This window comes from Sminthopsis crassicaudata, chromosome 3 (assembly GCF_048593235.1).
Source record: "Sminthopsis crassicaudata isolate SCR6 chromosome 3, ASM4859323v1, whole genome shotgun sequence".
NCBI lineage: Eukaryota > Metazoa > Chordata > Mammalia > Dasyuromorphia > Dasyuridae > Sminthopsis > Sminthopsis crassicaudata.
The window spans coordinates 654,117,086-654,394,474 of NC_133619.1; the positions used below are offsets into that span (position 1 = coordinate 654,117,086).

A 277,389-nucleotide genomic window follows, 5' to 3' on the forward strand; every position below is an offset into this window, starting at 1 on the left:
CCATATCTCAAGTAGACTTATTGTCAGCAAAAAAGAGCTAGTAGTTTTTCTTTTTTTTCCATTGAGAGTAGTTCATAAGAAAGAGAAATATAACTAGAGAAGTGACCTCAAGTTGGACCTTTATTATGGATTTAAGATGAAATATTACTTAATTGGCCCTGAAAAAAAAATACAGTTAAGGGAGATTTTGAAGCTCAGAGAAAGAAGTAGATGTTTTTCTTATCTACAGAGGAAAAGCTAGAAATAGATTCCTTGGAAACAAATTTAAGCAGAAAAAAAAATTGATGACATGAAGTTTATATTGTTTTTTCAGAGAAATTAAAAATACAATATGTTCATTTCCAGGTGATTGATAAACAAGTCAAACTGCTGTACTCTGCAAAAACTTTCTCCCTAGCATGAATTCTCATGCTCAGTAAGATCTTCTATCATCTAAAGGACAGTCTGTATTAACATTCTAATGGCTTTAATTCAGTATGAATTTCATGTATAATAGCTGTCCACTTTGGTTAAAGGATGTGCTAATAAGCTATCCTTGCCAATGAAAGGATTATCCCCCTTCATTACATCAAGGATTTCTCTGTAACAAGAATTCTCTAACGTCGTCAAGCACTGCTCTATCAGGGAAGGAATTCCCACATTCATGTTAAAGAGGTTTCTCTCCAGTATGAATCCTCTTGTGGTCAGTAAGCTTTCCACGACGATTAAAGGATTTGCCACACTGATTACATTCAAAGGGCTTCTCTCCAGTATGAATTCTCTTATGGTCTGTAAGGTTTCCTCGCTGTTTAAAGGATTTTCCACATTCGTTACATTCAAAGGGTTTCTCTCCAGTGTGAATTCTCTCATGTTCAGTAAGGTTTCCACGCTGATTAAAGAATTTTCCACATGCATTGCATTCAAAAGGTTTTTCTCCAGTATGAATCCTCTTATGTCTAGTGAGTTGTCCTCTCCACCTAAAGGAGACTCCACAATCATTACATCCAAAGGGTTTTTCTCCAGTATGAATTCTCTTATGTTCAGTAAGGTGTGCATGACAGTTAAAAAATTTCCCACACTCAGTACACTCAAAGGGTTTCTCGCCAGTATGGATTCTTTTATGTTTAGTAAGGGATGCACTCCTGCTAAAAGATTTCCCACATTCATTACATTCAAAGGGTTTCTCTCCAGTGTGAACTCTTTTATGTGTAGTAAGTTGTCCACTCCAGTTAAAGGATTTTCCACATTCATTACATTCAAATGGTTTTTCTCCAGTATGAATTCGCTTGTGTTCAGTAAGTTTTCCACATTGATTAAAGGATTTTCCACATTCATTGCATACAAAAGGTTTCTCTCCAGTATGAATCCTTTTATGTATAGTAAGCTGCCCTCTCCAATTAAATGATTTCCCACATTCATTACATTCAAAAGGCTTTTCTCCAGTATGAATTCTCTTATGTTCAGTAAGGTTTCCACGTTGATTGAAGAATTTTCCACATTCACTACATTCAAAGGGCTTTTCTCCAGTGTGAATCCTTCTATGTACAATAAGGGCTTTTCGACGATTAAAAGACTTTCCACATTCATTACACTGAAAGGGTTTCTCTCCAGTATGAATTCTCTTATGTTCATTAAGATCTCGACACCACCTAAAAGATTTTCCACATTCATTACACACAAAAGGTTTCTCTCCAGTATGAATTCTTCTGTGTGTAGTGAGTTGTCCATTTGAATTAAAGGATTTCCCACAATCAGTACACTCAAAGGGCTTCTCTCCTGTGTGAATTCTTTTGTGTTCAGTAAGCTTTCCACATTCATTAAAGGCTTTCCCACATTCATTACATTGAAAGGGTTTCTCTCCCGTATGAATCACCATATGTCTAGTAAGGTGTCGTCTTCGCCTGAAGAATTTTCCACATTCGTTACATTCAAAGGGTTTTTCTCCAGTATGAATTTTCTTATGCCCAGTAAGATGTCCCCTCTGATTGAAGAATTTTCCACACTCACTACAACCAAAGGGTTTCTCTCCCGTGTGAATCCTCCTGTGGATAATGAGTGCTTTTCGCCGATTAAAAGATTTCCCACATTCATTGCAAGGGAAGGGTTTCTCTCCACTATGAATTCTCTTGTGTTCAGTAAGCTTTCCAGCTTGATTAAAGGATTTTCCACATTCAGGGCATACAAAGGGCTTCTCTCCAGTATGAATCCTTTTATGTATAGTCAGCTGTCCTCTCCAGTTAAATGATTTCCCACATTTGTTACATTCAAAGGGTTTTTCTCCAGTATGAACTCTTTTGTGTTCAGTAAGTTGTCCATGCCAGTTAAAGGATTTTTCCCATTCTTTACATGCAAAGGGTTCCTCTTCCCTGTGAAGTTCTTGATATAGAAGAAGAGATTTACAGTTAGAGTCTTTCCCACATGTTTTATACTGAAAAAATTTTGATGCAACTGGAATAATCTGATGATTTTTAAGGGATACATTGCTATTCAACACTTTCCCAGCTTCACAAGATTTTTTTTCAGTGTATTTTCTGTCACTTTGAGTAAGATATGAATCACAATTGTCTGCCTTCCTATATTTGTATTTGCAAAATGTCTCAGAAAAAATACTATTATGCTTACATTTTTCTGAACATTGTTTAAAGTTTATTCCATGTATATCACATTTATGAATATTTTTCCTCCTATGATCTTGATGCTGTGAAATCAGGATTGACCTCAGATTGAAACCTGTTCCCAACATATTACATTCATTGTTATAAATATCAGAAGTTTTTTTATGAGGGATTGTCACTTGCTGGGATTGTTTTTCATAGTTGGCCTCCTCTTGCTCCAGTCTAAAAGCACATTCCCAACCTTCTCCTAACACAGAATCCCATGGTCCATCCTTGATTCTTTTCTTAGATAACTTCCTTAGAGAAATGCCTTGGATTGCAATAGTCTCTGTTGTTTTCCACCTTGACTCCAGATTAAGGCATTCTGAAAGAAAGAAAATAAAAGTCAATACTTTCTGTGCCAGAAGAAAGGAAATTGCTTTTATAGGAACTCCTAGATTCCGTCTCATCTATTGCAGAATGACCTGAAATTTAAAAATTGTAGAACAAATATTGGACTAATTTTTTTATTCTGACCTTCCAACAAACACCAAATGAAATAAGTATTTCCATGTAGAAAGTCAAACCGAAAGAGGATTATATTTGAAACTGTGAATCTTTATTAGAAGCAGTTTGCCTTTTCTTTTTTTTAAGTATAAAATAAATTCAAGCTGTAACTTGAAGTTGTCTTACTTATCTGTTTTTCCTTCTAGCTTTCCAGCTGTTCTTTTATCTACTTTTTAAAAAGTGCTTCAACGACTCTTTTTTCCTTTCTTTTTTAAAAAAAGAACAACTCTATTGTTAGGTTTCCTCTCCCTCTCTCTCCTACACTTCAATGGAAAAATAAAACAAAACCCTTCTTGAAATATTCAGTCAAACCACACACATTTCTACATTTGGTTGTATCCAAAAATTTGTATCTCATTCTGCACACTGAATGATCCATTAGACCTCTGACAAAAAAGAGGAGCACATCATGCTTCATATGCTGGTATTCTGGAATGTGTTTTACAAACATTTTTAATAACAATCTGAAATGAAGCCAAGCAAGAAGATAATAAGGAAGCATCTAGTTTGTAGGAATGGATTTACATCTACATCTACATCTAAGTGATTGTCCTGCGTTAGTGCATATGTTGGAGAAATATATGTGCTGCAAGAACACAAGGCAGGAATTCTCACTCAGGAGAGCTTGCCAACAGCTCTCAGTCAGCCCTTCCTCAAGCATGAAGCTCTGAAGCCCAGTGAGACCTGCCCTCTCGGACGTGAGGATCTTGTCGTCACTATTTCCCAAGGGAGAAGAGGGAGAGAAAAAATCCTCATCCACTCTCACTGTATTTCTGAGCCAGAGCTTGAAGTTCTTTCTCCTTTAAAGCTCACACTTCATGCCCAGTGGCAAATCCTCCAACATTCACCATTAGCTGTGGAGGGACCAAGGAACTAACCAGCTGCAAATGAGATCACACATGCCCCTTGGCAAAAATCCAGGGCATACTGGGACCAATCACAGGACCACTGGCAATGTCTGGACACATGATCAGCTTCATTGGAACTAAGTAAGTCAAAGGGAATTCCCCTATTAATTCCATCACAAACAAAGTAACATGTGCCCCTGCATTTAGAGAAAAGATCATGTTACAGGGATTATAGAAAAATGACAATAATGTGCTACAAGTAAAACTATGACTTAAATCATTCTGGAAAGTAATTTGAAATTTTGAAAGAAGTCATTATAATGTTCATATCTTTGAACTAGTGATTCTACAACTAATTAAAAACCTAGAGAAGGTCAAGGGCAAGAAAAAGCACTAAAATAGTTAAACGATGCTGTTTTGTGGTAGCAAAGAACAAATAAATTGTGTACAAGAATATAATAGAATATGACTACTCCATAAGAGCTGATAAATGTGCTAAATATGGAGAAGCATGGAAAAACTTCTATAAACTGATTAAAAGTGAAGTAAGAAGAACTAGGAAAACAATATACTCTGTGACTACAACCATATAGATGAAAAAGAATGAAAGCGATTGCAACACAACTAAATGCAATGAAATTAGAAAGACCATGCTTGACCAAGAGTTCCTCTCTCTACTTCTTTGAAAAAATAGAGGAATTGAATAGAATATATATCAAGGTATTTTTTTTTTCCTCATAAGCTAGCTTTATAATACTTCTTTAAATTATTAAGTATAAGGGGCAGCTAGGTGGCGCAGTAGATAGAGCACCAGCCTTGAATTCAGGAGGACCCGAGTTCAAATTTGGTCTCAGACACTTAACACTTCCTGGCTGTGTGACCCTGGGCGAGTCACTTAACCCCAGCCTCAGAAAATAAACAAACAAACAAACAAACAAATAAATAAATAAATAAATTAGTAAGTATATGGCAAGGAGAGGATACAATAGGAAATGTAGGTAAGATTAAAAACAAAAGATATTAAGAAAATCTTATTTTAAGACATTAAAAATATCCGTTTAATGATCCTCCGATAACAAACCTCAAGTGAGACTTAAATGAGAAATGTCTGGATCACTGTGATGGAGGAATCTAGCATAGAGTCCACAGCCAGGAGGGATTCTCTATATTCCAAATGATCTTTTTTGTGGATGATACTGAGCTCCAGAACATTCCAGAACATCCTAAGAAAAGAACTAGAATCACTCCAAGGAGTCTAACTTGTCCAGCCACATAGGAAAAACAAGTGTTGAAGACCGTCTGCCAGCCAGTTTCCATTATGTACTCCATATTGGTTTGTCCAATATAATGTACATATACATATGCATGTCTTTGGATAACTGCAAAGGTTGTTTTTTTTTACTAACTCCAATCTTCCATGTAAACATAGGCCCCACCTTTTGATGATTAACATCCTACCAGTGTTTCCAGATGGCACTAAAACTGCAATACCATTTGTCCAAAGAAACAAAGCCTAAATTACTCTGAGACATATGGTGGGTATATGACCTATCACTGAAGGGAACTTTCAAATGATGTCACAGATTTGTTTGTGGTTAAGAGGGAATTCTAGGAATATGGGAAGAGACTGTCATGTAAAGATAATAAAACAAATTAAGGTCCATTCAACTCTTTCTACTGCAGTGTTAGCTTTAGTTGGACTAGCACCTGGTTCTCTCTGAGAATGAAGGAACAACAGTGACGGGAGTTTCAGTAAATAAAGAAAAACAATTGCCACAAGGAAGAAAAACAGGATTTATCTTTAAAAAGTGATGTAAATATGCAGAGAAATTATAAACTAACTTACATTTGAAAAAAGAAATGTGCAAAAGATGAAAGCAAAGGCAAGAAACAGGATGACTAAGGTATGGTTCTATAAAAGAGGAGAATTCCCAAAGACCTGGGATGGAAAATGTCATCTGTCCACAGAGAGAGAATTATGGATTCTGAATGTGGATCGGAGCATACTATTTTCACTGTTTGCTTGGTAAATTTTTTTTATGTCTCATGTTTTTTTTTTTTTTTTTCTTGTTTGGTCTGATTTTTCATGCCTAACATAACAAATATGAATGACACAATGGATGTTTACAACTATGTTTACATATATTTGGAAAAATAAGATACTATTAAAAAATTCTTTAAAAGATTTTTAAAAATCCCAGTGCCAGGAATGATGAAGATGAGAATGAGTGGAGGCGGAAGGCAAGCTAAGGGTTACAAAAACAAATTGTCAAAAGCACATTGGGAGGAAAGAAGAGTAGAAGCATACTGTGGGATGAATAAGACAATGACAATTGACCACAGAAGGAAGACAAAGGTCCTCAACTGTCATCTTGCTTCTGTTTTTTCTGCCAAGGAGAAATGTTCTTTGAACTGGAAATGAAATGACAGGACAAAAACTGTTAAGGGAGCAAAAGGGCGTGTGGATACTTAAGAGAAAACCTGGCTGTACATGATAAATTCAAGTTCCTTAGCATAATTTTGCCTCAGTTTCCTTACCTATAACACGAGGTAATTGCCATTTACCTCCCTGTTGTAAGGATAAAGAGATGATATTTTAAAAGCACTCTGAAAATTTTAAAGCACTTATACCAATGCTAGTTATCAATATCATCATCATCATCATCATCACTATTAACATGACTCTGAACTGGTTTAAAAGCCAGACCCAAAGAATAACCCCATTAAAGTTCAAAGTCAACTTGGAAGGAATTATGCAGATATGTGTTTGGTCCTTTTACAATTAATAGTGACTTAGAAACAGTCACAGATGGCATACTCTTCTTATTATTATGAATTGAGACATATGTATACATAAATCATAACAATTATATATATATATGATATATTATTATGATGATGGCAAAGAGTTAAGAGAAAGAACTAACTACTTGAGAAACCAGGAAAGGTTTAATAGAAGAAATGCTACCTCAAAGAAGTCTTGAAGGAAACTAGGGACCAGTCTAAGGGTTTGAGATGAGAAGTTAATTCAGGCCAGGTACAGATTACAACAAAAGCAGAGGCCCAAGGAGAATGCCGAATTCAGGTCACAGCAAGTAGACCGCACTGGTTGGAACACAAAGTGCACAAAAGGAACAAGATGAAAGGATCCTGAGAAAGGACAGAGACAGGGCCTGAAAAGCTATTAAGTCCTCATTTTGTGAAGGAGGAAACTGAGGCAGAGAGGTGCACAATGCTGTTCCTGTGGGTGGGAAGCCAGAGAGAGCAAGGTTCTTAATGCCAAGAGGGAAAATGTGCAGCTTTTCTCAGAAAGCCATCCCCTGGGTGAGATATCTGTGACTCACCCAGGTTAGCAAACCAGGAGCTATTTTGACTTTTATTGTGGTGCTATGCAAAGAGAGGAAAGCAGAGAGATATAGTGGATAGATAGTCTGAGCTTCAAATGAGGAAGACCCAAGTTCAAATCCAGCTTCAGACACCTATTGGCTGTGCCTGGGCAAATAACTTAACCCCTATTTACCTCAGTTCTTCGATTGTAAGATGGGAACACACTGGAGAAGAAAGTGGCAAACCACACCATAATCTCTGCCAAGAAAATGGAGTCACAAAGAGCCAGACTTAACTAAATAACTGAACAACAATAGAAAGAGAATTGGATTTGGATGCAGAAGATCTCCAAACCTAACTCTCCCACTTATTCCCTCTATGAGCTTGGGGAAAGTCCATCCCCTGTCTCTGAGCTTCCCCTTCCTCATCTATAAAACGAGGGTATTGTATTAACAAATGACCTCCCCGCTCTCGAATTGAGGATCCTCTCCCTATAGCCCACACCCCTACCCACATCTCTTCTCCTTTTCTGCAGCCCCACAGGCCTGACCCCAGCTCAGATTCTCCTCCCATCTCAGCTGGACCATCCCGGCCTCTCCACCAATCTTCATATCGCTGCTAAAGTAGACAAGCTTCAGGCTGAAATTTCAAGTTCTTGACAAGCAGCTTCCCACCGGCCTTTCTAGACTTATTTTCCATGACTTCCTCTCATATACTCTACACTATTTAGCTACATTGCTTTATGGGATTTTCCTGCTTCCTCACCTCGACCTCTCAGAATCCTTTGCTTCCATCAAGGTTCAGCTCAGCTCCTACGTGAAGCTTCGGCTTCTCCCGTACACCCCCACCTGCTACCTGGCCGTGCTTACTCTCTCCTCAAGAGGTCTGGGTACAAACTGAGCCTCATAGTGGGAGAAAAAGCCCTTCAGACAAAAGAAGGTCTTCCATTTTTGATTTTGCATCCCCAGCACACAGCAGCAGTTTAATGCCTGTCTACTGGCTTGAGTTGAGAAAGAATTGAGCTGTAGGAAAATGTTATTCTTGATCCTGTAGAAACTAAGTTGTTGACATGAAAATGAATGAATGTGAGAAAGCTCAACCTGGACAGGGTCAGACCTCCTCGGGGAGGAGTCAGTCAAATGTTTCAAAAGCATTCCTTCCCCTTCCCTCCCGCCCCCCCAAATGAATGGCGCGGCCCTTCCTTGGAGTGACTCCCATCTGACTCACCCACCTGTAGGGGCGCTTCTTGGGACTTCTATCTCAAGCATCCAGGGCGCATCTCCTCTCTCCAACTGGAAGATAACATCTGGCTTGGTGACTGCCAGTCCTGCTCAGAGGAAAGAAATGGGCCACGTCAGAATTCAATTCTGGCTCTAGGAACAAAGTACACCAGGAAGATTAAGTAAGGCTTCTCAAGGATGTTCAGGACTGATAGTAGTAAGTATAGAGTAGCACCCCTGGACAATAAAAATATCGCCTGTAGGGAAGCCATCTTACGATCCCCACTGTGATAGTATAGCAATAGCTAAGTATGAGAGGTGAGTCACAGAGGGATTTTGGACTCAAAAAAAGACCACATGCACATATAAGGCAGGGATGCTGTACATTTTCCAGCACTTAATTTCGATACAAAATCTCTGACCTAGTAAAACAAAGAATGGAGAAGGGGCCATTTTGGGACAGGAACAAGTTACCCATTTCTAGTTACACAAAGAAAAGACCATGCAACCTGGAAACAGCTACTGAAGCCCCATCCCTGAGATCCCCAAGTTGAGGACTTCCACAGAGGAAAAAGAATGATCATTCCTCTTGCTTAGGCCGGTTCCTTTTCCTGAACCCTCAGTCCCATCACACCCAGTTTGTTCTAGAATTCATCTCTGGCTCTTGCTCAGAGATCCTTAATCCTAAGAGCCCAACACTGACTCTCTGTCCCACAGCTAGGAGTCTTTCTCTCTTCTCTCACAAAAATTAGGCATAGTCTAATTATGACCAACAGCATGGATCACGCTCCACTTGGAGCATGTACTGCTCACAAACAGCAAGGAAAGAGAAGAGAGACGGACTGAAAGATCCTGGATTTAGAGTCAGGAGAACGGCCTTTGCATTTTGCTTTTCACTTCTCAGTGACTGTATCACTGTTAGGACCAAAGGGTTAAATTAGAGTTCCCCGGGGTCTCTTCCACTTCTAAGTCTATGCATGATCCTATTACCTTCAGAGCCCCAGGATTAGACTTTTCTCCTTTATTTCTGCCATGCCCTTCAGGCATCCCAGTGAGTTGTCCCAGTGAGAAGCTTCTAAGCTAAAAAGGAAAGCTGTCTTTACCCAGGGAGACGAGGTTCCCATAGTTCTCCAGCATCACATCCCTGAACAGGTTCCTCTGAGCGGGATCCAGGTGCTTCCACTCCTCCCAGGTGAACTCCACAGCCACATCTTTGAAAGTCACCGACTCCTGAAACATCAAACACGTTCCTGCTCACCCAGGATCCTCTCTCAAAAGGACCTTGGGGGAGCCCTGAAGTTAGCTGATCGTACAGAAAGCATTTTTCATGGTGTAGCTCAAAGTAAATATTTACTGCATCCCTGTTATGCGTCTAACTTTCTGAATCTACAGCATGGTGACCCTCCTGCTTAGCCCCTCAACGTCACTCTTGGGTAATGCTTCTTCAAGTAAAACCCAAAAGACTCATACATCTCACCCTTAGTGTAGAACCTAATAAAGAGTCGTGCTTATACAAAAGTTGTCAAGCTTTGATTTGGTTTGCTGAGTAATCTTTGCCTTATTAGAAATTAAACTGGAATCGTGCTATATTCCCAAGCCATAAGCCAAGAAGGACTCCCTCCCCCGCGAATGTTTTCATGGTAATAGAAATCAGAGCCAATAGAGGCAATGGAAGCTGTTATTTCAACACAAGGAATAGTGGAAAGTTTCAAGATTGCATAGATGTTTTAGAAACTTAATTGAAAACAGTTCAGTGATCTACAATCCAAGTCACTGTGACCATTACCCTACACAGAAGAATCCCATCTCACCTCCTTCTTATCTCCTTTACCTCCTACAAATATAAAAGGATACCAGGCCTAGTACAAAACCCCAAATCCACAGAGATACGAAATAAAATTCAAGTTTCTTTACATTCAAATAGGTCAGAATACAAACTAATGACAGAAGCCTTCCTGGGATAAATCCCTCGAAGGGAATTCTGGATAGGGTGAAAATCTCTCAATTTCCCCACTCTACAAAAGGATTAAGCATTCTTGTCTCCAACCAATAATACTGAAGTCTAGTACAGCATTTCTTAGTCTGGCATTCGCTCTCTGCTGGGACAGGTAAGGGTCTCTGCCTCTGACCGGAGGCCAGGTCTCTCCTGTCAGATAGACACACTCAATATTTCTGAGCCAACAGATTTCTTGATTTCCTGGGAAACAAAACACACTATAATCCAACAAGTCCCTTTAAAATCCAAATACTTTATTGAAGGGGATGAAGAAAAACAGATCAAGTTTGTGGATATACTAGGAATAAACAGCCTCTCAGAATATATCCTCTGTCAGAACTGGTCACCTGAAATAAGCAGGTTCTGGATGCCAAGAACAGCCTAAAGAATTAAGGATAAACATCAAATAGCATTATTTGGTGATGAGAAATTATCAGTCTTAACAGAAATCTTTAATTGCCTGACTTGAGAAAATATTATGCATTAGGGTACATTTTGCATTAACTACATTTTTAGCTACGCTGGAATCCCCTAACTTAACAGTATTTTTCCCAAATAAGGAGAAAACAAGGACATATCAGAAAATTGTGCCTACTCAAGTCCTGATATGCATTATACAAGGCCCTTTAAATGTTTCAATCTATTGGCTTAATTGAATGAGAACAACCAGAATTTAGGGAGTTAAAGGGCATCTGAACATCTGAATATCTGCTAGGAGGGAAGGTAGGGAAATTATTTCTGGGGAGAAACTTTTGGCAAAATATGATACCTATCCTAAAAAATTGGGAAACTAAAGAAATCTAAACTCTTCATCCCTCTGACATTTTACTGTACCCTCCGCCACTTTTAGACTTTCATTCCTGTCAACAGGCGTTATTGATCCTGTCCTCTTGTCTCCATCTGGTATCAATCGCTTCATGTTTTGAGCCCTCTCCTGATCTGTAGTTTCTCTCTCTGATTCAGAGCTGGTGGCACTTCCACCCAGATCTCTATGAAACTTATCATACTAAAAAATAGTGTCCCAAAATCACCCTCAGTGATCCAGTTGCTTTGATGGGGGCCTATATTCCATCTGGATGTAGAAGCTGAAACGCTGAACTGATGACACTGTCTCGACTCTTATCTGTACCCAGGCTAAAAACTTCTGCAAATTAATAACTCCCCATCCCATTAACGCATATGTGGTCCTCACCCTCTAACTTACAAACATTTCTCTAAGTTAGTGGCAGAGAACTAGCTGCAATTTCCTCCAACCTGCAAGATCAAATCATTTGAGGAGCCCAAACCCAAACCTATATATTAAGTATTCTTCAGAGGGAATACCTCAAGTGACATAATTTTTGCCATTACCTCCTGTGTGGGAAAAGGGTGAAGAACTTACAGATCCTAAAGTAGATCAAGCCTATAGGCCTCAGTTTGGGCTTCTCCAGAGTCATGTGATTTCAGATAAGGCCTGGACTACATTCCGTTGTCCAACATGGCCGAAGAAGCTGGATATCACCTTGTCTATTACATTCCACTGACCAATTAGGGGAACAATAGACTTATGTGACCAATCACAGCATATAGAGGTGGGATTTTGGAGGTTCTTTGTCTGAAATGTATAAAAGCTGTAAGCATTTTCAAGGCTTGGCTCTATCCTGCTGTGAAATTCTGTTTGCAGACCAGGATGGGGTCCGCCTCTCGAGGTTCTACTAAAGAATTCTGCTTTCCATGAGTGATCTTTGAGTAGTCAATATGGGTGGGTATTTTTGTCCCAAACACTCCCATTTCCCAGCAGCCTCTCAGACGTTCCTTGATGACTTCAGCATCTCACATTTTACCTTCCCATCCAACCCCTTCCTATTATACCTGTTGCCTTCCCATTCATAATGCAGAAATATAAAGTCAAAACTCTCATCAACATCTGTGATCATCCCGCATCCTCCATGTTCAATTATTACCAGACAAGGTGTCCACAAACTGGACTTTATTGCTACCTGCCAGTATTTCACCTTGATAAAAGTCCCTATTTCCTATCTGAATTTCCCTACTGATCATCTCTACTCCCTACTTCTGCTTGCTCAATAACAACTCCATTCCTTCAGTCCTTTCCCCAATACAATTCAATGAAAGTATCAGTTCTCCTAATTACATCCATCTGCATGGTTTGGTTTCCGTGGTCAGACTTTAAAAATCACTAACAAAGTAGCAAAGAACTACAGGGGAGATGGTTTTTTAAGAGCCACCGTATATAAATGTATCACATGGTAAGAAATTAGGAACCTGAGGAATTGGGCAATGTGGGGAAATTTATGAAAACTGATATGAAGTCCCCATGTAAAGTGAAATTAAGTAGAAACAAGAAAGTGACGCGTACAGTGATTATGATGATGTCAAAGAACACTAAAAGGAAACGGGATTCTGAACAACTGAAAAACTGAAGACGGTCCTGGGTATCAGATGATAAAACACACCTTCTCCCTTCATGGCAGGGAAGTGGAGGACTATATTTTGCTGCATGTTAGACAAGATTTCTGTGCCATTACTACCATCATTCACAGGTTGATTCTAGAGCTCAGATAATAAAATTAAATATATTTTGTCCCCTTATAGCAGAGAAGTGAAGGACTAACAAATCAGAATGGTTTATGCGTTGTCACAAAAGATTTCGGTGCGGGGTGTTACTGACACAAAGAAGGATGCAAATGTCTCTGATAGAATAACAAACGCCATCGAAAATAGTTTTAAAAGGGTTTTGTTCTTTAAGGCGGCCTCACCCCAAGCTCGTCACATCCCACCGGCTCTCCCTTGCAATGCCTGCTTATTCATGCCCGGCCCAAAGCAAGGTGCGGGAACTCTGGCTTCCCAGAAATCAGCGGAGTCAGGATCACTAAACGCCTTTATTCTTGATCTTTTACGGTCACGGTCAGGGGCTTAGGCCTAGCAACCTCACACACACCTTCCTCCCTCAATCGCAGGAGAGCCTGAGTCACTTCCCCCCTTGGTCCCACCAATCCAGCCAGCCCGGAACAGCTGGGGAGGGTCAACCTTCAAACAGTTAATAGGGAACCGTCCAATGGGCATCGCTCAGTTCTAGCCCTTTGCAGCAAGGGGAAAAATCTGTAGAAGAAACACTTTTTGAATGAAAAAGTCACGTGATCCTCACTACCCCTCCTCACTTAGGACATGCTAGACCCGAGGGTCTCTTTCCTCTCCCATGCCCAAGCTCATCCCAGCCACATCCCCCTTTTTCTTGGACCCAATCCCTTCTTGAGCAGGGGAAGTTTGCTCCCTTGCAGGGGCCGTAGAGCACAAGGAGGGAATCCCTTGGGGGTCTCCTTGACCTTGGCTTGCTTTGCCACCTGTTGACTTCCGGCAAAGTCCTTGCTGTGTGTGTGTGGGGGGGGGGCGCCCGCTCTGGCCAGGCGGTGATCGCGCCATCTCCTCGCTGCCAAAGGTCCGCCGCTTCCCGAAGGTGGCCCGCCAATTCCCTCCTCCTCAGCTAACAAGCCCCCGCTCCCACCCCTGCACCACAAAAGCCCTTAACCAGCAGCGCCAGAAAGCGCGGCCGGCAGCCCTGGCTCCGCTTGGCCCCTTGGAGACGACTTCATGCGTCCTGCTTTTATCTGGTTCCTATGAGTTGGGGGGAGGGGAGTGACGAGGGGCACCTCCGTTTGCTCATCTGCAAAATGGAGCCCATGAGGGCGCCCAAGAGTTGACCTTTGTACAGGGAAGTGCCAGCTACTCAGTACTCTAACTTTTCTGTCACTGGACGTGAGGTCTTCCGCCCCGGGCTGTGAGCCCTGAGCGAGGGGCGGGTGGTGTCCGCTCCGGGCTGTGAGCCCCGAGTCCGCAGCGCCCCGTACACAGATGGCGCGGGGCTCGCCGCCCTGCCTCGGATGGGGAGGGCGGGGCTCGCGGCAGCCGGGGGGCGCGCGGGGCACTTCGCCTCACCTGGAAGCCAGCCGCGGCGAAGCCGGGGCCCATGGCCTTCCCCAGATGCTCCCTCCCGGAAAGAGGCGGAGGGGGCGGGCACAGCGCCAGCGGGAGGAGGGGCCTCGGCCTCGGCGGCCCAAGGTCCCGGCTGCCTGATGCTCTGCGGACCCGAGGGGCCCGACAGAACCGCCTGAGGCCCCGAAGGGCGGCCTCACCGCCCTGCCGCCCCGCTCTGGGGTCTACTGCTCCCGGAGACCCTCAGACGCGAACAAAGACCCCCAGGAAGCGGAAATGCCCCGCCAGGTGTTTTCTGACAGAACGCGACCGTCTCCATGGCAACTACGCGAGCCGCGCCGGAGAGGGTAGCAGGGACTTCTGGGAAACGTAGTTCAGAGGCCACAGGAGATTCCGAAGTAGCAGCTTTCTCAAAGGACTGCGCCGTGGCCCTGCGCTGGCAACTTTTCTCTACCCGCACGGGTTTCTGTAGCTCCCGGTGGGAAGAGCTGGCACCTTCCCAACCCCATCCCAGCTGCAGCCAAACCCCGAGCACGTGCGGGAAGAAGGGGCGAGGAGGGGGCCAGAAAGAAAGGGGAGGGGAAACTAGCAGTGTAGCATTTTATATTAAGATATTTCGGTGAAAGCAGCTAGGGGGTGGGGTGCACAGAGTGCAGACCTCAGATACTTACTAGCGGTGTGATCCCATCCAAGTCATTTAGCCCTCTTTGCCTCAGTTTCTTCATCTGTAAAATGAGCTAAAAAAAAAAAAAAAAAGAAATGGCACTATTCCAGTATCCTTGGGACTAAAACCCCAAACAGGACCACAAAGATGCAACTCAACAACAATAAAAATTCACGAAAAGATGTGCAATTTTATGAACTTCCCAAAGACCACACTTTAAACTAGATCTGGGATTTTTCTTCTCCTCTCTTTCCCATTCCTGCCCCCAAATCTAATTGAGTTTGTTGTAGCCCTGTAGATCTATTTGAAAAGGGGAGGCTCAAGAAAAACTCCAGGAGGAAGGGATGAATGCCAAAGAGAAGCCCGTGCCCTTTGGGCTGTTCCATGGGAGGAGAAAGAAAAAAAGACCAAGTTTCTCAACTCTTTTTCCTCGTGGGAAGGAAAGAGTGAGCACCTAGGCAGACTTTGACTCCACAGTGACACCTGCTGGTTACACAAGTAGATTCCTGCCAAGTGGAGCTGTCCAGCAAATTCAAGTCTGGCCGAATGGTAATCAATGGGGAGAGCACTGTGGAGGGGGTTCAAGAGCAACAAGCCGCTAAAGGCTAATCCCTCGGGCTACCACCCTGGGAAGCTAGACTGTAGATTCCAGTGGCACTTGGTGAAGACTCCTTGCCAGGAAGGTAGCTGCAGGAAGAAATATAATGTAATGAGACCGTCTATTTCTTAGATAAAAACGTGGAAGGGAGAGCGCACAGAGACGGACCTCAGAGGAGTGGACGTGTGAGTCATGAGTGAGATACCTGACAAGGAGCTCACATAAACAACCATAGCAACAATGATGACTACTGTAGTATTATTAACCAAAATCATTGGTGTTGAAAAGTGGAAACAACGGTATTTAGCCATAACTTTTAAAGTTCTCTAAACACTTGCATGCATCATCGTGATTTCAGTGGATCTTCCCGCTATTCCTGTCAGTCATTATCCCCATATAACAGCGAGGGCAGTGTCAGAGGGTAAGGGACTTGGCCGTGGTCTCCCAGCCAGATTCAAAAAAGGGATTTGAAACCAGATCTTTCAGATTCAAAGCACAGCTCTCTAATCTAGCAGTTCCAGTTTGCCTGAAAGCAGCCGTATGCTTGGCAGCCAGGGAACCCTTGCCCCACCTATAGCAGTAGCCCCTTTAGCCTTGTGGCAACTCAGGAGTTTTCAACACTCTTGGATACCCTCAGGTCTCCAACGCTGGCCTCTGCTCGCTGAACATGCGCAGAAGCCCCCGCAGGACTACATTTCCCAGAAGTCGCTGTTGCACACGCGCATTCGCCAGGAATTCTGGGGGTATCGTTGCCATAGAAACAGCCTCCCGCCGTCTTGGGATATCCGGAAATGCCCATTCTGGAGAGGGGGGGACCCCATGTTTTCCTTTCCGCTTCCGTGTTCTTTTTACTGCAGGTCCTTTCTGGAGTTCTCTTTAGGTGAGTCGGTCCCACGGTTCCCGTGGATCCTAGCCCGGCCCGGGGACCCAGATGCGGTGCCTCGCGCTGCGGCCGTGACCCAGGCCCAGGGTCTTCTCGTCCCCTCTGCCTGCTCCCCCTCCTGCCAGGTCTCCCCCAGGTTTAGGGGAAAGATTCTAGCATTTGTACCGACCCCCCCCCCCCTTCCCCTTATTACCGACTCCGGTCCCCGCCTCTCCTTGTAGCGAGCCTGGGGATGCCCGGAAGTAGCCCTCGGCCTCCCAGCAGGACAGCTGGCATCCTTACCCGGGGGGGCGGGGGGGGAGATCTCTCCTTAGCAGAGCAAGTTTCGAGGGGCGAGCTCCTCGTGGCCCGCGCGTCGCGCTGCTGGGAACCCGAAGGGCTTTGGAGGACTTGGGTGTGGGGCCAGCCTGGCCGCGGGTCGGGAGGTCCGCTCTCCGAGCCCGGCCCCACCAAAGAAACCTGTGGCCCTGTGGTTTCCGCAGAAGCCGCCGGGCCGGCGCTGTTCTGGGGCTTCCCCTGCCCGGCTGCCTGCTGAGGACCGCTGCTCCCCAGGGCTGCCATGAGCCCCGGGGCCGCCTTCCGGGTAAGTGGGACTTTCTCCTTTTATTGGGGATACCCGGACTCGCACTCCAGGATCGCGGAGGTCATCCAGCGTGACCTCATTTTCCAGGGTTCGGGAAAGTTCCGTTAAATGTGGAGCGGGCCCCAGGTTGCATGGCGCCAGCACTGGAACGCGAGATCCCTTCCTAGGGGTCCACCCAGTGACGTGGAGGCGGCGCCACGGGGACAGGCCCTAGATTTCTGTCACTAGCTCCCTTTTCGTCTCCCGGACTTGATGGCGCCTTCCAGCCTCGCTTTCTCTGCGGGTGGGCCCCTGTCTGTCACGGTCTGGCCCCAGCAGAGACTCGAGGCAAGGGACGGTGCTCCATAGTCCCCTAAGGAGCTGCGCTTTGAAGACTCTTAGCTGGCAGCGCCTAAACCAGAGGGCCCAAACGGCATCAGGCACAAGGGCCTTGGACACAATTTGTGTGAGCAGAAGAAAACGGCACAAAATGGCGGACCACCCCAGTATCCTTGCCCAGGAGAATCCCAAAAGGGGGCATGAAGAGTCAGTACGTGACTCAGGAATAACTGAGCAACAGCAAAAGGTTCCCCCTCTGTCTGTTTGGGGGAAATTTTGATTAGAATTGTGAGATCCTAGGATAGTCAAATCATCCCCTAATATTCTTAAAGACCATTTTAACACATGCTCTATTTTCCTTTTCTTATAAGTCGCAGGTGGTGTTAAGTCTGATAATTTTCCCTAAGATTCACACAATCAAGCAAATGGCGTTGTTTGTTTCTTCTCATCAACCCAACAACGCTTTTCATTGACACCTGAAATGTTTGTACCGGCTAGTTCTGGTGAAAGAGTCCCCTAAGCACGTGGACAAGAGGAGACATGTCTGCCCCTTTTAAGCAGGGGTATTCGGGTTTTACAGCCATTTCACTAGAGACCTTGTGTTCTAGGGAAGCAAGAAGGCGTTTCTTTTTTACTTAAGAATCTTTGGTTTCCTAACTGAAGAGATGGCCCTGACCTCCAGTCACATTCAGGGCTCCTTGTCCTCAGAGGTTGGAAGGAAACCCTAAGTCAGACTTGTCCGAGGCTGGCAAATGACATTCCCTTTAAGTGGAATGAGAGAACGGTTTACTCCTTTCGTGGTTGGAGAAGTTTCCCTCCCCTTTTTTCTTCATAAGAATTCTTATTCCCAATTGGATTTGCACACATATATTGTATCTAGGTCATACTGTAACACATGTAAAATGGATGGGATTGCCTGTCATCACGGGGAGGGAGTGGAGGGAGGGAGGGGAAAATCTGGAAAAATGAATACAAGGGATAATGGTATAAAAAAATTACTCATGCATACATACTGTCAAAAATATATATAATTATAAAATTTTTTAAAAATTTTTATAAAAAAAAGTAACTGAAATTATTTAAATAAGAATATAATAGAATACGGAGAATGTTGATCTTTTTTTAAGTAAATTATGAGAACTTTAGGAATTCTTTTGTATAGTTTAGTGCTCTCAGTTTCTATTTGAGTTTGATATGACTATCTAGAGCACTGGATATTTAAATAACCTGTCCAGGATCACCTATCCAGACTCTGCCCAATCACAAAGTGGTCCTCAAGGGCCAGTTCCCTGTCCCTCAGACTGTTGGAGGGCCAGACCATAGTAAAAACAAAAACTCACACTGTCTCCGCCCCTCAGCCCATTTGCCACAACCTTGCGGGCCACAAAAAACCGTCCTCAGTGGGCCGCATCTGGCCCGTGGGCCGTAGTTTGAGAACCCCTGATAGGTTATATTTGAATATAATTCTTTTCTTTTTTTTTTTTTAATTTTCCCAAGCTCAGCTAGCTTCCTTTTTAAAATCTTTAACATTTTTATTTAAAGTTTTGATTTCTTTTCTTTTTCCCCTCTCACTGACATGGAGACTATCAAATATAGTAATATAACAGTAATTATATATGTGTAATTATTGAACATTTTATACAAGACTCAAATAAAAGAAAAAATGAAAAAAAAAAAAAAAGAATTCTTATCCCTGAAAGACTTTTATAGTATTTCTATCATTTTCATGATTAGTTACACTGAATATTCTCTGGGGCTTTGGGCTGAAGAAATAGGGCTGAGATTCCCTCCAGATCTTCAGATGAAAGGAGATCAGGACAGGAGAGTCAGAGTTCCCCTAGCTTTCAAAAGCTACTGTCAGTAGGAAAGCAGGGAATAGGATTATTATTCAGAGGTCTTACTAGATAGGCTTTTAAATCCTTTTTGTCAAGCCAGTTACCTTGCTGTGCAGTCGAGATCTTAATACTTTTGGGTTTTGAAGCTACAGTTTCTGGGTGCCTACATCAGCTGTGATTTTTATCACCACGAAAGCACTCAGGACATTTCCTGGATGTTTATGTTTGGGATCATGATGTGGCATTTCCCAGTAATGTGGAACGTAGTATCTAATCTTCGAAAATAATAAAATATACTTAGCAAAATTGCATAGAACCCAAATGTGCTTTTGTAGAGTTATGAGTATTTACCTGGTTCTAAACTAAGAGAACTATTTGTTGGACACTTAACTTGAGCAGACACTTATATATGGATGACTGAGTAACAGGACAAAAATATTGTTAAGTTAATATCAAATAGAGAATTCAATATCTAGCACCACTCTAATATTTGACTCAAAATATTAAGTGCCTGAACATTTTGAAAGATGTTTTTGCCTTCAACCTGCTTATATTCTTTTAAAAATTTTAATAGCATTTTTCCCAAATAGTTTTCAGCATACATTTTATAAAAACTTTATATTCTGATTTTTTCCCTTTAAATTTGACTTCAGATACGTAATACTTATTGGCTCTGTAACCTGGGCAAGTCACTTAATCCTAGTTGCCTCACTAAAAAAACAAAACAAAACAAAATGCTATATATATTTCAATTTTTTCTCCTCACCACCCCCTCCCCAAAACAGCAAGTAATCTAATATAAGTTAAATATGTGCAATCCTTTTAAACATGTTTCCATATTTGTCATGCTGTGGAAGAAAAATCAGACTAAAGGGAAAAAAACACAAGAAAGAAAAACAAACAAAAAGCTGAAACATATGTTGCTTCTATCCTCATCCAGCCTCCCGAGTTCTCTCTCTAGATACGATTGGCATTTTCCATCCCAGATTTATTGGAATTGGCTTAAATCATTTCATTGTTGAGAAGAACTAAGTCCATCACAGTTGATCATCTCATAATCTTTTTGTTAGTGTGTACAGTGTCCTCTTGGTTCCGCTCACTTCATTCAGTATCAGTTCAGATATTTCTTCTACATCTAGTTAGCTTCAGGTGTCCCTCGAAGTACATGTGAGAGAAGACCACTGGATGAGCAGGAATATGTTGAATATTTCAGGGATCAGTGACCTTCAAGGACGTGGCTGTGGAGTTCACCCAGGAGGAGTGGAAGTACCTGGACGCCACTCAGAGGAACCTGTTCAAGGATGTGATGCTGGAGAATTACAGGAACCTCGTCTCCCTGGGTAAAGACAAATTTTCCTGTGTGACATGGAATTTGCTAAGCTAAGGGATGTCTAGTATTAGCTCATTTAGCTGAGATAGTTTAGAACAGATGTAATATAAAGAGATCCTCAAGTCCTTTGGAACCAGGAAGGACTAAGATTCAGAATCTTGCTTCAGGGTATAAGGTTTTTTCTTTGGAAACTGGGAATCTGCAGTTTGGTGGTCCTGGCTTTGAAGCTGTCCCTTCTCCATTCTTTGTTCCACTGCATTAAAATACCAGAAACGCTGTGGGAAAATGAGAAGGATGTCCCTTTTGAGAATTTAGTCCTATGAACTAATTTTCTTCTTGAATCCAGATTTACTCTGTGACCCTGGGAACATAATCCTGAACAGCTTTTCAGAGGTCTTCTGTGCTCTTCTCCCTTCAGAGCACATCTTCTTTTCCCAAAAGAGGAGAAAGTTCAGATTGTATTCTTAAATGGTTCTGTTCTAAGTACTTTCCCATTTCTGCCCTCAGGGCTTTCAGTTGACAAGCCAGACATCATTCTTCACTTGGAGAAAGGTGATGCATCATGGATAATAGAGCAGGAAGTCCCAAGAAGCACCTGCCCAGGTAAGTAGAATGCAGACAAATGGGAGTCACTCTAACCTGTCTTTAAATCGGCAGCCTTCCTCAAAGTTTTCTAGGGATAAGGAGGTCAGAATCTGAGCTTTCTCATATTTATTCCTTATAAATATTCATTTTCACAAACCAAATTCCATAGGATCACAAAATATGGGGGGAAAATGTGGCTTTTGCTTCAAAGAGAAATTATAAACTTTTCTTTCTGGCACTTGAAAGCCTTTTATTATCTGGATTTCTGTCTACTTTTCTAGACTTGTCTCCCATAATTTTCCTTTGTACACTTTGCATTTTGGCCAAAATTGACCAAAGATTAGCTATTAGTAGAATTCAACTTTCCATCTCCCATCTTCTTGCCTTTGTTTAAGTTCTTCCCCATCCCTAAAATCAGGGTCATTCTCCACTTCACCTCTCAGAAACCCTGACTTTTTTAGGGTTCAGTTCAAGTGTCATCTCTGGCTCCTGTAGAGCTTTCTCCCTGCAGAAAATACTTAACTCTTGAGATTGTTCCCATACTAAAATAAAATTATGATTGGATCAATCTGGGTTCCCACCCAGCTTATGAATCCCATACGGTTCCTGTGAGCCCGCATGTTATGATGGAGGCCTTCGCTCTTTTTGGATATCATGAGCATATCGATGAGACTCTCAGTAGGTTGCCCACCTGTCGTCCCTCACCCTCACCATTTGACCAGCCCGGCTCCCTTTTCTAACATATTTCTTTGATGACATTCTTCCCTCCTTTTCTTCCAAGTTCCTTATTTGTTATGTGCTACAGCCTGCTCCAGTCCTCATCCACACCTTCCTGTGTTACCCATCTTCAGTCTTTGGAGACCATGGTACTCCGTGTCTTAGGGCCACGTGACAGCAGGAGATTATTGGTATTCAGAAAGACAGGCTTTTATTGCTGTAAGATATTTGGGGCTGTTGAAGGAGATTTTCCGTTTCCTGAAGGTAACCGATGTTGTTTTCTTCTTCATGTTCAAGTTATTCCACTTCCTGGGCCCAATTTAGGCATTTGTACCGTTTGCCCCAGATTGATATAGTTATGGACAAGCTCTGTATTTCATCTCTCTATATGGGTAGCGGAATCTGGCCAAGAGTTTTTTCCATCCATTTAGTCTTTTTTATATGGATGAATTCTTCTGAGTAGTTATGGATTTCTTCCAGGACACTTCCTGCAAGGTTCCAGAGCTTAATGCAACATCTGGGATCACCTGGGGTACCAGAGGTAGACGTGCAGCAGGGTTCTCTGCAAGGTTCCAGAGCTTAATGCAACATCTGGGATCACCTGGGGTACCAGAGGTAGACGTGCAGCAGGCAGTTGAAGTTCACATATGAAACTGGGCCTGGATCTAGAACACTGAGTCTTTGTGGTAATTGAGTCTGGAGGAGTAACTCTCGGTTACATCCTCCAAGCTTTTAAATGTCTAGCATTTAAGGCTTTTCGTAATCTGGCTCCCTGTGAAGTCAGGAGTTAAATAAACACAAAGTAATTTCAGAGACTACAGGCCTGAAGGAGGACTGGGCAGGGCCTCTAAGAGGTGCAGTTGAGACCACCACTGACGCCGGGCCTGAGGAGAACCTGGAGAGAAGCGCAGAGGTAGGAGGCGGGGTTCAGGAGGCTCCTGGAGGCCGGGATTACATCAGCGTGCCAGCAGGAGCCCCTGGAGGGCAACCTCCCCTGGGCCAGGGAGACAAAAAGAGACAAACATCTGCTCCTGCCCTCACAGAGATTAAAATCTAGTGGTGGAAACTACATGCAATATGTACAAAGCAAGCCATGTATAGGATGAATGCAGAATGACCGAAGGATTGGGGAAGGCTTTCTGCAGAAAGTAGAATTTTGGCTGGATTTAAAGGAGGGCATGGAGCTCGGGAGTCAGGGTGGAGGACGGAGGGCCCTCTGTGGAGGGAGACCGTGGCCAGAGCCGGGAGCCCCGAAGAGCACATGTTAGGGAGTAAGATGGAAGAAGCCTGGAAAGGAGGGGGAGACTAGGTCATGAAGGTTTTGAAGTCCAAAGCATCTATTGAGTTGTAGGTGGCAGGATTGGACTTGAGCTTTAGGAGAATCCCTTGTTGAGAGAATTAAATGAAAGAGAATATTTTCAGGAAGTTTTGTAAACTTTAAAGCATATCATTGTTAGGGAGTTTGGACTCCGTGCTGGATCTCCTCTGTCCAGCAGTGAGTGCTTTTAATGACCACAAGTCTCTTTCCTGCTTCTAAGACTCTCCCGGTGTCTTTAGGCAGTGTCCCATGTGCCCTCATCAGAGAAGGTGCTGTAACATGAGATATGCCAAGTTAAGAGTCCGCCCCAAAGGGCACGTGGACTCTGTGGGTCCAACCTGCGGCCGATCCCGGGAAAAGTCACAGAGAAGGGTTAAGATTTCATATAAATGGAAAAATGATCACATAGAGAAGTTAAGATTTTATGTAAATAGGAAAGTAATCATATAGAGAAGTGTTCTCTTGATTTTTTTTGTTGCTAATAAAATTCTAATATTTTATCCTTGCCTATTGAACCCCCCCCCCAAGATGCCTTACGAATGAGTACGTCACCACTGTGGTACTCCTACCTTCAGCACAGTGTGACAGTGATCAACTTCTTTAGTGAACGTATTTCCTCATTTTAGATATTGCTTCATGTTTATGAAGAGAATGTCATCGAATAATGTAAAGGGCTGAAAGTCTTGAGTCAATGCACCGGGGTCGGACAATCGAGCACTGGAGGCGAATTACTGACTGGACAATACTCTCTAAGAATATGCTTGGAAAATGGCCCTTCCCACTATCCTGTGCTGGTCCAGTCGTTTGGTGTATACAGAGAATTGTGGGAGGGACTAGGAGGTGCAGGGAGGCTAGCCAGGGTCAGAGAGAGAGACAGAGACAGAGACAGAGACAGAGAGACAGAGAGATAGACAGAGAGAGGGAGACAGAGAGAGAGAGAGACAGAGACAGAGAGAGAGACAGAGACAGAGAGACAGAGAGACGAAGAGGTGAGGTCTCAGAGATCCTACATGTCCACTCTCTTCACTTCTACCGCTAAAGACTTTTGCTTTTCCTGACTCTGGCTGATTCTAAGGTACGCAGGGTGCTAACGCGGTCGCCACAGAATGAGATTATCTCTGTTGTTATAACTTAAAAGATTCATGAATAATTTTGATGTGGGGGAAGCCGTTGCTGGTCACTTAGATCAGTCTGGATGCTTTTTCTCATCCTTGTTCTCTGTAGTGCCTTTTTCTACCTTTTCCATAGGCACATCAGGCTTAATCTTAGAGTCTCATGGTTTTACCATCCTTAGTGTTTATCTTAGCCTACTTCCATTCTCATCCATAAATGCTTCTGGATGACTTGACTTTGTTACGTCTTTTTCCAAGTTTTCTTTAAGTGTGTATTTTTATGTATCTTTGTGATATTTTACCCAAAAAAAATAAAAAATCCTATTTTAAGCCCGGATTGCCTTTGGGTTCCATGACTGCGTTAGAAGTCAATTACATTTGCTGACTAGGACTCTTTTTAGCCTCCTTTGAGCTCCTTGTTATTAAAACAATTGATTGGATTGGTTCTGACATCCTTTCTGTTTACATGACCCATTTTACTTTATAAATAGCCTCTTTTGGATTGAGTTGTTTCAGTCGTATAGCGTATCTTTTCTCCTACAAATCTTTCTTCTAGCATTATAATAATTTTGATCTCTGCTCTTATACATCAGCAAGCTGATTACTCAAAGACAGCTGATGCAACAGGGTCTTTCACAACAGTAACAAGCTTTTTCCTGTCTCTCAAAATATTATTGATTTCGCTTTTTGTTATTATCCATAGCTCACCATGCCCAGCATCTACCGAGTCTTTTCTTGAAGGAAGATAGTCTTTAGACAGAGGCGTGAGTCTTCTGTGCCATTAACAAGCCTCTGATCTTTCTGATTTCTGTAAATCTTTAGCTTCTCCCATTTGTAATCTATGCTTTCCGGTATACTTCTCACCATATCAATTGATTCCCACTCATGCATTGAAGTTAGAGTGTTGAAGTACATTTTCATTTAATTGAGGAAAGAGGGTATCTTACTGAATTTATCCTAGAATTTCTCTTTCCTTTCTTCTGCAATCAAAGGAGAGGTTGCAATTATTTTCAGTGGAATCATAACACACTAGGGAGGCATGTTAGGGGACTTTGCCTGCTGTGGTGTCCCTGCCTGAGGCTGCTCTTTTGTGGGGGCTTTGAAGAGATGTCCGTGTGGTGTCGTGGATAGTCAGTGAGTACGTATCCTGCCTCCAACAGTTTGTGTATTATCCTGAGCAAGTCAGTTAACCTTTCTGGTCCTGTTTCCTAATCAGCTGGGCTATCCCTCCAAAGTCTCCCTTCTTTTTCTCCCCTCTAAAGCCTCTTTTAGCTCCAGATCCCATGATCCTTCCTGGGGCTGCTGTCTATACCCGGCTCTGTCAGTACTGCTTTGGGAACACCCATTGGTCCTAATTTTGCCTTTGATAGCTACAGATAAAACATCTCATCTCCTGTGTGACACATTTGAAATTGTCCCCAGGCCTGCTATTTTCATGTTGTTGGTCCATTTAATGGTTATAGAAGTGACCAAAAAAGCCTATGATCTGAGCAGGCTGGAATGGAGTAGTTGTATTTCTGCCTGGGGTCTGGGCAATATGCCTCTGTTGATGGGGCCTACACGTTTTATTAGGGCAGCCAGGAGGTGCCATAGAGTGCCCAGCCTGGATGCAGGAGAAGTTCAAATCCAGCCTCAGACACTCCCACGCTGGGTGACCCTGGGCAAGGCACTCCACCTTGTTTGCCTCAGTTTCCTGAGCTGGAGAAGGAAAGGGCAAAGCACTCCAGGTCTTTGCCAAAAAAACCAAACCAACCCACATAGAGTCATGAAGAGTTGAAGGTGCCTGAAATGACTGAACAATCATCATATTAGCAGCCTGTGAGTTCCTTCCCAGAGTCTCAAGCCCTCTGAACGTGTGTGTCCCCCCAGTTCTGGCTTGTATAATTCTGAATGCAGGGGGCCAGCCTGCTGAGCAGATTTAAATTTTTGACTTACTTAGCAGTCCCACACAGCTTTGTGTCACCTGCAGAAATGATCAGTTTCCCATGTTTTCTTGGATGAAAACTTTAGATAATCCTGGTAGACGTGTGGAATTGAACAGAACTCTGAGTTCTGTATATCCCAGACATATATTCTCCAAGGCTACCTTGCCTCTATATTTACTTTGTATTTATTTATTACATATATTGTATGTATGTAAGCTTGGTGCCGGGACAAACCAGAACAAACCCAAACCCAAATCAAAAATGTAGGGGCCAGTGAGTGTTTATTGAGTTCCCCAGCAAGGGAGCCCCACCTGCACGGGCAGAGACTCCTGAAGAAACAAAAGGACAAAGCTCCTAAGTTTCCATTCGGATGTGAGTTTGTTCAAAGGGGACAGAGTTTGTTGCTGGGAGCTTGCAGAGTAGGACTGCGTGTCCCGGACTGGACGGGGCCTGCTGCCAGGCTGCTTACAGAAAGACTGCTTCAAGGCATCTCCCTCTGAGGATGTGATGGAAGGAAGCTTGGGGTGGGGGCAGGGATAGGGCCCAAGCAGGGGCATCTGCAGGCACCAACGAGTCACTTAGCTTTCTCGACTGCCCGAGTCTTCTCAATGTCACCACAGGACTTATCACAGAGGAAACCCTTTATAAATGTTTGTTGACTGAGAACGCCAATATAATTCCCTTTTGTGCCACAAGAGTTTGGGACGTAAGGTGACTTAACTCGGTTGTGTAGCTGGGGCAGCTAGGGACTACATTGGGCCTGGAGTCAGGAAGTTCTGAGTTCCAATCCAGCCTCAGAGACTTCCTAGCCTTGTGACTTTGGCTCCCTTAACCTTTGCTTTTTTCCTCAACCGAAAAAAAGCGATAATAATGCTATCTTCCTCCTGGGATTGTTGGGAGGGTCAAATGTAAAGACAATTGTAAAGTGCTCAACACTGTGCCTGACACAAAGTAGGTGCTATATAGGTTTTCTTATCATTTAAGAATGCGAGGCAATTTTATTTTCCTTTAGACATGATTTATTCCTAATTTTGTTATGCTAGATCTTATTGATCAAAGCTTTCTTTTATAACTGTACAGAAACTATCTCTTTTACTATAAGATATAGAATCTTGATAGAAATTAGCATCAGGCAAATCCAGATTCAACTTGTTTCTTTTTTCCTGAAAATTCAGATATCTTTCTAAAGATTATCGGCAGTAATTCTGTGTTCATGTTTTTTTCTGAGACCCTAATGTATAATTCATTTAATCTTAGATACTTGAACTTTCTTAAAGTATAAGATGCTCTATTACTATCTTTTCACATATCTTTAGCTTTAGTTTGTTACAGTGTTCTGTCTTTTGTAGTGTTGATGTTTGTATGTTGAGACAATTTAGAGATTAACAAAATTCTAAGAACAGCTAGCATGTACATATTGCTTTAAATTTGTAGAATACTTTATATATGTTATCTCTCTTGATCCTTACAATCGCCATGTTGTTCTATTCTACTTCTGTGTGAGATAGGTTCTAGTATTATCTACATTTTATAGATGAGGAAGTTGAGGATGAGGAAACCCAATTTTATATTAATATTGGTCATTCAGAAGTCTACATTCTAATTCTACCTTTAATTTAAAGGTCACACAGCTACTAAGTATTTGAGACAAGATTTAAACTCTCTTCATTATACCACCTTGCTACCTTGGCACAGAGATTATTACAGATTGACACTTTTTTTTCTTTTTTCAGTGTGCTTTAAGCCGGGCACTATGTGTGAAATAATGGAACCAATTCCCAAGCAAGACATTTCTGTTGGAAAGTTATCCAAGGAACAACTTCACAAAGATGGTGTCTTTAATTCCAAATTTGCAAAATCCTGGGAATGTGACATTAGATTAGAATATCAGGAGAGAAGTCATATAAAACAAGCCCAGCAAGTTATAATCAACCACAGAAATCCTTCTACTAACTTCAATGCCAGTAAATATGATGAATTTGGAAAAGGCTTCAGTCTGGGTCCAGCCTTGGGACAAAGTCTGCAGAAACATGAAATACATAGAAAGAATTTCAAACAAGGGTTAGATGAAAGTAAATGTATTGCAAGCTTTTTTGAGAAGACGCTTTGTAAGTGTAATCAGTGTAGGGAGGCATTCACTTGTCGTTCAGACATTATTCAACATCACAGGAAAGATACTGAAGAAAAATCAAATAAATGTTACGAGTGTGGGAAAGCATTCACTTGTCACTCTTGTTTTGTTCTACATCAGGGCATTTGGGTTGAAGAAGAACCCTTTGAATTTGGTAAATCCATTAATTGGCATCAACATATTACTGAACAGAAAAAACTTCCTATGGGAGAAAAACATTTTAAACATAATGAACTTAGAAAATTGTTTAATCGTCCCAGATACCTTGGTGACCATATTCATACCAGAGAGAAACAATTTGAATGTAGTGACTGTGGGAAATGTTTTACTCAGCGTGGAAACCTTATCAAACATAAGCGGCTTCATACAGGAGAGAAACCCTTTAAATGTAATTTATGTGATAAATCATTTAGTTTTCGTGGATACCTTGATAGCCATAAGAGATTTCACACTGGAGAGAAGCCCTTTGAATGTAACGAATGTGGGAAATGCTTTACTCAGAGTGGAGACCTTATTAAACATAAGAGAATTCACACTGGAGAGAAACCATTTGAATGTAATGAATGTGGGAGATCTTTCAGCAGGAGAGAAGGACTTACTATACATAAGAGGATGCACACTGGAGAGAAACCCTTTGAATGTAATGAATGTGGGAGATCTTTCAGCAGGAGAGAACGACTTACTACACATAAGAGGATTCATACTGGAGAGAAACCTTTTGAATGTCATGAATGTGGGAAAGCCTTTAGCAGAAGAGAACGGCTCACAACACATACCAGGATCCACACTGGAGAGAGACCATTTGAATGTAATGAATGTGGAAAATCTTTTAATCATCGTGGTGAACTTATAACACACAAGAGAATTCATACTGGAGAAAAACCATTTGAGTGTAATCAATGTGGGAAATCTTTTAATCATCGTGGAGATCTTACAAAACATAAGAGAATTCATACTGGCGAGAAACCCTTCAAATGTCATGAGTGTGGGAAATGCTTTCATCACCGTGGAGGTCTCACTATGCATCAGAGAATTCATACTGGGGAGAAACCTTTTCAGTGTAATGAATGTGGGAAATGCTTTAGTCATCATGGGGGTCTTACCAGGCATAAGAGAATTCACACTGGAGAGAAACCCTTTGAATGTAATCAGTGTGGAAAATCCTTTAATCAATGTGGAGACCTTACTAGACATAAGAGAATACATACTGGAGAAAAACCCTTCGAATGTACTGAATGTGGAAAATCCTTTAGCTGGAGTCAACAACTTGCTGCACATAAGGGAATTCATACTGGAGAGAAATCTTTTCGATGAAGTTAGAAATACCTCTACCCAAATAGAGGGAATGCTGAATTTGGATTTAGAGAGAGGATCGGAATTCAAAATCCCTGTTCTGTCACTTTTTGTGATATGGGGCAGATCATTCAGTTTCTTTGGACAATCCTTTAGCTAGTAGCATTAGGACTTTATTGAAAAAATCCATACCTGAAAGAAATGCTTAATATAATGATTATGAAAAGTTCTTTAGATAGCATTGATGCCTTAATACAGATGAGTACTTATAGGTGGTACTTTGTACAGATCAGTAGTTTTATTGACTTGTGAATCACTTTAAAATAATATTTAATATTAAGTGTATAGAATTTCTCTGTGTTAAAACATAGACTGCATTCCTCAGTTTTGGGGTTTGTTGGTTTGTTTGTTTGTTTTTTGTTTTGTTTTTCATCTTGAAACACACAGAAAGGCCCAAGTTCTGAATTATATACTCAGGTAAATTCTTCCATCCTGTGTGATAGCCTCCTTGGAAGAACCCATTTGTGTCCCTGAGGGCATAAGAACTTTTATTCCTGAGGGGGTGGGAAGGCATACAACATGATTTAGTGTCCTAGTTGCCACTGGTACATTAGTGATTTTACCAACATGGCCCATTGTACCCCTGGTAATCAGGTTCCTAGGGATAGTTATATCCTATATATAGATCCAGGGCTTCTAGTAAACTGCACTTCTTATACACTGGCTAATGAGCGTTTTGATAACTGCCAAAGGTAAATCCTAATAAATTTTCTAACTGCTGCTTGTGTAATCACTACATTGCTGAAATGTTGGTTGACTTCTCCATACAGTTTCCATTACCTTTGTTTACCATATTGTGAACCTTTAGTTATGACTTTTGTCTTAACATTGTCTAGTCTTTACTGGAGAGAAACTCTTTAAGTGTAGCGACTGGTTAAAAGCTTTCAGCCACGACTCCAGCATTAACAAAAGAGCATTCACAGAAGCTATTTTGAAGAATCTGAGGTCATCAAGTTGAACCCAGAGTTGACCAGTTAGGATTACTATTCACTTATGGTGCCATTATTATGGTCATCTGGTCACTCCTTGGAAAGGGAATCACAATTTGAAAAATTCCCTTCAACATTTAGATAGTTGTAATTGTCAGGAAACTTTTCCTTACATAAAGCTTCACTCAGTCTTTCCACAACTTCTATCCATTGCAACATTGTTCTTGATTCTTGTCCTCCGGAGCCAAGCCCCTCCAAAAAAAAAACCAAAAAACAACCCACCTCCTCACACTCTGCTTGTAGTTCTAACAGATCCTAATAGTTTCCAGCTTACTCACTATTCTGGGCACAACCTTGTGGTTGAACATTAGTTTGTAGTCTCTCAAATATGGTGATTAGAACGGAACACAGTACTCCAGACATGGCCTTACAAAGCAGAACTATCAGCTCTTTTTTTTTCTTGGCTCCGTTATTTCTTTAAATGTAGCCTAGTGTAGCATTTCTTTTTTTCTAGTAAATTTATTTTTAATACACATTACTTTATGAATCATGTTAGGAGAGAAAAATCAGAGCAAAAGGAAAAAGCCATGGGAGAAATAAAACAAAACAGAAAAAAGAAGTGCACGTAGCATCTGTTGATTTATGTTCAGTGTCCTTAGTTCTTTTTCTGGATGCAGATGACGTTTTCTGTCCAAAGTCTATGGGATTACTTTAGATCATTGAGCCACTTTCATAGTAGATCATCACACATTTTGCTGTTACTGTGTACAATGTATTCCTGGTTCTGCTTGTTTTACTCGGCTTCGGTTCATGTAAATCTTTCCAGGCCTTTCTCTAATCAGATTGTGCATCATTTTTTTTAGTAATATTCATAGAACAATATTATTCCATTGCCTTCACATACCACAACTTGTTCAGCCATTCCCCAATTGATGGACGTCCAGATCATTACCAATTTTTTGTCACTACAAAAAGAACTGCTACAAACTTTTTTTGTACATGTGGGTCCTTTTCCCTCCTTTATGATTTCCCTGGGATGCAGAGCCAGTAAAGGCACTGCTGGGCCAGAGGGGATGCACAGATTTATATCCCTGTGGACCTAGCTCCAGATTGCTCTCCAGAATGGCTGGATCCGCTCCCTAGTGTAGCTTTTTATGTGTGTAAATAGAAGAAATCAGATGTGAGATAACGAAGAGATGGAATTGCCAAGGCCCAGATACCCACTGGATATGGACACCTATTGTATGCCACGCACTGTGTTAGAGAAGTTCAAGCTTGTATTCTCATGGGAGGCTCTTAGGTCGTCAACATGGATGAACTTAAGAATCACGATGTCCTTCAGAGAAATAGGGATTTAAGGCATTTTTGGGTATGGTGAGTTTCCAGTGTATTAGATACCCAGCTGATGTCCAGAGGCAGCTTTGTGGTGCAATGGATAGAGCAGCAGTGGCAAGCAGATTGGATAGATAGCAGATAGAGCAGATGGGAAAGATCGGAGTTCAGATCCATTCCGAGACACAATAGCTATAGAGTTCTGAGTCATAACCTCTATCTGTTTCTTCATATGTAAAAATGGAGATAATAAAAGCATCTCTCTCCCAGGGTTGCTATAAGACTGAAATGTTTGTAAAGCACTTGCCAAATAGTACAATGCTGTGTAAATGCTTGTCATTATATCAAGCAGTTGTTGAAAATGCTTAAGGAACTGAAGAAATGAGGGCTGAACTGCATAGGGATGATGGCATGGTGCAGTGGGAGGACAGGTGAATCTAATGGTTATATCCCTACTATTGTGTAACCTTGAATAGCTCACTTGGCTTATTAGTGCTTAACTTTCTTATTTGTAAAAATGAAGACCTCCTATTAACTAATATCCAGCTCTAAAATGATTAGTGGCCACAGGGCAGTAAAAGGATTTTTTGTAAGGGAATTATATATTTAAACAAGCACAAATGATGTTATTTGAAAAGGGAAAAGGTACTTACTTACATGTGAGGAGATCAGGGCTGGTTTCCAATGGGAAGTGCCGGGTGATCATTGAAAGTAATGAAATAACCACTGCTAGGACATCTCTCCTTTCCCTGCACTCTAGGTGGTCACTCAAAGTCTAGGTTCATTCCAGGGCAAATCTGGCTCCTAAAAAAGGTGTGTGAGTTTTTTCCCCTTAAACTATGGCACTTTACATATCCATTTCTCAGAATTTTAGGGAGAATTGCTCATAAAAAATAACATTTCAGGCTTTCAGTGCATTTTGTATATACTATCTCATTCTTAAGAACAACCCTGGGAACTACGTGCTGCTGTTGTCTTCATTTTTCAGATTAGGCTGTTGAGGTTGATAAAATTTAAGTAAGTGACTTAGCTAAGGCCACATAGAAAGTGTCTGAAGGGAAGATTTGAAGTTGGGTTTTCTGAACAGCTAGATGGCAAGTGGAGAGAGCACTGAGCCTAGAATCAGAAAGACTCCTCCTATGTTTAAAACTGGCTTCAGACACTACCTGTGATACTGGGCAAAGTCCTTGAACCTGTTTACCTCAGTAACCTCATCTGTAAAATGAACTGGAGAAGGAAATTGGAAGCACTCCAGTACGTTTGCCAATAAGATCTCAAATGAGGTTGCAAAGAGTTGGAAACAATTTTTGACTCTAGTTCTACCATACTATCTTCTACGCTTACGAGTTATCCCCTATTTAAGACAGGTTTGGTTCATGTCCAGGCTTTTCTCCAAAGAGTATTTGATGTGTAATGTATGTCTAAGACAACTGTTTATTTCTTCCCCAGGAGGTGTTTAAAATACAAAAAGCTCATAAGTTTGGTAATCTCTATGCAGATGGTTTCCATATCTGTATATCCACCCCAGTCTCTCTTCAGCCCCAGTCACACACCCCAACTTGACTATTTTGAATGGGATGTCCCACTGGCATCTCAAATTCAATTCCCAAATTCCCAATACCCAAAATGACTCATTCTTTTCCTTTAAGGTCTCTTATTTTGAACTACCCTGTTACTGTCAAGGATACCATCATCCCTGTCACCAAGACTCAAATTTTCAGTGCCGTCCCCGACTCTTTCCTCTACAGATGCAATCCCATGACCAGATGTTGGCACTGGTTCAGCAAAGACATGGTTTCTGGGAGGTGAGATACTCAGCCCTTACACTCAAAGGAATGATGAAGATATCACTTCAAGAGTCCAGTCTAGCACTGAATAGTTCCGGCAGCCTGAGGGTGGCACAAGAAGTGGAAAGCCCAGAGGACGTGGCGGCAGTAGACTTGATCTTGGACCATATGGGTGATATGGTACAGAGGAACCAATAAGAAAGATCTGTGAGACTGTGGGTAATGATTGCTCCTGGGATGAAGCGGATGGACGCAGTGCCGTATCCCAGGTAGATATTAATCTCACCTTTAGTTAGTGAAAGAGGAACAGTGTTGAATTCTTGTGCTAGTCAGTCAGGTCCAGGACCAAACATGCTTTTCTGGTCTTTCACAGGTGAGTGATCCGACTGGCAGGAAGAGCATGAAGGCAGTAACAATTCTTGTCCTTAAGGGGACTAGATGATGTTGTAATCATATCCACTGCACATTGCAGTGTTCCCCTTGTCCAAACTCCTTGACCTCTTTGTCTTTATACAGTCATGAACCCGATCGTTCTAGTCAGCATCTCTGATGAGCACTGACATGCCCTACAAACAATATGTGGGAAGATGCTGGCAAAAGTTATCCATTGGAGACAACCTTTGATTGTCCCATAATACTTGGGCAGATCCAAGGCTATTATTCAAGAATAAGTAAGTGAAGATCTTGTCTGCCATCTCTCCAGGCTCTCTGGCATACCGACCACATGGCTTTCGTGAGCGGAAGTCCTTCCAGGACCCCTCATCCATAGAGTATTCCCTCTCTTACTGGATGGACAGCCACTGAGGTCCAGTTGAACAGACATGTCTCATAGGGTGACATGTAAGTGATTCTCAGGAGGTAGATCCTCATAGGTGGGGGCCCACGGAGGTAGCAAAGGAGGCAGGATGTCAGGGCTGGGGTTGCCCCAAGCCTTTGGCAGAGTCACAAGCTGTTTGTGAAGGACACACATTTGAGGGATCCAATCTGATATTGGTTGTAGCATTCCCACTAAATAATGGAGGTCTCCTGCATCCTGCCCACCTTGTTAGTGGGACCATCTTGCATTTCCAATTTGAGATGATGGTTTATTAACCATTGTGTGACCTTCATTACCCGACCATGTCGTTTGTTCCTTTTCTTCAAGTGATTTAACTTCTCCGTATTTGTTTTCCCGAACTTTCCCTTCCCATTTTATTCATAAGGGCAGCACATTATTAAGAAAAGATGCTTTCTTTCTTTGCTACAACAAAAACAAAATGCGGTTCTGCACACATATATTGTACCTAGGATATACTATAAGATATTTAATATGTATGGGAAAGCCTGCCATCTAGGGGAGGGGGTGGAGGGAAGGAGGGGAAAAATTCGGAACAGAAGGGAGAGAACAAAGGATAATGTTGCAAAAAAATTACCTATGCATATGTACTGTCAAAAAATGTTATAATTTTAAAAATTAATTTAAAAAGAAAAGAAAGGAAAAAAAGATGCTCATTTGGCTGTCTATATTAGATCAAAGACATCTCATAGCAGTGGGCTCACAGCTCTTGGAAGAGTAAGTGTTCCTCAGAATGCCAATCCACACTGTTTGGTTATTAATTACTGTCCATGTCTTTGCTGAACCAGTGCCGTCTTAGAAGAAGAAGAACCATACAGGTGAGGGGTTTTTAGCTTCATCCTCCAGTGAGACTTATCTAATAAGGATAGACTGCTTTTTTTTAGACATAATTCTGATGGCTCTGTCATTCCTTCTTTATTCTGTCCCTTAACCAGAGTCACGTAGAATCCTCGGAGGGCTTCAGACACTCTAAGGAAATGGCTTAGGTCCTCTTCTCTCCCTTGAGGTTCTTCATTCCCCACAAGACTTTCCTCCCTTGCACTTCATCTCATCCCCAGAAACGCGGTCATCAGAAGCACAAAGCACAATCAAGATGGATTTCATTCCCCTTTCTGCAAAGAGTACACCTGGCCTTTGGTAGCAAAAATATCCAATCTAGAGAAAAATATGAGAAGGCAAATTGTAAAGTCTGTGGTCTGTTGAGAAAATACAATGAATTTTGCAATACTATGCACAGAAACCAAATTTTGGTGATCTATGAAGAGAATGTAAATTTTTTTAAAGAGGCAATTGGGCTTAAATGACCAGCTCAGGAGGATGGATTTGAATTCAGGTCTTCTAACTCCAGAGCTGGTGCTCTATCCATGGCTCTACCTGCTCTACTTGGGCTTCCTCTGGAAAGGGAATGTATTGAGAAGAAAAAGATGCATATGTGTGGTAATCATTAGGAGAAGAGGGCTAGAAATAGTTTCAGTTTCATCATCTGAAAATTGTTCATATCCTTTGACCATTTATTAATTGGAGAATGGCTTCATTTCTTATAGAGTCAATTCTCTGTAGATGAGGCCTTTATCAGAACCTTTGTCAGTCCACAAATCTTAAGGAGAACTCTTCCCGTGCTCCCCATCTTTTTCAGATGAATTGCTATCTACACATGCCTCCCAACTTATATTTGGGCAGTTGACTTTACCCAAATATTCGACTGTACTTAGTTTATACAGATAATATGGGGTACCCAGTGTAGCGAGAACACTGACTTTCAAAGTAAGAAAATCTGGGTGCAAGTCTCTTTTTGTCATATATGGCAATATGATCTTGTATAAGTCACTTAACTTCTCAATGGCTTAGACAACTCTTTAAGACTAATTTGCTGAATAGGTCCTAATCTGCACTAGTTGAAGGAATTTCCTCAATGAAAATTTGGTATACCAGAAAATTAGACAGTGTATAGAGCACTAGCCTTGAAGTCAAGGGGACCGGAGTTCAAATCTGTCCTCAGACACTTAACACTTCCTAGCTGTGTGACCCTGGGCGAGTCACCCAACCCCAATTGACTCGGCATTAAAAAAAAAAAAAAGAAAGAAAGAAAAAAAAAAAAGAAAAAGAAAAAAGAAAATTAGAGATCCAGTCCACCTTTTTCATTCATGCTATTCAATTTAACCTGTAATTCTAGCTTTTTAAGATGCTTCACATCCAGCTATGGGGATATTTGTGGGTCACAGAGAAATGATAAGAAAATTAGAGACCTAAATGATAATAGTGAAGGCAATCTTCTAGAAGAGACAGATAGGGTCAAGCTAGACGGTTTAGGATTGGTTAAAAAGATAAATCACCTCTTCACAAATAATTGGAGAAAAGAACAGATCATTGGGAGGAATATGAGGTGGAGAAGAGCTCATATTGAATGGCTTCTTTTTTTTTTTTCATGTTTCCCTCATCCTTTAAAAATATTCACTTCAGAGGCAGCTAGGTAGTGTAGTGGATAGAGCACCAGCCTTGAATTCAGGAGGACCCGAGCTTCAAATCTGGTCTCAGACACTCTAATACTGTCCTAGCTGTGTGACCCAGCCTGGGCAAGTCACTTAACCCCAGCCTCCAAAAAAAAAAAAAATTTCACTTCATCCAACCATCCTTGCTAGCTATTATCTCTTACTTTTCCTTTTTTTCTCATTCAAGCACCCTAAAAAAGCTATCTGAATTCAGTATTTCTATTTCCTTTCCTCTTTTCTCTGACTCTCTGGTACTAAGGTATCTAAGGTAACCTTGGGAGTTGACATATACCTTAACCTCCAGATTGGGCGCATTAGTACAAATAGGCATTTGATAATTCTGACAATATTGTCTGACAGGGGACCAGTTTCTTCCCCACTGGGACCCCTTCACATACTGGATTGCTACCATGGTGGAGTCTTTTGGTGGAGACCATTCACTCCATCCCTGTGTAATCTGACTTCTGATTTCCTCATTCATCTAAAACTGCATTTTTTAAAGTTATGGATTATCATTTGATTGTCTAATGACTTTGTTTCCATCCCTATTATTCTTGATTTCTCTGTGATATTTGCAGCTCTCCCTCATTTTCTCAGTGTTGCACTTCCTTTTCTGATTCTGAATTTTCATTGGCTGTGTCTAGAATTCTTTCCCTCTTGGGAAAAATTTGGAACAGAAGGTTGGAATGTTGAAAAATTACCCATGCATATGTTTTGTAAATAAAAAGCTTTAATAAAATAAATAAATACATTTTTAAAGATTAGAATTCTGTCCCTCTTTCTCTCTTTAGCTCTGTCTACCTTTACGGGTCATAACCTTCTCTGAGTCGTAGGAATTTGAATAGAGCATTGAATGTCTAAATTAAATGTACCAGGTTTACCCAACTAATATACAGCAGAGGTAGCAATAGGAGGCAGACATTCCTGGCCTTGAGGTCACCTTTCTATGGCCTTTATGCATTTTCAAAAGGACCCACAACATCATGGGTGACAACTGGACTTGTGACTGAACTAGATTTAAGGGAGACAGAGTTGTGTCAAGTCACCAGCTTCGCCATCTCTTCCTGAGTCATCCGATAACAGGGCAGAAGTGGAAACACCTGGCAGTGACCCAGGGTGCAGTAAGTGTCGGCCTTCCATGTCTGGCCTCACACGAAGCGCTCAGGAGCTCCTGTTCCAACCCCCTCTGTGGCCTTTGGAGCAAATTGTTCTCAGCCGCCCATTCCCCATGGGGAGGCTTCCCCTGCCTGAGACAGATCCCCCAATCATCAATGGGATTGGGGTCTCTCAGTTACCTGGTTTAGCACCCCTGCCCATACTGTGACCAGAGCCGTTGTGCATGCTCCAGCTTCTTGGAGCCACGGGGCAGACTTGGGGCTCACACTAGTTTTCCTTGAACACTTCATATTCTCCCTGCTTTCCTATATGTTATACTGGACTGCCTGAAAATCTTGAGTAGTTTGATAAATAGTGCAATAATGCAAAGCCCTGAAACATTACTTCTCTTATGGTTCCCAAGCCTGGAGAGAAGCTAAAGGTTATTTAACTGGTTATTTACAGCTATAGTGGGTTTTTTTTGTTTTGTTTTGTTTTGTTTTTACATCTACAGTTTATGTTTTTGTTTTATTTTGTTTTTCCCCTGAGGCTGGGGTTAAGTGACTTGCCCAGGGTCACACAGCTAGGAAGTGTTTAGTGTCTGAGACCAGATTTGAACTCGAGTCCTCCTGAATTCAGGGCTGGTGCTCTATCCACTGCGCCCCCTAGCTGCCCCTATAGTGTATTCTTAATGTAGCCATTATTATTGATCAATGCTTTCACTTTTTAGGTTGAAAACTCGAATAGATGTTGCCATTGTGCTTATAATGGTTTCCAAAATCAGCATTTTTGTCTGTTTTTTTTTTTTAATATTTTGAAACAAAATAACTCAAAAGCATTTTCTAAATTGTCCTCTGATTACATGTATAATTTATTTTTCAGTACCCCGAAATTTGTTTTGTTTTGTTTTAGTCTCGATGATTTGAACTGATTTAAACCATTTAGGTATTTCCATCCTTTCACATATCTTGGCCTTCAATCTGGGACAATGTTCTCACATCTTTAGATTCTTGATTATTCTTTTTGATAGTAGAAATAAAATCTAGGCCTTATTATAAAGCAGTTTCTTTTTTTCTAACACAGAGTCTACCATATGTATTCTTGCTTTCAGAATGCCTTAGTCCACCTACTAGATGTGAAACAAGAAAATCAGCTCCAAATCATGGCATTTCTTTTTTTTTTTTTTTTTTTTTTTTTTTTTTTTTTTTTTTTTTAATTTTTTTTATTATATATATATATATGTTTTATAATATTATCCCTTGTATTCATTTTTCCAAATTACCCCCCCTCCCTTATTCCCTCCCCCCGACGACAGGCAATACCATACATTTTACATGTGTTACAATATAGTCTAAGTACAATACATGTGTGTGAATATCATTTTCTTGTTGCACAATAAACATTAGAATCCGAAGGTACATGCAACCTGGGCAGACAGATATTAGTGCTAACAATTTACATTCCCCTCCCAGTGTTTCTTCTCTGGGTGTATCTACCTCTGTCCATCATTGATCAACTGGAAGTGAGTTGGATCTTCTTTATGTTGAAGATTTCCACTTCCATCAGAATACATCCTCATACAGTATCGTTGTTGAAGTATACAGTGATCTTCTGGTTCTGCTCATTTCACTCAGCATCAGTTGATTTAAGTCTCTCCAACCCTCTCTGCATTCCTCCTGCTGGTCATCTCCTACCGAGCAATAATATTCCATAACCTTCATATACCACAATTTACCCAACCATTCTCCAACTGATGGACATCCATTCATCTTCCAGTTTCTAGCTACAACAAAAAGAGCTGCCACAAACATTTTGGCGCATATATGTCTCTTTCCGCTCTTTAGTATTTCTTTGGGATATAATCCCAGTAGTAGCACTGCTGGGTCAAAGGGTATGCACAGTTTGATAACTTTTTGGGCATAATTCCAGATTGCTCTCCAGAATGGCTGGATTCTTTCACAACTCCACCAGCAATGTTTTAGTGTCCCAATTTCCCCACATCCCCTCCAACATTTGTCATTATTTGTTCCTGTCATCTTAGCCAATCCGACAGGTGTGTAGTGGTATCTCAGAGTGGTCTTAATTTGCATTTCTCTGATCAGTAGTGATTTGGAACACTCTTTCATGTGAGTGGATATAGTTTCAATTTCTTCCTCTGAGAATTGTCTGTTCATATCCTTTGACCATTTATCAATTGGAGAATGGTTTGGTTTCTTATAAATTATGGTCAGTTCTCTATATATTTTGGAAATGAGACCTTTGTCAGAACCTTTGTTTTTAAAAATATTTTCCCAATTTGTTACTTCCCTTCTAATCTTGTTTGCATTAGTATTATTTGTACAGAAACTTTTTAGTTTGATGTAATCAAAATCTTCTATTTTGTGATCAATAATGATCTCTAGTTCTCCTCTGGTCATAAATTCCTTCCTCCTCCACAAGTCTGAGAGGTAGATTATCCTCTGTTCCTCTAATCTATTTATTATCTCCCTCTTTATGCCTAAATCATGGACCCATTTTGATCTTATCTTGGTATATGGTGTTAAGTGTGGATCCATATCTAATTTCTGCCATACTAATTTCCAGTTTTCCCAACAGTTTTTTCCGAATAATGAATTTTTATCCCTGATGTTGGAATCTTTGGGTTTGTCAAAGATTAGATTGCTATAGATGTACCCTTTTTTGTTCTTTGTATCTAATCTGTTCCACTGATCTACCGGTCTATTTCTTAGCCAATACCAAATGGTTTTGGTGACTGCTGCTATATAATATAGCTTTAGATCAGGTACACTTAGACCACCTTCCTCTGAGTTTTTTTTCATTAGTTCCCTTGCAATTCTTGACCTTTTATTCTTCCATATGAATTTTGTTGTTATTTTTTCTAGGTCATTAAAATAGTTTCTTGGGAGTCTGATTGGTATAGCACTAAATAAATAGATTAGTTTGGGGAGTATTGTCATCTTTATTATATTCGCTCGGCCTATCCAAGAGCACTGAATGTCTTTCCAATTATTTAAATCTGATTTTATTTTTGTGGCAAGTGTTTTGTAATTTTTCTCATATAATTCCTGACTTTTCTTTGGTAGATGGATTCCCAAATATTTTATACTATCAACATTTGTTTGGAATGGAATTTCTCTTTGTATCTCTTGCTGTTGCATTTTGTTAGTGATATATAAAAATGCCGAGGATTTATGTGGATTTATTTTGTATCCTGCCACTTTGCTGAAATTTTGAATTATTTCTAGTAGCTTTTTAGCAGAGTCTTTGGGGTTCTCTAAGTATACCATCATGTCATCTGCAAAAAGTGATAGTTTAATTTCCTCATTTCCTACTCTAATTCCTTGAATCTCTTTCTCGGCTCTTATTGCCGAGGCTAGCGTTTCTAGTACTATATTGAATAGTAATGGTGATAGTGGGCAACCTTGTTTCACTCCTGATCTTACTGGGAAAGGTTGCAGTTTATTTCTATTGCATATTATGCTTACTGACGGTCTTAAATATATACTCCTGATTATTCTAAGGAATAATCCATTTATTCCTATACTCTCAAGAGTTTTTAGTAGGAATGGATGTTGGATTTTGTCAAATGCTTTTTCTGCATCTATTGAGATGATCATATGGTTCTTATTAATTTGATTATTAATATGGTCAATTATATTAATAGTTTTCCTAATATTAAACCAGCCCTGCATTCCTGAATAAATCCTACTTGATCATAGTGTATTATCTTGGAGATGATTTTCTGAAGTCTTTTTGCTAATATCTTATTTAAGATTTTAGCATCAATATTCATTAGGGAGATTGGTCTATAATTTTCTTTCTCAGTTTTCGATCTACCAGGTTTAGGTATTAGTACCATGTCTGTGTCATAAAAGGAATTTGGTAGGACTCCTTCATCCCCTATTTTTTCAAATAATTTATATAACATTGGGGCTAATTGTTCTTTAAATGTTTGGTAGAATTCACATGTGAATCCATCTGGCCCTGGGGATTTTTTCCTGGGGAGTTGATTAATAGCTTGTTCTATTTCTTTTTCTGAAATGGGACTATTTAAGCAATTTATCTCCTCCTCTGTTAATCTAGGGAGCCTATATTTTTGGAGGAAGTCATCCATTTCACTTAAGTTATCAAATTTATTGGCATAAAGTTGGGCAAAGTAACTCCTTATTATTTCTCTAATTTCCTCTTCATTGGTGGAAAGATCCCCCTTTTCATTTGTAAGACTATCAATTTGATTTTCCTCTTTCTTTTTTTTGATCAAATTTACCAAAGGTTTATCTATTTTATTGGCTTTTTCATAAAACCAACTCTTGGTTTTATTTATTAATTCAATAGTTTTTTTACTTTCAATTTTATTGATTTCTCCTTTTAATTTTTGTATTTCGAGTTTAATTTTTGGTTGGGGGTTAAATCATGGCATTTCTTTAGGAAAGACAACCAAGGAAAGACTCCAGAGGGAAGAAACCTCAGATTCTAAATTTGTAGAAGCTTGGGGATAGGATGGGAACTTAGAGCAACAGAAGGGCAAGCATGAAAAACAACCCCAGAAGGTAAAAATCACTCACAGAAAATTTGCATTTGGAAAAGGCTTTTATCAGAAGTCAATCCTGGTTCCACAAAACAAAGTCCACATGGGAAAAAGTTTGCATCAATGTGACACTCACCTAAAGAACTTTAATGTTCAGATCAAAGTAAACTGCGTGCAATATTTGCTAAGAGAATACTTTGTATTTATTATAATTACAGAAAGCCACTTGGTTGCTATCTTATTCAACATTGCAAGGAAAATGCCAAAGGCAAAATACGTGGATGTGAAGAAGTGTTTAACAGTAGCTCATCTCTTAACAATCAACCCTTAATGTGCTACACAGAAACTCAGTATGAGGAATATGGGAAAATCCTTTAGCTGGCCTGGAGATATAAGTGAACATAAGAGAATTCACACTGGAGAGAGTTCTTGTGAGAATTGTAAGTGTAGGAAGATCTCCCAGTGCTATGGAGATGGAGAGTTACTGAACACAGGAGAATTCAAACTGGGCAGAAATCTTTTGTAGTGTAATTGGGAAATCTTTTAAGCAGAGTGAAGACCTTAATAAACACGGGAGTTACAAATATCATCTTCCCAAGTAGGAGTATAAATCGATAAACTATTTATAAAGTCTCTTATGATATACTTTCCTGGTTAAAAAATGAAAATTTCCATTCAGCTCTAATCTTTTTATCTTGAATGTTTGAAAATCCTCTGTTTGAATTTCCACCTTTTCCCCTGAAGCATTACACTCATTTTTGCTGAGTGGGTGCTTTTCTCAGCCGTCTTTCTAGTTGTTAATTAAGAGGATTTGTTGTTTAATCATTTTTCAGTGTTGTGGGACTCTTTTTGACTGCTTTGGGGGTTTTCTCATCAAAAATACTGTTGGGGGACAGGCTGTGTGTCTGTGTCCTCTGAAAGATTTCAGGCTAAGACTGTCTCCAAATCAAGCAAAAGCGTTTTATTTGGGGTAACACACCCAACAGGCTCTCCTTAAGGGAGTGAAAAGCAGCCCAACTAGGACAGTGGTGAAAGTGAAAATGAAAGACAAGAAGGACCCGTGCTCATCTGATTTCCTAGGGGGCGACGCAAGTGACCTGCAAGGTTAACTGTATTAGAATGAACCCAAGGTCACTTAATATATCATAATGAGCTCAGTGTCACAAGATTTAGTATAATGAACCTAGGCTTACTGAATATATTATAATGAGCTTAAGGTTACTAACTATAGTATAATGAACCTATGAGTATAGTATTATAATTATATAATGAGCATAAGGTCACTAAATAGCATAATGAAGTCATTGAACAGTAGAATAAATATAGCATAATGAACTTATAATCACTAAATATATTATAATTAACTTAGGGTCATGAAATATATTATAATGAGATCACTAAATATAGTATAACATAGTACAATGAACCTATAATCACTAAATACATTATAATTAACCTAGGGTCATTGAATATATTATAATGAGATTACTAAATATAGTATAACATGGTATAATGATCCTAAGATTGCTAAATAAATTACAATAAAACCTAGGATCACTGAATATATAATGAACCTAAGGTCACTAAATATATGGTAATGAACCTAAGGTCCCTAAATATATGATAATGAGCCTCAGGTCACTAAATGTATGGTAATGAGTCTAAAGTTCTTAAATATATGGTAATGAGCCTCAGGTCACTAAATGAGTGGTAATGAGCCTGAGATCACTAAATAGATGTTAATGAGCCTGTCACTAAATATATGGTAATGAGCATAAGGTCACTAAATATATGGTAATGAGCCTGTCACTAAATATATGGTAATGAGTCTAAAGTTCTTAAATGTATGGTAATGAGCCTCAGGTCACTAAATGAGTGGTAATGAGCCTGAGATCACTAAATATATGGTAATGAACCTAATGTCACTAAATATATGGTAATGAACTTAAGGTCCCTAAATGTATGGTAATGAGCCTCAGGTCACTAAATGTGTGGTAATGAGCCTGAGATCACTAATTATATGTTAATGAGCCTTTCACTAAATGTATGGTAATGAGCCTCAGGTCCCCAAATATATGGTAATGATCCTAGATTCAGTGAAGGCGCCTCTGCCCAAACGCCATTTCAGGCAAAGCCCCCTCAGTGCTTGGGTGATCACAGTCCTGTCCCACGCTGGCCCCTCATTGGCCGGCCCTCACCTTGTTTCCTGTGGGGCCCCCGATTGCCTCACGTTATAGATGAGCGCAGAGGCAGACCCAGGGAAGTGACCGGCCCACAGTCACAGCTGGCCAGAGGCTGTGCTCAGATTTGGGCACAACCGCAGAGGGCTGCGCGGAGGAAGCCAAGGTGGAGAGGTGGGGCAGCGAAAGGACTTCGGGGAAAGTTGGCTAGTTTCACTTCCCTTGTGGAGCCCTCAAAACCCTAGAGCTGAGGCCCTGGGGCAGGGGCCCTTGGAGCATGCGCACACGCGTCCTCTCGGCTCCGGACTCCATTTCCCAGAAGTCCAAGCTAAGCCCTGAAAGGTAACTGAAGATGCTCTTTCGGGTACCTTGGAGAGCGAAGGGATCCAGCAGAGCTGACCAGGGTCTTGGTTTCTTTCCTAAAGTCTGCCAGAAGCTCATAAGGATCCCTTCCCGTTTCCTCTTCCACCTGCTCCCCCTTCCTCCTCTCATTCCCCTTTTTGTCACCTCCTCTCCCCTTTCCTCTTCTTCTTTCTCCTCCTTTCCCAGTCTCTCTTAAATTCTGGTGCTTTCCCTCTACTGTTTCCTCTTTACCCTATATATACCTTACTTTGTATATATTTGATTGCTTATTTTCTCCCTCCCATTAGATTGTGAGCTCCTTACCGATTTGGAACGATACCCAAAAGGGTTATAAAATCGTCCACTTACCTTTTGACTCAGCAATACCACTTTTAAGTCTATATCTTAAAGAGATTTTAAAAGGGGGAGCTAATTTTTAGTGGTGCCAAAGAATTGCAAATTGAAAGGATGTCACCAATTGAAGAATGGCTAAATAAGTTGTGATATATGATTGTGATGAAATGCTATTGTGTTGTAAGAAATAATGAACAGGATGGCTTCAGAAAAACTTGGGAAGACTTACATAAACTGATGCAAAATGAAATAAACAGAACTAGGACAACAATTTGTACACAGTAATAGAAATATTGTGTGATGATCAACTGAATAATTTAGCTACTCTCAGAAACCCAATAATCCAAGATAATTCTAAAGGACTTATAATGAAAAATGCTATTCATCTCCAAAGAAAGAATTGATAAAATCTGAATGCAGATTAGAGCATACTTTTTCAAAAACTATTTTTCTTGGGTTTTCTTTTGCAACATGGCTAATATGGAAATATGTTTTGCATGACTATATGTATATAAAATATATGCAATTACTTGCCTTTTCAAAGAAGAAGTTAGAGGAGGAAGGGAAAGAACTTGGAGCTCGAAATTTTTTAATGTTAAAAATTGTTATTATATGTAATTGGAAAATATAAAACAAACATTTCCACATGATTTTTGCCTCATGCCTAGAGCTATCAGAAAATGCTGGTCTTAATCATCCTCAAAGTCTCCTTCTCAGATCTGCCTCTTTTTCCAAAAGGGGAATAGGATCATCCCCTCATCTTAGAATCAGCTTTCAGGTGAATTGGAGTTTTCAATTGAAATTGAATTGAATTGATAAGTGCATTTTTAGAGCACTATCTTGGAAGGCAATGACGATCAGCGCCTTCCACAGGGAAAATTTTCCATTTCCATCGTGGTAGTAGATACCTTTTCAGGATTCACTTTTGCTGTGCCAACAGCAAAAGAGGCAGCCCGAGTGGTCACTGAATTTCTTATCCAAGCATTTGCAATTATGGGTGTGCCACAAGAAATAAAAACAGATAATGGACCTGCATATAGTTCTAAACATTTTGCGCACTTCTGGGCGCAGTATAAGATATTACACATTACTGGAATACCTTTTAATCCGCAAGGTCAGGCAATATTAGAGAGAAGAAACAGAGACATTAAGACACTCCCCCAAAAACAAAAGAAAGGGGGAGCCACAGGTAGCCCTAGGGAACTTCTAAATTTAGTTCTCTATACCATTAATTTTCTAATTTTTGACAAAGATGCACTGGCTCTGGCAGACAGGTTTTATAACCCACCAGAAGGGCAGTGTCCAGTGCGAGCATCTCCACTGTCCTTAGATAATCGCCAGGTGATGTGGAGAGACCCAGAAAGTGGTGAATGGAAGGGACCAGATAGGTTAACTGCCTGGGGGAGAGGGTTTGCTTGTATTTCTTCAGATGGAGAAGAAATCGGATGGATGCCAACGAGTTGTATTCGCCTTGTCCATCGGAGAGAGACAGAAAAAGAGAAAGACCTCAAAACAAAGGAGAAAATCTAAGAAACATCTGACACTGAAAGAGCATGGCTAATAAGAAGACTGTTAAAGAACTTTAAAAACCAGAAGGAATTAATGGATTTCCTAACACAAGATGAGACTAATGGACAATGGACTTATGGACATTTATAAATTCTCAATTTATGATTATTTGATCATGTTATTTGTTACATACTTCTAGCATGTGTTATGTTACTATGTTACTATGTGTTTATGTAATCTATGTAATTATGTGTAATGTCTCCCATATTGATGGATTTATGTTTCAAGGTCATGACCACCCTATGTTCTAAATCAAAAGAAAGGGGGAGATGTTAGGTTCTTACTAAGTGCTAATGAGATAATGAGATATTAGGTTCTTACTAAGTGCTAAGTCGGTACTTGACAATTCTCTAGTTCCAGCCTTTCCTGGGGAAGAGCTTGCATGCTTAGGAAGAGCAATCTCATTGGTTGAAGTAATTCTTCCCAGAAGCCCTTCCATTATCCCACGCCCATTCTCTGGGAGGATAAAGAGGGCAGCACTCCAGAGATAGTCAGTCTCTGATTTAGACCAGGCTTGACAGGGCTCTCTGCAGGAAGGGAAGTCACTTCTCTGGACGAGAGTTAACGGCAACTGTCTGGAGACAACGGTTCTCTACAGGAAGCAGAATCTGTCCGAGAGATTTGAGTTGACACAGCAGATCTCCCCCCAGAGAGCGATCGGCAGCTTCTGGAGACAACAGCATGTTACAGTTTAGCATCTCATTCCTCAGACTCCTAGCTAATTTATTGACCCAAACCTGCTTGTTTACTAACCATTCTGAACCAAGCTAGATGCTGTGAGGAATCACAACAGTCTTTTCCCATAAGGAATTTTCACATTGTGGAAGAGAAAACAGTTAAGATATGAAAGTATGCTGGGATTCAGATCAGAGACCAATATATTTTCATAATATAAGTAAGTAAAAATAGGAACTCAGTTGCACAAATATGTAATGGGTCAGGACTTTTGAGTTTGTGCTTCTTTTTCACGTACTTTTTTTATCTGCCTGGAACTGGCCAGATAGATAGAACCAGAGCTGCAGATTGGTGAGACAAACATGGAAATTCAGATAGACTGGGATCATTTTATAGTATATATAAAGTAATTGACCATGGATACCAGGCCATAAAGATAGATGCAGTGAGATATAAACTAATTTTTTTGCTAATTTTGTTTTTGTTAATTGTGGGGGTTGCTTAGGGAATTTAAATATCAAGTAGAGGCAACACTATAGAGGGCCAAGAAGTACAGTATCTTGGCTCACCAATTCCTTCCAATAAACATTTGCATGCAGAGACAGACCTGTTCAAAAGCTAGATAAAGGATTCCTGCAACTGGGGCAAAATGCAAACTCATCTACATAATAGATCCAAGACGTGCCTTGGAACTTAGGACAGGAAAAGGCCTTCCACTCTAGATCAAAGACATTTAGGAGGTATGATAATTTCTACTCTGATGAATATCACAACTGTTTACAATTCTGTTGAAGTTGCCAAAGTCCAGGTCTAACTATTTATTTGCATTTCCATGGAAAGACATTTTTGTTAAACTGGATACAGGAATATCAAAGTGTGCGTTGTGTATTTGACTCTAAGAGCAATTGATGTCATTGACAGTAGATTGGAACATATATAACTGACTCTCAGAGAATGAACTTGGAGACTGCATAGCCTGTCTTCCACCTGGCCCTTGTTTCATTTCCCAGCTTTGGTCACTCACTGGAGCTGAACTCTGACATAAAACAGGATGTTGGAGAATGAGGGATCTGTCTGAACAGATCTGAACAGGAAAAAAGTTGGGTTGGGAAGCAGTCTTCCAGTTTGGAACGTTTAGGATTTGACATGGTATGAAATGAGCTGATGGCTGATTATAGAGTGGGGGTGAATAACTTGGATATCTGTAACCCCCCAAAGTTTGTTCTAGATGCTTTTTTTCTTCTTATTTGGACCCTCTTACTTGGTGATTTTCTTACCTGGTGATTCCATCAGTTCCCGTTATCTCCCATTATCATTCATATGGTTCTAAGACCTATTTAACCAATCCTGACTTCTTTGCTGACTTCCAGTCTGTCATCACTGACTGCATGTCATCCTGGGACCATGCCAGTTATTTTGATTTTTGTTTTGCCACCGGACTTTGATGGGTGTAATGTCTGAGCTAACTTTCTGGAGGATCTTGGGATCAGCCCAAGCCCGTTGGTCTTAGTGGAGGAGTGAAGGAGGCAGGAGGGGCACCACGAGGCTGGTCAAAGATGGAGTCCGGAGTCTGGAATCTGGAGTCTGGTGTCTTGTCTTGTGTTTGTGGCTGAGAGGCTTCTTTGTCACTGAGAGAACCTTCAATGTCTGAGACTCCCTTAAATACCTCAGTATGATTACATCACTACAACACACAGCACGGGCAAACATTACATCCCCATAGGAGACCATTATTTCCACTGAGGAGGTGCTTAACTATAAGCACCCTGCTGTCCTTGATTCAAGTACACCTTTTCAGAGTCAATGAATTAGGTTTACAACTAAAAAAAACTAGAAAAAGAACAAATTAAAAAACCCCAATGAAATACCAAATTTGAAATTCTGAAAAAAGGAGAGATTAATAAAATTGAAAGTAAGAAAATTATTGAATAAATAAAACTGAGTTTGTTTTATGAAAAAAAATAGATAAACCATTAGTTAATTTGATTAGAAAAAGGAAAGAAAAGCAAATTGTTCATTTCAAAAGTGAAAAGAGAGAAATTTCCACCAATGAAGAGGAAATTAGAGCAATAATCATTCTTTATGGTGTATCCTTTTTGTTTCATTTTTTTTTTTTTGTTTATTAATTCTTTCAGGCTATTTCTTGGCTTTGAACATAATGTTATACTGGCTTCTGAATGTTTTTTGGAGGCTTTGGCCTGAATTTTTTTCTTCTTACTCTGCCTTTTTTATAGCTCATACTGTAGGCCTGCAAGTTTTTAGTGCTCCCAAAATGATATGATCCTGAGGGGAGCATGCTCAAAACCCTCCTCAAAGAAGCTTTGTATGTTCCTGTTGGCTTTTCTTTGGTTGGAAGTTTCAGTAAACTTGGCCACATAAGCCTGCTGGGAGGTTCTGCAGGTTCAGAGTTTTGGTCAGGGATTCCTACCCTGTTTTTTTTTTTTTTTTTTTTCCATTTTAGGGTTCCAAGCTGGGAAGGAACCTAGAATACCAGTTCTGCTTTTGAGACTAGAATCACAGATGATTAGTGTCTGAACTTGTTTCTTGCTTAATATGCAGCAAGGGCCTACTTGCATTCACTCCTCTCCATCATTGCTCTGATCCAGAAGTAGTAGCAGGCAACAGAACAGCCAGATAGCTCCCATTCCTTCACTTTGTCCTAATTCAAAGCTTCCCCACAATTCTCTGCCTCCCTCAGTACTTCCTGCCTTGATGCCCAATTTTGGCTCTCTTTCAATCTCTGGGTGCTTTAATGCTCCACATGCATTGTCCTCCTAGTCAGATTTAGTCTTCCCATCTCTACACACCTCTTTGTTTGTCTGCCTAAGCCACCCTGGACTGGAAATCACTCATTCTAACTTTTTCTTGGATTTCCTGATCAGAATTTGATCTGGTGTATTTCTTTTTGGAGGAGGTTTGGTGGAAGAGTAGAATTATACCTCTTCCTTCTCAGCCATATTGACTGTGTCTCTCACCAATATCCTGTTTTGATCCTGGTACATATAAAGGCCCCAAGACCAGTTATTTTTCCTCCAAGAAATTTCTAAGTTTTGAGAATACACATTGACCTTCACAGTAAACTTTCTAATGTGAAATGGTCATGTTTGTCCTGGTCCATTTTATTTAAATGTTGAGGATATTTAGAGATTGATGATTCACAAAAAGTTTGAATTAAGTGAGTTTTAGCAGCTAATGACATCTTTCCCTGGTGGGGACAGATTTCAATAAAGAAACATATGAAAAAATAAAAATCCCTGCTCAAATGATGATCTATTATATTTATGTAAATATAAAGAAAATCAAACTACCCATGAAATTAGAAGTGGAGTCTTCACTGGTAACTAAATGGTTCTGTGAATAGAGCACTGGGCCTGGAATTAAGATGCTTTAAATTCAAATCCATCCTCTTATACTATGTGACTCTGGATAATTCATATAAATTCTGATCGCTTATTTCCTCAATTGGAAAATAGAGATAGTAGTAGCGCCTATCTCACAAGGTTGTATTGAAAATGAACTGAGATAATATTTCTAAAAGTGCTTAGCACAGTGCCTGGCATAGCATTTAGCACATAGTAGATGCTTTGCAATTCTTGTTCCCTTCTTGTCCTTCTGTTTCTTATGGCCTTAATGAAGTACTAGTACCTTCCCAAAGGCTTAATATATATCACAGTACAAGATGGTAATGATACTTTAAAAATATTCTTGTCAAAATATCTTGGTGATATCTTGTTTCCTAGAGCTAAGGTCAAGAAATTAGTCTGAATTTGGCATAATCATCATCTTTGGCCCTGGAATGACCTCACTTTTTGGCGATGTGTCACTAAGGAATTTAGCTCCCCTTATTTCCCAGAGTCATGTTTGCACTCCTTGCTCCTTGTCCCTGACAGGTACCATACTTCTGTTTCAGTCACAGAACTCTGATTCTCCTAGCCTCATGGTATCTTTCTCCTTTGAATAATTAACACTTTTAGGGAAATAAATCCTTTTTAAGATTAGCCCGCCAATCAATCCCCCTTTTTTGTTAACTCCTTTTGGGATTATTCAGCTAAACTCCTCTGTGGATTTAGCCTGCCAATTAATGGCAGTGAGTTAATGTGTCTTATGGAATAGTCCGTTCCTCATGGTTAAATGTGAGTTCCACTAGGGAACTTGTCTTTTTCAGTGTTAATTATTTAAGACTGGGGGCAGCTAGGGGGCGCAGCGGATAGAGCACCAGCTTTGAATTCAGGAGGACCCGAGTTCCAATCTCAGACACTTAACATTTCGTAGCTGTGTGATCCTGGGCAAGTCACTTATCCCCAGCTGAAGGGGGGAAATTATTTAAGATTTTTTAAATTTTGGAAATATATTTTCTTTTTCCTTGCTAACTCTATGCTCTCCTGAATCTATTTCATATTACCTCTTCGTGTTGTCCATAATCTCTTATAAATAGAAGTACTTTTTGGCAAAGAGAAGGCCATTGTGCCTTACACCTCATATTTCTAACTAGCAATCGCTACACTGATATCATCAATAGTCCCTAAGATTTGAGACAATGACTGCTGCCATGGGACCCTAGAATTGCCGTATTGTGCCAGGAAATGCTAACCGAGAGAACTATCTCAAGATCTAAGAATTCACACTACATGTTGTGGACATCCATAAGACAATTATTGTGGACAACCTCTTTCACGTATATGTGGCCCCAGTCTTTTTTTTTATTATTAATTTTATAATTATACATTTTTCACAGTATATATGCATGAGTAAATTTTTTATAACATTATCCCTTGTATTCCTTTTTCCAGATTTTCCCCTCCCTCCTTCCACTCCCTCCCCTAGATGACAGGCAATCCCATCCATTTTACATGTGTTACAGTATAACCTAGATACAATACATGTGTGTAAATACCATTTTCTTGTTGGGCGTTAAGTATTAGATTCCGAAGGTATAAGTAACCTGGGTAGATAGACAGTAGTGCTAACAGTTTACATTCACTTCCCAGTGTTCCTTCCCTGGGTGTAGTTACTTCTGTCCATCATTGATCAGCTGGAAGTGAGTTGGATCTTCTTAAGTGGCCCCAGTCTTAGCAGCATTAAGCCCTTTCTTGGGGGGAGGGGAGCTTATTTGCAAACACCGTTTTCTCATTCTGAAATAAATTAAACTTTTGTTTGTGTCCTGAGTGTGGCTGTCTCGGCCTGCTGTGTTGTCCCGCTTCAGCCACCCGCACGTTAGCGGCTGGTTGAGTGTCCAAACTGACGCACTTGCTCGGAGTCTTCACCATGTTGGTCACCAGATGATATTGGCCTTATTCCAGGGCCAAGTAACAGAATCCAGTCTTTTTTTTTTTTTTTTTTTTTTTTGGGGGGGGAGGACAACACTTTTTTTGTGTTTGTTTCTTTTTCTTTTTTTTTTCTTTTCCCCAGTTACTCATAAAAAACATTTTGATCCATGTGCATTGATTTTTTTACATATTTCCTTATGAATCATATTGAGAGTGAGAAAAAAAATCAGAACAAAAGGGGAAAACCACGAAAGGAAAAATAAAAACCGAAAATAAAAGTGAACGGAGCATCTTTGGAGAAGGGAGGAGTTTGCGGCCAAAGACACGAAGATCTGACAGACAAACTATCCGTTCATCTGAATCACTTCTTGTTTAGAAGGCGGCCTCGCGAGCCACTTTCAGTTTCTGCCGCAGTCTCATCTCCCAGAACCCTGTGGAGGACGTGACCCCTGCCCAGTGAAAGCGACCCGGGAGAAGGCCCTTTACCCACCTCCTGAGCTTTTTAAAATTAATTTTATAATTATAACTCCACCTCCTGAGCTTTTCTTAATTAATTTTATAATTATAACTCCACCTGAGCTTTTTAAAATTAATTTTATAATTATAACTCCACCTGAGCTTTTTAAAATTAATTTTATAATTATAACTCCACCTCCTGAGCTTTTTAAAATTAATTTTATAATTATAACTCCACCTGAGCTTTTTTTTTAAATTAATTTTATAATTATAACTCCACCTGAGCTTTTTAAAATTTATTTTATAATTATAACTCCACCTCCTGAGCTTTTTAAAATTAATTTTATAATTATAACTCCACCTGAGCTTTTTTAAATTAATTTTATAATTATAACTCCACCTGAGCTTTTTAAAATTAATTTTATAATTATAACTCCACCTGAGCTTTTTAAAATTAATTTTATAATTATAACTCCACCTGAGCTTTTCTTAATTAATTTTATAATTATAACTCCACCTCCTGAGCTTTTTTTAAAAATTAATTTTATAATTATAACTCCACCTCCTGAGCTTTTTAAAATTAATTTTATAATTATAACTCCACCTCCTGAGCTTTTTAAAATTAATTTTATAATTATAACTCCACCTCCTGAGCTTTTTTTAAAATTAATTTTATAATTATAACTCCACCTCCTGAGCTTTTTTTAAAATTAATTTTATAATTATAACTGCACCTCCTGAGCTTTTTTTAAAATTAATTTTATAATTATAACTCCACCTGAGCTTTTCTTAATTAATTTTATAATTATAACTCCACCTCCTGAGCTTTTCTTAATTAATTTTATAATTATAACTCCACCTCCTGAGCTTTTTTAAAATTAATTTTATAATTATAACTCCACCTCCTGAGCTTTTTTTAAAATTAATTTTATAATTATAACTCCACCTGAGCTTTTCTTAATTAATTTTATAATTATAACTGCACCTCCTGAGCTTGGCGCGTTTTTCGTTGTTCTTTCAGGGTGTTAAAAAGAAATGATAACTGAGTTTGAGGCACTCGGAGGCTTTCTCTGCCTGAGCCCAAGGGGGCGCTAGCGGCACGACGGAAGCCCCGGCCCACGGGGTGGAAGCCCTCCTCGCTCCGGGTGGATGGTGCACCTGGCTCTGACACGTGACCCGGGGACGCTAGAAAAAGCGGCCGCAGACCCAGCGGAGGGAGTAGTTGAGGATCGGACCGAGAGAACTCTATGTAGTGAAGTACTAGAGTAGAGACTTGTTGCTGCACGTTCGCGGGTATCGGGGTTCTGTGCGGGGCCTCTTGAGGCCGTTCTCCGCCGAAGACCTGGTGAAGGGAAGAGCCAGCTGACCCTTTGAGGTGAGCAGCGGGAGCCAACGGTTCCCGCCACCGTTATTACACAGGAAAGTCAGGTGATAGTTTGGAAATAGGTAACCCAGCACACGGAGCCCTCCCGCAGGTAAGGCGCCTGCGCATGCACCCCGCTCGGCTCCGCTGATTTCAGAACTACGTTTCCCAGAAGTCCAAGCGAAGCCGTAAGTCTCGTTCCCTAGGCCTGACAGGCGAGGCGAGGTAAGACGCCCGGAAAGAGAAGGCCCTTGCGCACACTTCCGTTCTTATTTGGTCCCCGCCGAGGCGCGCCGCCAGTGCCCCTGGCCCTAGGTGGTGAGTCTTTCCCGAAGGGTCCGGTTGGCCTAAGGCGCGCGTCCCCTCCCCGCCCTCGGGGGCCCTCGCCCTCTCCTGGCCGGAAGTCTGGCTCTGGAGAGCCTCGCGCTCGGACCCGTCCCTCGGCTTTTTCGGTCTCGGGTTGAGACAGGAAGCGCTGAGCTCTGCCCCACCCCCACCTCCGGGAAAGAGGGAGGGGGGCAGGGGGGGCTGGGGGTTGCTCGGTCCCCGCCTCCGGCCCGCTCCGAGCGGCTCCCTGACCCCTTCTCGGGAGGCCTCCCGTGATTCCCCCCGAGCCCCAGTCTCCTAGTTCGTAAAAGTGGCCGCGTCCCTCGGGCGTCTTCTAGCCCCTGACCCCCGTCTCATGCCCTCTGCCCCCTGACGCTTGGTCTCTACTTCGCAGATCCGAGAGATTTGTTTGCAAAAGGGAGAGGGAATGGTCCCTGTCATCCAGCCAGCCTCTCTTCAGGTGAGTTGGAGTTCGTGAGCAAAATGGTAAAAGCCGCACTTTGAACAGCGTAGACCCCCCCCCCACCCCCCCCCCCCCGGTTCGTGCGGATGAGGGATTTATTCCAAAATGAAGAATTTCTTCCCAACTAGCGCGAGTCCGCCCGGTACCTACTCCCTGAGCTCTCCCTAGGCGCCCCAGAGTAGGAATTGCCGTTCTCCGGGACTGCTCTCGAGGGGCCGAAGTGAGCATCTAGCGGCGCTGTTGGGGTCGGTTTGGAGGAGGGGCCGAGGTCCGTCCCGGGTGGTCGTTCTTGGGGCGTGGATGGTGGGGGCGGGGAGGGCAGACATTCCTGGGGGGGAGCGGAAGCCCCGGAGTTCAGTGGCCCAGCAGGCCCTTGGTTAGTTCTCGCCGCTGTGGCCGCTCCGCCAGGTGCAGGCAGTTAGTGCGTCCCGAGGTTCCCGGGCCTGGGCCTTGTTAGACGGGTTGCCTGCTCCGGAGGGGACGGCCTCCTCGGACCGGCCGGCTCCCTGACGCTGCTTGGCCCCGAGAATCTTCCCTGGAGAACAAGCCAAGCGGCCCTTCTAGTGTTCGTTTCCCATCGAGCCTGCGCTCCCGCTGCAACTCTGGGCACAAACAACACCGAGGGCTCGGACCTGAATTTGCGTCTCTGAAAAGGGACAGACGGTTTTGCTTAAACATTGGAAGCAGATTCATAATGTGGAAAAAATGCTACAGTTCTAGTCTGTGTTAGGTTGAAAAAAGTGAGTTCTCTGCTGTATTATGAACGGAAAGTTAAGGGCTGAGTTCTTCATTTGTCCCCCCCTCCAAAACTGGGAACGAATAAACTAGCTGGAGGGATGTTGGCTAAGCATCCGATCGAGTCGGGAAGAGTTCAAATCTGGTCTCGGACACTTAGGTGCTGTGTGACTGAGCAAGTGCCTGCCTCAGTTAATTAAACTGCCAAATGGAGGTAGTAGAACTTAGCTGTTTTGATGATCAAATGAGACATTAATTCGCACAGTGCCTGGCTCATAGTAAGTACCCTGGATAGCTTAGAATCCGCCGGAGTCAGGACAAACATAGGTCTTTCTTCTTGGTCTTTCGGGGTCCCCATCACGGATTTAGGTCTAGGAGTCTCCACACCTCCTTTCTCTCTCTCCACCACCAAAGAAGGATCCCGCTTGTCCTACTCCACCCTCTCATCTCCTCTGTCTACACCCACAGATGGAGCCAGCACAGAATAATAGGGCGTTAATAATAGAGTATTGGCCAATTGGTAATCCCCCTCAAGTGCTTGGTTGGACTTTGTGCCACTCAGATTTTCAGCCCTTTATAAGTACCATGTAAATGTTAACTGTTATTATTAAGACATTCAGAGAGACAGAGCCAGGGTGGTAGATTGGTGAGACGAGCATTGTGTAAATTCAGGTGTACTGAGGCCTTGTGCAGCATCTTCGAAGAACTAGCCGTGGAGATCAGGCCGAATAAGAAATGCACTCCTCTAGAAGAAAGCTGATATTTTTGGTGAATGGTGGGGTGCTGTTAAGGGGAACATCCGTAAGACTACAGAACAGAATGGATGTTAAGAGTGAAATCCAGTCAGTAAAGAAGTTGGGTTGGGAATTAGGGCAGTACAGTTTGAAACCTGTAGCTGTGAAGAGGTGACTGATGAGGGCCAGATCGTGGCCAGCTGATGGTTGTGGATTGGGAGGTGAAGGCGGGGCTGTTAATGACCCATTCGATTTTTTTTTTTTTTTTTTTTTTTTTTTTTTTTTTTTTTTTTTTTTTTTTTGTAGTGCTACATTAAGAATGTAAAAGTCAGTAAGGATGGTGAGATAAAGAGACACGCGGAGTGACACTGCCTAGGAAGGCAAGAATTCTTGGCTTTGGGGAATAAGTAGGGGGTGGCCAAGATGGTGCCACTTGTAGTGTAACAACTACTGAGGAATTCTACCCAAAGTGTTTGCCAAGTAACTCTACCTGTAGGATAGGTGCAAGAATTTAGGATTCTGTCCTTTATCTTTGTACCATACTTACAGATATGTACAAGTTGGATAAGACGGGATAATCCTAGAAGTATGAGAAATCGTCATTTCCAGGTGCACTTAATAGCATGGATAGAATAAAGAAGCCAAGCCTTGTAGTCAGTGCTATAGCTCCATCTGCCAGCTGCAGCACAGACCATTAAGCTACTCCCCCCCCCCTTTTTTTTTTCTTTTTGCTGAGGCAATCAGGGTTAAGTGACTTGCCCAGGGTCTCAGGCCAGGAAGTGTTAAATGTCTGAGAGCAGATTTGACCTCGGGTCCTCCTGACTTAAGGGTTGGTGCTCTCTCCACTGCGCCCCCTAGCTGCCCCTAGGCTACCCTTCTTGTATATTCTTGTGCATCTTCTGTGTTTCTGAGTGAAGTTCCAGGATTACAACCTGGAGATTGGCTAGAGTAAGAAAGATGAGGTTGAGGGGGCAAGGATAGAGCACAGCCTTAAACACACAGTGGTCAGTAATGGGAGAAAATGGAGAGAGAATGACTGCTGACTGTAACAGGGGAGCCAGAATAGCTTACAGTAAGGAGGCACTGAGCGGCTGAGAGCCTCGGCATCTGTAACACTCTCCCTTTATTTTCTGGGGGGTCATTCTCGCCACATCTTAGTGTCAGTTTCTCCTCTAGCAGTACCTCCATTTGGTCGCCTGTTAGGTGATGCTGCTTGTAAAGGTTTTGCTGTCCCTTCTTTCCCTAATCAAAACTCGGGGGGTGAACATTTTGCTTGGTCCTCCTTTAACCAACAGAATCACTTTTACACTTCACTTACACCAAAAGGCCCAGATAGTCCCTTAATGTCTAGGCCCTGGATAGCTTTCATCGGAGTGTCTGGCTCTCTGTGTTCTCCCCATTTCTTCTTTATTGGCTTCTGTTTCATGTTTACAGTGTGGGAACATAGAATGCCCAGGACTCTGCATTAACACTAAGAGCATACTAAACTATCACCTGACTTTCCTGTGTAAGACAACTCAAGGTTGGAGTTAAAACTGATCGTTTTCCAGAACGTTGACTTGATCGATCGATGGAATAGTGTTGTTTTGGGCTTGTCATTGACTTTGCAGGCTGTCTTTGGTTCCTGGATTTAAGCAACAAGTTGTTCTGATCGAGAATTTCTTCAGGGTACTTTTATCCTCAGATACTCTCTTGTGTGTAGATAGTTGAGTACATTTTGTCTCTGTCCCTTTACATGAAGTATTTGTTATAAAGGGACTTTTGGTTGATTAAAATGGATTGTTGTTTCCTAGAGAGGCGTAGAACTGAAAAATAACAGCCCACTTTATTTTGTACTATTTTATTAAGGCTTAATCAATTTTTGGTATATTAATTAAATTGCTATGTATTATTATTTCCCCTTAGTATGTAAACTGGAACTCTCTCTGAACTTGTGTGCTGTATTTAATACAAGTTATCCTCCAGCAACAATGTAATCATGTTTTGTATTGCTAAACTAAGGAATTGTTTCTTCATTCATACTTTAAAAACCACAAAGACAAACAGTTAAGCCTGTCCTATAATCTGCCTTGTAACAAGGAAATACCTTGAGTGTCTGGTTCCCTTTCCTGGATATTTGTCCCCTCCCACCCCCCAAAAAATTTAAATTTCATCAGGAATCAGTAGCATGACCCCTCAGAAAGTATCAACCAGACCATAAAGGTGTCAATTTTCCCTTAGAAAGTGGTAACTATGGTGCTTTCTGGAGGATGTTGGTACAGGTATAATTTGTGCTTAGTAGTGGCCCAATCAGAAATAAGATGTTCCTGTGTTGGCCAGATCTGTGCAGGCTGATCTGACTCTTTTAGAGTCAGTTTGGACAGTGTAGACAATCGATCTAAATTGATTGTCAGATTCATTTTTGACTACTGAGGAGCCTTGACTCCCACTTTGCTAGCTTTGCTAATAAACTGTGCTCGGAACTTTATTGCCTCAGTTTCTCTTTATCGCAGATTGTTAACACGACAGTTGGCGACCCAGATGGGACCCGAGTGAGGGCCTCCAGCCCCCGGGACTGCTTCTCAGAAGAACTCTTCTCAAAAGACTGCCCCGGAGGACGGACTGCCCCTCGGGCCTAACCCAAATTCTTCCGAGCCAAGGTAAGCTCCTAAATGGGAGATCCTTCTCAAAAGAATGGAAGTTTTTTGTCTTATGTAGAGCAATCTTTGATGCAAGTAGAACATTCCCTGTTGCAGATAGAGCAGTCTCTCCTGCATGAAGGGGAAGATTTATCTCTCCAAAAAGCAAAGGAATCTCTCTTACGCATAGAACAGTTTCTTCTTCACCTAGGAAGATCTCTGGAACACCTAGATAGTTACTATACAAATAAAGTTAAATTGGAAACAAGTCTGAAGTCGAGGTGATTTCTTTCCAGAAAATTCTATGTCCTAACTTCGAATAAAGATTTCAAATTCGAAATCTCAGGAAAAGAAATAGTTAATGACGCAAATTTTATAACATTATTGGCATCCTTTTTTGATTCTAGTTGGTTAAAGTTAAATAGTTTTTCAGCTGATAAAATTCTTTGTGCTTAAATTCATCATGGAGACAATTTTTGATTTATCTAAGTGGACCTTCTGCAGATTTCAACATAAAACGATTATTATGTAATACAGAGAGGTGATTTTAAGGTTAGAGCTGGAAACGGATTTAGGGTTAGGATTAGAATTAGTTCACTCCTACCCATCTGCTTCACTTAACCTATATAATGATAAATTATAATAATACCTTATGGAAGTCATAAAACGTACTAAAATGTAGGCATGTTAAATATTGTTCCATCATATTAAACAATTATGAAATAAAAGGTAAAGTTAAAGTATGCGTTGCACCGTGCAGTAAAGCTGGTGTTGGAGTGTGTCGCCTCTTCCTCACCCGTTGCACCTGGCCTTTATCACTGGTGGTTGGCTGAAATTTCTTTCAGAATCCTTTACATAAAGTCAAATTTGCATAGTGCAAATTTTGTAAAGCGAGATCTGTCCAGATTTAATTGCTGCAAATAAAGGCAGTTCCCAAAACCCATTTATATTATTAGGCCCTAGACATAAACCGGCTGCTCATCTTGGCTCTACAGTTGGTAGCCGCTGCCCCAAGTCTGTCTTGAGCATGGCCCTGTGATGGCTGTCTTGATAGCAAGGACTATCCACGTACCTTATCCTCATGAACTCGGGACTGGGTCTATGCCTGAGACTGCCGAGGCAGTTGCACCTGCTTGGCCGGGGGAACTGAGCCATAGTAGAGGGCAAGGGCTAGAGGACCCAGCTGAACTGCCTGACCCTTGAACAGGGATTGAGAGTAAGCTCCTCCCTAGCCAGAGGCATTCCTCGTCTCTCTAAAGTGCATCTCTGTACAACTAGAGAAATCTTTTCATTAGAAATTGGATGGCAAAAATTCAGAACTAGTCAAATTACCTACACAAAAGGGACAAGTGAAACAGCTCAAGACAAATTTCTGTTCAAAGAATCCTCACATTTGCTGTCTTTGCTAGGATGAGTGGGAGATGTCTCACGAAAGTCTACCAGTCCTCTCCAGGTGATGGGCACTCCACTGCAGGGTCACTTGTATGGGTGACAGGAGGGGTCGGTCATAGTGCCCCCATGGGAAGCTGCTTATAGAAATCACTTAAATCTTGGGGTGAAGGCAAATGTTTGTGATGGCCAGGAGTGATGAAGGTGCGTACACTGTCAAACCGTATGAACTCTGGTCCAGGATGGCTAAAAATTTAGTCCGAGCACTGTTTTGGCCTAAAACTGGCATTTTTGATTCTTGTATATTTTTAATTGGGATTTGCCATTGAAAGATACCATTATCTAAACGAATTATTGGTTAATTATTGGTCTTGCTGGGTGACTCTCAGTGTTGGATTATGCTTAGCTGCACCCATACTGGAGGAATATGACACTGCAAGCCCAGTTGTAGAAAGCAAGGGTCAATGGGGGGAATCCAGAGAGCTCTCATAAAACATCCCATCTGTATTTTCATATGTAAATAAGTTAAACTTGTGAATGGGAGAACCTCACCCCCATCAAAGTAATTATTGTTTCTACCATTACATAAATTGACACTGATTAAAAATAGGGCTCTTAAAGACTGGTCTAAATTATATTTAAAGTGAAGTCTAAATTATATTAAAAATCCAGATGGGGCTCCAATGTAGTCCAAAGAAGAACTTTTCATTTATTAAAGACTTTGAGATTACAATCAGTAAATTGTGCACATTGACTTTTTGATTAAACTAAAGGAGGGAGAAAATCTTACTGGCAAATACATGTTTGTTTATGTATGTTTTTGTCTGGATAATTAAACTAACCCTCTTCCTACAGCCTGCTCAGCCGAAAAGAAAACAAAATAAAGGGTAAAAACTTTCTGCAGAACTTTGAAAAGCCTTCCAAAGGGAAGTCGGTCTCTTTCTCTCTCTCACTCTCTCTCTCTTTCTCTCTCCCCCCTCCCCCACACATTTTCTTTCTTATCTTCTCTCTCTCTCTTTCTGCCTCTTGCCAATCTGAGGGTAAGGTGGGGATTGCAGAATGGGAGGAGTTGGGGGGGACAGACAAGAGACACAAATAAGAAGACAGAAATCTTTGCTCCCAATTTATAGGAATTTATGGCATCGTAAACTAAATAGAAACCAAAAGTTTTTTTTCCCCCCGTATTACAAGTCTGCAAAGTTTGCTTTTATCACTCTTTTTCTGGGGAGTGACCAGTTTACTGATAGAGGAAGAAGTGTGAACTTCATCTAGTAAGCTCCAAAGAGCTCAGTTTTCAGTTTGACCACGGAGAGACGAAAGCTGGTTTTAAAATCAGGAAGCAGGTGAAAAGTAAAAAGTAAAATTTAATGGTGTTCCATCAATGATATAACAGAAATTTATTAGGTTAAATATAGAAATGCTATGAAACTTTTATTGATAGAAATATATAATAGATATTGAAATAATATTCTGAATTAGAGAGAATGAGGGTAGAATTAAAGAGGTTAACAGGTTGTTCAGATTACAAAAACTCAAATTAAAAGTAGTAAGTATATAGCTTACGGATATTAATATGAAATACTGAAGTTTTGAGAAAGCAAAACAAAATTTGTAAGTATTTCAGTATGTTTCTTGTCTTCAAAACAAACATTTTATTAGATGAAATTAGGAAGTTTACACTTTAAAACTATTTTTATTAGTTCTAAGTACAATCTCCTGTTTTGTAAAATACAAATTTATAAAGCAAATCCCCAGTATTCTGATATAGGATAGCATAGATTAGGTTGAAAGAACAAAGCAAAAAAAAAAAAAAAATGGATTTGACTTTTTGAGTAATTTGAAAGTAAAATATAGCAAATGTTATTATCTTCAGTGTTTGGGAAAATTATGTTCTCCATAAGACCCAGATTAATGTTTGAAGCCAAAGTTGTGAAAGCAGATAGTCTTTCAAATGCAAATCATTTGATGATGAGGCACATTGAGTTGGCTCAGAAAAGATAACATTCTCCTTCACTATCAAAGAGCTAATGAAATTGTTTGTTTTTTTTTAAACATCAGTCAAAGCATATATTAAAGGTACTGTCTAATTTACATTTAATTGTTTTAATTAAGAGTCATCAATTATAGTCTTGCTGTCACTTCAATTTATCTAATTATGTTTAAGCATTGTAAAATTTAAACTATAAGCTACTTGAAAGCAATGGGTTCTCTGGAAAATTGAAAAATAAATACTATCAAATCTAGAGTTGGAATGCCCAAAATTTTGTTCTGAAATTAAATTATGATTGTGGCACATGAGAAATTAACACCAAATACATTTTCTAAAGGTGATACTCCAGAAAAGTGAATGTTTATCAAGTAAATCTGAGTTAAAATCCAGCATCAAGATTTTATTAATCATGTGACTACAGGTGAATTATTTCAGCTGTTTTCTTTTTACGAATAAATAATATCCACCATCACCATCCTTCCAGGGTTGTTGGAAAAATAAAATCATTATAACATGCTTGGCATAGTAAAGCACTATATGTTTTCCATTGCTATTTGACTTTAGCTTAACATTGGAAGTCATTATATGCGTAATTTGACTTGAGATAAAACTCCATTTTATTGTTCAGGCTTCTGTTTTATTTTTATATATATATATAATTAAGTTTGAGAGCCCATTATATCAGAATGGAAATTAAATGACTATGCTTTTAAATATTTACTTTAAAGTGAGATTTTTCTAAACTATTGTGAAATGTTGTTAAAGAAGACACTTCCCTCTTATCCTGATAAGATGAATGCGTTAAGTGTTTTAAAATTGTGGTAGTGGTAACTTTTCCTTTAAAATGTAGAATTATTATAATTTAATGAGAGTAAGAACTTCTTCCCTCCATCTTCTCCAGCCAGTGGGATTGAGTAAATTTTTGGTGTCTTGTAGAACCTGTGATAGAGCTTGATGTGGTATGTCTCTAAAATAATGACTGATTACTTTTAATTGATGATGTCATTTGACTAAATTGGTTTTGTATCTTATACATTGGACTACTAAAAGAGAGTAAAAATTATTAAAGCAAATATTCAGTGGGTTACATTTTCCTTTAAACTAGATAATCATAATAATTTACTGTTTAAATGATGATGCCCTAAGATTTATCCCCCTAATTAAGGAGGAACACCATATCTGAGAAGTTACATAATAAATATTAAAACTTATCACCTATTGTGGTGAGCTGTTTTTTTTTATTTTTTTTATTTTTTAAATTTTTTTTTTTTCCCCTCCAGAAACTATATCGAATTTAGGAAATTTTATTTATCAGTGGATACAGTATGATTTGCAATCAATGCTGTTGGTGATTATTGGCACATAAACACAATATGTATATCCTGCCTGAACAAATGCTTTGTGAAGTTTTGCTATTTAAGGTGAAGTTTTTCTGGGACTTCAATTTGATATAATTCTGAGTTTTGGTTTCAGGTATGCTGTTAAGATCACAAACCCAATTAGCTACCATTCAAAGGGCTGTCTCGTTCGGCAGTCTAAGAACTGCTGCAGGTGGATGGTTGCCTTTGGGAGAAAGTTGAGGGGACAACCTTGCGAAGGTGAAGGTAGGATCCTCTTGACTTGATTTCCAATTGAGCTACTTCCTTTCCAAACAGGAAATTTTCCCACCTGGATAATTTTGAGCCTGCCTTTTGGTACCCTATGAATAATGTGGAATTTAACTATTGCTCTGACCTGGAATCAAAATAAAGCTAAGTATTTTTTTTCACATGTTAATAGCTTCTCAATACCATCATAACCATGTCCCTTCTTTTCCTTTCATAGCAAATTTTTATAATAAGCACTCAGAATGAAACCCTTCAGATTGCAAAATGGAACCACATTCTAGAGCTTTATGGCAGGTAATTAGTTATTAGTACTGAAACATCTGCGTTATATGAATATGAAAGATATTCCATGATTTTCATCTGGCTTGTAGTTATGTTCTCATAAGGGGGAATGAGAGGGGAGATGTGATAGATCTATATGATAAAGATAGTTTTTGAAATTGCATTAAAAACTTCATGTAAAATTGCGTTTGTAAATTGTATCAATAATTGTAAAGAGTAAAATTATTTTCCTATTTGAAGTATTTATCTTGCAGTTTTAAGAGAAAGATCTTATTTTCCGATTCAGGCCCTCATGAGTCTTTGGAAGATCAAGTGTAGGGCTTAAGTAAAGCTAGAAAACTGCAACTGAAATTCTCTGAAGCTTCAGAGAATTAGGAATTCTTAATTTGATCTTCTTATAGCTCTGTTAATGAAATCAGAACCATAAGGTATGAACGGGTTTTTACCATATGAACTACACTAAATTGCATTGAGTTTGTATTAAGTCTTCCTACATGCTCTTGGAACTTGAGAAGCAGATCTGGAAGGACGAGCAGCATCTGTGGCTTCCTACAGCCCAACTGAAAGCACTTCACAAGTGGAGACTGCAGTACAGCTTGACCTTTGGACTTTTTCATCTGCATCAAGAACTGTCAGCAACCCAGTGGAACCACTTTGTCAGCCCCCTGGCTTCCCTTCCCCTTCCTTCCCTTCCCCCCCCCCCATGCGTCGCTGCCTCTGTACCAAAGGGGACTGCCCCCTGGGAATTTTTGTCAATGCATCAGCCACAGGCACTAAAGCTTTAAGCTGTAGATCAGCCCACTTTTTAGTTGTACCGGATTTGTGCTAGAATTCTAGCGCTGCTTTCAGTCCTGCACTGTTGCCCGTAGTTCTCTCTCATGGACAACCGGGTAATGAATAAAGCTGTTACTGGACTTCATGGTCGGGGTTCATAAAATCTGTTCCTTGGACCCCATGGGTGTTGAATTTGTCACCAACTCCAGGAAAGCTCTCCCAAATCATGGTTGCCTGTTCCTGTTCAGCATCCCTTTGTTATTACTTGCTGCTAATTCTTTGTGGAATAATGCCAATTCTTGGGTTTCTTCGGTGTTTTCCTGACTGGGAGGAGGGGGCATACTAACCCCTGGCCTTCTGAAAATGTATGGACTATTAAAGTGTTCACACAAGGTAGCATTGCAGAGATAGTTAGTCCAGGGGTTGGGTGTTTTTTTTTTTTTTTTTTTTTTTTTTGTTTTTTTCTGTAATTAATGCTTTCTGTGTTTCATGTTTATATGTGAAGATCCTTTCTGAGTCTGGTTTCACATGAACTATTGCTAAGGGATGCTGATCACGTTTGACATTGACATAGTTTTTAGATGGTGATTCATGGGAGACGCATCTCCCGAAACTCAAAGCAGGGAATTGTGGAATTGAAAATTGATACTACATTTTGTTTTGTATTATTTATTAAGGCTTAATCAATATATATTAATGATCAAGTTGCTGTGTATCTTACTGTCCCTTAGTATGTGAACTTGAACTTTCTTTCGGCAGACTCCCTTTTTTGGTAAGCCCATCTTCCATCAACAGTCATCTGTTTTATATCGCTAACTAAGGAATCTCATTACTGTTTCCTTAGGCACACTTTAAAAACCACAAACACAAACAACTTGACCTTGTCCTGTAATCTGCCTAGTAACCAAGACAATCCTGAATGATAGTCTCCCTTTTCTGGGTAACTTTTCCCCATTAAATTTCAATTCAATTGGTAATCAATAGCATACCCCCTCAGAAAGCATCAACCAGACCATAAGATTTCCTTTAGAAAGTGTCAACGTGGTACTTTCTAGGTGATGTTCCAAATGAGAGGCCACTTGGTGACTGATAAATTTATGATTAGTGATCTTAGTACCCACCAGTCAGAAATGAGATGTGCTTGTGTTGCCCAAGATTGTATAGACTAATTGGTTTCATTATACCTACTCTAAGAGAGCTGCCTTGATTGTCACATACATTCTTGGCTACTGAGGAGCCTTGGATTTTATTTATTGGCAATTGCTAGCTTTGCTAATAAATTGAATGTGCACAGAACTTTGCCTCAGTTTCTCTTTCTTGCAGATCCTTATCACAACAGGGGCAGGGAAAATTTTTTATTGATCCAGAAAGCATTGGTATCTGAATCTGGTCACACTTGGGTCTCCTTTTCCTTGAACAATGGGTATTGAACGTTGCCTAGATTGTCAAATGTTTCTAATTTATTTCTGTCGATTGATTTTGCTGAGCTGCATTTTTTCTCTTGTTTATTCATTGTCCCATGGCTAACTTGGGGAGTGGGTAACTATCTGGAAATAAGAACATAGATTTTTTTTTTTTTTTTTTTTGAGAATTAAGTTAAAGAGGGGCAGCTAGGTGGCGCAGTGGATAGAGCACCAGCCTTAAATTCAGGAGGACCTAAGTTCAAATATGGTCTCAGACACTTAATAGTTCCTAGCTGTGTGACCCTGGGCAAGTCACTTAATCCCAGCCTCAAAAAAAAAAAAAAAAAAAAGTTGAGAGAGAGGTAAAATGAGGTTCCTTTGGCCATCCAAACCCCTTATTGAACACAATGACTTCTAAAATATATCAATGCATTGTTATCCTGAAATCTTTCCAGATAGGGTTCTGAAGCCCTCTTTGAACTGTACAACTTTCACTATGCAGGCTTGATTCTTACTATACTCTGGGTTGAAAAAACAACTGGATACTTCTGTCTGTATAATTTCTGTTACCATGACACCATCTGGAGTTTTCCATTGGTGCTGATGGTTTTGGAAATGTAGCAACAGTTTAACAGTTTGGGCGTTAACCTGTCAAGTTGTACAGCTGCTTTTATAGAGGTGTGAGCATTTTTCAGGTTCCAAGCAAAGTGAAAGTTGTGAACCCTGCTCTATGATCATACTATAGAGAGTAATACAAAGTTAAGCACATAGTTGTACTTGGTGAAGTAATTATTTGACCATTTTTATACCATTGGTATATAAATTGGAATACCATTGGTATTCCTTCCTTAAGTCTCTCTCTCCAATTCAGCCTCCATAGTTGCCAATGTGGTTTTCCCAAAGAACATTTATAACTGTATTAGATCCCTTCTCTATGAACTCTTTGTTACTCCTAGGATAAAATATTGGTTCCTTTGTGGCTCGTTGAAATCCCTTTGCCACCTTGCTCCAACATATGTTTTTTGAATATTTATAGATTATTCCCCTGTGTGTACAATCTGGTCCAACCAAATCAGCTTTATGTTCCTGACATGATGGACTCCATCCCCCATGTTCATCTGACACTATACGTGGAAAGCACTCCTCACATCTCCTCCTTTAGAACTAAGCTCAAGTACTACCGCCAATATGTAGCCTTTTCCCAATCATCTGTAGCTGCAAGTGCCTCCTTGTATTTATTTTGTAGCTAAGTAGTCCCTCCCTAATAGACTCCATTTCTATCTCCAAGGATAGCACTTAAAAGTCTTGTGTTAGTGAGAGCAATGATTCCTTTTGTCTTTGTGTCCCTAGTACCTGGGCACATATGTGCTTATGAATGCCTATTGATGGATCCACTGGGGCTCTGCTCTGTTAGTTCTATGAGCACAGTAAGTAACAAATGTGAAGAAAACTAATTTCCCTGAGGGTGGGATAGGGTACTGATTCAGAACAATTGTCTTACCAGAGGTATTGCTTAGGTGAGACATCCTCCAGACTCTGAACTCTTGTGAAAGATCCCTGCATATACAGCTGGTTAATTGCTTGGGCTTCCCCCAAAGTCCATCTGTTTGAGGTTCCCTGGATGAAGAGGAATGTATTGATGTTTCAGGAATCAGTGACCTTCAAGGATGTGGCTGTGGAATTCACTCCAGAGGAGTGGAAGCACCTGGATTCTGCTCAGAGGAACTTGTTCAGGGATGTGATGCTGGAGAACTATAGGAATCTTGTCTCTCTGGGTAAAGACGGCTTTGCTTTTTAACTCCAAATTTGCTTATTGGGATATCTTCACATTCTTGCTTATTGGAGCCTTTGCATTGTCTCCAGGGCTTAGCTTGCTTTCCTGGCCTCAGCTGGCATGAAGAGCAGGAATATTCCAGATAACGTGTTATTGGGGCTCAGAGGATTCCAAATTTAGAGTTGGAAGGGATAACCTTAGAGATTATCTAATACCAAATCCTTAGGTTCTAGATGAGGAAACTGGAACCCAGAGAGACTATTCAAAGCACTTTCCCATTTTTTTCCTCTGAGCAGGGCTCGCTGTTAGCAAACCAGGTATTATCTTCCTTTTGGAAAGAGGAGGAGCACCATGGATTCCAGAGAGAGCCATCCCAGGAGGCACCTTTCCAGGTGGGTGATTAAAAATAAGGCAGGTGGGAGTCACCGTAAGGAATAGCTCTAGTTTTCTGGTTATTCATAGGTATATGTTCCTATTTGACCAGGAGAAAGGTTACCTCTGAACACTCATTTTTATACCAACAAATCAATTTCCACTGGATCATAGAATGTTAGCTCTGAACCAGACCTTAGACATAATTTCCACCACCTTTTATAGATTAGGAAACAGGCTCTGGGAGCTAAAATTAAAAATATGGTTGCAGAATTGTCAGAGAATATTTAAAGGAAAATCTAGACTACATCATAGCTGCCAGTTTGGGGGGCATAAATACCTTCAGTGAGATGGAATCTACCACTTCCCAAGACAGTCCATTCATTCTACTTTTGAACAGCTCTCAGTTATTTTTTCCCAAGTGTAAGTCACTCGTAGCTTTGCCCTTTGGGAGTAAACATAACAAATTTAGTCCCTCATTGTGACAGCCCTTCTAAAACTAGAAGACCTTTGGCATGTCCCCACATCAAGGTCAGATTTCTCCCTTGAGTCATTCAGCAGGAATTGATGTTTTGTTTTTGTTTTTGTTTTTTTCCCCTATCTTTGATGTTCCTCTCCAGAAACTAATTTATCATTATCCTTCCTAAGAGCCTGGAACCCAGAAAAACTTAGTTTTGGCCTTTGGATTACAGCAAGCCCTGAGCTCTTTCCACTACTTCATAGTTCTTGACATTTTTGCTCATCTTTGTATCCAAGCTCAGATAAAGTCATTTATTTTCTACTTAATTCATACCAAGAAATCTATAAAGTACATAGCATATGCTAAGCTCTGGATATAAAAAGGAACTTTTATTCTGTTGAATGTATAACTTAGGCAGATCGGGAATATGAGAGCGTTCTATTAACTGGTCCATAGAGCCAGAAAATTGATAATTGGAGAAAGAGTTCACATTTATGCCAAAGTGGCATTTTAGTTGAATCTTGGAGGAAGTCCTAGATTCCAAGAGTTGGATGAGATGAGGGTGATAAAATGGTGGAAAGTCAAAAGGACACTTTCTAAAATACTCCTTCCTATTTTTCACTAGAAGTATCCACTTAGAACATTCAGATGTCATCATTTGTTCAGCCATTCCATAATTGATGGGCACAGCTGGAAAAGGCTGCTAAGATTTTTGTATTTATGGATCTTTTCCTCTTTCTGTGATCCCACTGAAATATTTCCCCCTCCCCCCAATCTTTTTTTGGATGAACAGCTGTTTAGCCATCTTACAAATATAAAGTTTAATTTTTAAAATACAAGACTATATTTATCCCCAGGAGATTTCATTTTATATTGGCTTTATGGGACACACTAAATAAAGCTGGCCTTGGTAGACAGGAACAACTGGGCTCAAATCCCTTCTGTAGAATTGCTTTGGTCACCATGGCAGGCCATTTAATCACTCAGGATTTCAAGCGTCTCTCTTAAGAGTGTAAAAGTGCTTAACAAGGTTATTTAAGGGAGTTTTCTTGCCAGGACATGAAATCACAGATATATGTGCCCCAATTTAATCTCGTTCAAATGATGTGTAATTCTAACCATTCCAAGTTGTTTTTCAGTCCAAATTGGTATTTATTATCCGTATTTATTATCCAAGCCAGCATTCTCTCATTAGCAAACTTCCATCTGTCCCTATCCAAATCATTGATAAAAATGGTAGATAGCGCATTACTACATACAGATTCCCCAAGCACTTCATTGGGCAACTTCCAAATCTCCATGGGCCCATGTTTAAGTCCAACTAACTATTCAACTAATTCCAAGTATCCTTAATTATGTTACCACCTAACCCACTTCTCATCTTTTCATAAGAAACATTGTTGAAACTTCAAGTTACTATGTATAATATTCACTTGATTTACCAGTTTAATAGTGCTTGCAAAAAAAACATACAACCTTGTTGAAACACTGCTGCTGGTTGATGCTTCGTGATCACTCCTTCCTTTTCTGGAGTCCTACTAACCATCCTATTCTTTTTTATTTTTAATTAATTTTTTTTCTAGTTATCTATGATTTTCTTTATATTTACATAGGTATGATAGATCATCGTTTGAGCTGGGATTTTTAAATACACAATAAAAAGGGTTTTTTAAAAGCTCCACTGAGGAAAAGAAGAGCATCAAAAAGACATTCAAGATGGTTATTCAAGATAGAAAAGTGAAAAGAAAGAGAAAGCAGAATTGTTTCCTTTAGCAAGCATGTTAATTTGAAAAGACTAGAACAAAAATCTTAAATACACATTTCTTTCCCTTTGTCTTCTCCATTGGATCTATTCTTTATGTCCTCAGAATCCCAATTCTTTGGACATTTCCTCATCTTTAATGGACCTACTTGTTAAAGGAAGTCTCAAGTTTCATATATTTTTTTATTTGCTCTTTATATTTTGCTCTTCCCAAATCAGGATTTGTCAAGACTATGGCCAGTTTTTTTTTTTTCCTCTTTCTGTCATAACGTTTCCTTTTTTTGATTTTTCTTTTTTGAAGTCATTTTTTTTTTCCTCCTTCATTGCCTCCCTTACTGGGGAAGAGAAAAAAACCTTTCTAAGAAATATGCAGTCAAGCAAAACTAATTCCTCCATTGGCTATTTAAAAATATGAATTATTCTGCATCTTGAGCTTCTCACTACTGTTTTAAGAGATGGGTAGCACTCTTCATCATCAGTCTCCTAGAAATCACAAACTGTCTATTACCTCTATTTCATGTCCTCACTTAGCACTGTACTGAGAGTTTTTATTTTGGTGACCAGTGAATTCTTTATTTCCACTTTGCCCTCTGGTTCTAAAATACCTGGACAATTTTTCTTGAAATATTATGTCTAGATTTTTTTTTTTGTTAATAGCTTCCAGATAGTCCATGATGCTTAAGTTCTCTCTCCTTGGTCTATTCTCTGGATTAGTTATTTTTACTGCAACCTACTTTACATTTTTTTTTTCTTTTTTGACTGAGGCAATTAGGGGTTAAGTGAATTGCCCAGGGTCACACAACTAGGAAGTGTTGAGTGTCTGAGACCAAATTTGAACTCGGGTCTTCCTGATTTTCAGGCTGGTGCTCTATCCACTGCACTATCTAGCTGTCCCACACTTTCTTCTTTTGACTTTGCATTTAATATTTCTTCTTGTCTCATGACAGCATCAATTTCTGATTTTCAGGGAGTCTTTTGCTTGCTTTTTTGCTTAGTTCCCTTTCCAGTTCTTTCTTTAATAGCTTTCATTTCTTTTCCAGTTTTCTCCTCCAGATTGGTCAATTAATCAAGTATTTGCTAAGTGTTGCCTAATCACTAAGGATATAATTATAAAGAATGAAAATCCCTTCTTAAAACGATGAGTCTGTATTCTAATGGAGAAGAAAAGAAATGTCTATATATCACAACTATGACGTTAAATACATATCTGTAATGTGCACATGCATATGGAGATATTCCATCTCTTTGTATGTCTATATATCTAGCTGGACAGACAGATCTGTAGACAAGGACCCTGTGAGGCTGAGGTAACTAGGGAGGGCATCTAAGCTTGAAGGAGTGGCCATTGCAAACATAGGCTCGAGAGGGGGCACTGTCTGGCACGGCTGAAAGGGGAGGTTGGGGCATGGGACCTTAAGGGCTGATGGGAGAGGGCCCGTTTGCTCCTGGCATTGGTGCCTCAGGAAGCCATGTGAGCATGTCTGCATTGGGTCCTCACAACCACCCTGGGAGGCAAGGGCTAGAGGCAGGCAAACTGGACAGGCAGAATGGCTGCAAGGGGGGCTTGAACCCCGGGACTGCCCCTCTTCCTGCTATGGGTTCCAGCTGTGGAAGTAAGGGAGACATCGGCCATTGTGCACCACATCTCCCCCATTGAATTGCTGTGTTCTTGAGCTCACTAGTAGAAATGGAAAGGGGAGGGAAGCTGGAGAGGAAGGGGGACTTGGGAATCCAAGTTTGCCATTAGAGGAGAGGCCCAAGTGAACAGGGACGGGGAGCCAGAAGGAGAAGCTCCAAGTGGCCATCCAAGTCAAAGGACAGCGAGGGAAAACCCAATCCGGACTTGCATCAGGTGGAAGGACCTGAGTACAAAACAGGCTGCCTGTGGAGGGGATGAATGACGTCAGGGAAGAGCTGTTGTGGGGTTCCCTCTGGGCCTTCACTAACCTGGCTGATGGCCAGAATCCCTCCCATCTCTGCAGTCCATCAGAGTGACAGTAGTATTTATTATGCTGCAAAGGTACGCGGCAGATGGCATCTTCCTGCTATGTCTGCACTTCCCATCCTGTTCTGTGCTCCGTGTCAAGACAACCATGGAAACCCAGACAGGATCAGTCAATATTGTTTGTACTTTTGTCTATCACGTGTTTTCTAAATTGTCTTAATAATTACCTTGAGAGATTTTGCCAAATGCTTTGCTGAAATTTCATTGAATAATAAACCAGTCAAGACATTGTATTAATTTAATACTAAAGGTCTTATTTTTGGAAGGTTTTCTTAATATACTCATGAGTCTTTGTGGTCAACATTTTCTTTTCAAACAATCAAAAAAACATCAATTTTTAGATTATACAAGATTCAGCTCACCAGATATTTGCCTATTGGTCTCTATCGAAAGCTTATATGTTGTGGGGTTTTTTTTTTTAACTTATGAGATAAAACAGAAATTTCCTTAGCATGGTATAATAAAAAATGCACATGAAACAGTGTAGACATTTTTATAAAGATTATCAGCAGTAGTTCTGTATTGAAATACAGTTTTTCTGTACTCTAAAGTATTCATTTAGTCTAGGACATCTGAAATGATTTAATAAAGAGCATATTGAAGACTGACATATGGTCTCTATATCTTAGCCTTCAATATGTTCTTTACTAAGTAGCTTGCAATTTTTAGATTGCTGATAATTTTCTTTGATGTTCCTTTTCTTACAGAAAATACTACATATATTCATACTTTTACTTTTTCTTTCAGAGCACCTTAGTTCAGAGACTAGGTGTGCAACAACAGAGACAACTCCAAACTTCCCCATTTCTGTGGGCGACCCACTCCAGAATCCCTGGGATTCCAAGTTTGCCGAAGTGTGGGAGTGTAATATAAACTTAGAGCAGCAAAATGGCAAGCGTGAAAAACAATCCCAGCAAGTGAAAGCCATCCACAGGAAAGCTTCCAAGCTTAAGGCTAAGACAAGTAATGCCTTTGGTCTGAAGTCAGTTCTTGTTCCACAACACAAAATTCACAGGGGGAAATGTGGTACATATGGAAAAAGCTTCAAACAGAGCTTAGATAAAAGTAAACTGAATGGACTCTCAGCTGAGAAAAAAATTTATGAGTATCATAAATGCAGGAAACCATTGAGTTGCCATTCAGATCTTATTCAACATCAAAAGAAAAATAGTAAAGAAAAATTGTATGAATATGGAAAAGTATTAAGTAGCAGTTCATCCTTTACAAATGATCCAATAATTCATCCTGCACAGAAACCTTTTCAGTATAATGAAAGTGGAAAATCCTTTAGCTGGTCTGGAGACCCACGTAAACACACAAAAAATCACAGTGGGAAAAAACCCTTTGAATATAGTGGATGTGGGGAATCTGTTGGGTTCTGTGGGGACGTGACTAAACATAAGAGGTGCCCAACAAGTGAGAAACCCTTTGACTGTAATGAATGTGGGAAATCTTTTGGGTGGCGTGGAGATCTTACTAAACATATGCGAATTCACACTGGAGAGAAACCCTTTGAATGTAATGAATGTGGGAAATCCTTTAAACAGCCTGGACACCTTACTGGACATAAGAGACTTCATACTGAAGAGAAACCTTTTGAATGTAACGAATGTGGGAAGTCCTTTAGGTGTTCTGTATACCTTACAAAACATAAGATCATTCATACCAGTGAAAAACCCTTTGCATGCAATGAATGTGGGAAATCCTTTAGGTGTTCTGGATATCTTACTAAACATAAGAGAATTCATACAGGTGAGAAACCTTTTGAATGTGATGAATGTGGGAAATCCTTTCAACAGAGTGGTAATCTTACTGTGCATAAGAGAATTCATACTGGAGAGAAACCTTTTAAATGTAATGAATGTGGGAAGTGCTTTAGAAGAAGTATAAAGCTTACTGCACATAAGAGAATTCATACTGGAGAGAAACCCTTTCAGTGTAGTGAATGTGGGAAAGCTTTTAGGTGGAGTGGAGACCTCGCTACCCATAAGAGAAGTCATACTGCAGAAAAACCTTTGTAATGTAATGTATATGGGAAATCCTTTAGGTGACTTGAGTGTAAGGGATTTCATGCTAAAGGGAAAATCTTTGGATCTAATTATGTAGTAACACCTTGGAACAACATGGAGATCTTACTGACCATAAGAGTGCTCATTGGAGAGAAAGCTTTTGAAAGTAGTGAATACAAGTAGTCCAACAAAAGCATGGCAAACTTGCTAAAGATGAGATTTTCTCCTGGAAAATAACATTTAGATATAACTGAGAGCTTTACCTCCGCCTGATCATCCTTCTGTACAAAAGGGAATTCATGCTAGAGAGAATCCATTGGTGATAAATAAAGAGGAATCTTTTGGGTTGTCTGGAGACAATACTAAACATGAAAATGTTCACACTGGGGAGAAAGGGCCTATGTAATCAGAGAACTTGGGTTCAAAGTTCATCTAAGTAACATGACCTTAGATAAGACACCTAGTCTCACTAAGCCTTAGTTCTCTCCTCTCCAAAATGAGGAATATCTCTCCTTTATCAGAGAGGTTTGTGTCACTTCTACTCCCTATCCCCCGTTAACTGTTTCTATTGTGCACATACATAAACTTTTCCATTTCATATAATCAAAGTTACCTCTCTTTTAAATTGATCCCATCTAAACAGTCATGAAATTTGAATCAGAAGAGACTTCAGCAGCCATTTAGACCATAAATGAAAGGGATCCTCCAAGGAGAGGGAACCCACCACCTCTTGAAGCTGTCCCACTCTGGTGCACTTTTATTTATTCCCTCTGAGACCAAACAAAATGAGGCTAATTCCTCTTCCACATTAGGAGGCCTTCAAATGACTTAGCAGCTGTTACCTGTTTCCTCAACAGTCAAGTGGCCATAATAGCACCCCAGGATTGTGGTGAGGACCCAAGGATGGAATGCTTGTAGAGCATTTAGCCCGGTGCCTGATGTGTAGTAAGTGCTTAATAGATGCTTGTGCCCTCACCATTCCCTAGGTGCCTGCCTCCGGACACTTTCCACCTTATTATTCTTAAATCCTGGTGCCAAGAGATGAATTCATTGTTCCTGATGAGGTCTGACAAGGGCAGAATAAACCAAATTCCCCATTTCTGGGAATTGCAGCCCTCTTCAGGTAGCCCACGGCCATGTTACCTTTTTGGCTGCCACATCACACTCCAAACAGATGCCCAATTATTTTTCAAGCTGCTGTCTATCCATTCTTATACTATTGAAGTTAATTTTTTTTTATCCAAACAGGGCTTTTAAAGTTTCCTTAATAGATTTCATCTTCTTGTATTCAGTTACTTGAGCCTTTCAAGATCTTTTTTGAACTCTCATCCACTGAGTTGTTAACTAACCACTTTGGGGTTTTGCTTGTCTGCATATTGGAAGAATGTATCAACAGCTCTATCTTTTTGAAAGTCATGGATCCATCCCTTGTCTAAGCTCCCTATCTCCAGTAATGAAAAGTGTTTCCTTCTTGGTTGCCGTTATTTATTATATGATTTTCTATATGTGCTCCTTGTATTTATAAACTTATTTTTGGTATGTGATGTCCACTTTTAATGCTCAACTTGATTTCTGACTTTGGTTTTTCAGTGTTGCAAGGGAGTGGAACATTAAGTTGAATTTGTGTAAAAACAAAAGGGAAGAATAGAAAATTAAGTATAACAAAATATATGAATAAAAAGTAACTGGATGCTTAGTAGGACATCTTGTTTTATGGCTCCATCTGGTTCCTTCACCCTCTCAGCCCAGTGAATAAAAAATTGGCTCCCTTTCACTATCCTGGGTCTATCTCATTTGTCTTCCTCCAGGAATTGTCCAACCCAACCTACAAGTAGAAAGCTTCAAGAGAGTATTCAAATATTCTTTTCTGTGGTTTCTCTGGAGTTTCATACCTGTTCAACCTTTCAGATCCACTCTTCCAGCAAATTGAATTAAGCATTGGTAGCAAATAAGATAAATTTAAAACTATTGGTAGAATCAGACAACTGACTTGTGTCCAACAGGTCTTCCCATGGGCATCTGAAATCAATTGTGTTCCTAGGGAAACCGACCCGTATGAATTTGTGGAGAATGCATCATCCCCACCCTCAGCCGATCACTGCTCCATGGTCCACCCCTTCACTCCTTAGAGCTTCTGGGGGGGGGGAAAGGGTAAGACCTCTCTATCTGTCCCCATATCTGGAGTATATAGCTTCCCTTTAAGTCAAGGCTGTACCTTAAACACATTAGTGTCCCCAGTGGGGACACAGAAATGTAAGATGGAGAGTGAATAGCAGTAGCTTATGGTATGGCATCAGACGCAGACCTTTTTATATATATAATTTACAGTTTTATGTTGATAGGATCCCCATAATATCTTATGGGTACATCTTTTATAACCCTCTTCTCGGGTCTGGAGTCTAATGGGCTAACTTCATTGCAGATGACCTGGGCAATCTTTCAGAGTTGTAAATTGTACAGCATAGTTATCTAAAAATAAACTGCCATTATATTCAGGTGGCACAGTGGGGAGAGCATGGAGTACGGAGTTAGAGATCCGAGTAAACATATGGCTGCAGATATTAGGTATGTGATGCTGGGCAAATCACTTAACCTTGTTTATCTCCATTTACTCATCTGTAAAATAATCTGGAGAAGAAAATGGCACATCTCTCCAGTCTCTTTGCCAAGAAGACCCCTCAAGTATTGAAGACACAAGCCGTTATAGTCAATACAGTCATTTTGTAAGGCACTGCTGTGACATGATTCAAGATTTAGGAGTTTTTACATTTGCAGAGACGATCCATGTTTCTACTGGCGCAGCTTCATCAAACCCTCGAGTGCAGAAGAGCTGCTGAGCTCGGTCCCCTGCACAGTCACTGCATTAGCCATGTCTCTTACCAGTTAGCCATCGCAGAAGGATTTGCCCCATCACATTCACCCCTTCACCACAGGAAATGTCCATGGCCAGTGGCCAGCCCCACTTCTCAGAGCCAGATTGTCCGATTTCTAGTTCTGATCTTCCCCCTCCTTTCCCCACATCCTTTCCTATTCCTGACAGACCAGAAACATTTATTTTCATGTTCTCCAAAGCCAAGGATTAATAGCATTTGTCTCACTGTCATCTGTAAGGTCTTTGGAGCACAGGTAAACACTAACTAGTATCAGTCAGCTAAATGAATGAGGTGAATAGGAGCCCTTTTGGTGTCATAGGCTTTGTCACCTACAGTCTGCCTTGGGTGACTTACATAAAATAAACAAATAAAAGCTTTGTTGTTGGATTGCCTGTTTGGTCATTTCTGCCCCTCTGTAACCCCACAGACGTGGGACTTTGCCCATGGAGTTTTCTTAGCCAAGATACTAGAGTAATTTGCCATTTTCTTCCCTAGTCTGTCCCTATTTTACAAATAAAGAACTGAGTCTCTGTGCTCCAGCCACTGAACTTTTGTATTGTAGGATTTTGGCTTTTAATCCAGTCTGCTATCTGCTTCTGTTTAATGGGAGAATTCGTCTCTTTCACATTCACAGTTAAAATTAGTAACTGTGTTTCCTGCCATCTTATTTCCTCCAAGTTATACTTTTCTCTCTCCTTTCCCCCTTCCCCTCCTCGTCAGTGTTTTGCTTCTGAGAACCACCTTTCTCAAACAGCCCTTCCCTTTTATAGTCCCCCCTTTCTTATCCTTTCTCCCTTCTACTCCTGATCTCCCTTCTATTAGCCTCCCCCTTTCCTACTTTCCTCTAGGGTGAAACAAGTTTCTCTCTGAACTGAATGTGTCTGATAGTCTCCCTTTGAAATCTGATGAGAGTAAGGTTTCTTTCTGGCTGCTTGCAGTATTTTCTCCTTGGTCTGATAATTCTGAAATTTAGCTACAATATTCCTTGGAGTTTTCATCCCCCTTCCTTCTTTCCCTCAATTGTAATAGGCCTTTTTTTGGCCTCTTAATAAGATGTGATATACTCCATTTTATCTCCCTTTCCCTCTTTTTTCCAGTACAATCCTTTTTTGCACCACTAGTTTCTTTTTTATATCATCACAAAATCAAATTATACCTACACCCTGTAAATAGATATAGTTCTCAAGAGCTAAACATATCTTCTCATATAGGGATGTAAACTTGTTAACTTTTAAAAGAAACAGTTATATTTTTTATTTTTTTTTACCTTTTTATGCTTCTCAAATTCTGGATTTGAAGATCAAATTTTCTGTTTAGCTCTAGGCTTTTCATCAGAAATAAATGAATTTCACTTGTTTTATTGACTATCCATCTTTTTTCCTGAAAGATAATGCTTAATTTTGTTGGATAGTTGATTCTTGGGTACAAGCCATGTTTCTTTGCCCTTCAGAATATCATAATCCAGGCCTCTCAGTCCTTTAAAGTGGAAGCTGAGAGGTCCTAGATAATCCTGATTGTGGCTTTTCAATATTTTAATTGTTTCTTTCTGGCTGCTTGCAGTATTTTCTCCTTGGTCTGATAATTCTGAAATTTAGCTACAATATTCCTTGGAGTTTTCATTTTGGGGTCTCTTTCAGGAGGTGATTGGTGAATTCTTGCCACTGAATGTTTTTTTTTTAATTTAATTTAATTTTTTATTAAAGCTTTTTATTTTTAAAACATATACATAATTTTCATCATTCACCCTTGCAAAACCTTGTGTTCCAAATTTTTCCTTCCCTTTCCCCCACCCTCTCCCCTAAAGGTCAAGTAATCCAATGTAGTTTAAACAGATGCAATTCTTCTATACATATTTCCACAAATATCATGTTTCACAAGAAAAATCAGATCAAGAAGGGAAAAACATTAGAAAACAAAATGCAAGCAAACAACAAATGCTACGTTGTGATCTGTAATGTTCTGTTGTCTCCAGAGACTGCCGATCATCGCTCTCTGGGAGGAGATCTGCTGTCTCAACTCAATCTCCCGGCAGACTCTGCTTCCTGTAGAGAGCCTTCCAACTCTGACCTAGTGTAGACTCACTCCTTGCTCAATGGTGTCTTCTTTTATCCTCCCAGAGAATGGGTGTGTGAGAATGCAAGGGCTTGTGGGAAAATTACTTCTACCAATGAACTTGCTCCTTTTAAACAAGTAAGCTCCTCCCCAGAAGTTCAAAGGGGTAAAACTCCCCTTAAAGGCCGGATGCAAAAGGTGTGGACTAGAGAATTAAGTACCACTCAGTAAGAACCTAAGGTGATGCACACTCAGCTCCTCCAGTCCTCTCTCTGGGCACAACGCTCTCATCACTAGATCATTGGAACTGGCCTGAATCACCTTGCTATTGAATAGAGCCACATCCATCAGAATGGATCACATAGTCTTGCTGCTGTGTACAAAGATTTCCTGGTTCTGCTCATTTCACTCAGCATCAGTTTCTGTAAGTCTCCCCAGAGCTCTCGCAAATCATCCAGAGGATCGTTTCTTATACAACAAAAATATTCCAGACATTCACATACCATAACGGACGGGCTCCACTCAGTTTCCAGTTTCTCGTCACTACGAAAAGGGCTGCCACGAACATTATTTCACAAGTGGGGCTCTTTCCCCTCTTTAGTATTTCTCTGGGACATAAGCCCAGGAGTAGCGCCGCTGGGTCAGAGGGTAGGCACAGTTTGATGACTTTTTGGGCACAGTTCCAGATTGCTCTCCAGAATGGCCGGATTCCTTCACAACTGCACCCACAATGCATCAGTGTCCCGGTTTCCCCACAGCCCCTCCAACATTCATCGTTATCGTTCCCGTCACCTTAGCCAGTCTGACAGGCGTGTAGCGGTATCTCAGAGCTGTCTTAACTTGCATTTCTCTGTTCCGTAATGACTTAGAGCACCTTTTCCTGTGACTAGAAATAGTTTTAACTTCATCTGAAAATTGTTCATTTCCCTTGATCGTTTATCAACTGGAGAATTTGCCACCAGTGAGATGGAACCGGGACCGTACTCGCTGGGGGCTAGCTGGGGGGTCTTTAACCTGTGGATTACTCAGAGGAAAAGCTCGCCGCTCTGTCCGGGAGGCAATTAAACCAGGATTAAGTTAAACCAGGATTAAATTAAACCAGGATTAAGTTAAACCAGGATTAAATTAAACCAGGATTAAATTAAACCAGGATTAAATTAAACCAGGATTAAATTAAACCAGGATTAAGTTAAACCAGGATTAAATTAAACCAGGATTAAATTAAACCAGGATTAAATTAAACCAGGATTAAGTTAAACCAGGATTAAGTTAAACCAGGATTAAATTAAACCAGGATTAAATTAAACCAGGATTAAATTAAACCAGGATTAAGTTAAACCAGGATTAAATTAAACCAGGATTAAGTTAAACCAGGATTAAACCCTATCGTAAATTCTCCCAGCAGCTCCCTCGCAGTTGCACGGTTGGGGCACTAGGTGGTGCCCTGGACCGCTCTCTCAGGACCCCGGAGTCCGGCCCAGACACCTGGAAACTTGATGAACCCGGGCAGTTGGAGGGCGGAGGGGGGAGGGGCTTTAGGAGAAATGCAGCCTGGGCAAAAACAAAAGCAAAGGGGAAGTAGTAATAGAGCGCAGAAAGCAGATGGCGCCCGGCTCTTCCGGGCACCTCAGGCGCGGCGACCGGTGCACGCGGAGAGAGACTAGCGATCTTCCTCGCGGCGCAGCCCGGGAGCATGCGCAGAAGCTCCCCCCAGCCTCGGGACCACATTTCCCACAAGCCCAGGAAAAGCGCTGGCTCTTGCTGCCCGGGCCTGAGGCTGTGGGCGCCCAGGGGCTACGACTGGTACCTTGGAGAGCGACCGGCAAGCGGACTCCCGGCGGCTCCCGGGTCTTGCAACCATTTACCCTTAGGCACTGAGCGGCCCGCTTCTCCGGGGTGTCTCCCGGTCAGCTCGGGGGAACCCAGGCAGCCTCGGGGGGCTCCATCGGGTAAGAAGCCCCCCCCTTTTGCTGCTGCTGAACCTCAGCCTGGGAGGGGATGCAGGGGCTGGCTGCTCAGAACCGGGGTGGGTCTTTCTCCGCTGCCTTGGTCCTGGAAACTGCTAGAGAGGGGCTTCCCGGGGACTCCTCCCGCTCTCACTCTGGTCACGTGGAGCCGGTGATCCGGGCTCTCTAGCTCTAAGCCGCGGTCCCACAAATTCTTCCTGCTGCTGGGAGGAGTAGAAAATGCTGTTCTTATTCGAGCGAGATTTCTTCTCCCCAGGGCCGACTTCGGAGAACTCTGTTGTTGTCTAAAAGGAAAAGGAAATGGGCCCTACTGGCCCCCCAGCCAGCTTTCGGGTGAGTTGGAATTTCCTCTTGACCAAAATGGTTAAGTCTTGACTTGTTGGCGCACAGACCCACTTCTTTCCCGTATTGGAAAGCAGGAGGCAGACTGGGACTTGACAATGGTTGCTTTCTACTTTTCTAGCTTTGCCTCAAGCCCTTGGTAAAGATGAGTAGCTATGAAGTACTTACTGAGGCTGAAGGGATGCAAAAAAAAGTGCAGACGAGCCCTTTCAAACAAGGAGCTTTGAATTTCGCTTCAGAGACTAGATCAAACTGACTTTTTAATATGCATGGCTTATGCTGTCTCCAGGAATGACTACTGTTGAAAGACTAAAATCAGTTTGTAAAGAGATTAATTACTGGACAAGTTAGGAGAATGATACTGGTGGGGATTCAGACTCAGGAAAAGGTGGTTGAAGGTTGCTCTAAATTAGGCATTGGGGATAGTTAGGTTTAAGACAGAGAAACGAGAGTTACATCACAGCATTTTTTGGAATCAGTATGGACAGATCATCTTAGGCAATGATAGGAGATGAGTTCAGTTGGGCCCAGAATGCAGACAGCCTTAAAGAATACAGACACTATTCAACTTTTCCAAGAGCAGAGCTTTGAGGGTCCACATGGGTCCAAAGATACAGTGCTGGCCTTGGAGTTAAAAAGATAATGAGTTTGAATTCCGCCCTAGACACCTACTACCTGTGTGACTCTGAGGGAGTCAGCTTTGATTCCTCAATAATAGCACTTTCCTATGTCTTCATAAACTTTTTTCACTTTATTATTATTTTGTCATTGGAAGCAGGAATGTCTATTCTGAAGAGTGGTATAGTGGGCAAGTTGTAGCAACTACGGTTTATGGAGCAAAGAGAGCTCTCTGCAACCCTCTGGACAGAAACCAAATACCATGGGCTAAAAAGGGGATGTATTGAAAAAAAAGGTGTACAAGAAACCTGAAGCATACCTGAAGTAGTTGACCAAGAATACTAACTCACAGAGGAAATAAAGTTTGGAGGAACCTGATGATGTTTTCCTTGAATGGAAGATGCTGACAGGGAATTGAGGTATCAGTGAGGATGCAGAACAGGTAGAATGGATATTGTAGCGTGAGAGAACTAATCAAAAAAGTTTGGGGGAGCAGTTTAGTTTGAGATGTTTAGGTATAAAGCAGAGCACGTGATGGAGTCCAGGCCGTGACTATGCCATCTGATGTCTAACTGCGGCGAAGGCGTGAGTGAATGGGATGGCAAGGATCCATTTTACTTTTTAGTGACACACTGTAAATGTCAAAGTGAACAAAGAGACAGGGAAGGACAGCTAAGATTACAACTGAATTCAGACTTTATCTAGGCAGGCAAGAGGGAATGAATATATAATGGTAAAGATGATTCCACTTACAGTTTACTCTCTAAATGATTCTGCTCCAGAATAGGTTCCTGCTTCTTCAAGTGAATCTTTGAAGTATGGAGAAGAATTTCTGAATCTCTCTGCAGTAGCTTAAAAATAAGCTTGTAAATTTGGAGGAGGAGTGCTGTAGACATGTCACAATAATGGTATTATTATTAAATAACAAAGCCTAAATAAAATGAATAAAAGTTTGGAAGATTAGTTCTTTCTAGGAGCCTTCAGTAGCATGGGTAGGGAGAAGCGAAACTATGTTATTAATTCTACAGTTATTTCATCCACCAGCTGCAATACAGAACATCAAGTCACTCTTTTTGTATGATTTTATGAATTTATAATGTATCTGAATAAAAATTTAGAAGAGACAACTGCAACCATATTAGCTAAAGAGTAAGAAAGCTAGAAATGGGGGAGGCAGGGAATGAGCCATAACTTGAAACACGTTGTGGCCAATGATGGAGGAAGATGAAGAGAGAGAATGAGTGGTACATATAAGAGGGAAGTCAGCATATCCTACAATGAGGAGTCCCAGAAGGATGAGTCCAGAAGAGCAAAGAGCTTAGACTTCTATTACATCCTCCTTTTGTTTTCTGGGGAATCATTCTCCCCATATTTTAGGGTCAGCTATTCCCCAGCAATAACCTCCATTTGGTCACCTATTTATCAGGTGATGCTATTTGCAAAAAGTGTGCTTTCATTTCTTTCGTTAGCAAAAGCTTACTCTAATTTAACTTCACTTCAACTAGTAGGGCCAGATATTTCCTCCCAACCTGGGCACTACATAGGATTCACCTGAGCATCATACTCCAACTTGTTTCCGACTTTAAATAATCCCTCCCCCCTTCTTTATTTTATCTTTATTTTTGCCTAGGATGTGGGATTATAAAATACCTGAATATGAAGAGTATTCTAACCTAGACATGTGATTCAAAGTTAGAGTTAAGGCTGACAGTTTTCCAGAATACTAATTCTATCAAGAGAATGATGCTCTTTGTGACTTGTCATTAACCTCCCAGTTGTCACTCGTTCCTGTTACCCTGAATTTCTTCAAGTGCCAAGTTGTTCCGATAGAGGATTTCTTCTGAGGACTTTTATCCCTAGATTTTCTAGGGATTGTGCATAGGTAGCTCAGGCCTGTTTGTCTCTATCCTTTCATAAGAAGTATTTGAATTGAAAAGGGATTTTGGTGGATTATAGTGGACTTGATTTTCCAGGAAGGCAAAGGAGACTTTTGATTAGCCCAAGAAACTTCAGTGAATGAATTTCAAAGACGACCTCTCCTCTCTCATCAGATTTGAGTCTCCTTTTCCTTGAATTATTTGTAGGGTATTGAATATATTGCCAGACTTGGCTGAGGTGTTAAACTTTTTTCTCTCTTGTTTATTCTTAATGATGAGGAATGGTTTGTGGAATTGGGGAGGGGGGAGCTATTTATTTGGCAATAAGGGTAATATAAAACAAAAATTAACAATGATATGGAGAAACAAAAAGAAGTTCCTTCTTTCAGTTGCCCACTGAAGGACCCAGTACCTTAGCAATTAGGTCACTGGTCTGTCATCCTGAAGTCTTTCCAGGTAAGCTTATAAAAACCTATATAAAACATGCTGCTTAAGTTATACAGACTTAATTCTTCTTGTATCCAGGGTAACTTCTGGATACTTTCATTATCCATGATTTCTGTCATTATGAAAATTTTGGGGGTACTCTTTGATGCCTATGGTTTTAGAAATGTAGCACTTCCCAAACTAATCTTCCCCATATATCAAGATTGAGTAGAATCCAGGGACTTTTGTAGAGGTATGAATAATATAGGCTTTCAGCTAAGTGAAAAATATGGGACTCTCAGTGGTCAGTTTGTGAAGAACACTAAATGCTAGCGTGTTGCTCTTTCAATGTACTGCAGAGTTAAACATAGCTTTTTAAATTTGCATTTTAATTTTTTTTATTCACAAAAATCTGCACTCTCCCTCCTACCTCCTTCCTTCTACTTTCATTTGAAAAAGAAAAACAAAACCACTTATAAATAAGCAATACAAAAAATATGTCTCAAATGGTATTTTGAATTCATTTCTCTGTCAGAAGATGGACAGCATCTTCCTCAGTTCTCTGGAATTATGCTTAGTCATTGCAGGGATCAGAGTTATAAAATTATTCAGAGTTGTTACTCATCAGTGATACTGTTATTGTTTAAATTGTTCTCCGGAGGGGCCGCTAGGGGGCGCAGTGGAGAGAGCGCCAGCCCTGAAGTCAGGAGGACCCGAGTTCAAATCTGGTCTCAGACACTTAGACTTCCTGGCTGTGTGACCCTGGGCAAGTCACTTAACCCCAGCCTCAGGGGAAAAAAAAGAAGAAGAAGAAGTAGAAAAAAATTGTTCTCCTGGTTCTCACTTCACAGAATTGACTAAAAAATTAAACAAATAGCTGATACTTAGCTCTGTGAACAAGTAACTTGATAATTGATCTGCTTCCCTTAAGGTTCTCCCTTCTCCAATACATTCTCCATAAATTTTTTTTTCCTGAGGCTGGGGTTAAATGACTTGCCCAGAGTCACACAGCCAGGACGTGCTAAGTGTCTGGCATCCCATTTGAACTCAGGTCCTCACGACCTCAGGGCTGGTGCTCTCTGCACTGAGGCAGCTGGGTGGCTGGCAATTTGTATAATTTGCATAATTGTATATAATCGTATAATCCCAAGCATTTGCTGGACTTTGAGGAGAGACCCTTCCAGTCTAACTCTCAATATTGCCCAGATTTATTTGTTTGTTTTTGACTAAGTGAGAGAGGGTGATTCTTTGCCTCCATTACGACCCAGCCTTAATCACTGAATGAGTGTTGCCTCAGTTAACTGAGACCTGTTGAAGACCTTAGCTTAAAAAGGCCACAGTTTCCCACGGCCGGGGCCACCTCCAGTCATCCTGATCCATCTCTGGCCACTGGACCCAGATGGCTCTGGAGGGGAAAACGAGGCGGGTGACCTTGCACAGGCTTCCCTCATTTAAATCCAATTCACGTGCCTGTCATGGCATCCCCTTTTTTTGAGAAAGCAGGACAACAACAAAAACAATATAATACTCCAGAGTCACCATTCTGACTGTCTTTCCTCTGGTAGTATCGAGTGTCTCTTTATTGCCCCCAGCAGCAAATGGCAGCTCCTTTGGCATGAAAAACCCTTCACTACTGTATTCCAGACAACTTCCCAAAGACCCAATAGATGGTGTCCCTCCACACCCACTCTTTGGGCCAGTCAAACTGCCCTTCTGAGTGTTCCTCACATATAATATTCCGTCTCCCCGTTTCCGTCGCTGAACCCTGGAGGAAGGTCTAGGGTCTCTAAGGCAGCGATGAGGAATCAGGCCCTGAACCTGACCCTGCTCAGACAGCTGGCTAAGCGCTGGCCACTCCGAAGGTCCTTAAGAGAGAGGATCCTGGGCGAGCAGGAACGTGTTCCATGTTTCAGGGGTCGGTGACCTTCAAGGATGTGGCTGTGGAGTTCACCCGGGAGGAGTGGAGGCACCTGGGGCCCGCTCAGAGGAAGCTGTTCAGGGATGTGATGCTGGAGAACTACAGGAACCTCGTCTCCCTGGGTAAAGACAGCTTTCCTTGTGCACTCCAGCTCTGCTTGTAGGGGCTTCACCTCCTATTCTAGAGCCTCCAGTGCACATACCCTTTGGGGGGCTCAGCTGGGGGGATATTGGGAAGGCCCTAGAGACTGTCTAACTCAAACACTGATTTTATAGAAGAGGAGCCTGGGACCCTGAGAAACTCTGTCACAGCCTCTCCCATTTCTTTCCTCTGAGCAGGACTTGCTGCTAAAAAGCCAGGTATCGTCTCCCATTTGGAGAGAGGAGAAGCGCCATGGATTCCAAAGAGAGCCCGCCCAAGAGGCCCCTTTCCAGGTGGGTGATTGAAAACCAGGCAGGTGGGGTTTGCAGTGAGGAAGAACTGCGGTCTTGTGGTCATTCAGGGGCAGTGTCCTGGAGGTTTTGGCCGGGCTCGGGGAGAAAGCCCGCATCTGTCCAGATGTTCTCGTACCCCTTCCCCTTTACTTCCCCCTGCCAGTTTCTGAGATCATTGATCTGTATTGTTTAGATTACTGCGGCTGGGATGCATATTTTCCCCTGGGTTCTGCAAAATGAGAATTAACAGCTGACATGTAGCTTGCAAATTATTAGTTTGTCCTTTTTGAACTTCAAAGCCACTTTGTAGGTAAGTGCTACTAGAATTTCAGGATCCCCGAATATTGGTCCAGGAGGAAGCGGAGACGTCCTCCCTCCAGCTGCTCGTGTAGACCAGGCCCCTGAGACCCTGAGACCTGAAGCGAGGAAGCCCGCTTGATCTCAAGACCAGAAGAGACGTCTGATTCACTGGGCTTTTAGAAAGCAGAGAAGCAGAACCGTTCCCCATTGTTGCTCCCTGACACGTGTCCCTCGCTCTCGAGGTGGGACCTGCCAGACCCTCTGGGCCCCTGGTGGGCAGCTCTTGCCCCCTTGCGCCCATGGAGCCCAGCAGCGTTGATCCAGTGCTGCTTCTAATGAGCCCCTTTAATGGCAAACAGCGGCTGAGAGCTTTCTCTTCCCCCTTTCCCTGAGCCAACCCTCGTGAAGTGAAGCCTTGTGCCCTCCCGGCTGCCGTCCTCCTGACCCCGTCTGGGTGTCAGGATTCTGCCCTGGTCAGCTCAGCACTTGCTCAGTCTCTGACTTCCACAGTCTTTGCTCTTCCCTCCGCAGTCACAGTGTGACACTTCTGCTTGTTCTTCTGTCCGATTCAGAGAAAGGTTTTACCTCTATCTGGCATTGCTGGGTCTTCCCCCTTCACCCTCTTCATTTGCCCCGAGCCTGTCCAGGATCAGTAGACTTAGGATCTCCCTTCCTGGGCCCATGGTTCCCTCTCCTTTTCTTGCTCATACAGCTTGAATGGATCCGTTACCTGTGCTGCCATTTAGCCTGAGTGGTTCCAGGCTTAACCCCCCGGGCCGGGCCGCTGACCCTGCAAGCTGCCTGTGTAACTTGAGAGCTCTTGGCCTTTGCCACACATTTATCTCCTGAATCCTGAGCCTTTGCCTTGTAGCTGAAGTTTCTTTTACATGTTTTCTTCTCTATTCAGAGTAGAAGGTTTCTGACAGCAAGGGCTGTCTTGATTTTTCTGTTTGTATCCCAATGGAGCTTAATTAAGAATAATTACTAAATGTTTAAAATTTGTTCTCAGCTCACCTACATAAAGATTTATTAAGCGTGCCTTCTTGGCTAAGCCCCAGTGATGCAAAGAAGCCTTAGTCCATCCATATGATAGGATATTTATGCAGAAAGATGAATACGAGATAATTTGAGAAGGAAAAGACCCCTGTGACGTGCTATAGAGATGTAGAATTTTGACAGGTAAGAAAAGGCTTTGTGGAGATAGCCTGTGGTGGTGTTTGAGCTGAGGCTTGAAGCCGGGGATTATAGGAGTGGGAGGAGAGGAGGGAAACTTCAAGTCTGAAAGGGCATTTTCGAATGGTTTTGTTTTGTTTTTTGACTGTGTCGCTCTGACACCGGGAAGGGCTGCAAACAAAATGCAGTGGAGTCTATCAGGCGCCGTCAGAGATGGGCCTTTGGAGGCAAGTTGTGTCTGAGCGTGGCTACCTGCTGTTCCCAAGTCTGTACATTCTGTGTCTAGTCACTGGCTTTTGGGGGGTCTGGTCAACGCAGTAGAATGGGCTTCCTTCTTCTTTTGCCTCCTAGTATCTATTGGTCTTTTAGGTCTACTTTTTTCACTCTGTGTCATTTGGCAAAAGGTTTCCCCCAGTTTTTCTGAATTCTTCATATATCATTTGAAAATCTATTATTATATAATTACATTGTATAAGTAAATTTGGGGGTGGAATGAATCTTAGCGGTGGTCTGTCTATCAGAAGCATTTATTAAATGCCTATGTGTCTAGCTCTGTGGTAGATATCAGGGATAAAGTGACAGAAATGAAAAAGTCCCTGTTCTCAAGGAGTTACCATTCTTTCTAAAAAGGAGCCCCCGTTATCACATACTTGACAGGTGACCACCCAGTCTTTTCTTAAAAAAAAAAAAGAAGATCTCACTGTCTCCTAAGTCAGGCCATTTTACTTCTGGAGAAGTTGTTAGTTAGATTGTTGTTCCTTATAGGAAGCCTAAATTTTCCTCTTTGCATCTTTGACCCATTATTCCTAATTCTTCCTCCCAGGACTGTGCAGAACCAATTTTCCCTTTGTATGCTAGCCTTTCAGATACTTGAAAATAGCAGTCTTGTACCTCAGGACCTTCCCCCTTGGACTTCAAGTCTTTAGGTCCTTCAGATAATCCCACTAGGTCCTTTGGTGCTCTTGCCCTAATCTAGACACTCTCCATCTTTTTTTTTTTTTTTTTTTTTCTGAGGCTGGGATTAAGTGACTTGCCCAGGGTCACACAGCCAGGAAGTGTGAAGTGTCTGAGACTAGATTTGAACTCGGGTCCTCCTGAATTCAGGGCTGGTGCTCTGTCCACTGCGCCCCCTAGCTGCCCCCAGAATGCCTTTTTTTTTTTAATAATAGCTTTTTATTTTTCCAAATACATACAAAGGTAGTTCTCAACATTCATCTTTGCAAAACCTTGTAGTCCAAATTTTTTCCCTTCTTCTCTCATCCCAGACAGCAAAGGATCCAATATAGGTTAAACATGTGTAATTCTTCTAAACACGTTTCCATATTTGTCATGCTGTGCAAGAAAAATCATATATCAAAAGGGACAAAACAAGCAAACAAACAACAACAATAAAAAAGTGAAAATACTATGCTTGAAATCACGTCAGTCCCATAGTCCTCTGGCTCGCTCCTTCACAAGTCTATTGGAATTGCCTTGAATCCCCTCATTGTCGGAAAGATCCAAGTCCATCAGAATTGATCATCGAATACTCTTGTTGTTGCCATCTACATTGATCTCCTGGTTCTGCTCACTTCACTCAGCATCAGTTCATGTGAGTCTCCCCAAGTCTTTCTGAAACACTCCTGCTGGTCGTTTTTTATAGAACAATAATATTCCAGAATGCCCTTCTTAAAAGGTCGCACTCAGAATTGAACCAACTTGCATATTTTCAGCTTTATTCTTTTGGTATATCCTAAGATTTCATTACCTTCTTTTTCTCCCATATCACTATAGGAAGCCCACAATCCATTAAAACATCCAGATTTCTTCAGATGAAGTGGTATTTTAACTTTCTCCCCATTTTATGCATGTTCAATTGATTTTTAAATCCAAGTATAAAATTCTCTTTTCCCCCAGTATATTTCACCTCACTGGGGCTGTATGGCATGATAGAGATCTGCTCTTGGAGGTAGGAAGACCTTATTTTAATCCATAAGTCATTTAACTCCTCAGTGCTCCAAGTAACTCTCTCTTAAAAGTCTAAGTCCTAAAACAGATATAAATTTGTACTTGCCGAGTGTATTTTCAACTGAGAATTTTTGGTTTCTTTTCTTTTTTTTCTTCACTAGAATTTTAGTGATACAAAGTCCATACTTCTTATATTAACCTCAAAACCAGTACTTGTGTTCAGAATATAGCAAGTATTAGTACTTAAACCTTCAACAAATGCAAAAGATGCAAAAATCCTCTCCAAAGGAATTGACTTGTAAGTTAAACCCACTGGGGGAGAAAGCTAATGAAAATGATAATTGCATCCTATAATGAAAAGGGGGGAAAATGGACAGTTTTCCTCTAATAGATCCTAAAAACAGAGGTATACAGCATATAAAATTTCAGGCATCGAATCTCTCCTGGAGGTCCCTACAAATTTTATTCCATACAAAGCTCCACATGTAGCAAGACTCTAGGAATATCCCTGAGTATTAGTTAGGTCTTTTTATGACGATTTTGGCTAAAATCTCCATTCTGATATATTCCCTGCCATAATTAGCTGCCGGTAATTAATGCCCCAGTTCCTTTTTGCTGGTTAACATCAGTTACAAAGTTTATTTACTTTGAAGATATAGTAAGAATGGAAATACTTTTGGAAAGTATTTTGGAATTTCTATTTTGGAAGTGAAAAAAATTTCCCTCTCTTTGAGGATACTCTCACCCCATGTCCCTAGGAGGATGGGTTCAGACTTAATGAAGTTTCTATATAGCATTCACCCCCCAATTCACTTCCAAATGCAGCATGGCCAGTGGATGGGTGAAACTGCATCTCTACTACTGCTGGGCTGTTTATTTCAAAATCATCTGAATGTGTATAAGCCTGGGCAGCACTTCAGTGAAAAATAGCAAGAGTGCCTGGATTTTGCCAGATCCCAGAGCAGACTTTAGCTCCCACACTGGTGATTGCGTTCTCTCCTGACCTTTTTTGGAGCTCTCAGAATCATAGCTGTCTCCAGTCTTCATATGAAAGTTGGAAAGAGGGGCCGCTAGGGGCCGCAGTGCATAGAGCACAGCCCTGAAGTCAGGAGGACCCGAGTTCAAATCAGACACTTCACACTTCCTGGCTGTGTGACCCTGGGCAAGTCACTTAACCCCAGCCTCGGGGGGGGGGGGGGGGAAGTTGGGAAGAGTAAAACACAAAAGAGAGGGGGCCATATACTCTCATGGGGTACTAGAGGCCCAAGACCTCTCTTCTTTGTTCCTCTCCCTTGAATAGAAGCAGGCAGGAAGAAAGCTCCCGAGTTTCCAACAGACATTAAATCACTTCTCTGGACCAACAGAAAGAAACAATAACAAAAACCCAACCCTCATTTAATTTAACTAATTCTGACTTTTCAACGTGTTTTGGGATTTTCTATCTATTCTATCTAATTTTGTCATTGGCAAACCTGATCAGCGTGCCTTATTTAAATGACTGATTAAAATGTTAAATAGCACAGTACAAACAGATTCTTGGGTCACTTCATTGGAGATCTTCCTAGTTAACATAGAACCATCAATATCTACACTTTGGGTTCAGTCATTCAATTAGTTCAAAATCTATCTAGTTATACTACCACCTAATCCCCATCTCATATTTCTTATAAAAACAGAGACTTTGCCAAAAACTCTGCTAAATGATTTCTATAAATGAGGCAAATGAGATCTATAGCATTTGCCTGATTTATGTTTTGTTACTCTTTAAAAAAAAAAAGAAAAAATCTTAGTCTCACCTGTTCCTGATGAAGCAATGCTCACTGGCCCTTTGTGATCACTGATGATTCCTTTCTGAGATTTTATTAATCATAGAATTTTCTAGAACTGCAGACCAAAATCATGGGCATATAGGTTTAGGATTCCATTCGGACTTCTCTTGGAAATCAAGATATTTGCCTTTCTCCAGTGCTGGGATGATAGCAATAGTATCTGATTTTGAAACAGAGAGAGAGAGACAGAGACAGAGACAGAGAGAGAGAGAAAAAGAAAGAGAGAGAGAGACAGAGAGACAGAGAGAGACAGAGACAGAGAGAGACAGAGACAGAGACAGAGAGAGAGAGAATGTCCACATTCTTAGTTTTTCCTCTGGATGCAGATAGCATGTTTGTCCTTTGGGATTGCCTTATATTATTGTATTGCTGAGAATAGCTGTCATTCACAGTTCTTCATTCGGTTTGTTGTTGCTGTATACAATGTTCTCCTGCTTTTGCTCACTTCACTTTGTATTAATTCATATCTTTCCAAGTTTTTCTGAAATCATCTTATTTGTCATTTCTTATACACAATGATATTTCCTTACAATGATATACCACAGCTTGTAATTGTATTCCCCAATTAATAGGCATTCCCTTAATTTCCAATTCTTTCACACCAAAAAGAAAGAGCTGGTATAAATATTTTTTTATAAAAAGGTCATTTTCCTTTTTTTCCCTTTTAAGATACAGATGTAGCAGTAGTATTGCAAGATCAAAGAGTATGCACAGTTTTTTAGCCCTTTGGCATAGTTCCAGATTGTTCTCCAGAATTGTTAGATCAGTTCTCAATTTTGCCAAAATGTATTGGTGTCTCAATTTACCACATTCTCTACAGCATTTATCATTTTCATCTTTTTTGTCACATTAGTCAATCTTACAGATATGAGGTGGTAACTCCGAATTATTTTAATTTGCATTTCTCTGATCAATAGTGATTTAGAACATTTTTCCCTTATGACTATAAGTAGTTTTAACTTCTTTGTCTGAAAATTATCAATTCATATCCTTTGACCATTTGTCAATTAGGAAATGACTTGTGATTTTGTCAATTTGATTCAGTTCTTTATTTAGAGAAATGAAACCTATATCAGAGATATTTGATATAAAAACTTTTCTCCCAGTTTTCTGCTTTCCATTTATTTTTAGTTGCATTGATTTTGTTGGTGCAAAAACTTTATAATTTTATATAATTAATTATGTATATAATTATAATTATATATTATATTATGTCTCATTTGGGATCTTGGGTCCATCGCTCCTCAATTGGGAGATGGATGATAGTATGTTCCATCCTTAATCCTATGGAGTCATAGTTAGTCATTAAGTTTTCAAAGGTTTTTTTTTCCTTTATAATGCTTTTATTGTATATAGTACATTATTATTCTGCATGTGAGCACTTCAGTCTGTATTAGCTTATACAAGTATTCCCATTTCTTTGAAACTTTCCTTTTCAAAATTTCTTATGGTACAATAACTTTCCATTATATCACAAACCTTAATTACGTCTTTCTAGTTCTCAAATTGATGAGCTTTCCCATAGTTTCCAGATCTTTACTTATATCAGCAGCAACAACAAAACTCAGCAAGACAAGATAGAAAAATTCTCTTCAAAATAATTACAAATTTATAAGCTATTTAGGAGTCTTACCTACTGAGATACTTTTGGATTATAGGGATAAAATCACAAAACATTCTTTTACAAAAAATAATTTCTTGTAGTTGGGCCATGCTAATATGATAAAGCAATACTACCTAAATTAATTGACTTAACTAGTGGAATGCTAATCAAATTATCAAAAAGTTTACTTTATCTTTTAAAATTACCACCTTAAAGAACAACAACAACCACAAAATACATTTCTAAACATACCAGAGCATGAAAAAAGGACTCTTGTGAAACTAAATATCTACTCTATATTGCTCTTTTTCAAAAAAAAAAGTATATAGTAAATTCTGCATGTTATTATCTGTTTAATTAACGATTTTCCCAATTACATGTAAAAATATTTTAACATTCCTTTTTTTCAAATTTTGTGTTCCAAATTCTTGCCTTCTTTGCCCTTCCCCCTCATTGATAAGGCAAGCAAGTTGATACGTTATACACATATAGTCATGCAAAACACATTTCCATATAAGTCAATATATGTTATTTTTAAAACTGTCTTACTTGACTTACTCGACTGTACTTCCAGTTGAACTTCCTTATGTGCATTTTAAAGAAAGTTGCAATGGCCTTTCCAAGGTGAGTGGGAGAAGGGCTCACTATTACTAATTTCTTCTTCCCAAATCTCCCTCCCAATTAATTGAGAGAGAAAAAGGAGAAGAAAAAGAAACCAAAAAACTTTATAATAAATAAGCATGGCAAGCCAAATAAATCCATAGAGTAGCCATATCAAAAAATGTCTGTCTCTGTACTTTTTATCTCCTCTGTCAGAAAGCGGTTTATATGTTTTATCATATGTACTCTTGGAAACATGGTTGGTCATAACTTTGATCTGAGTTCTTATGTCTTTCAAAGGTATTTTTCTTGATAATATTGTTATCTTTGTAGAAACTGTTCTCCTGATTTTGCTCACTTCACTCTGCATCAAATCCTACTACCAGGATTCTCAGAAATTCTCTTTTTGTCATTGCTTTACATTATTTACCACAACTTGAGTGTGGGGTGAGAAGAGAGGGCAAGAAAAGGAAAAACAGCCAACAAGGGTAACTGCCTTTTAAACATTTTCCAAGGTGCAATTATTCGCTTGTCTAAAAGGCAATCTAAGGCCCCCCCTACAGATTCTAGTTCTTTTTTAACCCTTCCCTTCTTTGATCTTCCCTTCAGGATCATTGAGACTATTCCCTCCCTGGTATTATCCTCTCTCTTACTCTCCTCCTACCTATCCCCAATTGTTACCCTGTTGGATCTGATGAGTTTCTCCACCAAAATGTGTACCTGTGACATCAACCCTCCGTTATACATTTCAGGTAAGAGTACATTCACCTAATGGCTACTCTCTTCTTCCCCCTGTCTTCCATGTTTATATATTCTTCTCAAGCATGTCAGGTTTGAATAATAACACGATCCACCCCCTTCTTCCTCCTCTCTACACTAGTGCATTACTTCTTTTACATTCCCTTTTGTTACCCTCTTAAAACCCAAAGGACAGAATTGATCCACCTTCAAGACCTCTGTTTTTCTCACTGCACTCTCTTAATACTTTTGAAGACATTAAGATTCCGAGGGGATTCCTTTTCCTCCTATTAAAGTGGTAAACTATATCATGATATAATTCTTTACAGTAATTTAAATGAATTAATTTTTCAGCTTGCACTGGACTCATGTTTATATTTCTAAGTTCCTACTTAGCTCTGCTTTTTTTTTTCCATCAGAAATACCTGAAAGTCTACTTTTCCATTAAAGATTCATTTTGCCCATGTTAGGATTATACACAGCTTTGCAGGGTAAGTTATTCTTGGTCATAAATCTTTTTCCTTTTGAAATATTGTATTCTGAGATCTTCTCTTGTTTTTAGGAGAAGCTGCCAAGTTTTATGTGAACCTAATTGTAGTTCTTTGGTATCTGAATTGCTTCTTTCTGGATGCTTGCAACATTTTTTCTTTGTTGTGGGAGGTTTGATTATTGTCTATGGCAGTTCTGGGGTTCCTTTCAGGAGATGATGTTACATTCTATCTTTGCTATCTGATTCAAATAGATCTGGGCAAATTTAATTTATGATTTCTTGAAAATTTGGCTGTTGTGTTTCTTAAAATCAGGTTTTTCCAGGTGAGTTGTTTTTTTATATCAGATAACTTACTTTTTATGCTTTTTGTCAATCTTTTGATTTTTTTGTGATATTTTTTGCTGTCTCATTGTTTCTACTCGGTCTGTTTTCAAAGACTTTGTATTTAAGTAAGATTTATACTTGCTTTTTAAAACTAATATATGTCTTCTAATTCTTTTCTACAGATCTTTTATTCCATTTTTTAAATCTTTTGTTTCATTTTTTCCAGGTATTCATTTAATCCTTGTGGAACATCCATACTTTTCTTCCCAGTTGTTATAGAGTCAGATTTACAATAAGTTTTTTATGCTAGTTGTTGATTTCTTTGATCATCTCTCTAGTTTTCAGAAAACATTGAATACGTGCCTATTAGGTGCCTAACACTGCACTAAACTTTAATTTCTTTTAAAAAAAATTTTTAACAATAGTTTTTTTTTTCCAAAATATAAGCAATGACAGTTCTCAACATTCATCCTTACAAAACTTTGTTCCAAATTTTTCTTCCTCCCTTTTCCCCACCTTCCTCCCCTAGATGGCAAGTAATCCAATAGGGGTTAAATCTGTGCAATTCTTCTAAATATATTTCTATATTCATCATGCTGCACAAGAAAAATTAGATCAAAAAGGAAAAAAAAAGTGAGAATGGAAGAAAAACAAGGACATAACCAAAAATAGGTGAAAATACTGTGTTGTGATGCAACATGGTCCTCTTTCTGGATGCAGATGGCTCTCTCCATCACAAGGCTATTGGAATGGCCTGAATCACTTCATTGTTGAAAAGAGTCACATTCATCACAGCTGATCATCACATAGTCTTGTTATTGAAATGTAGAATGATCTCCTGGTTCTGTTCATTTCACTCAGCATCAGTTCATGTGAATCTCTCCAGGCCTCTCTGTATTCATCCTGCTGGTCATTTCTTACAGAACATAATATTCCATAACATTCATAGACCATAATTTATTCAGCTCCATCTGATGGACATCCACTCAGTTTCCAGTTCCTGATACCACAAAAAGGGCTGCTAAACATTTTTGCACATGTGGGGTCCTTTTCCTTTGTTAATGATTTTTTGGGGATACAGACCTAGTAGAGGCATTGCTGGATCAAAGGGTATGCACAGTTTGATAGCTTTTTGAGCATAGTTCCAAATTGCTCTCCAGAATGGCTGGATCTGGAAAACAACTCCACCAACAATGCATCAGTGTCCCCGTTTTCCCACACCCCCTCCAACATTTATCACTATCTTTTCCTCACCTCTTAGCCAATCTGAGAGGTATGTCCTGGTACTTCAGAGTTGTCTTAATTTGCATTTCTCTAATCAGTAGTGATTTAAAGCATTTTTTATATGACTAGAAATGGCTTTAATTCCTTCATCTGAAAATTATCTGTTCATTTCCTTTGACCATTTATCAATTAGAGAATGGCTTATATTCTTATAAATTTAAGTTAATTCTCTCTATATTTTAGAAATGAGACTTTTATTAGAACCCTTGGATGTAAAAAATAAATTCCTCTAAAGTTTAATTTCTGAATTGTGGCTTTTTTCTTTTTCTTTTTTCTTTTTTATTATAACTTTTTATTGACAGAACATATGCCTGGATAATCTTTTACATTATCGCTTGCACTCATTTCTGTTCTGACTTTTCCCTTCCCTCCCTCCACCCCCTCCCCTAGATGGAAAGTATATCCTAGATACAATATATGTGTGCAGAACCAAACAGTTCTTTTGTGTACAGGGAGAATTGGATTTAGAGGGTAAAAATAACCTGGGAAGAAAAACAAAAGTGAAAGAGTTTACGCTCATTTCCCAGAGTTCCTTTTTTGGGTGTGGTTGATTTGTCCATTATTGATCAATTGGAACTGGATTAGATCTTTTCTATGTTGAAGATTTCCACTTCCACCAGAATACATCCTCATACAGTATTGTTGTTGAAGTGTACAGTGATCTTCTGGTTCTGCTCATTTCACTCAGCATCAGTTGATGTAAGTCTCTCCAAGCCTCTCTGTATTCCTCCTGCTGGTCATTTCTTACAGAGCAATAATATTCCATAACCTTCATACACCATAATTTACCCAACCATTCTCCAACTGATGGACATCCATTCATCTTCCAGCTTCTAGCCACTATGAAAAGGGCTGCCACAAACATTTTGGCACAGACAGGTCCCTTTCCCCTCTTTAGTATTTCTCTGGGATATAAGCCCAGTAGTAGCACTGCTGGATCAAAGGGTATGCACAGTTTGATAACTTTTGGGGCATATGAATTATGGCTTTAAATAGTAGAGAAAGAAATCAGAAAAGTGCCCAAACAGACACCAACCTTTAGCAGGTGTGAACTGGATAAAGATTCAATGAAGGAAACTGAGGAGTTTTCAGGTAGAAGAAAAACTGGGAGAGAAAAGTATCATGGAAACCTAAGGAGAAGAAAGTATCAAAGAGAATGGGTGACCAGTGGTGTCAAGGCTGAAGAAAAGAAGTAGGAGGGTTTTTAAAATAGCCATTAAAGAGGCAAATAAGAGCTCACTTGTAACTTTGAAGGGAGAGCAGTTTGGGCTAAAGGATGAAGCCGGAAACCAGATTATAAGGATAACAGTGAGAAGACAGGGCATGGAGACATGACCGATGGCCTCTCAAGGAGGTAGCTACAGATTGGAGAAGCCGCATGGATGGGTGATGGCTCCTAGGGAAGAACACATCAAATGAGGGGTTTTTGCAGATGAGAGAATGTGGGCGTCTTTGCAGGGGGAGGGAAACAAGCAGAGAGATTGAAGGGTGGTTAGTCTGCTGGAGAGATGGGATAGAACAGGAAGGAGAAATCCAGCTCTGTGAAAGAGATGGAGAAAGTGGCTAAAGACATCTGGGTGGCAAGAGATGAGGAGGGCAATGGCCTCCATTCGAGTTCCTTGAGGCCCTGTCAGGTCTCTCAGCTCAGACCTGAGGACCCTGGGCCTTCGGCTCGCCCTTCTCCAAGTGCTGCCCAACAAGGAAGAGGCTGCTCAGTGCTGCTTCCCTGGGCTCCCCGAGTCCAGGCCAAAGACACAGGCCCTCGCAGGCTATTCACGGTCCTTCTCTGGTCACACAGGGGCTGCTGACTCTCTGTGCTGTTCTTCTTATAGTCCCCACTTGTCTAGTGAAGAATCAGGGTTTTCCTGATAGGTAATTAGAATGTGGATGGACTTACAGCTGTCTTGCTTTTGGTAATCACCTTAGCAGGGCAGCCTGAAGTATCACTTTTAGAGAGTTGGGGGGGGGGGGGAGAACAAATCTCATTGAAGGAACAAAAGGTCAAAATCCTCAAAGGAAAGAACTGAAAGTGGGGGAGTGGGAAACTTTCAGACCTTGAAGAATTCATCAAACGTTTTTGGTGCTGATTAAAAGGTGGAAAGGTTGATGAGTAGAACAAATTAGGTAAACAACATTCAGAAGCAAAAAACATGATAACAGGGTTTAGTAACCCCAAACTCTGAATACTAGGATGGGTGCTCACAATTCATCAAAAAATACTGGGGAAAATAAGATCAGGAGTGAAACAAGGTTGCCCACTATCACTATTACTATTCAATATTGTTTTAGAAACACTAGCTTTGGCGATAAGAGTGGAGAAAGAGATTAAGGGAATTAGAGGAGATAATGAGGAAACCACATTATCACTCTTTGCTGATGCTATGATGGTAAACTTAGAGAACCCCAAAGATTCTACTAAAAAAATCTATTAGAAATAATCAACACCTTTAGCAAAGTTGCAGGATACAAAATAAACCCACATAAATCATCAGCATTGTTATATATCACTAACAAAATCCAACAGTTAGAGTTACAAAGAGAAATTCCATTTAAAGTAATTACCGATAGTATAAAATATTTAGGAATCTATCTGCCAAGGGAAAATCAGAAACTATATGAGCAAAACTACAAAACACTTTCCACACAAATTAAGTCTGATCTAACCAATTGGAAAAATATTAAATGCACTTAGATAGAATGAGCAAATATAAAAAAGATGACAATACTACCTTTACTAATCTATTTATTTAGTACTATGTCAATCAGACTCCCAAAAAAGTTATTTAATGACCTAGAAAAAATAACAACAAAGTTCATATGGAAAAACAAAAGGTCAAGAATTTCAAGGGAATTAATGAAAAAAAAAATCAAATGAGGATGGCCTGGCTGTACGGGATCTAAAATTATATTACAAAGCATCGGTTACCAAAACCATTTGGTATTGGCTAAGAAATAGATTAGTTGATCAGTGGAATAGATTAGGTCCAAAGGACAAAATAATCAATAACTTTAATAATCACTATAGCGTTTGACAACCCCAAGGACCCAGCTTTTGGGATAAGAACTCAATGTTTGACAAAAATTGCTGGGAAAATTAGAAATTAATATGGCAGAAACTAAGCATTGACCCACTTAACACCATACACCAAAATCGGATGAAGATGAGTTCATGACCTAGGCATAAAGAATGAGATTATAAATAAATTAGAGGAATATAGGATAGTCTACCTCTCAGACCCGTGGAAGAAGAATGAATTTATGTCCAAAGAAGAACTAGAGATCATTATTGATCACAAAATAGAAAACTTTGATTACATCAAATTGAAAAGTTTTTGACCAAACAAAATTAATGCAGATAAGATTAGGAGGGAAACAATAAACTGGGAAAACATTTTTACAGTCAAAGGTTCTGATAAAGGCCCCATTTCCAAAATATATAGAGAATTGACTCTAATTTATAAGAAATCACGCCATTCTCCAATTGATAAATGGTCAAAGGATATGAACAGACAATTCTCAGATGAAGAAATTGAAACTATTTCTAGCCATATGAAAAGATACTCCAAGTCATTATTAATCAGAGAAATGCAAATTAAGATAACTCTGTCAGCAGTGTTGGAGGGGATATGGGAAAACAGGGACACTGGTACATTGTTGATGGAATTGTGAATATATCCAGCCATTCTGGAAAGCAATTTGGAACTATGCCCAAAAAGTTATCAAACTGTGCATACCCTTTGAACCAGCAGTGCTACTACTGCGCTTATATCCCAAGGAAATACTAAAGAAGGGAAAGGGACCTGTATGTGCCAAAATGTTTGTAGCAGCCCTTTTTGTAATGGCCAGAAACTGATGGAAATATTAACTGGAGAATGGCTGAATAAACTGTGGTATATGAATATTATGGAATATTATTGTTCTGTAAGAAATGACCAGCAGGATTGTTTCAGAAAGGCCTGGAGAGACTTGCCTGAACTGATGCTGAGTGAAATGAGCAGGACCAAGAGATCATTATATACTTTAACAGCAATACTATATGATGATCAATTCTGATGGACGTGGCCTCTTCAACAATGAGATGAACCAAATCAGTTCCAAAAGAGTGGTAATGAACTGAACCAGCTACACCCAGCGAAAGAACTCTGGGAGACGACTATGAACCACTACATAGAATTCCCAATCCCTCTATTTTTGTCTGCTTCAATTTTCCTTCACAGGCTGATTGTCCACTATTTCAAAGTCCGATTCTTTTTGTACAGCAAAACAACTGTTTGGACATGTATACATATATTGTATTTAATTTATACTTTAATATACTTTAACATATTTATCATGTATTGGTCAACCTGCCATCTGGGGAAGGAAAAGGGGAAAAATTAGAACAAAAGTTTTGGCAATTGTCAATGTTGTAAAATTACCCATGCATATAACTGGTAAATAAAAACTATAAAAAAAAAAATAGAAAACCATCAATGAAAAAAAAAAATGCTGAGGAAACAGCTGGCTGAAAGTAAGTTTAGACTGAGTTCTCATACTATATGTCACAAAAAGTTCCAAATGTAGATATATACAAAACAATGAAAAAGTTGTTGTTGTCATGCAATGCTTATTATGGGCCAATTACTTAGCTAAGCACTTGACACATTCTCATTTGATTCTCACAATTGTGAGAAGTAAGTGCTACTATTATCCCACTTTTACAAATGAATATAATGATTCAGAGGCTTGCCCAGCCACAGCTTTTGTGCCTGAGACTAGATTTCAGCTCTGGGCTTCCGTACTCTAGGTCTGGCATTGCATCCACTATATCACCTAACTGCCCCAAGGAAATAAAAAAGAAAACATTTTTATAACTGTAGATAGGGGGAAAGTTTATGACCAAATAAGGGATAGAGAGAGTCACAGAGAATAAAATGGACAATTTTAATTACATAAAATTGAGAAATTTTTGCACCAAAAAAAAAAAAAAAAAATCAAGTGCAGTTAAAATAAGAAGGTAGTTAACTGGGGAAAAAATCTTTGCAGCAAGTTTCTCTGATAAAGATATATAAAGAACTGATTCAACAAGAATGACAGCCAATAAATAAATAATATTTTGAATAGGCAGTTCTCAAAGGAAGAAATTCATACTATAAATAAACATAAGAAAAATGCTTCAGATCACTAATAGATAAATGCAAATTGATACAACCAGAGTTTCACTTCACATTTATCAGATTAAAAAGGATAGGGGGGGAAAAAAAGGAAATGATAATGAGACATACTGTTGATGGGGCTGCAAATTGGTCCACTCATTCTGGAATTAAGAACTATATCTAAAACTATGACACAATGATATCACTTACAGGCCTGTATCCCAAAAAGATCAAAGAAAGTTCATGTGCACAAAATATTCAACTGGGACCAAAGATTTGGTTCCTTGTCTGTTGATCCTTTTGTTTTCTGTCCAATGACTTTTTCTGCCAACTTTCCCCTCTTCAGTTCCTGGGTTTTCTCTCATGAGTTTATTTTTTAAATATACATTGCTATCCTGATGCTCCTTCTATTCCTTTTTAAACCTATCCTGCATAATCTTTCAAGTTATGATTTTTTTTGCTGTAAACATAACATTATGTTCCTTCAATTACTTTACCTTATTCTTTTTTTTTTTTTAAGATAGTCTTGTTCCCACCAGTTCTGTTCCCCTCATCTCTGATTTCCTCCTCCCATTTTGAATTCCATTTCCCTTTGGAATTTTGGGTATTAGGTCCTTCTTTCTCTCCTGCTTTTATCCATTATATAATTCTTTCTCTCCTTCACTTTTTTTCTATTAGTTCCTTCTCTCTTTCAGGTATTCTAGATGACTGGTCCTTCTCTTTGACAGATGAGGTAGAAAAAAATTGAATGTCTTGGTTTTCTTCCTTCAAGCATAGAGAATGGAGCATATTAACACTTTTTTCCCCATTTCTTATAGAGTGCCTTAATCATGAGAGTAGCTGTGATACAACAGAAGGAATTTCAAAACAAGACATTTTGGCAAGAGAACCATCTAATGAAAGATTTGAGTTAGTAAAAGCCAAGCAACAGAAGGGCAACCTTGAAAAACAAGTGACAGTCACCCTCAAGAAAACAACTACTAAATCTGTTGCCAAGGAATGTAATATCTTAGAGAAAGAAGTCCATGTGGGATCAAACTCATTTCCAAAACAAAGGATTCATACAAAGAAAAATCTACATAAACATAATAAACATGGAAAGAACTTTACACATTTTTCAGATGAAAGTAAACAAGATAGAATCTTTTCTAAGAAGAAACTCTGCAATTATAATAAATGCAGTAAGTCATTCCATTACCATTCACACCTTATGCAGCATTATAGAAAATATACTGAAGAAAAAGCACATGACCATGGGAAAATCAGCAGCAACATGTTATCCCTTACAAATTGTCTAACAATTCATGCTACAGAGAAGTTTTTTAAGTGTACTGAATGTGGGAAAGCCTTCAGCTGCAAATCTAGTCATATTCTATATCAGAGAATTCATTCTGGAGAGGAATCCTTTGTATGTAAGGAATGTGTGAAATCCTCTAGAAGGAGCAGATCCCTTGCTAAACCTAAAAGACTTCATATCAAAGAGAAACGCTTTGAGTGTAGTGAATGTAGAAAATCCTTCCATCATTACAGAAATCTTGACAAACATAAAAGAATTCACACTGGAGAAAAAACCTTTGAAAGCACTGAACGTGGAAAATACTTCAATCATTGTAGAAACCTTGACATACATAAAAGAGTTCATACTGGAAAGAAACCCTTTGAATGTGGTGAGTGTGGGAAATTCTTCAGTTATTACAGAAGCCTTCACAGACACAAGAAAATTCATACTAGAGAGAAAAACTTTGAATGCATTGAGTGTGGAAAATACTTTAGTCATTGTAGAAATCTTGACAGACATAAAAGAATTCATACTGGAGAGAAACCCTTTAAATGTAGTGAATGTGAGAAATCTTTTAGTTATAGAACTCTGCTTACTCATCATTACAGAATTCATACTGGAGAGAAACCCTTTAAATGTAATGAATGTGGGAAATCCTTTAGAGGACGTGGACATCTTAATAGACATAAGGTAATTCATACTGGTGAGAAATCTTTTGAATGTAATGAATGTGGAGAATCCTTTAGAAGGAGTGAATCCCTTAATAATCATAAAAGAATTCATACTGGAGAAAAACCATTTAAATGTAATGAATGTGGAGAATCCTTTAGAAGGAATGAATACCTTACAAAACATAACAGAATTCATACTGGAGAGAAACCCTTTAAATGTAAAGACTGTGGAAGATATTTTAGAAGAAGTGAATCCCTTACTAAACATAAAAGAATTCATACTGGAGAGAAACCTTTTAAATGTGATGACTGTGGGAAATACTTTAGAAGGAGTGACTCTCTTACTACACATAAAAGAATTCATACTGGAGAGAAACCTTTTAAATGCGATGAATGTGGGAAATGTTTTAAACAATATGGAAATCTTAGCAGCCATAAGAGAATTCACAGTGGAGAGAAGCCTTTTGAATGTAGCGAATGTGGAAAGTCTTTTCGTCAGTGTGGCGACCTTACTAAACATAAGAAATTTCACACTGAAGAGAAATCATTTAAATGTACTGAATGTGAGAAGTCTTTTCACCATTGTGAAGACCTTGATGGGCATAAAAGAATACATGCTGGAGAAAAACTTTTTGAATGCAATGAATGTGGAAAAACTTTTAGAAGGATTGTATCTCTTTCTAGACATAAGAGAATACATACTGGATAGAACCTTTTGGGATGTGATGATTGTAGGAAATCTTATAAATGAGTATCTTTGATAAAGATGTAATATAAAAGGTTTATAAAGAATTGGCACATAGAAATAAGTTCTATTCCCTTTTTTTACAGTGATTAAAGAATGTGAACAAAGAGTTTGCAAATTACAACAGACATGAAAGAATCATTCAGACCACTAATAGTAAGAGAAAATTACAGGAAAACAAATAAAAAATCATGTCACATATATAAGGTTGACAGGTAACAAAATACAAAATGGTAAATGTTGGAATGGCTTTAGGATGACAAGTACATTAATGGTTAGCAGAGCTGTAAATTGGTCCATCCATTCTGGGAGGAAAAACAAATAGAATTATTATTTTTCAAAATCACTAACTAAAAAAAAAACCTGTAAATACCCCTTTGATTTGATAACATCTAGTAGATCAGAAAGAAAGAAATGTATATCTCAGATTTTTTTAATATAGTGGATGGTTTATTGACTTATTTCCTCTCCTTTTTTGTTATTCATTATATGACAATCTTTTGGAAGGGGAAAGAAAAGGTATACAATGGGAAATGTGTGTGATGTAAAAATAAAATACATCAATAAAAAATTTTAAAGTCATAACGATCCCATATTTACCAAAATATAATATAGAATCTTTTTTCTTAATAGCAAAGAAATAAAAACAAAGTAATTGGGGAACAACTGTGACATGAATTACTTAACTCTTACTATACTGTAAGAAATCATCATTGTCAAGAATTCACAGAGATATAGGAGGATTTATATGAATTCATACATGGTGAAGAAGCAAAACTAGGAGAAGAGTTTACACATTGACCACAGTAATTAAAGGGGGGGGAAACTACAGAAAGACTCCAAAATGCTGATTGACCTAATGACTAGTTATGATTTTGGAAAATGAAAAGTGAAGAAAAACCTACTCTTGACTGAAAATTCTAGAATGAAGCATAATTTCAGATATAGTGTTTTATTTTGCTTGACTGTCATAGTAAGGGAGGGTCTTTTTTGCAAGGATGAGCAATAGAAAAATCACTGGGAAGGATGATGATATTAAAAAAAAGCATCAAAACTTTTATTAGGAGAAAAGTATCCTTTTGATAAAATAATTAGCACAATAACATAATTTAAAGGGATAGGGACTAGATTTGGGATTTCACTGGGATAGGGAACTCCTAATTAAAGAAATTTCTACTACTGCACTCGGCACCTTTTTTCAATATATAATCTTAGGGAATTGTGTAATTCATCAATAAGCATTTATTAAGTGTTTACTATGTGCCATATGCTGTGCTAAAGGAAATATAAATTTTTTTTAAAAATAAGCAGTGTGCATTCTTTCAAGGGAGACAATGTATAAAACTTAGTCAATAAGCATTTATTAAACTCTTACTATGCACCAGGCATTATGCTAACTTTTGGGATACAAAGAAAGGTAAAATTAATGCCTGCCTTAAGAAGCTCACACTCTACTGGGGGAGATAATATGCAAAAAAAAAAAAAGTACATGCAAAATATGTAGAGTGCAAGTGGAAAGTAATTGTGGATGGAAGCACTAATTGGAAAAAAGACAAGAAAGAGATGAGAAAGACTTCCTATAGAAAAGTGTGTAAAATACGTACAGAATAGAGGCAGAGAGGTTAAATGATTTCTCCACTAGGATCACCACCAGGTTTATTTATTATAGAGGCAGCACATGAACTCAAGTTTTCTTGGCTTTGAGACCAGCTCTTTATCTACCATTCCAAACTTGCCCTGCTGGATAATTCATAAATTATCTTTATATGTATTGAAAGTAGATTTTAATTCTGTGTTTTGGATTCTGGTTTCTAATCCATCCTGCTTTCTACTTCCATTTTATGGGTATGTTCATCTCATTGATATTCACAGTTATGATTACTAACTGTGCATTTCCCTTTATCCTATTTTCTTCTGCTTATCCCTCTGTCTCTCTTTCTCTTTTTATCTTATCCCACCTCAAAAGTCTGTTCTGTTCTTGACTACTGACTCCCCTTAATTTGCCATTCTTTTTACCACCCTTCCCTTCTCTTATTCTCTTCCACTCCTATTTACCTGTTGTGTAAGATAGATTTCTATGCCCAACTCTGTAGAGAATAATTTGGAACAAGAAGCAAAAAACTTCCCAAAGTGAAAAAAGAACTCCCAGAAAATTAGAAATGACTGTACAAGACCAGAAGAACTATTTTTTAAAGTAAAAAGACTGAAAAAATAGGAGAAAATATAAGGTAACTCATAAGAAAAACAAATGACTAGAAAACAAATCAGGGAAAGATAATATTAGAATAAGTGGTCTGCCAGAAAGCCATGATTAAATTAGAAGAGTCGAGACATATTTCAAGAAATCATTTTTTAAAAAATGTCTAGATATCTTAGATCCAAAGAGAAAAGTAAAAAAAAAAAATTATCATAGACAAATCCAGAGATTTCAGATGAAAGAAGAAAAATTATTCCACTTAAAAAGAAGTCTCTACAAATAAAGAGGTAAGGATAGAGGGAAGTGTCTTACACTGGAATCTCACATTCTAACCTAGTCAGAGGAGAAAAGAACATATTCATACTTGGGTACAGGAATACATTTTGCTTAAAATGGAGAGGAGAGGGGAAAAGAGTAAAATAAGAGGATAGATTAAACTTTCTAAGAAGGAACAGGAACTAATAGGCGATGCATGGGGAATACACAATTAAGAATCATAACTGAATATGAATCAGACGTAGAGGATCTAGTAGTCAGACCGGGCAAGGGGAAATCAGAAATAATGGAACTGCAGAACAAACAAGTGTTTGACAAAGTGGAACACAAATTACTTCCTTATTTAATTTTAAAAATGCTGGGAAAACTGTATGGCAGAAATTAAGTATAGGTTGAAACCTTACACAATTTTTCACAATATATTCTAAATGTATATGAAACCTTAATATTAAAGATCATATCCTATTTTAAAAATAAAAGAGGAACAGATCACATATCTCTTATAAGTATGGATTGGAGACACAATTACAAAAATTAAAATAAATAAATGAAAGATTCTTCACCCAAAAAAATGCACATAGGATAAAAAAAGAAATGGTCAAATGGGGAAAAAATCAAAATTTATCTAATAAGAATTTGGCATGCTGTAACGAGCTGTCATCTCCAGAAGCTGCCGGATCGCTCTCTGGGAAGAGATCTGCTGTGTCTACTCAAATCTCTCCGATTCTTCTTCCTGTAGTGAACCGTTGTCTCCAGGCAGTTGCTGTTAACTCTTGTCCTTAGAAGTGACTTCCCTTCCTGCAGAGAGCCTCGTCAAGCCTGATGCAATGCAGAGTCTTTCTTCTTGAATCCTGGCTCTGAATCTCCTCCAGCTCTTATCCTTCTCCAGGCCGATCTGCTCTCTGCGCCCAGTGCTGTCTCTTTTATCCTCCCAGAGAATGGGCGTGGGATAATGCAAGGGCTTCTGGGAAGAACCACCCCAGCCAATGAGCTTGCCCCCTCTATCAAGTCAACCTGAGTTCTCACCTTGTAATTGTCCAGAAAACCTGAATTCTCACCTTGTCACTATCCAGACAACCTGAGTTCTCACCTAGTAATCCTAACATCTCCCCCTTTCTTTTGATTTAGAACATAGGACAGTCATGACCTTGAAACATAAATCCATCAATATGGGAAGTATTACAGATAATTACATAAATTACATAAGCACATAGTAACATAGTAACATAACACATGCTAGAAGTATATAACATAATCATAAATTGAAAATTTATAAATGTCCATAAGTCCATTGTCCATTAGTCTCATCTTGTGTGAGGAAGTCCAATGATTCCTGCTGGTTTTAAAGTTCTTTAACAGTCTTCTTATTATCCATGCTCTTTCAGTGTCAGATGTTTCTTAGATCTTTTCCTTTATTTTGAGGTCTTTCTCTTTTTCTGTCTCTCTCTGATGAATAAGGCAAATATGACTCGTTGGCACCCATCTGATTCCTTCTCCTGCTGAAGAAATACAAGCAAACCCTCTCCCCCAGGCAGTTAACCTATCTGGTCCCTTCCATTCACCACTTTCTGGATCTCTCCGCATCACCTGGCGATTATCTAAGGACAGTGGAGATGCTCGCACTGGACACTGCCCTTCTGGTGGGTTATAAAACCTGTCTGCCGGAGCCAGTGCATCTTTGTCAAAAATTAGAAAATTAATGGTATAGAGAACTAAATTTAGAAGTTCCCTAGGGCTACCTGTGGCTCCCCCTTTCTTTTGTTTTTGGAGGAGTGTCTTAATATCTCTGTTTCTTCTCTCTACTATTGCCTGCCCTTGAGGATTAAAGGGTATGCCCGTGGTATGTAAAATCTTATACTGTGCACAAAAGTGTGTAAAATGTTTGGACGTATATGCAGGTCCATTGTCTGTTTTTATTGCTTGTGGCACACCCATAATTGCAAAAGCTTGTATAAGGAATTCAGTGACCACTCGGGCTGTCTCTTTTGCTGCTGGCATTGCAAATGTGAATCCTGAAAAGGTGTCTACCACGACATGAATAAAAGATAGACGACCAAAAGATTTATAATGGGTCACATCCATTTGCCAGATTTCATTGGGTCTCAAACCACGAGGATTCTTCCCTGGAGGGAGTGTAGGAGCATGGAAAGGAAGACAAGCTGTACAGCTTTTTACTATGCTCCTAGCTTCCTCTCTTGTGATTCCAAATTGTAAACGTAAAGCTCGAGCAGCCTGATGATATTTAGAATGAGATTCTTGTGCTTCCTGAAATAAAGGACTACTGGCTAACATGGTTAGAAGGCTATCTGCCTTTGAATTTCCATCAAAAATGGGAAAAAAAATTACATAAACCACATATAAATACATGTATGTATATATATATATATATATATATATATATACATATGCATGAATATATGCATATATTCATGCATGTATTTGTATATTCACACATATTTTGGAGGTGGTGTAGAAGAACAGTTACACCAATACATTGTGAAATGATACAACCATTTTAGAAAGCAATTTGGAATTATGCAAATAAGGTGACTAAAATGTCCATACCCCTTGACTATCTAGAGACCCCACTGCTGGATTTATATCCAGTAGGAGGCCATTGATTAAAAAAAAAAGTTCCCAAATGCATCAAAATATTTAGAACAATATATTTTGTGACAGTGAAGAATCAGTAACAAAGTAGGTGTCCATCAAATAGGGAAAGGTGCACAAGGGATGGAGTCAAGATGGAGAATAAGGGAAGGGTTTCACCTGAGCTCTCCCAAGTTCCCCTCCAAACAGTTCTAAAATAATGCCTCAAAATGAGTTCTGGAATAGTAAAACCAACAAAAGGTGAGGGTGAAGCCATTTTCCAGAACAAGAAACTTAAACGCCCAGAGCTATTTCTGAAAATAACAGCAAGAAAGAGCTGGAACTTGGGACAGTACCCCCCTTTTACTCCAGGAACAGAAGCTAACTTTAACTAAGACCAAAGTCAGGAAACAGGCTATGAAAATGAGCAAAAACAAAAAACAACAAAAAAGAATCTGACCATAGAAAACTACTGTGGTGACAGGAAAGGTCAAATGAGTCAGAACAGTGGAAAGTGCAGGCTCTCCGTCACGTAAATGTTTGTGGTCATTGGACCACTTTTAGGTGACCTGGGGATAAAATGCCAGACCTGGTCTTCTTCATGAATTCAGATATTCTCAGATGTTTACCAGCTGTGACTTAACCCTGTTTGCCTTAATTTCCTTATCTATAAAATGAGCTGGAGAAAAAAATGGCAAAACACTCCATCTTTGCCCAAATGAGGGTTTGGACACAAGTGATAAACAATTGAAAACAAAAGCGTAAGTTGTTTCTCTTTCATCTTGGAAGAGAGCCAATGACATCACATGGTGATCTCTTGATCATGGGTGAGTTGGATTAAGGGAGTCATCAGCCTTCCTCTCTCTTCCACAGCCATCAAACCCTCAGGAGGGTCAGCAGTAGCTGGGACTCAGTGGATGACCTTGGCCTTAGCCATGTCTGACCAAGCACTTCCTACCACCCACTCCAGTCCCCTGCATGGACCCTGGGACAAACTGCTCTCCTCTGTCCATCCTGCCAGAGAAGTCTTCACACGGGGGGCTCCCAAGCTCGCCACTGGGCTTGAGGATTACTCCCACCCTGTTTTAGCCCATCTGTGGGGATGGTTTTGCCAGGATGTGGATGATTCTGTTATACATTCTTGGAGACACAAGTGAGTGTCCATCTACTTAATGTGGACTCCTTAGTTCTCCTTGGACACTCCATATGCCCCAACTTCCCTATTATTGTAGGACAACATCTAAGTCTCCATCTGTCAGGCTCATGACCTAGGGGCCATCTTGAAATCCTCACTATCGACACCCCCTTTCAGACTATTAAGTCCTACAGATTTCATGACTTTATTAGCATTCCATCATTTATGGCGCCAAATAATATATATAAAATCATAGTTATTACAGCGTTGTAACCAATATTGATCACAGACTTCATTCTGTGATTAATTTGAAGCTCCTTTCTTTTGATTAGATTTGTAAGACGCAAAACCATTGCACTTTTACTTGCTTTTGTAAATATACTCTTTTTCTGGCCAAAAGCTGGTCTGGAACCAGATTAAGAAGTACTTTAAATGGCAAAAAGAGAAATTTCTATTTGATTCTCTATTTGAGTTTTTGAGTAAAGGATTAACAGGGTCAAATCAGTGTTCTCAGATAGCTGTATGGATTAGAATGGATAAGAAGGAAGGGAGAGTAGATGCAACCTGATAGGAGGCTACTACAAGATTACAAGACATGATGAAGGTAGATCATACCACTGGAAAGAAGGGTATTGCACTCTGAACTGGTCCTGGCATTACACTTCTAGTAATTTCCACCTCAGAAATTAGCAATAATGGTTTATTTTAATGGTTATCTACAGTGATGGAGAAAATGCTAATCATGCAGGTCAAATTTAAAAGTATGTCCTCATTCATCCTGCACCCCCAAGATTCTGTTGTTAAACATTTAACAGCACATCTTTGTGGGTGTGGTTATAGGCCTGAGCAACATAATATGTAGAAAAGAGTGGGAAGAGAAGGCTGATGAGATTTTTAAACTTGAATGATTAAATATGCTTATGTTCCCAACAGAAATGGGGAAGTTTGATGGGTTTGTAGAGAAAAATAATGATTTCTGTTTTGGACATGTTTGATTTGAGATCCTTACAGGACAACTAGATTGGAAAATAGGCAATTGGCAATGTACAGCTCCATGAGTTATCTGGGGGGTTTTGTTTTGTTTGCGTTTTGTTTTGTTTTTTTTCCTGAGGCAGTTGGGATTAAAAGTGACTTGCCCAGGGTCACACAGCCAGAAAGTGTTAAGTGTCTGAGACCAGATTTGAACTCAGGTCCTCCGGATTTCCACTCTATTCATTACACCAATTAGCTGCCCCAGATTTTGTTTCTTGACAGTATCTGGTAGCTAATAAAGTTTCTAAGATGGAGTGTAAAGAGAAACAAATAAAACAAAAAAACATTCAAGTGTAGAACGGGCTACTTTATAGAAGGTAGAGGTTTCTTCATCATCAAAGGTCTGTTGAAAAGGAAAAGGCTGTCTGAACTCCCTGCTTACGTCTGAGGCCAGATTTGAACTCGGGTCCTCCTGAATTCAGGGCTGGTGATCTATCCACTGCGCCCCCTAGCTGTCCCTGATAGTTCCATTTTTGCTAGAAAATTAAGAGGAAATTACAGCTAAAACTATTTATCTATTACTTATGAAAATTCTAAGATGGTTAACTAAGTTATTTGACTTTATGTTAAAACCTAAAATTGGTAATTACTGTGTGCGGAACAAGAGGGAGGAGGTGAAAGCCTTGTCAGTTTGCCTTCAGGTATGAGGGTATGCAGCACCATTTTCCCCTTTCACAGAGTCAGGAAAGGTATCAAATAGCACAGCCCAAGGAAGCTGATACTTTGGGTGAACAACAACAAGCCCAGTCCCTGCTCTGGGGCCTCTTAATTTGTAACCTTGACTGTTTTCTTTAAACCATCAGTGTAGGCAAGTGGTCAGACCTAAAAAATGAACTTGTTTGGGATGTATAGTTCCCAAACAAGAAATGTGTTTGCTATGTTTGTTTATAAGCTTGTTTATTGCAACTTCATGAGAGTAAAAATAATGTATGTAGCCCTGAGCTATGATTAGTAGAGATTGCTATTAAGAGATAAATCTCTTGGGACTGTAAATTATATTCTTCTTCGTTTTGAATTTGGGTATGATTGTCAGTAACCTACTTTTTTTTTTTTTTTTAATAGGCTGGGGTGAAGTGACTTGCCCAGGGTCACACAGCCAGGAAGTGTTGTGTCTGAGGTCAGATTTGAACTCAGGTCCTCCTGAATTCAGGGCTGGTGATCTATCCACTGCACCCTCTAGTGGCCCCCTAGTAACCTACTTTTCTAGAGAAATGCTAGAAGTTATCGGAGGAAGGCCATCCTGAACTCTGCAGGTGGGCGTCCATCTGGAGAAGAGCTGGGAGGACAACCTTAGCCTCTGCTCAAGGTCGGATCCTTCTCAGTTCCCAGTTCTATTTCTTTGTTTCCCCCTTATTATTCCTGAGTCTGATGGTGGTGATGACCTGAGTCAATGGTGAAATAGAGCTAAGAATTATTAATTCTGTCATGTCTAGTACACGATCTTGGCAAGTCACTCTGAATTTCATGTGCTCTCAGGCTGAAGCTTGAAGGACCTGTTTGGGGCCCTATTATAATCATGCTGTTATTATCATGTCCCTGATTTTTCCTCTTGTACAAAATCTCTATCATCAAAATAAGTGGTCAGTAGAAGCCATGAGCACAATAAGAGTATTTTAATGCAATCAGTTTCCTTGGAGGAATGTAACGTAATGGGATATTTTGTATTATATCAATGAAAAGTTGGTTTTATTCAAATTTGTTATGAGTGTGGAAATTTGTCCTGTTTATTTTTCTTTTTAATAAATCACCCTCCTAAGTCTTTTCCCCTAAGAGTAGAAAGCTTCTGCTTGCAAGGGTGTTGTTACTGTTTCCATGCCAACTGTCATTCAGCCTTTCCATTAGCTCTGTCTCTTCTAGGCTCCTGACCGTGAACTTCCAAGTATTTGTTCAATCTGAAAACCCTTGGCTCCCCCTGGATACCATTGCCACCATCTTTAAGTCACAAGTCTCCGTCTGGGGAGGTTCTCCCTCATGGGCTCTGCCAGAGAATTATGGGTACTATACCTGCCCACAAAGTCAGAGCCAGACCATTCTTCAACCCCGCCTCCAAGCCTTAAAATTAGCCTATCAGTGACATGGAGCACCTGGTCCCTCTCACTTTTTCCTATAAATTTACCTTCCTGCTCTTGGTTCTTTGTTAACTTCTTTAGGAATTTAGCTCTTTTTAATTGTCGCAATTATAATCAACTTTGCCCCTTAACCTGGAGATGGGTCCAAGCCCGCAAATTTTTACACCGTTCTGGATCTGCAACATTCTGGGGGGCTCCCTTGAACTCCAACAAATCTACTGCAAGGCCTGTCGATTTTATCTCGGTAACTTCTCTCAAATTTGAGAAAAGACTTTTATTTCAAACTCTCTTCGGGTCCATGAAGAAAGATTCTGGGAAGAAGCTAATATAAAGGACTCTAGCACGCCCCTATGTCCAGCTGTGCAGGGATTTCCCTTTGGGCGAGACCTGAGACTCTGGCGGAGTGAAGTTATCTGGTTCCCACTGGGAGAACTCCTTCACTCTTATATATGCTCTCCCGGATCTTTGTCTTTTTTTTATTTTTAATTGTAGCAATTTTATTTCTTTTTAATATTCCCTGCTTTATGAATCCTATTGGGAGAGAAAAATCAGAGCAAAAAGGGAAAACCATGGAAGAGATTTTAAAAAAACAAGAAAAAAGTGAACATGGGATGTGTTGCTCTGCATTGTCTTCTTAGTTTTTTCTGGGTTCAGACGGAATTTTCTGTCCAAAGTCTTTTGAGATCGCCTTGGATCACTGACCCACTGAGAAGAACCAAGCCTTTCATGGTTCATCGTTCTTGCTGTTGTTGTGTACAGTGTATTCCTGCTTCTGCTTGCTTTGCTCAGCATCTGAACTTTGTTTTATAACTTGTATAAATGGGAGGATTCTTTGTGGGAGCCGGGGCTCCATCCTTGGAGTCAGATCCCATCTGCCCCCTGCCCCCTGCCCCCTTCCTGCTTCTTCCCCAGAGCGTGGCCCTAAAAACTCAGGTCACACGGGCGTCGCTGGGCTCTCTGGGAAATGGAGTCTCGGGAACCCGGCGGTTCCTGATGTTCGTTAGGCACAGGGGCAGAGAAGACTCCATTTCCCAGAAATCGTCGGGACCGCGGACGGGGCCTGCGCCTTCAGATCCAGATCGCATCGATTCTAGAGACGTCTTGGAAGTTGTAGTTTCGGGGCTCGAGACGCGCAGGCGCTGTTCTCCGTGGGGCCCGGACGTTCCTTCGAGCCTTTGTTTCGTGGGTCTGCTCTGCAGCGCCGGTGAGGAAAAGGGGGAGGGAGGGAAGCTGGGGTTCCCTGAGATGTTTGAGTGTGGGTGTGCGTGTCTGTGAGCATGCGTGCTCTTGCACGAGACCCGGGGAGCTGGGGGAGGCCCTGCTGGGCCGAGGGCTCTGGGGTCGCCCGGGTCTGGTGCTAGCGTCTGTAACCGGGTACTGATGTCAGTCGAAGTGTGTGTACTCCCGGGGGGGGGGGTGCGCGCGCGTGCGTGCGTGAGCGTGGCCTTCCGGAGGGTCGGAGGCTGTGTCAGTGCCCGAGAAACGGGGTGCTCGCCGGGGGGAAGAGGTCTGAATGTGTTTGTGCGTGAGTGTGTGTGGGCTTGTGTGCGTGCGCGTGCACACCCAGGTGTGCAGCGGGGAGGGGCGGGGCGGGGCGGGGCGGGAATGGGAGACCGACCCGGACCCCCTCTCCTGCCCCGCTGGTGCCCCCGAGGGTCCGAGGATGCCCAGCCTGAGGCCTTGGTGAGCTCGCCGCGCCCCCGGGGCCTCCCGGCCCGGTGTCCCTCCCGGAGGGAGGACAGGCCTGCCCGCAGGGGCGCGAGTGGCTACGTCCGCGTCCAGGAGGGCCCGGAGCCCTGGGGAGTGGGTTGCGGAGGGCGAGAATCCCTTATTGTCCCGGGGGGCTGTAGTTCTTAGGACAGTCACGTGTCCCCCCACCTGTTTATCGGAAAGCACCCGCGCCGGCGTTTATTTAGTTACCAAAGTGGAGCGCTGGAGGGGGAGGGCCTGCGAGGCCCCGCCCCCTCCAGCTGGTGTTGTGATGGGGAGACCGGAGGTCAGGTGGGGGCCGCCGGGACTCGGTGGGCGGGACGCCAGGGCGGGGCCGAGAGGCGCCTGGCTCCGCTGGGAGGACCTTTGGGGCAGGATTGCTGGGGGGGACGGGGGGGGGGCAAGCTGCGAGCACTGGGGAGGGACCCGGGGAGGAGTCCTGCTTGGAGGGGGGGGGAGGAGGAGGAGAGGCAGCTGCCCGCACCCCCTCCACACGGGCACGGCTGCCCCCAATTCGCGGGCTTTATTCCAGGGTCCTCTTGTTTTCCCAGGGGACCTCTCCTGCAAGCCCCTTCCTCGTCTCTTATGTCTGACCCCCCCACATGCTCCTAGATTCTCAGTCTGGGCTTTAGAGACCTGACCCTTCCGGGGGTCAAACACCCGGATGTGAGCGGGAGCCCTGAGAGGAGCCGACTTGGCCTCAGACGCGTTCCCAGCGTGATCTTCAGGGAGCCCCGAGGGTGGGGGAGGGGGGGCTCTCCCTGGCCCGGCCTTGGTCCGGCTCAGTTTCAACAAGCATTTATTCAACTGCCCTTCCATGCCCAGGACTTGCCCCGTCCAGTCAGCGGCGGCTTTTTATTTCTTACTTACCAGGATTTTATTTTTCCAATGACACATCAGTATTCATTTCTGTGTGATTTTGAGTTCTCAGTTTTTCTCCCTCCTTTCCTGGTGTCCCCTTTCCTCAAGACAGCAAGCAATTTAGTAGCGGTTACACACGTGCAATCGTTTTAATCATGTTCCGCAAGCATTTTTTAATAGCTTTTATTTACCAGAGAGATGCATGGGTAATTTTACAACACGCACAATTGCCAAGCCTTTTGTTACAATTTTTCCCCTCCTCCCCCCTCCCCCCAGATGGCACATGTTAAATATGTTAGAGAATAAATTAAATACAACATATGTATATATGACTGTTAGGATTACAAGGTGATAACAATTCTCTGGCTCAGAATTCACACCTTTGGTTCTGGCCTTTAAGGGGAGTTTCCCCCTTTGAACTTCTGAGGAGGAGTTTACATATGAAAAGGAGTTTACACAATCTTTAAAAGGAGCAAGTTCATTGGTTGAAGTAATATTCCCACAAGCCTTTGAGTTCTCACACACCCATTCTCTGGGAGGATAAAGGAAAACAACATTGAGCTAGGAGTGGTCTACTCTAGGACAGGCGCTCTGGAGGAAGAAGGGTCCAGTCTGGGATTGAGTTGAGACAGCAGATCTCCTCCCGGAGAGCCGTCGGCAGTTTCTGGAGAATGTTACACCCTTCCTTGGAAGAGTTCACATTCCAATGGGGGAGATAATATCACAGTAAAAGAACATGAGATACAAAAACAAAGATTCCTCCCCCATTTTTGAGGGGCCCTGCTTCAAAGAATCTACTCTTCCTCCTTATCTGCTTCGTAGAGAGAGAAAGAAAAATGCCTTGTGCTAGTCTAGCTGGTGTGTCGGCGGCCAGGCTTTGGCCTAGGTTTTGGAGACTCAGACGGCCCGGTGTCTGTCCCATTGAAGGGTGATTATCGAGTGTTGGGAATGGATGAAGTTCACTAGGGTCTCTTTGTCGATGCAGGGCCTTTGTGCAGGAGCCCGGGCTGAGATCAGCGACCGAGCCACTCCACGAGTGCCGGCAGAAGCTCCTCCGCGGCAGACGGGCTCCTGGGATGCTGGTCTGGCCAGATGGACCCTGAGTTTGTGCGGGCCTAGTGAAGGCCAAGGAGCCTCAACAGAGACTTAGGGGAAAGGGAGTGGCCTTGGGACCCCGGCATCCCTCGGAGAGGGCTCCTGCTGCTGGACACAGGCTGATGGGAAAGGCACTTCTCCATCTTGCCTTTGGAGTAAAGCCAGAGCATCCCGCGAGGCCGAGGTGATCATGGAGAACCTGGCCCAAGTGGTTGGGAGAGGTGAGGATGACCAGAGTTGGTGGGCGGGCGGCCCGGCAAGTCCTGTTCTGAGTTTGAATTCCTGGGGTGTTGTCCCCGTGCCCCCAGCCCCGCTCCAATGAGGTCCGTGCCCGAGGATGTCATTGGGGCTCTTCATTGTCAGTGGGTCAGCCCATTGGGGAAAAGATGTTCTGATCCATTGTAACTGAAGAGAGTCAGCTGATCATTCTGAACTGTGATGGAATCACAGATCCAGAACCATCCAAAGATCTGCTTGTGTGGAAAAAACTATGTATCTGTCAGTATTTACACACAGCTATGGATAAACCCACGTAGATATGTGGAGTCACTAGTGGATTGTGTGGTAGATCTCAGATCCAGCCCTAAACACGCTACTGATGTATTAATTACCCTGGGAAAGTCACTTAACCTCTTCCTCAGTACTCTCATCTGTAAAATGGGAATAATAATAGCGCCTACCCTCCCAGGGAGGAACAAGTAAAATAATGTATTTATAAATGTTAACTATTGGGGCGACTGGATGGCAAAGGGGATGGAGCACTAGCTCTGAAGTCAAAAAGAGTTCAAATCCAGCCTCAGACATGTAATACTTAGTAGCTGTATGACCCTAGGCAAGTCACTTCACTCCAACTGCCCCCCACACACACGCACACACAACCCCAAATAAATGTTAGCATTTCTATGTAGGACACTTCAAATTGATTATAATAGAAGTAGACAGGCCGGTGGTGGGTATCCAACGTGATCTCTTGTCCTTTCAGATTCTTACCTTCCTTGGTGTCCCCACTAGGCACTTAATAAATGCTTATTGATCGATTGATTGTTGCTATTTGATTACACTCTTCTCTCCATGTTCTAGCTCAGAGCTTCCTAAACTGTTGTCCATGAACCTAGTTTTTAAAATATGTTGATAACTATCAATATAATGCTTTCCTTTGCAATTGGTGTATTGTTTTATGCATTTAAACACATGCTTCTGGGAAGAATTTCTGCCAGATTGCCAAAGGGGTCCATGACACACAAATGGTTGTGGATAGTCGCTGCAGGGATGTGCTTTTCACACCGGGGAGGCCCTTCTCATCTCTGAGCCCCACTTGGGGGAGTCCACTGTCCGTAACTTCTTGCTCTTTTTTTGGTTTATGGGCTCTGACTTTCTGCTGGACCCCCATAGATCCCTTCACAGAATACCTTTTTTTTTTTTTAATGGAAGGAAAAGAAAACTTAGAGGTTAGTGAAAATAAAGATATAATTTATTGGCTTCTCCAAGTTCGCGGACCCTTGAAAGCGAGTGATAAACACTGTGAGATATCCTAGTCCCCAGATGAAGGCCTTGTCTTAGAGGAAGCTCTCGGGGTATCAGCCTCCTTACATGAGAATACTTGAAGCCTGCAGTGAGCCCCAGAATCGCTCCATCTTCCAGCCCTCTTTTTGTCTTCCCCTCCCTCTGCTGGAAATATGCTCCCCAAGAAATCAAGGTGGGAAAATAATTTTCTGATAGTTGTTCCTGAAGGAGGACTAGCAGGCCCCATTCAGAAAGCACTGGCAGTTAGCTGTTATTTTTTAAATGTTTACCCAAACGTCATCTTGTTCTACAAATCTATGATGTCATTTTTTCTCCCCCATTTTGTGTATTTGCAAATTGAGATCCTAGAAATCAAATGAGAAGCTTATGTCAGCTGACATTAAAACTGTATTGCCCTAATTTGGGGGCCATATCCACCAGGCCTCTTTGAGATTGTACGGGGAGAAAATGACTTTATCTAAAGAACCCTAAAAATGGGGTCTGATTGCACCCGAGGAGTTAGAGAGGAGAATTGGGGTATTTGTTCCCAAGGAAGTCGGGTGGCCTGCTGACCAGAGCTAGAGCCAGAAGAATGGGAGTTTACTCTGTCACTGAGCAGCCATGGGATCCTGGGCATTGCCTCAGTTTCCTTATCTGTAATGTGGCAGTAATAAATGCACTTATCTTCCAGGGTGTTTGAGAGGATGAAATGAGATAATATTTGAAAGTGCTTTTCAAACTTTAATGCTTTCTGTATAGGAGTGTGCTATGAATACTGGGAGACTGATTATGATTATTATCCCTTCTATGAGAGGATCACAGTTTGCAGCACCTCGCCAAACATTTGGCACGGTTCAGACCTGAGTAGTTCCCTCAGTGGGCCTGCTCTGACCTGGGTCTGGGTCAGGGTCTTAGGCCCTGGAGCCCCTCTCCTTAGCCTTTCCCTACGCAGAGCCCTTTGACCTCTTTTTATAGGGATCGTGGAGTCACCCCCCTTGGTTGGGTGGGGATTTCCCACTGCTGAGTCTGAGGACTACACATCAGGATCAGTCTCCCTCATGGCCCCTTTTCTCCCCTCAGCTCTCCCTTCTCAAGACTCTGTCCTTCCCCAAGAGAGGAACCCAGAGCAGGAGGAAGGAATGACCTCTGATCTCCTGTCACACGGAGCCCAGGTGAGTTGGATTTTTTTCTCTCCCAAATGCTGGTTCATTTCTTAGAGCAGATAAATCACCTTCCTTGCCTTTGGTCCTTCCCACCCACGTCCTTCTGCAGGCCCAGAGCCCCAGTTTTATTTTCAAGAAAACAAGCCTTTTCTGACAGACGAAGTCAGGTTGATAAATTGTGAGAACAGGATGATAGGTCAGCCAGTCCGAGCCCCCAAACTGAACTGGGGAGATGAAAGGCCTTGCCTGATCTCAGAAGGCAGAGAACTGGAATTAGACCCAGTGTCTTCTTTTAAAAGAATGCTTGATATCTTTTGTTTTTACATTCTCTTCATTTCTTAATATTCAGGAAGTTCCTGATTAGTGTGAATAGTGAATCTCCTGAAGTATTTGAATATTCTCTGTTTGAAGTAATTATGTCAGATATAATCATTGCTCTCAGCCCAATGGAAATAAGCAGATTCACATAATGCGATCACATGAGGGATTCCTGATTCACAGAAGCTTACCTTCCCCTATTTCTTATTCGGGGAGTCATCTCTATAACAAAGAACTAAAAATGAAACAGCTCAGCAAAACTAATGAGCATGGCGTTCAAGTTTGACAGGATCTACCTCTTGTTCCATGGTCCCCCACCTCTGAAGTAGGGAAGGGTGTTTGTTTTTGCGCCTTTTCTTGGGAAATCAAGCTTGGTGTCCTTATCACTGTTCTTGTTGACATTGTTGTAATTGTATATTTGGATTCCTGATTCTGCGGACTTCCATTGTCCTTAAAGTCTTCACTCACCTCCCCGTGTTCCTGATGGTCATTATTCCTCATAGCGCAGTAATAGTCCCTTCCATTCCTGTACCACCGTTTAGTTACTCCTCTGTATGGACACTCATTTTCTTTGCAGTGGTTGGCCAATACAAAAAGCTCTACTATAAATCTTTGAATGTATATGGAGGCCTTTTTCTGTCTTTCATTCCCTTAGAACATATATCTAGCAAGGGAGGACGCAGATCTCTGGATTCCCGATTCACTGCAGTAGTGGTATTAAAGTCAGAAACAAACATATCTCTGTGGCCTGCATATTTACTTAGAAAATCCCACAATAACATTATGTGCTTTGTTTCAGTGTAGGAACTTTTCAAAAAATGTTTTGATAAAGAGTATTTCAGTCAGTCATTTAGTCAACAAGCTTTTTTTCATCATCTACTATATACTAGACTCTGTGCTAAGTGCTGGGGATATTAACAAAAGCAAAAAGCGGTCCCCGAAGGGTTCCCGGACAACGTAACCAACTTTATCAGATAAGTTCTAGGCAGGACAAACGGGGGTAACCAGAGGAAAAGCACTAGGAAGAATTGAGAAGGCTCCCTGTGGAAGGCGAACTTTTGGTAAGACTTGAATCTAGGCCCGACGGGCCAGCCGGGTCTGCCCCAGCGTGGCGAGATTGTCAGGCTGAATCTCAGGTGAGATGTGCCGGGGGTGGCTGTGCCCAGGCACTGGTTGGCACACAGTAGGTGCTTTGGGAATGTTTACTGAGTGATGGGAAGTTCAGAGTTGAGGGAGGACAGCAATAAGAGGGAAATTTGGACAAGATGAGGGAAAGAAGAATTCAGTTTTGAACTGTTAGTTTCATACTCTATGGGACATCTAATTGAAGTGACCAAGGGGGCAGCTGGAGATAGGAGACTAGGACTTAGGAGAGAGATTTGGGTTGGGTCAGTGATGTGAAAACCACTGTATATACGTGTACAAATAAATCAATAGAATGTATGAAGGGAGGATTCGTCCGATTTGTGGGAGCTAATGGGATCACCAAGTAAAATAGAGAAGGTGGTCTGTGATAAAATTTGGGGGAGACCCATAGTCTTTGGGCCTAACTTGGATGAAGGCCTGTGAGAGAAGATTGAAAACAGTTGGGAAGTCAGGGGAGACCAATCAGGAGGTATTTCAAATAATTGACTTCCTTTATAATTCTCTGTATTTGATTGTATATTTTCCATTCTTAGAAAGGGTTGCTAGCTTTCATCAGCCTGCTTAAGGGCAGTTGATATTTAAAAAGGCAGCTAAAATTCCCTACTGGGAATGTTCTCCCTTCCTCTGCTGTCCTCCCTATCCTTCGCCTTACAATTCGAATGAATGGTTTAACAGTTTTTGTGGACTTTTACTACACGCTTGACATTGTCCCAAGTAAGCTCTGGAGATACAGATTTAAGGGAGCAAAATCACCCCAGATCTCAGTGAGCCCACACTCTGCTGTTAAGGGGGCTCCCAGTTCAGACACCTCCCTGTGTGTGGGAGGGCCAAAGCCCACCAGCCAGCGCCCCGCATTTTAGAAGCCAAGTCCAAGGCCCTGGGGAGAGGTGCGGAGAATGAATGGAGTGCCGGTGGCCCCTCCACATGGGTGCGCCTGGCCATGGAACCCCCGCTGCCTTCCCCGTCTGCCCTTCCTGGCTGCCCTCGCTGCCTTCCGTGCTCTGCCCACGTCCCTCTCCTCTAAGAAGCCTTTCTGCTGCCCTTCGCCCCTTCCTTCCAAGGTGGTCATCCATTTATTCACACCTTCCATAGCTTGTGTGCTCCTGTTCCTTCCATGTTATCTCTTGGCTTAAGGGCCTTTTGAAGGCAGGGGGCTTGTGCCTTCCTTTTTACTCCTGGCACTTATGTCAAGCTCTTTTAAGTTTAATAAAGCTTTTCTTAAAAAGTGGGGTTTGAGTCCTGCTTCAAAGTCTAGTCTACCATCCCCCAATACCATTTTTCACCATATTGTTCACTGAAATCCTTACTTGGGGCACTGCACTACCTGATCCTCCGTGGTAATTCCCAATATGGAAATTCCCCTCTCTCTCAACTAGTATCTCAAACAGTCCCAGTTATTGTCTGGATCTGTAGCTTCCTTGGCCGCTAGCCCAGGTAGTCGGGAAGGTTCCCGCTGATTGTTTTTGTTTGTGGTATGTATGTTATAAGTGGATCCTAAGACAGATTGGCTTCTGCCAGGAAGTGGGGGAGCAGTAGGTTTTATTAAGCGTGTGCTGTGTGCAAGCACCGTGGGAACACAGTTTCAGGATTCTCAGTGACTTTTTGAGGGACGTGCTGTTACGACTGCCCTTTTACAGTGGCTGTCTGTAGGCAGGCTGAGGTTGCCTTGCCCAAGCTATACAGCTAGTGAATATCTGAGGCTGAATTTGAACTCAGGTTGTCCTGATTCTAGGCCTAGTCCAGTCACCATTACTCTCTAGCCCCCAGGATAACAGGGAGTGAGGGGATGAGTGTTGGAGATCTCTGAACTCTGGGGCCTCGGAACGTCAGGAGCTCCGTGCCTTGAGCTGACGTGGCGGAAGTCGGTAAAGGATTAGTAAATGTTTGAAGGCTGAAGAACTGGCCAGAAGAGCAAAGGTTCGCCTGGATTGGCTCCAAGGAAGAAGCATTACAAAGCTCTGAGCCGGAGGCACAAAGGCTGCACACAGACTGTGCCAGGATAGAACTCATTTCTGTCGTCAGAAACTCAGTGGGCTTCTTTTGAGCAGACGCTGATGGTAACTTAGAATATGAATGAACGAATGAGGATGGCCATTGCTGTGTAGCTTCCCAACAACTCTAGGGGGTAAAGAGCATAGGTATAGTTATTCCCATTTTGCCAAGTTTGTTTGTTTGGTTTTGGTTTTGGTTTTGGCAAGGCAATTGGGGTTAAGTGACTTGCCCGGCTCCGAAAGTTTAGGTGTCATGTCCATGGCTCTTGTATTCTTAAAGATTTGACACAGTTCTTTATATGTTTGAGATACGAGACCTTTATCTGAGAACTGTCTAAGATTTCCCTCCCCCATTTCCTCCAGTTTTCTGCCTTCCTTCTGATCTTGGCTACATTTGTTATATTTGCAGAAAAAAAATTTAATGTAATGTAATCAAATTTATAATTTTACATCTTACAACATTCTCTCTCTCTTGTTTGTTCGTAAAATGGTCAGTTGTCCTTAAGGCTAATAGAAAATACATTCCATGTGCTTCAAATTTTCTTGTAATGTCTCCCTTTATATTTAGTTCATGCATCCATTTGCCCTTATCTTGGTAAATGGTATAAGTTATCAATATAGTCTATGTCTAATTTCCACCACTGTTTTTCAGCTTTACCCCAAATTTTTACCAAATAATGAATTCTTATCCCCAAACTTAAATCTCTACACTTGTCAAACACAGGATAACTATATTCATCTACTACTGAAAATTGCATGCATACTTTGTTCCACTGATCTACCTTTCTGTTTCTTAGCCAGTATCAAATAGTTTCAGTAATTACTGTCATATAATATGGTTTAAAATCTGGTACTGCTGAGCCTCCTTCCTTTACATTTTTTCCATTGGTTCATTTTATATCCTGACCTTATATTTTAACAGATAAATTTTTTTTCCTAGCTCCATAAAATAAATTTTTGGTAATTTGGTAAATTTGGATAATTTAATTAGAATGGCATTGTATATGTATATATTTATATATGTGTGTATATATGTATGAACAATTAATATTTCTCCATTTATTTAAATCTGATTATTTGTGTGCAAAGTTTTGGGTTTTTTTTATTGTTTTGTTTATATAGAACCTGGGTTTTGGGGTTTTTTTCTTTTTTGGGGGGGTTGGCATTTTCCCAAGCATTTTTTACTGTCTAGAGATATTTTAATAGAGTATCCTAAGCTATCTCTTTCTGGAGGAATTTTGCTGGTAATATATAGGAACATACTGTACTTATAATCAGTAAAATATAATTTGAAGTCAGAAAGCTTTAACATTAATCCAGTGTTTGATAACCCAAAGATCTAAATTTTGAAGTCAAGAATTCATTATTTAAAAAAAAAAAAAAACTGCTGGGAAAACTGAAAAGCAATTTGGTAGAAACTAGGTAGAAACTAATGTCTCACCAAGAAAACGTGCACCCAAGAAAAGCTCAAAATGGGTATATGATTTAAAAATAAAGGGGAAAATATAAGCAAATAAGAGGAGAAAAAAAAAAACAGCTACCTTTCAAATCTGTGGTAAGAGAGAAGTTATGATCAAACAAGATAGGATTATGGGAAATAAAATGGACAATTTTGATTACATGAAATTTTAAATGTTTTCCACAAGTAAAAATAATATAGCCAAAAATAGAAGGAAAGCAAGAAAAACCAGAGAAAATCTTTGACAGCAAATTTCTTTAATAAAAGCTTCATTTTCAATTATACAGAGAACTGAGCCAAATTTATTTAAAAAAAAAAAAAAGTTATTCCCCAGTTGATAGTCAGAGGATATGAATAAGCATTTTTCAGAAGAAATCAAAGCTATCAAGTCATATGAAAAAAAAATTACTCTCACTACTGATTAGAGAAGTACAACTGAAAACAATTCTGAGATACTGCCTCACCCTGATAAGATTAGCAAACATGACAGAAAGAGAAAGTGAAAATCCTGGAAGGGATGTGGAAAAATAATGACACTGTTGCAATGTTGAGTTATAAACTGGTCTAGTCATGGTGGCGAACCATTTGGAACTGTGCCCAGAGGGCTAGAAAACTGTCCATCACCCTTGACCCAGCAATACCATTACTTAAGTTTGTATCATCACAAAGATCAAAGCAAAAGGTAAAGGACCCATCCATACAAAAATATTTATAGCAGCTCTTTTTGTAGTGGCAAAAATTGGAAACTGAGAGCTGCTTGTCAGTTGGAGAACGGTTGAATAAATTGTACTTCGTGATTATGATGGAATATAAGAAATGTGGAGGGGGGTAGTTTAAAAAAAAAAAACCTGGAAAGATTAATTAATGCACAGTGAAGAGAACAGAATGAGGATAATATTGTACACAGTAAATGCAATATTGTAAAGATGATCAGCTGTGAAAGACTTCGTTGCTTTTATCAGTACAATCCTAAAAGATTCATGATGAAAAATACTCCCCATTTCCAGAAAAAGAACAGATGAATCCTGGAGGAGGGATAGAATTTGAAACTCAAAAAGAATGTTAATGGATGTTAAAGTATATAAAAATAAGACACTAGTATCTGGGGTGCATCAAGACAGGGCTTCATGTAGAAAGAGATGCTGGAGGTGGGTTATGAAGGAAATTTGAAGCTCTCAGCAGCAGGGGTGGGTTGGAAATAGCCAGTCCGAAAGAGAAGGACAGGGCAGCATCACCCAGGAGGGAGGGGAAGGAAGGCCTTTCTACAGGACTCTGAACAGTAAAAGGGAAAGTAATACATAAGAAGGCTGCAGAGGTAGGGGTCTCATGGCTAGGACGTGGAGGGCTTTAAGGGACACACTGCGTAGTGGGTCCTGCAGGGCAATAGGGAATCGGGGGCCTTTTTTGGACCTAAATCATTTAACGAGCGCTTTGTGTTCATGGAATTCTCCATGCCATGTATAGACACATGCCTCTAGAGGTATATTGCTTCGCCACGATCCTGCCTACAAGGGATTGGAGAAGTTTTGCTACTTTGATAGAAATAAGGTATTATCCCATGAATATCTTACTTGGACTTTGTTTCATTTTTGGCAATATTGAGTATTTTTTTTAAATAGATTTTGATTGGTATCTTTTGTTTTTACGTTGCTTAGATTTCCCATTGTGTTGCTTTTCCTTTCTTCTCCCAGAGAATCATCTCTTTTTACAAAGATTTTTTTTTCAAGTAAAGGAAAAAGCAGCAGAAGAAAAATAATCTTTTGTTGAACACCTTTCAGTGTTTTTTCCTGGGTGTAGGTGAGCTGTTGACGTGCTTTGGCCAGGTACCCACTAGAAAACTGTGTCACCTGCTTCTAGATACCGAGTGAGGTCACGTGCTCACTTATGATGTCGTATAGTCGTCCCCATTCTTGGGCTTCTCTTTTTCTCTTGGTTCTTTTTTTTTAAGATACACATATTTATTGTGAAGAGATCAGGTTGTTGCCAGCCCTGCCAGGAGCCTTTCCTCGGCCCTTTTGAGATCACCCCTTGTTTGTGTGTTAGTGCTTTCATGTTGTCACCCTCACTGGACTGGGAGCTTCTTAAAAAGAGGGCTTGGCTTTAGCCTTTCTTTGTACCCCCAGGGTTTGGGTGGTCAGTGGCACATAGTAGGTGCTTAATAAGTGCTTGGACTGACAGATTAACACTTGCTTCAGAGTTTTAGTTGGAAATTAGATAGTCATCTTCTTTTCTCTTTTTAAATTAAATCATTTATAAGTGATACAATACATCAGTATAAGGAAGTGGAATTATTACTGACCACATATTTTTCTTTAGTTTGTGTGACTTTGCAGTCCCTCGCTAGAAGTTTTTTTCGGTGTGCTTTGTCTATTCACTGTCATTGAGTTTTCCTTCCCCGGGTCGTTGTTATTTATGTCCTGATCTGCTGTTTCTGCGTGCTTGATTTTTACATTTTTACTAAAGAACTTTGCAGATTCCTTTCTGTTTTTCATATTTGTTCCTTTTTCATATTTTAGTATTTCATTCCGTTAATGTCCCACAGTTTATTTAACCTTCTCCTGTTGTTGATAATTTAAGTTGTCTGTGGAATTGTGTTTCTTTGTTTTGCAGTTATAAAAATACTGCTAGGAAAGTCTTTGAGCTGTTGGCTTTCCCCAGTAACATTGAAAAGGCCTGATTATAGAAATAGAATTATGGGGTCCACCAGCCAGCCAGCAAGCATCACTAAGAGCCTCGAGCACCGTGCTAAGTGCTGGCTCACAAACTATGATGGTTTTGTTACTTCTTCAACACATGGATTACTTTCTGATAATATTCAGCAAGTTTGTGAATGCAAAGGAGTTTACCTGTTTATCCTCTAATTATTGCTGTCAATTTGATGGATCTAAGGACCTCATTGGTTTCTTTGATTTTTAATGAAGCTGAGGATGTTTCAAGTGATTATTAACAGTTTGGCAGCTAGATGGCACAGTGGAATCAAATTGAAGTTAAAAGTATGTCTTCAGTCACTTAGTAGCTGTGTAACCCTGGGCAGATCCTCTATTTGCTGCAATTTTCTCAAATTTAAAATGGGTTTAATAAAGCACCTATTTCCCAGACTTGTGAAAATCATATTTGTAAAGTACTTAGCTTTGTAATTGGCACGTAGTAGGCATTTAATAAACTTGTTAAATCTAATTGTAAACATTTTTTTTTGAAAATTATTTCTATATTTGTCCATCAAAGATTTAGTGTCACCGTTGCGAATTTTTTTTACCTTTCCTTATATATTTTAAGTTTCAGATTTCTTGGGTAATATTTGCCATCACTATTTTTCCAACCTGTTGGGGTTTTTTTTTAAATTGTTAATAGTCTTCCGCAAACATAAGTATTCAAACATATGAAAAGCAAAAAGGAAGATCAAATATTAAATTGAGCTTCTATTAAATAGTGTTTTAAGTGTATATTAAAATAATGTATTAATTTTAATAAATTGGTAATAATTTATCAGTTTGTCATCTCATGAACTTTTTAAATTTTATTAATGTTATTTTAAAAACAGTCATTTTTCTATTTACCTGTCTTTCCTTCTCCAAAGACCTTTTACCCTTGTAACAAATAATCATCAACAAGACAAATTAGCACACTGAGCACATCTGAAAATAGATGTGTCATTATGTACCTGTGTTCCATTATCTCACCAATAATAGGTAAGTTGGTTCATCCCCTCTCTGAAGTTATAGTAGATCACATCTTGCAAAATTCGTTTCTTTTGCACTGTTATAGTTACTTATATTCCTAATTTGTAATCCTGTGACCTGAGAGGAAGAATATTTCATCTTTGGTGACCCAGGACTGAGATTGCAGCTACCTGAGGTTAGCAAAAGATCACTTCCCTTGACAAAAACAAGACAAAAAAAAAGGTAAAACGAGGGTTCTTCTGTCTTCTCTCCATTTGTTATCATTGTCCCCTCAACCCCAAACAGTGGTCTTATCCAACTCAGCATTCTTTTCCCTTTTTCCCCTTTCTTTCGCTTCCTTTTCCTCCCCTCCATTCCTTTTCTTTTGTATAGAGGAACTTTTGGGTGAAGAGCACCTGTGCACCAGGTATAAGGCACATTTCCTACAACTTAAAGACTTAGTTGCAGTTAAGTGACTTGCCAGGAATCATATAACCAGCACGTGTCAAAAGCGAGACTCGAACTGAGGTCTTCTGCCTATAAGGCCAGCTTTCTTTCTATCTGCTGTGCTCTGCTGCCTTTTTCCCTCCGTCTACCACCTCCTGCTAGAACCTTCTTGTCATCCTATTTTGTCAGATATAACTCATTCTGAGCTTTAACATTCCTAACTTTACTTGTATAGAACTCTACCTTACTTTCATATTCATTCTTTGTTACCTGTTTTTGCTTCCATTTTCTGTACAATTTTTAAAATTGTATTTTCTTTTTCTAAATACATGCAAAGATAGTTTTCAACATTTACCTTTACAAAACCTTGTGTTCCAAATTTTTCTCCCTCTCCTCTCCTATTCCCCTCCCCAAGACAACAAGCAATCTGATATAGGTTAAACATGTGCATTTCTTCTAAACATATTTCCATATTCATCATGCTGAGTAAAAAAAAAAAAAATCAGAACAAACAAACAAAAAGAAAAACACAAGGGGGGGGGGGAGCAAAAAACAACAAGCTAAAAAAAGTGAAAATACTAAGCACTGATCCACATTCAGTCTCCATAGTTCTCTCTCTGGATGTGGGTGGTCCTTTCCATCCCAAGTTTATTGGAATTGCCTTGAATCGCCTCATTGTTGAAAGATCCACATCCATCACAGTTCACATAATCGTGTTCTCTTAGTTTTGCTCACTTTACTTAGCATCAGTTCGTGTAAGTCTTTCCACACTTTTCTGAAATCGTCATTTCTTGCAGAACAATAATATTCCATCACATTCATATACCACAACTTACTCAGCCATTCTCCAACTCATGGGCATCTATTCCATTTCCAGTTCCTTGCCACTGCAAAAAGGGCTGCTACAAGTATTTGTGAATATGTGAATCCCTATGTCTTTTTTAAGATCTCTTTGGGGTACAGGCCCAGGAGAAACACTGCCGGATGGAAGAGTATGTACAGTTTAAGAGCTCTTGGATATAGTTCCACTTTGCTCCCCAGCATGGTTGGATCATTTCACAATCCACAAGCAATGCCTTAATGTCCCATTTTTTTCCTCACTTGCCCTCCAACACTCATCATTATCTTTTCCTGTCATCTTAGCCAATCTGAGGTGTGAACTGTCTCAGAATTGTTTTAATTTGCGTTTCTCTTAATAGTAGTGATTGGATCATTTTTTCATATGACTAGAAGAGGTTTTAATTTCTTCATTTGAAAATTGTCTTCATATCATTTGACCATTTTATCAATTGAAAAATGGCTTGTATTCTTATAAATTTAAGTCAGTTCTCTATATATACTTTAGAAATGAGGCCTTTATCAGAAACATTGGCTGTTAAAAAAAAAAAAAAGTTTACCAACAATGCATCAGTGTCCCAGTTTTCCCACATCCCCTGCAACAATCATACCATTTTGATCCCACAACAACCATGATTATTTTTCTCTTTACAAATCAGCAGAGTGGGGTAAATGAAGATAAAATAACTTGGCGTAAATTACAATCAGTACATTGCTCAGGGAATACTGGTTGGGGGGCCTGAACCATACACCTATGCTGGGGTTGGGGAGCCCCTGGGCAGGCTGTGGAGGGCCCCTCTGTCGTACCGTTACCCCCTTTCTACCAGCCTTTCCCTGCCTTTCTCCAGCATTCTCTTTTCTTATTCTGAGGTGGGGCAGGTTAACAGGCACATGGACTGGAGTGGTCTTGCTAATATTCCCGACCACTGTGATACACCCATGACTCTGGGAAGGGGGTGTAGCATGCTGAGTCATCAGGGTTGGAGAACGGTCCCTCAAGACTTTCTGGGGTGTTGCCCTTTTGTCAGCATCTACCCTAACTTTTATCTGAAAATATTTTTCTTTCCTGATGGTACAGAAAGGAACAAAATAGGAAGTCAGGAAAGGGTTTAAGAAGAGGTTGCTATTTGCCTTTTTCTTCATTTCTGGGCTCTCTGCCAATTCACTTTCCTTTACTGCCCTAGAACGATGAAGCTGTTAATCTTGACAATTAAAAAATTTAAAAATAAACTTGTATAAGATTTAATCCTTATTTTTCCTTAAAATAAATTCTACAGAGTAATACCTTTACTAAGATGTTTTAGTAGGGGATTGAGGTCCTAGAATTATCCCAAAATCTCAAGAAATTTTCCTGGAATCTCAAAATGACTAATTGCCAAACTCTTTATGATGAATCTCAAATCATCTAGATTCACAGGGGTTCTCCAACTACGGCCCGTGGGCCAGACGCAGCAGCTCATGTTTATGCGGTCCGCCGGGTTATGGCAAATGGGCTGAGGGGCGGAGACAGAGTATGAGTTTTTGTTTTTACTATAGTCCGGCGCCCCAACAGTCTGAGGGACAGTGAACTGGGCCCCTATTTCAAAAGTTTGAGGACCACTGATCTAGAATCTGTTAAAATGTTTTTTAGTGTTCTACAACTTTAATTGTCTGATTTTATTTCTGTAGCCCCAACTTGGCCAGTGCTGGGACCACAGGAAAAAAAAAGGGTCTTAGTTTTCCTCTTTTTTATAATCTCCTGTGGAAAGCTTATGGTGAGAGTTAATAAAGTTGATAAATTTTTCCCAGTGTTCTTCTCGCTTACTTGCAGCCCTCAGAAGTTTTACTGGCTGGCTGAAATTTAAGTCTTTCAAGGTAACTTTCTTTAAGTAAGTTTCTTAAAATTTTCAAGGCAATATGCTTCTACCATCATATCTCAAATAGCCTTACTGCACTGGGAATATTTTCTCTCTCTTTCTTGTCCACCCACTGCGGGAGAGAACAGGGAGAAAGGGCATTTCCTTAAAGTCTTCTCTAGAGCCACTCACTTCATCCGCCGGTATTCCATAGGGAGAAGACAATAAATGCACAAAGTTCCCACTATGTCGTGTCCTTCCTCCTAGTGGGGTTTGCCAGACACCGGGGCCAATGAGCACTGGGGTCCAAAGTAGTCCTCCCAAGCTTTGGGGACTTGTGGGACACCAGCTCAAAGAGGAAGGTCTGAGTCAGAGGTTCTGTCCCATGTTGGTGCCAGAAATAGTGAGCTTTCAGGTGTATATTATAGTGTCACCTCTGAAAGAGCTCGGCCCGTTCAGCCTCCAGCTCAAGCAGAGGCCTTTTAGTGAGATCTGTGCGCTCCATCAACAGGTGGGCCAAGCAAGGCGAGGCTTTTACAGAGCAAATGATGCTGATTCCGTCACAAGGTGTGTGAGGTCCAAGGTCCAAGGAGTCGCTGGCTACTCGAGAGGGCCTAAAGCCTTGGCGGACTCTTGGTGTGGCTTCCCAGAATGCATACAGAAAAGTCCACTTGGGGGCTGTTAATGTTTGTGATATATAATGTTATATAATCATTATGTTAATATAGATGAATATAAAATGATATATAATACAATCATATCATGTATAGATACAGTGTAATATGCTACACACAGCCCGTGTAATGTCGGGGGAAAGATTAAGGTTTGTAGTCCCATGTCCTGTTCTGCATCCCGTGGGTGTTGCTGTCTTATTGGGTGATTTCTGTGTTGTGTTTTGTGTGACATGGCTACAGAATATGAGAGCCTGCTCATGGTAGCAGTGAGACTCCTGAGCGGGGCTTCTCAAACTACGGCCCGAGGGCCAGATGCAGCCGGCTGAGGACGTTTATGCGGCCCGCCTAGTTATGGCCAATGGGCTGAGGGGCGGAGACAGAGGGTGAGTTTTTGTTTTTACTATAGTCCGGCCCTCCCACAGTCTGAGGGACAGTGAACTGGCCCCCTAGTTAAAAAGTTTGAGGACCACTGTTCTTGAGTAATGATTTCCGTGGGACTAGGGGCTACAGTAATCAGAATCCCTTCAATAAGAGTCTAAAAAAGTTAAGCAGTTTACCTTATTATGTGGAGAGATGACATGTGTAACCTCTCAGAACTTTATAGTACCAACAGTCTTGGAGTCTAAATAGGGATTAGTTATGGTTCTGTTATGTTTGGATGATCTCAGAAGAATGGAAGGGGAGAAGAGGCATGCATTGGGAGAGAAGGGAAAGGAAAGGAAGAATAGGGTTCATTATCTCATTTAAGTGTGAGATAAGCAAAGAAATGTTTAAGTAATGGAAGAGGTGGGGTAGAAACTGGCACTCCTTAAACCTCACTCATGTGAACTGGTTCAAGGAGGAAAGAATAAACATCCACACCTAGATGGGTGCCGAAATTCATCTTCCCCATAAGGGAAGGAGGAGGGAACGAGATTAAGAGAAAGAATTATGAGGAGATAAGAGGGAAGGTAGAATTCCTCTAAGAGATAAAGCCATGGTTTTCAAAATGGTTTTCATAAATGGAATGAGTGTTTGATGGAAAAAAATTGTGGGAAAAAATAACTTAGGGAAGGGAAAATGAAAATGAAGAATCTAGTACAAGAGTTAAAAAAATCTTGCCCAATCAACAAACCCTGAAAGTTAAAGTAAACCAAATGAGACTCCATGAGGCAATAAGAAATATATCAAAAGGCTGAAAAAAAAATTAGAAGAAAATGTAAGATATCTCATAGCAAAAAAACCAAAAACAAAACAAAAAAAAACCTTAAAAACAGATTGGGGAGGAGGAAAAATGTAATTATCGTGGGCTATCAATATCATGATCAAAATAGAAAGAAATGTTAAAAGAGAATTTCTTGAGTCAAGGGAAATAGATTCCACCAATTCCCTCCTGAAAGAAACCCCAAAATTGAAATTCCCAGGAACATCATAACCTAAATCCAGAATTTCCTGGTGAAAATAAAAAATACTGCAAGCAGTCATAAAAAATTCACTTACTATATTTAACATGTATAAGACTGCTTGCCATCTGGGGGAGGGGGTTGGGGGAGGAAGGGAAAAAATCTGAATAGAAGTAAGTGCAAGGGATAATGTTGTAAAAAATTACCCATGCATATGTACTGTCAAAAAAAAAGTTATAATTATAAAATAAAATTAAAATTAAAAAAAAAATTCAATTACCAAGGAACCAAACAGAATCACACATGACTTAGCAGCTATCTCTGTAAAGTAATGACGAGCTTAAAATACAATATTCCAGAAGGCAAAGGATCAAGAACAACTTATCCAGCAAAACTTAAACTTGAACGTGATGCTACAAGGTGGGAGTAGGGGAGTGCAGAAAAGCCCTTCAAATAGAGAACTTCCAAGCATTCCTGTTAAAAAAGACCATAGCTGTATAAAAACTGTAGTTTAAACATGGGAATAAAGGGAAACATAATGTAAAAAATAAATGAACATTGAGAAAAGACTTAACATTCAAAGAAAGGGAGATGATTCATGTGTTCCCTCTGAGTACTTTACATCACCTTTGATTATATAGTGAGTTCAATTAGACAAAACCTTGGAGTGATTCGATTAAATCTCGGATCTTAAGAATGCAAAGAGAAGAGAAAGGACAATTATGGAAAATGGTGCACACATACATTGTTGCCAACTAATTGCTCATGTTGGGTATTCCAAGAAAAGGAGGCTCCATTCTTTATTGTGATGAAGGGCAGTAGCAGAGCATACCTGTGGTGTAAGTCCATGTGGAGGTTTTGTTTCTTAAGCTTTTTATATGTTTGTGTTGGTGGTAATTTTGTTGATTCCCCCCACCCCAAACTCCAGAAGGGGGAGAGGGTAGTAAAAGATGAAGGATGTGATTCAAGTTCAAGTGAAGGTTTAGCCAAGACAGATTTGGCTAATGGCCTGCCCATATCATTCTTAATTTAACTAGAATATTTATGAGTTTTAACTCACAACATTCCTAACTGCACCAATGATCCATCTAACCCATTTATACATGCAAGAGGAGAAGTAGAAGGCAACTGATATCTGGACATCTCTTCTGAACTGATAAAAGGAAGGAAGAACACATAGACATGATTGAGTATTGAAATACAATTTCACTCAAGAGGGAAATCGGAAAAGGGAAGAAGGGAAGACAGGAAATTAAAGGGAAAATAGATGGAGAGAAAAGTCCTAAACAAAACAAACTCATCATAAGCAAAGATATTTATACTTCTTTTTGAAGTTGTAGTGGGAATCTGAGGAAGTACCCATAAAATTAGAAATAGATAAATAAGTCATGGCATCTAAATGAGATGAAATACTGTAAGGGGCTGAAACTCTTGAGTCAATGCACTGAGGTTCACAATAGCATTGAGACTAATTATTGATTGGACAATACTTGGGAAATGGCCCTTCCCACTCTTCTGTGCTGCCCCAGTCATTTGGTGTATAGAGAATTGTGGGAGGGATTAGAAGGTGTAGTGAGACTAGCCAGGGTCACTTCTGCCAGAGAGATGAGGCGGTGAGGTCACAGAGCATCCTATGTGTCCATTCTCTTCACTTCTACCGCGAAAAACCAAGAATAAAGACTTTTACTTATTCTGACTCTAGCTGGTTCTAAGGTATCCAGGGTGCTAGCGCGGTCACCACAGAATACTCTTATGTTAAACTCTTAGCAATATAATGAACAACCAGGAATCAGATGACTAATGATGAAAAGTTACCTCCTCTAAATAAAAAAGTAAAGAATGCAGAATTCACCAACTTTTTTTAATGGTCAGTATGGAAATTTATTTTGATTTCCTGTCCCTACTTCCAATAGATTTAATTTTCTTGTGTTCTTTAATAGAAAAATGAGATGGAATGGGAGAAAGAAGAAAGTCAATCTTGTCTGGCTAAAATTTAAAAAAAAAAAAATTAACACAAATTTTATCAAACATTCAGAGAACAAATAACTTTAATCTTTAAATTCTTCTCAAAAGTTGGGAAGAGTCCTAACAAACTCTTTGTTTGAGACAGATGTAGTACTAATGATACCTAAACTGTGTAAAAATAGTAGAGAAAGAAACATACAAACCACTATCTGTAACGACAACTGATGTCAACATGTGAGCAAAGAGCCTACAGCAACAAATTAAAACTACCAGGCCCTCTGATCAGTTTGATTTATACCAGGAATGCAAGTTTGATTCAGAAGCACTATACATATATTAATAATAATATTAATAATATATTATAAATATGTTACTGTAATAACACAATATAATAATAATTGTTATTATTTTATAATTGTAGTATAATTATAATATATTCATGTTATAATAATATAGTTATTGATATATTAATGATATTAACAATTATTAATAACATTATGAATATCAACTGATGTAAAAATGCCTTTGACAAAAAAATAATCACTTTATATTAAAAAAAAAAAAAAAAAAAGAAAAACATTCCCCTTGATCTAGCCAAGCCACTGCTAGAATCTGCCCTTTAGAATTCCAACAGAGAAGCAAAGGACCGAAATGTATAAAAATATTTATAACAACATTTTTTGTTGGAACATTTCTGTAAACCTAAGGTATATGTTACCACCACTACATCTCATATCTGTGAATAAGAGGAGGCTTAAATTTAAGTCCTGTGTATGCGAGTCACAGGTGGGGAACGGGAGCACATGTGAAATTGAGTTCTAGTGGAGTCTTCTCCAAGCTCCTCAGATACTCATGTCTGGGAAGCTTGTTCAGTGGGGTTTCCAGGGTCTATTGCTCCTTGGAATTAAACTGTCAATGAAAGTATTAGCTTTCTTGTGATTCTGTAACTGCATCTCCTTTCAGCTGCCAAAGTTCCCATTCCTTAAAATCTTTATAATTACTTCTTCATCTGGATCCACCTCTTCCTCAGGAGTTTATGGATTTTCAAGGGTCTGTGCTTTTGAGTCAAAAAAAAAAAAAAATCAGACCTTTGTTTTCACTTATTTAAAAAATTCAGCATTTCCTTCAATTATTTAAAGATATGATTTTGAGAAGGAATATATCTGTTTCACACTACCAAAGATGAGGGGTCCATTACAAAACAAGAGGTTAAGAAAACTCCCACTGTAAATGAACTTGAATAATAACATAAACCGGTGTGCTCTCATATCTAGTACAAAGTCTAGCACATGGCAAATAGCTACTCAGCAGGTATTTTATAGAATACACTGAAACCCTCAGCATTGAGAACCAGTTCTTTGATGTTCTTCCACCTTTATAGCTCTTCTATTAGTCCATATGAAAGAAGAAAGAGCAGTAATTTGCTTTAATATTACAGGAATCAGTGACATTTAAGGATGAGCAGTAATTTGCTTTAATATTACAGGAATCAGTGACATTTAAGGATGAGCAGTAATTTGTGTTAATATTACAGGAATCAGTAACATTTAAGGATGTAGCTGTGGACTTTACTCAAGAAGAATGGAGACAACTGGACCCAGCACAGAGAAACCTGTACAGGGATGTGATGCTGGAGAACTATAAGAACTTTGTCTCTTTGGGTGAGGACAGTATCCCTTTTTAACTCAGAATCTGTTTATTGGGGTGTCATTTGTTAAAGATTATGAAGTAACCAAAACGCTTGGTTATTTTTATTGTCGTCCTGGTTTTTAAAAGCCAGAAGAGGAGAATTCTAAGCTATATACATCAGTGTGCTTGCTGTTAATTCCTGGAAAGATTCCAGAATATATTTTTTAAATAATAAATGGTTGCTAAATAAGAGGTGGTCACAAAAACTTAGCATGACCTCATCAGGCATGGAGAAGTCTAAATTATTTTTATTTTTTGACAAGGCTCCGAGACTAGTTCATCAGGGAAATGCTGAATACATTTTACCTAGATTTTAACAAAAATATTTCTTACTATTGTCATGGACACAATGCAGAGATGTACAGTGGATAACAGAATCCTGAGGAAAGTCAGTCATTAATGGTTTGGGGTAATCTTGGCAGAAGGTCTAGTGAAATGCCCCAGATAGCTTTGATGTCCAACATTCTGTTGCTGCTTTGGGTAAAGGCTCAAATGTCATGCTTATTAAATTTTCCAATAACACAAAGCCCAGTTTGGACAAGAGGGATAAAGTGTATGACAGTACAGATTCAGAAGGATATCAGCAGATTAGAATGTTGGGCAAAACCAATGGAATTACACATAAGAGGGGAAAACTTACAGTCTTATTCCTGTCAGTTTGAATGAAGGTGGAAAGAGAAGGCAAGGTGGATGACTCTTTGTCTGAAAAAGAGCTTGTGACATATCAGCCCCAAGAGGCAAACTTGTCTTTGGCTGCATCAGGAGAAACTTATTATGAAGGATCTAGGAGAGGGTAGTTCTGTGGTCCTCTACTCTGGTCAGACCTTGTTGGGAGTATTGTTTTAAGCTCCTTATAACTTATTTTAAGAAATAAATCTCTTAAGATTGAGCACGCCAAGGAAGGCATCCTGGATAGTAAAGAGCTTCATCCCCTAAGAAGCCAGAAATCTGATGTGAAGAAGAGAAGATTTGGGATTGGGAAATGGAGAGTGGGACAGGATGGTTGTTTTCTATATTTGAATGATTTTCCTGGGGAGAAAGATTGATATTTTCAGCAGCTTAGAGCAAAACTAGAAGCAGTGGGTGGAAGCTGCAGTTAGAGTTTAGCTCAAGATAAAGGAAATATTCCTGATAATTAAAGCTTCCAAGAAATTCAGTAGAATTAATATATTCTCCCTTACTAGATGTCGTCAGACATCTTACTGACCACTTATTGAGTATGTTGTAGGTAGGACTTGGTATGATTTAGATTAGAAGGTCTCATGGTTCTTTCTAATTCCAAGAGTCAGGAATACTTAGAATTCTAGAGTGAGTCTGTGTTCCCAACAATTTCCATGTCTTTTCACATGATCAGGGTTTCCCATCTTTAAACCAGATGTGATATCCCAGCTGGAGCGGGGGGAAGGACCATGGACACCAGAGACAGAAGTCTCACAAGTCATTTGTCCAGGTACGTAAGTGAAATCCAGGTAGATGGGAGTCCTTATAGAATATAGAAATATATTCTCAAAGAAAAGTAAATGCATGCCATTTGAATATGAATAAGATTGATTGTTAGATCTAATAATTCAGATGTGAAATGATGAAAGCATTTTATTAATTCCTGTTCATCCTCCAATACTGCTTTTCTACTCCATTACTCCCTCCCATCATCTCTATCCTAGAGATAGAGTCATTGATTCTGACTCCTAAATGAGTAAATTACCAATTTGGAAAAAGGAAAATAAATCCTTGTTAAGTGAGAACTGAAGTCCAAGATATGTGAAGAACTAGGAAAAGGCTTCCAGGAACTAAATGACTTTAGTCATTTTTCACTCTTAACACATTTTCCTGGATCCATTCTGCTCGTTGTGTTCATCTCTTGTTTATTTCCCCTAAATTTTAAGTCCTTATTAGATGACTCTTAAAAGCCTCACCCTTTGGCTCCCAATTACAGGAATGACAGCTATTCTTTGACATGTTAGCAATCAAAGGGGTAAAAAATTGTCCCTACCACTGAAATAGAAGAGACTTACTGTTCTGGTATGCTTCAGCAAATAAAAGAAAGAACAGTCCATTGTCTAAGAGTGTATCGATCCCGTGACAAAAGAAAAGATGGATTAATTGAGTCCACTATCTCTCATTTCATTGAATTATAGAATCTCAGGGACCTTGGAGATCATTGGATACAACTTTATATCCAAAAGGAATAATTTCTTCAATGTCTCCATGTCCCTCCATTGTAATGATTCCAAAAGTGGCAAAGTAATTATTTGATGAAAGTCAAGTCTGTTTGGAAACAAAGAGATTATTAGATTGTTCTTTTATATGGAGCCAAAACATCAAGAGATTGTCAGGAATAAGTCCCATCTCTCCATATGATAGCCTTTCAAGTAGTTTAAGGCAGCCATCTTATCACTTCTGAATATTTGTCTTCCTCATGTTAAACTCCAATTTTTCTGTATAAGATACCATTTCCAGACTTCTCACCATTCCAGTGGCGTTCCTATGACTACACTGGCCTTCTCAGTTTGTTTGTTTTTTGTTTGTTTTTTTTGAGGCTGGGGTTAAGTGACTTGCCCAGGGTCACACAGCTAGGAAGTGTTAAGTGTCTGAGACCAGATTTGAACTCTGGTCCTCCTGAATTCAAGGCTGGTGCTCTATCCACTGAGCCACCTAGCTGCCCCGGCCTTCTCAGTAATGTCCTTCTCAAAATGTGCCCAGAATTGACCATCAGACTCAAAATGTGTTCTGATTGACATGTTGCATAGCGTGAGCAGCATTTTCTGTAATCTGATGACTTTCCATCTAGAAATGGAGCTCAGAGTGTCGCTAGATCTGGGGGCTAGTGTCATAATTAGTTTGCATTTTTTTTGGGGGGGGAGCTAACTAAAACCTTCAGATCTTTCAAACAAGTTCTGCTCTCCAACTAGCTTTCTCCAGTCCTTTTCTATTGACATTTTGAACAATCACATTTGTTCTTAATTTTTATCTTGAGTTTTTTCCTCTCTTCTCACATGTTGAGACTTTTAAATGCCCCTTATTCATTCCCTAATGTATTAACTGTTGCCCATATTTGTGGCATCAGCAACATTGATATACATCTTTTGTGTTTTCATTAAAATTGTTGAATAAGAACAGAGAAAAGTATGGAGCTCTGAGGCATGATGCCAGGGACTTTCCCTACCCACTGGCATCTGTCTGTTAACCAAAGTGCTTTCTGGTTAAGGCCATTTATGCATCTGTGAGTCCATTTCGTAAAAACTCTTGTTCTCAGTGATTGTTTAAGAGACTTACCAAGAAAACCTGTATCCACTTGCCACCTCTGACATTTATGAAATCTGTTGTTACATTAAGTCACTCCATATCTCTGCTTCAGGATTCTTACTCTAAAATAGGAAGGTGACACCTCTAGCACCTTCCTATGTTGGACACTTTAAACTCAGCAAACTTTGAGCTATGAAAGCTTAAAGCTACAGCTGCTACCACATGTTTATTCCTTTTCCAGGCTAGAAATCTTATGAATAAATGATTAAGTTAGGTCTCTCAGTGAGCCTTTTATACATAGTGATTATGCAATCCTGAACAAGTCAGTTCATATACATAAAATAGCAGGTCAGATTCCTGTCCTGTATAATTTTATTATATATTATGTTATATATTATATTATATATTATGTTATAATTTCCTTATCCTGTATAATTTATTTATAATCAACCCTTAGTAGTTTTTTTTTTTTCTTTTTAAAGATCTCTCTAAGTATTATTTTAATAGTTTCCTGAATTTTGCTAAGGTTGGTATCAGACTCAGTCAGGAGTTTCTAGAATCAACTTGTTTCTCATCTCTGACATTTAACCATTTCCCCCCCGAATTACTAACAGTTGTTCTCTGAATGCATCTGTGAATGCTTTTGCTATTCTTGAATCTTAAGTCATTTAGTTCCTGGAAGCCTTTTCCTAGTTCTTCACATATCTTGGACTTCAGTTCTCCCTTAACAAGTATTTATTTTCCTTTTTCCAAATTGGTAATTAGCGTTGCTTATTTAGGAGTCAGAATCAAGAACTTAATATAAGCAATTTCCTTTCTTACGATACAGAGAACAGTGGATTCAGATGCTTTTTAAAAAATTTTTTTCAGATTCCATTATTCAGAAGACAAGATGTGAAAACTTGGATTGGATTCAGAAGCAGGACATTTCTCTGGGAGAGTCATCTAAAGAGATAATTAGAAAAAATTATCCCTGGTCTTCTGAGTTGGGAGGAGCATGGGAATGTGATGTCAGGCTAGAGAAGCAGAAGGGCAACTGGAATAGACAACCCAATGAAATTATGATGTTTCATGCAAAAACTGGTGATGAGTTGAATATTAATGAATGTAATACATTTGGAAGAAGGTTTAGTTTAGCATCGATCATTGTTCCACCACAAAAAGTTCCAATAGGGAAAATTCTCCATAAATATGATACACTTAATAAGAACTTCAAACAGTTTTCAGAGCTTAATAAACATAATAGAATGCCCTATTCTGTTTGTAAATATAATAAATGCAGGAAGCCCTTCACTTACCACTCAGACCTTATTCAATATCATAGAATACATACTGTAGAAAGACCATTTGAATGTAACGAATGTGGAAAATCCTTCACTAATAATTCAATCCTTAGAAACCACCAGAGAATTCATACTGGAGAGAAACCTTATAACTGTAATGAATGTGGTAAAGCCTTTAACCAGAGAGGCCACCTTACTGAACATCAGAGAATTCATACTGGAGAGAAGCCCTACATCTGTAATGAATGTGGAAAAGCCTTCAGTAACAATTCAATACTTAGGAGTCACCAAAGAATTCATACTGGAGAGAAACCCTACAAATGTAACGAATGTGGGAAAACCTTCAACCAGAGGGGACACCTTAATGAACACCAGAGAATTCATACTGGAGAAAAGCCTTTTGAATGTGCTGAATGTGGAAAAGCTTTTAGTCATAGAGTATATCTCACTTTACATCAGAGAATTCATACTGGAGAAAAGCCCTATAAATGTAATGAATGTGGGAAAGCTTTTAGCCAGAGGGGACATCTTACTGAACATCAGAGAATTCATACTGGAGAAAAGCCCTATATCTGTAATGAATGTGGAAAAGCCTTCAGCAACAACTCAATTCTTAGGAATCATCAAAGAATTCATTCTGGTGAACGACCTTATAAATGTAGTGAATGTGGAAAAACCTTCAACCAGACAAGACATCTTATTCAACATCAGAGAATTCATACTGGTGAGAAACCTTTTGCGTGCACTGAATGTGGAAAAGCTTTCAGTCATAGAGTATACCTTACTTTACATCAAAGAACTCATACTGGAGAGAAACCCTATAAGTGTAATGAATGTGGGAAAACTTTTAGCCAGAGAGGGCATCATACTGAGCATCAGAGAGTTCATACTGGAGAGAAACCCTACATCTGTAACGAATGTGGCAAGGCCTTCAGCAATAACTCAATCCTTAAGAATCATCAGAGAATTCATACTGGAGAAAAACCCTATAACTGTAATCATTGTGAAAAAGCATTCAAACAAAAGAGGCACCTTACTGACCATCAGAGAGTTCATACTGGAGAAAAATTTTTAAAACGTTTGGAAAGAGGGAAAACTTTAAGCCATAAGGCCAGGCTTGCTCTACAACGAATTCATGCTGGTGAGAAACCCTTTGAATTTAATGAATGTGGAAATACTATTAACCAGAATTCGAACCTTATTTTACATCCAATGATTGATAGTGGGGAGAAAACCTTTGAACATAATGAATCTGGCAAAGTGTTCTTTCAGAAAGGACACCTTATTGAACATCAGAAGAGCCATGCTGGAGAGAAACTCTTTGAGTGTAATGAGTGTGGTAAAAATTTCAACAAAAGTCTCCTTTTGATTGAACATCAAAGAATTCATACTGGAGAGAAATCGTTTCCATGTAATATATGTGGAAAAGACTTTAGCCAGAAGGGTCACCTTACTGAACATAAGAGAATTCACACTGGAGAGAAGCTCTTTGAATGCAGTGTGTGTAGAAAGAGTTTTAGTCATAGGACATCCTTTATTAATCATCAGAAGATTCACTCTGGAGAGAAACCCTATGAATGCAACGAATGTGGAAAAGCTTTTAGCAATAACTCAAGCCTTTGGAATCATCATAGAATTCATACAGGAGAGAAACCCTTTGAATGCAGTGAATGTGGGAAAGCCTTCAGCCAGAGGGGACATCTTACTGAACATCAGAAAATTCATACTGGAGAGAAACCCTTTGAGTGTAATGAATGTGGTAAACACTTCAGCCATAAAACATCCTTTATCAATCATCACAGGATTCATACTGGAGAGAAACCCTATGAATGCAATGAATGTGGAAAAACCTTCAGAAGTAATTCAGTCCTCAGGGATCATGAAAGAATACACACTGGAGAGAAACCCTTTGAGTGTAACGAATGTGGAAAAGCTTTCCGGCAGAGGGGCCACCTTGCTGAACATAGGAGAATTCATACTGGAAAGAAACCCTTTGAATGTAAGGAATGTGGGAAAGCATTTAGCACCAGCTCAACACTTAGGAAACACCTTTGTAAGCATCTTTCTAAACTGTAAAGCATTAGTCATGACTTATTTAAAAGTGAATTTTAAAGGGAAATGCTATCGTTAGACCAGGGAATCATGTTGGCATGTGCTTCAAAACTTATCAGAGATCAGAAACTTTATGCTGGACATTAACTAGGGATGTAATGAAGTAGAGAAAAGCTGTGACTTTTCATTGCTATGTGCTGGAGAATCAATAGGTCAGTTTGACAGTAGATACAAAGTTGTTGGGTACTTTAATAGATCAAAATAACTTTTTTTCCTTTATGCATCCAATAATACCTGCTAATCAGGAAGCAGTAACATAATGTTAGTCAATAAAACAACTTATGCTGGTTCTAAACTAAATGCTTAAAATGCAAGATTTCCAAAAGAATTTCTTTAATAAAAGCACTAAAATGTTCTTTAGAGAAAAAAATTAATTTGAATACCTTTGAAAGGATTGAAAGAGTGGAAAAGTTGCCTGGGATAAATGAAAACAACATGAAACATCTTGTTCTGGAAGTTTCTCTTAAGATTTATATTGATTTACTTTGAATGTGAATGGGTGCAATTTATAGCTACTACTGTTTTATATTTTGGTCTGGGGTAGAACTATAGAATGTCATAGCTGGAAGACCCTCCAAATTCATTTAATCCTACTTTCCTATTTTATGGAAGGGAGTAATGTAGATCAGGAAAAGGAAAATAAGGATGAAATTCCATTTTTAAAATTTTCAGTTTCTTATTGCAAAAGCACATGAGAAATTCTAGGGAATTCAACCTATGGAAGGAAAAAGCATAGACTCCTCAGGGAGAGCTGATACTAAGAATAAGGTATGGATGGAAAGGGCTGGTGACAATTTGTGTAGCTGCCTTTTCCCCATAGTTATGACTAGCCTCATTAGACTCTGGCTAAAAAGAATAGCAGGTTAAATTCTTCACAGGCCCCAAAATATTTTAGATTACCGATATGTCGACCTAGAGACATCAGGGTGATACAGATTCCAGATGTGGAAGCAAAGTCTTTATGACGCCTTGGGTGCCTCTCTGACCACTCTCAAAGTCCATAGTATCATACTAATTGGAGCTGGAAAACCTCTATAAATGGTATATTCCAAACCTCTCATTTTACAGCCAAAGCAGCTTCGGCCTACGGAGGGCAGATGACTTGCCAAAGACAGAACAGTTAGTAAGTGGCCAAGGTCAGATTCAGAGCCCAGTGGGATGGTCCCAGATGTTTTTTCCTTCCCAGAACCCCTCCTCTGCTGCTTTGTAGACCCTTTAAGAGTGCTGGGCTGGAGTCTCCCCACAATGGGGAGTGGCTGTTTAACCATGGGCATGTCACACACCTTCTTGGACCCTGATTGCTTCTGTCAATGGGAGAATACCTGTGCTACCGATTTCCCACAATGGATGTGTGGCTTCAGTGAGGTCATAGATGTAAGATGCTTTGCAAAAATAAGATCTGTCAGTTATTGTTATAACCCATAATCGCTTGCTGTCTTATATACACTCCAGAGACACAAATAAACTGTTTGGTTCAGTTTTCTTTGTCTTTTGTTCCACCTAAAATTCCACTTAATCACAACAAATACATGTCCTCCTCCCCCTTGAAATAATCCTCATGAATAGTTACTGGCCCAAGCAAAAATCTGATTCTCTTCCCGTGTGAATTTGACTGACAGATTCGTCGGTATGCCTGTTTTCACTGTCAGTCAACATCTGGCATAATTGTGGGGAGATTAGTTGAGTTGGTCTGAACCCGTAGCAGGGCTTTGTGGAATTCACATAAGGCTAATAAGGATGGAAGAGGACCAAGTGCTTTTATTAAACTGATGGATCCTGCTGCTGATCCTGGTCCCCAAACTGGCCAGGAATGGAGTCTTATGGAAGGGAGTCTCTCATCCTTTTAAAGTTTTCTACCTGTAATGTGTTGACTGCTAAGAAAAATTCAAAGATAGAAAGGTCTTTTCCAACAGATTTTTTGTAAGTCTTGCACCTGGGCGTTAGGGCATCATGCTTCCATGTTTCTTTGTCATGTTCTTCAGCCGGCTACAGGATCTTTGCACTACATATTAATCCAAAAGGTCAAGAAGAATGGAGGTCCTTAACGCCATGTATTGTAATTTTATATTTCCATCCTCAGCAGCAGTCCTTTGCCATCATTTTTTTTTCCACACCCCAAACTTCTCTTTAGACACTCAAGTGTGCCTTTAAGAGATTGTCCCTGTCCTGGTTCTTATCATTACAACTTTTCTGCCTTTTGGATGCTGTGTTGTAATTTCACTATCATCACAAATTTCTTTCTGTTGAAATTGTTAATGATCCATTCCCATTGACCAGCAATTAATTATACAGAAACACGGGCATTGCAGCTTTATTCACTTAAAAGTCAGCAAATGAATTGGAAAATGTCTTTTACAAATTAGCTATATGCCATTCTTTACATGAGACATGAGTACATAGTACAAAGCAGCTGTTACATGAAGGTGTACTTGTTAAAGGGAATATTTATCATGTGCTGGAAGAAGGAAGAATGTTTGTTAAAACATATGAAATAAAGGGGATTATATATTAAGACATGCAGTGAAGTGGAAATTGCTTGAAGCAATTGAAATCCTCGAATCAGTTACAGTTAAAAAATAAGCAGGAAATCAGTTGCTGTAAACCGGTTTCTGGTTTTTTGTTTGTTTGTTTTTTAAGAGAAGTAAGTGTGCACTGGGATCATACCTAGCAAATGGGAAAATTGAATGAAGTAGAACAATCCACTTTTGACAATTTACTACTAACGCTATACCTTCTCATACCATATTTTCTTCCTCTTGATTTATCTTTAAATTCTTTGTCTTTAGCAGATCTCATTCTGTTCTTTTAGATTAATTGGGTACTTATATCCTTATCCTGTTAATGCATTTTCACCTTCATCTCACTGGATTATTTCATTACCCTCTTCATTTTTCTTTCTTTTCACATGTATTTATAACATATTTGAAACTCTTTGCAAAAATTTTGTGTTCCATGAAACCTCAGGGGTGTCAGCTATTCTATTTATCCCCTGTCTCTCGAGTTAGCACACTAGCTTTATTTTTTTAAAAATAAGCACCATTTACACCTCACATTTATAAGTCATGTCACGGCCTTGCATCAATATTGAAATATTGTGGGATCTGCTAACTTAGATTCATAATCACTCAAAAGAATATGGTGTAATAATCAAGAGGGAAAAAAGTGAATCAAATAGGATTGTTTTCCAGGCTGTGGTATGCATTTATATGGACAGTCAACTCATCCAGCCATCCAAAAACTTCAAGTAAACAGGCAATGGTCCAGGTTCACAACTGAATAGTAGGGACACAAGTGGGCTGGCTTATCGATTTAAAGTTTCATAATTCTTTTCGACCCTAAACTTTTCTCTAAAATGAAGGCCCTGATTTCCCCAATTATCCCACCCCCACCTTCCTTTTATCACCAAGATCCTTCTGGGATGGCTTTGAGTCATGGTATGCCAGTAATGGGAACATCATCAATGCAAGCAGGCTACTGCAACATCCAAACAAGTAATTGTACAGAAGCAAATAAACGCATAAAGAACGTTACAGTTAGACAAAAAGAAAATGGTTAGTCACAGAGCAAGGACAACTCACGGACAGGAATCAACTGATAGGACATGGAGGCCGTGAGGTCTGAAACAATGAGGGGTCTGGGTGGCTACCAGGAGGGATGTGAAGGGATGAAGGAGCCCTGAAACTAGATGGAAAATGAGATGATTGTCCCATTTTTCTCTTGAAGGATGGGGAAGGAGCTCTTTGCTATCCCCCCTGCTCCCTTCCTATTCTCTAGTCAGAGTGAGGGAGGGCCTTCAGAGGCAGGGGTCACTAAGGAGATAGAGTTAACCATGTAATATGTTGGGAATACAAATAAAAGCAGAAAGAACTTGCCCTCAAGGTGCCTACATTCTAATAAGGAAAGAAAAAATAAAAATAGGAGGGAAAGGTGAGAAAGCAGAGGAATGAAGATACCCAGGCCCGGGCATAGTAATGATCCTGTGAAGTTAAATCTGCAGTGGAGAGGAATGGAGACATGGCTGGCCTGGACCTCCTAATTAAAAGGGACATTCTTGTGAGAGGAACCAGCCAATAAGGGAAGCTGAAAGGGCAGGAGAGTATTTTCCATGCAAGAGAGAGTACTGGGGTAAAGAGCTTTCTAAAACAGGTGGGGCAAAGAACAAGTCCTAAGAATCAATTTCATTAAGGACTAACAGTGAGATACCAAATTTTGGGGGATGCAGCCAAAGCAATCCCTAAACACTTGGGAATAAAAGAGGAAAACAACAGCTAAACAATTAAAAAACTAAAAAGACAAATACATTAAAAAACTCTCAAACATTAAAATAGAAATCCTAAAAAACCTCCTCTCCTCCTTCTCTTCCTCTTCCTCCTCCTCCTCCCTCCTCCTCCTCCTCTTCTTCCTCCTCCCCCTCCCCCCCTCCCCCTCCTCCTCCCCCCTCCTCCTCCTCCCTCCTCCTCCTCCTCCTCTTCCTCCTTCTCCTCCCCCTCCCCCTCCCCCTCCCCCTCCTCCTCCTCCTCCACCCGCTGATATCCCTTCCCTCTTTGTCCACACCCACCAGTTGAGCCAGCAAAGAGTGGAGTAGGGTCATCCTCCCAAGGAGTTAACAGAGAATCGTGCAGCTGGTAATTAGCCTCCCGGGCTCGGTTATCCAAGTGCACCTGCCCACTTCTAACCCTTTACAGCTGCGCATCCTCGAGGCCAGAGCCATAGCCCTGCTGGGACAACCCCAGAACCATAGCAGTGTATCACCCTGGGAATATTTACAACTTGCACCTCCTAAGTTGAGGATCAGAGATCCAGGGAGGACTGAGAAGGGCTCCTGCCTTCCCGGAGACATTCCTGAGAGGCCTTAGGCTATGCATTGAGAAGAAATAAGAAGCGGGGAATGGCTCCACAGCACCAGACTGTCCTAGACCTCTCCTTGCCTGACCGCTTGTGGGGAGGGAGACTCCCTTTCTTCCCAGACTATGATAAAATTCCCTTCTGCTTTTACCTGGAGAAATCTGACTTATTGGAGCCCATGACCTTTGAACCCCACAACAGTGTCCTAGGCCAGAACTCGGTGCTTGGAATAAGGCTTCTTACAAGGTGCTAAGTGGAATTGATAGACAAGGGTTCTCTACTTTAGCGCGGTGATGAACAGTTCTCTAGTTCAGTATCACTGATTTAACCTTTTTCCCCCTGAGGCTGGGGTTAAGTGACTCGCCCAGGGTCACACAGCCAGGAAGGGTGAAGGGTCTGAGGTCACATTTGAACTCGGGTCCTCCTGAATTCGGGGCTGGGGCTCTTTCCACTGCGCCCCCTAGCGGCCCCTCACGGATTTAATCTTCCCTAGTGATAGAATTGTGGGTTTATACTCAGTATATGTAAATGACCTAATTATAATAAAGCACTTAGGGTCAGACGGAGAAGCCAGAGGACCGGAGGGGGGAGCGCAGGCTCCCGAGGGTCGCCCCATCTCCCGCCCCGAGGTGGCTGGCCTGTGCTCCTGCTGTCCTCCACGGGGACCGAGCCAGTCCAGGGCCCAGGCAAGGAGCCGAGGAAGGATTGGGGCTTTCACTCCTGGCTACTCTGGCGGGGATTACTTTACACAAAGGCTGTTCCAGAGACCTCCAGAAAACCAGCCAGAGCGTACAGGACAAGGGGGCTTTTCTCGGCCCCCACAAGTTTGCCTGTGCTGACTTGGAAGACTCCCTTTAAATGCTGATGAAATCCCATCTTTTACACCCCGAGTTATTTCTCAACCATCCTCTACACAGCTTGCTTTGCTGGTACATTTGGGGGTTTGTCTCCCTCGTTAAGTGTCCGCTCCTAGTCAGAAAGGAGCTGCCTCTGTTTGTCCCCTCAGAGCTTTGCCCAGGGCCCAGCACAAAGTAGCCGCTCAGCGTTCGCAGACTGCTAAGGGCTGAGCAGGAACCGGCGCGTGCCCGAGTTTCCCTGGAAGCAAGGAGAAGCTGAGCAGCGGAGTTGGGACGGGAGGGCCGCGGAGGGTACGGCCCGGGCCAAGGCCCGGAGCTGAGCCGTCGCCGGGAGGGGCGGAAGAGCAGGTGAGGGGGGCCCCGCGGGAGCGCGCGTTCCGTGCTTCAGGTGTACTGGGCGCGTTCGGCAGGAGGCGGCTCGGCGAACCTCCGGCGGGCGCCTGGGGCCCTGGGGGCCGCGCTTCAGGGGGGCCGTGGTAAGCGCCCCCTGGACACGGGAAGGCCGGTGTCGCTGGGTCACAGGAGCACAAAGGGCGCCCCAGGAGCGGGGGTCAGGGGTACCCCTGAACAAAGAGCACGCTTTCTCTCTCCTACCCGGTCCTGTCCTCTGTTTCCATCTATCTGTCAAACACGATCCCATCTGACCACCTGCCCCAGGAGTGTGCCCTCTTTTCCCCGACTCCCCTAAGCTCCCGAGCATTCAGGTGCCGCTGAGCCCTCTGGGAAATGGCGTCCAGAGAACCTAGCGGCTTCCGCTCCCGGTCCAGGGAGCAGCAGCAACGGAGACTCCATTTCCCAGAAGGGAATGCGTTTGCACCCAGGACCCAATGGGCTCCGGGGAGCTTCGGGGCTGTGTCGCGCGCAGGCGCGTTTCCCGTGGAAGCCGGAAGTTCTGTCCTTTCCCGCCTCGGATTGGGGGCTCGCTCCGCTGCGCGGGCGAGAGGCGGAGGTTGACGTGAGGTTTTCGCGGCGCCTCCGCGGCCGTCCGGGCTGCGCCGAGAATCCCTCTTCGGGGGTTTGCACTCTTCAGGAGGGTGTCCACCCGGAGAGGACTCCGTGAGTCCCTGAGCCGAGGGGGCGGAGACTGTGAGTGGCTGCGAGCCGCCTGCAGCGCGTGTGCGCATGCTCGGCGCCTCTGCGTCTGAGCTGAAGTTTGCTCCCCGCTTATGCGGGGGGGCCCCGGGGGCCGCAGTCCCTTCCTGTTCTAGGGGGGAATAGGCGGCCTTCCTACCCCGCCGTAGGGTTTCAGAGGGCGGTCCGTGGGGGCTTTCGTGGGAGCTGTCCCTCGTGCATGGGGACGTGCCCCTGGTGAGGGGGAGCTGCCCGCCTCCGGGAGGGAGACAGGGAGGAGTGAGCGCGCCCCGAGAAAGCGCCTGGGACGGCGCCTGCCTCGCGCTCCTCATCTGTAAAGTGGGGCTGATCCCAGGAGCTGTGGGTCAGTGAGACGAGTTCCGCCCTTGTACTCCTTAGTGCTAGGTGTCACTGTGGATGCCTGTGCGTACGTAGGCAAATAGACCAGGAGACACACTTTCAGTCCCACATCAGCCTTCCTAGAGGGACCGGCTCCGGGGACACATGGTCACGTGCCCCAGCGAAATCCTGCCGTGCGCTCTCCGGGCTGGGCTTCGGGGATTCGCCACCTCCTGTCCGTGAACTTGATTTTAAAACGTTTTGAGGACGATTTTCAGCCCAAAAAAAGTTTCCCGTTTCATTCTGAGTGTCCTGCCTTGTGCACTTGGAAGCAGGAAGCAGGAGCTGCTCCGGTGCCCGGGGGCTGGGTCACGCAGCATGGTTGGAGAGAGCAGCTGGGGGGGGGGGCCCTTCCTCCTCTGCCTTCCCTTGGGCTGTGACCCCTCTGTGGCCCGAGCTCGTCCCTCCGGGGGGTCCTGGGGGGTTGGAACTCACCCTGCAAAGAAGGGGGACATTTCCGTTAGACTTGGGGTGCCCCGGACCCTAGAACTAGAGGAAGGGCTCCCCCCGGGTCTAGTTCTCTGGTCATTTGTCACATTCTCTGGGACCCTGCTTTGCATTTTCGGGGAAGGACCCTGGGATGTTTCGCCATCTCTGGCTCCTGTTGCAGAGGAGGAGACTGAGGCCTGGGGGCCTCAGGGCGGGCTCGGGCCCGGGGCTAGTGAATTGGACGCGGGAAGATGAGCCTTCCTGACTCGGGCCACTGCTCTGCCCTCTCCCCTCTCCTTATTGGTTGGAGGATTGGGGGGCCCAAGGTGAACCCCTGAAACCTCCTATCTTCCTTCCCGCTTTGTTCTTCTGCCTCTTCTGGTTGTGAAGAAATGCCTCCTAAAGTCAGGCCAGTGGCTTCTCCCGGGCGGGAGGGGAGGAGGGACAGCTCGCCCGCACTCTCCCAGCAGCCTCTTGGGCGCCCTCTGAGAAGGCCGGCGCGTGGCGTGGAATTTGTCGTGTCATTTGGGGAAGAAATCTCCAAACTAACCCCTTGTTAATGGCGGCACATCGGTGAGCGCGGTGAGGGGGGTTCAGTGGGCCCGGTCCGAACTCGGGAGCAGGGAGGCCGGAGAGGGGGAGTCTTAGTTGTGTATACGTTGCTTCAGTTTTCTCCGAGGTAGAAGGAATCCTAATCAAGAGGTTCTAGGCTTGCTGTGAAGACCAAATGTGCTCGCACAGTGCGAGGTCTCACAAAAGTGACTTTCCACAAAAAGAACCAGTTCTCGCTAGGTAATGGGTCCTAAACCTTTCTGATTATTAATGATCAGTTAGAGTAGATTAGTTATTAGTAGGGTTGTCCCCTCTTTTTACTTCTTCATTCAAAACCCAGTCTATGGAGGACAGGGCTGACAATGAGATGATTCTCCTCAATCGTTGCTGGCTCCTCATCCATCTGAGAGAATTTATGTCTGATTAAAGGGGAAATAGAATCTACTCTTGGTGAATAGATTCCTTTGTGGAGATGCTGAAGGCAAATGATCTGGGAAATCTCCCCTCATTAGAAAAATCCCACCCCTAATTCTCATTTTCTCATTGTTTTTTTGTCATCAAAATTATTTTAATAATGGTGAATTGGGAGATTAAAATAAATTGGAAATTAAACAATCTATTCATAAAAAAATAAGTGAGAGAACAAACCATAGAAACCATTGACAATTCCATTAAAGAAAATGACAAGGAGACAACACACCAAAATTTATGGGATGAAGTCAAAGCAATACTTAAGGGAAGTTTTAAATTTTTTTTTAAAATTATATATGCATGGGTCATTTTTTCTCATTAATTGTTAACCAGTCATAGTTGTTTTTCACCCTCAGGGATACCCCCGTTTCCAACGGGGTTTAAACTTTTAGAGACCTCCATGCCGGGCCTTTGGTTACTGATTTCAATTTATTGGTTATTTGCAAGTTTGATTAATAAGCCGATTATTAATTACCCAGAAACTGTCTCAGACTTTCCATTGGATCTTATGTCATTACTAGCCATTATGACTGGGTTTTATGTTTGGGTGTGGAGATAATGGGGTTAAGAGACTTGCTCATGGTCTCACAGCTACTAAGTGTCTGAAGCTATATTTCAGTAAAGGTCCTTCTGCTTGAGCCCTTTCTCTGTCCCCGGCTCTGTTCTTTTTGAGAAGCTCCTGTTTTCACAGTTGGGTGATTAATGAAGGAGAAGGCCAAGTTACACAGGCGCTGGAGCTCTGGGCTAGAGTCAGGATGACCGAGTTGATTTCCAGCCTCAGTGTCCTAGCTTTGTCACCTCGGGAAATCACTTCCCCTCTGATTCCCTCACTTTCTTTATCTGCAACACAGAGATGGGTAATAATCATACTTAGCCCTCAGGGTGGTTGTGAGCTAGAACAAAATTGTCGGGTAAAGTGTTTTTCCAACTTCATGCTGTGTACACGTGCTAGTTAGGAGCATTTTAATGGTGATATAACTATTTCTTAAATGTGAAGAGTCACATCACATAGCACATACGGGACACGTCTGGGAACCCCCATCCATTTCATTCCAGTTCGACTCTTAGTACTGTCATTTGGGCCCTGATATAAGCAAAGTCTGGGTCAGGGTCTCAGGCCCTGGAGCCCCTCTCCTTAGCCTTTCCCTGCAGGGCTCTGCAGAGCCCTTTGACCTCTCTTTGTAGGGAGCATGGGATCACCCCTCTTGGTTGGGTGGGGATTTCCCCACTGCTGAGTCTGAGGACTACACATCAGGATCAGTCTCCCTCATGGCCCCCTTTCTCCCCTCAGCTCTCCCTTCGCAAGACTCTGCCCTTCCCCAAGAGAGGGGCCTGGAACAGGAGGAAGGAATGACCTCTGATCTCCTGTCACACGGAGCCCAGGTGAGTTGAATTTTTTTCTCTGCTAAATGCTAGTTCATTTCTTAAAGCAGATAAACCAACTTCCTTTGCCTTTGGCCTCTTCCCACTCAAGTCCTTCTGAAGGCCCAGAGCCCCAGTTTTTGTCACCTATAAGATGGTCCTCCTCTTCTCACTTCTCTCCTCCTCCTCCCCTTCCTCCTCCTGTAGAGGGCCCCAGATAGTGGGGGAACTTAGGGTAACCCCACATTGGGCACCAGAATATAGTATCATGGAGATCCCTGTTTAGGCATCAAAATGTAGTGTCCGGGCCAGCTCTCTGGAGGACCTTGGGGTCAGCCTTGGTCTTAGTGGAGGAGTGAAATAGGCAGGAGAGCCATCACCAGGAGGATGGTCAAAGAAGGAATGTCTGTTTCCAATCTTCTCAGCCCTTAAATACCTCATTATGATGACATCATTACAGCACACTAAGTTGTGCCAACTAGAGAACCATTATCTCATCAACCATACTGAGTAAGTGCTAACTAACTATACTTACAGGGTGTAAGCATCCTTTGCTTCAAGTAGAACCTCAGTGATCACGCCCCCCTTGACTTCTCAGGAAGGGTGAGAACACCAAAGGAAAGTGGGGAACCAAACCAGAAATGGTCAGCAGGTTTCCTCTGGGCTGAAGGGTCTTATACCTTACCCAGAGTTCCCCCACTCTCTGCAGCCCTCTACACTCTTCCTGCCCCCCTCCCCCTCCTCTTCCTTCTCCTCCTCCTCCTCTTCCTCCTTCCTGTTCTTTGTTATTACATTATCTTCATTTCATAATATAGACAGGAAGGTCCTGATAAATGTGAATTATGAGTCCTTTAAAGCGGTCACACACATTTTAAGTGGCACAGTTAAAAGCAATATATATGAATAGAAATCTTCCTCCTTTCTCCCTTTTTCATTCTTCATTTTTCATTCATTCTTCCCTTTTCCTCCTTAATTACATAGTTTCATTTCTTTTTAGCTTCAGTTCATCCTTAACTCTTTTTCTAAGCTCTTAATAAAACTCTTAAAAATTCTAAGGCACTAAATGATCATTATTAAGTAAATGTTTGGTTCTTAGTCTTACTCTCATATTAGTTAAATGAGGGCACAGATATTTATTGAGCTATTGCCTGAATCAAGGCAACCAATATAAGCAAATTTTCCTTTTCTTTCTAAAAATGTTAAGGATCATGCATGGAATTGTTGGAGATAGTAAAGGTAATTGGGATCTTCTCTCCATTTCTCCCTCCATTTAGAAGTAAGTACTTTATAAGTGGGTTGAGTTTCTGGTGATGTGGGGCACATGAGAAAAGTGAAAGCTAGCTGAGGGCACATATCTGAAGTCTCTAGAATAAGATTTATTGAAGGGCCTCTGAAGTCACAAATAACTGGGGCATGAATGTTGGGGAAAAGAATGTGGCTTCTGCTTGTAAACTAGTACCCTGCACTGCTTCTCACAAGGAACAATAAATTTTTACAAAGCTAGGCCAAAAAAAACAGTCTTGTCCTTAGGAGCTCCCATTCTAATGGGAGTAAAAAAACAGGTACAACAAAGAAACTCACTGGAATGTAGTATCATAAGGAAAAAAGGAACTAATAGGGTGGAAGCTCCCGCTGAAGGAAGTCAGGAAAGCTATGAGGCAGTGGTGGAGAGGGCTGGCTTTCTAGACATGGGAGAAAGCCAGTTCACAGCCAGAGAGTTCAAAGATGAAATAGTGTGTCTGTGTCTGTGTGTGTGTGTGTGTGTGTGTGTGTGTGTGTGTGTGTGTGTGTATGTCTATGTCTGTGTCTGTGTCTGTGTGTCTGTGTCTGTATGCCTGTTTTCACATCCCTTTCAGATCTGTCTGGGAATGTTGTATGTCCATATTGCTGATGGGCTTAATGGTAATATGAAAAGGGAACTGGCAGCATTTTGTTGACAGTGTTCCAGAACTGTTTAGAATAGTCAGCGAACCTTTGCTTTAGTAGACTAACATTTATGCTTAAAGACCCCTTTCCTAAAGCTTGCAGATTTTGAACCTGGTTTATCAGTATCTAAGCATTGAAAAAAGAAACAATTAAAATTACTTGGAGAAATACGAAAGGAAAACTTGGAAGAGTTGAGGATCTCCTTGTGCTTCTTTCAAACCGAAACAAATCTAAGAAAAATCTAACCAAAGAAAGAAGCTAAGCTTCCAAAGAGAACTTTGAAAGGTTGATGTGAATCATTTTTTTTTATTATTGTTCTTTTTTACAATTATTTGATTTTATCCTTCAAGTCATGTCCCATTTTCTCTGAGCTGTACCTGTCATTAAATGAAAGTCAATATTGCTTTGGTATTTTATATTCAGTTCTCTTGTACTACCTTGTATTTTATATTTTAATCCACTCTGTAAGTGATTCTATTCTATATCCATATTCTGTGTAACTGCCCAAGCACTTTTCAGTTCTGAGAAAGAAAGAATAGGTTAACGAATTAGTCTGGGTTGTTTAATGAAATGCAAAAGAAGACAAAATAGAAAAGCAACAGGTTAAAAAGAAAACCAGAACTAATCCAGATAGTTATTTATTCATCGTCTTGTCCTTGCCAAATTGGGTCCAAGGCTCTTGATCAGCCCGAGAACTTTCAAATTTGGTTTCTCCAGTTATCATGTGGTTACAAAGTGCCAAAAATAGGATGTAGAGATTGAATCACCTTGTTTCTTATTGGTGGAGAGGATCAGGACTTTTTCCAAAATCTGGCAAGAAGTGGGAGGTGGGTAGTAGCATTGTTATTTCCCTGAATTTGAATGACTTATAGGAAGTTGAAACTTATGCTATTTTCATATAATAGAACCTAGTAGAAAAAAAAATAGCAGTTTTGAAAATTAAAGATAAGGAAAATTAGGACAACAGTCCCACTCAAAATGTATGGCTCCTCAACAAATGTATGATTAAACACAGTAGGAACTAGTTCTTCTACATTTTACCTTCATTTCTCTTCCTCTTGGTTTGTATAAACAGAAGGAGAAGCAATAATTTGCTTTACTATTTCAGGAATCAATAACATTCAAGGATGTGGCTGTGCATTTTACTCAAGAAGAATGGAGACAATTAAATCCAACCCAGCGTGATCTATACAGAGATGTGATGCTCGAGAACTATAAGAACCTTTCTTCCTTGCGTAAGGACAACTTTCTTCTGTAACTAAAAATCTTTCTGTTGTGGTGTCTTTGTGTGAACATTTGTTTGGGATTGTGGAACGGCTTGTAGTGTTTAACTTGATGCGTAACTGCTGGGTATGGTATTCAGGAATATTCAAAAAAAAATCAGTGTAATATGGAGAGTTGCTCAATCTTTCAAAACTAAAGATTTTCTGTTTCCTATTTTAAAATGATAGGCTTTTCTTTTTATAACAGTTTTGTGAATTCATAAAAGTATACCTTGTTATCCTCTTCCCTCATATCCAGGATTCTACCCTAAATTCTCAGATGTGACAAGTTGAAGACATTAAAGGTTCTCATAGTCTTGACAAAAAGATTTTTATGAACTTTCTGAGTCAAATTACCCCTGTGAATTATCCTTCAAAAATGTGAAGAATAAAAACACAAAGGTGCTTTGTCCTTCACTTTGGAGTTTGTAGCATTTTCTTTTTTTTTTTTGGAAAATATGAGGATTAGGATTGAGTTGAAAGTTGCATTTATATTAGTTTGACTTAGCTTTTAGGGCTAGCTTTTCTTTTTTTTTTTTTTTTTTTTTTTCAAGGGAATTATTTTTTTTTTTTATTATATATATATATATATTTTATAATATTATCCCTTGTATTCATTTTTCCAATTTACCCCCCCTCCCTCTATTCCCTCCCCCCGACGACAGGCAATACCATACATTTTACATGTGTTACAATATAGTCTAGGTACAATACATGTGTGCGAATATCATTTTCTTGTTGCACAATAAACATTAGAATCCGAAGGTACATGCAACCTGGGCAGACAGATATTAGTGCTAACAATTTACATTCCCCTCCCAGTGTTTCTTCTCTGGGTGTAGCTACCTCTGTCCATCATTGATCACCTGGAAGTGAGTTGGATCTTCTTTATGTTGAAGATTTCCACTTCCATCAGAATACATCCTCATACAGTATTGTTGTTGAAGTGTACAGTGATCTTCTGGTTCTGCTCATTTCACTCAGCATCAGTTGATTTAAGTCTCTCCAGGCCTCTCTATATTCCTCCTGCTGGTCATTTCTTACCGAGCAATAATATTCCATAACCTTCATATACCACAATTTACCCAACCATTCTCCAACTGATGGACATCCATTCATCCTCCAGTTTCTAGCTACAACAAAAAGAGCTGCCACAAACATTTAGGCACATATATGTCTCTTTCCGCTCTTTAGTATTTCTTTGGGATATAATCCCAGTAGTAGCGCTGCTGGGTCAAAGGGTATGCACAGTTTGATAACTTTTTGGGCATAATTCCAGATTGCTCTCCAGAATGGCTGGATTCTTTCACAACTCCACCAGCAATGTATTAGTGTCCCAGTTTCCCCACATCCCCTCCAACATTTGTCATTATTTGTTCCTGTCATCTTAGCCAATCTGACAGGTGTGTAGTGGTATCTCAGAGTGGTCTTAATTTGCATTTCTCTGATCAGTAGTGATTTGGAACACTCTTTCATGTGAGTGGATATAGTTTCAATTTCTTCCTCTGAGAATTGTCTGTTCATATCCTTTGACCATTTATCAATTGGAGAATGGTTCGGTTTCTTATAAATTAGGGTCAGTTCTCTATATATTTTGGAAATGAGACCTTTGTCAGAACCTTTGTTTTTAAAAATATTTTCCCAATTTGTTACTTCCCTTCTAATCTTGTTTGCATTAGTATTATTTGTACAGAAACTTTTTAGTTTGATGTAATCAAAATCTTCTATTTTGTGATCAATAATGATCTCTAGTTCTCCTCTGGTCATAAATTGCTTCCTCCTCCACAAGTCTGAGAGGTAGATTATCCTCTGTTCCTCTAATCTATTTATTATCTCCCTCTTTATGCCTAAATCATGGACCCATTTTGATCTTATCTTGGTATATGGTGTTAAGTGTGGATCCATATCTAATTTCTGCCATACTAATTTCCAGTTTTCCCAACAGTTTTTTCCAAATAATGAATTTTTATCCCTAATGTTGGAATCTTTGGGTTTGTCAAAGATTAGATTGCTATAGATGTACCCTTTTTTGTCCTTTGTATCTAATCTGTTCCACTGATCTACCGGTCTATTTCTTAGCCAATACCAAATGGTTTTGGTGACTGCTGCTATATAATATAGCTTTAGATCAGGTACACTTAGACCACCTTCCTCTGAGTTTTTTTTCATTAGTTCCCTTGCAATTCTTGACCTTTTATTCTTCCATATGAATTTTGTTGTTATTTTTTCTAGGTCATTAAAATAGTTTCTTGGGAGTCTGATTGGTATAGCACTAAATAAATAGATTAGTTTGGGGAGTATTGTCATCTTTATTATATTCGCTCGGCCTATCCAAGAGCACTGAATGTCTTTCCAATTATTTAAATCTGATTTTATTTTTGTGGCAAGTGTTTTGTAATTTTTCTCATATAATTCCTGACTTTTCTTTGGTAGATGGATTCCCAAATATTTTATACTCTCAACATTTGTTTGGAATGGAATTTCTCTTTGTATCTCTTGCTGTTGCATTTTGTTAGTGATATATAAAAATGCCGAGGATTTATGTGGATTTATTTTGTATCCTGCCACTTTGCTGAAATTTTGAATTATTTCTAGTAGCTTTTTAGCAGAGTCTTTGGGGTTCTCTAAGTATACCATCATGTCATCTGCAAAAAGTGATAGTTTGATTTCCTCATTTCCTACTCTAATTCCTTGAATCTCTTTCTCGGCTCTTATTGCCGAGGCTAGCGTTTCTAGTACTATATTGAATAGTAATGGTGATAGTGGGCAACCTTGTTTCACTCCTGATCTTACTGGGAAAGGTTGCAGTTTATTTCTATTGCATATTATGCTTACTGAAGGTCTTAAATATATGCTCCTGATTATTCTAAGGAATAATCCATTTATTCCTATACTCTCAAGAGTTTTTAGTAGGAATGGATGTTGGATTTTGTGAAATGCTTTTTCTGCATCTATTGAGATGATCATATGGTTCTTATTAATTTGATTATTAATATGGTCAATGATATTAATAGTTTTCCTAATATTAAACCAGCCCTGCATTCCTGGAATAAATCCTACTTGATCATAGTGTATTATCTTGGAGATGATTTTCTGAAGTCTTTTTGCTAATATCTTATTTAAGATTTTAGCATCAATATTCATTAAGGAGATTGGTCTATAATTTTCTTTCTCAGTTTTCGATCTACCAGGTTTAGGTATCAGTACCATGTCTGTGTCATAAAAGGAGTTTGGTAGGACTCCTTCATCCCCTATTTTTTCAAATAATTTATATAACATTGGGGCTAATTGTTTTTTAAATGTTTGGTAGAATTCACATGTGAATCCATCTGGCCCTGGGGATTTTTTCCTGGGGAGTTGATTAATAGCTTGTTCTATTTCTTTTTCTGAAATGGGACTATTTAAGCAATTTATCTCCTCCTCTGTTAATCTAGGGAGCCTATATTTTTGGAGAAAGTCATCCATTTCACTTAAGTTATCAAATTTAGTGGCATAAAGTTGGGCAAAGTAACTCCTTATTATTTCTCTAATTTCCTCTTCATTGGTGGAAAGATCCCCCTTTTCATTTGTAAGACTATCAATTTGATTTTCCTCTTTCTTTTTTTTGATCAAATTTACCAAAGGTTTATCTATTTTATTGGCTTTTTCATAAAACCAACTCTTGGTTTTATTTATTAATTCAATAGTTTTTTTACTTTCAATTTTATTGATTTCTCCTATTAATTTTTGTATTTCGAGTTTAATTTTTGGTTGGGGGTAGGGCTAGCTTTTCTTAAAGAAGGGAGTTTAACCTTATATTCAAATGAAAAACAAATCCAGATAACCAGTATTAATTGATATCCCCCCCTCCCTTTTTCTTGATATGTTGTAGATGGGCTTGAGTATTAGCTATATTAGATGGTCTTTGTGGTCCTTTCCACCTCTGAGAATGTGTGATATCAGAATTCTAAACTGAGTCTCTGTTCCTAACAATTTCAATGTCTTTTTCACATGATCAGGTTTGCTAGCTCTTAAGCCACATGTGATATCTCAGCTGGAGAGAGGGGAAGGACCCTGGATATCAGAGACAGAAGTCCCACAGATCGTATGTCCAGGTGTGTAAGTGAACACTAGGCCAATGAGATTCATTCAAAATTTGAGCTATTCAATTTCAAAAAAACCTTTGAAATGGAAAAAAATCTCTTTGCATACAACCTACGTTTGTTGAAAAGAAAACTATGAAATTAGTAAACACACAGAATGTACTTCATGTGCCTTCACTTGAAAAAAAAAAAAAATCTCATGAAAAGAAAGCTTCTTTCCTAGATATTTCCCAGGAGGCAAAACTGGTAGCATGAGGTCTGATTTTGATAGTCTTTGAATACCTCCCAGAATAATTTTGAGGGGGCAGGTAGGTGGCACAGTGGATAGAGCACCAGCCTTGAATTCAGGAGGACCGGAGTTCAAATCTGGTCTCAGACACTTAACACTTCCTAGCTGTGTGACCCTGGGCGAGTCACTTAACCCCAGCCTCAGGAAAACAAACAAACAAACAAAAAACCCCCCAAAAAACAGAATAATTTTGAGATCATGTAATTTAGGGCATGTTGGGAAGAAATTGATCTTCTTCAATCAGGAAAATGAATAATATGATGACGTTGATGTCATAGAAAAGAAAATGCTTGCAATGTGAACTGGAAGAAAGGCAAGATTTGGACAAAGTTACTCACTAGCTCTCTGTTTTAGTTACTCAAGTTTGAGATGATAAAAGCCTGGATTCTGATTCCAAATTCCCTTCTCTAATCTTTGTTCATCATACCCTCTGTTCACCTACATCCTGATTTCCTCAGGATGTAGGTGAACAGAGTATGATGAAGTAGAGAAGGAGAAATACTACAGGATGAACTCTGCTTGTTGTTTTCACCTCTTATTTATTTTTTATTGTATTTGAAGTCTTTATGATTGTCTCTTTTTTTTCCTTTTGTAAATAGTAATTTATTTTCTCCAATTACATGTAAAGATAGTTTTCAACCTTTGTTTTTAAAAGATTTTGAATCGTAAATATTTCTCCCTTATTTACCTCCCTTTCTTCTCCCCTGTATGGCAAGCAATCTGAAATAGATGATACATTTGCAATTATGTTAAACATATTTTCACAGTCATATTGTAAAAGAAGCAACAAAACAAAAGAGAAAAACCATGAAAATAAAATTTTTAAAAAGTCTAAATAGCATGCTCTGATCTGCATTCAGATTCTCTGAATGTGGATAGTATTTCCCATCATGAGTCTTTTGAAATTGTCTCAGACCATTATATTGGACAGAACTAAGTTTGTCATAGTTGATCATTGCACAACGTTGCTCTTTCTTTGTACAGTGTTCTCCTTGTTTTCCTTGCGCTACTTAGCATCAGTTCATATAAGTGTTCCCAGGTTTTTCTGACATCTGCCAGCTCATCATTTCTTATAACTATATTCCATTAAATTCATATGGCACGACTTGTCTAACAATTCCACAATTGATGGTCATTACTTCAATTTTCCAGTTCTTCAAGAGATACCTTTTAAAACCCTCACTTTTTGTTCCCCAAATGGTAAGGGCATCTTTTCTTTTTCCCTGTTAGCAACCAGCTAGTATGACATTGTCCCTACCCCCAAAGAAGAAGGGATGTACTATACTGAGAAATTTCTACAAGTGTCAGCTGTTATGTTTTATTCTTTATCCAATTTAGAAATCTTATAAAGAAATGAACAGGTTTGGTCTCTCAATGTGCCTTTTTGCATAGATTAGCATCAGGCTTAATTGTCCGGAGATTTGAGAAATTACTTGTTTCTCTTTTTTAACATTTGAGCATTTTCCCCAAAATTATTAGCTGCTGTTCTCTGAATGCATCTATCAATCCTATCAGTGTTGTCCAATTTTTTCCTATCTTCTCATATATCTTTGGCTTTAGGCCTCGCCTAAAAGTGTTTATTCCTTCATCATTGTTGTTCATGAGGATTCAGAATTAAGAACTTAATAAAAATAATTCTCTTTCTTGCAACACAGGAGTAGTGAATTTTGATTGCTTTTTTCCCCTAGATTACATTACTCTGAAGACAAGATGTGAAAACCTGGACTGGTCTCCAACTCAGGTCTTTTCTCTGAGAGAGTCCTCTCGAGAGATAATCACCAACAGTGATCCCTTTGCTACCAAATTGGAAGAAGTATGGGAATGTGATGTCAGGTCAAAGAAGCAAAAGGGCATTTGGAATAGACAATCCAAGGCAGTAACGAGAATTCAGAGAAAAACAAATGATGAGTTAAATGTTCGTGAATGTAATACACTTGAGAGGAGTTTTAGGTTAGTGTCACTTATTGTTCCACTACACAGAATTTCAACAGGAAAAAATCTCCAGAAATATGACACATTTGATAAAAATTTCAAAGAGTTTTCAGCCTTAAGTAAAGATAGTAGAATTCCCACTTCTGTTTCTAAGTACAGTAAATGCAGGAAGCCCTTCAGTTACCACTCGGATCTTATACAGATGCATAGAATACCTACTGCACCAAGATCATACGGATGTAATGAATGTGGGAAATCCTTTACTAATAGTTCAGTCCTTAAAAACCACCTGAGAATCCATACCGGAAAGAAATCTTATAAGTGTAATGAATGCGGCAAAGCCTTTAAGCTGAAGCGCTCTATTTACGAACATCAGAAAATTCATTCTCAGACAAGAGAGAAACCCTATATATGTAGTGACTGTGGGAAAGCCTTCAGTTATAACTCTTTACTCAGGATTCATCAGAGAATTCATAATGGAGAGAAACCATATAAGTGTAATGAATGTGGGAAGACCTTCAAGCACAAGTTCTTGCTTATTGCACATCTGAGAATTCATACTGGAGAAAAAACATACAAGTGTAGTGACTGTGGGAAAGCCTTTGCCTATCGGCAACGCTTATTGATCATCAGAGAATCCATACCGGAGAGAAGCCTTTTAAATGTACCGTATGTGAGAAAACATTCAGCCGTAGATCGTCACTGAGTGCTCATCAGAAAATTCATACTGGAGAAAAACCATACAAATGTACGGAATGTGGGAAAGCCTTTGCCCACAAGGGAACATTGACCGGACATCAAATTATTCATACTGCAGAGAAACCCTTACAAATGTAATGAATGTGGGAAAAGTTTTAATTGGAAGGTCTCTCTTACTGACCATCAGAGAATTCATAGTGGAGAGAAGCTTTTTAAATGTACCGAATGTGGAAAAGCTTTCATCCAGAGGCCATCACTTATTATGCATCGGAAGATTCATAGTGGAGAAAAACCATACAAATGTACCGACTGTGGCAAAGCCTTTATCTACAGGGGAGCACTTAATGAACATCAGAAAATTCATAGTGGGGAGAAACCCTTTAAGTGTACTGAATGTGGGAAAACTTTCAGCCGTAGACAGTTGCTTAACAAGCATCAGACAATTCATTTTAGAGTGAAACTCTTTATCTGTAATGAATGTGGTGAAAGCTTTAAGAACAGGTCCAGTCTTAATACTCATGAGAAGATTCACAATAGAAAGAAACCTTTTGAACATCCTAAATATGGGGAAACATTCCACTATGAAAAATTGCTTACTCTACATGAGAAAAATGATACTGATGAAAAAGATTTAGAATGTAAGGAGTGTGGCAAAATCTTCAAGCAGAGGAACTATCTCACTATTCATCAGAGAATTCATACTGGAGAGAAACCTTTTGAATGTACTCTGTGTAAGAAAACTTTCAGACATAAGTCAGGTTTAATTCAGCATAAAAAAATTCATTCTGGAGAGAAACCTTTTAAGTGTACTAGATGTGAGAAAGCTTTCAGCCTTAGTTCATCTCTTACTCGACATCAGACAATTCATACTGGAGATAAGCCTTTTGAATGTACTGAATGTGGGAAAGCCTTTTCCCTCAAGAGATACCTTATTGTACATCAGAGAATCCATACTGGAGAGAAACCTTTTGAATGTGCTCAGTGTGGAAAAGCTTTTTGCCACCGTTCAAATCTTGTTATACACGAAGGAATTCATACTGGGGAGAAACCGTTTAAATGTACTGATTGTGGGAAAACCTTCCGCCAAAGTAGGTCTCTTACCGTACATCAGAGAATTCATACTGGGGAGAAACCTTTTGAATGTACTCAGTGTGGGAAAGCCTTTACCCTCAGAGGAAAACTCACTGTCCATCAGAAAACTCACACTGGATAAAACCCCTCTATCTGTCATGAATGTAGGAAAGCCTTCAGCAATATCTTGCTACATCCATACAAAAGAGAAATGTTTTGTGTGTTTTCTGTTGAGAAAGCTTTCAGTCATAGAATGTACTTTGTTCTACATCAGGAGATTCATATTGCAGCAAACCATATAAGTGTAACGGATGTGTTAAGAACCTTCAGGCAGAGGGAATGTACCCTAAAGCAGAGAGCTCACACTGCAGAGTGACCATGTAAATGTGATCAATATGGGAAATCCTTCAGTAACAGCTCAATCCTTAGGAAACGTCAGTGAATTGACAGAGAGATCCTTTGTAATTTTATTCTTTTTATTTATTTTTGCTTTTGATGAGACATTTGGGATTAAGTGACTTGCCCAGGATCACACAGCTAATAAATAGGAAGTGTCTGAGGCCGGATTTGAAGTCAGGTCCTTGTGACTTCAGGGCCTGTGCTCTATTCTCTGTATCCTCTAGCTGCCTTGACCCCTGTAATTTTAACTGATGTGATAAAAGACTTCCTTTAGTTATTAATCAATCCTTGGAAATTCATAATTGAGAGAATCCCTCCAGAATGAATGTTAGAAAGCCTTAAAATGAGTTGCTACTTTTTTTTCTTTGCTCTTTTTCCCCCCAGCAGACTATCACATTCAGGTGATAAAAATTATTTTGTTTTTCCTTCTATTGCACTGTACCTAAATAATCTTCATATTTATCCTTCTGCTTTGAGGGGAATTAATATTGTGAAAATCAGTATTTCTTTGTGATCCATCCTTTTGCTGATTTTTGACAGATCCTGTTTCTCAAGGAATCAGGATAACATTGTATATAGAAACGGCAACATTATGTGATGATCAACTATAATAGATTTAGTTCTCAGCAACACTATGATCCACACCAATTCCAAGGGACTAGTGATAGAAAACGGCCCCCACATCCAGAGAAAAAACTGGAGTCTGAATGCAGATCCAAACATACTATTTTCGGGTTTTTTTTTTTTTAATTTCTTATGGATTTTCAGTTTTGTCCTGATTTTTCTTTCACAACATGACTAATGTGGAAATATATTTAATATGATTATACATACATATTCTATATCAGATTGTTTGCTGTCCTGGGGAGAGGTTATGAAATTTGGAGCTTAAAATCTTACTAAGATGGATACTGAAACCTATCTTTACATGTAATTGAAAAAAAAATACTATTAAGTAAAAAAAAAAAAATTAAGTTCCTAGAGCATAGAGAATATACCCCCCCTTTTTTTTTTTTAATAGTATTCCCAGTCCTTGGCATAGTTTCTGAAATATAGTAAACACTAAATGCTTTATTTCTGTTTATTATATTTAGCAATTAAATAACAAATAGCAAGAGTGGAGTAAGTTGAGATCATTGGACATAAAACGACATGTCTAACTTTACTGGCTTTAGGAGTAGAAATCACTTCTGTTTTAAGTCCTTCCTCATTCATGAGAATGGGGAAGAAGCAGCTTTGGAGAAATTGGACAGTGAGAGAGTTACTTCCTTCCCAAACTAGAAGGCAGAGGAATCTTTTCCAAGAGGAAAATTAAGTTACTATACCAACTGTGGTTTCCAGTTGTTAAGATTCCTTTGTGTATAGACTCTGTCATTCTGTTTTCCCACCACTCATCATGCTGTTAGACTAACATAGCAACAGTCTCACTGGCAGGTGAAGCAGCAGAGTTAAGGTTTCTTTCAGGTATTCAGAAGGAAAAGCTGGGGACCAAATGAGACTTCTACCTTGATAATTCCAAAATGGAAGATGTACTCTACACTTCAGCTGGAACTCAACCAAAAAAAAAAAAAAAAATGTAGCTACTGTCTAGAACTCAATTTCTGGCTTCTTACAAGAATCTCCAGGGGCAGCTAGGTGGTGCAGTGGATAGAGCACCAATCCTGAATTCAGGAGGACCCGAGTTCAAATCTGGTCTCAGACACTTAACACTTCCTGGCTGTGTGATCCTGGGCAAGTCACTTAACCTTAGCCTCAAAAAAAAAAATCTCCAGAAAACTATCCCAGATGTCCAAGTTTCCAATATATCACTGATTGGCTTATCTGGTATTGCATCTGCTTAAATGTCTCTCATCTCCTATTTCAGTGAATTATATAAGCAGCAACCATCCAAGATACGAATTCTTGTTCCCGTTTTTTTTGGCTGCTTCTTTGTGTTCTGAATTGGAGCTTTTAAAAAAATTTTTTTTTAATTTTTAATTTTAAAATCTGACCATTCCATTTGCTTCTATTAACCTAAGATTGGCTTGGAGGAGAGGTTGGAGAAAAGAAATAATTAACCCAGCAGCCTGTGATGGTGTTGCATGTACTTTTAAAAGCCCAGTTGTTTCCTTTGTTAGTTGAGTGTATTAATAAATCACATGAATGATCAAATCCTGAGTTTCAGGGGTCATAATAGAAGACAGATTCCTAACCCCTTGGAGGCAAAGGAGTTTTGATATTTTGGAATCTCTCTAAGGCTGTACTCAGACTTGTGGCAATCTCAGGGCTGGTCGCCACTTTTGCAGTCGGGTCACTCATAGATAGTTAGAACACCATCTATTCATTCCCTTACTGGCTGAGTAAGGGACCAGATCTCAGGGTAATTTCTTTTCATCAACATGGAGGAAGGTTAAATTAGCCAGGGATGAGTTGTCAAGATTTCTACTTAACTGTCCTAGTGATGAGGAGAAATTGAGGCTTTAAGCTGAGATGGATCAGCTCTTTTTCTGGTTGGTTGGTTACCTCTCTCTCCTTCCCCAAAGTAACCGAGGGCAGGTCCGGATAGTGAAGGAATTCGCTACCAATGCTGTATCAAAACAAAGTCTTTATTGATAGTAAAGGGATAGACAGGCATTTGGCCTCCAGAAAGGCCAAACTGCCTGGCAAGGATGGGGACACCAGAACAAGTGGGCGCAAGGCAAGGATAAACCGAGTTCGAGAATTGCATTTTTAGAAATTCTTTTTATACATAACCAGGGTCATAAAACAACATTTGCACAGAGATGTTATCCAAGAGGTTCCAGAGATATTTGTAAATAACACGGGAATTTCTAAAATTCTATTAATTATCTCAAGTTATCTCCTTTAACCTGTCCTAAGACAGGAATTTCCTGAATCGGGCTCTCTCTTTTTGTCCTTATCACTAGTACTATAGACTGCTGTTTACTGACCACAGTCTGCTTTATATGTAAGTTTTTAGTCTTGTGGCTTTGGTTTGTGCTCTTCTGATTGGATTGAAAGCTTGGAGTCCAGTGTGTGTTAACCAGCTTTTGTGAGAAGAGCTCCATTTCTGGCTTGTAGACGTCAACTAAGGACTTTGAGCATCTGTCACAGGCATGTGTGTGAGATGCTAGAGGAGAACAAGGTCAGACCTGTGCTTTCTGGTCAGCATTACTGAGGACCGGGTGGAGAATGGATTAGAATGGGGAGAGGGGATGTGGAGGAGCCACTCCGTAAGAGTCCAAGGGAGAGGAGATGAGGCCTGTTGGCCACGAGATTAGAGAGTATCACACTGAGAGGTGCTGCAGATGCCCAGAAATGGCTTAATCAGTTTTTAGGGCAGCATTCACACCCTGGAAATGGGCAGATGCTACAACTCTGGGCTTGATTCATTGCTTTGTTGATCATCTAGACCACGAGTCCATAAAGTACTATCAAGGGTCAAATCTAGTCACATGTGTCTGATTTCATAGGGTGCTTCATACAGTATTCACATTTTAAAATACAATAAAAGTTTAAGAACATAAAAAGAACCCTTAGCTCACTGGGCATAAAAAACAAGGGATTGTAAATTGACTCCTGATCTAAGCTTATGCCGTCAAAATAATTTTGGAGATAATCTCTTTCCCACAGTTAAAGTCCAGCAAACATTTTTTTGTTCTGAATTCTGCCTAATAATAATCCTTTGGGTTCAGGATGATTTCACCCTCTGGCAAAGGGCTTTGCTTGGACCTCACCTGGTGCTCACTGCGGGATTTAGTTCCCCTTATTTCCCAAGGCTGTTCTTCATATGTTTACAATCCTTGCTCTTGGACACTGATGGGTATCGAGCTCCTGTTCCCATCACAAAACTCGGATTCTGTGCCCCCCAGGCCGACCCCAAAAACTTGAGACAACGACCGGCCCCACAAGACCCAAGAATACCCGAATTGTCCCAAGACGAGCTCACTATGAGAGTGATCTCAAGATCTGAGAAAGATTGTGTTTGGAACCCATGAACTTAGTATATTAATGGCATGCTTTGTTTTTTGTATTTGTCTTATCATTGCGTGGATCCGTCACCACGTTTGCAGAATATTTGTGTCACGTTTTGAGCTAGATCTTATCACTCTGAAAGATTTAAAAACGGAGCTAGCCAGAGAAACTTCGAAGTGCAATCATGAAGAGAACACCGGCAAAGATTAACTTTACCAACTCCCCCCCTGGGCTTTCTGTGGGACCTTAGGTTTCAAGAAAAGAAGAAAAGCCCCAGTCCCGAAGGAGCTGGAGGGAGGGATACTCCGGAACTAAGGGCACGCTTTGTTTATCCTTCCACCGCTCCGGGTCCTCCTACATTTCCGTCGGTCGGTTCGGGGCGGGACCCCGCCTGACCACTTGTTACCTGCCACCTGTCACCTGCAGTCTCCCAGGAGTGGGACCTCCTTCCCCCCACTCCCCCAAAGTTCAGATCAGACACGTGCCGCTGAGCTCTCTGGGAAATGGCGTCCAGAGAGCCTAGCGGCTTCCGCTCCCGGGCAGGGGCCGCGGCAGCGAAGACTCCATTTCCCAGAAGAGAAAGGGATCGCACCCAGGACCCAATGGGCTTCAGGGAACTTCGGGTCGCGTCGTGCGCAGGCGCATTTCTCGTGGAGGCCGGAAGTTCTGTCCTATCCCGCCTCGGGTCGTGGTCTCGCTCCGCTGCGCGGGCGAGAGGCGGAGGTTGACGTGAGGTTTTCGCGGCGCCTCCGCGAACGTACGGGCTGCGCCGAGAATCCCTCTTCGGGGTTTGCTCTCTGCGGGGGTGTGTGTCCACCCGGGGAGGACTTCGTGAGTCCCGGAGTGTGAGCCGAGGGGGCGGAGACAATGGCTGCGAGCTGCCTGCAGCGCGTGTGCGCATGCTCGGTGCTTCCGCGCACTGGGGTTGTCCGGTGTCCGAACTAGTTTGCTCCCCGCTTGTGCGTAGGGTTTCAGAGGGCGGTCCGTGGGGGCTTTCGTGGGAGCTGTCCCTCGTGCATGGGGACGTGCCCCTGGTGAGGGGGAGCTGCCCGCCTCCGGGAGGGAGACAGGGAGGAGTGAGCGCGCCCCGAGAAAGCGCCTGGGACGGCGCCTGCCTCGCGCTCCTCATCTGTAAAGTGGGGCTGATCCCAGGAGCTGTGGGTCAGTGAGACGAGTTCCGCCCTTGTACTCCTTAGTGCTAGGTGTCACTGTGGATGCCTGTGCGTACGTAGGCAAATAGACCAGGAGACACACTTTCAGTCCCACATCAGCCTTCCTAGAGGGACCGGCTCCGGGGACACATGGTCACGTGCCCCAGCGAAATCCTGCCGTGCGCTCTCCGGGCTGGGCTTCGGGGATTCGCCACCTCCTGTCCGTGAACTTGATTTTAAAACGTCTTGAGGACGATTTTCAGCCAAAAAAAAGTTTCCCTTTTCATTCTGAGTGTCCTGCCTTGTGCACTTGGAAGCAGGAAGCAGGAGCTGCTCCGGTGCCCGGGGGCTGGGTCACCCAGCATGGTTGGAGAGAGCAGCTGGGGGGGGGAGGGGAGGGGCGTGGCCCCCTTCCTCCTCTGCCTTCCCTTGGGCTGTGACCCCTCTGTGGCCCGAGCTCGTCCCTCCGGGGGGTCCGGGGGAGTTGGAACTCACCATGCAAAGAAGGGGGACATTTCGGTTAGACTTGGGGTGCCCCCGGACCTAGAACTAGAGGAAGGGCCCCCCGGGTCTAGTTCTCTGGTCATTTGTCAGATTCTCTGGGACCCTGCTTTGCATTTTCGGGGAAGGACCCTGGGATGTTTCGCCATCTCTGGCTCCTGTTACAGAGGAGGAGACTGAGGCCTGGGGGCCTCAGGGCGGGCTCGGGCCCGGGGCTAGTGAATTGGACGCGGGAAGATGAGCCTTCCTGACTCGGGCCACTGCTCTGCCCTCTCCCCTCTCCTTATTAAGGATTGGGGGGCCCAAGGTGAACCCCTGGAACCTCCTATCTTCCTTCCCGCTTTGTTCTTCTGCCTCTTCTGGTTGTGAAGAAATGCCTCCTAAAGTCAGGCCAGTGGCTTCTCCCGGGCGGGAGGGGAGGAGGGACAGCTCGCCCGCACTCTCCCAGCAGCCTCTTGGGCGCCCTCTGAGAAGGCCCGCGCGTGGCGTGGAATTTGTCGTGTCATTTGGGGAAGAAATCTCCAAACTAACCCCTTGTTAATCCAGTGGCGGCACATCGGTGAGCACGGTGAGGGGGGTTCAGTGGGCCCGGTCCCCGAGCAGGGAGGCCGGAATTTTGGCTCTGGCCTTAGACACTCAACGAGCTATATGCCAATTATTTCATCTCTTTGTCACAGTTTTCTCGGTTGTAAAATAATGTTACTTAAGTTCCTGGGCTTGTGGCAAAGACCAAATGTGATAATATTTGTAAAATGCTCAACACAGTGCGTGGTCCTGAGAAAAATGACTGGTTTTTTAATATTAAGAGCCAATTTTATATATAACAGGTCCTACAGATTATCTTTTTGGATTTTAATGACCAGTTAGTGGCAGGTCACTTGTTGTTGTTTGGTTTTTCCTGTTTTTGCTTCCTCATTTAAAACCAGTCTGGGTAGGACAGGATTAACAGGGAGATTATCCTCCTCAGTCTTGGCTGGTGCCTCATCCATTTGGAGAATTGATTTCTGATTAAAGGGTAGATAGATTCCAGTCTAAATGAATAGATGCTGAAGACAGAACCGTCTAACATGATATGATCTCTCTTGTCAGGCCCCCTGACATGATCCAAGTCCCCTAGCCCCTCATTAGAAAAATCATTGGCTCATTAATTGTTAATTAGAGTTTTTTCACCCTCAGGGATACCCCCGTTTCCAAAGGGATTTAAACTTTTAGAGACCTCCATGCAGGGCCTTTGGTTACTGATTTCAATTTATTAGTTATTTGCAAGTTTGATTAATAAGCCGATTATTAATTACCCAGAAACTGTCTCAGACTTTCCATTGGATCTTATGTCATTACTAGCCACCATGACTGGGTTTTACGTTTGGGTGTGGAGATAATGGGGTTAAGAGACTTGTTCATGGTCTCACAGCTACTAAGTGTCTGAAGCTATATTTCAGTAAAGGTCCTTCTGCTTGAGCCCTTTCTCTGTCCCCGGCTCTGTTCTTTTTGAGAAGCTCCTGTTTTCACAGTTGGGTGATTAATGAAGGAGAAGGCCAAGTTACACAGGCGCTGGAGCTCTGGGCTAGTCAGGATGACCGAGTTGATTTCCAGCCTCAGTCTCCTAGCTTTGTCACCTCGGGAAATCACTTCCCCTCTGATTCCCTCAGTTTCTTTATCTGCAACACAGAGATGGGTAATAATCATACTTAGCCCTCAGGGTGGTTGTGAGCTAGAACAAAATTGTCGGGTAAAGTGTTTTTCCAACTTCATGCTGTGTACACGTGCTAGTTAGGAGCATTTTAATGGTGATATAACTATTTCTTAAATGTGAAGAGTCAATGGACACATCTGGGAATCCGGTCCATTTCAAATCTCAAAACTGTAGTTTGGGCCCTGATGTAAGCAGAGTCTGGGTCCTGGAGCCCCTCGCCTTAGCCTTTCCCTGCAGTGCCCAGACTGATTTGCAGAGCCCTTTGACCTCTCTTTGTAGGGAGCATGGGATCACCCCTCTTGGTGGTGTGGGGATTTCCCCACTGCCGAGTATGAAGGATCAGTCTCCCTCATGGTCCTTTTTCTCCCCTCAGCTCTCCCTTCTCAAGACTCTGCCCTTCCCCAAGAGACGGGCCCAGAGAAGAAAGAAAGAATGACCTCTGATCTCCGGTCAGGTGGAGCCCAGGTGAGTTGGATTTTTTCTCTCCTAAATCCTGGTTCATTTCTTAGAGCAGATAAATCACCTTCTGTAGAGGGCCACATCTCTCTGTGGCAGGGAGCCTTATCTTTTTGGGTGATCTTCGGGGGTTGGATGGGGAGGAACTCTGGAACCCTTCAGCCCAGAGGGAACCTGCGGACAGCGTCTGGTTCGGCTCCCCATCTCCTCTAAGGGCTCTCAGCCTTCCCGAGAGGTCAGGGGGGTTACCACCTGTGTTGTGAGTGCAGCAGAGTGATACCAAGTGGCAAAGAGTCATCTGCACACAATAGCAAGTTGTTTACGGGGTCCCATGGGGGCATTATATAGTTAGCATATGTGCAGTGGGCTTTGGATATAAGGATATTAGGGTTTATGAGGTTGAGAGAATCTGGAATAAACAGACTCCTGGTTGACCCTCCATGAGTCCTGCCTCATCACTCCTCTTCTAAGACCTAGGATTCCGGCTGGCACCACGATCCTCCAGAGACCTGTCCGCACACAACAACCTTCCTTTCCCTTTGATCTCTTACCCACGACCTTCTGAGGGCCCGGAGCCCCAGTTTTCCCATCTAAGACAGAGCTTCTTAATCTTTTTTCCTCTCATGACTCTTTTTTGCCTGAAAATTTTTATGTGACCCTGAGTATGTGAAATAGTTACACACATCAAACATTGATGGATAAATCATAATTTTGTCACCTTCACATTCAATTATACGACTGTATATGGGGCTACAACCCATGGTTTAAGAAGCTTTGACCTAGAAGATGATCCTTTTCTGACAGAGGTTGTCAGGCTCATGAATTCTGAGGACAGAACAGAAGCTCACCCAGTGTTTCCCCCTCATTTGGGGCCTGAAGAAACTGAGCCCAAAAAATGTCTGATCTCAGAGGGGGAAGAACTGAAAGTTAGACGCAATGTCTCTCTCTTAAAAAAATAAAATAATAATGATTGCTATCCTTTGTTTTTACATCATCTTTATTTCATAATATAGACAGGGAGGTCCTCATAAGTGTGAATTATGAGTCCCTTGAAGTAGTCACACCTATTTGAATTTGCAGTTATTTTAAACAATAAGTAGGAATAGAAATCCTCCCTTTTCTTCAGCTTTCTCCTTAATTACATACTGTTTCATTTCTTTTTAGCCTCAGTTCATCCTTAACTGAGATGAACAGTTCATTCTTAACTCCTTTTCTAAGTATCTTGACCTATCCATATAGCACGTAATAAAACTCTTAAAAATTCTAAATCACTAATAATGATTATTTATTAAATGTTTAGTTCTTATTCCTGTTTTTATATTCTTAGTTGAAGGAGTACAAAAATACTTGATACATTTAACTGAAACAAGACAACATAAGCAGAATTTCCTTTCTTTATAAAAATTTTAGGGTTCATAGAGTTGTTGGAGATAGCAAAGGTAATTAGGATCTTCTTCCCATTTTCCCTACCCTTTAGAAGTAAATACTTTGGAAATGGGTTTGATGAGGTCCTGAATGGTGTTTTCGACCAAGAAAAACTAAAAATTGACCCCTAAGGCAAGCAGGGAGAAGTCTCTGATAGAGATCAGTTTAGCTCCATGGTTCTATACTCTGGGGAGGTGGTCCAGTCTGAAATCCAGTCTCAAGCAGTCTCACCTTGCCATTCCCTGTCAGAAATCCCAGTCTTCTGTGTGACCCTGGGCAAGTCACTTAACCCCAACTGTCTCAGCAAAACAAAAAACAAAAAAAAAGAAGAGAGAAATCCCAGTCATGTCTGAGGTTAAATTTTACCTGTAAAATCTACTTATGGGCCATCCCATGGCTCCTGCCTTCCTTAAGGTGTGATCAACTATGAGAGACTTAGCTCTTCCCAAATGCAATGATCCAAGACAATATCTTGAAACTTGGAATGGAAAACGCCATCTGTATTCAGCAGGAGAACTATGGAGACTAAATGTGGATCGAAGCATACTATTTTACTTTTAAAAAGTACCTTTTTCTTTCTTGTGGTTTTTGCCTTTTGTTCTGATTGTTCTTCCCCAACATGAGTCACATGGAAATATATTTAAAATGATTGTTCATGTATAACTGTATCAGATTGCTTGCTGTCTTGCGTGGGGGAAGTAAGGGAAGGAGGGACAACACAATTTGCAACTGAAAATCTAATAAAAGTGAATGTTTAAGGGGCAGCTAGATGGTGCAGTGAATAGAGTACTAGCCTTGAAGTCAGGAGGACCTGAGTTCAAATCTGGCCTCAGACACTTAACACTTCCTGGCTGTGTGACCCTGGGCAAGTTATTTAATCCCAAAAAAAAAAAAAAAGTGAATGTTTAAAATAATCTTTTCATATAATTGAAAAAAGAAAATGCCTTTAAATTTAATAAAGACATTCTTTTAAAAAAATAAGGTTATGCTATCCTTATAAAAAAAAAATTAGTATACTTTGATCCCCTTTCAGTCTCTATAGTTTTTTCTCTGGATGTGAATGCCATTTTCCATTCCAAGTCTACTGGAATTGTCTTGGATTTTTGCATTGCTGAGAAGAGCCAAGTCTCTTATAGTTACTGTGTTCAGTGTTTTCCTGGTTCTGCTAACTTCACTTATTATCAGTTCATGTAAGTCAAAGCATATTATTTTCAACATTTTAAAAATTTGTTTTTTCTTCCTCATGTTTTTTTTCTCTTTTTATTCTGATTTTTCTTTTACAACATGACAAATATGGAAACAAGAATATTATAGATTACTTGTTATCTTGCGGAGGAGAGAGGTAACAAATAGAGGAAGAAAAATGTTGAAATCAGAATCTTATAAATGTAATTGGGAAAATAAAATATTGAGGGAAAAAAAAAAAAGAAAAGGTCAAAGATACACATACACAAAAGGCAGTTCTCAGCTTCAGGCATCCCTAGGTTCCAATAGCCGGCCAAAAGGGTCCAAGACTACAGAAACTTGAGAAAATCTCTGCTCTAGGTGAATTTAATTACAAAACTGTCTATGTGTTCTCCCATATAGTCTAACATCACGCATATAGTAAATGGGATCTCAACAAAAATATAAACCCTAGTGAAACCCTCAGCACTGTGAGAACCAGTCCATCTATATTCTTTGTTTCACTCCTTTTGATCTATATAAGCAGAAGGAGAAGCAGTCATCTGTACAATTTCAGGAATCCATAACATTCAAGGATGTGGCCGTGCACTTTACTCGAGAAGAATGGAGACAATTGAACCCAACCCAGCGGGATCTATATAGGGATGTGATGCTTGAGAACTATAAGAACTTTGCTTCCTTAGGTAAGGACAACTTTCCTTGATAACTATAAAAGGAAGTTTAATTCTATAATCAAATGAAAATTTAATCCAGTTCAATCAGTACTAACTGATTTAAAGATTATCCCTTTTCAGGGGTCATGTTGTAGATGGGATTGAGTATAATGTATAGTAGATGGCTTCTGCGGGCCTTTCCAACTCTGAGAGTGTGTGATGCTCAGAATTCTAAAGTGAGTCTGTGGTCCTAATGGTTTTCAACTCTTTTCACATGATCAGGATTGCCAGTTTTTAAGCCACATGTGATATCCCAGCTGGAGAGAGGGGAAGGACCCTGGATAAAAGATACAGAAGTCCCACAGATCATAAGTCCAGGTGCGTCAGTGAAGATCAAGCTAATGATATTCATTCTAAATTGAGCTACTTAGTTGAACATCTTTGAAATGGAAAGAATCTATTCTCAAACAATTTATGTTGAGAAGAAAAGTCTAAGGTTACTAAACATACAAGAGATACTTCATGTGCCTTCACTAATTAAAAAAAAAAAAATCTCATCTAAAGAAAGCTCCTTCTCCAAATGCCTCCTATAAGGCAGAACTCATAGCATAGGATCTGGTTGGAGGAGCCTTTGAATAGGTCCTAAAATAATTCTGAAATCATATAGTTTGGGGCCTCTTGGTAATTAATTGTCTATCTTCAGTCAGGGAAATGAATAATATGATGAAGTTGATGTCATAGTAAAGTATGTGCGTACAGTGTGAACTGGAAGAAAGGCAAGGTGTGCAAAAGGTTACTCACTAGAACTCTGGTTTAGTTGCTTTGATGTGAAATGATGAAAGCTTGGATTCTGCTCCCAAATTTCTTTCACTAATCTGTTTGTCTTGTGATATTTTCCTTCTCTACTGCACCACACTTCACATGTATCCTGGTTTACCATTTTTTCACCCCTGTGGATCAACTCTGCTTATTGTTTTTACCCTATATCTGAAGTGTCTTTTTTTTTTTTCTATAAATATTTTAACTTTCCACTTACATGTGAAGGTAGTTTTTAATATTCATTTTTTATAAGTTTTTAAGTTCCAAGTTTTCTTTTCTTCTTCCCTCCCCAAGATGGCAACCAGTCAGATATAGACTATGTGCAATCATGTGAAAAACATATTTACATATTAGTTACATTGTAAAAGAAGACACAGATCAAAAGGGGAAACCATGGAAAAACTCTAGAAGTGAAAATAATTTGTTTTGATTTGCATCCTGTGGATTTGGATATCATTTCCTATCAGAAGTCTTTTCGATTATCTTAAATTATTCTGCTAGACAGAACAGATAAGTCTATCATAGCTGATCATCACGTAGTTTTGCTGTTTCTGTGTACAATATTTTCCTGGCTCTGTTCACATCATTCAGCATCAGTTCACGTTAAGTCTTTTTAGGTTTTTCTGAAATCTGCCAACACAATAGTATTCCATTTCGTTTTATCACAACTTTTCTAGCCATTCCAGAACTGGTGGACATTCTCTCAATTTCCAGTTCTTTATAAAGTTACTCTTAAAAGCCTCACTTTATTTAATATTATTCTATTTTTCTATAGTCATACAAAGATTGTTTTCGACATTTACCTTTTCAAAGTGTTCCAAATTTTTCTCTTTTCCTCTTCCCCCAAGAAAGCAAGCAATCTTGAGATAGGTTAAACATACGCAATTCTTCCAAACATTTCCATATTTGTCATGTTGCACAACAAAAATTAGATTGAAAGGAAAAAAACAAGCAAACAAACAACAAAGGAAGAAAATACTGTGCTTTAAACCATATTCAGTCCCCATAGTTCTCTCTCTGGATGTGAATGTCATTTTACATCACAAGTCCATTGGAATTGGCCGGAATCACCACATTATTGAGAAGAGCCATGTGCATCTCAGGTGATCATCACATAACCTTGTTGTTACTGTGTCCGATATTGTCTTGGTTCTACTGCACTTAGCATCAGCTCATATAAGTAAAAAGCCTCACATCTTGCTCCTTACTGAGTAAGGGCAGCTATGCTTTCTCCTATTAGCAGCCATGTAGTACAGCATTGTCTCTACTTCCAAAAAAGAAGATATATACTATAATGAGAAATTTCAGAGGGCAGTAGGGAGAATATTCCATTGCATGTGAATCAGTAAAATCTGGGAGTGAAGAAAAGATAGAGGACTAATCAAAGCTTTTTGTCTTTTACTTCATTCCCTGGAATATTTATGATGCATATAATAGATTTAAAACCATAGAGTCCCAGCATTTATCTAGTACAACTCCCTATCCAATGAAACAATTTTTTTTTTTTAACATCCTCATTTATGCTTGGAATGCTTCTCAGGGGGTAGGGCCATTGTTTTGTGGACTAGTTCCCAATGATGGGGGTTGAGGTCCCTTTAAGAAACCCCTCCCCCATGGCTGACCTTTGATTTATTTCCTGGTCACCAGGCTTTCCCCAGCCCCCACAGGATCTGAGCTAACTGAAAGCCTGCCAGGAGCCTGGGACTTCACCCACCTTCAACATCACCAAGAGCCCCCATTATAAAAGGGCAATGCTAAACTCCATGCTTTTGCAGAAGCAAAAAGTATGGCATCCTTATGCCACGGGTTTCTGCCCACTGGACCTAATCCGGTGCTCTTCTATCTCTACCCTCAACTTCACTAACTAAACTTTACTTCTAAAATCCCTACAATAAACCTTTTAGTCTATCTAGGTTTTCGGGCCTGTAACTTCATTTACAGGGGACACTGCGCCTCATGGGACTATCTTAACTATCTTTGCACACCAACACGAAACACTAGACTTGCAGGGCATAATGCTTAGACTATTAGGCTTGGAGTAGAAAAATCTTGGCTCAAATCCCTCCTCTCACATTTATGATATGTGTTGTTATAGCCAATATACTAAGACTTTTTAATATACACTATGTATGTGTGTTGTGAGCAGCTATATATTTTTATTCTTTATCCAATATAGAAGCCATATAAAGAAATGAACAAGTTTGATTTCTCAAAGTGCCTTTCAAACATACCCATGATGAGGAGTAAACTGAGGCTGTAAGCCAAGATGGGCCAGTTTTTTTCTGGTTGTCTGATAACTTCTCTCCTTCCCAAAGTACCAAAGGCCGGGTCTGATTTCGCTTCTCAATGCTGTGTTAAAACAAAGTCTTTATTGATTAGAAAGGGAATACCCGTAGGGTCAGTGGGCAACATGGCTGTAAGGTACAAGGCCAATTTGCAAAGAATAGAATTTTGGGGATTCTTTTGTATACAGGAGCAAAATCATTCTTCAGATGTCGAGATGTTTGTATTCAAAGAGGTTCCGGAGAGTTTTGTAAATAAGAGAGGAATTTCCTGTTAATCATTTGTATCTCAGGTTATCTCCTTCAATCTCTCCTAAGACATGAATTTCCTGTTAATCATTTGTATCTTGGGCTATCTCTTTTTGACCTCATCACCCATACTAGCTGGGTATTTGGGAGCAAGTCAATTAACCTCATAGAGCTCTGGGTTCTCTATATTTATAGAGAAAGGGATGACATATATTAGGAGCTATTCCTTCACATAGGCTCTTCCTTTGCTAGTCAAATCACAAATCACATCCCCGTACAATTGATATGCTAAGGAATTTGCTTTCATTTAATCTTTGCTCTTAAGTTTTAAGAACTAACACTTTTCCCTTTTTTTGCATCTCCCAAAGTATTAATAGATTCCTGATTTTTTTTTTTTTTTGCATAGTTTGTCATTAGCCTAGAGTTTTCAGCAATCTGCTTGTTTCTCCTTTCTAAACATTTAAGCACTTTCCCCAAAATTACTGAGTTGTTCTCTGAATGTATCTATCAGTACAATGAGTGTGGTCATACCATTTCCTATTTCTTCCCATGTCTTGGACTTTAGGTCCCTCTTAAAAGTATCTATTCTTTGATCATCATTTTTGCTCATAAGGAGTGAGAATCAAGAAGTTAATAAAAGTAATTTCTTCTCTTACAACACAGAGAGTAATGAATTTTGATTGCTTTTTTTCCTCCCAGATTCCAGTATTCTGACGACAAGGTGTAAAAACTTGGATTGGACACCAAAACCAGACGTTTCTCTAGAAGAGCTCTCTAAGGAGATAATCACTAACATCGATCCCTTTTCTTCTAAATTGGAAGAAGCGTGGGAATGTGATGTCAGGTCAGAGAAGCAGAAGAGCATCTCGAATAGACCGTCCAAGGCAGTAACTAGAATTCAGAGAAAAACTATTGATAAGTTAAATGCTTGTGATTTTAATACATTTGGGAGAAAGTTTAATCTAGTATCACTCATCATTCCATCAGAGAAAGTTCCAACAGGAAAAAGTCTCCAGAAATATGATACACTTGATAAAAACTTCAAAGAGTTTTCAGACTTAAATAAAGATAATAAAATTTCCTCTTCTATTGGTAAATATAGTAAATGCAGAAAGCTCTTAAATTCTCACTCAAATGTTATTCAGATTCATACTGCACAAAGATCCTGTGACTGTAATGAATGTGAGAAATTCTTCACTAATAGCTCAGTCCTTAGAAACCACCTAAGCAACTACACTGGAAAGAAACCTTGTAAGTATAATGAATGTGACAAAGCCTTGAAGTTGAAGCACTCTGTTTATGAACATCAGAAAATTCATTCTCAGACAGGAGAGAAAACCCATATATGTAGTGACTGTGGAAAAGCCTTCAGTTATAAGTCTGTACTTTGGATTCATCAGAGAACTCATAAGTGGGAGAAATCTTATAGATGTAATGAATGTGGAAAAACCTTCAAGCACCGGTACTTGTGTACTGAACATCTGAGAATTCATACTGGAGAGAAGCCTTATAATTGTACTGATTGTGGGAAAACATTTACCCACAGAACATCACTATTTGCACATCAAAAAATTCATGTTGGAGAAAAGCCTTATAAATGTACCGACTGTGGGAAAGCTTTTGTCTACCGGGCAACACTTACTGATCATCAGAGAATTCATACTGGAGAGAAGCCTTTTAAATGCACCTTATGTGAGAAAACATTTAGCCGTAGGTCATCATTGAGTGTTCATCAGAAAATTCATACTGGAGAAAAACCATACAAATGTACTGAATGTGGAAAAGCCTTTGCCCACAAGGGAACGTTTACTGAACATCAGATTATTCATACTGCAGAGAAGCCTTACAAATGTAATGAATGTGGGAAAACTTTTAGCCGGAAAGCCTATCTTACTGACCATCAAAGAATTCATACTGGAGAGAAGCTTTTTAAATGTACCGAATGTGAAAAAGCTTTCAGCCTGAGGCCATCACTTATAATGCATCGGAAGATTCATAGTGGAGAAAAACCATACAAATGTACCGACTGTGGCAAAGCCTTTATCTACAGGGGAGCACTTAATGAACATCAGAGAATTCACAGTGGGGAGAAACCCTTTAAGTGTACTCAATGTGGGAAAGCCTTTAGCAGCAAGGGCAAACTTCGCAAACACCAGAGAATTCATATGGGCGTGAAACCCTTTATTTGTAATGAATGTGGTAAAAGCTTTATTAAGAGATCCACTCTTACTAATCATGAGAGAATTCATATTAGAAAGAAACCTTTTGAACATCCTAAATGTGGAGAAACATTTTTCTATAAGAAATTCCTTACTGAACATGAGAGAAATGATACTGGTGAAAAAGATTTAGAGTGTAAGGAGTGTGGCAAAATCTTCAAGCAGAGGAACTATCTCACTATTCATCAGATGATTCATACTGCAGAGAAGCCTTTTGAATGTACTCTGTGTAAGAAAACTTTCAGCCATAAGGCAGCTTATAGTCGGCATAAAAAAATTCATACCGGAGAGAAAACTTTTCAATGTACCCGATGTGAGAAAGCTTTCAGCCTTAGTTCATCTCTTACTCGACATCAGACAATTCATACTGAAGATAAGCCTTTTGAATGTACTGAATGTGGGAAAGCCTTTTCCCTCAAGAGATACCTTATGGTACATCAGAGAATTCATACTGGAGAGAAACCTTTTCAATGTGCTCAATGTGGAAAAGCTTTTTGCCACCGTTCAAATCTTGCTATACACAAAGGAATTCATACTGGGGAGAAACCTTTTAAATGTACTGAATGTGGGAAAACCTTCCGCCAAAGTAAGTCTCTTATTGTACATCAGAGAGTTCATACTGGAGAGAAGCCTTTTGAATGTACTCAGTGTGGAAAAGCCTATACCCTCAGAGGAAACCTTACTGTCCATCAGAAAACTCACACTGGATAAAACCCCTCTATCTGTCAAGAATGTCGGAAAGCCTTCAGCAATATCTGAGCTACACTAGAGACATCAGAGAATTCATACTAAAGAGAAATTCTTCAGATATACCGATTGTAGAAAACCATCAACCAGATAAGACAACTTAATTGACATCAGAAAATTAAGAAGAAAAAAACATTTTGCATGTCCTGAATGGGGGAAAACCTTCAATTATAGGATTACTTTGTTCAACATCAGGGTATTCATATTGCATGAATTCATATTGCAGCAGAATCACGTAAGTGGTGAAAACCTTAAGGTAGAGAGAACATCATAGTCTAAAGCAGAGAGCTCACATTGCAGAGAGACCATCCAAATGTAATGAATGTGGGAAATCCTTTACCAAGAGCTCGATCCTAAGGAAACTGAATTCACAGAGGGGAGTCTATAACTGAGTGGATGTGGGAAAATCCACTCCTTAGTTACATTTCAGTTTTGGGAAGCATCAGAACATTCATGATTAGTAGTATCCCTCCAAAATGGATGTGGATGGAGGTGCCATCTTTCTTTGCTCTTTCTAGGTGAATGTCACACCTTCACATGATAAAAATTGTTTCGTTTTACCTTCCACTGCTCCTACCTAAGTATTTGCCATATTTACCTTTATAGTTTGAGGGGAAATTAATGTTGCAAATAATCAGTATTTCTGTGACCCATCCTTTTGCTGATTTTGACAGATTCCATTTTTCAAGGATAGGCAGTTTCTGAAGTACTGGGCCCCTTGTTTTTGTTTAGCCTTTAAACAAAAGCCACCTTGAGCTAAGGCTTTTTCCAATAGATGACTCAGGTCAGTTCAGGTCCTTGGTTTTCCTAATCAAAATTTGGAGTGATCTCATCTTTTATAGTAAAGACAATATAGGAAAGAATCTGATTGAGATGACATATTTTTCTAGCCATGATTGCATAACTATTCTCCCTAGAGCATTTCCATTTTCCCTAACTACAAACTATTCTTTCACCTAAGGATTGGACCTGTCCTTAATTCTTCCCCTCTTCCCCACTGTAGAAGTAATTGGGAGGAGCTGAGAACTACTGACTGACTTCCTCATTTAAATATCCAGCAGGGGTTGCCCTGCCTGTGCTAGGGAAGGTCCAAATGAGGCATTCAGTCTTTTTTCAGTTATGTCTGCCTCTTCATAACTTCCTCTGTGGTTTTCTTAGTGATGGGGGTTGAGGTCCCTTTAAAATTCCTTTCTGATTTCCCAACCCCCATGGCTGAATATCTGGGCCCAGCCCCCACCGGATCTGAGCTGGCTTGGGTTTTCTAAGCCCCCCACAAACCGTTTCTTCCTTATCTGAAAAGCCCGCCAAGAACTTGGAACCGCCCACAATCTTTTAGGTATAAAAGAGCCAAGCCAGAGCTCTCTCTTTGCAGGAGCCCTCCTCCCCCCCAACACACATAGTATCCTTCCGGCCATGTAAGGGTTCCTGCCCGCCCAGCGGCCACCTTGGGCCCTGGCGTCTTTCTAAGTGAACTTTACTTCCAAATTCCTATGATAAACCTTTTATTTATCGATCTAGGTTTTCGGGCCTGTAATTCATTTACAGGGGACACTGTGCCTCATAGGATCTTTGCGCTGACAAACAGGGTTCCCCCCTTTCCTTTCTCTCATCATTAGCAAAGATACTGGAGTTGGTTTACCCTTTTCTAGCTCATTTTACAGAGGAGGAAACTGAGGTAGGAAGGAATAAGTGGCTTGTCCAGTGTCCCACAGTGTGTCTGAGTGTCTGAGGCCAGAGTTAAACTCAGGAAGATGAACGTTCCTGACTCTAGGTCCAGCAGTGTGTGTGTCCACTTCACCACCTAGCTACCCTGATGCCCAAGTGATGTGCTTCTCTGTCAGACCGATGGGAAAGAAGACAGACCCAGGTTTAAAAGTTTCTGTCTACCCTTACTTTGAGTCTGGTCCATGACAGGTCCCACTGATTATTGCTAGGCTGATCAGTAAGTTGATCTCTCCAAGACTTTTGACACAAATGGAGGAGGGACTCAAAAGTTCAAGATCCTCTTAATAAATATCTTGCTTGGAAAATTGCCTCTGTTTATTATTCTTTTCTGAAATTACACTTGAGACAACTGTCTGAATTAATATACATAAAACATACCATTTTTATACGATAGTACTGTAGAATATGTAGTACTACCATGCCAGCTCTCTTACCTATCTTCTTTATAGAAAAAAGTATAGCCATCCAAAGATGAATTCATACCAGGGACTCAAGACTAATAAAGTCGGGAGGCTACTTGGCTGATAGTTAAGGGACCATGGCAAATTGGATGCTTAAGGTCAAAGTGACTCACTCAGAGAAATTTCCAGCCTCAGGGAAAAGAGAAGGGCCAGCTGAAAGAATCCATAAGGGCTTTACCATATGTCTTAATATTCCTGTCTAGGCTCTGGGCCTTCCTTTAGATATATGGGTCTGAGCATTTAAAGTTCTCTTATTACTAATCTCTCAGTTTAAAATCTCTCTTTTGCCTGTAAACTGTAGGTGACTTAGAAGTACTATCTTATTGTGTCTCCACTGCATGCATGACCTCCACTGGAAGCCACTGCCTCTTCCATCTTCCTGCACCCCAGCCTTAAGTGGGATGTGTCTCTACTCAGATTCATAATTGGTTTTTCTCTTCCTCAGTAGCCTTCTCACACTGGAGATGCCTCTGTTCCTTAATCTTCTCTTGATTGGTTAGGTTCTGCCTATGCTCAGTTCTCTTTCTGCTCTACTTTTCATTCTTTTGATGATTATGCCTTTTTTTTTTTTTTTGATGTATTAGTATTCCTATTCCTTGACATAATTTCTGAAACAAAGTGAGCACTAATGCTTTTTTTCTGTTGTATTTAGCAAATAACAAAAAAACAAAGTAGAATGCATAAAGATCACTGGATATAAAACAACCTGATTAACCCTACTGTCTTTAGGAGGAGAAATCATTTCTGCTTTAAAGTCCCCTCTTCATGGGACTGAGGAAAAAACAACTTTGGAGAAGTTGGACAATGAAAGCATTGCTTCCTTCCCTTAATAGGGAGAGAAGATGGAAATCCTCTTTCCAAGAGGGTGTCTAATTAAGGAAATTATGGTTCTGATTCGCACCTACAATAAGACACATTTGAGAATTCGCAGCTACATATTTTATTAATTAGCAGAAAAGGTAAATGCACAATTTGTGACAACAATAGCTAGTAAATCCTAATCTTAATATGATTATAGCAATATCAATATAGGTAGAATATATAGATAGAAGTAATAGAAATATGAATAGATATAAGGAGTTATAAAAATATAGATTAAACTATAGAATAAAAAATATAGATATAAGAAGTGGGAGAAAATACTAATCTGGGGAAACACCAACTCCTAAGTCTTTCACTTGGGGAATTGTGAGATACAGCTTTCAAGATCCAGATTGGGAGCAAGGGTTCCAAGCAGTGTCCTTTCTATGGTAAGGTTCCAGAGTTCTCAGAACAGAGACCTAATAAACCATTCCAGACAAAGAAGGTGGCTTCCAAGAAAGAGGCTGTCAACTATACTGTGTGTTATCCATCAAGAAAATAGCCAAATCTCACAATGGAGTTGACATGGGATGTTTGTTCTCAGATATCTGGCTAAGTGCCCAAGGCAGCAGATATTCTGTGTTTGTATAGGATTTACTATGTCTTCAACATCCAGGTTCATCTGGGGGGCACAATAGTCTATGTGAAGGGTCTGCACTGAAATATGGAAAAACCAGATTCATTTACTATTCAGAGGGAAATTATGGTACCATGCGAATTACAGTTCCCCATTCTTGTTAATATTCCCTTTAATATATCCAAGAAAAACAAGATTACAAAAAGAAAGTCAACCAACTGGAAAAGGAGATCTGGAATCTTAAGGAGGGAAACAACTCTTTGAAAATTAGCATTGGACAAAAGAAAGCCAGCAATCTTCTAAGAGACTAAGAAATAACACAAAATGTGAAGTATGAAAAAATAGAGGAGAATGTGAAACAACTCATTAGAAAACAACTGATCTGGAGAACAGATCAAGAAGAGAAAACAAAATCATCAGAAAGCTATGACCAAAACCAGAATACTACAAGAAATAATTAGAATAAATTGTCCTGCAGTGTTTGAACAAGAGTGTAAAGTAGAAAGAGAAAAAAAATCCACTGATTATCACCTGAGAGCCTTTGAGGAAAATTTTTAGGAATCTCCTATCTGGATTCTGAAACTCCCAGGTCAGAAAGAAAATATGATTAATAAGGAAAACCATTCAAATGTGGAGTCAAAATTAGAATCATTAAATCACGTGAAAGGACTACAAATCTTGAAACACTATACTGAAGAGCAAAAGAATAATGGCTAAAAATATACCTATCAAAGTTCATCCTGAATAATAAAAAACAGGATATTCAATGAATTGCCAGACTTTCAGGATTTCGTTGCAAAAGGACCTGAACCAAATAGCAAATGTGAGATACAAGATTCAAGAGAAATACATGCTGAGCATCAAAGACTAATTTCACAGGACTCAAAGACAAGGATAAACTGTTTACTTTTTATACATGAATATATGTCACATATTTTAAGATTATCATTAGTAATTGGGTAGTTCAAAAGAAATATTGGGGTAAAGTTGAGTATGATGTGATTCTAAAAAGCAAAACCATGTAGGTAAAAGTAAAAAGAATAATACAAATGAGGTGTGAGAGGAAGAACTGATATAGAGGAATTAAAGGGGGGAAGATAGCTGGTAGCTCTGGACCCCCCCCTCATTGGGAATGAGTTAAAAGAAAGAATGCATTCCTCTCTCTGTGTTTGTGTGTGTGTGTATGAGGGGGGGCTTAGCAATCTAAATTCAGAAAGAACTAAGAGGTTAAGGAGATGAGGAAGAAGAAAAGGATAATGCAGGGATTCCTTGTAGGATTAAGTAATAGGAGGACAAAGTAGTGGGGAAAAAGTAAAGCAGAGGAGTCAGGATGGATGTACACACAAAAAGATGAGTAAAATTTATTTTGTTAAAAAAAAATAATCATGATCTCAGACAGAGTTAAAGTTAAATTAGATTTAATCAAAAGAGAAAAATAGGTTACTATAAACAACCATATTAATTTTTTTTAGACTTTAATATGGTTGTTTATAGTAACCTATTTTTTAGACTTTCATTAGACAGTAAAAGGTTGGAATATTGCTGTGGTGTAGGAAATGATGAGCTGGTGGATTTAGAAAAATATGGAAAGATTTGGATATATGAAGATGTTATCCACCTTTAGAGAAACAGGACAAACATGCATGGTACGATCTTACATAGATGCATATGAATCTATATACATAAATGTGTCATACCTCCTGTGCATATGTGCATCTTTTGTATGTATATGTGTGGGTGTGTGTATCTGTGCTTAATTATAGCATCCTTGGGGAAGAGGGAAAGGAAGGAAAAAAAAGAATAAAGTTAAAAGTGCATAGCAGAGAACAAAAGAAAACCTACAAGGAAGCAAAGAACAGAGGGACAGCTTTGAGCCCAATGTGTAGCATTTATTATATGGACTTTTTTTAAAAATTCACTTATTTTTATTTTTTAAGACTTTAAAAAATAATCAATTTTTATTTTCAAAATATAGGCAAAAATACTTTTCAAGATTCACCCCTGCAAAAAAACATTTTGTTCCAAATGTCCTTCCCCCTGTAAGATCAGGTTTGGCATTTGCACTCAGGGGCATAGATGGGTACACTTTTATCACTGCTCAGAGCCCTGATTAAAAGAGGAAATTCGTAGCACAAAAGCAATACACAGTTAACAAATACAATGGCCACAATGCAGACCCTATGACAAACCGCATACGACATGGCTGGTGATGGATGAAGCATCAACATTCCTTGGCCGGGGGCAGTCACAGCTCTTCGGAATCCCGGGTGGGAACCTTAGCTAAGCAAGCTGTGCACTGCTTCCTGGCCAGACCCTCAAACTCCACACACACACACACACACACACACACACACACACACATTCTTATTTGGTACAACGCTTCCCACCGAGATTCTGAGAGTCCACAAAGAGAGATATTTAGATAGATTGGACCCCTACCACCTCGGGGTACTCATGACTAGAGAATTAGGGGGAACAGGAGAAGCCCTGGCTGGTTCCTGGTCATTTTTTGTGAGCTCGCTCCCTCCTTCCCAAGCTCTTCTTTTGCAAACCCAGTATTGTTTTCGGGAGCTCATTTTTCACCCTTGATCTCCTGAGGCCGGAGAAGGGTCTTTTTCTCTGGGGCTCAGGGCTGCAACCCCCCCTGGGTGGAGCCTTATTGCTTTACACGCTCTCCCTGAGAGAGAGAGAATCTCTAGAGATATGTACCACATATGTACAGAGTCTCTCACGGGTAGCCTGCCAGACGTGGTTTGGGACTGCGCTGCATTCCCCCCCCCCCCCCCCTGCTGCTCGTTAAGGTCGTTGTCCAGGGCCCTGACGGCCATTTTTGATCTGCGTCACAGCGGAGCACCTCGGCACGGCAGCTCCTCCCCGAGAACTAAGAGGGCAGAGATGGCTTTGAGAGGGGGAGGGGAGCGCTAGTGACGCACTTCTCCTGGTCTTTCTGGGCCGAGAGCCTCCTCCTGTTTTGGGGGATTGGGCCAGGGCCGGCTGCGTCCGGGGGTCTAGTCCCAGAGAATATGTGCTGAGGGGTTTGGGAGCCGCGGAAGGACACACAGAGTCTAGGCCGACTTGGCAGGCGGAGCGTCTTAACGCGCTCGGGAGCTTTCCTGCCCCAAGATGGAGCCTGCTTTGTAAGCAGCCGTAGGTGGCCCAAGCGCTTAGCCCGGGGCCAGGGCAGGGAGGAAGCGCAGGTTAATTAGCTGATTCGGCCGGAGGGGCTCGGACCTCGAGCCGGTGCCCGGTGGACGGGACCCAAGAGCCACCCGGCCCCGTTTATGGGGAAGATATCGTATCCAATGAGAAAAAAAGGACGAGCGGAAGTGTCTGCCATTTACCGACGACGGGGGCGGCGGGTTACAGCTGGCGGCGGGATATCTGCGGCGGCGGACCTAGATTTGGGGCGTGAGAAAAGAGAACCTGAAGCCCGAGGCTTATTGGTGAATTTGGGGAACCGCAGAGGAGGATGGGTCATTTCGGTTTCTAAGTGACCGTGTGGGGGAGGGGCGGAGAAGGGGGGCTGTAAAAAAACACTCCTGTCGGAGGGTGAGACGCCGTCTGCGCAAACGCGCTCCCTGCTTCTAGTCCCGTCTCCGGGCCACAAGGTGCCCACACACCCCCACACGTTACACACACACACCACACGCACATTACACACTAAAATTACGTTATACACACACTACATACTCGGAGCCGGCCGGGCTCGGCCCCGCCCTTTCACGGCCCGGCGTCCCCCGCGCCCGCCGCCCGGAGCCCCGGCCCCCCTCCCTCCCGCAGGCTGCGCGGGTGAGGGGCTGCCTCCCAAGGGACTCGCCCTTCGTTTCCCCAGTGGAAAGGGGCGCCGGACCCCCCCATACTCAGGCTTCCGCCTCTGGGGCGGCCCCACGGCCTGCCCTCGAGCTCCTCATCCGCAGGAGCCGCTGCTTGGGCCCCGGCGCGTCCGCCCCGGCAGTGCAGGCTGGGACGGGCCGGCCTGACGGGAATGGCCCCTGGGGGCGAACGGGTCACAATTCCTGGCCCGGACAGGCGCGCGGGAGCACGGAGTCCGCGCGCTGCGGTGAGACCGCCCCAGGGGGCCCGAGCGCCCTCTCTTTGTGAGGAGCGGGCTCCCGTGACAGGCTTAGCGGATGCCTTGCCCCCGCGGAGCGGCCCAAGTCCTCAGGCAGCCCAGCAGTCAGGCCTGAGTGGGGGGTGCGGAAGGCCGGGGATCTCCAAACCTTGTGGCACCACAGAAAGGCTGGTCCTTCAGGTCTCCGGGGTCACAGAAATCCCGGCTCCTCCGCATCCAGCAAGCCCCCATCTGGTAGCGCTTCCATTGCTCGTGTTGTCATATCAGCTCCCCCCCCACCCAGGTCCCCAAATCTAATTTACTCTTAGGGTAAGTTACACCCAAGGAGTCGGGCCCTCTCCTCCCGGAGGCATTCTCTTAAACTTCCCCAGGTCAGGGGGCAGCTAGGTGAGGCCCTCAAGTCAGGAGGACCCGAGTTCAAATCCCATTTCAGACACCGAACACTTCCTGGCGGGACCCTGGCAAGTCAGTTAACCCCAAGAGAAAAGCACCCAGGGGGCCGCTAGGGGGCGCAGTGGAGAGAGCCCGAGCCCTGAAGTCAGAGGACCCGAGTTCAAATGTGGCCTCAGACACTTCACACTTCCTGGCTGTGTGACCCTGGGCGAGTCACTTAACCCCCGCCTCAGGGGAAAAAGAAAGAAAATGCAAACCTTAAAAAACCACGCACCTCTCCCCATCCTGTTCTTCTTGCCCACTAGTTATCAGTAAGGTTAAATTACTTTTAAAGTCCCTTCCAACATTCAATGATCTGTTCCCAGACCCCCACGCAGGGAAATGTGGTAAACTGGGCATTATTCAACCCAGGGTCGTTTCATTACACCATGGAGGATCTTAAATAAAGCTAACCTCATATTCATTATGCTCCAATCCCAGAAAAAAATCCATTTTAGGTAATTTCTCTTTCCACTTTTATTCTTTAATATTTGTAAAGTTCTGATCGCCTCTCAGTTGTGATCCTTCTCTGGGAGGAGGTTTCTTTTCTGTATAATCTTTTCCTCTATGAGCGGGTTTCTTGGCAGGCTTCTGGAGCCTCCAGCCAGCCTCTTCTTCCTCCTGAATCCTGGCTCTGAATCTCCTCCAGCTCTTGTCCTTCCCCCGTCCAGAATGCTCTCCAGGCTCAATGTGGCCTCTTTTTATCCTCCCAGAGAATGGGCGTGGGATAATGCAAGGGCTTCTGGGAAGAACCACTTCAACCAATGAGCTTGCTCCTCCTAGAATTCCTAAGGTGTAAACTCCCTTTAAAGGCCCGAACCAAAGGTCTGAGCCAGAGAACTGTCAAGTCAATCCGAGTTCTCACCTTGCAATTGTCAAGTCAACCTGAATTCTCACCTTGTCACTGTCCAGACAACCTGAGTTCTCACCTTGTCACTGTCCAGACAACCTGAATTCTCACCTTGTCACTGTCCAGACAACCTGAGTTCTCACCTAGTAATCCTAACAAATATTAATGACCTTATATTAATAATTCCTTAATAAATTCCTTAAGTTGAGCTACTTCATGAAATAACATTTTAGGGGATTTACTGCCAGACTTTTGGCCCCAACATACTTGCTGTATTAACTAACATCTACTATCGCCTGATGGCAGGTAACAAGGAGGAACAAAGGGTATGGAGGTCTTTCTCTCATTGGACCAAATACTATTGTAGCTGGTACCAAAATACCTTGACTTTTGAATATGAAGCATCTGATGGATGTCTGATAAGTGAAGACCTACATGCTGCCATTTATCCTTTTTCTAATCACCATCTTAAGGGTTTTGTTCACTATGGCTTATTTGATAATTACAACATTGCCATTATGTATATTCATAGTGTTTTAAAGTTTACAAAGATGCTTACAGAGATGCTTCCTCAGAGTCGAGCTGGTGCTAAAGGCTTTCCCACATTCGTTGCAAGAAAAGGGTTTCTTCCCAGTATGAACTTTTTTATGTTCCGTAAGGTGACAGCTCTGACGAAATGCCTTCCCGCATTCGTTACACTCAAAGGGTTTTTCTCCAGTATGAATTCTCTGATGTCCTTGAAGGTGTGAGTTGCTGATGAAGGCTTTCCCACATTCATTGCATTTGTAGGGTTTCTCTCCTGTATGAATTCTCTGATGGTGAATAAAGGAAGTCTTGTGGCTAAAATGCTTGCCACACTCATTACAATGAAAGGGTTTCTCCCCAGTATGAATTTTCTGATGTGCAGTAAGGTGTCCTCTCTGACTAAAGGCTTTCCCACATTCATTACACTCAAATGGTTTCTCTCCAGTGTGAATTCTGTTATGATTCCAAAGGCTTGATTTATTGCTGAAGGCTTTTCCACATTCATTACATTGATAGGGTTTCTCTCCAGTATGAATCCTCTGATGATTAATAAAAGTTGTCCTATGGCTGAAGTGTTTCCCACATTCATTACATTCAAAGGGTTTCTCTCCAGTATGAATCCTCTGGTGTTCAGTTAGATGGCAAAACTGGTTGAAAGTTTTCCCACACTCGTTACATTCAAATGGTTTCTCACCAGTGTGAATTCTCTCGTGTAGAGTAAGGTTGGAATGCTGGCTGAAGGCTTTTCCACATTCATTACATTCAAAAGGTTTCTCTCCGGTGTGAACTCTCTGGTGCATAGTAAGGCATACCCTATGACTAAAAACTTTCCCACATTCAGTACATTCAAAAGATTTCTCACCAGTATGAATTCTCTGATGCTGTTTAAGGGCTCCCCTCTGGCTGAAAGTTTTTCCACACTCATTACATTTATAGGGTTTCTCTCCAGTATGAATTCTTTGATGTAAAGTAAGGTATACCTTATGGCTAAAAGCTTTCCCACATTCAGTGCACTCAAAAGGCTTTTCTCCAGTATGAATTCTCTGATGCTCAGTAAGGGGTCTCCTCTGGTTGAAGGTTTTCCCACATTCATCACATTTATAAGGTTTCTCTCCAGTATGAATCCGCTGATGATTCCGTAGGATAGAGTTGCTGGTAAAGGCTTTTCCACATTGAGCACAGATGTAGGGTTTCTCTCTAGTGTGAATTCTCTGGTGTTCAGTTCGGTGTCCCCTCTGGCTGAAAGCTTTCCCACATTCATTACATTTATAGGGTTTCTCCCCAGTGTGGGTTCTTTGATGGAGAGTTAGGCGTATCCTAAGACTAAAAGCTTTCCCACATTCAGTACACACAAAGGGTTTCTCTCCAGTGTGAATTCTCTGATGATCAATAAGGTGTCCCTTTTGGCTGAAGGCTTTCCCACATTCACTACACTCAAAGGGTTTCTCTCCTATATGGATTTTATGATGTTGAATGAGATCAGAGTGGTAACTGAAGGGTTTCCTGCATGTGTTATATTTACAAAGTTTCTTCCCTAAAGGAACTCTATTTTGTTTATTTAGATCAGAAAGCTGTCTGAAGCTCTTTTCAGGTGTATCATATTTATGGAAAAGTTTTCTTGCAGGAACTTTCTGCTGCAGAACAGGGATTGACTCTGGGCTAAACCTTCTCATAAATGTATAACATTCCTGAGTACCTAATTTATTAGAAGTTTTCCTGTGAATGGCTGTTATTTCCCTGGCCTCTTTGTCCCCATTGCTGTTCTTCTGCATGTCCAACCTGACATCAAATTCCCAAGGTTCTCCCAACTTGGAATCCCAGGGACCGGTCTTTGTTAATTTTTCTTTGCACGATCTTCCCACAGAGATACCTTGCTTTGAAGATGAGTTCATGGTTTCACATCTTCTTCTTTGAACAAGAGACTCTGAAAGGGAGGGAAAAAAGCATTTATATCTGTGTCCTAAAAGGACAGGAAAGTGCTTTCTATCAAGTTCTTGATTCTCTTTCCTCTAGGAAGAAGAATAACAATTAACTGGAAAAGAATGGAAAAAAAAATAAAGGAGTGGAATAAATGTCTTTAAGGTGAAAATGAAACCCAAGATGGATGAGGAGACCCTAGTCTCTCTTGTACTCCAGGCCTGAGTTACCAAATGCCTTTTGAGAATGTTGAACTAGATGTGTTGAAGGCTACTCAGAACTCCTTTTCTTCTCTCCTAAACCCATTTCCATCACTGTTGAGAGCACCCAAGTTCACCATCTCATTCTCCACATATCTGATTTGTTGCCAAAGTACCTCCACATCATCTCTAGCTTGTATCCCCTTCTCTCCACTCACACATGTATTACCTTAGTTCAGGTCTCATGTCTCCCCTGAATTTTTTTAGTAACCTCCTAATAGGAGACCTGTTAGATTCTTACTAAGTGCTAATGAGATAATGAGATATTAGGTTCTTACTAAGTGCTTAACAATTCTCTAGTTCCGACTTTTAATGGGAGTTTAACCCCTTTGAACTCCTTTGGAAGGAGCTTGCGTGCTTAGGAGGAGCAAGTTCATTGGTTGAAGTAATTTTTCGCAGAAGCCCTTGCGTTATCCCACGCCCATTCTCTGGGAGGATAAAAGAGGGAAGTCACTTCTCTGGACCAGAGGTGGCGGCAACTGTCTGGAGACAAGGGGTCTCTACAGGAAAAAGAATCTGTCCCAGAGATTTGAGTTGACACAGCAGATCTCCTCCCAGAGAGCGATCGGCAGCTTCTGGAGACAACAGAACATTACAGAAACCTAATATGTCTCCCTAACACTTCTGTATCTTAGATGCCAAAAAGACAGCCCAAAAGACAAGGTCTGGCCATACCATTGCTCAATAAACTCCAATGGCTTCCCACTACTTCTAGGATCACATATCATCGTCTCTATGTGCAAGTTAAAACCCTTCACAACTTGGCTTCAACATACTTTGCCAGCCTTACCATACATATACTTCTCTTTATGGATTCCAGTCCAATTGTCTTCCTGATGCTCCTCAGACACGACAATGAATCTGCAATAATTGTTCTTTCCATAATCTGTCCCTCACACCTGGAACACCTTCCCTTCTCACCTCTTCTCTTTAGAATCCTGCTCAAATACCATCTCCTACTTGAAGGAGCTATTAGTGCCCCCCCCATTATTCTGTACATGACAGATGGTGTGGACTAGTGACTAGAGCTGATCTTGGAATATCGGGAAGGAAGGAGGTTCAAGTCCCCCTTCTGAGACACATACTGGCCAAGTTACTCAGGCAATGTTATCTGCCCTCTCAGGTCTCCAGGCAACAGTAAAATTGCAAAGCAAGGGACAAATGAATCTGCATTAGTAGCAGTTTCCTCACTGAAAGTTCCCTACATTAAACACACACACACACACACATGCATCTAAACCTACATGTACATGTACACATATGTGCTCCTGGAAGTACAGCAGACACTCACAGGCCCAATCATGATACTTGTTGACTTTAACCACCTCTGTGAATTCTCTGTTTTCAAACTAGGCTGGTACTTCCCTCTTAATTAAGCAGCCCTGGAAGTCCCCTGCTCCCAGTGACTGGAAAAGTTAATCTGGACTTAGGTAGACACCAGAAATCCAGAATTCAGGGGTTCCATTGCCCCAGCCTCCCCAGGCAGCAGGGAATACAAGAGTAAGTACCTTGCTTAGCCAGGCATTGTTATTTCATGGTTATATATGTGTAAAGTTCTTCTTTCCAACCAGACAAAACCCTCAAAGGCAGGGAAATCTCTAATTCCTTAAAATGCCTTCAAAGGTCTAGGTGACCTTTACATGATTAATAGCCAATCAATAAATATACTGATCAAATAATTGTATTAGGGAGCAGAAATACAAGACCAAAAAAATAAAAGTCATTTCTCTTAAGGAATTAAGACAGTAAAATAACTTCGGAGGGAAAGGATTGGAATTATTGAAAGAAAAACTTGAAGATGCAGGAAGCTTTTTGTGCTGGGAGACCTTATCCTTTTTTTCACTAAAGTGAAAGCCTTTGAGATGTTTTTTATTCCATATGGACATCCAGCAAGCTCAGCTTTGAGTCAGCAATGAGCCTCATACACATGGTTCTCTCTCACTCACTCACCGGGACAAATGACTTGGGGGACCTCAGCCTCCGGCATCCATGGTCCTTCCCCTCGCTCCAACTGGGATATCACCTCTGGTTTAAAAACAGGAAGCCCTGCAAGGAATGAGAAGAACAAGCTCAGATAGTCACAGATTCTCAAAGTAGGAAGGTCTTTGCAGGGCATCTTGCCATGTACTTTTGGGGTCAAACATTCCCAGTTCTAATTCTGGAAGATTTAAGCACTTTGATGAAGAACCAGTCAGGAGGACCTGAGAATCTGGTGAAATCTGGTCAGACACTTAATACTTCCTACATGTGTGACCCTGGTCAAGTCACTTAATCCCAATTGCCTCAGAAAGAAAAAAAAGAACTCTGATCAACACAAAGGCCAACCATGATTTCAAAGGCCCAATGGCAGAAATTTCTGCCTACCTCACAGGCGGAATGAAGCTAAAGATTCGAAGAGATGCATATCAAGCACAGGGGAGCGACATAAAAACCCTAGGAATACCTTTCTGAAACCTGTTTTTAAATGCATAAAGTAAAATCTGATTGGGGACCCTCACATAAAAAGGCCTGACCTAGGGGATAATGGTTTGAACAAAGTGGGGACTCTGCCTGGGGCTACAAGGCTAGAATCAGAGCTGTGGAAACCATGTGGGAGATGAGAAAGGGGGAACTGGAGGAGGATGCTGACGTGCTAAGCCAGGAGATAGATAGGAGAGATTCAAGAACAGGGCAAGTGGGAGAGGGAGGATTTCCACTTGGACTTCTGGATTGTTTCTGAGAAGTCTACAAAACCTTCATTCAAGGGGCAGTGGCAATAAGCGTCTGGAGCACTGGTAATGTAGTTCTGGGAGTCATAAGTACAAAGATGGTAACTAAATCCATTGGAGCTCATGTAAACACTAAGGGAGAAAGTACAGTCAGAGAAAATTAGAGATTCTAGGACAGAATCTCGGGGATACTCATGAGAGGAAAGAAAAAGAAGATATTTAGTGAAGGATCAGACAAGTGGAAAGGGAAGCAGGAAAACACTGTGTCCCCAAAGTCATAGAAAGGGCCAGCAAAAGTGTCAGAAGCAGAAGAGAAGTCAAGAAGGATGAGGGCTAAGAAAAGGTGGGCTTCTCCCTTCTGGCCTCCCTTCTGTCATCATCACTCCCTCCTGGAGTATGTAGCTGGTTCCTTCCCTCCCTACAAACATACCTAGATCTCCCTCATTTCTAAAGAAAGAAAATTCATTTGACTTCACCGTCACTTCTATATCTCTTCTCTCTTAAATAACCAAACTCTTAGGAAGAAAAAAAATTGTCTCCACTTACTCAACTCCTATTTATTTGTGAGCTTCTTACAAACTGGTTTTTGTCCCTCCCACTTGACTGAAGCTGCGCTCTGCAAGGTCATCAGCAGCTTCTTAATTACTAACCTCAGCCTTCAAAATTTTATTTTATTTTATTTTATTTATTTTAGGCTGGGGTTAAGTGACTTGCCCAGGGTCACACAGCTAGGAAGTGTTAAGTGTCTGATTTGAACTCGGTCTTCCTGAACTCAAGGCTGGTGCTCTATCCACTGCGCCCCCTAGCTGCCCCAGCCTTCAAAATTTTAAAAGATGAATGTTTAATTTTTTTACATGTAATTAGAAAAAATATATACTTTTTTTTAAAAGAAAGGACTTCCATGAAGCAGTGAGGACCCAATTTGTAATAGACCCAATAGGCTCAATTGTTTGACTTCATTCAAGAGCAGAGAAGGTTAATGGGTAAACCAGGGCAGGGATTTGACAAAACATGAGAAGAAAAAATACAAGAAGGAAAGGGATCCAAGTATCAAGTAAATATGGAATTGAACTAATTATACTCAAGAGTAGGAAGGGAAAGAGAAGGATGAATTGGGAAAGCAGAGAGGAGTGGAGTGATTAAAAGTTGGAGTGAAAAGGTGGGAAATGGTCAGAAAAAGCAAAGGAGAGGGAAAGATGAGAGCATGGAGGTAATGGTCAAAGATAGGAATTGCATTTATTCACTCAATAAACATTAAGTGCCTGCTTTGTGCCAGGCATAGTACTAGGAATCTGGGACACAGTGTCAAAAATAAAAGACCCTTCCTTTAAAGAGCTTATGTTCCATTAGGAGGAACAAGTGTACAATGTATACAAAGTACTTGAGGTGGTGGAAGGGGCCCAATTTCAGAACTGTGGATCAAGGAAGTCAAACATCTCTGAGTAACAATGAAATTTAAAGTATGACTTTTCCTATCAGTGACTGAAACGAAGGGATGGGGCAGGTCTTGGGAGGTTAGGACAATATCGAGCTGGGTGTTTGATGGGACAGCCATATGTACGCTAAATGCATGAGAGCAGTCTGGGGTGAAAAGGAAGAAAATGATTCAAGTCTTAAACTCCTTGATAAAAGAAGCAAGTCTCTAAGTCACTAATAATTAGAGAAATTCGTTACAACAATTCTGAAGTTCTACTTCACATCCATAAAATATGCAAAACTGACAAAACCAGAAAAAGACATTTGCTGTAGGGGCTGTGGACAAATAGCTATATTGGTGAACTGCAGATGGATCCATGAATTGGTCCAGCCATTTGGAAAGTCACTTGGAAGTACACGTAAAATGTGATTAAACTCTGCATACCCAGTGACACGATTACTAGGTCTATGCCCCAAAGAGATCAGAGAAAGAGGAAAAGGACCCACAGGCATAAAAATATTGAAAGCAGCTCTTGTTAAAACTAAGATGATTATCCACTGAGTTATGGCCCATGCATGTGATGGCGGACCATTGTGCTGCAAGCAAGAAAATATGAAAGGGCACTGGGCTGACTGATCTGGAGCAATATTAGCAGAATCGGGAGAATAATAGACCAGAATGATAAAGAGAAACAACTGTGACAGATTAAGGGACTCCGATTAATATGATCACGAACCACAATTTCATCATTAAACATGTTACCTCCCGGCAGAGACGTGAACGACTCAGAGTAAAGAATGAGACATAAGAGAGAAGATCGATGGAAATGGTTAACACTATGCATGTTTGTAACAGGATTTTGTTTTTTCTTTTTCAATGTAGGTGTAGGATAGTGAGAGGGAGAGAAAAACATTTTGTTTAGTGGGGAAAAAAAAAAAAAAGAAATTTAATTAAAAAAAAAAAAAGAGTCTGGAATGACCTGTTCATGAGACTCTTTGAGATGCCCACTTCTGTCTCTAGCGTTTCAAAGCACATAATACAGTTTAGATTTTTGCCAGGAATCAGCATTGGACTCACTGCCCTACGTTTTGCTAACTCCACTCTCTTTTCTCTTTTGAAAATGAAGAAAATGAAGATCAGAAATTTCAGAAATGCTCAGAAAGACTTATCGTGAACTGATGCTCAAAACAGTGAGTAACAAGATTATTCTCCATTGGGATGGACTTGGCTCTTCTGAACAATGTGGCGATTCAAAGCATTTCTAATAGACTTGGGATGGAAAATGCCAATCACATCCAGAAAGAGAACTATGGAGAACAATGTGGATCGAAGCAGAGTATTTTCACCTTTTTGTTTGTTTGCTTTTTTTGCTTTCCCATAGTTTTTTCCCCTCTTGGTCTGAATTTTCTTGCACAACATGAGAACTATGGAAATAGATTTAAAAGGACTGCATATATTTGACCAATTTATAGTCTTGCTCTCTGGGGGAGGAAGGAAGGAAGAGAGGAAAGGAAAAAAAATTAGAACACAAAGTTTTACAAAAATGAATGTTGAAAATTATCTTTACATGTATTTGGAAAAATAAAATGAAGATCAAATAAGTTGCTGTATGTAAAACTTATTGCAAATTCTCAATTGCTCTATAAGCTATCAGAATTGTTAATTATTATCATGATTATTCCTTTCAATTAACTTTTTTTTTTTTTTTTGGCTGAGGCAATTGGGGTTAATTGACTTACCCAAGATCACACAGCCAGAAAGTATTAAGTGTCTGAGGCAAGATTTGAACTCAGGTCCTCCTGAATTCAAGGCTGGTGCTCTATCCACTGCACCACCTCGCTGCCCCAGGTTCTCCTGAATTCAAGGCTGGTACTCCACCACACCAACTAGCTGCCCCTTCCTTTTAATTTACTGCCAGTTCCTTTTTCTTCAGGGAAAAAAAGGAATGCTAGAACAGCAACAGGAAGTATAAAGGTCTTCAGAACTCTGGGTTGGTATCGCAGCAAGCAGGGGAGAATGGTAATGTTGGTTTTACTCAGAAGGGAGATGTGTTCATCTGACCTACTGCCTCGGAAGCTACGGGGACCCTTCACACCATCTGCTTTAAGATGGACTCAGGAAACAGAAACGGGGAAGATGAGCTTCCCTGCTGGGAGCAGGGAACAGGAGCATGCTGTAGCTTGCTTAGATCATTCCCGAATCTCCCCATTCCACGAGTTTTTAGAACTCTGCACAAGAAGCCAGAGCCCAGCTAAGGGGCCCAAAGCTGCTCCTGCCCCAGGGACAGAGTCTGAGCCAGGGAAAGCGACCTTACCCAGAGAAGCAAAGTTGTGGTAGTTCTCCAGCATCACTTCCCTGTAGAGGTCCCTCTGGGCAGGGGCCAGCTGCCTCCATTCTTCTCGAGTAAAGTCCACAGCCACGTCTCTGAAGGTCACCGACTGCTGAAACAGCAAGCAGCCTTCCTTAGCCAGAGGTCCTTCTAGGCTGGCATGCAAGAGGAGCTTAATAAATGCTGCCTGAGTGACTGACCCACTGGCCTGGGTCACAGAAGACACAAGCTGGCAGCAGGAGGAGGAATGGGTTTGCTTAGTGCCGTAGGCTGGAAAATGCTTCACTCTGCTCAACATTTCTCAGGACCACAGAATGTGAGAGTTAAATAGGACCTCGGAGGCCATCTGGTCCAAACAGTAGAACAGAACCCACCCCACTGCCAACATATGGGACAAGCATCACAGAAGCATCCAAGTGGGACAGTGGCTAGATGGCTGGAATATAAATATATATATATATGCTATTTAGAGATTATATAATAATAACTATGATGCTCCAATCTCTACTTGAAGTCCTAGGAGGAGGAAAAACTCATCACCTTTCCAGGCAGTCCATTCCACTGGTGGACAGAGCTAATCCTTGGGATTCCTCCTGACCCCAGCTTTGCCCATTTGGGCCACAAGGAGAAATTCTAACCTTGCCCTTTCACCCTCTGTGTGTCAGTCTACTAAATATTGGAGACAGTGCTCCTCCCTTACTAAATATTGGAGATGGCTCCCCTCCCCCATTAATTATTAAAGACAGTGCTCCTCCCCTACTAAATACTGGAGACAGTGCTCCTCCCCTACTAAATACTGGAGACAGTGCTCCTCCCCTACTAAATATTGGAGACAGTGCTCCTCCCTTACTAAATATTGGAGATGGCTCCCCTCCCCCATTAATTATTAAAGACAGTGCTCCTCCCCTACTAAATACTGGAGACAGTGCTCCTCCCTTACTAAATATTGGAGACGGTGCTCCTCCCTTACTAAATATTGGAGATGGTGCTCCTCCCTTACTAAATATTGGAGACGGTGCTCCTCCCTTACTAAATATTGGAGACGGTGCTCCTCCCCTTTGTATGTTCTTTCCTCCTGGCTAAACACACCCAGCTCCTTTGCTGGATCCTTGACTAAGGGGCTCCAGGCCTTCAATCAGTCTAGCTGCCCGTCTCTGGACCTCCCCAGCTTGTCTATGTCCTTTTTAATCTGCGGTCCCCAGAACCATCACAAGACCCTGACAAAGGCAGAGCATTACAAGAAGTTCTCATGGCGGCCCTGGGTTTGTGGCTGCCATACCGACTCACGCTGAGCTCCTGACATTTGTCAGACCAACAGTCACCTCTCCAGGTCTCTGATATTTGTGAAGCCGATTCTTGTGTCCAAGGACAAGATTTGTATTTCTTTCTCTTAAATGTCTTCTTCTTAGATGGCTCAGGCCCGAGTCTGGGAACCTCCTTTTCGATCCTGACGGCCACCAGCGTGTCAGCTCCAGCTTTCTCACCCGGGACTCTGAGGGGTCTATCTCCTCTGCTGCTATTCAGGTCACTGATAAAACTGCCAAACATCAGGGCTCACCATAGTAATTATATGGAGACCTCGGGCCACAATGACATGGAACCCTTATAATCTACTCTTTGGGGTCAGCCATCCATGTGGCCCTGAATCCCTCTTATTGTACCAGCTCTGAGCCATATCTGCCCATCTAATTCCTGAGTCAATGGACTAAGGTGGAGGCGTTTTACAGGCCTAAAAACCTGTGACCTTGGGACCTCCAAGGTCACATGGCCAAGGGAGACCCGGCCCAGCATCCCATGAAGCATCATTGCTTAAAGAGAGGAACTCTTGCTATTTCCTTCTGTATTGGTTTCCTGTCAGACTCGGGACACCCTGGAGTTTCAGGCTCTGGACAAACAAAAAGAGACCCCCCCATCTCGCCAAGGACCAAAGGGGTCCTGAATCACGGCATGCCAGGGGTCCTCGGCTGATCCATCTCAGCGTGCCTTTCCTGCCTACCCATCCACCCTGAGACACCAGATAATCCCAGTGACCTGATTATTCTGTAAAACCAGACAAGTGTGCAAGGCCTTCCATAGCAGCAGCTGCGATGGGGGAGCACATGTGGCCTGTTGCCTCTCAATTGTGGAAAGGAGTGTGTTCTTTGAGGAATGATTGAGTCTCTTCCTTCCCCTGCCTCTGGTCCTGAGGTCGACCAGAAGCTGCATCACTGGGCAGGGCCTTACCTCCCATTAACTTGCAAGGAGGATTCAGGGCCTTTGAAGGAAAAATCCACTATCCTGAGTGGGTCAGGGCTTTAGCCAATCCAACCCCAGCAGGACAAGAATTCTCTATTAAACATGAAAAGTGCTGACCCAGCCTCTTGGGGAAGTCTTCGAGGGAAGGGGGTAACCTTAAATGTGCCCATCAGCTTACGTTTATGACTGTGCCAACTGGTGGAATCCCTTGTTTCCATCAAAATGACTCTGCCCTTGGCTCTTAGGTCTCTTGCCAGCCTCTCTTCCCTGTCTAGGTTGAGAATAACAGGAAAGCCTTTTTTTTTTTTTTTGCCTTTTAGTCCATAGATTAATTTCTATGTATTTGTATCTCCTGTGTAAATGAATTACATTTTTAAAAACATTTTTAAGGCATCACAAGAAAAGATATGATAAAATACATTGCAAACCTGAATGTACTAGATAAATGTGAGTTATTATGTTTACTAATCCCATTCTCCCAGCTGCCAATGCTGTCGCTACTTCCCCCTAAATTTACTCTTTTCCATACTCTGTCCTTATGTCCACGGCTCAATGCGGTGCAATGTGAGCTCCTTAAGAGCAGGGGCTGTTTCATTTTTTTATTTATATTCCCATCCCCCAGAATAAGATAAAACACAGAAAATGTTAACCCTAGTAGACAAGTGGAAAGGTCTATGTAAAATTAATACATTCCTAAGGCACTGACTTGTGCCTAAGTGCTGTACAAATTTCATCCTCACAACAACCCAGGAAGGTAGGTGCTCTTATTATGCCCATTTTACAGATGAGGTATGGAGTGATTTGCACTGAGTCCCACAGCTCATAAACATCTGGAACGGGACTTCCTCCGGTCTTGTTGACGCTTGGGTCCCTTCTCTACCCACTGGGCCACCTGTAGATGCCTAATATGAATAGGAAGCACTGGCACTGGAATTGCTGGCTTTTTCATTGCTGTTTGGAGGTGGTTCTTAACTGTAAAACCACTAAATATAAAATAAAAGAAGGGGAAGGAAAAGACCCAATCATTTCCTCAAAGAACACACTCCTTTCCACAATTGAGAGGCAACAGGCCACATGTGCTCCCCCATGGCAGCTGCTGCTATGGAAGGCCTTGCACACTTGTCTGGTTTTACAGAATAATCAGGTCACTGGGATTATCAGGAAGTTAGTAGAAGGTACAAAGAAAAACACATTAATAAAACCTTTTTTTCAAATACTCTTTGAAGGAGCTTATTGGTAACTGTCTTACATCACAGCGCTCTGCTCAGTCCTGAGAGGAGTAAGTTTAATCATGAGATCACATCAGGGATAGAAGGTGATCAAGGGTCCAAGAGGAGGGAGGAGCTTTCCTGAGAGCAACGTGCAGTAGTGAAAGAACGTTGAGCTGAGAGGGCAGAGATCCTGGTCTTGGTCCAGATTCTCTGGCTGGAGAAAGCGGCAAAGACAGTTCACTCTGGGCTGAACCCTCCCATATGTGCTGTGTGGAGAGTGTGAGGGCCAGGGAAGCGGGGAGCATCTGACTGTTTCCACACCCCGCATTTAGCACAGGAAGCATTTAATGAAGGGGCATTTGTTTATTCCTTCTTAGACGGTGTCCCTGTAGGATCAAGCACTATAAAACCCATCAAAGTCCTATATACATGTCAGCTATTATTTTTCTTATTCTTTGTCAAATGAGAACTTGGCGATCCCCAACGTGCCTTCCAGCCTGCACGCTCCATGACTCCACGCACTTGACACGACCACCCATCGGGACAGACTAAGTCTGGGCGAGGGACTGACCCCCAAGGCTTCTGGAGGTGACTCGGCAAAGAAAGGGAAGGAAATGTGTCCATGCCTTGAGAACAGTTGTCAGGAAAGCAAAAGCTCCAACTCACCTGTGACCTGGCTGTCAGAAGTGTGGAGGGCACGCCTTCCTCCTCCTCCTCCTCCTCCATGTTGCTTCCTCTGGGCGAGGCAGAGTCTTGAGAAGGCAGAGATAAGGGGGGAGAGAAAGTGCTCACAATGGAGACCAGGAGCGACTTCCAGCTGAGCAGGCGGGATCTCCAGGGGGCCCCTGGGAGCCGTATTTCTGGATTTTGTTCCCTTGTCGGGTTTTTAAATATTACTGATAAAATAATGGTCCTTGATGAACAGCATGGCCTGGACCAACGGCCACCACAAAGTCCATCGCTCCTCATGCCCTTGGGGGGGGGGGGGAGGCAAGTTGTGGGCTGGGTGATCGTGAGGTTAAAGAGGCACAGAATTAGTCCATTGCTGGGACCCCAAGAGTTAGTCTTACCAGAGCCCAGGAGGGAGACTGAGGCCCGGCTTGGGGCCACAGGGCTCTGTCTTTGATTTATTGGGCATTTTTATCACTGGCAGGTTTATCAAACATGGGGGGGAAGTTTCTAAGGCTGGGAGTCTGAGCCAACAATACCAATGAGTTGGGTATCTCCTGCATCGGTCTGGGGAGGTTACAAATATACAGAATCTGCTCTGAAGGAGCCTCCTTTCTGTTTAACGCGCTGTTCCCCAAAGTCAAGATGGGGGGGCGGGGGCTGGCCCTTTATGGGTTCTGTGCGGACGCCATCTTCCTAGGGCCCCCTCCCTCAGCCTCGCTCTGACTAGAGCTGGAGAAGCAGCGGCCGTCCCTGGAGCCCCACTTCAGGAAAGCACCGGCCAGGTGGGCCCCGAACCAGAGCGAGGGGGAGCGGGCCGGAAACCCCACCCGTAAACCGTGGAGCAACCCTGCTGGCTCTGGGAGGTCCCTTCTGATGTCTCCTTCCCCGTGGCCGCTGCCCCTCCCCGCGCCAGCCCTTGCCCCAAGCTCCTGCCTGCTTACCTTCCCCCAGCACTGGGGCCAGATCGTCCGTGGCCTCCCGGCCCCGGGGGCAGCCGTCTCCTCCTCCCTCCCCCAGGACGCAGCCCTGCCCCTCGGGGTCCCCTGTCACCGTCCTGCAGACCCAAGAAAAGGTCGCTTTCGTTAGAACCACCCCCCTGGGCTCGGCTCTCTGCCGGGAACTGAGCGGGGAACTGGAGGAGAACAAGCGTGAAAAGTGGGCTTAGATCGGGAAGGCCCGAGTTCAAATCCTGCACGTGGGCTCCGCGCTCCGCACGGCCCTCAGCCTCCGCGGGCCTCCCTGGGCCTCCGCTTCCCCACCTGTGAAACTGAGGTGAGAGGCAGTGTGGCGGACCGGAGAGCCTCGGGGGCCGCCCGGCCGGGGGCAGCTCTTCTACCATCCTAGGGGCTGCCCATGTCGGTGACGTCCCAGCCTGGCTCTTCCTCTCCGCCCCGAGGGCAAATCCTCATCTCCCCGGATGGACCCGGTGGGATTAGGGACGCTCAGAGCTTCCCAAAGCCCCATAAATGTCAGATGATCATTCCGGCCGCGGGGCGCGGGGGCTCAGCCAGCCTCGGGCGGAGCAGGGGTGACGGTCCCCCATGGCTGGTGCTCTCCTGTTGTACACGGGACTCGGGGCCCATTACCGCTGTTCCCCCCCCCCCTCACCCCGGCGGTCAAGCGGCCAAGAGCTTTCCTGGCTAAGGTTTCCCCCGTTTTATCTCGTCTTTATTTGGTTTCTTCCGCCAACTGTACTCAGGGGGGGTCAGACAGACTCCCGGCTGGCACAGGAAGCCACAGGGCACCCCTGCCAACTGTACTCAGCCCTGTGGGTCAGACAGACTCCCGGCTGGCACAGGAAGCCACGGGGCACCCCTGCCAACTGTACTCAGCCCTGTGGGTCAGACAGACTCCCGGCTGGCACAGGAAGCCACGGGGCACCCCTGCCAACTGTACTCAGGGGGGGGGTCACACAGACTCCCGGCTGGCACAGGAAGCCACGGGACACCCCTGCCAACTGTACTCAGCCGTGGGGGTCAGCCAGACTCCCGGCTGGCACAGGAAGCCACGGGGCACCCCTGCCAACTGTACTCAGGGGGGGGGTCACACAGACTCCCGGCTGGCACAGGATGCCACGGGGCACCCCTGCCAACTGTACTCAGGGGGGGGGGGTCACACAGACTCCCGGCTGGCACAGGAAGCCACGGGGCACCCCTGCCAACTGTACTCAGCCGTGGGGGTCACACAGACTCCCGGCTGGCAGATAAGAGTTGCCGAGAACGCCCCCCCTCACCGCCCGGGCCCCCGCGGGTCAGTCTGGCCCCCCCTCCCCCCCTCCCCGCAGCTGGTGTTTCAGAGCAATCTGGACATACGGGTACATTCTGCCCCGGGGTACAGCGAGTCTCCCAGCCCGAGGTTTTGCGTCCAGCACAGAGCAGTGACGAGGCTCTTATTTCATTCTTTGTCCCCATTTCCCGTTTTATTGAAAGTGCTGAGTTCCACGTTCCCTCCTCTTTCAGAGATGCCCTTTTTTTCAGACAAAAAGCGCTTTTCTCTTTCCAATGGCTGCCTGTTCCACCAGGGAACCAACCCTCACCAACAGGCCAAGGGCCAAGTCTCCTGCAGCCGCGGGCCGGGCTTGGGGGCGGGGCGGGGCCGAGGCCTTGGGGCCTACTTTCCTCCCAGAGGAGCTCGGGGCCTCGGGGCCTGCCGGGGTCTGGCCCGGGCTCAGCCGCTCAGAGCCCCGAGTTCGAGGCCCCCGCGGACGGGCCCTGGCACGTGGGCCTGAAAGTCACAAGCTGCGCTACGTGAAGGCTCCTCGTTGCTGGGGTCCCCGCGTGACCACAGGGTTCAAGCAGGCCCAGAGTCGGCCCGACCCCGGCCCCCGGCGGGACTCGAACCCAGGCTCTGCCTCCGGCGCCCCTTCCACAGGCTTTAGCAAGTGCTCGTGTTCACACCATTTTGCAGATGGGTAAACCGAGGCGGGTGCGGATGGGTGACCACACTCAGAGAGGGTATTCGAACCCAAGGGGCAGGAGGCGGAGTCTCCACCCCGCCCCAAGCCCAAGACTCCCCTCCTACCTCCCCCCTCCCGCGCAGCGCGGCCCCCGCCCCGCCCCTTCTTCAGCCCGGGGCACACACCCTCGTGGACACGCACACTCACTTACTTACGTCCGCGCACACGCGCACTGCGCCCGTCGCCCCATCCCCCCGCTCGCTCACCTGCTCCGCCAAGCCACTCGAAGAACAAAGGCCCGACTTGCTTGGCCTTCCAGTAAGTGCGCCTGCGCACCTCATAGACTGAGAACTACAATTTCCAGAGTACAACGGGGCTAGGAGAGTCTGTAAGCTTAAATACATTGGAAGAGCCTTCGAGCCCGGTGTCTTCTGGGAATCGTAGTCTTCTGTTGCAAAATCCGACAACAGGACAAGTCAATGGAGCACTTCCGCGGACTTCACTTCCCAGAAGGCCCAGCGGCACGAGCCCGGCCTGAATTCCAGCTACTCATCCCTTACTTTCTTCTTAACACTTTGTAGCCTCGCTTCCAAACTCGAGACTCAGTTCTCCCCAGTAGGACCTGTCAGTCACCCTCTTCCTCGATGTTCTGCTCTCCTTGTTCTACAAATCTAACTGCTCCTTCCCTGTCCCTTAAAGAGGAGGCAGCTCCGTGCTGCACGCATTCCCCATGGTCTTTGCGGAGGGAGAGACGCGAGTTCAAATCCCGCCTTAGACCCTGGGCAGGTGCTGCAGGGCATTTATACGGCTCACGGCAGGCAGGGAGACTTGTACCAAATACCGGATTTAACATCGCTGAGACTCAGTTTCCCCATCTGCAAAACGGAGGCGTTGGGACTGACGGTCTCTAAATGGCTGCCTCCGAGCCTCGCCTGGCTCCACTGTGCCCCCCTTCTGCCCGCCCCACAGGGAAGCCTTTTCTTTCTCGCCTTCCCTCTCACTGAGAGGAGCAGAGCCCGGAGGCGCGGGGCACCCTGACGGGAAGGTTGCACGTGATCCTCCGGGAAGGACGGCTGCTCTCCACCCCGCGCTGATCCGAGTCAGTTCCACAGAACTCCCGGTGAAAAACAGCATCCACATCCGGGGACGGAACTGATGGAATCCGAATGAAGCATCCTATTGTTTTCTTCCTTTAGGGTTTTTTTTTTTTTGGGGGGGGGGGTTAGTCTGTGTATTTTTCTACTACAGAATTAATGTGGAAATATGTTTCATATGACCGCACGTGTATAACCTATATCAGATATTTCAGACAGCAGAGAGGAAAGGAGGGAGAGAATTTGGAACTCAAAACCTTTTCAAATGAACATTAAAATTGTTTTCCATATAATTGAAAATTATTATTATCATTATTACTGAGACATTTGGGGTTAAGTGACTAGTCCAGGGTCTCACAGCCAGGAAGTGTTCAGTGTCTGAGACCAGGTTTGAACTCGGCTCCTCCTGACTTCAGCGCTGGTGCTCTCTCCACTGCGCCCCCTAGCTGCCCGAAAAATTAATTTAAAATGTATTCATGCCCATAAGGACTGGGTTCCTGGCCGTGCCTGTCATAACACAACGACATTTCTTCTCATCAGTCTTCCTACAATAGTTGTCCTTCATCCTCAAAGAGGACAAAATAATATCACCATGTTGGGGTCAATGTTAGGTGTCCATCTGTGGCTGATCAGACCAAATAGAGTTCAGAAAAGGACGTTTTGGACGGAAATCTCTCTAAATTTGTGCATCTCATACTTCTGTTGAGATACGCAGTTCTGCTTTGAACTAGAACACAAATAGCCCCTATAAACAATTAGGGATAATCAAGACACATAGGCAATGGTCAAAGGATATGAACAATTTTCAGATGAAGGAATTAAAGCCATTTGTCGTCATGTGGATAAATTACCCTAAATCACTTTTCTTTTTTTTTTTCCAGATTAGAATTGTTTTTATTGTTTTATTTTTTCTGGTTAAACATGTCTATTAATTTTTTTTAATTGTGCAGTTCTTTATAAATCATGTTGGAAGAGAAAAATCAGAACAAAAGGGAAAGTCAGAACAGGAAAAAAAATGTAAATCATTATTGCTTAGGGAAATGCAAATTAAGATAACTCTGAGGTGTGTAGTGTGTACCATACCACTCCGATTGGCTAAGACAACAGGAAAAGACAATGGGAAATGTTGGAAGGGATGTGGGAAAACTGGGACACTGATACATTGTCGGTGGAGTTGTGAAATGATTGAACCATTGTGGAAAACAATTTGGATTATGCTCAAAAAGTTATCACAGTTGTGCATACCCTTGGATCCAGTTTATGCTGGGATTATATCCCAAAGAGATATTAAAGAAAGGAAAGGGACCCACATATACAAAAATGTTTGTGGCAGCCCTTTTTGTAGTGACAAGAACCTGGAAACTGAGTGGATGCCCTTCAGTTGGGGAATGGCTGGATAAGTTATGGAATATGAATGATATGGAATATTATTGTTCTGTAAGAATGACCAGCAGGATTTCAGAGAGGCCTGGAGAGATTTACATGAACTGATGCTGAATGAAATGGGCAGCACCAGGAGATCATTGTACCCAAGATTATATTAATTCTGATGGACATGACTCTTTTCAACAATGGGGTGATTCGAGGCAATTCCAATAGCCTTGTGATGGAGAGAGCCATCTGCTCCCATAGAGGCCTGTGGGAACTGAGTGTGGACCACAGCATAGCATTTTTACCTTTGTTCTCGCTGTTTGCTTGCTTGCTTTTTCCTCTCACTTTTTCCCCTTTTTGATCTAATTTTTCTTGTGCAGCATAATAAGTGTGGAAATACATTTAGAAGTCCTCATGTTTAACCCATAGTGATTACTTGCTGACTAAGGGAGAGGAGAGGGAAAAAAATTTGGAACACAAGATCTTGAAAGGGTGAATGTTGAAAAGTATCTTTGCATGTATTCTGAAAAATAAAGTTATTAAAAATAAACCAAAAGCTTACTTATTTTTTTAAAGTATACATAGGGATAAAGATATATTTAAATTATTTAAAATAAATTAAATAAAATTATAAAAAAATAAATAAAGAATTTAAAGAAACAAAAATGAAGATGAGAGAACCAAGCTGAAATAGCACAGAAGCAATCTTTGTTCCCTCCTATGGATTACTCACTGTGGGATGAAATCATAGAGGTGAGAGATAGCAAAAATGAGAAGGAAGGAAGGCAGTGGGATGATATAGAAAAACAAGGACCCAATTGATCAATTGTAAAGGGCTAGAACTGAGCAATGCACTTGGATAATGAAACATGTGAGACTAATTGCCAATTGGACATTTCCCTATTAACTTGTTTGAAGGTTGACCCTCCCCAGCTGTTCTGTGCTGACTTGACTGGTGGGACAAAGAGGGGGAAGTGACTTGTGTGGGAGGAGTAGGAGAAACTTGGGTGGTGGAACTCACGCTCACTGGCACTCGTGACCTGGCGTTGGAGGTGACCGTAAAGATCTAGAATAAAGACGTTTAGTGATCCTGACTCCTGCTGATTTCTGGAAAGATAGAGTTCCAGCATTTGGCGTCCAACGTGTGGCTGGCACCCTACTTCCACCGAAGTCCTCCTGTGACCAGGAGATTAGGTGAGTATTCTAATAGAAATAAGGAACTTACCTTGTTAAGGACGAAATCAGCAATCTCTAGTAACTGAGATGGGGCAGATGTTAGGTAAATCCTGGGCCTCAGCTGACCCTGCTCCAACCCCAGCCCCTGCCTCATCTAGCAATGCTATAGAGGATATAATTAAGATAATTGGTGAGAAAAGTTTACTTGTTCCCATCCCACAAATGAATAATCTCTTACACTCATTGATTTCTTAAATGAAGAAAAACTATGTATAGATAAATGGAAGCTAGTGGGACTTGAAATGAAAGAATTTTACTCAAAAAATGGGCTTTGTCAAATTTTCCCAGAGGTATTTTATCTATACAACTTGATTCTATTAGACTTAAGCTATGGAGAAGAGTTTAGAAGAAGGAAGAGTTCTAAAAAGGCTCAGAGAAGGAAGAGAGAGGAACAAAAGATAGAAGATAGGCAAACTCAGGACATTGCCAGAGGGCAAGGGGATTTGAATGAGGAATCTGAGTGTGTAGACTCTGATTGTCAGAAGAAATTTCAACCCACCTAGACAGCAGATTATTGATCAGCCCACAACAACTCCACCTTCAGGGGGAGGGAGGAGGAGTAGTGGGAGGGGCGATGACATCATCAGCGCCCCCCCCTCCCACACAGCGCCCCCCCCCCCAACAACTGCCCACTCCTGTAACTAGATTAGAAAGAGGGCTTATTGAAGCAATTGAAAATGGAAAAGAAGTAGATAATGATTTCAAACTTCAAATTTTTCCCGTGATTCAACAGTATAATTCTGCAGGTCAAGAGAGTAGAAGATATGCTCCTTTTAATATGGATGTCCTTAAAAACCTGAAAAAATCTTGCCCTGTCTTTGGGGCTACATCAGATTATGTTAAGATGTTAATACACAATTTGGCTTATGAAACCTTACCCCCTAGTGACTGGAAAGTCATTGCAAAGGTGTGCTTAGAACCTGGACAAAATTTGTTGTGGTTTTCTGAATTTACTGAGCTCTGTAGGATTCAAGCCCAACAAAATAGTCAAAGTGCAGCTAATCCTTCCATCCCCTATGACCTACTAACAGGTGTAGGTTCTTATGCAGACGCTTCAGTACAGATTAATTACTCCATAACCGTAGGGAATGGAGATTATGGGGAGGAAGAACAGAGTTAGGGCTGTAAGGCTAAGGGAAAGGCAGAAGGACAAACAATCAGGATCACGTGCAGAAATCCCCTGACAACAACCCTGGAGATCCTCGTAGGTGATGTGGGGTCAGAGAAGGCAGGATCTCTGCTGGGTAACGGGCAGGAGAGGAGCAGACTGAGGGATGGAGAAGTCCGGGCAAGTCCCCCACTGCGAGGGCAGGAGTGGAGGAACCCGAGGAAGAGCGCTCGGGGTATGGCTGCCAGGAGCTGCCAGGAGCTGGAGCATGTCACCCACTGGAACACAGAGGAGGAAAACATCTTGTAGCTGCCTAGTTATTTACTTGTTGTCTCCTCATAGACGGGGTCCGCCCTGAGAAGTAATTCTGCCTAGCCCTACCACTCAGCACAGTGCCTGGCTCCCGGAGGTCACTGAGTAAATGCCCACTGCTCGCTTCAATGATCGCCATGGGTCACACAAGCAGCCTTCTACCCCAAGGAGGTCAGTGAGGAAGTTCTGATCCGGAAGTATTCCTGCAGCATTCTGTGCGGTCAAACCACAGTCAGAATTAATGAACGAGGATATGGTGGAATTTTATTTTGTCACCAGGAATAATAAATGTTAAGTTGTAGAAATATGGGCAGATGAGAATGGACTGATTTAAAAGGAGGAAATTAGAACAAGGAAAAAAGGTAAAGACAGCAAAAAGGAAATGAGGCCAGAACCCAGAAATCGGAGCAGATGCGATGATACTGGCTCAGTCTGGATTCAAAATAACCGAACGGGAGACAGGCGGGTGCTATGGAAAGAGTGCTGAATTTAAGAGTCTGAGGACTCGAGGCAGCTCAGTGGTGCAGTGGAGAGAGCCTTGCCCTGAAGTCCGGAGGACCTGAGTTCAAATCCAGATTCAGACACGTGACTTCTTAGCTGGGTGACCCTGGGCAAGTCACTTACTCCCAATTGCCTGGCCAAAAAAAAAGTGAGGACTCTTGGGCAAGCCCCAGGCTTCTCTGGCCTCAGCTTTTCCAGATGTAAAGTGGGGAGGGGTCGGCAATGAGCATGTATCCGAACCTTTGTGAGTTAGTTGGGGTCGGGGAGAACGAACACTAAGCAAGGAGCAAGTATGGCTCCAATGGCTACAAGGAATGAGAAGTGAAGGCGCCCTTTGAGGTTCTGGTTACCATTTAAAGAAAGAAGAAATTCCAACTCACCTGGTGCATCTCGGCCATACTTGTCTCCTCTAGAAGAGGAAATCCCTCAAGAGTCAGAGCTGTGAAAGGGAGCAGAGGCTTCAGGAAGACCAGACACAGAAGACAGAGCCGAGGTTTTTGAGGTGTAGGGCTCTAAGAGACCCCCCCCTCATTTTACAGATGAGGAAGCTGAAGTTCAGAGAGAGAAAATGGGCTCACAGCCCTGATACTGAGGAAAGGCTTGAGCCCAGGTCCTTTGACTCTCTCCTTGTGCCTCAAAATGCTCAGAATCGACAGGAAATCTACAGGAAACAGTGAAAAGATCGTCGATTTTTAGTTAGAAGGAATCCCAGGAAAAATTCTTTTCTATTTTAGGGGTCTCTGGTCTGGAGAGATTAAGTGATTTCTCCAATGCTTACTAGCATTCAGCAGAAAAGCCAGGCTTCCATCCTCCTCCCGCACAGACTGGGTGGCTCCTTATACCTCCCACTCCCAGGATGGCAGAAAAGGTCACAGCTTTGCTGCTCGGAGAGGCTGAAGACCCCCACATTCATAAAGGGCGGCCGCAGACCACCAGCCAGCGCCCTCCTCCTCTTCCGGGACAGGGGCTCAGCCAACGTGGAAACCTGGCTCCCCGAGCCTTTCTCGTCCCCAAAATGGAGACAGAGAAACGGGGAGTGAACCTGGACCCAGGCTTGTCTGCCAGGAGGAGTCTTCCCATCCACCCATCCATCCATCTATCTGCCTAATCCACCCATCCACCCAATTATCCATCCATCCTTCCATCATCTATCTATCTATCCATCCATCCATCAATCCATCCATCCCTGCATCCATCCCTGCATCCCTGCAAGAGACTCTTTGAAGTAATGGAGTCTGAATGGGGGCCGCTGTGGAAGGTAAGAGAGAAAAACATGAGGAAAGGGGGGCGGAGGCAGGAGGAGCGGGGAAGAGTGAGAAGCAGAGTCGGTGGGGAACGCCGGCTCCTCCAGCCTCCTCCTCCTCCGGGCACGGGCTGCGCAGGGGACCGAGCGCTGGAGCAGGAGGCCGGAGGGACCGAGCTCGAGGGCAGCCTGAGGCACTTTGCTGCGGGCCCAGCCGCCAGCTCAGCCTCCTCCTGGGGGCTCGGGAGGCCCCAGGGCTGGCGGAGAGCTAATGCTAGTGGGTGCTTAGAGGAGGAGGAGGGACGAGGGGTGCTCCAGGGAACAGGAAGGTTATACATCTACTACATTCCACTGACCAACAGGGAATAAAGATTGTGTGACCAATCACACATTAGAGAGGGTGGGGCTGGGGGGGTCCTTTGTCAGAAATGTATAAAAATTGTGAACACTCCCACTGGCATGACTCTCCTACCGGGTATCTTCGCTGTCCTTTCAGACTCACAGGCCTGCCCCCCTGGCAGCTACAATGACTAGTCTGCCCTTGGCCCACCAGAGGACCTTTGACCACTGACCTTTGCAGTGTCAACGCTACCTGGCTCGCCTCCTCTGAGGCCTTCCAAGGTCTCTGGCCGCGACCTCTTGAATCTATAGCTCAATAACCGGTAGCGCGCTCAAGAACAGCCTCGTGTAATCTTAAAAGCCTTTATTACACCTGCTCCCATAATGCCCTGACTTGTTGGTTCCCGAGTGAACACCCGGCGGGACGGTCCACTTCTGAGATCCTGTAAGTCCTTTCTGTACATCCCTTGGAGTGACTCCTGCGTAGTCAGCTTGGGTGGGTGCCAGGGTCCCAAACACCTTTTGTAAAATTAGGTGTTGGGGCTGTTTCTCCCCGAGAAGGCCTGGCTGGGTGGAAAGCAGAGGCAGGAGGGGGAGGGGAGCCGGAGAAGTGGGCGTCTGGGAAAGGAGGATCTTGGTGGGTTATAAGCTTCTTCTCTTACCTGTGGGAGCCAAGCCCCCGCCATATTTCCCTGTAATGGGCCAGAGCTCTGGACTTAAACAAGGATTCGTACAAGGCGTTCATTGGAATGGAGGAGACAATGGTTGTCAAATGGTTCCCAGTGATATAAGGCTTGGCTTGTGCGCAGTGTGACGAATGGATTTATTTGTAATAGAGTATTTTGGGAGCCCAGAGTCAGACCGAGAGGGGGCGGGAACAGGCGGGGGAAGACAGAGGACTGGAGGCTGCAGCACAAGCTCCCGGACCCAGGGAGACACTGAGACAGACATGGTGGTGCTGCTCCTGCCTCCCCCCAGAAACCAGGACCTGCAGAAAGTCAGCCTGGGCCCCGGGCAAGGGAAAAGCCTGGGGAGAAGATGAAGTGGCTATTCTCATGGTGATTACTCTGCTGGTCCCCAGAACTTCATTCCATTTCCCAGGGGCTGTCTCTCTGCCTATGGTTCGGGGTTCCCGCCGCCCCGTCACTCCTGGGAGGAGAAGATGCTTAAGGAAGAGCGGGCTCTGGAGTCGATGGGAAGACTGCAGCTCAGGACCTGCTGGCGCCCGGCCTCCCCTTCAGGGATCCTGAAACTGCCATATCCTCAGTGGGGGCCCCGCCCAGGGGACAGGAGGGGTTGGTCCTGAGCAGAACAATTCCATCCCTATGGAATGGAAGAGCCGCGTCCAATTCTACTCCAATTACAGCTGAGCCCCAGCTTGTGGATGTGAACACTTGGGACCCCCGAGCCCCTTCAGCTTGCGGCCAAAGCCCCTCCTATAGAGAGCCGAGGTTCTAAAGGTGCCATGCGGTGCCAGGGCGCCTCTGCCCACTGGAGCGCTCTGTCCCAGGGTTATGCTCCCTATTTCCCCGGTTTCTAACCTCGCCTTCCTGAAGAAGGCGCGCGTGTGACTCGTGTCTCCCTCCCAACCCCCCAATAAAGCTCTTTTGTCAGTCTAGGTTTTCTGGCCTGTAAACTCCTTCACGGAGACTCCCCGCACCCCCAGAAGGGCCCCCGAGCCCCCTGCCACAATCCCAGGGGCGCAGGGAGCCAGACTCTGCATCTGGCTCCCTGAGAGCCCATCCTTTCACTCCCCGAGCCCCAGAATCCCCTGTCGGCTCCCCAATCCATCCTCACACTTGGCTCCCTATAAAAGGGAGCCCCCCTCGGCCCAGAGCTGGGGGCCGCGGACAGGCTTGTCTCGTCTCACGGACGATTCTCTACATTCGGGCTCCCGGCTCCCGGGCTCTAAGTACTCCGGGCGCGAGTAAATAAGGCCGCCGCAGGCAGCCAGCGCGGTAACCGCCATTGGCGCGGCCCTGGAACGGGAGCCATGCCCAAACTGGGGCTCGGGCACTGTCCTGGGGCTCCAGCTTGGGGAACTTAACGACCGCAGCCGGAGAAAGGCGGGACCCCCTTCTTCAGGAAATAACTTCGGGGACAAACCCGGGCCTTGGGCTCCGGAGCCAGACTGCCCCGGGGGGGGGGGGGAGAGATTGACCACTCTGTGCAAAGCCACGGTTGAATCAGTAACTGTGGGAATCAGAACGAGCCCTCGAGGACTGACCCCCAAATCCACTCTCCGGGTGCCCCTGCGGCCAGAGGGGTCCTTTCTCACAAGATGGCTCCCCTTGTCCTAGCTCTCTTTGTTTCCATGTGTGGGCATGCGCAGAAGCTGCGCTCGGACCATTCCCCGAAGAGCTGGGGAAGCTCGCTGGGCGGATCGGCTTCGAGCCCCCTTACTTTCCCCGTTAGGTGAGATGAGTGACAGTTTGGGATCAGGAACGGAAGCGGCTTCGGGCGGGACTTCCGTCTCCTTGACGTCAATCTTTCTCTGCAGTGCGGCGGCCTGCGCCAGTCAGACAGCCATTCCTGCCGCGCCCCTGCATCCTCTCCCCGCCCCCACCGCACTGCGGTTCTGGCTCTTCCCGGCTTAGATTTTTCTCCCAGCCTGCCTTCCTTCCTGCGCATGCTCAGAACGGGAGACGCAGTCCGCCTCCGCCCCAAAGCACTGCGGGAGCCAGCGCTGCGGCAGTGCGCAGATAGCCCCGAAAAGGACAGACACACCTGGGTTCTTCCGGGCCGCCTCCCCGACCCCCCATTCTCCCCCCTCCCCCTCACAAATCGATTCCCGCCTCAGTTTCTAGGCTTTGGTCCTGGAGGGAAGAAGCTCCCTCAGAGACTGCTGGGAAATGTAGTTCTGACCCCTGGGTCAGTCTGCTTCTCTATATTGGAAGGAAGCAGAAAAGGCTTTTGTAAATGCAAACTGTTTTATGATCCTGTTTGTGCATAAAGCAAAGCTCCAAAATTCTATTCTTTGCAAATAGGCTTTTCTCCGTGGAAGCCTTTTGCCCCCTCCTGCAGCGTCCCTTTCCTAATCAATAAAGATTTTGTTTTAACACAGCATTGAGCAGGCGAATTCATTCACTATGGATCCGGCCTTGGCACTTTGGAGGGAGGAGGAGGGAGAGAGACAGACAGACAGGCAGAAAGATTTTAAATATATGCCCCTGATTATTCTAGTCCATTCCTATACTCTCAAGCGTTTTTAGTAGGAATGGATGTTGGATTTTATCAAATGCTTTTTCTGCATCTATTGAGATGATCATATGGTTTTTATTAATTTGATTATTAATATGGAAATTATACTAATAGTTTTCCTAATATTAAACCAGCCCTGCATTCCTGGTATAAATCCCACTTGGTCATGGTGTATTATCCTGGAGATGATTTTCTGAAGTCTTTTTGCTAATATCTTATTTAAGATTTTAGCATCAATATTAAGGAAAGTGGTCTATAGTTTTCTTTCTCAGTTTTCAATCTACCTGGTTTAGGTATCAGCACCATGTCTGTGTCATAGAAGGAGTTTGGTAGGACTCCTTCAATCCCTATTTTTCCAAATAGTTTACATAGCATTGGAGTTAGTTGTTCTTTAAATGTTTGGTAGAATTCACCTGTAAATCCATCTGGTCCTGGGGACTTTTTCTTAGGAAGTTGGTTAATAGCTTGGTCTATTTCTTTTTCTGAGATGGGACTATTTACACTACTTACTTCTTCCTCTGTTAATCTGGGCAAGCTATATTTTTGAAGGTATTCTTCCATTTCATTTCAGTTATCGAATTTATCGGCATAAAGTTGAGCAAAGTAGCTCCTAACTATTGTTCTAATTTCCTCTTCATTAGTGGTGAGTTCACCCTTTTCATTTTCAAGACTAACAATTTGCTTTTTCTCTTTCCTTTTTTTAATCAGGTTTACTAAGGGTTTGTCTATTTTGTTGGTTTTTTCATAGAACCAACTCTTAGTTTTATTAATTAATTCAATAGTTTTTTTTTTTTTTACTTTCAATTTTATTAATCTCACCTTTTATTTTTTGAATTTCAAGTTTTGTGTTTGTCTGGGGGTTTTTAATTTGTTCCTTTTCTAGTAATTTTAGTTGTAAGTCCAATTCGTTGGCCCTCTCTTTCTATATTCTATGAAAGTAGGCTTGTAGAGATATAAAACTTCCCCTTATTACTGCTTTGGCTGTATCCCACACATTTTGGTATGATGTCTTATTATCAGACAGGTAGAAAGAAACCACTGACCCATCTCTTCCTAATTTCCCACCCTCTTCATTTGGTGACCTGCTGGAACTCTGTCTTCCCAGAAATCAGCCAGAGTCAGGATCACTAAACGTCTTTATTCTTGATCTTTTACGGTCAAGGTCAGGGGGTTAGGTCCAGCAATCTCACCCACACCTTCCTCCCTCAAACACCAGGAGAGACTGACTAAGCGTCAGCGTCTCAATTTCCTCTTCCTACTCCTCCCACACGTCACTTCCCCCTCTTTGTCCCACCAATCAAGTCAGTACAGAACAGCTGGGGAGGGTCAACCTTCAAGCAAGTTAATAGGGAAATGTCCAATTGGCAATTAATCTCACGAGCTCCATTATCCAAATGCATTTGCTCAGTTCTAGCCCTTTACAGTGGCCCTCAAGGTAAATTTTTAAGTAGGTAAGCTGGAAACATCTCCCTTCTATATCCGGTGGCAGTTCTAAAATTCCCGGGAATTGTGGCCAGAACTGTTGGGAGCTAGGAAGCTCTGAGGATCGTTTTCACTCAGGATGCTGGGTGCAAATGAATTCCTGTATATTGACAAACAGCCCACTTATTAAAGGGAAGCGATTTGTTGGAACTTTCAGAGACATCTGATCAACTTGACCTATAGAATTGGGAAGTTTTCAGGCTTGTGTGGTAGCAAAAAAAACTGGCAGCCCTCAGCAGGACCCTCCTGACTCACCTCCAGAGCCGCCCCCTTACCAACAGGGGGATCACGGATCCCACACTATTCAACTGTCCTTCCCATCGGAGCTGGACTCTGGAAATGCTAAAATGTTTAGTCCTTCTCAGACACCCTGGTTTGGGAACCTCAATGGCCTTTCTCAGTTTATAAAGCCCAAGTCTTACATGAAATTGTGTAGCAACAGTTGAAGGCTGGACATATAGAACCAATGTCCAGCCTTGTATTTATTAAAAAGAGAAAATCTGGAAAAGTCAGAATGCCAGTGGATCTTAGGGCCATTAATGCTACTATTGAATCTTAGGGAGCCTTACAGCCTGGCAAGCCATCTCCTAATCTAGTACCCACTGGCTGCCCAGTTACAGAAATAGATAAACAAGATAGTTTCTTCTCCACCCCTCTGGCCCCAGAGGAGAAGAAGAGATTTGTTTTTACCATTCCCTCTATAAACAATGCAGGACCTGATCTGCGCTACCAATGGAAAGTTCTCTCCCAAGGGATGTGTTGTAGTCCCATCTTATTCAGGTGTACATAGCACAAGTGCTAGAGCCAATTTGGAAGGCGTGGCTTCATGCCATGATATTGCCTTATATGGATGATATACTGTTATCAACGAGCAGTGGGAAAGATCTCTCTGCCCTGCTTAAGGAGACCATGAGTGTTCTTGCTCCACATGGACTGGTGGTAGCCCCAGAAAAGATCCAAAATAACTATCCCATCATTTACCTGGTACTCCACATGGGGACTTCTGCAGTTACTAATCAGATACCTAACTTATAATTAGACAAGGTGAATACTCTGAACCTATTTCAGAAACTAATTGGACAAATTCAATGATTAAGGGCTCATGTCCCTATTCCTATTTCTTTGATGCAGCCTTTATATGACATCTTGAAAGGATGAAGAGATACTCAGAGCCCATTAACATCCTATCAGACAGCTTATATGCTGTCCAAGTGCACAGAGGCATTGAGGATGCTGTCCTACAGCCTAAGAATCCTTCAATTGCTGAACTTGTTGCTGAATTGCAGCTGGTTTTACAGACTAGGAAACATCCCATTTACATCCTGCATGTATACTCTCACCAATGCTGTGCAATAGACATATGTGCTGGCAATGAGGCGGTGGACCATGCTTTACAATGCTCCCTTCTCACGGTCACCACACCTTCTGGAAGTGCCCATGATTTCCTCCACCTACCCACTAATCCTCTACATTGCCTTTATGGCCTCACTTGGGAACAAGCCCACAGACAGGGAAGCTGTGTATTCAGTTTCTCCCTCCTCCATCTAGTAAAGGAGTTAATCCCAGGAGTTTATTCCCCAATGATTTGTGGCAAATGGATGTGACACATGTGGACTGTGTGGCCATCCACATCTGTATTGACACTTATTCTAGATTCCTTTGGGCCACAGTGGCCTCCTGTGAGAACACTCCTTCAGTCATTAAACATTTATATAGTTGCTTCTCCTCTCACAGAGTTCCTAATACCATAAAGACCAACAATGGCCCAGCTTATACCTCTAAACAGATGGCCATCTTCTTTGCCACATTTGCCATTAAACATGTTACAGGGATTCCCTATATTCCACAGGGTAAGGCCGAGGTGGAACAGGCCCATCATACTCTGAAGGCCAGCCTTGTTAAACAGAAAGGGGGAGGAAGTAGACAGAACCCCCGATGGCCCACACAGATGGATGTGGATAAGACCTTATATACTTATAATTTTTTGTGCCTGGATAGGGATATCAGCCTCTCTCCAGGAATGATACATTTGGCACAATCTTATAGGCAAGACAGAAAACTAAGCTCCATAAAAACAGCCTTCAAATGCTAGAGAATATTCAAAAGGTCCTATGGAAGGATAACGAAGGACACTGGCAAGGTCCATTCTTAGTACTTTGGAGAGGATCAGGATATTTATGTCTTACAAATCCTGATGGGGAAGGCCGCTGGATTCCAGAAAGAAGAACAAGGAGAATTTCCCTATTAAAAGAGGGGCTGAAGAAGAGGATATAACCCAAGAAACACCTGAAACAGCGCTATATAAGAGAGATGACCACCCTTGCTGGACCAGCTTAGTGATTGGATCCAACATACTTCCTTTCTTATCCCCTTCTATTGTATCCCATGGGCTCTATGTAGCCATTTTTGTATTGTTGCTTCTTTTGCTTTTGCCTACTTTGCTAGGATGCTTTGTACGTATTCTTAAAAAAAAAAATTCTTAGAGGTGCTTATGGAAGAGGGAAGAGTTTCTCATTTGTCAACATGAGAACATTCTGTCTTATTAATAAAAGAGGGGGAAATGTAATGGTTAAAAGCCTCTAGAAGCAAGGAATGCAGTTCAAGGCATGTGGGAGGACCTGAGGGACGTGAGGATTCAAGGTACAGGTGAGTCCTATGTGGAGGTGGGGCACAGCCCCAAAAGGTGGTGTCTGACTACAGGTACCACGCCTCACTCAGTGCTCTCAAAGCCTAGCAAGCCTCCCTCCTTCTTCTCAGGACAATTCCATTATTCCACGTTCCTAGAGGACCTCCCCTTTTCCCCAAATCCTCAGCTATTTAAGAAGAAAGTTCTCTTTTACTTCACACCCACCTCCTGGTGGTCTGTCTCTATGGGATCTGGGTTGGTGCCCAAAGATGGGTAACTGTGGCCTAGCTGTGCTGTCAACAGACAGGCATTAAGAGTAGCTCAAAAAGAAGCTACCAGGTTAGAGTAGTCCATTAGGGGTTAACAATTGGCGACTCTTTTCCCAAAAGAATTTGTGTATATTGTGTCTGAGGGGGAAGATGAAGAAGACAAAGTAGAGAGCCCAGTATGCAAATAATTAACAAAATCTTACATCCTCTAGGAAAATCTCTTTCTTATACAAACTTCAAAGGATTTACAGCCTCCTGAGGAACCCCTTTGATACAAAACCTTCTACATATTCTAGGGAAGCAGAAAAGTCCTTTGTAAATACAAATTCTGTTTTATGATCCTGTTTGTGTATAAAATGAAGCTCCAAAATTCTATTCTTTACAATTAGGCTTTTCTCCCTGGAAGCCTATTGCCTGCTGACCCTGCGGCGTCCCTTTCCTAATCAATAAAGATTTTGTTTTAACACAGCAGTGAGTAGGCGAATTCATTCACTATGGATCTGGCTTGGCACTTTGGAGGGAGGAGGAGGGAGAGAGAAAGAAACCACTGACCCATCTCTACCTGGTTTTCCACCCACTTCAGATGTGGACTGTGGCTGACCACAGTGTGGCCGCTCAGTGCCTTCCTGGAGTAGGAGGGGCTGCACCAGGGGGTTCCCTGAGACCCTTTTCATTCTAAGGAATGGAGTCCTGTGACAGGAGAAATGATATCCAGGCTTAACAGATGCTTTGCCCCAGCCCTGGGGATCTGAGTCCACTGTGGAGCAAAGCGAACCAAGGTCCTAGGTGTGGAGTCCAGAAGTCCGAAGTTCTACAAACCTTATGGCACCACAGAAAAGCTGGTCCTGTCAGGTCTCCTAGGGTCAGATAAATCAAGCTTTCTCTGGATCCAGAAAGCTCTCAATCTGGTAGCCCTTTTATTGCTTGTTATGCATGTTCCCAGCCAGGCGGTCACCTGCATATCATCAGCTTCCCACCGCCTCCCAGGTCCCCAAATCTAGTTTACACTTAGGGTGAGTTACACCCAAGGAGTCTAGACCTCTTCTTCCGAATGAGTTCTCTTAAAATTCCTCAGGTCAGGGGGCAGCTAGGTGAGGCAGTGGAGAGAGCACCAGCCCTCAAGTCAGGAGGACCTGAGTTCAAATCCCATTTCAGACACTTAACACTTCCTAGCTGTGTGACCCCAGGCAAGTTACTTAACCCCAAAAGCCTCAGTAAGAAAAAAAAATTCCTCAGGTCACCCTGAAGCATCAAACAGAAATTTAAACTTTAAAAATCATGCACCTCTAAAAAAACAAAAATAAAAAAAGATAAAATAAAAGGAAAAAAAAAGAAAAATAAATTTAAAAAATAAAACAAAAAACCATGCACCTCACCCCCATTCTGTTCTTCTTGCCCACAAGTTATCAGTAAGATTAAAGTACTTTTAAAGTCCCTTCCAACATTCAATGATACGTTCCCAGACCTCCAAGCAGGAAAATGTGATAAATTTGGCATAATTCAACCCAGGGCCAATTCATTATCAATTCATTACATCATGGAGGATCTTAATTAAAGCTAACTTCATATTAATTATGCTCCAGTCTCAGGAAAAAAAAAAGTTGTTATTTTAGGTAATTTCTCTTCCCACTTTTATTCTTTAATATTAATGACCTTATATTAATAATTCCTTAATAAATTCCTTAAGTTGAGTTACTTCATGAAATAACATTTTAGGGGATTTACTACCAGACTTTTGGCCCCAACATACTTGCTGTATTAACTAACATCTACTATCGCCTGATGCCAGGTAACAAGAAAGAATAAAGGGTATGGAGGTCTTTCTCTCCATATATCAAAATACCCTGACTTTTCAATATGAAGCATCTGCTGTCATTTATCCTTTTTCTAATCACCATCTTAAGGGTTTTGTTCACTATGGCTTATTTGATAATTACAACATTGCCATTATGTATATTCATAGTGTTTTAAAGTTTACAAAGATGCTTACAGAGATGCTTCCTCAGAGTCGAGCTGGTGCTAAAGGCTTTCCCACATTCGTTGCAAGTAAAGGGTTTCTTCCCAGTATGAACTCTCTTATGTTCCGTAAGGTGACAGCTCTGACGAAATGCCTTCCCGCATTCGTTACACTCAAAGGGTTTTTCTCCAGTATGAATTCTCTGGTGTCCACGGAGGTTTGAGTTGCTGATGAAGGCTTTCCCACATTCATTGCATTTGTAGGGTTTCTCTCCTGTATGAATTCTCTGATGGTGAATAAAGGAAGTCTTGTGGCTAAAGTGCTTGCCACACTCATTACAATGAAAGGGTTTCTCCCCAGTATGAATTTTCTGATGTGCAGTAAGGTGTCCTCTCTGACTAAAGGCTTTCCCACATTCATTACACTCAAATGGTTTCTCTCCAGTATGAATTCTGTTATGATTCCAAAGACTTGATTTGTTGCTGAAGGCTTTTCCACATTCATTACATTCATAGGGTTTCTCTCCAGTATGAATTCTCTGATGATTAATAAAAGATGTCCTATGGCTGAAGTGTTTCCCACATTCATTACATTCAAAAGGTTTCTCTCCAGTATGAATCCTCTGGTGTTCAGTAAGCTGCCATTTGTGATTGAAGGCTTTGCCACACACATTACATTCAAAGGGTTTCTCTCCAGTATGAATTCTTTGATGCTCAATTAGATGGCAAAACTGGCTGAAAGTTTTCCCACACTCGTTACATTCAAATGGTTTCTCACCAGTGTGAATTCTCTCGTGTAGAGTAAGGTTGGAATGCTGGCTGAAGGCTTTTCCACATTCATTACATTCAAAAGGTTTCTCTCCGGTGTGAACTCTCTGGTGCATAGTAAGGCATACCCTATGACTAAAAACTTTCCCACATTCAGTACATTCAAAGGGTTTCTCTCCAGTATGAATTCTCTGATGCTGTTTAAGGGCTCCCCTCTGGCTGAAAGTTTTTCCACACTCATTACATTTATAGGGTTTCTCTCCAGTATGAATTCTTTGATGTAAAGTAAGGTATACCTTACGGCTAAAAGCTTTCCCACATTCAGTGCACTCAAAAGGCTTTTCTCCAGTATGAATTCTCTGATGCTCAGTAAGGGGTCTCCTCTGGTTGAAGGTTTTCCCACATTCATCACATTTATAAGGTTTCTCTCCAGTATGAATCCGCTGATGATTCCGTAGGATAGAGTTGTTGGTAAAGGCTTTTCCACATTGAGCACAGATGTAGGGTTTCTCTCCAGTATGAATTCTCTGGTGTTCAGTTCGGTGTCCCCTCTGGCTGAAAGCTTTCCCACATTCATTACATTTATAGGGTTTCTCCCCAGTGTGGGTTCTTTGATGGAGAGTTAGGCATACCCTAAGACTAAAAGCTTTCCCACATTCAGTACACACAAAGGGTTTCTCTCCAGTGTGAATTCTCTGATGATCAATAAGGTGTCCCTTTTGGCTGAAGGCTTTCCCACATTCACTACACTCAAAGGGTTTCTCTCCTGTATGAATTTTATGATATTGAATGAGATCAGAGTGGTAACTGAAGGGTTTCCTGCATGTGTTATATTTACAAAGTTTCTTCCCTAAGGGGACTCTATTTTGTTTATTTAGATCAGAAAGCTGTCTGAAGCTCTTTTCAAGTGTATCATATTTATGGAAAAGTTTTCCTGCAGGAACTTTCTGCTGCAGTACAGGGATTGACTCTGGGCTAAACCTTCTCATAAATGTATAACATTCCTGAGTACCTAATTTATTAGAAGTTTTCCTGTGAATGGCTGTTATTTCCCTGGCCTCTTTGTCCCCATTGCTGTTCTTCTGCATGTCCAACCTGACATCAAATTCCCAAGGTTCTCCCAACTTGGAATCCCAGGGACCGGTCTTTGTTAATTTTTCTTTGCACGATCTTCCCACAGAGATACCTTGCTTTGAAGATGAGTTCATGGTTTCACATCTTCTTCTTTGAACAAGAGACTCTGAAAGGGAGGGAAAAAAGCATTTATATCTGTGTCCTAAAAGGACAGGAAAGTGCTTTCTATCAAGTTCTTGATTCTCTTTCCTCTAGGAAGAAGAATAACAATTAACTGGAAAAGAATGGAAAAAAAATAAAGGAGTGGAATAAATGTCTTTAAGGTGAAAATGAAACCCAAGATGGATGAGGAGACCCTAGTCTCTCTTGTACTCCAGGCCTGAGTTACCAAATGCCTTTTGAGAATGTTGAACTAGATGTGTTGAAGGCTACTCAGAACTCCTTTTCTTCTCTCCTAAACCCATTTCCATCACTGTTGAGGGCACCCAAGTTCACCATCTCATTCTCCACATATCTGATTTGTTGCCAAAGTACCTCCACATCATCTCTAGCTTGTATCCCCTTCTCTCCACTCACACATGTACTATCTTAGTTCAGGTCTCATGTCTCCCCTGAATTTTTTTAGTAACCTCCTAATAGGAGATCTAATATGTCTCCCTAACACTTCTGTATCTTAGATGCCAAAATGACAGCCCAAAAGACAAGGTCTGGCCATGCCATTGCTCAATAAACTCCAATGGCTTCCCACTACTTCTAGGATCACATATCATCGTCTCTATGTTTAAAACCCTTCACAACTTGGCTTCAACATACTTTGCCAGCCTTACCATATATATACTTCTCTTTATGGATTCCAGTCCAATTGTCTTCCTTATGCTCCTCAGACACGACAATGAATCTGCAATAATTGTTCTTTCCATAATCTGTCCCTCACACCTGGAATACCTTCCCTTCTCACCTCTTCTCTTTAGAATCCTGCTCAACTATTTCCTACTTGAAGGAGCTATTAGTGCTTCCCCCCCCCCCCATTATTCTATACATGACAGATGGTGTGGACTAGTGACTAGAGCTGATCTTGGAATATCGGGAAGGAAGGAGGTTCAAGTCCCCCTTCTGAGACACATACTGGCCAAGTTACTCAAGCAATGTTATCTGCCCTCTCAGGTCTCCAGGCAACTCTTAATCAGTGAAATTGCAAATCAAGGAACAAATGAATCTGCATTAGTAGGAGTTTCCTCAGTGGAAGTTCCCTACACTAACGATATTATGGGGCAGTTTGTTTTACACACACACACACACATGTGAATATAAACCTACATGAACATGTACACATATGTGCTCTTGGAAGTACAGCAGACACTCACAGGCCCAATCATGATACTTGTTGACTTTAACCACCTCTGTGAATTCTCTGTTTTCAAACTAGGCTGGTACTTCCCTCTTAATTAAGCAGCCTTGGAAGTCCCCTGCTCCCAGTGACTGGAAAAGTTAAGTCTGGACTTAGGGTAGATACCAGAAATCCAGAATTCAGGGGTTCCATTGCCCCAGCCTCCCCAGGCAACAGGGAATACAAGAGTAAGTACCTTGCTTAGCCAGGCATTGTTATTTCATGGTTATATATGTGTAAAGTTCTTCTTTCCAACAATAGCCAATCAATAAACACTGATCAAATAATTGTATTAGGTAGCAGAAATGCAAGACTAAAAAAATAAAAGTAGTCATTTCTCTCAAGGAATTAAGACAGTAAAATAACTTCTGGGGGAAAGGATTGGAATTATTGAAAGAAAAACTTGAAGATGCTGGAAGCTTTTTGTGCTGGGAGACCTTATCCTTTTTTTCACTAAAGTGAAAGCCTTTGAGATGTTTTTTTTATTTCATATTGACATCCGGCAAGCTCAGCTTTGAGTCAGCAATGAGCCTCATACACATGGTTCTCTCTCACTCACTCACCGGGACAAATGACTTGGGAGACCTCAGCCTCTGGTGTCCATGGTCCTTCCCCTCGCTCCAACTGGAATATCACATCTGGTTTAAAAACAGGAAGCCCTGCAAGGAATGAGAAAGGATTGGCAGCAGAAGAACAAGCTCAGATAGTCACAGATTTTCAAAGTAGGAAGGTCTTTGCAGGGCATCTTGCCATGTACCCTTTTGGGGTCAAACATTCCCAGTTCTAATTCTGGAAAATTTAAAAACTCTGACCAAGAACCAGCCCTGAAGTCAGGAGGATGTGAGTTCAAATTTGGTCTCAGAAACTTAATGCTTCCTGTGTAACCCTGGGCAAGTCACTTAACCCCAATTGCCTCAGCAAAAAAAAAAAAAAAAAAAAAAAGAACTCTTGTAATGTTCTGTTGTCTCTACATTTTGATTGTTCTCTGGGAGGAGGATTCCTTGTGGAGCTTCTGGGGAGGCAGCCTTGGCTTTAATTTCAGTTCAATAATCCCAAAAGGCAGCCAGGAGTTAAAGTCCAAATCCTATACTGTGTCGTTCAAAGTCTTAAATCTTTTCCTGTCAGAATGTCTCCAGCCAGCTCCGGTCTCTAGCTCCCTCTGAATCCAAAGCTTCCAGCCAACACGAAGGTAGACATGGGAATGAATCAGACTCTGCCTCCGAGAGTAGGATTGTGGGCTTCTGTGTCTTTGGCTCTGAGAGTTTCTTGCTTATATAGTGCACACTGAGTATTACACCAATCATTTCATCACTAGGAAACCATTATTTATTGTAGGATTAAATCAATGCTAAGTTAGACTTGATCATTGTCTCCTCAATTCCACTCAGTACCTTGTTTCAAGTTCTGGCCCATAACATCTCCTTGTAGGGTCAGATCCATCATACTGTACCGTGCTAAATTAGATAATTCTATCCATTCCAGTGACTTAGCACCTTGTAAAAATGCTAACATCTCCCTCTTTTTTTTTGGTCATGACCTCCCTGATTTCTCAAGGAGATGAAAGAAATCAAATCAGATTAATGGGTTTCTGAAAGGGCTCACTTGAAACAGGAATACATAAATCCATCAATATGGGAAGTCTTACACATAATTACATAAATTACATAAACACATGTAACATAACAGAAGTGATGTAACAAATAACATGATCAAATAATCAAAAATTGAGAATTTATATATGTCCATAACTCCTAGAAATAGTCCAAAAGGAATCCATTGTCCATTAGCTCATGTGCCAGGAATCCAATAATTCCTGAAAGTTTGAAAGTCCTACAATAGTCTCATCTTGTATTAGGGAATCCAATGATTCCTACTGGTTTTAAAGTACTTTAACAGTCTCCTTATCAGCCATGCTCTTTCAGTGTCAGATGTTTCTTAGATTTTCTCCTTTGTTGAGGTTTTTCTCTTTTTCTGTCTCTCTCTGATGGACAAGGCGAATACAACTTGTTGGCTCCCATCTGATTCCTTCTCATCTGTGGAGATACAAGCAAACCCTCTTCCCCAAGCAGTTAACCTATCTGGTCCTTTCCATTCTCCACTTTCTGGCCCTCTCCACATCACTAGGCAATTATCTAAGGACAGTGGAGCTGCTCGCACTGGACACTGCCGGAGCCAGTGCATCTTTGCCAAAAATTTAAAAATTAATGGTATAGAGAACTAAATTTAAAAGTTCCCTAGGGTTACCCATGGCTCCCCCTTTCTTTTGTTTTTGGAGGAGTATCTTAATGTCTCTTTTTCTGTCTCTCTCTGATGGACAAGGCGAATACAACTTGTTGGCTCCCATCTGATTCCTTCTCATCTGTGGAGATACAAGCAAACCCTCTTCCCCAAGCAGTTAACCTATCTGGTCCCTTCCATTCACCACTTTCTGGGCCTCTCCACATCACCAGGCAATTATCTAAGGACAGTGGAGCTGCTCACACTGGACACTGCCGGAGCCAGTGCATCTTTGCCAAAAATTTAAAAATTAATGGTATAGAGAACTAAATTTAAAAGTTCCCTAGGGTTACCCATGGCTCCCCCTTTCTTTTGTTTTTGGAGGAGTATCTTAATGTCTCTTTTTCTTCTCTATACTATTGCCTGATGTTGAGGATTAAAAGGTATGCCAGTGGTGTGTAAAATCTTATACTGTGCACAAAAATGTGCAAAATGTTAAGAATATTCAGGTCCAATCAACTGATGCTGAGTGAAATGAATAGAACCAGAAGATCGCTGTACACTTCAATGCTGTATGAAGATATATTCTGATGGAAATGGATATCTTCAACATAAAGAAGATCCAACTCACTTCCAGTTGATCAATGATGGACAGAAATAACTACACCCAGAGAAGGAACACTGAGAAGTGAATGTAAATTGTTAGCACTACTGTCTATCCACCCAGGTTACTTATACCTTCGGAATCTAATACTTAATGTGCAACAAGAAAATGGTATTTACACACATATATTGTATCTAGGTTTTATTGTAACACATGTAAAATGTATGGGATTGCCTGTCATCGGGGGAGGGAGTGGAGGGAGGGGGGGATAATTTGGAAAAATGAATACAAGGGATAATATTATTAAAAAAATTACTCATGCATATATACTGTGAAAAAAAATTCTAAATAAAAAAAAGAGAAAAAAAATTAAAAAAAAAAAAAAAAGGATATTCAGGTCCATTGTCTGTTTTTATTGCTTGTGGCACACCCATAACTGCAAATGCTTGTATAAGGAATTCAGTGACCACTCAGGCTGTCTCTGTTGCTGTTGGCACTGCAAAAGTGAATCCTGAAAAGGTGTCTACCACAACTACCAGCACGAAGGTAGACGTGGGAATGAATCAGACTCTGCCTCCGAGAGTAGGACTGTGGGCTTCTGTGTCTTTGGCCCTGAGAATTTCTCTCTTATATGGTGCACACTGAGTATATATCAATCATTTCATCACTAGGAAACCATTATTTGTTATAGGATTAAATCAATGCTAAATTACACTTAATCATTGTCTCCTCAATTCCACTCAGTACCTTGTTTCAAGTTCTGGCCCATAACATCTCCTTGTAGGATCAAATCAATTTTCTCTATTCATTCCAGTGACCTAGCACCTTATAAAAATCCTAACAAACTCTGATCAACACAGGGACCAACCATGATATCAAAGGCCCAATGACAGAAATTTCTGCCCACCTCATGGGTAGAATGAAGCTAAAGATTCAAAACGGCGCATATCAAGCATAGGGCAGTGCCATTAAATCCCTAGGAAACCCCTAGGAAATACTTCTCTGAAACTTGTTTTTAAATGCATAAAGTAAAATCTGATTGGGGACCCTCACATAAAAAAGCCTGATCTAGGGGATAATTGTTTGAACAAAGGTTGGGGCTTTGCTGGGGGCTATAGGGCTAGAATCAGAACTGGGGAAACCATGTGGAAGATGAGAAAGGGGAAACTAAAGGAGGATGCTGAGGTGGTGAGCCAGCAGATGGGCACTGAATAGATACGAGAGGTTCAAGAACAGGAGAAGTGGGAAAGGGAGGATTTCCACTCAGGACTTCTGGATTGTTTCTGAGAAGTCTACAAAACCTTCATTCAAGAGGCAGCGGCAATAAGCGTCTGGAGCTGGGAGTCATAAGTACAAAGATGGTAACTAAATCCATTGGAGCTCATGTGAACACTAAGGGAGAAAGTACAGTCAGAGAAAATTAGAGATTCTAGGACAGAATCTCGGGGATACTCATGAGAGGAAAGAAAAAGAAGATAATTTAGTGAAGGATCAGACAAGTGGAAAGGGAAGCAGGAAAACACTGTGTCCCAAAAGTCATAGAAAGGGCCAGCAAAAGTGTCAGAAGCAGAAGAGAAGTCAAGAAGGATGAGGGCTAAGAAAAGGTGGGCTTCTCCCTTCTGGCCTCCCTTCTGTCATCATCACTCCCTCCTGGAGTATGTAGCTGGTTCCTTCCCTCCCTACAAACATACCTAGATGTCCCTCATTTCTAAAGAAAGAAAATTCATTTGACTTCACCGTCACTTCTATATCTCTTCTCTCTTAAATAACCAAACTCTTAGAAAGAAAAAAAAATTGTCTCCACTTACTCAACTCCTATTCATTTGTGAGCTTCTTACAAACTGGTTTTTGTCCCTCCCACTTGACTGAAGCTGCGCTCTGCAAGGTCATCAGCAGCTTCTTAATTACTAACCTCAGCCTTCAAAATATTAAAAGATGAATGTTTAATTTTTTTACATGTAATTGGAAAAAATATATACTTTTTTTTTTTAAAGAAAGGACTTCCATGAAGCAGTGAGGACCCAATTTGTAATAGACCCAATAGGCTCAATTGTTTGACTTCATTCAAGAGCAGAGAAGGTTAATGGGTAAACCAGGGCAGGGATTTGACAAAACATGAGAAGAAAAAATACAAGAAGGAAAGGGATCCAAGTATCAAGTAAATATGGAATTGAACTAATTATACTCAAGAGTAGGAAGGGAAAGAGAAGGATGAATTGGGAAAGCAGAGAGGAGTGGAGTGATTAAAAGTTGGAGTGAAAAGGTGGGAAATGGTCAGAAAAAGCAAAGGAGAGGGAAAGATGAGAGCATGGAGGTTATGGTCAAAGATAGGAATTGCATTTATTCACTCAATAAACATTAAGTGCCTGCTTTGTGCCAGGCATAGTACTAGGAATCTGGGACACAGTGTCAAAAATAAAAGACCCTTCCTTTAAAGAGCTTATGTTCCATTAGGAGGAACAAGTGTACAATGTATACAAAGTACTTGAGGTGGTGGAAGGGGCCCAATTTCAGAACTGTGGATCAAGGAAGTCAAACATCTCTGAGTAACAATGAAATTTAAAGTATGACTTTTCCTATCAGTGACTGAAACGAAGGGATGGGGCAGGTCTTGGGAGGTTAGGACAATATCGAGCTGGGTGTTTGATGGGACAGCCATATGTACGCTAAATGCATGAGAGCAGTCTGGGGTGAAAAGGAAGAAAATGATTCAAGTCTTAAACTCCTTGATAAAAGAAGCAAGTCTCTAAGTCACTAATAATTAGAGAAATTCGTTACAACAATTCTGAAGTTCTACTTCACATCCATAAAATATGCAAAACTGACAAAACCAGAAAAAGACATTTGCTGTAGGGGCTGTGGACAAATAGCTATATTGGTGAACTGCAGATGGATCCATGAATTGGTCCAGCCATTCTGGAAAGTCATTTGGAAGTACACGTAAAATGTGATTAAACTCTGCATACCCAGTGACACGATTACTAGGTCTATGCCCCAAAGAGATCAGAGAAAGAGGAAAAGGACCCACAGGCATAAAAATATTGAAAGCAGCTCTTGTTAAAACTAAGATGATTATCCACTGAGTTATGGCCCATGCATGTGATGGCGGACCATTGTGCTGCAAGCAAGAAAATATGAAAGGGCACTGGGCTGACTGATCTGGAGCAATATTAGCAGAATCGGGAGAATAATAGACCAGAATGATAAAGAGAAACAACTGTGACAGATTAAGGGACTCCGATTAATATGATCACGAACCACAATTTCATCATTAAACATGTTACCTCCCGGCAGAGACGTGAACGACTCAGAGTAAAGAATGAGTTCCTTTTTCTTCAGGGAAAAAAAGGAATGCTAGAACAGCAACAGGAAGTATAAAGGTCTTCAGAACTCTGGGTTGGTATCGCAGCAAGCAGGGGAGAATGGTAATGTTGATTTTACTCAGAAGGGAGATGTGTTCATCTGACCTACTGCCTCAGAAGCTACAGGGACCCTTCACATCATCTGCACTGGGACTTTAGGATGGATTCTGAGGAAACGGAACCCGGGAAAATGAGTTTCCCTGCTGGGAGCAGGGAACAGGAGCATGCTATAGCTTGCCTAGGTCATTCTGGACTCCTCCCATTCCACGTGTACCAGAAGCCAGAGCCCAGCTAAGGGGCCCAAAGCTGCTCCTGCCCTAGGGGTAGAATCCAAGTCAGAGAAAGCGACCTTACCCAGAGAAGCAAAGTTGTGGTAGTTCTCCAACATCACTTCCCTGTAGAGGTCCCTCTGGGCAGGGGCCAGCTGCCTCCATTCTTCTCGAGTAAAGTCCACAGCCACGTCTCTGAAGGTCACCGACTGCTGAAACAGCAAGCAGCCTTCCTTAGCCAGAGGTCCTTCTGGGCTGGCATGCAAGAGGCGCTTAATAAATGCTGCCTGACTGACTGACAAGACACAAGCTGGCAGCAGGAGGAGGAATGAGTTTGCTTGGTGCCGTAGGCTGGAAAATGCTTCACTCTGCTCAACATTTCTCAGGACCACAGAATGTGAGAGTTAAATAGGACCTCGGAGGCCATCTGGCCCAAACAGTAGAACAGAACCCACCCCACTGCCAGCATATGGGACAAGCATCACAGAAGCATCCAAGTGGGACAGTGGCTAGATGGCTGGACTTGGGTACCTGACCCTGGACAGGTCAATCAACCTCACCCAGCCTTCCTCTTCTCATCTGTAAAGTGGGGTAATAACAGCACCATCCTCACAGGGTTGTTGTGAGGAGCAAATGTAAGCACATATATATATATATATATATATATATATGTATATATATATATGCATATATATATATGTATATATATATATATATATATATGCTATTTAGATATTATATAATAATAACTATGATGCTCCAGTCTCTACTTGAAGTCCTAGGAGGAGGAAAAACTCATCACCTTTCCAGGCAGTCCATTCCACTGGTGGACAGAGCTAATCCTTGGGACTCCTCCTGACCCAGCTTTGCCCATTTGGGCCACAAGGAGAAATTCTAACCTTGCCCTTTCACCCTCTGTGTGTTGGTCTATTAGTACTGGAGACAGTGCTCCTCCCCTTTGTATGTTCTTTCCTCCTGGCTAAACACACCCAGCTCCTTTGCTGGATCCTCCTGTGACTAAGGGGCTCCAGGCCTTCAATCAGTCTAGCTGCCCACCTCTGGACCTCCCCATCTCATCAATGTCCTTTTTAATCCAGAACCATCACAAGACCCTGACAAAGGCAGAGCATTACAAGAAGTTCTCATGGCGGCCCTGGGTTTGTGGCTGCCATACCGACTCACGCTGAGCTCCTGACATTTGTCAGACCAACAGTCACCTCTCCAGGTCTCTGATATTTGTGAAGCTGATTCTTGTGTCCATGTGCAAGATTTGTGTTTATTTCTCTTAAATGTCTTCTTCTTAGATGGCTCAGGCCCGAGTCTGGGAACCTCCTTTTCGATCCTGACGGCCACCAGCGTGTCAGCTCCAGCTTTCTCACCCGGGACTCTGAGGAGTCTATCTCCTCTGCTGCTATTTGGGTCACTGATAAAACTGCCAATCATGGCTCACAGTAGTAATTATACGGAGACCTCCAGCCACAATGACACAGAACCCTCTTATTGTACGAGCTCTGAGCCATATCTGCCCATCTAATTCCTGAGTCAATGGACCAAGGTGGAGGCGTTTTATAGGCCTAAAGCCTGTGACCTTGGGGCCTCCAAAGCCACATGGCCAAGGGGGACTTGGCCCAGCATCCCATGAAGCATCATTGCTTAAAGAGAAGAACTCTTGCTATTTCCTTCTGTATTGGTTACCTGTCAGACTCGGGACACCCTGGTGTTTCAGATCCTAGAAAAACAAAAAGAGACCCCCCCATCTTACCAGGGACCAAAGGGGTCCTGAATCACGGCATGCCAGGGGTCCTCGGCTGATCCATCTCAGCGTGCCTTTCCTGCCCACCCATCCACCCTGAGACACCAGAGGAAAGCTCCTGCCTCTGGTCCTGAGGTCGACCAGAAGCTGCATCACTGGGCAGGGCCTTACCTCCCATTAACTTGCAAGGAGGATTCAGGGCCTTTGAAGGAAAAATCCACTATCCTGAGTGGGTCAGGGCTTTAGCCAATCCAACCCCAGCAGGACAAGAATTCTCTATTAAATATGAAAAGTGCTGACCCAGCCTCTTGGGGAAGTCTTCTTAAACGTGCCCATCAGCTTACATTTACAACTGTGCCAATTGTCGGAATCCCTTGTTTCCATCAAAATGACTCTGCCCTTGGCTCTTAGGTCTCTTGTGAGCCTCTCTTCCCTGTCTAGGTTGAGAATAACAAGAGCCTTTTTTTTTTTTTTTTTTTTTTTGCCTTTTAGTGCATAGATTAATTTCTATGTATTTGTATCTCCTTTGTAAACAAATTAGATTTTTAAAAACATTTTAAGGCATCACCAAGAAAAGATATAATAAAATACATTGCAAACCTGAATGTACTAAATAAATATGAATTATTATGTTCATTAATCCCATTCTCCCAATGCTGTCACCATTTCCCCCTAAATTTACTCTTTTCCATACTCTGTCCTTATGTCCACGGCTCAATGCAGTGCAATGAAAGCTCCTTAGGGGCAAGGGCTGTTTCATTTTTTTATTTATATTCCCATCCCCCAGCACAAAGTAAAACACAGAAAATGTTAACCCTAGTAGACAAGTATAAAGGTTTATGTAAAAATAATACATTTCGAAGGCACCAACTTTGTGCCCAAATAAGTGTTGTACGAATATCATCTCGTTTCATCCTCACAACAACCCAGGAAGGTAGATGCCCATTTTACAGACGAGGTGTTGAGTGATTTGCCCTGAGTCCCACAGCTAATAAGCATCTGAAACCAGACTTCAACTCAGCTCTTGTTGATGCTTGGGCCCCGTCTCTGTTAGGTTCCTTACTAGGTGCTAAGTTGGTATTTACCAATTCTCTAGCTCAGAGCTCACACCTTTAGTTCAAACCTTTAAAGGAGTTTACACCTTTAAAAGGAGCTAGCTAATTGGTCTGTTAGGAGTTCCCAGAAGCCCCTGGAGTACCCAAAAGCCTATTCTCTGGGATGATAAAAGGAGCCAACATTGAGTGGGCAGGGCAGTCTGGAAGGAGTCAGTCTGGAAGAAGTAAGTCTGGAAGAAGACATAACTTTTTGGTGCCCGAACAGGGACAGACAAGATCCTGATTCCAGTGGAAAAGCCTCTGATCCTCAGTGGAAAAATCTCTCTGACCCAGAAATAAGGGTGAGTAACAAGGAAACTTTGTTAAAGAGCTAAAGTAAAATTCCAGTGAAATGGGGCAAATTTTTAGAAAACAGCCTTCTGTTTCTGTTCAAGGAAAATGTTTAGAGAGCATTCTCAAGGTTATGAAAATCCAAGAATTGATTATAATTTTGGAGGAGATCACTGAACTTTTAAAAACTGTGTAGGTCATATGTCCTTTTTTTCTCTGGACAAAGAATTGGATCTAGAGGAATGGAAATTAGTAGGAGAGGAATTTTTTCAATACTACAACAAAAATGGACCTAACTCAATCTCCAAAGACATACTTCAAATATACAATATAATTCAAGTGGCTTAGGAAATTATATAAGTTATCAAATAAGGAAAAAGAAGGAGCAAAAGGGGAAGGTGTCAACTAAATTAGGTGAAAAAGATGAATCAGATAACAATAGAGTTAAGTACAATTCTGAGCAACAGGAGCATTTCCCATCTCCTCCCTCAATTAACTCTTCAGGGGTGGAGGAAGAAGGAGGAGGGGAAGAGGCAGTGACACAAACAGAATCACCTGTTAAGCAGCCTATGACAAGATTAGAAAAAGCATTGATCAAGGCTAAGAGAGAGGGACAGGATGTCAGTGATTTTATACATGCATATCCTGTGATTGAAGAGATTGACTCTTTAGGTCAAAAAAACAGAAGATATACTCCTTTTGATTTGAATAAAATTAAGGATCTGAAAAAAGTTTGCACTATTTATGGGGCTACATCCTCTTAAGCTAAAATGTTACTAGATAATTTGTCTTATGAAGTCCTAACCTTGAATGTTTGGAAATCCATAACAAGGACATGTCTAGAACCTGGACAAAACTTGTTTTGGCTTTCAGAGTTTCATGAATTATGTAGGATTCAAATCAGAAACAAAATGGAAACAGGAGTTAACACAAAATTCACTTTTGCCCAGTATGGAGAGAATTCAGCACATATTAATTATCGCATAACAGTGTATAAGCAAATTTCTAAGGCTGCAATAAAAGCTTGGAGTTTCCTCCCCGGACAGAAAGATTGAGGGGAGGCTTTCACAAAAATAGAGCAAGGTCTCAATGAATCTTTTATGGATTTTGTGGGACGTCTGCAAACTTCTGTCAAAAGAACTATTGGAGAGAATGCAGCTACTGAAATAATGACCATACATTTGGCTATGGAAATGCCAATGAAGTTTGCAAGAGAATTATATGGGGACTAGACAAAGATGCTTCTTTAAAGGAGATCATAAGACGCTGTGCTACAGTGGGAACTAATACTTTTTATACCCAGACTATGATGAACATGGAAAGACAGGGTCCTTCTGGCTAGGGACTTCTAGAGAAACTCGTCGATGTTTTCAATGTGGAAAAGTTGGACCTCTAAGAGCTCAATGTAGATATGGAGATAGAGTGAGAAGACTGGGTGAGAGAAGACCTAAAACTCCATGACCAAAATGTCACAAGGGTTTCCACAAGGGCCTCAGAATGTAGATTGATCCAGGGAAATGAGAAACTGAGTCAAGATCCAAGATATCAATCAAAAGATAGGTGGGGATGATGGCAACTGAGGTTACACTCAAAGAGCCTTTAGAAGGTCAGGACTCTGATGTGATCAGTCAGCCAAATAGCAACCAGATAGCAGAAATGGATTACACTTGGGGAGAATACAGGCCTTTTATACCAACAGGGCTGTGTCTAGTGCAAACAGCTCCAATGTAGTTGCCAGATGATGAGAAGAGATTTAGAAAGTAATAAATAGAAGGAAATTAGATAGGTTAACTGCTTGGGAGAGAGGGTTTGCTTTTATTTTTACAGACAGAGAAGGAAACAGATGGGAGGCAACAAATACCTGAAGAGTGACAGAAAAAGAGAAAAACCTCAAAACAAAGGAGAAGATCTAAGAAACATCTGACACTGAAAAAGAATGGCTGATAAAGAAACTGTTAAAGGACTTGAAAACCAGCAGAGATCATTGGATTCCTTGAGATGAAAAATTGTTGATGAGACTATTGCAGGACTTTAAAACTTACAGGAATTATTGGATTCCTAGCCCATGAACTAATGGACAATGGATTCCTTTTGAACTATTTCTGGGACTTATGGACAAGCATAAATTCTCAATTTATGATTATTTGATCATCACTTATTTGTTACATCACTTCTAGCATGTGTTATGATACTATGTGTTTATGTAATTATGTGTAATATCTTCTATATTGATGGATTTATGTATACTTGTTTCAAGGCCATGACCACCCTATATTCTAAATCAAAAGAAAGGGGGAGATGTTAGGTTCCTTACTGGGTGCTAAGTTGGTATTTACCAATTCTCTAGTTCAGAGTTCACCTTTAGTTCAAAAATTTAAAGGAGCTTACACCTTTAAAAGGAGCTAGCTCATTGGTCTGTAAGGAGTTCCCACAAGCTCCTGAAGTACCCACAAGCCCATTCTCTGGGAGGATAAAAGGAGCTAACATTGAGTGGGCAGGGCAGTCTGGAAGGAGTCAGTCTGGAAGAAGTGAGTCTGGAAGAAAATGTAACACTTCTCTACCCACTGGGCCACCTGTAGATGCCTAATATGAATAGGAAGCACTGGCACTGGAATTGCTGGCTTTTTCATTGCTGTTTGGAAGTGGTTCTTAACTGTAAAACTACTAAATATAAAATAAAAGGGGAAGGAAGAGACTCAATCATTCCTCAAAGAACACACTCCTTTCCACAATTGAGAGGCAACAGGCCACATGTGCTCCCCCATGGCAGCTGCTGCTATGGAAGGCCTTGCACACTTGTCTGGTTTTACAGAATAATCAGGTCACTGGGATTATCAGGAAGTTAGTAGAAGGTACAAAGAAAAACACATTAATAAAACCTTTTTTTCAAATACTCTTTGAAGGAGCTTATTGGTAACTGTCTTACATCACAGCGCTCTGCTCAGTCCTGAGAGGAGTAAGTTTAATCATGAGATCACATCAGGGATAGAAGGTGATCAAGGGTCCAAGAGGAGGGAGGAGCTTTCCTGAGAGCAACGTGCAGTAGTGAAAGAACGTTGAGCTGAGAGGGCAGAGATCCTGGTCTTGGTCCAGATTCTCTGGCTGGAGAAAGCGGCAAAGACAGTTCACTCTGGGCTGAACCCTCCCATATGTGCTGTGTGGAGAGTGTGAGGGCCAGGGAAGCGGGGAGCATCTGACTGTTTCCACACCCCGCATTTAGCACAGGAAGCATTTAATGAAGGGGCATTTGTTTATTCCTTCTTAGACGGTGTCCCTGTAGGATCAAGCACTATAAAACCCATCAAAGTCCTATATACATGTCAGCTATTATTTTTCTTATTCTTTGTCAAATGAGAACTTGGCGATCCCCAACGTGCCTTCCAGCCTGCACGCTCCATGACTCCACGCACTTGACACGACCACCCATCGGGACAGACTAAGTCTGGGCGAGGGACTGACCCCCAAGGCTTCTGGAGGTGACTCGGCAAAGAAAGGGAAGGAAATGTGTCCATGCCTTGAGAACAGTTGTCAGGAAAGCAAAAGCTCCAACTCACCTGTGACCTGGCTGTCAGAAGTGTGGAGGGCACGCCTTCCTCCTCCTCCTCCTCCTCCATGTTGCTTCCTCTGGGCGAGGCAGAGTCTTGAGAAGGCAGAGATAAGGGGGGAGAGAAAGTGCTCACAATGGAGACCAGGAGCGACTTCCAGCTGAGCAGGCGGGATCTCCAGGGGGCCCTGGGAGCCGTATTTCTGGATTTTGTTCCCTTGTCGGGTTTTTAAATATTACTGATAAAATAATGGTCCTTGATGAACAGCATGGCCTGGACCAACGGCCACCACAAAGTCCATCGCTCCTCATGCCCTTGGGGGGGGGGGGGAGGCAAGTTGTGGGCTGGGTGATCGTGAGGTTAAAGAGGCACAGAATTAGTCCATTGCTGGGACCCCAAGAGTTAGTCTTACCAGAGCCCAGGAGGGAGACTGAGGCCCGGCTTGGGGCCACAGGGCTCTGTCTTTGATTTATTGGGCATTTTTATCACTGGCAGGTTTATCAAACATGGGGGGGAAGTTTCTAAGGCTGGGAGTCTGAGCCAACAATACCAATGAGTTGGGTATCTCCTGCATCGGTCTGGGGAGGTTACAAATATACAGAATCTGCTCTGAAGGAGCCTCCTTTCTGTTTAACGCGCTGTTCCCCAAAGTCAAGATGGGGGGGCGGGGGCTGGCCCTTTATGGGTTCTGTGCGGACGCCATCTTCCTAGGGCCCCCTCCCTCAGCCTCGCTCTGACTAGAGCTGGAGAAGCAGCGGCCGTCCCTGGAGCCCCACTTCAGGAAAGCACCGGCCAGGTGGGCCCCGAACCAGAGCGAGGGGGAGCGGGCCGGAAACCCCACCCGTAAACCGTGGAGCAACCCTGCTGGCTCTGGGAGGTCCCTTCTGATGTCTCCTTCCCCGTGGCCGCTGCCCCTCCCCGCGCCAGCCCTTGCCCCAAGCTCCTGCCTGCTTACCTTCCCCCAGCACTGGGGCCAGATCGTCCGTGGCCTCCCGGCCTCGTGGGTAAGTGCTCTGCCGTCGGGGGTGAGCGGCTCCGTGGGCCACAAGACGGGCCGCCTTCCCCGGCCCCGGGGGCAGCCGTCTCCTCCTCCCTCCCCCAGGACGCAGCCCTGCCCCTGGGGTCCCCTGTCACCGTCCTGCAGACCCAAGAAAAGGTCGCTTTCGTTAGAACCACCCCCCTGGGCTCGGCTCTCTGCCGGGAACTGAGCGGGGAACTGGAGGAGAACAAGCGTGAAAAGTGGGCTTAGATCGGGAAGGCCCGAGTTCAAATCCTGCACGTGGGCTCCGCGCTCCGCACGGCCCTCAGCCTCCGCGGGCCTCCGCTTCCCCACCTGTGAAACTGAGGTGAGAGGCAGTGTGGCGGACCGGAGAGCCTCGGGGGCCGCCCGGCCGGGGGCAGCTCTTCTACCATCCTAGGGGCTGCCCATGTCGGTGACGTCCCAGCCTGGCTCTTCCTCTCCGCCCCGAGGGCAAATCCTCATCGGGAAGGACCCGGGGGGATTAGGGACGCTCAGAGCTTCCCAAAGCCCCATAAATGTCAGATGATCATTCCGGCCGCGGGCGCGGGGGGCTCAGCCAGCCTCGGGCGGAGCAGGGGTGACGGTCCCCCATGGCTGGTGCTCTCCTGTTGTACACGGGACTCGGGGCCCATTACCGCTGTGTTCCCCCCCCTCCTCCCCCCGGCGGTCAAGCGGCCAAGAGCTTTCCTGGCTAAGGTTTCCCCCGTTTTATCTCGTCTTTATTTGGTTTCTTCCGCCAACTGTACTCAGGGGGGGTCAGACAGATTCCCGGCTGGCACAGGATGCCACGGGGCACCCCTGCCAACTGTACTCAGCCGTGGGGGTCACACAGACTCCCGGCTGGCACAGGAAGCCACGGGGCACCCCTGCCAACTGTACTCAGCCCTGTGGGTCAGACAGACTCCCGGCTGGCAGGAGGATGCCAACTGTACTCAGCCGTGGGGGTCAGCCAGACTCCCGGCTGGCACAGGAAGCCAAGGGGCACCCCTGCCAATTGTACTCAGCCGTGGGGGTCAGACAGACTCCCGGCTGGCACAGGAAGCCACGGGGCACCCCTGCCAACTGTACTCAGGGGGAGGGTCAGACAGACTCCCGGCTGGCACAGGAAGCCACGGGGCACCCCTGCCAACTGTACTCAGCCGTGGGGGTCAGACAGACTCCCGACTGGGTCAGACAGACTCCCGGCTGGCAGAGGATGCCACGGGGCACCCCTGCCAACTGTACTCAGGGGGGGGTCAGACAGACTCCCGGCTGGGTCAGACAGACTCCCGGCTGGCAGATAAGAGTTGCCGAGAACGCCCCCCCTCACCGCCCGGGGCCCCCGCGGGTCAGTCTGGCCCCTCCCCCGCAGCTGGTGTTTCAGAGGAATCTGGACATACGGGTACATTCTGCCCCGGGGTACAGCGAGTCTCCCAGCCCGAGGTTTTGCGTCCAGCACAGAGCAGTGACGAGGCTCTTATTTCATTCTTTGTCCCCATTTCCCGTTTTATTGAAAGTGCTGAGTTCCACGTTCCCTCCTCTTTCAGAGATGCCCTTTTTTTCAGACAAAAAGCGCTTTTCTCTTTCCAATGGCTGCCTGTTCCACCAGGGAACCAACCCTCACCAACAGGCCAAGGGCCAAGTCTCCTGCAGCCCGCGGGCCGGGCTTGGGGGCGAGGCGGGTCCGAGGCCTTGGGGCCTAGTTTCCTCCCAGAGGACGCTCGGGGCCTCGGGGCCTGCCCGGGTCTGGCCTGGGCTCAGCCGCTCCGAGCCCCGAGTTCGAGGCCACCGCGGGCGGGCCCTGGCACGTGGGCCTGAAAGACACAAGCGTGACTACGTGAAGGCTCCTGGTTGCTGGGGTCACCGCGTGACCGCAGGGTTCAAGCAGGCCCCAAGCAGGCCCAGAGTCGGCCCGACCTCGGCCCCCGGCGGGACTCGAACCCAGGCTCTGCCTCCGGCGCCCCTTCCACAGGCTTTAGCAAGTGCTCGTGTTCACACCATTTTGCAGATGGGTAAACCGAGGCGGGTGCGGATGGGTGACCACACTCAGAGAGGGTATTCGAACTCAAGGGGCAGGAGGCGGAGTCTCCACCCCGCCCCAAGCCCAAGACTCCCCTCCTACCTCCCCCCTCCCGCGCAGCGCGGCCCCCGCCCCGCCCCTTCTTCAGCCCGGGGCACACACCCTCGCGCCCCCCTCGTGGCACACGCACACTCACTTACGTCCGCGCACACGCGCACTGCGCCCTTCGCCCCATCCCCCCGCTCGCTCACCTGCTCCGCCAAGCCACTCGAAGAACAAAGGCCCGACTTGCTTGTCCTTCCAGTAAGTGCGCCTGCGCACCCCATAGACTGAGAACTACAACTTCCAGAGTACAACGGGGCTAGGAGAGTCTGTAAGCTTAAATACATTGGAAGAGCCTTCGAGCCCGGTGTCTTCTGGGAATCGTAGTCTTCTGTTGCAAAATCCGACAACAGGACAAGTCAATGGAGCTCCCTGAGCACTTCCGCGGACTTCACTTCCCAGAAGGCCCAGCGGCACGAGCCCAGCCTGAATTCCAGCTTCTCACCCCTTACTTTCTTCTTAACACTTTGTAGCCTCGCTTCCAAACTCGAGACTCAGTTCTCCCCAGCAGGACCTGTCAGTCACCCTCTTCCTCGATGTTCTGCTCTCCTTGTTGTACAAATCTAACTGCTCCTTCCCTGTCCCTTAAAGAGGAGGCAGCTCCGTGCTGCACGCATTCCCCTAGGTCTTTGCGGAGGGAGAGACGCGAGTTCAAATCCCGCCTCAGACGCTGGGCAGGTGCTGCAGGGCATTTATACGGCTCACGGCAGGCAGGGAGACTTGTACCAAACACCGGATTTAACATCGCTGAGACTCAGTTTCCCCATCTGCAAAACGGAGGCGTTGGGACTGACGGTCTCTAAATGGCTGCCTCCGAGCCTCGCCTGGCTCCACTGTGCCCCCCTTCTGCCCGCCCCACAGGGAAGCCTTTTCTTTCTCGCCTTCCCTCTCACTGAGAGGAGCAGAGCCCGGAGGCGCGGGGCACCCTGACCGGAAGGTTGCACGTGATCCTCCGGGAAGCACGGCTGCTCTCCACCCCGCGCTGATCCGAGTCAGTCCGCTTCTGTTCTCACCGTTTGCTTGCTTTTCCCGCTCACTTCCCCCCCTTTGGACCTGATTTCTCTGGTGCAGCACGATATACATTGAGAAGTCCTCATGTTTAACCCAGAGTGATTACTTGCGGACTAAGGGAGGGGAGAGGGAAAGAAACTGGAACGCGAGATTTTGCAAGGTGAATGTTGAAAAGCATCTTTTTCTGAAAAATAAAATCATCAAAAATAAAACAAAAACTAATTTTTAAAAGTACACGTAGGGATAAAGACATAGCCGGAATTTAAAGAAACAAAAATGAAGATGGGAGAACCACGCTGAAATAGCACAGAAGCAATCTCTGTTCCCTCCTATGGATGACTCACGGTGGGATGAAACCATAGAGCTGAGAGATGGTGGGAGAAGGAAGGAAGGCAGTGGGATGATGTACAAAAGCAAGGAACCAATTGATCAATAGTTATTAAACTCCTGGCATAGTGACTCCTAAAATGTCTTGGCCAGAAAAAGGGACTGAGACATCAAAATGAAGGGATTGGAGACAATTCAAGGAGGATGGGACCCAGTGAAGATAAATTCCTCAATGCTTTTTTTTTTTTTTAACTCCTTCACGCCACTTTGGCTGGATCTCAATATAATTATAAACCTTACACCTCTCATTCCTTGGAACTGTACAAATTGTAATGCCGGAGAAACTGAGGCAAGATAGAGATTAGAGAGTTTTCTTAATATTTTATTAATTGGAGAGTTTAATTGACTGGACAGGACTCTCGTCTCAAAGTGTCCAGTCATGAATGGGGGAACCATGAACACTTTTATAGCTCTTCAGACAAAGGAGAGGAAAAAGCGGGAAAATCAGGATGGGGGGAAGTTATAAACTTTTACTAAAAGCCAGAGTCAGGATGTTTGAATAACAGAAGTCAAGATGTCAGTGAAGTATCCGAGATAGTCTTATATTTTGGAATATCTTAGAGGGCAGTGTCATAAAATCTTGGGGGCAGGAGGAGCTAGGAGTCAGGAAGTCTGATCTGCTCCTCTTCTCCCATTGACGATTTATAACCTTAGAGCAAATGGTCCTCAGTCTTAAGGAGCCAGGGGGGTTTTATGACTTAGGGGACTGAGGCAGGACAGTTAAGGAAACTGAGATAGAACAATTCATGGAAACTCAGTCAGGACAATGAGGGAAACTAGTGCAGGGAAACTGAGGCAGAACGGCTCAAGGAGACTGTGGCACAACATTCCGCACTCTCTCTCCTAAATGTTCAAATCTTTGAACACCTTCCTCTTGATCCCCAGGAGGTCTTAGCACCATAATTTTGACCGACTCCACTTGGGAGCGGATGAGGCGGACCAGAGTAGAGGAGATGCAAGGACCTATGGCAAGGGCAAGAAGGAGAATCAAAGGGTCCTGCAATAGATGTAACAAGTGTTGTTAGCCAGGGGGAAGAATTAAACAGTGACTGGGACCAGTCCTTTCCCTCCCTGCTCCAGTCGTCTAGTCTCAAGATTCTTGCGAACCAGGGCTAGACTTTCTCTGATCACCACAGAGTTATGAGCATAAAAACAGCATTCCTCGTTTAGGGCGGCACACAGGCCTCCCTGCTGCAGAAATAGTAGGTCAAGTCCCCTGCGGTTCTGGAGTACCATCTCAGCCAGGGAGTCAGCTTGGCTTTCCAGTGTGGAGATGGATGACTCGATCTGAGTCAGGCCTGTGGTCATTTGTGCACTTAGCTCAGCATACCCAGAACCGCCCTTCAGGAGGGCTGCAGTGCTGAGGGCGGTGGTGCCTGCCAGCCCGAGCCCTACTATGAGGGGAAGGAACGGCAGAGCCCGTTTCTGTCTGATTGTCTCCACGGGGGAAGAATGGGACCGAAAGTGGCTCCATGCGTCCCCTCCTGGAAGGACAGACAGGCTGGGCAATACCGCTATCAGGACACAGAACGAGTCTGGCCTTGTGAGGAGAGGGGCAGAATAAGCACACCTGGTCAGGCCATCCCTGCAGGCAAACCATGAACCTTCAGGGGCTTGATACCACACTGCACCATCTGATGAGGAAGCTGAAATATTAATCAAGGCACTGGGGTTACAGAACTGGATGAGAGGGTCCGAAAGACTCGTGGAAGCAGCCACCAGGCAGGTTCCTATACCTTGGAGACTCCCAAGGGTGATTTTAGGCTGCTCCCAGGTACAGTTAGACTGAGAAGTGGTTCCAGGAAGGGAGTCTGTCAGGGCATTCCCAACAAAATAAGGGGAGCCAGCAATCATGGCCCAGCTGGGGATTTGTGGAGTTCAATAGGTGCACTATGGACAACAAATCAAGCATAGAGTGAGAACCAAAGGATTCAGGGGGACTGTCAACTGGAACTAAGGGGTTAGAAATAATAGGAGAACTTTGGGTCCGAGCAGGGGTCTGTGGAGCTAGGGATGGTGGTGGCAGAATAGGATCAGCCAGGACTGGTGTCCTAGGGGGGACTAGTAAAGCAGTCAGAGGTCCCACGGGCTTAGATGGGGGCGGATCTTTACTCTCAACTAGGAGGTAGTGGCTGAATTCGAATGTGCTACCTGCTCAGGAACAAAGGGTAAGAGTTCGGGACTGTTCCCACTTCAGGTGGGACGGTTGCTGGATCGTTAAGATAATGTGAGGGGGTTCCAGTGTGGTCTGAGTCTGCTGGTCAAAGGTTTGGATGGTCATCCTAAAGGAGTCATCTCCAGGGAGTGAGCACCATCCAACACCAGGGCAAAGTCGGAGGGGGGTCTATAGGAGGCCTGAAGTAGAAGCAGGGAGCCAGGGAGGGATCTACTGTCACTGAGGGTTCTGAGCCTGAGTAGTAGGTGGCAGAAAAGGGGGGACCTCCTGCGAGGTCTCTCACGGTCATTGTCCATACGGGCTTTGCGGCCTGTGGGTTTCCCAGAGCTTTGGAAAACAAAGGAAGGAGGAAGAGAATTAAGAAAAATCCCATATTAGCACTTCCAGACTGGAGAAACGGCGCAAGGGGAAAGGAGCCCTTAGGGGGGGATATACAGACAATTTAGGCACTCACAAAATAACAGAGCAATTACAAGGATTAATCTTCCCAGGGTTTCCCACCCAGAGTCTTTGGGGAAATCACGGACCGGAGGAACGGATCAGTCTCAGTTTCAGGGGGTCGTCACCAATCTCTGCTTTCCATTCTGTGGTGACCGCCAGCTTCACTGGGCTGTAGTGAATCCAGGCGGGACTGATTCAACTTTAACAGCCGTGGGCGTGCTGAGAATCACAGGATAAGGTCCTTTCCACTTGGGTTCTAGGCCAGGGGTAGAAAATGTCTTTATCAGGACTGCATCACCGGGCTGGAATGGATGCGCTGGCTCAGAGAGGGGAACTGGAAGGGCTTCTCGGACGAGGTGTGAGACGTCCTTCTGGGTTTTCTGTAGGGCCTGTAGAAACTTGCTAAGGGAGGAGTTAGAAATTTCAGCCATTATATGTTCCCTGACCACGGGTAAAATCGGAGGTGGCCTCCCAAACAGAATTTCAAATGGAGTTAAACCCAGTCTGTTGGGAGTGCATCTGCTCCTCAGCAGTGCAAATGGCAGGAGCGAGACCCAAGAGCTCTGAGTCTCTAAGACGAGCTTTGTAAGGTACTCCGTTAGTGTTTTATTCACTCTTTCTACCTGTCCAGAGCTCTGAGGTCGGTAAGCACAGTGGAGCTTCCCGTCAATGCCCAGGGCCTTGCTTATGCCTTGTGATATTTTGGCAGGCCCGTTATCAGACCCTATGGCTACTGGAAGACCAAAGCGGGGCAGTAACTCATTCAGTATCTGTTTGACCCCTGTGAGAGCTGTTTCATTTCGGGTGGGGAAGGCTTCTGTCCAACCTGGAAAAGTATCCACAAAAACTCACAGGTATTTGTACCCAGCTGTTGCCGGCTGTGCCTCAGTATAATCTACCTCCCATCTTTCCCAGGGATGTGTCCCTTACGCCTGATTCCCACCCGGGCTTCCTTAATTCTTTGCATATTTACTCTAGCACAAGTGTTACACCTGGGAATGTAACTTCTGATCAATAGGCGGACATCCTTTATATAATATCTGCTCAATGACTGATGCATTTTCTTTTCCCTCACATGAGTGAAATCATGCAAATCCTTCACCAGCATCCTACTTCATGCTTGTGGAATAAAAATCTAGTCCTTTCTGTACCACCAGGCTCCCTCCCTCTGTGCTCCCCTCTGAGAAGGAAAGAATCCTCTGCAGGGGAGTACATAGGTGCGGGAGGAAGGGGCGTGATTGCCAAAGGCAAGGAAGAGGTGGGGGAGGAGATGGCGGCTGGGCAGCTGCTGCATCCGCAGCCCGATTCCCCACTGCTTCCATTGTCTCACCACATGGGTGAGCTGAGCAGTGAATAATAGAGACAGAGAAGGGTGACCAGATAGAATCGAGCAGGGAAAGGATCTCTGCTTTATTCTTCATTTCCCTCCCAGCGGATGTCCACAGGCCCCTTTCTTTGTAAAGAGAGGCGTGGACAGCAGCCGTGGCAAAGGCACAGCGGCTGTCAGTATAGATATTAGCTGATTTTCCTTTTGCTCTGCACAAGGCTTGAGTTAAAGCCACGATTTCCGCTTTCTGGGCAGATGATCCGGAGGGGAGGGAAGAAGACCAAAGGGGAGAGAGAGAAGGCTAGCCCACCACTGCTGCCCCAGAAACACGGCTGTCCCCCAGAACAAAACTGCTTCCGTCAGGAAAGAGGATCAGGTCAGGGTTTTTCAGTGGGACGCCCGAAAGGTCAGGTCAGGGTTTTTCAGTGGGACGCCCGAAAGGTCAGGCCTTGCTGGCTGAGACTCCTCAAGGAGCTGGAAGCAGTCATGCACGGGGACCGGGTCAGAACTAGGATCTGGGAGCGAGGTGGCAGGGTTCAGGGCGGACGATTTAGAGAAAGTGAGGCGGGGGTGGTCGAGAAGCAGGGCCTGATAGGGAGTAATGCGAGCGTTAGAGAGCCACCTGTCAGGGGCAGAGCTGAGCAGAGCCTCAACAGAGTGAGGGGCGGAGATAGAAAGAGACTGGCCCAAGGAAAGCTTGTCAGCTTCCTTTACCAGGAGGGCAGTGGCTACTCTGGCCCTAAGACAGGGGGGCCACCCAGCTGCTACCGAATCCAAACGCTTAGAGAGATAAGCAACAGGCCGTCCCCAGGGCCCAAGAGCTTGAGTCAAAACACCCTTAGCGACACCTCTGGCTTCCGCCACAAAAAGATGAAAGGGCTTTGGGATATCGGGAAGAGCTGGGGCAGGGGCCCTGATAAGGGCGTTCCTGAGACAGTCAAAGGCAGCTTGCTCCGCAGAGCCCCACACCAGGGGACCCTGGCCAGCTGTGACAGAATAAAGAGGTTTTGCTATCTCAGCAAAAGAAGGAATCCACAGGCGACAATATCCAGCTGTTCCCCAAAATTCTCGAACCTGTTTCTTAGTAGTGGGGACTGCAATAGACAGGATAGCCTGGATACGGTCAGAAGACAGGGACCGGTGAGCAGACTTGAGAACATACCCCAAATAAGACACTTCAAGAAAACAGAGTTGAGCCTTTTTAGCAGAGACCCTGTAACCTAAGGACTGAAGGAGTTGCAAAAGGGCACAGGTTGCCCTTAAGCAAAGAGACTCATTAGGGGCTGCAAGGAGAAGGTGGTCTACATATTGGACCAGGGAGCAATAAGAATGCTCCTTGCGGAAGGGCTGGAGGTCCAGAGGGAGAGCTTCTCCGAACAGCGTAGGAGAATTTTGAAAGCCCTGAGATGTCCTTTCAGAGCTATCTCGACTAGTCGAGACATATTCATGCCCTCAAATCCTTCCTGCTTCTGTCATTTTCTGCGTATGTCTGGAGCAGATTGACTAACAAATGCAATCTTCACAGATCTATAGTTCTCGGGAGCTTCTGGGTCAATTGTGCCATAAGTTCGGTAAGCTTCATACAACCTTTCTAAAAATGCTCCTGGGGATTCTTCTGCACCCTGAGTAACTTCAGAAATCTTGGTCATGTTAATAGGCTTTCTGGCTGCAGCTTTAAGACCCTGGAGAAGGTATCTGTGATAAGCAGAGAGCCCAGTACGCCCCTGCTGGGAGTTGGGGTCCCAGGAAGGTCTTTCAGAGGGAAAACTGGCTTCAATCTGAGCACGATGCTCTTCTACAGATCCTCCTCCCGCTCCCAATACAGCTTTCCTGGCCTCCCTTTTAATTTTGTCCCTTTCCTCTGTAGTAAAGAGGGTGGTAAGGAGCTGTTGACAATCATCCCACGTGGGCTGCTGGGTATGAAATACAGACTCAAGGAGATTAATCAAGGGTTGAGGTTTCTCGGAGAAAGGCGGATTTTGAGCTTTCCAATTATAAATATCATTCGTAGAAAATGGGACATAGACTAAGAACGGAACGCCTTCCGCCCCCCTCATCTCCCTTAAAGGCAGAACAGGTTTGGGGAGAACCGAGGCTGACTGGACAGATCCCGAAGCATTGTATTCAACTCCACCTCTAGTACAGGAAGGGGAGAGAGACAGAGGCTGCAGAGAGCAGAGAAATGGGGGAGGGAGTCGGCAAAGGGGCAGGAGTCAGCACTTCTGTACTGGCCACCAAGCCCCTGTGTGCCGGCAGGAGAAGAAACGGAGGTGGGGGAAGAAACAGAGGCAGGGGAAGAAACGGAGGCAGGGGAAGAAACAGAGGTAGGGGAAGAAACGGAGGCAGGGGAAGAAACAGAGGCAGGGGAAGAAACAGAGGTAGGGGAAGAAACGGAGGTAGGGGAAGAAACGGAGGCAGGGGAAGAAACGGAGGCAGGGGAAGACGGCGGCCGAGAAAGAGAAGGGGATAAAGGCCCAGGTGGTGAAAGGCCGGGTTCAGGATTTCCAGGCAAAGGGGGATACAGACCTGAACTCAAATAGGGTGGGGGAAGATTATCTAAGGGGTCTTCCGGAGAATCTTGTAGAACTTTTTTCTCCGTTTTTGTTTGAGCTGCTGGCAATTTGCAACTTTCCTTGTCTGGCCTCAGGGACTGTGTGACCAAAACTCGAATGCCATTTGTCGTGGCCACAGCCCTTAGCCAGGAAGGAGGGTAAGAGACAACTTGCAGCCAAACATCAATATAGGGCTACTGAACAGATAGCCAGGCTCACCTGTGACTACCCTGTGCACCGCCCAAGCTATTTCCCTATCAAAGGAGCCTTCAGGGGGCCATCCTACCCCAAAAGAAGGCCACTCCTTCTGGCAAAACAGTTTCAGTTTAGCCTTTTTCCATGATATTCCATAATCATGATGTTTAAATGTCTCAGAAAAATGACTAAGAAGACATTCAAGTGGAGTTATTGATTTTGAAGCAGAGTTTCCCATGATAAGGTGGCTGAGTTAACAGATATAAGGCTATACCACCAGAGGAAAAGCTCCTACTATCTTTAAACACTGCTGTTTCTGACAGAACTAACCTTTCTGCCCTTATATCCAATTACCAAATTTCTCAATCACAGTTCTTACAACTTACAACTTACAACTTAAAAGATCAACAGTTCCTAAAACTTAAAAGAGCTCTTACATGAACAAAACAGACAAATCACATAGAACATAGAACAAAACTCACACAGACTGCACTCACAACGTAACAACATAGAAGACAGAAAACAAGCCAGAGGATATCTTCCAGCGTCCCAGAATGATACTCTACTCAGAATTTCGATGCCCGTCGGCATATTATTATTCTGAGCTTCCAGATGCTATAGCATAGCCAGACCAGACCAGACCAGACCAGGTGTCTAAAACGACACAAAAACTTACTGTCCCAGGAGCCGAATCAATCAATGGATCTGAAGGCGTGTCCACAGCTGAAGAGCTGCTTCTTTTCCTGGAGACTCTGGAGAAATCCAGAGGGCTGATTTTCTAGGAATAGACTCAGACCCTGAGCCGTCCCAGGCCTTGATGACCAAAAGGTCTGTAATCTCTAATCTCTAATCTCGTCTCAGTCTCTATTACCTCGGTGGGACCTCCAAATTGTAATGCTGGAGAAACTGAGGCAAGATAGAGATTAGAGAGTTTTCTTAAATATTTTATTAATTGGAGAGTTTAATTGACTGGACAGAACTCTCGTCTCAAAGTGTCCAGTCATGAATGGGGGAACCATGAACACTTTTATAGCTCTTCAGACCAAGGAGAGGAAAAAGCGGGAAAATCAGGATGGGGGGAGTTGTAAATTTTTACTAAAAGCCAGAGTCAGAATGTTTGAATAACAGAAGTCAAGATGTCTGTGAAGTATCTGAGATAGTCTTATCTTTTGGAATATCTTAGAGGGGCAGTGTCATAAATTCTTGGGGGCAGGAGGAGCTAGGAGCCAGGAAGTCTGATCTGCTCCTCATCTCCCATTGACAATTTATAACTTTAGAGCAAATGGTCCTCAGTCTTAAGGAACCAGGGGGGTTTTATGACTTAGGGGACTGAGGCAGAACAGTTAAGGAAACTGAGATAGAACAATTCATGGAAACTCGGTCAGGACAATGAGGGAAACTAGTGCAGGGAAACTGAGGTAGAACAGCTCAAGGAGATTGTGGCACAACCAAATAAAACTTGTTTTTAAATGATTTATTGCAAATTTAATGTTAAATGTTAACATAATGAAAACTGCTTCACAAATACATAATTTAAATTCTTTTCAATATATAAAAAGACATAACTATTCAGTATGTCTTCTTGACAAAAGTTTTTCTTCATTCTTACTTGCTTTTCCTCTTGTAAAATTGCACTTAAGGTATATTCTTTTGTGTTTTTTTTCCTTTGTTTGGGTTGTTTTTGTTTTTTTGCCATCCATTATTAATACCATCTCAGACAATCACTAACAATGTAACCCTGGCAAGTCATTTAATCATTATTTGCCCAATCTACTGGAGAAAGAAATAGCAAACTATTCCATTAACTTTGCCAAGAAAACCCCAGAGAGGGTCATGAAGAGTCAGACACAACTGAACAACAATAATTTATTTAAACATTACCCTACTGTAGAACATTTCACATTCCAGTTATAACAGGGCAGTGATAATGAACAGTTCTCAAATTTTGAAATTTCTCACAACATTGTCAAGGAATATTGCAAATAATGAAATTACTGAGTCAATGGATAGGATTACATTTATGACTTCTATGACATGCAGATTGCCCTCCATAAAAAAAAAAAAAAAAAAAAAAAAGATTCATGAATAGACCTGGCCAGCATTGAGTTACACTATTTTTACTTTTTTGGGGGGATGAGGGGAGGAGGCAAACTTGGTAATAGTAAAGTAGTATCAATCATTATTTTGAATTCCTTAGTTTTTCCCCTTTCAAATGATGCCTTTTTTAATATTCTTTGACCATCTCTCCATGGTTACTGGTTTATTTTAGATGTCAATTTTTTACTTGTCATTTTTGTATATTTTTCTAGTCTTTTTTTTTTTTTTTCTATTTGAGGAATGGAAAAATTCTTTCACAATTAAGACCTTATTTGATTTTCTTCCTTCTAGGTAAAGTTATTTTCTGGAACTTATTGTAATATTCTCTTTAATGATTTTTAAAAACAGTCATAAGAGTTTTTTTTTTTTTTTTTTTTTTTTTTTTTTAATTTTTTATTTTATTTTATAATTATAACATTTTTTGACAGTACATATGCATGGGTAATTTTTTACAACATTATCCCACTTGCACTTACTTCTATTCATGATTTTTTCCCTTCCTCCCCCAACCCCCTCCCCCAGATGGCAAGCAGTCTTATATATGTTAAATATATTACAGTATAATTTAGATACAATATATGTGTGTAGAACCGAATTTTTTGTTGCACAGGAAGAATTGGATTCAGAAGGTAAAAATAGACAGTTTACATTCATTTTCCCAGTGTTTCTTTTCTGGATGTAGCTGGTTCTGTCCATCATTAATCAATTGGAAGTGGATTAGTTCTTCTCTATGTTGAAGAAATCCACTTCCATCAGCATACATCCTCGTACAGTATCATTGTTGAAGTGTATAATGATCTTCTGGTTCTGCTCGTTTCACTCAGCATCAGTTGATGTAAGTCTCTCCAAGCCTCTCTGTATTTCTCCTGTTGGTCATTTCTTATAGAACAATAATATTCCATAACATTCATATACCATAGTTTACCCAACCATTCTCCAATTGATGGACATCCATTCATCTTCCAGCTTCTAGCCACTATGAAAAGGGCTGCCACAAACATTTTGGCACATACAGGTCCCTTTCCCTTCTTTAGTATTTCCTTGGGATATAAGCCCAGTAGTAGCACTTCTGGGTCAAAGGGTATGCACATTTTGATAACTTATAAGCATAGTTCCAAATCGCTCTCCAGAATGGTTGGATTCTTTCACAGCTCCACCAACAATGTATTAGTGTCCCAATTTTCCCACATCCTCTCCAACATTCATCATTATTTGTTCCTGTCATCTTAGCCAATCTAACAGGGGTGTAGTGGTATCTCAGAGTTGTCTTAATTTGCATTTCTTTGCAAATCAGTAGTGATTTGGAACACTCTTTCATATGAGTGGAAATAGTTTCAATTTCATCATCTGAGAATTGTCTGTTCATATCCTTTGACCATTTATCAATTGGAGAATGGTTTGATTTCTTATAAATTAGGGTCACTTCTCTATATATTTTGGAAATGAGACCTTTGTCAGAATCTTTAATTTTAAAAATATTTTCCCAATTTGTTACTTCCCTTCTAATCTTGTTTGCATTAGTATTATTTGTACAGAAACTTTTTAGTTTGATGTAATCAAAATCTTCTATTTTGTGATCGATAATGATCTCTAGTTCTCCTCTGGTCATAAATTCCTTCCTCCTCCACAGGTGTGAGAGGTAGACTATTCTCTGTTTCTCTAATCTATTTATGATCTCATTCGTTATGCCTAAATCATGGACCCATTTTGATCTTATCTTGGTATATGGTGTTAAGTGTGGATCCATATCTAATTTCTGCCATCCTAATTTCCAGTTTTCCCAACAGTTTTTTCCAAATAATGAATTTTTATCCCTAATGTTGGTATCTTTGGGCTTGTCAAAGACTAGATTGCTATAGATGTATCCTTTTTTGTCCTTTGTATCTAATCTGTTCCACTGATCGACTGGTCTATTTCTTAGCCAATACTAAATGGTTTTGGTGACTGCTGCTATATAATATAGTTTTAGATCAGGTACACTTAGACCACCTTCCTCTGAGTTTTTTTTCATTAGTTCCCTTGCAATTCTCGACCTTTTATTCTTCCATATGCATTTTGTTGTTATTTTTTCTAAGTCATTAAAATAGTTCTGTCTGATTGGTATAGCACTAAATAAATAGATTAGTTTGGAGAGTATTGTCATCTTTATTATATTCGCTAGGCCTATCCAAGAGCACTGAATGTCTTTCCAATTAACAAAAGGATTTCTTACATAAGCTATTTGCATAGAATGCAATTTCAACCTCTTCATTAGGTAAATCCCTTTATTCTATTTATCATCTAATTAAGCTGGCTAGAACTCCCAATTCAATATCAAATGAAAGTGGGGAGAATTAGGATTCTTGTTTTGTAGCTATTTTCACCATGTGTGCTTCTTGTTGCCTTATGCTGGCTCTTGGATTAAAACACTTATTTCAATGGACCTGTTACACGTACATGTTTATTTTCCCAGTGTACCTAAATACAAAAATACTCCACAAAATTTGACTTAAATAGCAACACACTAAAATTACTATTGCTAACAAGTAGAAGGAATTACTGGTAAAGTACAGATTGGGTTAGATCTGCTCTAAGCATTTTCAACTTTCAGACTGTAAATGATGCCAAGTGGTTCAACATCAGAAATGGATATAGTTTTATCAATGAAAATAATGTTACAGAAATGGCATTACCATCTGCCTTGCTGTTCTATCCTAAGAACCACTGGAGTTTTCCATCTAACTTACCCCTGAAATATCCTAAATAACTTTGTTTCTCCATTAGAATATAAACTCAAGCACAGGGATCACTTTGATTTTCTAGCTATAACTTGTCCCCTTCACAAACACATTTACTTATAGAAAGTGCTTAAATGCTTTTTCACTCATTAATTCATTTAACCATTTATTCATAGCAAATAAGGCAATAACTCCAGTGGAAGTCTTTTCCCCCATCAAGTACAGTCAATGGTTTTCTGTAAGTGATGGATCTTCTGATGTAGACAAAGGTAAGATTTCCTACTGAAAACTTTCCCACACTCATTACATTCAAAGGGCTTCACAGTAGCATGGATTTTCTCATGTTCTGTAAGTTTTCCCCTCTGGCTGAAGGATTTCCCACATTCATTACATTTAAAGGGTTTCTCTCCAGTATGAATTCTTTGATGTTTGGTAAAGGATTTCCCACATTCATTACACTTGTAGGGTTTCTCTCCTATAGGAACTCTTTTATGGTCACTAAGATGTCCCCTGCGGCTTTAGGATTTCCCATATTCATTACATTACACTTCTCTCCAGTATGGATTCTCTGATGCAGAATAAGGCAAAAATTGTTGCTAGGAGATTTCCCACCTTCCTTACATTCAAAGGGCTTCTCTCCAGTATGGATTCTCTGATGCCGAAGGCAAAAGTTGTAGCTAAGAGATTTCTCCCATTCGTTTCATTCAAAGGCTTTCTCCCCACTGTGGTTTCTCTTATGCTAAGTAAGGTGTGCACTATGACTAAAAGACTTCTTACATTCGTGACACTTTTTTTTTAGAGCTTTTCTGCACTATGAGTTCTCTGATGCTCAGTGAGGTTTCCTCTCTGGCTGAAGGTTCTCCCACAGTCGCTGCAAGGAAAGGGTTTCTCAGCAGTACAAACTTTCTTATTAATTGAAAAGGATGAGGTTTTTCTAAAGACTTTCTGACATTTATTGCTATTAGATGTTTTTTCCTCAACATATTTTCCATCATATTGATTGAGATCTGAATGAAAACAGAATGACTTCCTGCTTTGATTGTATTTGCAAATTTTCTAAAAAATAATTCTGTGATGCTTAATTTGGTCTGAATATTGTTTAAAGTTTTCTATATGTTTATCATATTTATGCAGAGTTCCTTCTGTATCAGCTCTCTGCTGGACAAAAAGGATTGGTTCTAGGCTAAAATTTCTTTCAAATGTATTATGTTAATCGACCTTAATCTCAGTAGAGCCTTTTTGGGTCATGTGATGGGACTGTCTTTTCTAATAATATTAGTGACGATTTAATTTGAGATTGCATTCCCAGACTTCTCCTAGTTTGGAAATTCAGGTACCATTCTTCCTGAATGCTTCCTCAAAGGGCTCTTCCACAGAAATGCTCTGGGGTGAAGGTAACTCTGTGCTTTCACAACCAATCTCCCAACTAAAGAACTCTGAACGAAAGGGAAAAAAAATCATTATTCTTTTTTTTTTTGTGCAAAGAGAAAGGAAATTCCTTTATACTAAATTTTAGATTCTGTATCCTCTAAAAAGGAAAATTATTAACATGGAAAGTACAGAACAAACAATGGTGAGATTCAAACAAAATTCTAGATACATGAGAATCTAGTAGCAGCCTGGAGATGCTTTAAGTATTAGTATCTAAGACAAAATTATTATACTTAAAAAGAGCTGAAAGAACATCTTGATGCCATTAAAGAACCTCTGTTGTTAATCTCTGAGAAAATGACAAAATATACAGAAGGAGAAACAAGTTGATATTTTCTTTAGACTGTGAAGAAAATAATAATTTGGACTTTATCCGGGCTATTCTCTTGGTTATTACTCTGCTGAAACAAAGGCTGGTCCAAAGACCTTCAGAAAACCAACATTACATTTCCCGGTGTGGGTTTCTCTCCCTGAACAGAGTTTTAACAGTTGTCAGCTTCAGAGGCTGTAAGGATCCTTTACATGGGCGGCCACAGTGCAACAGGAGATTGAGTGCCCCAGAAGTAATCTCTGTGGATATAGGACTGGCCTGTGGGTGGGATCCTGGCCATATTGAGATAGCTTCATAAGGAGTGACGGCTCTCTCGCTGGTTGGCTGTGTGTGAGACCTCACAGGTCCTTTATAAGCCCACTGCAGGCTTTAACCTGGCTCCCTAGCCTCGGGTAGCAGAGCCAAGCTGATGGATAGCTGAGAGAGGTAAGGAATTTGATAGTGAACATGTGGATCATCAGACCAAGTGTTCACTGGGGAGTTAAAAAGTCAGGGCATTAAGTCAGGGCCTTATGTATAATAAAGGCTTTTAAGATTACACATGGCTGTTCTTGAGCGCGCTACCGGTTATTAAACTACTATTCAAGAGATCGTGGCCAGAGACCTTTGAAGGCCTCAGAGGAGGCGAGCCGGGTAGCGTTGACACTGCAAAGGTCAGTGTTGGGCCTAGGACAGACTAGTAACTGTAACTGCCAGGAGGGCATGTTACAAATGGCGCCCAACGTGCTGGAACTCTGTGTTCCAAGAAATCAGCGGAGTCAGGATCACTAAACGTCTTTATTCTTGATCTTTTACGGTCAAGGTCAGGGGTTAGGTCTAGCAATCTCACCCACACCTTCCTCCCTCAAACACCCCTAGAGAGAGAGAGAGGGTCTCAATTTCCTCTTCCTCCTTCTACTCCTCCCACACACGTCACTTTCCCCTCTTTGTCCCACCAATCAAGTCAGCACAGAACAGCTGGGGCGGGTCAACCTTCAAACAAGTTAATAGGGAACTGTCCAATTGGCAATCAGTCTCACGTGCTTCATTATCCAAGTGCGTTTGCTCCGTTCTATCCCTTTATTTTATTAATTTGAGTTAAAACTTCTGGTTCTCAGCAGGATGAACACAAAGAGGCTTGGAGAGACTTACATGAACTGCAGGACCAAGAGATCATTATACACTTCAACAACGATACTGTATGAGGACGAATTCTGATGGAAGTGGAAATCTTCGACAAAGAGAAGATCTAATTCAGATCCAATTGATCAATGATGGACAGAATCAGCCACACCCAGAAAAGGAACACTGGGAAATGAGTGTAAACTGTGAGCATTTTTTTGTTTTTCTTCCCATATTATTTGTACCTTCCGAATACAATTCTTCCTTTGCAACAACAACAACAACAACAACAACACTTCTGCACATATATATTGTACCTAGGATATACTATAAGATATTAAATATGTATGGGAATGCCTGCCATCTAGGGGAGGGGGTGGAGGGAAGGAGGGGAAAAATTTGGAACAGAAGGGAGTGCAAGGGATAATGTTGTAAAAAATTACCCATGCGTATGTACTGTCAATAAAATGTTATAATTATAAAACTAATTTTAAAATTAAAAAAAAAAGAACTTTTTTTTTTTGGTTCTTTAGTTATCAGATGCCCAAGGGGAGGGGGTTCCCGCCGCCCCGTCACTCCTGGGAGGAGAAGATGCTTAAGGAAGAGCGGGCTCTGGAGTCGATGGGAAGACTGCAGCTCAGGACCTGCTGGCACCCGGCCTCCCCCTCTGCGTCTCTGAAGAAGGGATCCTGAAACTGCCATATCCTGGAAGGAGAAGTTCCCCTCGGACTCCGCCTCAGTGGGGGCCCCGCCCAGGGGACAGGAGGGGTTGGTCCTGAGCAGAACAATTCCATCCCTACTGAATGGAAGAGACGCGCCCAATTCTACTCCAATTACAGCTGAGCCCCAGCTTGTGGATGTGAACACTTGGGACCCCCGAGCCCCTTCAGCTTGCGGCCAAAGCCCCTCCTATAGAGAGCCGAGGTTCTAAAGGTGCCGTGCGGTGCCAGGGCGCCTCTGCCCACTGGAACGCTCTGTCCCAGGGTTATGCTCCCTATTTCCCCGGTTTCTAACCTCGCCTTCCTGAAGAAGGCGCCCGTGTGACTCGTGTCTCCCTCCCAACCCCCCAATAAAGCTCTTTTGTCAGTCTAGGTTTTCTGGCCTGTAAACTCCTTCACGGAGACTCCCCGCACCCCCAGAAGGGCCCCCGAGCCCCCTGCCACAATCCCAGGGGCGCAGGGAGCCAGACTCTGCATTTGGCTCCCTGAGAGCCCATCCTTTCACTCCCCGAGCCCCAGAATCCCCTGTCGGCTCCCCAATCTATCCTCACACTTGGCTCCCTATAAAAGGGAGCCCCCCTCGCCCCTCGGCCCAGAGCTGGGGGCCGCGGACAGGCTTGTCTCGTCTCACGGACGATTTTCTACATTCGGGCTCCGGGCTCCCGGGCTCTAAGTACTCCGGGCGCGAGTAAATAAGGCCGCCGCAGGCAGCCAGCGGGTAACCGCCATTGGCGCGGCCCTGGAACGGGAGCCATGCCCAAACTGGGGCTCGGGCACTGTCCTGGGGCTCCAGCTTGGGGAACTTAACGACCGCAGCCGGAGAAAGGCGGGACCCCCTTCTTCAGGAAATAACTTCGGGGACAAACCCGGGCCTTGGGCTCCGGAGCCAGACTGCCCCGGGGGGGGGGGGGAGAGATTGACCACTCTGTGCAAAGCCACGGTTGAATCAGTAACTGTGGGAATCAGAACGAGCCCTCGAGGACTGACCCCCAAATCCACTCTCCGGGTGCCCCTGCGGCCAGAGGGGTCCTTTCTCACAAGATGGCTCCCCTTGTCCTAGCTCTCTTTGTTTCCAAGTGTGGGCATGCGCAGAAGCTGCGCTCGGACCATTCCCCGAAGAGCTGGGGAAGCTCGCTGGGCGGATCGGCTTCGAGCCCCCTTACTTTCCCCGTTAGGTGAGATGACTGACAGTTTGGGATCAGGAACGGAAGCGGCTTCGGGCGGGACTTCCGTCTCCTTGACGTCAATCTTTCTCTGCAGTGCGGCGGCCTGCGCCAGTCAGACAGCCATTCCTGCCGCGCCCCTGCATCCTCTCCCCGCCCCCACCGCACTGCGGTTCTGGCTCTTCCCGGCTTAGATTTTTCTCCCAGCCTGCCTTCCTTCCTGCGCATGCTCAGAACGGGAGACACAGTCCGCCTCCGCCCCAAAGCACTGCGGGAGCCAGCGCTGCGGCAGTGCGCAGATAGCCCCGAAAAGGACAGACACACCTGGGTTCTTCCGGGCCGCCTCCCCCACCCCCCATTCTCCCCCCTCCCCCTCACAAATCGATTCCCGCCTCAGTTTCTAGGCTTTGGTCCTGGAGGGAAGAAGCTCCCTCAGAGACTGCTGGGAAATGTAGTTCTGACCCCCAGGGCACGCCCGGGGGAAGGTGATTCTTCCCCTCCCGGTCTGGAAAAGAAAGAAAGGGAATTCCTTTGCAAAACCTGTCTAGGGGCAGTTTAGGGTTCAGGGAATCATATGGAGAGGCCTGGCTCCCCTAAATCCCCTGAGATTCGGGGCGGGGAGCTGTGGGAAGGCCCCCTTCTGGGGGCACAGAGGATCTTCCTAAAGACATTTACCAAGCCCCAAAAGTAGACTGAAAAAAGAGGTTCATCCTTGGCCTTGGGAAGTCCGCCTTTGCCATGCAGGAGTGGGAAGGCGGAGTTCCTTAGCGGCAAGGTCCTGGCAGGGAGGTAAAGCAATGGAGGACTCCTGGCAGAGAAACCCCGACAGGGGCATGAGAGCTCGTCAGGGAGAGAGGTGAGGGCTAGGAGAGGGTAGCGCCGGGGAGAATGCCATCCCAGCGGGCGGGGCGCGCTATGCCAAGCATGGCCCGTTAGCTCCTCGGCAGAGAGGGGCTTTGAGCTGGCTCTTCTATTCGCGGGGCTACGCGCTGCGGGAGGCTCTCGACGGGCCGGAGCAGCTTGAGCTGGATTGAAGACAGGATCTTCAGCTGAGTAGGGTTGGCTCAGGACTCAACCAGCCCCAGCTGGAGAAGCCTCGGGGCGCGGCTCCCTGGGCGGCCTCTCCCTGAGGCAGGGCTCCGGAGAAAGTCTCCTTCCAGGAGCTCCAAGTGCTTGACCCTGTAACGTGCTCTCCTGGCAGTTACAATTACTAGTCTGTCCTAGACCCACCAGAGTACCTTTGACCACTGTCCTTTGCAGTGTGAGCTCTACCCGGCTCGCCTCCTCTGAGGCCTTCTAAGGTCTCTGGCCACAATCTCTTGAATCTATAGCTTAGTAACCGGTAGCGCACTCAAGAACAACCACGTGTAATCTTAAAAGCCTTTATTATACCTACTCACATAATGCCCTAGCTGATGCCCTGACTTGTTGGTTCCCTAGTGAACACCTGGTCAGAAGACCCACGTGTTCACTACCAAAATCCTTACCTCTTTCGGCTACCCATCTCGGCTTGGCCACCCAGGCTGGTGAGCCAGGGTGAACAGCAGGAGGTTAAAGAGGGCGGTTGCTGCCTGCAGTGGGCTTATATAGGGCCTGTGAGGTCACACACACAGCCAATCAGCGAGAGAGTCACCCATTCGAAGCTATCTCAATATGGCCAGGATCCCGCCCAAGGGCAGTCCTAATATCCACAGAAATTACTTCTGGGCCTCAATCCCGATGCACTGTGTCCGCCCATTTAAAGGGCCCTTACATGACCCCATGGCTCACTCCCCGCCAGAGGGAGTGTGGGGCTCCCCTCCCACTATTTCACCATCTTCACTTCCCCCGTTGTTGCGGGGATCACATGAGATTTTATTTTATTTTATTTACCAGATATTTGCATGGGCAATTTTACAGCATTGACAATTTTTCCCCTCCCCCCCCCATGGCAGGTTGACCAATACCTGTTCAATATGTTAGAGTGTAAGTTAAATACAATGTATGTCTGCAGGTGCATACAGTTGTTTTGCTGCACAAAGAGTCGGACTGTGAAACAGTGCACACTGTGAAGGGGATCCAGAATGCAGGCGGACAAAATTAGTGGGATTGGGAATTCCATGTAGTGGTTCATAGTCACGAGGTGTTTATTACTAGAGTTATTTCTTCTTGATGGAAACAGTTTGGAGGCAGAAAGGCCTCGTTCAGAGGGGAGAACCAGAGGCAAACCTGTTGGGGTAGAGACACCATTGAGACAAGGGTAGACCCGATGGCTGCAAAGAGCGGAGGTAAATGTCTTGGTCTCTAGGACTGTGAGTAAAACCTCGTTTTGGGGGATAAGGAGCGGGTGCAGGAGGGGTGGCCCCACACGCCTTCTTCTTCCAGGAAGTGGGGAGGGTGGGAATATTTGAGAGAAAAGTCAGAACGAAAGGAGGGCAAGGAGTCTCGACAGAGCCAGCCGTGCCCATGGAGAGCCCCGAGTTGGCACGAGAGCGCCGTGGTTCACATTCTCTCTGCCCCCTGCCTGCTTTTGCTATCAAAGCTACCAGCAGAAGTGTAAATAGTCGTGATGTTTGTCAGCACCAAGAATTAACCAAGAGTCCTGAATGGCCTAATTGTTTCCCTGTCCAAGCTTGGGTAAGTTAAGTTTCTGGGCTTCCTTCCCAACTTCTATCGACTTAGACGGCTTCTAGGACCCCCTCCAGCTCCAGGTCCGCAATCCTGTGAAGAAGGCCGCAATTGAAAGTCCCTGTCCAGGCCGAGCCCGGGCTAGGCCTTCCTTGAGACCTGCTCTTGAGGGTGAATGAATGAGGGACATCATCTTGATGGAAAAGGCACGGGAGAGCCACAAGGCTTCCCAATTGGGCCATTCAGGACTCTTGGTTAATTCTTTGGTGCTGACAAACATCAGGACTGTTTACAATTCTGCTGGGATCCAAGAGCAGCACCGGGAGGCTATGGACAGCTCTGCCTTGATAAGGCCCTTGGTGTGGACAGTTGAGGCCGGTAGGCTTGTGCACTGACCCTGGAAGGCATATGGCATCGCTGGTTTAATGGCACACTAGCTTCAGGATTTTATAAACCCTGGCTCTCAGATGAATAAAGGAAGATTGCGAAGCACGTCTTCCTCTGGGCCTGGGAGAGTCAGCTCAGATTCACACTCTCGGTATTCACTGGCCCAGCTCTGGGGACTTAACACAGAAGGGAACCATTCCTTGTCCTCTAGTACTTCCATTGTAGCCAGGGTAGACGCGTTCATGCTGCTTTACATATGAACTAGATAAAGGCGATTTTACAGGAAGAGGACTAGTCTCTGGAGCCCAGAGAAGGAGGGTAAATATACAATTAAAAGTTGAACACACAGTGATAGCAAAATGAATAAACTGAATCACTCAAGAGCTGTGTTTGGCAACTGTCTGGACATGTATGCATATGTTGTATTTAATTTATACTTTAACACATTTAACATGTATTGGTCAACCTGCCATCTTGGGGGGGAGGGGAAAAATTAGAACAAAAGGTTTGGCAATTGTTGTAAAATTACCCATGCATATATCAGGTAAATACAAACTATTAATTAAAAAAAAAATCCATAAAAAAAGAGTTGTGATTGGAATTCTGTTGGAATCAGTATCAGGAAAGGCTTCACATGAGGAAGCGGCATTTGAACTGACCCTGGAATGAAACGAAATGTTCCCCAGGTTGGGTGGCCTTTCCAGCCAGTGCAAAATCACGGAAGTGGGACGAAGAGGGTCACGAAATGAGGACGGTTTGGACTGAAGCACAGAGAGGGAAGGGGAGCTCTGTGCTAAGGTAAGAAAGGGAAGGTTAGACCAGATCTGAAAGGGGTTTAATTGGCAAGTTGGTATTTGTTCCCTGAGGCGAGTGGAAGCTCCTAGAACTTTGAAAGCAGGGAAACTGTTGACGGGTCAGGTACTTTAACCGTGATGGGACCAGTTTTGCGAAAGAATTCACAGTCCCAGTCTCCAAGTGAAGTTTGGCAAAATGGGTTTATTTTCACTGAGCAGCTCTCTCAGCGGGCTGCTTCCTGATTAGGAAGATAGCAAAGATTGCAATACAGATTTTATTTAGCTCTCTGTGACTTGGGGCTAGGGGTTTAATTTTCAAATCAATAAGGGTAGTATTGTTTCTCACACCAAAGTGATTCCCAGATCTCTTGGAGGTGGGAGTTTCCCTGGGGGAACCAGGTAGGAGGCTGGGGGTGCTCCCAGAGGCCAGAGAGATTTAGGTTTTTTCAAGCCAGGCCCACCCCCCAAAGATCAGAGGGACTAGAGTCCTATTACATCAAAAAGACACGGTGAAATCTATGCTTGGTATCGCTTTGGCAGTTATATGGAGAATGGATTAGAGGGAAGAGGTCCAACATGAGCAGTCTTCACAAGAGGGGATGAGGGCTGAGCCTGGATGATGGCTCTGTGATAAAGAAAAGGAGGCAGGATGTAAGATGTGGAGGCCAAAACAGCAGAGGTTGGCATCTGGCATGGTGGGCATGGGAGAGAGGTGAAAGACTCCTAAGCTGTGAAATTAGCTTATTCCCCCAGTGATGAAGACGAATGAAGAGTGTGGTAAACTAAGGCAGAGATGGGTCAGAGTTCTTTTCTGGCTGTCTGATTATCTCTCTCTCCTCCTCCTCCCTCCAAAGTACCGTTGCGGGCGTAGCCCCTTTAAGGGAGAATCGTGCCTGAGCCCTCTAGAACCCAATGGCAATGATCAGGCTAGCCACTAGGAGAATGGTGATTGAATTGGGGTGTGCATGGAGATATGTCTCTGCCCAGGAAGCTGCCTCATTCCTGGAAAGGGGCTACGCCCGCAACAATACCAATGCTGGATTCGGTAGGGAATGAATTCACCTACTCAGTTGCTGTGTTAAAACAAAATCTTTATTGATTAGGAAAGGGACACCAAGCCGGCAATTGGCCTCCAGGGAGAAAGGCCAAATTGCCAGGGAAGCCTACTCGGTGGGCAAAAGGTTTCCAGGTAGAAAGCCATTTTGCAAAGAATAGGATTTTGGAGGTTCTTTTTATACACAAACAGAATCATAAAACAGAGTTTGTATTTGCAAAGGACTTTTAAGGATGTAAAATTCTATTAATCATTTGTGTCTCTGGTTATCTCCTTTGACCTCTTCTAAGACAGGAATTTCTCTGTAAAATCATTTGTGTCTTGGGCTATCTCTTTTGACCTCTTCACCAGGACCGTCATGATCCTAAAAGGAAATTCATGATAGAGACGTTTATCCAGAGCTGGGCTGGATGAGAAATAATGGGTTCCTGTTTGGAAAAATGCCGAGTTTGGGCCGACTCGTGGACATCCTGGTTGAAGTGTCCGACAGGCAACTGGTGATGTAGGAACTTGAACCACAGGAGACAAAGTAGGGCTTGGCGATTCATTTGCATAGAGATGATAGACTCATGTAGAAACATGAGAGAAGGGCCTAGCAGTTCATACGAAGGAGTGTAAGCACATAATAATGGCAAAATGAGTGAATCTTTTGGGGATGAGTTCATTGGAATTAATAGTATTAGCTAGGTCAAGTGCCTACTCAGAGGATGCTTGTCTCATAGAAAGTTCTTTTCTAGCTAAGTTCTCTTTTGCCACAATAAGTCTAGGGTGAAAATGTCCTTTTAAAGAAAGTCCTGCTTCCAGAATTCTGGGCACCCGCTTCAAAGCCTGCTTTATTATAACAAACTGAAGAACGGGATATTTTTCTAATAGAGAAAGGAAAGAAAGTCCTGTCTCCTCCATGATCAAGCATAAAATCCTCTGGTGCCCAAAGCCTTCATGCCCGGCCCTTTACAAGTTCTGACACCTCTAAGATCCCTTTCCTCCTGCAAGAGTCTTACAGATCCTCCCTTCACCCCCATCTCTTCAATCCAGTGATTTTCCTCTCTGTGATTCCTCAAAGAAGACAGTCCATCTCCTGACTCTGGACATTTCCACTGGTGTTCCCCATCTGCGGAATGTCTCCCTTCTCATCCCAGCCCTCTGGCTTTCTTCAAGTCCCAGCTAAAATTCCCCCTTCTCTACAGTGAGCCTTTGATTCCCCTTAACTCGGGCAGTCATCACTTCTGTAAAGAGGCTGAGTGGGATGAATGAGAGACCCTCTTCCCCAAATTAACTCATCAGAGACATCTTCAGGGACAAAGAGAGAGCATGTATTTAATCCCTGCAGGCAGAGGCCCAGACATAGCCAGGATGCTTCCCGCCCCACCACAGGCTACCTGACCAGCAGGAAGCAGAACACCCGGTTAAATAGGAAAAGGCCCGAGCCTTTTCATTGGATAGACTAAAAGGGTGTAACCATCCTTGACCAATGGTCACCAGTGTTGTCTGCTTCCTGTGGGTCATCTCACTTCCTGTAGCTTCACTGACTGAGGTCCTGACCTTTAGCTCTGGGAATAGGGAGCTTGTGATTTAGTTTCAAACTGAAAAACTTCATCCAATCAATCCCATCCAAGGTGGATAATGTAATATTTACACACACACACACATTCCCTCCCTCCAGAGTCTTGATTAGTCATTGGAATTCCAAGTCTTGCAGAGTTTATCTTTATAGTGTTGTTGTTATTGTAGAAATTGTTCCCTTAGCTCTGCTCATTTCACACTGTCTCAGCTCATACAAGTTTTCTCATTTCTCTGAAATCAATCCTTCTGTCATTTCTTGGGGCCCATTAATGTTACATAACATTTATATACCATAATTTGTTCTGCCTTTCTCCTGGAAAAAGAGACATATTTAAAGCAGATAAGTAGGGAAACTACATTAATGCTTAAAGGCAATATATACAGTAAAATAATATTAATATTCTGCTTATGTGCACTGATGATATTTATTTAAATACAACACAAGGAAAATTTAACCATATCATAGGGGAATATACAACAAAACTATTGAGTTCATTTTTATGAACAAGTGTTGGAGTCCAGCTCCTGTAGTGAATTAAGGGTGTGAAAACATACTAGGGCCAGGCAGAGAAATTCGGATTATGAACCCTTCAAAGTTTATTGTCAGAGAGACAAATATATATAAGTATATATATATTACCTCAAATGTTCATAGACTTGATACAAGTACACTCTTTGAAGTTCCTATAGTTTTTTCCCTAACAAACAAGATCTACTGAGATGTAAATAATTAAGCCCTGGATCTTGGTTAATTAGACAGACATGCAAATAGTTGAAATACTATCAGGGTAAAGTTTATCTTACCATTGTCTCAATCATCTTTCTCCCATATGCTTTTAGTCTGTATTGTGGGCTCTTTTTTTTGGCCTAAATTCAAAAGTTTCCCTTTAATCCAAAAAATAGTGTTTGCATTTTGCTTCAGTCTTTAGATTATTAATTTATTATATCGACAAGCAGTCTCTGCTATTTCAGTAAGAAAAGGGAGTTTTGGTGAGCCAAGTTACTCTAAGATTCAAGACCTGGAATGGATTGTTACCTCCTGGCCCTCTACAAACAAGTGGTAGCCCAAGTGAGAGTTCTGATCAGTTCAGCTAAGCATTAAGGCCTTCCTCAGTCTGAATATACTTAGAAGTTTGGGACTACAATATTTTAAAAGTATTCATTTTGGAATTCTCAGAATCTGAACACTGTAAGAATCGCTCCGACTTTTTGCCTCCCCAAGGAGCTACGAGAGATCGTCCCTAGTTGAGCAGGATTATGTTGGATGTTTCAGGAGTCAATGACATTCAAGGATGTGGCGGCGGACTTCATCTGGGAACAGTGGCGGCACCTGGACCCTGCTCAGAGGAAGTTATACAAAGAAGCGATGCTGGAGAATTATAGAAATCTTGTCTCCCTGGGTAAGGACAACTTTTCTCTGTGATTTAGAATTTTCCCTTAGAGAGAGGGAAGGGGAGTGATTGGAATTCTCAGTCACTGGAGCCTGTGGAGAGTTTAATACTTGGCTGACTCATGGGTGTTGACTAATGCATGTAATACAATTGCTCTCTAGACCCTTTGAGATCATGGGACTGGAAGCTTCTGTTTCTGCTCCCAGATGCTTTGTTTGTAAATCACAGCTTTATAGTTCTGCTCCTGTGGCTGCAATTTCCTCATTCATTGTTTCACTAGGTCAGAAATTTTTGGCTAAAGCACCAAAGCAGGGTCCTGAAGATATAAAATGTTCTCTTTCCCTTATTCTTTTTTAAACCAGGTTTTATTGATATAATTTGGATTTTTCTGAATCATCATACTTTTAGTTCATCATCAGTATCCCTTCACTATCCCTTCTAGTGAGTCATCCCATAGAGTAAACAATATTTTAAAGACAGAAAAAGAAGAGGAAAAAAAATAGCATAACTGGTGAATACATTGAAAAAGTCTAAAAATCTGTGCAAAATATTAATGCTTTATATCATTTCAATTTTGTTATTTGTGCTTCCAAAGAGAGCATGTTCTCCTTCCTTTATCAAGGATTAAGTCATATAAACCATTTTTTCTTTTTGATTCTAAATTCACTCAAGAATACATTTCCCAAATTTGCTTGGGAATTCTATAGAAGTCTTTTCTATATTCTACTGGACTTTCCTGGTCCACTTTTTCCTTATTGTGGAAACAAACTTCAATATTTAAAATAACAACTTATATCCATACAAAGCAGTAAAGTTTAGAAAATATTGTGTATTTTACCTAGTTTGATCCTTACAAATGCTTAATACACTTGATATGAACCATACCCTTGATCTTGGTGGGGGTGAACCTGGTTAGAGAAACCCTAAACAGGGGTCTTCAAACTATGGCCCGAGGGCCAGATGCGGCCCACCAGGTTATGGCAAAATCAGCAACGCACACTTCCGGCACTGGGCTGAGGCGGCAGAGACAGAGTGTCCGGCCCTCCAACACTCTGAGGGACAGTGGACTGGCCCCCTATTTAAAAAGTTTGAGGACTACTGCCCTAAACCCTCCTGGCTTCTGGGAGGGGCCTCACCCTCCTGTTCCTAGGGGAAACTTCCATATCAACCTCCATCCACAATTCAATTGGAGATCTTGGCCTAGGGCATAATCACCACTTTTATTGAGTTGAAAATTAGTCCCTCAAATTCCTCTGGGGATCACTCCCCAGCCTGGGGCCACAAAAACCCAGTATAATCAAAGGCTGAACCCCAAATCTTTGCTAATTCCTAATCAGAAAAAGCCCATTGAGGAAGTTATTTCTCAGGGTAAACCCATTTTTGTGAAAAGTCTACCTTTGCTAAAAATCCTAACAGGATTTAGCCCACTGAGAAGTTGTTTTCTCAGTGTAATAAACTCTTTTTTTGTTTTGGGGTTTTTTTTTGCCACAAACCTTGATGAATTGGGATTGTGAATTCTTTCACAAAGAACCATTGACCAGGGCATCTCTCACCCTCATTCCTTACACCTCAACACAATGCCCTGCACATAGTAGGAGCTTTATAAATATTTGTTAATACATTGGCTTGAATGATTACAATCCCCTGGTAAGTAACGTTTTTCTTCTCACATGGTAAGTGACCAGCCAGAGTCTTTGAGGGGCACTGACATAGCTTACCATCAAGTAGAATTTGAAGCTAGCTCTATGCTGCCTTCCAGGGCAGCATTCTTCCTTCTTTGCCACCATCCCTCTCCTGGGAATTAAGCTTGAATTCTGAAGTATCTTTCCCTATGAACAGGGCTGCCAGTTTCCAAACCAGTTGTGATTTTCTATCTGGAGAGAGGAGACGTCCCATGGGCGCCGAAGGGTGAAGACTCAGGATTCCCATGTCTGGGTGAGTAGTGAGAAGCTACCAGGCCAGGCCAGCCTTTCATTTGGAAAGCTCCTTTCAAATGTTGCACAAGAGCTCTCCTCAGTCTCCGGGACCCCTCCTGCCCTGAACTTCTCTCACGAGCTTCCCCTTACAGACAGTAGGGCGTCCTCACTTCAGGTAACCAGTCACAGAACATTGAATGAGGAGAGAGCCTGGGATGTCTTAACATCCAGTCCTGTGGCTTAGAGGTGAATAAAGAGGCCCGAAGAATCGGCTCAGCCACCCAAGGTCCCAAAGCTGACAAATGGCAGTGATGGGGGCGATAGCCCCTTTAAGATTCCTTGTCTGATTGCCAACTTCCTTTGGGACTGACCTTTGATTTACAAGATCTGGTCAAAACCACCCTTTTGTTTTCCAAGGGGAGAGATCAGTACCTGAGCCAGTTTGGGCTGTACCCAGCCCCCACCGGATCTGAGCTGGCTTGGGTTTTCAGCCCCCATTCTAATGATCTGCTCAGAGAGCCCACCCCCCACCTGGTGGGTTCTGGCCTTCAAGGAATCAACCTGGATCTCCACCCATATGCCCCTTCAAGCAAATAAAAGAGCCAAGCTGGAATCATCTCTTGGCGGAGAGTTGAAAGATGCCAGCATCACAGACTCTCTGTCCCGCTGCTTTTGGTGTATTTCTTCCTTTATTTAATGCCTTTACTAATCAGACTTTAACCTTGCTTCCAAACCCTGCAATAAACCTCTTTTTATCAATCTAGGTTTTTGGGCCTGTAAATTCATTTACAGGGGACTCTCGCCGCTGCTAGACCTCATTTAACTTTGTATCCTTGCGCTGAGTCCAAAGGGGTTGCCGGGGAGCTCCATTTGACTCCCTGTACCGCAAACCTGCCACTAGACCTCAATTAATCCTAATTTTATTGAGGTATAGACCTCATCATTAGGTATAGACCTCATCAGCAGGACTGTGCTTTGAACCAATGGTCAGGATGCCTTGACTGACATCACTGACTGTGGTTCTCTTCTGTGCTTACATTCACCTCAGAGGATGTTTTTCCTATTACAGACAATAAGCCCTCTATCTGTACCAGAGAGTGCCTTTCTGGTATTTTCTTCCTGCTCCTAAACAAATATATATGTCTAGCTTTCTCATATCTATGCCTGTCTAGACCTCTATATCTATAGATATATCTATGTCTATATCTATCTGTATCCCTAGATAGATGGAGATAGACAGATTATGGAGATGGACAGAAATCTTAAATCTTGGCTGTTTCACCTTTTGGTTTCCTACCGTCCCTTCATTGATAAATTCCTTAAGCATTTATATTCATCCCTCTCTCAACATAAAGTCCTGCAGTTGGAATTTGGGGGCTAATCTATGGAAAACGTTTTTAAAGATCACCTTTAATTTGAGTAACAGTAATAATAATGCCCTACATGTATGAATCTCCTGAAATTTAAAAGACATTCAAAAAACCCTACCCATGGATTGGGAAGGCAACTTCTTTCATTCTCCTTTAACTGCCTTTGTGCTGTCAAGTTATTTTTCTCCTTGGAGCTTATGTGGCTTAGGTTGTCAGATTTTGATCTAAATCCTCCTGCTGGACTGAAATAGTATCTTGGACATCATCTGCCACAATAAACTACAAGTGAGATTTTCTTTAATAGGGATAAATAAAACATTTTACCCTTGGATTAAACAAAGTCAACTTCACAAATCCAAGTTATGAATGGGTAGGAAGCAGTTCACCTGAAAGTAATGTTGGAGTTGTACCAAATTATACAATCCAGAAGGAGAAAAAAGTGTCAAGTATCAGCCAGGAAAGCCAGGGTGCCCTTGGGCTTCATTTATAAAGATGCTGTGTTGTGTTCTTGGGGGCAGAACTAAGGTGGGGAGAGAGAAACCGGGAAACTGCTGGAGCCTCTGAACAAAGTCTGGAACAACAGAACCTAAGAGATGGAAGAAAACAGTCTTCCAGCTCAAGATTGGTCAGAAGGACTTCAAGAAAGGTCAATCTCACTGGGGTGAAAGAGGTGCTCAGCCCAGCTCAGCTCAGATGGTGCCCAGTGGGAGGGTCTTTATCCCAGCAGATCAGCAACCAAGATTTTCGGTCCTGACTCAGTAAAACAGTGGTAGAGCAGATCAGTGGAGAAGCTCTCAGACTAGCACGAAGGCAAATTGCCAGCTTGGGAAACCAGACAACTTCAGATGGGATTAGGTCAGGCCACCCCTGCTGTGAGCAAGGCACCAAACACAAGGGTCCCCTGTGCTCAAAGCTGCACAGGAAGCTTGGGACCATCAGCTGGAGAATGGCTGAATACGTAATGATACATGAATGCTATGGAATATAAACGACCAGAAGGATGATTTCAGAGAGACCTGGGGAGACTTACAGGAACTGATGCTGAGGGAAGCAAGAGGAACGAGGAGGTAGCTGATTACTACAACAGCAATATTATATGCTGATTAATTCTGATGGACATGGCTCTTTTCAACAATAAGACAATTCAGGCCAGTTCTAATGATCTTGTGATGAAGAGAGCCATCTGCACCCAGAGAGAGAGCTGTGGGAACTGAGGGTGGATCACAACATAGCATTAATACTTCTTTTGTTGCTTTTTGCTTAAATTTTATTTTCTTTCTCATTTTTTCCTTTTTGATCTGATTTTTCTTGTGCAGCATGATAGGTGTATAAATATGTTTGCCTATGTTGGATTTACATAATTTTTTAATACTATGTTTAACATATAAACTTGCCGTCTAGGGGAGAGAGTGGGGAGAAAAGGGAGGGAAATTGGAACACAAGGTTTTGCAAGAGTCAGTGGAGACAAATTATCCTTGTACATGTTTTAAAAATAAAAAGCTTCAATAAATTTTTTTTAAATTTAAATTACAGACCTAAAAAAAAAAAAAGAGTTATCCTTATAGAAATCTTAAATTCATTTCTCTTCCAAGGGGTTACAAACTAAAGGATTGTGTTTTGAAGCTGAGGAACCATTTAAAATTATGAAGAAGATGGAATTTAGCAGAGGAAGGAGAATCGTAACAAGTCTTTTTTTTTTTTTTTTTTTTTTTTCCCAATAGAACTTTATTTTTCCAAATACATGTAAAGATACTTTTCAGCATTCATTTTTGTAAGAAAAATTTTTCTCTCTCCCTCCCTTACCTCCCCCCTCTATCAGAGCAATCACTCTGATATAGGTTAAATATGTGCAGTCCTTTTAAACATATTTCCATAATCCTACCAAGTCTTTATGGATCACTGTAACTCCTCTGGGTTTAGGTTTGGGGTTTTGGTTTTGGAGGGTTTTTGGCATAGAAAGCTTTGTTACATTTTCTGTAAGGTGAATGAAAGCTCTATGATTATGATTTTGTATTAACAAAAAAAGAAGAAGAAGGAGCAGCAGCAGCAGCAGCATGGAACAGCACTCCCTGCACCCTAGAGACAGAGCTTGCTCTAAAAGACATGAAAGAGAGGGAGGGGAAAAAAAAGAAGAAGAAACAAAAAAGAACCTTAGTACTGAATGCTACTACAGGGAAGACCAAAGCACCAACTCAAAAGAGGACAAAATACTCACATGAGAAACCTGAAAGGGGAATAGGAATTGGTCTTAACCCCAAAGAGCCTCTTGGAAGAGCTCATAGAGGATT

At 42.2% G+C, this 277,389-nt stretch overlaps 9 protein-coding genes and 1 long non-coding RNA gene across 50 annotated transcripts; 6 read left to right on the top strand and 4 right to left on the bottom strand.

The window, feature by feature from the left end:
* Window positions 1–281: 281 nt before the first annotated feature.
* LOC141564699 (uncharacterized) lies at window positions 282–14,774 on the bottom strand. 2 transcript variants are annotated; one of them, XM_074307509.1, is made up of 4 exons: window positions 14,468–14,774; window positions 9,639–9,765; window positions 8,547–8,642; window positions 282–2,958 (listed from the first exon to the last, which is right to left on the bottom strand). In XM_074307509.1, exons 1-4 carry the CDS (start codon window positions 14,498–14,500, stop codon window positions 647–649), a joined length of 2,568 nt encoding a protein of 855 aa, XP_074163610.1. In that variant the 5' UTR covers window positions 14,501–14,774; the 3' UTR covers window positions 282–646. The 2 variants fall into 2 exon arrangements, with proteins under 2 accessions (XP_074163610.1, XP_074163611.1); XM_074307510.1 differs by having other exon boundaries at window positions 9,639–9,816; window positions 14,468–14,773.
* A 1,842-nt stretch (window positions 14,775–16,616) lies between these two features.
* On the top strand, window positions 16,617–39,453 carry LOC141562673 (zinc finger protein 74-like; the record flags this gene model as incomplete). The annotated part of the gene is made up of 4 exons (XM_074302679.1): window positions 16,617–17,192; window positions 20,559–20,685; window positions 21,183–21,278; window positions 39,395–39,453. Coding segments are annotated over exons 1-4 (306 nt in total), but the record flags the coding sequence as incomplete, so codon positions are not given.
* A 15,310-nt stretch (window positions 39,454–54,763) lies between these two features.
* LOC141564704 (KRAB domain-containing protein 4-like) lies at window positions 54,764–77,411 on the top strand. 6 transcript variants are annotated; one of them, XM_074307534.1, is made up of 7 exons: window positions 55,037–55,335; window positions 55,739–55,804; window positions 59,769–59,915; window positions 68,690–68,766; window positions 68,988–69,114; window positions 69,410–69,505; window positions 74,460–77,411. In XM_074307534.1, the coding sequence occupies exons 4-7, from the start codon at window positions 68,725–68,727 to the stop codon at window positions 75,731–75,733; spliced, it is 1,539 nt and encodes a 512-aa protein (XP_074163635.1). In that variant the 5' UTR covers window positions 55,037–55,335; window positions 55,739–55,804; window positions 59,769–59,915; window positions 68,690–68,724; the 3' UTR covers window positions 75,734–77,411. The 6 variants fall into 6 exon arrangements, with proteins under 6 accessions (XP_074163637.1, XP_074163635.1, XP_074163639.1 ...); XM_074307539.1 differs by lacking the exon at window positions 74,460–77,411 and adding an exon at window positions 72,748–73,852 and having other exon boundaries at window positions 55,068–55,335; window positions 59,769–65,174; XM_074307538.1 differs by lacking the exon at window positions 68,690–68,766.
* Window positions 77,412–82,632: 5,221 nt separating this feature from the next.
* On the top strand, window positions 82,633–104,587 carry LOC141564707 (KRAB domain-containing protein 5-like). 4 transcript variants are annotated; one of them, XR_012488686.1, is made up of 5 exons: window positions 82,633–82,946; window positions 87,790–87,916; window positions 88,133–88,228; window positions 96,290–96,432; window positions 104,470–104,587. XR_012488686.1 is itself a non-coding variant. In XM_074307543.1 (5 exons), the coding sequence occupies exons 1-4, from the start codon at window positions 82,914–82,916 to the stop codon at window positions 96,864–96,866; spliced, it is 285 nt and encodes a 94-aa protein (XP_074163644.1). In that variant the 5' UTR covers window positions 82,635–82,913; the 3' UTR covers window positions 96,867–96,909; window positions 104,470–104,581. The 4 variants fall into 4 exon arrangements, 2 of the variants coding, with proteins under 2 accessions (XP_074163644.1, XP_074163643.1); XR_012488685.1 differs by lacking the exon at window positions 104,470–104,587 and adding an exon at window positions 96,838–97,450 and having other exon boundaries at window positions 82,634–82,946; XM_074307543.1 differs by lacking the exon at window positions 96,290–96,432 and adding an exon at window positions 96,838–96,909 and having other exon boundaries at window positions 82,635–82,946; window positions 104,470–104,581.
* LOC141564702 (uncharacterized) lies at window positions 104,212–107,857 on the top strand. The gene has a single exon (XM_074307525.1). The coding sequence runs from the start codon at window positions 104,400–104,402 to the stop codon at window positions 106,308–106,310; it is 1,911 nt and encodes a 636-aa protein (XP_074163626.1). The 5' UTR covers window positions 104,212–104,399; the 3' UTR covers window positions 106,311–107,857.
* Window positions 107,858–116,708: 8,851 nt separating this feature from the next.
* LOC141564696 (uncharacterized) lies at window positions 116,709–147,496 on the top strand. The gene is made up of 6 exons (XM_074307481.1): window positions 116,709–116,848; window positions 119,201–119,531; window positions 121,894–121,985; window positions 139,224–139,350; window positions 140,733–140,828; window positions 143,495–147,496. Exons 2-6 carry the CDS (start codon window positions 119,501–119,503, stop codon window positions 145,981–145,983), a joined length of 2,835 nt encoding a protein of 944 aa, XP_074163582.1. The 5' UTR covers window positions 116,709–116,848; window positions 119,201–119,500; the 3' UTR covers window positions 145,984–147,496.
* On the top strand, window positions 119,516–190,330 carry LOC141564697 (zinc finger protein 90-like). Of its 20 annotated transcripts, none has more exons than XM_074307484.1 (9): window positions 119,516–119,531; window positions 121,894–121,985; window positions 155,935–156,026; window positions 159,040–159,166; window positions 163,192–163,287; window positions 175,338–175,429; window positions 178,557–178,713; window positions 178,966–179,061; window positions 182,733–190,330. In XM_074307484.1, the coding sequence occupies exons 3-9, from the start codon at window positions 155,994–155,996 to the stop codon at window positions 184,961–184,963; spliced, it is 2,832 nt and encodes a 943-aa protein (XP_074163585.1). In that variant the 5' UTR covers window positions 119,516–119,531; window positions 121,894–121,985; window positions 155,935–155,993; the 3' UTR covers window positions 184,964–190,330. The 20 variants fall into 20 exon arrangements, with proteins under 20 accessions (XP_074163585.1, XP_074163588.1, XP_074163584.1 ...); XM_074307488.1 differs by lacking the exons at window positions 119,516–119,531; window positions 121,894–121,985 and adding exons at window positions 152,606–152,807; window positions 157,210–157,241; XM_074307487.1 differs by lacking the exons at window positions 119,516–119,531; window positions 121,894–121,985 and adding an exon at window positions 151,989–152,069.
* A 2,455-nt stretch (window positions 190,331–192,785) lies between these two features.
* LOC141564700 (uncharacterized) lies at window positions 192,786–244,327 on the bottom strand. 13 transcript variants are annotated; one of them, XM_074307514.1, is made up of 6 exons: window positions 244,205–244,327; window positions 243,259–243,344; window positions 236,652–236,778; window positions 230,678–230,773; window positions 228,075–228,893; window positions 192,786–195,691 (listed from the first exon to the last, which is right to left on the bottom strand). In XM_074307514.1, exons 2-6 carry the CDS (start codon window positions 243,316–243,318, stop codon window positions 194,514–194,516), a joined length of 2,280 nt encoding a protein of 759 aa, XP_074163615.1. In that variant the 5' UTR covers window positions 243,319–243,344; window positions 244,205–244,327; the 3' UTR covers window positions 192,786–194,513. The 13 variants fall into 13 exon arrangements, 12 of the variants coding, with proteins under 12 accessions (XP_074163615.1, XP_074163613.1, XP_074163625.1 ...); XM_074307524.1 differs by lacking the exons at window positions 228,075–228,893; window positions 230,678–230,773; window positions 236,652–236,778; window positions 243,259–243,344; window positions 244,205–244,327 and adding exons at window positions 198,630–198,725; window positions 203,119–203,245; window positions 207,246–207,331; window positions 208,193–208,305; window positions 210,414–210,478 and having other exon boundaries at window positions 192,999–196,426; XM_074307520.1 differs by lacking the exon at window positions 192,786–195,691 and adding an exon at window positions 196,313–196,426 and having other exon boundaries at window positions 226,920–228,893.
* Window positions 244,328–250,046: 5,719 nt separating this feature from the next.
* On the bottom strand, window positions 250,047–256,751 carry LOC141562674 (uncharacterized). The gene is given in 6 exon segments (XM_074302680.1): window positions 250,047–250,124; window positions 251,010–251,212; window positions 251,717–252,082; window positions 252,118–253,119; window positions 255,168–255,212; window positions 256,745–256,751. Coding segments are annotated over 6 exon segments (1,701 nt in total).
* A 2,224-nt stretch (window positions 256,752–258,975) lies between these two features.
* Window positions 258,976–264,058, bottom strand: LOC141564708 (uncharacterized). Its single transcript, XR_012488687.1, has 2 exons — window positions 263,844–264,058; window positions 258,976–260,710 (listed from the first exon to the last, which is right to left on the bottom strand). It is a non-coding gene; the product is annotated as an uncharacterized LOC141564708 (long non-coding RNA).
* Between the last annotated feature and the right edge of the window lie 13,331 nt (window positions 264,059–277,389).

Excerpts from the sequence above, each read along its gene's own strand:
- LOC141564704 (XM_074307534.1), top strand. The coding sequence starts at position 68,725 with ATGGATCCACTGGGGCTCTGCTCTGTTAGTTCTATGAGCACA. Across the intron at positions 68,767-68,987 it reads CTGTTAGTTCTATGAGCACA|GAATCAGTGACCTTCAAGGA; the intron begins GTAAGTAACAAA and ends TTGATGTTTCAG. Across the intron at positions 69,506-74,459 it reads CCCAGGAGGCACCTTTCCAG|AGCACCTTAGTTCAGAGACT; the intron begins GTGGGTGATTAA and ends TTTTTCTTTCAG.
- LOC141564707 (XM_074307543.1), top strand. The coding sequence starts at position 82,914 with ATGGGCCCTACTGGCCCCCCAGCCAGCTTTCGG. Across the intron at positions 87,917-88,132 it reads CAGGAACCTCGTCTCCCTGG|GACTTGCTGCTAAAAAGCCA; the intron begins GTAAAGACAGCT and ends TCCTCTGAGCAG. Across the intron at positions 88,229-96,837 it reads CCCAAGAGGCCCCTTTCCAG|AAATACCTGAAAGTCTACTT; the intron begins GTGGGTGATTGA and ends TTTTTCCATCAG.
- LOC141564697 (XM_074307484.1), top strand. The coding sequence starts at position 155,994 with ATGACCTCTGATCTCCTGTCACACGGAGCCCAG. Across the intron at positions 159,167-163,191 it reads TAAGAACCTTTCTTCCTTGC|GTTTGCTAGCTCTTAAGCCA; the intron begins GTAAGGACAACT and ends TCACATGATCAG. Across the intron at positions 178,714-178,965 it reads TAAGAACTTTGCTTCCTTAG|GATTGCCAGTTTTTAAGCCA; the intron begins GTAAGGACAACT and ends TCACATGATCAG.
- LOC141564700 (XM_074307511.1), bottom strand. The coding sequence starts at position 207,548 with ATGAGGAGCGATGGACTTTGTGGTGGCCGTTGGTCCAGGCCATGCTGT. Across the intron at positions 203,246-207,245 it reads TTCTGACAGCCAGGTCACAG|CAGTCGGTGACCTTCAGAGA; the intron begins GTGAGTTGGAGC and ends TTGCTGTTTCAG. Across the intron at positions 198,726-203,118 it reads CCACAACTTTGCTTCTCTGG|GGCTTCCTGTTTTTAAACCA; the intron begins GTAAGGTCGCTT and ends CATTCCTTGCAG.
- LOC141564696 (XM_074307481.1), top strand. The coding sequence starts at position 119,501 with ATGGAGAACCTGGCCCAAGTGGTTGGGAGAG. Across the intron at positions 121,986-139,223 it reads TCCTGTCACACGGAGCCCAG|GAATCAGTAACATTTAAGGA; the intron begins GTGAGTTGGATT and ends TTAATATTACAG. Across the intron at positions 140,829-143,494 it reads CTCACAAGTCATTTGTCCAG|ATTCCATTATTCAGAAGACA; the intron begins GTACGTAAGTGA and ends AATTTTTTTCAG.
- LOC141564699 (XM_074307509.1), bottom strand. The coding sequence starts at position 14,500 with ATGGGCCCCGGCTTCGCCGCGGCTGGCTTCCAG. Across the intron at positions 9,766-14,467 it reads TCGCCGCGGCTGGCTTCCAG|GAGTCGGTGACTTTCAAAGA; the intron begins GTGAGGCGAAGT and ends TTGATGTTTCAG. Across the intron at positions 2,959-8,546 it reads CCCAAGAAGCGCCCCTACAG|AATGCCTTAATCTGGAGTCA; the intron begins GTGGGTGAGTCA and ends TCTTTCTTTCAG.
- LOC141564702 (XM_074307525.1), top strand. The coding sequence starts at position 104,400 with ATGTCTTGGTTTTCTTCCTTCAAGCATAGAGAATGGAGCATATTAACA.